The sequence below is a fragment of the Pezoporus flaviventris genome, unplaced genomic scaffold, assembly GCF_033815535.1.
Source record: "Pezoporus flaviventris isolate CSIRO_AGI_PZ_B2104156 unplaced genomic scaffold, CSIRO_AGI_Pfla_v1 ptg000029l, whole genome shotgun sequence".
Classification (NCBI taxonomy): Eukaryota; Metazoa; Chordata; class Aves; order Psittaciformes; family Psittacidae; genus Pezoporus; species Pezoporus flaviventris.
The window spans coordinates 6,561,481-6,849,838 of record NW_026892577.1 but is presented as its reverse complement, the minus strand read 5'-3'; the positions used below and the strand labels follow the sequence as shown (position 1 = coordinate 6,849,838).

The 288,358-nt window shown below is 39.9% G+C and overlaps 2 long non-coding RNA genes across 4 annotated transcripts; both read right to left on the bottom strand.

Moving 5' to 3' along the window:
• Positions 1–29,238: 29,238 nt before the first annotated feature.
• On the bottom strand, positions 29,239–31,393 carry LOC133272426 (uncharacterized). The gene is made up of 3 exons (XR_009744412.1): positions 31,266–31,393; positions 30,422–30,531; positions 29,239–29,335 (listed from the first exon to the last, which is right to left on the bottom strand). It is a non-coding gene; the product is annotated as an uncharacterized LOC133272426 (long non-coding RNA).
• A 16,900-nt stretch (positions 31,394–48,293) lies between these two features.
• On the bottom strand, positions 48,294–287,529 carry LOC133272088 (uncharacterized). Of its 3 annotated transcripts, XR_009744346.1 has the most exons (4): positions 287,447–287,511; positions 163,642–163,710; positions 50,986–51,578; positions 48,294–49,095 (listed from the first exon to the last, which is right to left on the bottom strand). It is a non-coding gene; the product is annotated as an uncharacterized LOC133272088 (long non-coding RNA). The 3 variants fall into 3 exon arrangements; XR_009744345.1 differs by lacking the exon at positions 163,642–163,710 and having other exon boundaries at positions 287,447–287,529; XR_009744344.1 differs by lacking the exons at positions 163,642–163,710; positions 287,447–287,511 and adding an exon at positions 106,492–106,526.
• Positions 287,530–288,358: the final 829 nt, after the last annotated feature.

Sequence of the window (288,358 nt, the reverse complement as noted above, 5' to 3'; positions counted from 1 at the left end):
CAGCACTGACTGTGAGAAAGTTAGACAGTTTGGGATGGCAACATATTTTTGGGGCTTTCTTCCACTCTGAATTCTCTCTGCTTTTTCTAGAGGTGGCTAAAACATCCTTGTTCAATGTATGGGGTTCACAGCATTCTCTGTGCTCCTGGAATAGCAAAGTGCTTGTTGTTCTGAGTCCCCATGGGTCATCTTTGTGTGAGAATCTGCCTACTTCAGTGCTTCTGGGGAGGCTAAATTTACATCTTTAGAAATCTAAATACCTGTAAAATATGATTTCCTTGTAATCTTGAAACAATGTTCAGAGACTCACTCTCTTTGCATCAGGGCTAGAGCTCATGTTTGTCGTGATGGGTTGTTTTGTGAATGTGAATGTTTCGTGAATGTGGATGTTCAACGCACTGTTCTGACCTATCCAGCTGTGGCTTGGCTTCCTGTGTTCAGGGACATCAGCCTCACTGATCCAGTCAGCAATCTGGGGCCTGTGAGGCATGATAATCTCACTGATCACCACTGCCACCTTTGCTAGCTCCTTATTTACTGACTTTGGACAACAATGTGCTATCAGCTAATTGCTACAGGGTACATGACAGAGCCCAAGCAGGCTCAGCAGCAGACTGGATGGGAGGCAGCACAACCCTGTGACTGTTGTCAACGAGGTAACTACCAGCAAACTATGGTAAAGAAGCTGGGGGAAGACAGGTAGGGATCATTCCCTGACACTAAGGAAGCCTAATCAATTGAGGAGAAGGATCACTTGTTTGCTAATCACAATTACTTGAATAAATGCTGAGCAGGGTGACTTTCCTGACAATCAGGAGACTACACGTCCATCTCAGGGGCAGTTAATTAACTGCCTGCTCCCTCACATTTGAGGAGGAAACCAGATAGCAAGACTTGTCTCCTCCTTATAACCTTTTACCTTTATTTATTTTGGCATCACTTTGGCAGTGACTCAGTTGACATTATCTACCTGGCTTGTGGCCATTAATGTATTAAGTATGCCTTGGTGGTGTGGGATGCAAACACCTTGTTTGCCCTCTTTGTAGTCCGAGGAACTAAAATGACTTTTCTCACCTTTTCCCACAGATGGTATGCGGCAGGAAAACACCACTGGCTGATACTGGTGTTCAGTGGAAAATGGTTTTCAATGAAAAGGTGCATATGAGTTTGTTTTAGACATGCTACAGGGAAGCAGGGGCTGTGGAATTAATTTTTCATCTTTCAATGGAAGAATTGCTCAGCTTCAAAATATTGCAACTAAAATTGTTTTAGATGACCCGGAAATTGACTAAATTGCTTTTCCTGTGATTTTTCTGTTTTCCTTTTTCTCCTCCTTCTTGTTTTCTAATCCTTCTGTTGCTATGTACACTTGCAAATCACTTTTTACTTTTTCAAACAACAGAACCGCTAAATTGTACCAGGAGCCTGGCTTTTCAAATCTAGTTAAAATATTTGAAATTACAAATAATTCTCTCTCAGCCATGCATTCTGCTCTGTTTTACTAGATGAGGAAAGTCGAAAGGAAAAAATACTGATACTAAAATGTCCAGTTGTAACCAGAGCTGAATTATAAGTAATAACTTTTACAGGAAAGAATGGTTAACTATTTTCTATAAAGCCAACTCTTTCATTTTTCTGTAATGTTCATTAAACCCAACCGTTCTCTTTACTTTTTTCCTTTGGGAAATCAAACAATTGGTATAACCTTAAAGAGAACGTAAAAATATACCACTACCAGGAAGTGTCAAGGTACAAGCCTAATGGTATTAGCCCAGGAGAAAAAAAAAACAGCCCAGGAGGCAGAAGCCTAAGTGTATCTCATGGCTCATTTCAGGCATTCCTGTTAACACTGGCTCTTCTTAACAAGGTTTCTGTTTTAATACTGGTGCAAGTCCCCTGGAGAAGTGGTAGAGTCTTCATCTTTGGAGATACCCAAGGACTGACTGGACAATGTCTTGAGCTATGTGCTGTGGCTGACTCTGCTCCAAGCTGGTACCTGCCAGCCTCAGCCATTTGGTGAGCCCACTGCAGCGCAGAGGCAGCATTTGCCTAGGAGCATCACAGATGTAAGGGCACTCAGGCCTCACTGCCATGGTCTCAGCGCTACTGTCTCAGTTGCTGTCCTCCAGGAATATAATGACCCAAAGCGTGGAGAGACTTTCCCAAGCTAGGAGCAAGAAGCATTTTGTGGAAGGGCAGGGAAATGGATCTGCATATCTGGAAGACTAACTCATAAGGGCTCCTTGCCCCTGGTTGCCCTTGGCTTCTTTGCGTGGACCATCATCATCCTCTCAGGACTGCAGCACAATAATTTACACACTGCTCTTGGTGCCAAGTCGCCACTGCCTTGAAAGGCTGTTTGTCCTCAACAGCACTGAAATCACGTCACTACGTTAAGCACATGAACAGCTCTGACAAGAGGAGGAGTAATAACTTGTTTGGTAAGTTCACTTGTGTTTTATTGAATTCATTTATTGGCTATCCAACAGCTCCATCAGGTGCTTTTGCAGCAGCCAGACACAGAGACATGACCTCAAGTCTGGAGTCAAGTCAAAAGGTCCTCCCTTCTTTACAATAATGGCAAAATGAAAATCTCTTCAAGGAAGCAGAAATGTCCTGCCACACTGACCTACACTATGTGCAGTGCAGACTAAGCATTAACGTTATTTCAGCAGCAACAGCAAAGCGTGGCTCTGCCAAGCTTTGGCAGATTAATGTGCTCTGGACACGTCTGAAGTGCTTAACAGTTTGACGTGGCAATAACAGGAAATTCAATTTTAATCAAATTTGAACATTGTTCTCTCTCCAGGTGTAATAGCTTCATGAATGCAACAATGTGTAATTTCTCACATTCACTTTTTTCCATGGTTCAATGCAAATTATAGTGTGTCTTTAACACACTGATATAATAACAAGCTGAGACAGTTTGCAAATGTGCCACCAAAACACTGAAGAAGAGGACATTTTGTCTTAATGACTGCAGAATGTGAGAAACAGGTCATCAGAAGTCTAGTTTCCTACAGAGGAGCTTGAGACAAGCACCTCGCTGTTGCCACACGTGTACAAAGCAATTACAGTAAATAAGTCATAACAGAGAGAAATGTTAATCTATTTTTTGAGAGGTAAAGCAAACGTTGGCTGGCTCCTACTGGCTCAGCATTGCACTGCAACCTACACATTACAAATGTATTGTACAGAATAAATGGAATGGGAATAGCTGATGCATATCGCAAAACAGAGACACTGGGAGCTTTGCTGCACTGCTGGATAATGTTTTGGTATTTGCTAGTGACAGATGGTAAGCCTTTTCAGCCATATCTGTGTGCTCTGGATGGAGGTTTGCCTGGTTTGCCTAGTTACTGTCACTGTCATCTTTGCCATTTTATTGTCAATTATTACAGCACTGAGGGCCCCCGTGTGTTTAATCCCTTGTGCAGAGATTTTATGACAGAGTTACTTAAGAGTGTGGTAGGAGGGAAAATAAAATAAATAAAATCAATTCCAGTTACTCTTAATCCCAGCAAAGGCATGGTCTGTGATCACTTATGCTGTTCCTAAAGGGCTGGGGTCTGTATTCCATGTTAGCATCTGGACTGAAGACACACATGGTGTCAATTGGTAACATGCAGAGGCCAAATAGATACACCAACATGAACCCATGTGTGGCCTAATTCCCTCCAGAGTGGATGTCAGTGGGAAGGCACAATATGTGTTGAATACCAGAAAATTAATTTTGAGCTGAAATACCCTTCAGAACAGCTTCCATTTTTCTGCTGCCCAGACCCAAAGTTGCACAGGGCTGGAGGGGACTGGAAGTTTCTCTTCGCAGTGACAGAGCGCCAGAGATGTGAATCTCACCACCACCACTCTGGCTGTGGGTCTGCACCAACATTAGTCTTAGACTCTTATTCCTGCCCAGGGGCTCTTGCCTGCTACTGAAAACTGAACTTCTGCAAGTGGCTGACTTCTGGATCTGCTCTTGCCACAGTGCCTTTCTTTAGTCCTGCTTCCCCACTCTGCTAACACTGCTGTCAAATGCCTTTCTTTTCCTATTGATACCAATCTGATTACAGAGTAGGCAGTGAGTTTGCTGACACCAGTACTTAAATCAGAATAGTATTTCTTATCCAGTACATTTGTTTTTATGACCTTGATGACATATTTATAGAATTCAGTTTTTCTAAGGGAGAGGCTGGTTTGTGCTTGCTCATGCAACAGCTGTGCTTTGTCCTTTGAAAAGTCAGTATAGTCCCTATGCCTGGCTATTTTTAAACCACATAGGTCTTACTGGTCATCTAAAAATAAGTTTCTAATATTCACATGTAGTATACATAGAACCACCATTTGACCAAATATGGTAGCATAAAGGGGTCCGTGTCAGGTCTTTGGCTTCTTCTATAGCACAATTATGATTTTAAAATACACAACAAAACGATAAACAGGCCCTACACTTCCTGTTTGCAAAATACCAAGAGCAGAAATTAATGCTTTTGTGCAAATAGAATGTGGGCTGAGGATACACTCAGACTTCTCCCAGCAGCGATCAAACAAGGCTGAGTTTTACTTCCCCGAAAGGGTCTGGTTAATCATGATCCCTGCACAGCAAAGAAGACAAATATTTTAAAGGGGAAAATAATGTTAGAATGTAAAACAAAAATTCTGATCCTCAGGTATAACAATGAAAGATCTTTTAAAAAAGCATAATCAGATCTTCTTGTTATCAAGCTTTCAAATCAGAATTTCTCTCTAAAGCCAGGCTCAAAACGTCTAGGCCACCTGATTCCCAAATCTTTTAGGTTTCTTCTTCCTCACTGAACCTAGCTTAGAGGAGAAACCTCAGAGGACATGGACAGCTCAGACCCAAAGCAATCCCCATAATAGAGCAGACCTAGGTTGTGGCTACTCAAGACTTTCACAAGAAAAGCATACCAACCTGGCTAAGAGAAAACACTATGGACCATCTAACATGACAGCTATATAGGACTATATAGGCCCTGACAAAATGTTTTCATTTTGTTTAACTGGACATTTCTTTGACAAAGAACAGAACAGAAAAGTTTTTCAAGGGACAAGTCCTTATGAAACCTCTATCTGTTACAGTTTAAAAGAACTCCACAAGCAGCAGAATTAAGAGGCTCTTCTTGCTTCTTATTTATTTGTGTCTCACAAATGGCCACCTTCATGGACTTTATTTTTAGTAAGGGATGAGCTGGTGGTCAAAGCCTTTTTTTCTCACGTTCTGTTCTTTCCACAAACTGAGTAGAAACTTCATAACTTTGAGACAACTGCATTTCTTCAAAACCCATAGACACTGACTGCATCATTCCAGAGTTAATGGGGAAAGATTGATGAGCACAAACACACAAAATACATCACTGTATCAAAAAGCTTTTGCTTACAGAGCCTGAAATACAGGCATTTACCAATACAGGAAGCTCTGATGTTTTGCTTATACAGCTGTCTATCTAAATTAATGTGCTCCATCCGCATGTTGTTATCCTATAGTTGGGTGGAAGCATCAGGTTAAATGTGTTCCACTTAACAGAATTAAGAACAGGAATTTTGGTCACCCAAGGTTTTAAAGATTAATCATAAAGACCTCAATGTAGCTGTTTAGGCTTTAAAGTAGTCAGGGACTACTTATTTTATGAACTGAACTGGAATGTGCAAATCCTTGTGTTGAAGACCTCTCAGGAAATATTTCTGTATGACAGACTGTGGATGGTAATGGGATATTTTTAGAGTAATGTTTGAGTGCATTCCTCTAGAAGGGAATGAGTCATTACTCACAGAATAGATACGCAGCAAATTTAACTTGCTTTTCTGCTCATGCAATACTATAAAACAAAACAGTTTCCTGAAATGTATTCTTTATTGAAGTTCATTCTTCACTGAGACTTTACTTTTTAATTTCATATTTCTCACACTCTGTACTTATCAGACATGATTAGAACCCATCACAGACGTTAAAATGACATTAATGCAGTCCACCTGTATCATAAACACGCAGCACAGATTTTGGGGAGAGTTCTGCTCCCCAGAAAACTTTAAAGTCTTGATTGTATTTCATATATGTTACAACCTTTTAAAGCTTTTCTTTAGTATCCCTTTCACAATTCTCCTGTCTCCTCTCTTTATGTTTAGCAACGCTAGTGCTGCCTGTTTAGGTTACTTAGAGCTCTCTTTGCTCAAGCATTCTCTGTCAGTATTTGCCCAGCATCTGCAGGAGTCCCAACATCACAGTTGTGCCTCACTGTAGTACAAATAATAGATACATCTTTGTTGTTCCTTTCTGCAAGCTGTAGACACAGCTGGTATTTCCTTAAATATTCAGTGTTGCACTCAGACTAAAAAAGCTCTAAAGGTGTTGCCATCTGGTTGTGATGGAAAGGGTTCTGCCTGTATGACAGTATAAAAGGCTATTGTAAGGCATGGTTTCCCACAAAACAGAGGAAATTAAGTTCTGTGGTTTCAGCTCAGCATGTGATTTTTCAACAACATTTCAAGCCTTTCTGCTGCAACAGTTTTCATAAGAGAAGATGTTTTCATAAATGAAGATAAACTCACAAATTATAAGAATCGGTTTTGAACTTCATGGTAGGATAGCTGACCTAGCATTACAATTCAGCTCCTAAGAGGAAACTTCTATAGTGGGAACTTTGTGATGCTTATTGAAGTTTAAAATACATATTTTTTCTTAATACATGGCAGCTTTAATGCACAACATGCTCTCTTGAAGAAAAAAAATCCAGTTATATTTTCACATAGTTCAAACTGAGTGGTTTAGTTTTCATGCAATTCAAACCAATGATGGTCTCTATTGTTATTGCTTACCTCATGATCCCCATTGTGATTATATAGGCAATTTTTTTGGTGTTCAGTAAAGGAAAATATTGCAACTAAATACTATATACAGATTGCATTATTCAGCTGTGGTAAAGGGACAAATGGAATGTTCAGAACATTACCCCTTAGGGAAGTTAGGAAGAGATTCCCAAAGTATTGGTTTATTCAAACAAACAACTTGTTTATTAACCCTGGATCATAAAGCCTGCAAGGCACAGAGAACTCAGAAGAAGCATGGGAGAAAGGTCCACTCAGAAGTTACTGACAGTGATGTGCTATGATGATTGATGATTCTTGCAGACACACACATTTTAAAGGCCAGAAGGAATCCTTCCATCACCCTGCCTGTTTTCTGCAGGAATGTCCTCCATTAATGCCCTCCACATAACCCATGTTTGAAGAGTTTTCCAAAAAGCTATAGAATATGTCAGACCTTAAAGAGTTGGACCTTTATTGGTGACCTGAAACTTAGGAGCTTGTATTTTAGATGTTTCCAAGTGTCCCTAAAGGGAAGCTTACACAGAATAACCTATTTTATGAGGTTTATGATACTTATTCCTTTTTATTGTTGAGATCTTTACAGAGAAGGAATGAGAAAGGAAAGGGGATTTGTGGTGATGAGGCCTAGAACATGTTTCTTTTCATTACTGACTGTGACTGCTTCCAGAATATGGAAAAAAATCTAGTGAGTTTTGTAAGATGGTGGAAGGAAAGATGGAACAAGGAAGGCCTTCCCTGCTCAAGCTGCAATGTCATTTTCCTGAGGCAAGAGAGACAACAAAAAACTAGGGCCAATAAATTGACCTTCATCTTGCTCAAGTGATGTGCTCGTCACAGACATTAATTTGACAATGTTCCTGCTTCTGATTGAGGGTTTTAGTTGGCACAGTGTCATAGTTCTTTGACAGTTCAAAATATAGAGCATCTCAGATGGAGGAAGAAAAACTTCTGCATTTCATTAAACAGCTTTTGGAGGCATGATGGAAAACAGGGGTATGAAAAGATTGCAAATGCAGATAGAGGCATTTACACCAAGTTTCTAGGCTCCACTTTAAATTCAACTCCTGGCCTACCAGTGCTTGGCATCATCTTTGAGTAGCACAAATCTGAGATAAGGGAAGGAATGTGAATGAGCCCATTAGTTCAGAACTCATAGATTGTATGCTTTTGGGACTTTAGAAATTACCAGAATATGTTGGTAAAAAGCCTGAGAGATCAGCCAGGACAATAAGTTACTGTTGGGAAACAGCTTGCTTATCTGGCTTTAATTCACTGCAGCTGGGTTGCCTGTATGAGAGTATGTAGCTACACGTGCCCATAAGAATCCTTCCACTACCCCATGCAATTCCAATCAGACACACATGCCATCCTTCCCCCCTTGAATGGCACACAGCACTCCTGAGCAGTGGGATGGCTATTTTCACTTTCAGAGGCACAGCAACAGGAAATGTATTCTAAACTCATCTCATTTAGTTTGTGGAATTGCTCAGGTCTCTTGCCAGCTGGAAGCTGGTTGGCAGGCATACATCAGCTTCTACCCTGTCTCAAACAACCTTATGCAGCTTAGCAGAGTAGGTTATTAAATAAGAAAAAGCAACCTGTAAATGAGAATGGATTGGCCATGGATGCTTGTTCAGTCTGAGCCGCCAGCGCTCACTACATGCCATCCACACAAGGGTCACAACTCATTGCCAGAAAAGGGAACAATGCCTCAGAGAGGTCACAGAGCAGGATACAGTGGAGTATATGTGCTAGGTAACATTGCTTATTGACCACCTTGCAGAGGTAAAAGCAAACAGACCTCTGCTTTATAATACACCTGTGCTGCACACAAAATCCTATAGCTGCAAGATCCATAAAAACCATCTTTGTCTGGCCAAGAAGCACCAAACATAGAGAACCAAGAACCATGAGAGTCTTGGTGCAGTGGCTCCAATGCTGCCTCATTTATCCAAGAGATTGCAGAGGTCGGATGTGCAGCTTCATCCTGGGGAACCCAGTGATACCAGCTTTAGTAGTACTTGCTGCTTTATTTCACCCTGTCAGTGGGGATTTAAATTAGCTAGCATTTCCCATGCCAGCACAGCCCTGTAGCCAGCTTGAGACCCATGCAATTAAAGCATTTGGCTTTTGCATTTGGCCCGATAGCCACCTCTTGGCCACCTCTGTCTCTTTGTCCTAGTTCTACTAAACAGCAGCCAGGGGAATTCCAGTACAACCAAAATACAGCTCACAACTATTTCTTGTGAATTCCTTCTGGTACTAGTATATCATCAATCAACATAAGACATGGCCTTTTAAATGAACACATTACATGGCAAAACATATTTTTTGAAAACTTTTTTAAAAGAGTGAGTATTTTTATAGGGATTTCTTTTTTGCAGTAGAATTCAAGAAGTTCATAGGCTGCCTATAACCATCAAAGGCATCTGATGTCCAAAGAGCCATCTATAATCACATAGAATCATAAAATGGTTTGGGGTAGAAAGAACCTTGAAAATCATATAGATCTGGATCATCATCACCCCCTTGCCACGGGCATGGATGCCTCACACTAGACCAGGTTGCCCCAAGCCCCATCCAAACCTGGCCTTGAACACTTCAGGGATGGGGCAGACACAGTTTCTCTGGAAAACCTGTGCCACTGTTTCATCACCTTCACAGTAAAGAATTTCTTCCTAATATCTAATCTGAGTCTACCCTCTTTCAGCTTAAAGCCATTCTCCCCTTGACCTATCTCTACAGGCCCTTTTAAGAAGTCCTCCAGCTTTCTTATAGGCCCTCTTTAGGTACTGGAAGGATGCTATACATTATATTCATCTCTGCAAGATGTGGATTATAGATACTATTTATGTTAAAGCTATATATTTAAAAAGGAGACTGTGATCTTTACTTTGGAGCTACTTCACTGAAGATCAAAGTACAACTGGTTCTCTGGTGCAGGAGGGAGACAGCCTACTCAACTGGCCAAGGACATACTACAAGAGCAGCACTGGGGAAGAAGAGGAGTACAATCTTTTTGCTGTTTTAAGGGGTTGAAAACACACAACTTGGAACTTGCCCATGACAGCAAAGTTAAAACAGTCATGCCACCTATCTTCAAGAAATCGTATCAGACTATGTCAAGTAGCCACCCTGGTTTGTGTGGTCCTGACAATGCAAGATGACTCCTTATAAAAAACCTGTTTTTTTTTTGGCAAAGGCTTGGTTAAGCTTCACTGCAGAAGATGAATCCTAGCACGGTTTAGGCAGAAGCAAACCTCCTAGAACTAGAGTTCCATTGTGCAGTGTAAAATCCAGTCCAAAATTGTAACTACCCCAAAAGCTGGAACTGTGTTTCACAGTTTGTGGCCACCTCTCGCAACACAGGTCTGGCTGGATATAAGCAAAGCTCGATTTATTTAACAATTAGGAAGGAATCAAAGCATCCTCTGACAAGTACAAATACTAAAGTATCTGGGGGTGTTTTGTGGGCCAAGGACAGGAAAAGAACCAATATAAAACAGCTATCAGAATGCCTATGAAATTTCCCTCCCTTAGGAGACTCTGCTCCAGTTAAGTCAGGAGTACAAATCAATACCCTTAAATTGGTTTATGCTTTGTTTTGTACTTGGTGAACTACACCACTGTGCATGTTTTGGTTAAAGAAACAGAAATAAATGATATTGGTGGTTTGCAGTACTTCTTTTTGTTTTGGTTCATTCCCTCCCATCCCCTCGTTTTTCTTTTGGTAGCAGTTATTTCTACGTTTAAACAAATGCTGTTGCCAAAGGCAGAGCTTTTACTTGGTGAAATATGGCTGTCTTGCCTCTTGGAGAAGATAACCGTGGAAAGCTTAGAAATTATTTCAGTTCTTGGAGTAAAAATAAGAACATTCCTAATTCACTATTCACACAACTCTTATCTTCAAGGAGCAAGACCCAGGGACCTATAGGCAGGTCAACCTCACCTTGACCTCTGGGAAGATGACAGAAGAAAATAATCAGGGGAAATAATGTTTATACTTGTTAATTACGAGTAGGCTACTGGGAGAGGTCAGCACAGATTTGCAAAGGGATGCCTTCCCATTCTGAGTTTCTGCAAGTCTGTTACTGAAGATGAAAACTGATTCAGCCACTCATACCTGAAAAATACCATAATGCATCTTGTACCTCTCTACATGGAGATTTGGTAATAAATAAGCAATAGATGGACTACTGATTCCATTTAGTCATCACCACATTTACCTAAATATCTCAGTAAGAACTCTTGGTAAAGTAGAACAACTCAAATAGCCAGGTTCAGGTAGCAAAATGTAAAATCCCTAGTTCAGACGATAGCACAGTCCTAAATACAAGCTCTCAGGCTAAGAGTCCTGGCTTGGTGATGGTCTTTTCCAAAGTGGCCTCCACTCTAATAAGACCGTACTAATCCACAGTCTAAAAAGACAAGGAGTAAAGCTACACACAGACTGGTGAGTTGTTCCAGAAATCAGTTTGCCAGCATGTCAGTTAGAACACATCAAGTTACTTGGAACTTCAATTTGTATAGTATTGCCACAAAACCCAAATTGCATGTTACAATGTGTCTTCCTAAGCTATGAGTACTGGCATCTGGACATATCTGATGAATGTCTTCTTCAACTGTGATGATATCGTAATAGCAATTTCAGCCACGCTCTCTACCTTTGTCATGGCTGTGACATCTAGTTTCAGGAATATAATCTGTCTGGATGTCTTGGTAAAACACTGTTTTCAAGGGAAACAGTACAGAATCCCAGCAGTAAAAAGGCAAAGAGAATCAGTAAATACAGCGTTATGCTGTATCGCTGCTTGTTGTATCGTTTGCATTGAAAATGTGAGATATTAAATACAAAAAATATAGCAGTTCTCCATACCCTGTGAATCACAGCGCATGCATTAATGCACAGGAATTGAAATCCTCTTAATACTCTGGTGGGATTACTTCAGCTGGTGGCAGGGGATGTGTACCTGTTTATGTGCATGTTTAAAAAGTTTTCTACTCCATTCCTTCTCTCAAACACATCAGGTAGAAAATATATACCGTTATCCCCCATTTTATTACATTGTATTTTACCAGATTACAAGCTCTGGAATATCAATCGCCTCTCAATAAAAGAAGTCTAATGGTAATTCAAGGTACTTCAAATAATTTAGTTTTAAACCTGTTAAATAAACTTGGCAGTGTAATTTAAATTCTGTTTTTCTTCCCTCCCTCCGGCTCCCCTTTATTCTCTCCCTCAAAAGAGATTTTTCTAAATATTGGTATAGAAGAAATGTTTGACAAACAGGAATGAAAAAAATAAGGGAAAGACACTCTGGAGCAGACAAAGGAGTCTGTGGAAAGAAACTGGAGCAAGTGAGCTCTGTTTTTCAATACGTATTCCAGGAAGAGTGCAGGATACCTAGGAAGTAAGGGCATGTGTGTGTGCGTGTGTGTGTATATTGAGCATCAAGTCAGAGTTGCAACACAGAGGAGGAAGAAAAATCATGTGGATGCAGAAGCACAGGATGTTCATAACTCTTGAGTGAGTTATGATAAAGTGATTTATGAGTGGAAATAGCAGCAGAGTAACAGAATAAAAGATGTGGGAACCAAGGATGAGTATGCTAAGTATCCTGTGTTTTGAAATGTGACACAGTTAAGATCACTCAAGGGCCACACATGTTTGCAAAGGTGTTTTAAAGACAAATGAAGAGGACAGGCTATCAGTATACAGAAACAGAGAGACCAGGACAAAAACCAAAGCAAAACAGCAAACAACCTAACAACCAAACCAGTGTGAGAGACAGACAGAGGTGGCAGACTAATAAAAAACACAGGAATATGCCTGAATAGATGTTGTGAAGAAGGAAGTATAACCTACAGATAGAAAGTAATACTGACTCATTTTGACACCAGAAGAAATTAAACCTGTGGGAACATGAACTTTTTATCAAGGAGATATCAGAAAGTATGTCCCCAGTGTCAGAGATCAGATGGACTCTGATGGAAACAAAGAGAAGACGAGATAGAAACCTGTAATTGTTCTTCATGCAGAGACAAATGACTTCTGGACTTGCTGGAATGGATCAAGGTTGTCTATGATAAACTGTGGTCCTACAGTGATGGTCCTGGGTGTTTTCCTGGTCACTAGAGAAGGCACAAATAGGTCATGAAGATTAGCATAGAGCTCTAGACTTTGACCAGTAGGAGACATTCACAGAGAAAGGACTGCTGGTAGATGGTCTCCACTGGAGTCTTTGGGAATCTGTAAGACTGATTGCTTCCAGCCAGTTCCTCTGGAGTAAAGGATTTTCGGGACTTCCTGTAAGTTTTAAACTTAAAAAAGAAGTGATGCAACAGTTAGACAAATGTCAGCATATAGAAAAATAGATATGAAAGAAACAAAGTACTAAACATGGAGGACAGCAGTTTTCTGGACAATACCTTTTAATGAAAGAATGTGGTGGAGAAATCAAATGAGTTAGAATAAATCAACTTGATTCTTATTGCAAAGAAACTGGGTGGTAAAATAGGAAGAACTAGACCAATTAATGTAGGAAATCGAAATAACTATATAGGGTAAACAGAATGAGTATGGAAAATCAGTTGACTTGAACAGAGTTACCAAAGAACACTTACTGTTCAAAGGTGATAGAAACAAACAGGAAGTGATCCAAGAGGCTGAAAGAGTAAGAATTATGGAATCACAGGAAAAGATGTAGGTTGGAAGAGACCTCTGGAGGTCACTATTCCAACCTTCTACTCAAAGCAGAGCCAACTTCAAAGCTACATCAGGTGCTTCAGGCTCTTTTCAGTTGAATTCCAAAAGTTTTCAAGGACGGAGATTTCAGCACCTCTGAAGGCACTCTGTCGGAGCTGCATACATGGACTTTTTTAGAGGCACTCAAGGTCAGATCTGTTTACAACTTGAAAGATCTTTGATATTTTTTGACAGATAAATATTGCAAGGAAATATCCCATTCTAAATGTCATCAACTTCCCCACTGGAAACTCAGAACAATATTGCAAGTAATATTAAAGGCTAAGCCAATATTTTCACCAAATAGCAAAGAATCAATCAGGAGTGACAGCATTTTAGATTTCTTTAAAATAAATTACCATAACATTACATGACAGTATAAGGAGATGATGTTGGTTAAAATATTCCTGGATAGTGTGATCAAAGGTTGAAGATTAACAGGAAAAAAATCTGATGCCCTGTAGTAGACAGCCTTGCAGTTTGCAAGCTGATGTTGGTGGACTGTGTGTATAGGGCAGTCACTTGTGGCCCAGAGATTCAGTGAAACAAGGACCAGCATAAGACCTTGCACTATAAGATGTGCAGAAGTAGAAAGATAGATTTATTATTTCTTCAATGTTTTTGTTGCTTGTATTTACAAGTACATTTTTTTCAGTACATCACACTTTTTAGATGTGCTATTTTGTTATCTGGCATTGCTGACAGGCTGTGAAGCAATTTATTAATCTGTAAGGACAACTTTGTAAATTACATTTGATGAATGTTGGCATCTCCCTACAGTTTTTACAAAGTAACTCTGCAGATGACATTTTTATCTTGTGAATAGATGTTGAGATTTATTGGTCATAGAAAATAATCAAAGATAAGATCCCATTTGCCATGGTTAAGAAGATAGTCCTTTGTAATCTGTGTCAGATGGACTGAGAGATTAGGGGTAAAACAAAGATGATGACAAGGCATTCAGCAGAAAAGCATGAACAGCAGATGCTTTCACAGTTGAGAAGGAATATGCATAGTCCTTAATTTGCTGTTTATCATCTGGAATTATTAACCTATGGTTCATTAAATGAAGCATCTGCTGCACTCAGTATGAAAAATCCCGAGGATCCTGTACACCTGAACAACATCAGCCTTTGTCTAAAAGAGAAAAAACCACGCAAAATGAAAGATGCTGAGGACTGTTGGAGTTGATTAACAGAAAAGGAGCATGAGACAGCTTGGCAACACCAAGCAAAGGCTACAAGGTTGCTTGACAGGCGATATTCAGAAACAGATGAAACTCTGAAATAGAGGACGCAGCAGCCGTGGGTTTGAGTATTTCTAACTTTGGGATGCAGGCCTGAAACTGAGGTCATCCGGTAAACTTGATGGTAAAACAAGGGAAGCTCTCAACCAAAACACCAGGGGTGTCTCCAGGTAGCACAGTAATCCTTTCCCATGCCTGAGCCTCGAGCTGGAGGGCTTTTCCAGTAGTGTTAACGAGCAGCTGTGCTCAGCCTCGGGCATGAGGAGCAGCTGAAGCCACACAGAAGGACTGGGAAAAGAAGTGGCAGGGTGCAGCAAGAAGAAACTTTGGGATTTGGGCCTGTAAAAAACATTTCATAAGAAAGTTTGGAGCTTATGTGTTAGCTGAAAATGGGTTAGGTTCAGGGAAAAAAATAAAAGAACCAGCCTCTTTTCATTTCATTGTTCTCCTCCGATCACAGAAAAGGGAATTTGTTCTTTCTTTGACAAGACAGATGACTGCAGTGGTATTTGATTCAAGACTAATTTCTTCCCCTGACAAATTTGACTACTGTTTTGGCTGTAAAGTGATAAAAGTATTTTTCTTTGTATATTCCTGCTATAAAGCCTATAAAACATCTGTGTATCTGGGAAGAAAAATATGACATATCACTTATTGTTAAGATTTTCTGATATGATTTAGGTCTAGAGAACAGTCTGCCTTAAATGTCTTCATTTTATTACAAGTATTTTTTTTCCTTCTGATTAGAGAATACAGAATAAAGAATTGTGCAGCAGACCCACAAGAACACTTTAAGTAGGCAAGCTGAGAGCTAGAAAAGGGATTAAAAGAAAATTTCCCTTCATTTAAATGGTTTATTTTCACTCAGGCTAGCTCATGTTCGGCAGGGAGGATTAAAAGAAGAGCTCTTTGCACAAAGGCAATGAACTACAGAAAGGACCTTCAGTTTCTGGCACTGTCAAGATTTCTTTTTAGGCCTGATAAAGTCACAATGTAAAGTTAAGTAAAACATGGAATGCAAAATAGGAAACAAATGTGGCACAGCACGTAAGCAGCTGAGGACGTGCGATGATGCTCTGTTTAAGCTTACAACATTTTTTTATCTTGCCTCAACTTTAGGAGCATTTAAGAAGCTGTCAAAATGAGAGCAAATCCCATGCATTGCATAGAATTATTTGAAACCTTTAAATTTCATATGCATGCAGTCTAATAAGGTCATTAAGATACAGCCTAAAGGGTTTTCCTCTCTAAGTGGCATTGAAGACATGCCCATTTTCATTAATAGTCATTAAAAGACTTGATATTAAAGACTTAATTTTCACACTTAATTTCCTGTTCAGAATCATAAATCATCTGTGATTTTGAGTTCTACATTTGCCTCATTTGGTTTTGCATGTTTTGTCCTCTGCAAGCACTTTATGTAAAGAAGACACTAAACCAAAACAAAAATCACTTAAGGCTTTCCTAACCTCATAATTGACTCATTCTTGTAAAGTCTCCTTGCAAAAGAGAAGAGAATGCAAGTGTTTCCAGGGCTTCAATAGCAATGATTTTACACATTTATACTTGTGTCTTAAATCAAATAAGAACATCTACAAGAGTGAGTAGATTCCAAAGAGCTTCTTGACACTAAACAAAGTACACTGAGAAAAAACTTGGTAACAAGTACAGAATGAAAAAGGAGAATTCTTGTCCTGATTTGGTTACTTGCTTCTTATATTGTCTCAGTTAAGTCCTTCTACTGAAGAGTTTTCCCTTAGCACTTTACAAACTTGTCACTCCCTACCCAAACTCAAGTTGAGAAATGTTGAAACTTAAAACCCCTTTTCCCTTTGTTTTTCCCCCCTCACTTTTTTTTTTCCTCACTGGAGTAGAACAGGAAATGCATTTACTGCCATCTTTATAGCCTACGGGTCCTGATGAAGAAAAAGCCTGCTAAAGAATTTCTTCACTGTAAAACCAAGAGCCTACACTATACTCAGGATCGTGGAACTCTGCTCTCCTGTTGGATCTACTGGACACTTCCGTAATAAGAGACAGCATATCCTCAGACTCTCATTCCATCACATCAGACACCCAGGAATCCTGTGGAGCAGGAAGCTGGCATACATGCTGCTGAGTACTGTGGCAACTTGAATGTTGGCATGTTTTCATGCACACATCTTCTCAAGGCCAAGAAAAGGCAACAAAAAAAATGCTTGTCTTATGAGGCTTTTACTGTTTTCAGAGAGTAGAAAAAAACAAAACTAGTATAACATGATTCTCCTCACCAAAAACACCTTTTCCCACATCATACTGATTTTCTAGTTGGCTTTGTAGTCTGCTGCTCCACCTATTAGTGCTCTGTTTTGGGATTTTTACACAAAATAGAAGTGTGGCACAGCACTACTTCTAGCCATGTTGCTAGGGTGACAACCCCAGACCAGCTGGTTGCATTTCTGATACCAGGATTGCCCCTGAGATTACAGGGACTTGAAGGTACACACTGAGCAGACAAAACTCTTTGTGTAGACACTCATTAGCACAACCTTGCTGAGCAATAGCCCTGTGGTCAGAAAAGAAGCCAGGTCCTGTCCCTGGCTGGGCTCTCTGGAGAGGAGAACCTAACAAAACAATTTTGTAAGATCTTTAAGGGGGCACAAAATGATCATACGGATTTTTAGACTATTCTTTGCTGATTGCAAATGCTAATTAAGGTGTAATCATCCCTTTTTGAGCATGCGAAGCCTGATGGTAACAATCTGCTCATACATAGCTATCTTGTTCCTTTCCTAAGAGAGTGTACAGCATTTACCGTGTAACCTGAGGACAGCACTGTCATTACCTGCATTTTTGCCTGTGGTCTGCAGTGAAACCAAGAATGTTTATAACCCCAGTTCAAATTGACCATCATGCAAATAATAAATCCCAGATGTTACTGCTTCAGGGTTTCAGCCCAAGTGCAGAACTGAGATGTGTTGCCAGTTCTCTTGCTAGCCGATAAAGGAAATTTGACAGACCGTCAGAGGTTTTGAAGACGTTAAATTCCCACGTTTCTTTTTTAGAACAGAAGCCCAGATACAGAAGAAAAAGCCCAATTAAAACTCTCCCTTGCAGGAAGATTACAGATCAATAACATTAGATATCAGCATGTCCCAGAGGGAGAGTGGCTATAACTGCCACATCCAGAGAGCTCATGTCTTACTAGACACGGGATTCATTTGAAAAAACAGCCAAAGACCACTGAAAAAGCCTCAAGAGGAACCAAGGTTTAGAAGTTCTACTATCATAGAACTGTTTCGTTCATTAAGTCTGAGCTATCCCGTTTTCCTGGGATGATAATTCAGCCACAAACACATCGGGCAATGCTTTGAGCATCCTTTACGTTTTCCCACTCCCTGCAGCACCGGTGCACTTTGCATTCTCACAGCAGAACAAACATCAGCGTTGCTCCATTCTTCCCATTTTCCATAATAAATCCAAAGCACCAATAGGAAAGTGGGGAAGACTTCAGACATGACTTTAAAAGAAAGTCACAGCATGCACTCATAAGGATACAATGTTCTTGTCTCTTTAAATGAATCAGCTATTTAGCAGCTAAATTGGGAAAGCAGCCAAACAGTTCCCAGGAGACCTGCTGGCAGAAACACATCATAGTCCTGTAATATAAAAATATGAACTCCATGGCATTAAAGCTCCTTTATTGTAACACTTTCCAAGATGATTTTGGGTAACAAAATGTAACAGCAAGCACAGGATCATATGGGATTCAAAGGCACAGACAAAACCACCCAACCCTCCTCCTTACATCCTGCTTGCCTGGAGGTGCTCTCATCTCCCTGCCAGCCAAAAATGAGACAACAGAGCACAGTCAAGTGTCATTTTCATTAGGGTTAAATACCTATCTATATTGGTCACAACAGATAGGTACGCGCAACCCTGTTGGAACAAGTGGGCAAGCACTTGGAAGCCCTAAAAGAGAAGATGGCTCTAAATGAGCCCCCTTTTGCTGTTGCGCAGACACACAGATAGACATCAATTACAATATGAGACAACGGACAAGGCTGAAAGAAACATTATTGAACACTCCTTTGTTTAAACATATTTGTAGTGTCTCTATGGCACGAGTAGTGTACTTCACAAGTTAGGTGAGGGTTTTTCAGGCCAAAACTCAGCACAGGCAAGGACAAACGATCTGTCTAAGAATGAGAGAGGATCTTCATAGAACTATGCCTTGGAAAATAACCTTTGTGATTTTTGCCCTCAGGAAAGGTCTCAAACCTGCGGTAAAACTGAATAACCTGAACCGAGATGGATCACATCACAGCCCGGAGAACAGCTTTCCTTTTGATGAAAGTGGCCTCACACACAATTTATGGAAGTTCATTCTTACAAGAGCATGCTGAAAAAATGTCACTAACTGTGAAAATAAATGGCTGCTGCAGCTAGGGATAAAATAACTGCTTTGAGGTTTCACAAAAGTAGTATTTTCTGCTGAGATTCAGCAGGAGAGCAACAACCGATGCTCTGACACTTGCATGTAGAAGTCAAGAATCCACCTGACAGTCAGAAAAATAATAACTGTTTTGTATTTTCCTGCAATAGCCAGATGCTATGAATCTTGTGCAGCCTTGGGGAATATGAAGTTACTTGATAACATGCGATTTGATATTCCAAATAGAAGAATAACCTGACAAAATGATTTGCTGAAGAGACATTACCAGAAGCATCCAACTGTTCCCATTTCTCTCTCATGCAGTGTCTCCATGGTACCCAAAGGGGTGGACTGGAAGTACAAGCTTGCCATCAGATAGAAAAATCCTGAGCCATTTTTATGATATGCAGCCCATTGTATATATAACATTTTTTTCCAGTGTCACTAAAGGAATCATCATCTCTTTATATCCCAAATAATAAAACAAATGGCATGCTGGAGATAAATTGCACATGCAAGCATTTAAGTCTGTAGGTATCCCCTATTGAGAAGGATAATTTATGAGAAAAAAAGTTTAATTTATATAAATAGAACCTATTCTCAGAAAATGTAAATATAGGGAAAGGTTTGGCAAAGCTTTTAACCTTGTGGGCCATAGATAAGACCATATTTTCTCTTGATATTTAGAAATATTCTTGGCAGTGCATGGGCAAGGTGGTTTCAGCACACAGTTACAAAGCCTCTCAGCACTGGGGCAGCCATCAGAGACATATTCCTGTAGAGCCATGGCCAACTAAAACAAACCTCCCTGAGAGAGAAGGAAGATTCTCCTTCTGTACTACGAGGCAAATGGTAACTGGGTTCACACAAATAAACAAACAAAAACAGTCTCACTCCCACTCTGGCTCCCCACACACCAAAAAAAACCCTGAAACAGCAGGGTCCAGGCTTCCTAAAAATACAGAAACTGCCTTTGTTTTATTTTTTGCAGCTTATGAGGAAAGCAACTGATTTAGCTTGTAAAGAACAGAAGTCGTTTTTGCTAAAATCCTTGTTCTCCAGTGCTTCATCCCCACAGCTAATTAAATAAGCCTTAGAACAGCTATTAGTCCCAAATGCTGCTTATCAGCAACTTCTACTCCAGCCTCTAGAATGGATCATCTAAAAGACAAAGTTGCAGATGAGATTTAGCGACAGATGGTAAGAACCAGTTTTCCTTCCTGCTTCAGGTTGGGAACAAGATGTCTCTGACCTGAGACAGGGTGACATGCTTGCAATAAGGACCTGCAAGACAGCTGGTTTTGTAAGTGATGAGTAATTATGAGATTTAATTTCATAATTTCCATGTGAATTTGGGCTCCCCCAGATCCTTTAGAGATAATGTTTTCAGTCAGGCAGCTGGATATTTAAATATCCAGTCTGTTGATCTATAGACATTACGTACTGACTGCAGCTTTACTAAGAATGCTAAGCCAGCTCCCATGAATTTATTAAGCAGAGAGCTAACATATGGGTTAATTACTTATATAAGAACAGAGCCAGAGGTTTACCCATAAATAAGGTATGTTTGTGGTGTCCATTTAAACTTCATCTGGGAACAACATACAAACAGATAGGATATTTCATGCAGTTTCAAAGCCATACTGAAGCATGGGTTGCCTGTGTCTGACCCACACTGCTCTTGCATAAATTTACCAGTACAATTCAGTGGTACAGAATACATATTTGAAGAACCAGCACAACCCCCTTTTTAGTACCACCTTGTAACACTAGATGTAGGTTTATGTTACTCCTGAGAGGGAAACAAAAAGCAAGGACAATGCTTTGTGGTTCCGTGGTTGTGACTTAGCTTGAGGTTAAGAATGTTTTTAATCTGAAAAGTATTCTCAGTTAGTTAGATGTAGATAAAATGAAAAAATATAATAAGACTACAATAGCTACTTTTGGCAGAAACAAATTACATTAGCAAGCTCAGTCCCATAAATGAATACTAGCCTCCACCACTCTCTGCAAAATATCAGAGGTTCTGATATTTTCGGCATGTACAGAAGGTATTGAAGTTCACTGACTGCCAGTCAAAGGGTTACCCCACATTTCTAGTGCTTCTCAGTATCTATTATATTAAATGTAATTTCATGTCACAATTTCATTACCATGACCTCTTTAAAGAGGATCTTGACACAACTGCCACTGAGGGCTGAGGTCTCCCTTGCAAGCTGATGGTACGGGCTAAAGCTATGTGGCTGAAGTGAGTATCCTGTCCACCCTGGTCTAATGTCCTTAACTACTTTTCGTAGGTTCTAGGACCTTTGTCTGGAAGCTTCACTGAATATTTCATCTTGAACTGGATAGGTTTTCTTTCTGGTTTTGAGAACTAAATTGGCTAGTACAACATTCTAATGGGTTTGGCTCCAGGTCACATGGCCGCTTTGCCAAATGCCCATAACCCCTGAATACTGCTCCACTTGCAGGAAATCTGCAAATAATAGATTTATAATTCAAAACAGAAACTGGTTTCTTAGTTTTATTCTGGGAACTTTTTGGCAATTGCAAGCGCTGCCTTGTTCTGGCAAACAAACATAGAATCATTGGTTGGTTTGGGTTGGAAAGGACCTTAAGATCACCTAGTTCCAATCCCCCTGCCATGGGCAGGGACACCTCACATGTGACATCTTTACATCACTGTGGAAATCCCTAAACCTCCATCTATTTTAAAGCATACTAGGTTCCCTTCTTCAGTTTGAAGGATGTCAGACCATGTGCTCCCCGTGACACAGACGCACCTGTAGTCAGTTTTCTTTTATGCTTCCTTCTCATAGCAGATAAGATGAGGCCCATGGTCTGACTTCACATAGTTGAATAATTTTACACACTGACCCCTGAAATTGTTCTGGTTTCTGAATCACAAACTAATCTCTTCTCTACTGGAAACTGCAGATTGATTTCAGTTTGTCAAAACCTGTATCTTTTCCTTCAGTTTTGTTTTCCATTCTTTCAGAGGGAAACATGCACTTTGTTGGTTGGAAATACTCCCATAGCTTTTCTTTCCCCTCTACATGTCAATACATGTTTATGATTATATTGAAAGCATATGCAGAGAAGGGTGGAAAGTTTGTTCCCCAACATGATCCTTGTATCAGCTTTCCCTCTCTTTGATATTGGAAGTTGGCTACAGAAGAAAACAAAATCTAAAAATGAAACACTTAAGCGTACCCAGCCAACTCTTTCCCCCTCGCTTGCTTTCCATGACCTTGGACTGCAGCATTAGCTTCTCATATAGAACAAAGCTTCGCAGCAAACAGTCCGGGAAAAGAAATTAACTAGGATCTTGGTACGATATGCCTAAAGAATTTCCACATGTTTATGAGAAGGGAACTTTGAGTACTGAAAACACAAAGCTTGCGTCATGCTTTTGCAAGCTTTCCACTTCCATTTGTTAAAAATATCTCCACAGACTTTCCCATAACTAAATGTTCATAGCTATATCACCTCCAGCTGTGATCTCATCAGATGTCCCAGGCAGAGCAAGGTCAAGCCTAGCTGGTTCATGTATGTAGAACTTCCAAGAAAGGCCATGTTGTGAAGGGGACATGATACCAATAGTACTGGATACCAAAATGTTGGACAATAACAACCCTAGTTTAACCTTGGGTTTTGCTACCCACGGAAAAAGAGAAATGGTATTATTTGACAATGAAATTCAACAGCAGTGAGTGAATTAGTAGCTATTTTCATCAACAGTTTCTTGTAAATCATACATGCAAATCAAATGTGTGAATATTGTTGAGTTGGGAGCAAGAGCACTTTGCTTTACATGCGTGGTGGTGGGAGAAGTGGCTTGGATTAGCAAGGAGCATCTGCAAAAGGAGTGTGTAATTTAAGATGCATTTTTACAGAAGCTTTCAACGACCCTGTAGAGCTCCACTGGGGAGTCAAGGTAAGAGGCACAGTGATTGTTATTGTTTCTGTGAGCCCGGGGAACAGCATCACACAGCCATTCACAGTATACTTCCATTGTCACAGAAATTGCAGAATTTCTGGAGGAACCGAGTTATCTGGGCCATGAGAAGTCACTTCTGGGGTTCTATCTTACTGACGTCTTCATGAGGACGTGCTTTGCTTATTTGGCTTGTCTCCGAATGTGTTTGTTGAACTGATAAATAATACTCTCCCTCCCCTTTATCCTTTCAAACGGAAAAGTGTGCTGCTCTAGTAACAAAATAGCTACAAAATCACCTTCAATTTGGTTTGTTGCAAATGGAGGTGTTTTCAGGTAAAAGCACCCTCTTCTTTGGCTTTAGGAAGGATCTGGTGACTGATCTATTTTGAGGGAGCTCTAGTGACCCGAAACTTAATTTGCCCTGTCTGTTGAAAAGAGAGACAACCAAGGTTCTGTTCACCGAGTATAAAACCAGGCTGATTCCCCATTCTTATCCATGATAAGCAGCCTTCCAGTAGCATGTTTGTACTCTCACAGTCCTGCTTTATTAGTTTGGATGTTTTCTCACTAGCCTGGCAAGATATCCTTTGCTTTGTCAGCTCCAACTGTTTTCATACATAATATCTCATCTGCATTTCTTTCATGATTTGTCACTTTGCCCAACTCTGCATCTCCTCTTTTATTCCCTGTGAGCAGCAGTTTAATGTTGTTTCCTGCTTCACTTTCCAGTACTAGGAACAAATGTACAACTCATGCTCACAAGAGGTTGTCTTTAGACCTGATGACAAGCATTCGAGCTAGATGTAAGCAAACCATGTCTTCCACAAACATATATCATACCCACCTCCCAGTGTCACACCAGATCAAAGGGACAATAAACCCATGAGTTTGAGAACAACGTCATTCATGTATGCAGCTCAACATGCACACAGGTTGAATTTTTTAATGACTGAAGACAAGATTTGGGCTACACACCTCTCTGATTTATTCAAACAGCCTGGGAGTTCATGTTTGCTGCTTGACCTGCAGTTTCTACAGATCATGGCTGATTCTGAGAGTGCTCTTGCCCCACTTTGAAGAACATGCTTGATAGGGTGATTAGTATGCTGGAGGCTGGCACATACATTTCCATGCATCACATCTCCCTGGGATCTAAAGCAATGTTGAAGAGCTGAAAGACTTCAGCAAGTCTGGTGTATTCAGACAGGTCTGACTTTCTTACCTTCATTTGGGACGAAAATGACAAACAGCAAGAAAACCTCGGGCAACTTAATTATTTACTCGCCTCTGCTGAATTAAGCCTTAGGCATTCAACCTTGAAAACCATTAGCTAAAAGTCTTTGAACACTGGGAACATGACAACACGGCACCCACACCAAGCACAGCAGACAAGGACAAGTATAAAAGTTTTGTACAAGGGAAAAAGACTAAAAGAAACTGAATAGAAACATTTACTCTGTTATGGTAGGGAGTCAACTGAGGAAGTTTCAGGGCTGGCTTCTTTTAGGGATTGGTTGCTACCTTGACTGAGAGGCTGAGGATTGCAGGCTTGTTAGCAACGTTAATTGTATCTGCTGAAACACGCAAGACAACTTCAAGAGAAATCTGTTAAATAAGCCACATTTAGATTAAAATTAAAAAATCCAGAATATTGGCTTAGCATCTGTATTTCTCTCTCAAAAGACCAGAAGATGTGATAAACCCAGGAGTGGTCTTTGTCAAATATACTGAGGACATGAGGACAGATATCTAGAGACAACATAAGGATGCTTTGCATGAACTCAGGAGTTTAAATACAAATAAATTAAATGGCCTACAGAGCCACCAGTCAAAGAGTTAAATGTGACCTACGGCTAACTTTAACAATGCATGACAGCAATGACATCTATACAACAACCTTTATGTTTTAGCTTTCATAGTACCAGAAATTGTGCCAGGTGATGCAGGGGAGAGAAGGGAGGAAAGGGGAAAACATCCCAGTCATATGGGTCAATTTGGAATGTCCTGTAGCAAACAGCCTCCATCCAAACATGTTAATTTTTCAGTAGCCTTAAATTGTCTGCCAGGCATTGCTCAGGACATCAGAGGTTGAATGCTAACTCCAAGAACAAACTGCTCTCAACTACGCCTTATTAAATTATACATTTGCAACCACTTAAACAAACTAACCACTGTCCTGTTTACACTAGGCCTTCCAAAAGCCACAAGAAATAAACCAACCCCCTTATCATTACAATAAATGCCTCTTGTACACTTTGTGATATGTTGCGTCTGCACACAAGCCTGGAGACAAGCTGATTCCATGTGCAGGGCTACACTTAAACTGTCAGGAGCCCCAGGGTCTGCTCCTGCTCTAAGCACAGATTTCTTGCTCACCATATTTCACTTCCCAGGAAAAAAACTGCAGGTATTTTATTAATTTGTACACATGATTCTGTGATCAGAGATTATCATAGAGTTTACTTTGGTTCTGTTACCCCAAGACAACCAAAACGTAAAAGGGGAAGCTTAACACATGTTCAGTCTGCAGGATGCAGGTGCTCTCAGTTTCAAGTGTCTTTGGAAAAAAACAAAGTGTCCTCCAAAACTCTGTTGCTTTTCATGCTCACAGTCAAATAATCAGCCCATTTCTTAGTAAATAGCAGGGTCTTTTATCAACAAGAACCTCATGTGATGCTTTGGATATATTAACAGCTTTTCCAGTATTGTAGCAGCAGTTGGAATCACAGCAGCTCTAGGTCCTGCGTGGGAAGGCAAAAAAGCAGGGTAAAACTACTTGTATGTGAAAGAGTTGTATCCAACTGCGAAAGAGGCTTTATACCCCAGCTTTAAAACCATTCAGTTAAATGAAATGGTTGTGGAAGTCAAATAGAGGGGTGTATAGCACCATAGATATGTTCCTGTAGCATAGGCTCCAGGCAGGAGGGAAGGTCAATGTAAACCAGGGTAAGATTAATCCCACTGTGCAAATGTTGTGATGAAATACCTAAATCTGGGCTTTGAGCCTAACAAGTCCAGACTGAACAGCCTCCTTCCTGTCCTGCACAGGTAGGAGGTGAAATGTGGAGTCCCTTAGTAGCTGGGTGCTACCTATCTGCTTTCAACTTTCCTGAGGTTTTATAGGGTTACCTGCTTGTCACTCTCAGAGTGACACAATGGGAGTCTTCACACATAGGTCACATCTAGCACAGCAGGAATCAGATGGCTGCTACATAAATGATGGCAGATGACACAGTGAATGTCCTGACAACTTTAACCAGCTAGAGATCTGAATTTTGGTGTATCAGTGTGTGCTCAAGCAGCCATCAGTACCTGTCTACAACAGTTAGTTTGAGAGAGCAAAACTGAAGCAGGACTTAAGCCAAATCCTCAGGAAGGTATCTGTATGTGAAAGAATAATGCACTGCTTCCCTACACCTAATACAGAGACAGTTTTGCAGTGTGGAGGCTGAGCACCTCAGATACAGTTTCTAAGGTTTGTAGCTACTCCTAGTAGAAAGAGCTAACAACTGCTTTGAACTTCCTTGCCAAAGGCAAGATAGAAGGTTCAAGAGAGATATGGTACAGTTACCAATGAAGGAGCAAATGAAAGCATGTGCCAACAACCTCTTTTAGAAGCAAGAAATAATCTTGATTCATTTAGATTCTAATTACAAATCAAATAGCCAAAAGTAAGTATTTGTAGACATTACCTTTGCCAAGTCTCCAGAATCCCTTTTCCTCTTGCAGTGACAACTCCAGATACAGCATCAATTGCATCACCTCTGCTTCTGAAACCTCTTCCCCTTTCCTGACCTTAAGCTTCTTACTCCCAAGAATAGAAAGCTTCCACACAGAAGGGAAGGCACTTTCTAGAAGACAGCTATTATTATTTCAGAAATGAGCCTTGCCTCAAAATCTATCCTCATGCTAGAGCTAAATCACTGGAAAAAGACAGACAAGCGATACTTCCTGCCACTTTCCTGTTCTCAGCTAGCTTTCTAGTATGCTCCTTGCCTTACCCGTTATAAAAATCAGCTGTTCTATCAAATTCAGCTGTAAAGTTTCATAGGTATCCTTTTCTTCCCTCTGCATCTATCAACACCCTTCATCTTCATTAAAGCTCTTTGGCTGCAAGTTTATCCTAATTCCTATAATTCTTTGCAAATGCTGTTTAAAGACACATTATTAGAAAGTTCTTATAAACCCTTCCCTTCCCTTCCCTTCCCTTCCCTTCCCTTCCCTTCCCTTCCCTTCCCTTCCCTTCCCTTCCCTTCCCTTCCCTTCCCTTCCCTTCCCTTCCCTTCCCTTCCCTTCCCTTCCCTTCCCTTCCCTTCCCTTCCCTTCCCTTCCCTTCCCTTCCCTTCCCTGTTGCCTCTTCAGTGAAGATTTGAAAATCTGACTGAAAATGATGTAGCTGGGATTCAGCTGTGAATTTCAGCCCACAGCTGATTGTTTCCTCTAGAAGAATGTATCTAGTAATAAGAGTCTTAGATAAGCATATAATTGAATTTCTGTTATAATTAAAAAATAGATAATTTCTTATAGTTTAAAAACTGAACTGTGGCTTTTTTCTTTTTCTGTGATTTTAATACTGACAAAGACAATACTGTCATTTGCATAACAAAATGACTAGGATGACTCTGCATCTATTGAATATTGCTTTTCATCCTAAAATGTAGTCTAGGCCCATGGAAATATGCATTCAGGAAAATAAACTGGTCTTTTAGAAGTAGGCATTTGATGCTGCTGTTGGCTCTGGAGCACATACAGAAGCCTAAGCTATGTATGAAATGAGCCTTATTCTTTTAATGTCACATTTGCCAAATGGCACTGCTCACAGGAGGTAATTCATGAGTTCCCTAAGAGTTTGGAGGATGATTTTTTTACCATCTGTTGGAGAAGTGTTAGCCAGAAAGACCATGCAACTATGGCTTTTGCTTGGAAACTCTCTCAAATACCATTATGAAAAGGTGATAAACTGAGTCACAGTGTAAACTGACAGCTGAGAAAGAACCTGAACCCACATTCTCCCGACTCCCCACCACACCTTTTAATAAAGTGAAGTTTAAAAACAAGTTCCAAGACCAAGCAATGCCACCTCAAGTCCAGACTGTCAAAGCAAGAAACAGGCAGAGCCCTGAATAGGGAAGTGTGTAGTTGATGACCTGTGCTGAATGATGTAGAGTTGCCATTAACCTATAAACATCATCTCTGTTAATAGTTTAAAAAAGGAGGACCCAGGAAATGAGTCAGTGGAGGCTGACTCTCCTTCATGTAGCTGCTGCCTTTATTATAGAGCTCTCCTTCCCTCTCCTCTGTCAAAGGGATCCACACACATATGGTATTATGGGTTAGATTAGGCAGCTGGAACTGATTTAGTGGTTTTATCTTTCTATTTTTTCTTTCAGTAGTGCTGAAGAATTTGCTTAGAGGAAAAGAAGAGGAGTAATTGCATTAGCATTGAAAACAAATCTCTGTTAAAAGTGATGCTCTTTGGGTCTAAACAATTTGATAAAATTCACTTAAACCATAAGAGCCTAATACAGAATTGCAAATTATAATCTAGTGTTTTTTCCATCTTCCTCTGTGTGTTTTTATATGTACATACATATATGTGTCTGTTTTTCTATACATATATATATACAGAATGACATTCACTCTGGTGTGTGGGCATACAGTGACACATTGAATTTTCATGCTTTAGCAAAACTCTCTAAAAAAAATTCATCCTTGCCTGAAATATTGCAAAGATCAGCATTGACCACTGTGTTTTACCCCTTTATTAGAAGATTTTTAATTTCAGTGTTGTCAACTGACACTGCTAAGGCAATTTTGGCCAAACGATGACCCAGTAAACATGAGCTTGGTAAACTGCCCTGTTCTCTCCCAGACACTGAAGCATGTAGCAGAACAGGAAAGTGTGTTTTCCCATCACATGATCTTTCCTGTGAAAATAAAGTGGTTTGATAAGGAAAACTCCTAGCATAGGCCCCAGGAAACAATTTGGGAACATTGCACAATAGGGATGGGGTATCCTGGATCCCTCGCCTTGACACATGTCAAACAGGGGACTTCTGTTTTCTTAGGCTTCTCTGTGCACAGCTGGGGGCCTGCTAAAGCTGTAACATTCCTAATGAGAGCATGGACAGTGTCTATGTGTCACTCTACAGAACATCAAAGAAAGTATATGTTTATGAACATGCAGAGGAGACTCATGCTCTTGTCAGTACTATGATGTATAAAAAGGATCAGAAGAGCCAAGTTAGAGAAAAGGCTTTTTCTGTGGACTTAGGAACTTTTTTTCCCATTCGTTAAAGTGTTTTATGCAGTCGAACTTTAGAAGCCAAGAAGGGGGCGGGCAGGAAATCAGGTTGGATGTGAGGTCTAAAATGCATTGGCTGAAGATCACTAGAAGACTTATGGTGAATTTTGTGCAAAACATAAAAGACTTCTACTACCTAACTGTACTGTGGGATAAGAAAATATGGAGTGAAATGAAGATATGTCTCTTGAAAGTATTTTTTTTCTACTGAGGATTATATAAAATCCTTCTTTTTTTCTCTCTGCCAGTTGACTTATAGTCCAGATAAATAGAGTGCAAACACTCCTAGCTCCGAAGGATGTTCATTCTTCTATCTATTTTTTTCTAAGAGAAAGAATGACATGGAACTTCCTCTTCAGGGTTATTTTCTGCAGTCTGGACCTTTTCTTGTCTTCAGTAAGTTGTAAAGACTTGTTTCGCTTTTCATCAAATTATTTCTTGGAAATCATTATTATTTTTTTTCCATTAAAAATTTGATACACTGAGAGCTTTCAAAGTAGATTTCCATTGCAAAATTGTTCTAATGGATATATTTTGTCCAGCCTGAAAAAGGATACTGACACTTGCTGTGATAAAGAATGGTAAGGAAGACTATTCATGCCACCTAATATCAGCTTCTAAATGAAGATTTCAGCAGTAGCAGTAATAGGCTTCCATTGAGTTAATGGAGCAAGGGGATCTTGCAGAGACTATTTATGAGAACTGGATTATGTGCATCTTTCTGCTAGCTAAAGAGGGAACTTCAGGTTTCATGAATCCTACTTTCCACACAAAAAAATCCCAACCATTCTTGGTGCTGCAAAAATGGGGATAAGTGAGCAATATTATTTCTTTGATAGCAGAGAGAGTGCCCTGATGTTCTTCCCTGAGAAGGAAAAGAGGCTGTGACTTCTTTCCAGAAGATGACATCCCTTGGGCACTTACACATGTTATGTGTAAGGATGCTGTAGATTCTTAATTCTGAATTTCTTAATTGTTTTTCATTCACCTTCAGATTTCAACAGGACAGCTGACACCAGACATGCCTAAGCAGAGACTGCATACATGGCAATAATGAGACATGGTACTGACTGATACCTACACAGCAGTTTGCAGCACAGCATATATTCCTCAGCCTCAGACCCTAACATCTTCTCTGGAGTTTCAAGGAAGAAAAATTCACTTGTTGTTGTCTCTATGGTATCACAAGTGCTATATGGTTGTCTGGTCATAGCAACATAGAACTTTATGAATTAATTTACCTGCAGAAAGTCATGATATATGAAATTATTTCATCCTTGAAGGAGCTTAGTTTGGTGGCTATTAGGGGTGAAAACAACCTATAACTTTAGAGCAATCTAACAGGCTGAGAACATAGGGCCCAAAAAGTCTTTTTACTGCTGCATAGTTGAGCAATGGGAAGCAGAAACTTGTCCCTGATAAAATATAAATGAAGTTCTCTACCTTCAAACCCAGCCAAAATCTATCCTGTGCATCAAAAGGATGAATTGCCTCACTGCTCAGCCTTGGTGCAGCAATGTATACTGTGGATCTGAGCCAGGTCAGAATGTATACTGAAAATCTCCTTAGAAAGGCCCATCTGAGTTGTTTCCCTTCTGGCATCAAGTAACTCAAAATGCCCACGCTGGCTGGTTTCCAGCACACAGAGTGCCTGTAAATCCCTTTGAAGTTGCTGATAGATGCTGGTACTTATCCCATAAGATAGAAACAAAATTAAACTTGATATGGATTTATTAGAGATACTATTTCATGTGACATACAATGACCTACCTTGCCTTTGTTCCAAAACAAAGTCTCACTAATACCCTAGAGCATCCCCTGGATTATTTTCAGGAGGCACCAGGACTGATTCATTGGACAACTCCTGCTCTTCTCAAGCAGCCTGAGGTGCTTGGCCAAACCGTACATTAACAGCACCCACCACTGCCCAAGCCCCTAATATCATTTACTGCTTTTGTACTCCTTCCCTGCATATTCCCATGGCCAGCTAAACATGCCTCAAGGATGCACATTATTTTCCAGAAGCCATTATCTGTGCTTCTGCACTTCAGGAAAGGCAAAGGTGTCACAGGTCGTGTCAGCCATACCCAGGGAGTTGGTTTCTTTCCACCTGCTAACCCCCATGTGCTAATTTTACAGGTCATTTTTAGGCAGGCTCTCCTCCAAGCAAAGGCTGATGTATCCCACGTCGTTAGAAAGAACATTGCACAAAGCACAGGGAAATATAATGGCTGCATGGGAGTGAAGAGCAGCAGCTGTGTCAGCGTGGTGCTCGCTATAATTACACACCCAGGTTACTTTATAGCACACTGCTGGGGTGCGCAGGGTGAGTTATTGTTTCAGCAGTGGTGCATGAATCACCGCCGGCATACTCGTTTCACTCAGAGGAACTATGAGTAGCACTGAGATAATGTTAATTTGTCTGTGTTAATGGGGAAAACTGTTGGGTTTGGTGTTTTGAATACCTCGTGCAAGGGCTGCAAGTCGCTTCTTGTCACTATGAAAGCAACTACCAAATTAGAGGGCTCGGGGAGAGTGCTATCAGTGTGAGAGTATTGTTGGACTCTTTCTCCTGGTTTCATAATTAATTTTGATTTTGCTCTGTAGAATTAATTTTAACTGGCTGAGAATGGTCAGTGGTCTGGAAAATGAGTGCTTGGTGTTTTATTTCAGTATTCCAGCAGTTTGCACTGCAGCTTTGAGCAGACTGGCCTGGAGACACAACAGCTCAGGACAACCATATCCTGGCTTGCATAGATAGATAGATAGACAGATACAGGTATATATACAGATATAGATACAAATATCAGCATATGTGAGCCTAATGTTAATTCTTAGCACTTACTTCACAGAGTAAGCTTATTCATTGCAAACACCCAGCTGACAGATGTGCTGGGAGGGACTTTCCCTGGTGATGTAGCAGCAGTGGGATGAGATGCAGTGTGGGTGCTCCCCATTATGTGAGAGCAGAGCTCCCCATGGGTGCTGCTGCTGGGCCTTGCTCTCTGCATCCATGCATGGGGTTTGGCCAATGGCACGTGTGTGTCTGGTGCTGGGAGTCACAGCGACGTCCCCAGATGTGAGAGGCACGAGCAAAAGTGTGAAGTGGGAGCAAGCAGCATGAGTCAGCCAAAGCAGAGTATTTAGGAGAGCTCAGGAAAGTAGCAAAAAGCTCTGGATAATAACATGTAAATATAGATTTGCATGAGTATCTTAAAAATGCATGTGTCTCATTCTTGTGACTAGAAGGCAAATTGTTTGAGCAAGTGTTACTCTCTGAATATTGTTTCCTCTTCGGGGGAAATATGAGGCACAGGGATATTAACTCATCTTTTTGGAATCCCTCAGCAGATTCAAGGTACATCTCTGGAGCTGATCCTGGACTGGATTGTTTCAGTCACTGTGTCGCTGTGAGGCATACAGTAACTTGAAAAACATTATATTTCATGATTAAAACCCATCTTCTAATGGTCAACACCTCCTATAAAGACAAATGTCATCCCAAAATGTCAATATTTTAAGAAATAAAAGTCACTTAATAGGTTGCTATGAAGAACATTATTTTTTTTACGAGGCTTGCTTCCCTAATTAGAGTTACCAGGGATTTACCAGAGCAGTCTTAAAGTGTTTATGGGAGACATTGAACAAAGTAAATACAGCGTTATGCTAACAGTGAACGTCTCCCATTATTAGTCATAGCTAGTGGCAAAGTCTGTCCATTTACTCCTGATTGTGGACATGTCCTTGTGTCTGCAAAACATAAAGGGGAATTTTTTCTTTCAGCTGAAGAAAGTTGAATGGCACAAAGCTACAATAAAAGCAAAGCAGAGCGACTGTCTGGAAGAGGCAAATGTGCTTGTCTTCCTTAATAGGAGAAGAGTTTCATGAGAAGTCTATGGTGTGTTTAGAAGCACTTGGGTGTCCAGCACAGATTTATTCACGGTAGCTGAAATGCACATCAAAAATACCACAAAACCTTCTCAAAACAGAAAAAAATAATTGAAGAAAAGAAACAGTCAGACCCCAAAAAGCCACACAATACTTTTTGGTCCAGATAAGTTCTCTGAAGAAACTGCCAGAACTATTTCCCTACCAATCTGCTTCTCTGTGTTAGTTTGTCTTCCAATAGCAGCAGACAAAACTACAATGACTCTCACATCTGTTAGGCCATTATTATTTCATGTGTAGGGGTGACATTGCCCCTGGATGATGCACGGTAATGACGCATAATGGCCTGGTGACGCGAGTGGGCTGGCTTCTTGCTCTCTGTCAGTGGGAGTCTCGGCAGCTGTGGCTGTTGGGTGAAGAGGGGAAGAGAAGCAGCTTTCATTTGAAATTGCAGTGTGACATAGCAGTGATATAATTTTCAGGGCAAGAAGAAGCATAGAGGTGTCACCATGCACTTGTGGGGCATTGAATAAGCGTCGAGGGCATGAGGAGGGCCATAGAGTGTATAAGGACTAGCTGATGATAGCTGAAACCACTATGCAGATCCAAATAAGCTGTGTAGAGCTCTGCATGTGACTTGGTGCTTCAAAACAGAGACTGAGGCAAAGCCTCAAAAACATTCTGTTTCTAGCCTCTTATGTGAAAGAGAGTGGCCCAAGATTGATCTTGGTACAAGAAAGGGAAGAAGTCAATTTTCTTTTTCTTTATTGGATTTCTTATAGAACCTGAGTGCTGCTTATCAATTCAAAGGAGGGAAACAATGTATTGAATAATAAGCATATTAATATTTTCTTTATTGGGAAGATTACACAGGATAAAAATCTTCTCATTTCTATTCTTCTGCTGAGTTCTTAAATTTCCCTCTAGTTTTGCACCATATTATTTTGCCAGGCTAAGTAAGCTGAGCTGCTGCAGCTTTCTCCAATGTGATTCGTATATCTGCTACAATTTAACTCCATCTTCCTTTAACCTGAGGAAAAGAAACTGCATGCTGTCCCACACATGTCCCCACACAAGCCATTTACAACAGTGCCTGTACTCTCCTACCACTATTTCAAAGCCAGATATTACTGAGCTCTTAAAACAGCATGTGAAGGTCAATATATATCCACATCATATAAGCTATATTATAATCACAGTTGCTTTTTGCATGGGGCCAATCCCCCTCCTTCCCTGCCAACCCCAGCTCCTCTGGTGGTTACTGTGTAGGGGTTTATGGCCTCATTCCACAGGAAACGAGGTCTCCAAGGCCCTGGTGGGTGATGGCTTATGCAGCTTTCATTTTGGGTGCTCTCTTACAGGGCTGCATGTGAGCGTTCAGTTGCCATCCTGAAGCATTTTGATGCCAGTGATTTATTGGGAATACCGTTATGGCTGTATGCACTACCATGGGTCAGTTCTGCCATAAATATGGAGGGAGACATCTTATACCTCCCATGTGAGCTACTTCTATCCCTTACGTTCCTCAGACAAAAGTGGTAATTTTCATTTCCAAACTCGCTTTTGAATTGCTCTTCAGCACTTCTGTTCAAAGGTTACAACATCTGTTTTCTCTGTGGCTCCTGCATGAATTGCCTTTATGAGCATAATCTCAACCCAAACAAGATTTATTAAAAAGAGAAAGAAAAGGAAATTAAAAAAAAAGAAAGAAAAAGTTTATTTAACATTTGACACGAATTTATTTACATTCCTCGTGAGTTAAACTGTTCAGCTGTGTGATAAAAGTAAAAAGAAATACAAATAGTTTACTTTCCATGAAAATCAATTTTCTGTCTATTCAAATCCTCTGTTATCATGAACTTTCTGCCTAGAGAGAGATGTGGGTACCTTACTTGTTTCTCAGCATTTTTTTTCTAGGTAAACACAGAGTAGAAGGTGAATCCATCACTTTCCCTGACAGCTGGCTCATTGAGGTTGTTATCTTAAGTGTGATTAACAGCTGCTTTTCAAATGCTCATTTACCTGTTTCAGAGACTTGTCTTGCAGAGCTTGTAACAAGTCAGCAGAGCAACTTACCCAGGCATCATCTTTATTATATTTTCCTTTACAGCAGTTTTCCTTTTGAGTCCATTTTTCCTGCAGACCTTTTGGCAGATCGCTGGACTAGGCTTAACATTTTCCCAGTCTGAATCTTCTGGGTTTTTGGTTATGTTTATAGGAGGCAAGTTAGAATAGGAAACCCTGAGCTGACCATCTCTAACTTTCTGATAGTTGAGCTCTGGAGTCAACCCGAGGTTTGAAGAATCTCTGCTGCTATGAAATAGCACAGAAAATGCAGCTAGTCTTTGTAGTTCTAACAGAATTTCACCTATTCTCAGAACTCCTAAAATACAAGAAATAAAGGGAAAGGACCATAAGCAATGCAAAAAATGAAGGGAACTGACTAAGCATCCACACAACCACAGTGTTTAAGGAGCATGTCATCTGAGCTGCATGGCAGGTATGCAACTAAACATACTCTTCACCCATTAACTTCTAAATCGGGTATGAAGGCAGTGGACTGCTAAAATGAAGAAACTTCAGCTAATGATGTTGTCTTGTCCTGGCCTACCATGAAGTAATAATGCAATTAGGAGAGGCAGTCTGACTAATAAGCAGATTGCCATTGTGGGCTGTAGGAATGATTTTCTCACCACTTGTCAGAAAATGGAGGTTTTTTTTCTATGGGGCTGAGCTGTACAAAACCATGTCCTTGTCAAAGCCAGGCAGAAGGCAAAGGATGTGTGCTGAGACATGACCTGGAAGATGCTGTCAGGCCGATGGTGATGCTCTCCTTGGCAGTCTCTTCCGGAGCACTTCACCTTGTTGACACTGAATGTGTGACCAGCCCAGCCCTGCACATGGGTTAAAGGGGAACTGCAAACCAGATTTTGTTTAATGTGTGTGAAAGGATGTTGCAGTCCTGCTCCCAGTTTGCTGGCCCCCATGCATGGGCACCTATGCAGGCAGAGATGGCAGCATTTCATTCCCTGTGTCTCTTATTGACTCCTCAGCTTCCTCTTGAGCCAGATGCCTTCAGGTATTATGACATTAAAAGGCAATTGCTCCCAGATGGCTTTAGCCATCTCAAACTTGCATGTCTCCAAGGTATTTCTTTCTTCTGCCTTCAAAGAGGCACCTCTGGTGGAAGATTATTGTGTAACCTCATATGAGAATATGATGAATCTTTCTGCTGACACCTCTCTCACTGTTTGCCTTAGTCAGCTAACCTGGACTGGTGTAGTGGTTTGACCTTGGCTGGTCACAGGTGCCTACCAAGCCTGATACACCCCTCCTCAGCAGGATGGGGAGGAGGGGATAAAAAAAGATGGAAAAAAAACCTCATGGGTCAAGATAAAGCCAGTTTAATAAAAGCAAAAGCAATGGCCACACATAGAAACAAACAAAAACAAAAGATTTATTCTCTACTTCCCACAAGCATGCAATGTCCAGCCACTTCCCTGGAAACAGGGCTTCAGTATGTGTAGTAGCTCTGGAAGACAAGTGATGTAATAAAGAATGCCTTCCCCCTTCTCCTTTCTCTAAGTTTTCATTGCAGAGCAGATGTCACATGGGATGGAAAATCCCTTTGGTCAGTTGGGGTCAGCTGTCCTGGCTATGTCTCCTCCCAAGATCTTGCCCAGCCCCAGCCTATGGGCGATAGGGAAACGGAGAGAAGCCTTGATGCTGTAGAGCACTGCTCAGCAATAGCCAAAACACTACTGTGTTATCAGTCTCTCTCTAGCTGCCAATACAAAGCACAGCACTATGAGGGCTGCCGTGGGGATAGCTAACACCATCTCAGCCAGATGCAATACAACTGGACTTCAACATTCTCAGTGGCTAAGGTCAGGTGGAAGAAGAGCCACCATGGATATTCCAAGGCCCAAATTCTTCTGTGGGATTAGCAGCCTTGGAACAGCACCCCATTTAGAGAATATGAATCATGATTTCAAATCTTTTTCAGTGTTCAAGGTTTTGGGTTGGGATAGCTGCTGCTAAAAGTGCATGCTAAAGCCTCCTCTCATGGGCAGTAAATTGACTTTGGTTGGGCTGAAGACCTGGCTTCTAGTTGTGTTCTTTTCTTTGTGATAAAAACAGAGCTCTTTATTGCTGAGCCTCAAATGAGACTTTATGAGAGAAAATAGCATTTGGGCATGTCTGCTCCTTGCTCCAAATCACCCTCCCACTGGTGTAACCACTGTGATTATTGCATGCTCCCCGGAGAGCTGGGGACAAGCAGAAACATGGTTGAAATGGAAGCCCTTATCTGTGCAGGGCTGAAGTCTCATCTGTCAGGACAGTCCTGCTGATCCAAAGCAAACCGATTGCTCTTCTAAATGGCTTTGAACTGGGGAGGGTTTAACTGTGAAAATAAAGCACTCCAGCCGTGCTTCTCCCTGTTTTCCTAAAGGATGAGGGGTCCAGGCCTTTATGTGGATCTTTTCACACAGTTCCATCACTTTTACCAAAGCAAGAGCTGGCAGCTGTTTTTATGGGGAAAGCTGCACAGCTTGCACAGTAGTTTAGTTTTTCAAAGCAGTCTAGGGGATTTCATACAGATATCTTCCATTTGCTTAATACACCCTCACTTTAATGAAAGATATGTGTCTGAATCCTCCAGGCTGCTTTGGAAGTCTCAGCTATAGGGTCTAATTTAAAACCCGCTGAGATCAGGTCTCTCCACTGACGTCAATTGGACAGTCCCAGTGTGCAGGATGTTTCTTTCTCGGATGTGCCTGTAAAGGCAGAACCTAAGCCTGTTCACAATGACCCATTCTTCATTTCAGGAAGATTTTACTAGTTCTTACTAATGGCTACAGCCATAGATCAGTAGCATTTTCCAGGCTGCCTGGTGATGAATGATTAAACAGCCACAAATACAGTGAAGTCTTTAGTGCAATCACTATTAGAAATGAATGGGGCAGGGGGGTAAGGTTGCCTGAGAGACATCTGTAGTGATTACAAGGGTCAAAGAGGATGCCCAGAAACAGAGAAAAGATACTGAGATGGTAGCTTAAAATGAAAGTAAAGTCCAGAAACATGTTTTATGCTTTTTTTATACACATTAGTTTCTGGGCTACTTCATCTACTTCTGAAACACCCAACATGAGCTTCAGCTTGAGAAAGAGCAGTAGAGAACACTGATATTCTCAGAAGTACAGAAGTCTTTCAGGGACCTGTTTGCTTTTACTTTCAAGCACTTGAGGTTAAGCTGCTTGTCAGAAAAGATTCCCCCCCAGATCAGACTAGCAGGGACTGTTTTCATTTGGAAATAAGAAGAAGAAAAAAGAAAGAAGGTCATGGGAAACATGGAGTGCTTGTTTTTCTTTGCATGTGGGATGTAATGGTGTCTCTCTGGTCTCTCATAATTTTCAGGCAGTGGTGCCTGATTCTTCTGCAGGCAGGAGGACGTAGCTTTGGTATCCACAACTGTCCAAACTGAGGGTCTTACATTCTTTATGAGCTGATGGGCAGCATTTGGTGTTTTTGGACCATGAAGAATGTAAGATTTGAATCTTGTGAGCCTGGGGAAGCACTGCAGAGAAACAGAAAAGGTCCAGGGAAGGGGCTCTGTGGCTCTGGCTGTGTTCACAGCTGAGAAAGAGAAGGATGACTGTTCAGCTGCCAATTGACAGGTTGAGGGGTTTAATTCATAATTTAATGGATTAAGTCACCAGAGCACTGGACCACTTATTAGCTCCAGAAAGTTGCAGAACCTGAGGTTTAGGTTATTCTGAATTTCTTGCCATCCCTTTAAGAGCAGGATAATTAACAGCTGTGCATTGTAAGCAGCAGACAAAATTTCCACATTTTTTTAGGTTTTCATTTGTCTTAGGTTCCACATTTTAGGTTTTCATTTGTCTTTTTTTCCCCATGAGTTTTTTCCACATTCTGATCAATGAGCAACACTCATCTATTGGAAATGACTGCAACTGAGAATGGAGCATCATTATCAGGAGGTATCTGTGGGCTGAGGTCATGGTCTTGTGAATTTAAATTGTGCAGATGTATGTTTTCAGACCTCTTCTCAGCTCTGGAAATGTACTCTATCATTAGGAAATTCCAGGAATCACTTGACAGGTCTGGGTGTGAGGTGCAGAACAAAGAACCCATTATTTCTATGAAAAGAAATCAACTTCTTGAACATTTCTCATGTTTCCAGGCTTTCCAGAGGGACTTGCATCAAGAAACTGTACCCATTTGGGCATTTGATGTTATGTTCTTTAGCCTATTTTACTAAAAAGAATATGAATCATTTGAACATCATCAAGTAAATCAATGAATCTAACTGAAACTGCAGAGAGTTCTCTCCTAAACCAAAAGCAAAGTCTGCTCCAACAAGGAGTTAATTTCTCAGCAATGTGATGTTACTACACTGGTGGTACACAGGCTTAGGTGGTCACAGAATACAAAAAGGGGTCTTCCACAAAGCTGGAAAACAAAGGATGCCAAATTTAGGAGAAATATCCAACTTGGCACTGCTTGCTTCTCTCTAATTGTAGTTCTAATGATTCACAGTCAGATATTTTGGATTTGTGTATGTCTGTCTACGTACGCATTCGTAACCACTTATATCTATACTGTCACACACCTCCCCCACACCCTTATTTAGGAGCATGAATCCAACTTGTGATTGCAGAACACCCCCCTAATATTTTAAAAAGCAGTGGTAAGGTGTCAGAGAATTGTTATGACAGATTGTTATGACAGGTTAGTCAGAAAATTGACGTGTTAGAGAGAAGCATCATACCCATCTGAACATGCTGGAAAACTGACAAGATTGCAGTTACATGTACAATTTGGAAGGAAGTATATAGGCATATATACTATAATCCCGCTATAAGACTTCTGGCTATGTTACAGTATTTCTCCATATATCTATACGGAATTAGATAATCTTCAGGTCCTTTCCAACCCTAACTATTCTATGATTCTATATGCAAGTCTCATCTATTCTCTGGATTAGCTGTCACAAGATAAAAACTAATTCTGCCCTGGTGACTTTAACAGAGCTATCCAAGTTCATAACAGCTGATTATGTGTTGCACTATATGTATAAAATAAGCATCAACATATATCTTATTTCTAAGGTATTTAGGTTGTTATTTTGGAATTCAAACTACTTTCAAAATCTCAGGTGTGATGTCAGTTCCTCTAATTTTTCCTGCCTTCAGTGCAAGGAGAATATTTACCTGTGTGTCTGGACAACATAATTTGGATTGTAGCTTTGATGTTATAGCATCAAGAACCTTGATTCCTTCCAAAGATGCTGATTTGGATGGCTCAGAAAATTGTTCTTAATCCATACATATTTTCTGTGTAAATTGAAAGAGCTGCTGTTAGTAATAAAAGGTTGTTTTTACACTTGTTCTGTAGGTAGCTTTGGTGTTTAGGATGTTCTCTACAACCCTATATATGCATCAGTAAAATCAGCTTTTTTTCTTATCTCTCCCAGAACACAGATACAAGTTTGACGTATCAGAAGATTGTGCTGCTGCTTTTCTTAGCATGCTTGTCCCACAGAACGAAAAAACCCCAAACAACTTACTTTTATTTCCCCATTTAATTTCTGTGACTGTTTGGTTCAAACTAACACACAGAGAAAAGCAATAACATGGATATCAACCGTAGGGGAAAGAAAACTCCCACTCATCAATGCTCTCTCATACTACTTTTGCCAGATTTAATTTCAGGCTACCCAATTTTTATCCCACCTCAAGTATGTCATTTCATCTGAAGTTTCTGTGGTATTAGAAGAAAGAAGAGCCAGAATCTAACATTTATAGATAAAGTCTCATAGCCTTTCTTTCTCATCCTTGTTTTTGTTTTTGTTAATACCCTTCCTGTTTTCAGAGAAGCAGAGCAGTTTCTCAAACAGTATCGCAGAGAACAACTACTTGGGGACTGAGCCATGTGCCGATATCTGTGCCAATTCCCTGGTAGGGCAGGCAGCTTTTGAACCATACCATTGCTAATCAAACAATCTGGCAACATTCTGCCAACCCTGTCCTTGTCATCTGCTGCTCACTCTGCACGCACACTCAATTAGCTCAGCATCAGATTCTCCCTGCTGTGCGCAAAGTTTCTCTTTCTTTGCTACCAGCCAAAGGAAGCAGGGATGGGCTGATTTAAAAATCTTGGCTCATCTTATCTGCTCATGACAAATATAATGCTCAAGTTAGTCTTGCAAGTCACTTTTTCCTAACTCAAAATTACTTTCTGCAATAGCCTGTGACATATTTTTATTCTGCTTTATATCTTTCTAGCCCACTGGTCTGTTTTTAATATCCCAGGCTCACTTTCCCAGCCTCTTTTTTAGGGTTTCATTCTGAAAAGGGGAACAGTTTAGGAAAGTGTTTAAGTAGACAAGCACGTTCCGCTGCTTTCAGGACAGTTACCTGTGTTTTTAAAGTTCAGTTTATGGTCATGTCATGGAATTAGTTTTCTCTTCCTGAACATGAAGTAGTGCTATCTCCTCCTTTGCATACAATGGCTCTCAGAGGTTTAGCTACCTCTTTCCTCTACAGTCATTGTTCCCTCCTTGCTTCTCCTTCTCGCCACAAAAAGCAGAGCAGGAAGAAGATTATGAAAGCAGAAATCCCCTTGGGCAACTCATACCCAGGATGAAGAATTACTACTCATAAAGCACTCCTGGAATCATTCCCATGTGCAGGGAAAGGTCAGTGAGTGTGAAGGCCTGTGAAGAGCTTTTCCATAGGGGTTGATAATTTTCAGTGACATAAGGCTTCCCAAGAGTATATGGCAAAAGGAAAAGTGTCTTGAAAACCAGCAACTCATTCTCTTTTGGGCTAAGGCCACCCTGTCAAGTTTGAGAGCACAAACAGGGCTAAAAAAATCCAGTCTTTTGATTACATTACTGTTAGAAACAGGCCACATGGGTACTTAACCTCATGGCGATGGACATCAGGCATCTAAATTTATTTTGAATAAAAGGGATGCCTGTGGATAACAGGCATCGGATCTAGTTTCTGAAGCAGTGACTTTATACTTTAAAAAGCAATAATTTTCAAAACATTTAAAAGGGCTGAATCATAGAGATTAAGCCTTCACAATAAATATATGGATTAAATATTGTTAAGGATCATGGAATTAGGCTGCTTTACCCATCCCTGATAATACCTTAGTTAATAAAATAGATAGTGACTCTGCTAGTACCCGTGTGGACTATTTCTTTGCACTGGATTGAACCAGAGCAATGGGCAAGAGTACTTACAAGGAAATGCAATGAATAGAAGGTAACATGTCCATCATAAAGCAGATACTTATAAAGAACAATAAAGACCACAGATTTGCTGTTGAAGTTGGAACCTTTTAGGTAGAACTTCCTTTGGCCTTGGATTGAAATTGTATCTTGCAAGGGGATGTTGGTTCATTTTTTCCTGATACCTACACCCTTCATAGACAGGAAGAAAAAGCCAAACCCTACCAAACAAATGCTATGGAAGCAAAAAAACCCAAAATTCCTGAAAAGATTGAGCTGTCACAGAGAAATCTTGATTTGGACCAGCTGGTGATTTGCTCTTAAGTTGAAATCTTGTGATTTAGAGGACAAAGTGGGGGTTAATATCAGGTCTATAAATGAAAACCCTAGGAAGACGGTTACATATATTTGTAGAATAGACAAGCAGCTTTTAAAAACATTCCCTTCGAATAAAAACCTTGAGACCTGCAGTTTCAGTGATTCAGCTAATAACAACAGTGATTGATTTAGCTGAGAGCTCAGAGGAGCAAGTTGCTGCTATCTGACAGTTTTGTTGTGTGTCAGCCAAGTTGTGATAACTCCCTCTGAGCAAACTGGGTTATAGTATGTGAATGCTGCTTTTCATCAGCAGGCTCAACTGAGGGCACTCATGAGGGATCTGTGGCAAGGTAGGACCAGGCACACAGCCAGGTGCTGAGGAGCTGCTGACACCAGGTTTTGCTTGCGGCTGAACCCCAAGCTGCTCTCAAATCACAACACTTTTCTCAAAGCACCCCATTTCCAGGTTCTATATCATCCATTTTCAGATGACAGTAGTTGCAGAACATGAGGAATTCCACGTGCTTGCTGGCTTGCTTGACTGGTACCACGGTTTCATATTCATCAACAAAGAAAACCTAAGTTATAGTTGGAAAATTTGTTCATTTCTAATGAAAAAAGTGAAGGTATTTGAAGGGGAACTCCTGATACAAAGCCCACTGAAATCAGTGGGACTCTTCACAGACTTCTGAGATTGCTGGGCTTTATGATCTCAACTATCGTTATACCTTTGACTTAGAAGGCACATTCAGACCCGTTATCCTTTTACTGCCAGGGCTGTCTTGCCTTAATGTTAGTTATCTCAGGGAAAATATCACTCTAAGTTCACCTGCACATTCTTATCGGAGGACTCCACTCTGGGTTATGCTTTAACTTCTTTCTGTATTGCATTTCCTTGCAAATAACAAAGAGCAAGGCCCCTGTAAAGCAAACATGGTGTCTTGCTTTCTCTGCCTTCAGAGTGATATGTTCCTGGCAAGTGATAATTCATTGAATACATTAAGCGGCATTATAAGCTCATTTTTTGGTAGCTAAAACTTGTTGCAATTTGGATCATTAAGCTATTCTCCATGCAGCATTGTCTTAGAAGAAAACATATTAAAAGGCTATAAAAATTGCTGATACCACATTTGTTGTCTGAAAATAATGGCCGTCACTGGAGACAGAGCTATTGGATCTTGGCAAATTAACTTCACAGCTAACAATTAAAGCAACACGTCTACTGAGGACCTAGTTTTATAACTTGATTTACAGAAGTAAATTTCTCCATGAATTTCAAGCTTGCAATGCTGGATAAATGTAGAACATAAATCCCCATGGAGCAAGGCCAACTTTCCCCCATCCAGGATCCTGTTTTCTACAGAAGAGTATAAGAGCAGGGCAAACGCATCATGATATTTCCACAACTTTGGGAAGGCTGCTTTCCCAGATTTCAGTTATTTTCAGTTTGTATATTAGTGGAGTGGGAGAGGATGACCACAGCTCCCAAGGGATATTTCTTCTATGCACTTCTCCAGTTCCTTTTCGAAGCCATAAACTTTTATCGCCTACTAAACCATATATTGCAGCAAGGAGATCCATAACTCTATGTTGTGTGAAGTACAGACTTTGCTTTGTTTTAAACCTGCTCCCTGTTAAGAAACTATAAGCACCTCTTAGTCCATGTTTTGCCAGAGGTAAACCTTTCTTATGCCACACAAGATTTAATAGTCCTCTATCGCGTATCACCTACTTCTTCTTCATCCCTGTTCCAGACTAGGCACGAAATGGATATACTCCTGTTTCACATGTAAACTGCCTTACACCACCATAAAAGCATTGAGATCTTGTGAAATTACCCAGGTGAGGGTGAGTTCAACCATAAAAAATACTGAATGTGGTTTGTAACCAGAGAACCTTACAATTGTAATAAACATACACCAATAAATTGTTTCTGCTCCCATGTCATCAATTAGCCATGTCTTATGACTGAGATGAATATGAATATGCTCTAGAGGAGCTACTACATAGTTCCTCTATAACTTTCTTCTGGCTATGTGACTATCTTGTAGCTACTGTAGCTGCCTAGCTGGGGAGGACTATGCACAAAGCAGCAGATACACCTCTGTCTCTCAGCCAACACCTTGGAATGATAAGTGGCTATAACTCCGATTCTTTTAAGCATAAAATAAAACTATGAAACAAAAACGTAGAACTGGATTTGAAATTCTAGTGAGAGAACTATCCCATGTAGCAGTATGTTTCATACTTAAGCACCAGTTTAAGTATGTCCCACCACTCAAACACCAGTTTAAGTGTCCCACCACTTCTGGGACAGGGAGTGAGACCCACTCGGTGCCCTGCTGAACCAGACCAAGTGGGATAGAAAATTAGATTAACAACAAGAAGACAAATCCTCCTTGTGGGGAACTGTGAGGTGCTGCAGAGCTTTTTATAGCAGCGCAAAGAAGTGTAAACCTTCTTGACCCTGCGTGTCTTTCCATTAGCAAACATTTAAGCTGTGTGATATTTGACATTGCTTTCTGTAAATATGTAAAGGATCAGCCAGAGCCTTTTGAGGCTGGAACTTAGAATTCTGGGGGGGTTAGACGAGATGTTTCTCCATTGCCTACTGCTACAGGGACGGCAGAAGTTTACTTTTTCAGACTTTCAACAACTATAGAAATACGAAAAGCAAACTTTCTACTTGTTACGCCTGCAATGAAAAGGAAAATGAGGGTCAGGAAAATGCCCATGTCTGGGTATTAAAGGTTGTTTTAAACATCTCTGGACAGCTCTTTTCTGCAAATCCCATTCCTGTATATGGATAATTCTTTCTCTGTTGTTCATTCCTACTTTACATATTTTTATAAAGATGGTCTTTTGATGTATAGTTCTCAACTATGATTCAAAGCAAATACTGCATAAATCCCTATAGATTAAACAGCGTTGATTTAATTTGAAAGCATCTCAGGTGTTACTGTGCAGCTGAAGAGCTAAGAAGTCTGGCCAGAAGGGTGCAGATGGAGCTGGCTGTCTCAACACTGCACCCTAGATTACACCTATCATGTAGAACATAAAAATGACAGCCAGGAAACACATTGCATACATCATTCAGCTGGGAAGAGGTTTAATTTAGTGTTTCATGAAGAAGAAGGAAAAGGTCACATCTAATACACAGCAGAGAAGAAAAGTTTTTCCCAAGGAGATTTTGGCAGGAGAGGTCTCATTCAAACTTTTCTTATAGGACTTTGTTCTTTTTTCCTTGCGGAAAAACAAGTGTAAGTGAAACTTTTCTTACTTTCTTTAATTGTAGAACAATTCCCCGTCAGGTAGAAACCAAAAAAAAAATAGTCAGAAATTGATGGACAAGATGCTTTCTTTTTGAAAGTAGCATCATCAATTTTAAATAACACCGAAGGAGGGAGTGCTACTTTAAAGTGAAAAGTAGCACTTAACTGTGAAGCTGCTACAGTCAGCTATTCAGTGATACAGCTTTTATAATGATTTCTAAGTGGGAAAAATAGTGAAAAAAATGACATTTTGAAATTTATTATATTAAAATAGTAGTGTTTTGAGCAAGAAAAAAACCCCACCTTTTCATATGAAAACTCATTTCAGCAGGTGATTATTACACCTCTTGCTATTAAAACAGTATTTTGGACTAGTCAGAATGGGATCTAGTTCACCTTGTAGTATTAATATCACCACTGCCAATCATTCTCCTCTGAAAAAAATGCACCAAAAGTAGAACTAAACTCTGTTCTTTCATGGCTCAGCATTACAGAGGCATAAAGGAAAACCTGGCCAAAGATCCAATCCAAAGCCCATCAGAAATCAATGAAAAGCTTTGCAATGGGCTTCTAGTGTGGGTTACCTCTCCACTGACTATAAATGAGATTAATCTGTCAGACAGCAATAATACAGTGATATAATTAACTTGGTTTCAATATAATCACTTAAACTTCCATTAAAAGTGATGAGTTTCTTTCAACTGCCTTGCCACGATGCATTTTGTTGTTGTTTGCTTGTTTGCTGTTGATAAAAATAAATAAATCCTTTTTTGGTTAATTTCTGCCTGAACTGGTGATTGTTGCTGTAATGGGGTCTGACTTGCAGGGTCATGCTTGCAGATGTAGTGACAAATAGGGACAGCTGTAGATCAAGGAAATAACAGCCATTTCCTTAGTGGAGCCAGGAGCATGAGAACTCGATGCAGTATTGATTCTGCCTCAACAACTCTATGGTCAGAAATCTAGCATTAGAATAGGGATTGCACAAGTTTCTGAACAGAAATGGGCAGATGGGGGGCAAATGTGGGTCCAGAGTCTGGAGATACCAGGACTTTGGGCTCCTTTCTTCCAAAAAACTCCCTGACAGACAGGTTTGTTTCATACCTCATGATTTCACTGGGCTTTGGAAACTCAATAGTTTTCATTGACTTCAGTGCCGTGGTCAAATTCTGCCTTCTCTTGGGGCAAGAACTATCAATGAGCAGTGTCTGCCTCCTCTGCTGCAGTCCTTTCTTTGTCACCAGAATCTCAGGACACTTCTGACTATCTAGTTGAGACTTCTTTCTAGTCTGAATCTCATGTCTAACCAAGATGACAGGAAGGCAGAGAAGTTGTTTGCTCCTCTCTGAAGTATGCGATGCTTCTCACCTGCGCATCTTAACAGAAATTACAAAGAGCTGCACCAAGCCACAGCAGGGGAAAAAACAGCATTAAATAAGGATGAGTCTGTACGAAGTGGAGCTAAGAAGAACTTGGCAGGTTTGACTCCCATAGGTTCACGTGGGCACCTTCAGTTGCGATCCACTGAACAGCCGCCAAAGGTAGCAGTCGCAGGGGCTCTTTCCGCCTGGGCTACAGAGGAGGAGATGCCAGAGCATGAATTTTCCTTGCATTCACTCCCTGCCACATTGGTATGCACATTAAGGTTTACATTCCTCTTCCCTTTCTTTTACTTTTCAATCTATTTTCTGAAAATATATAAAAGAAAGTCCACAGTTTTCAACTGGAGACAATAGTCAAGGGCAGAATATAGTCAGCTTTTGGAGAGTCCTGAGACGGACTGATTTTGTCCTAGTAAACTACCCATATTCTTTGAAAAGGCAGGAAATGTTTGAAAGTATGAAGGTCATAGTGCACAGTCACAGAAAAGTCACAGCATCGTGTTAGGCTGTATTATGATACTTAAGAGTTAGAAAAAGGTTCTGATAGATGCATCTTTAAGCATAAACATAGGGCTAAATAAATAATGGTCTTGTAAGAGACAAACTGAAGAGTCAGGAGAGGAATTTTGTTTGTGTTGACCTGGAGGAATTTGGAGAAATGGAGCAAAGGATTAAAAAAGTATATATATGAATTTTTAATCTGGGTAAGCTTATTCTGTTTTGACATTTTTTAACAGTTATTTTAATATTAAAATCTAGCTTCATTTTTAACAGGGTAAAAATGGCATTTGGAAGGTAATTAAATAAGAAATATTCCACTTTGAGGAAGCTGGTATTAAGATGCTATCCTGTCCCTGCCAGTTGTTCCTTCCTGCCCCTTCTTCATCTCCAAGATATGCCACATGGCACATTCACAGCCTTCAGTTGTTCTGGAAATCCACATGGAGGTGAAATTTGTGTTCATCCAAGAGAGCTTGCTGAGGTCTCACAAAGCTGATACCACGTGTATGGCTTCTGCTTCGTTCTACATGAGGAGCTCTCTGTATCAGGGACAAATCCTCCAGTATGTAGCCAGTATCTTACAGCCCCTTGTTACCAGAAGGCCAAGTTGGTCTCCTTTGCTTGGACAGATGATGACTGGGCTGGTACTTGCAGCCTGCTGAGCTACCTAGCATGGTACTTCCAAATGAAAAGGACCAGACATGGGGCAGTGGTCCAGTTTTGTAACTGTGAAGGAGCAGAAAGGGTACCGGTGTCAGGAGAAAAGAGTAGGCAGCATCTTTCTCCAAAAACAGTCAGGAAGTCATTGCAGATTTCACTCGGCCTCAGTCTCATGTTTGCAGGAACCCTCACTTGCAGGTCCAACTTAACTAGTTCCTTCCTTCGTTTCTTGTCCTTTCTGGCCCTTGCTTTGTGCTTGCTTTGAACCCAGCTGAGAAGGCTGCATCTATTCATGTCCTGTTTTCCAGCAACACCTATTAAAACTGGAATAATAGGACCAGTTGGCAGAAGTAAGCAGGAGCTGGGGTGAGCAGGCAATAATGTTTTACTGCCCTGTAGATACTTGGAAGCAGGGTAAAAGATAGACCACCCTTTAAACTCTGGTTTAGGTCTCTTCTGCTTAGGATTCCCTTAGGATGTCTTCATTCTGGGAAATCTTTAATGTATGCCATGGTTGGCAAGGAAATGCCTTTTTAAATCTAGCTTACTATTCAGCAAATAATATCCAAAAGGCTGAATGATACTCTAATTAAAACCTATTTGCCTCAAACTTCCTCTGTATCCATTAACGTTCCTCTGCACTATATCCCTTGGCATTATCTCAGATGTTATCCCACCCCATTTCTCCTGCTGCCCATGGATTTGATACCAGCTCAGTAGGTCAGCATGAATTTTGCAGGGAATAGCAGGTTTTCAGGCTCTGAGCTCTGAGCTTGATACATGGGCTCAGTAAACAGAGGGTTTTTCACTGCTGAGCTCAGTCACAAGTACAAATACACTGGGCTTGCAGCATGGGGCAAAGTAACCGAAGGATGAGGGGTGAAATACTCTGTCAGCATTCTGCTCCAAGGCGAAGCCAGTTCCCGTTGCAGAGCTGTGAGCAGGAGGTGCTCAAGGCTATGAAGCCACTTGCAGCAGGGTACTTCAAGTGAAACATGCCTGTGAGACAGGGCAGGTTTTGTTCCTGGAGGTAGGTTTGGTGGTTAGAAGTAATAGATGGGCATGCCTAGCCCCTCTAGACATAACAAATCCTAAATGGGGATTAGTGGGTTCTGAGTATGGCTTGGATGCATGCGAGATGATTGTACTTTCTCAAATCCATTTGCATCTGATGTGATGATTTTGCATTTTTGATGTGGTACCTTTAAAAAAATCTCCAACAACCCTATTTCCCCAATGTTTAACATGGTCAAGAGAAAAGAAAAGCTGAGTCCATGGCCCACCATGAAGACAGAGATATTGTCTTCCCTGCTGTCTAACATATCCTTACATCCTCTTTTTTCTCAAGCTTTCATGTGGAAGTGGAAGGGGCAGAGATCACCTTTCCACCAAGTGCCTGGCATGGGGTGGTACGGCTGAGTTTGATTTCTCAGCACTGCAGCCACTTGCACTGTGGCAATATATAATTAAGGACACTAACAGTGTCAGGAGCAGTCTCTCGCTCCCAGCCCAGGATTAATGTCAGAGAGGATTGTATCATCACTGCTTTCAACTCATCAGCTCCTGTCAACTCTCGTGGGCATCTGAAGACTGTGTTGCCCTCCTCATGCTTTGAGGCCTTCAGGAGTTGAAAAAGAGGCTCAGAAATTATGTCCTTATTTGAAAGCTTTCTTTTCCACCAATTTATTAAACGTTTTTTATATATATATATATATATATATATATATATATAGACACACACATATACAAAGCTGTCAGGAGAATAATCTGGTGGATATGAAGTCTTTAGGCCAAGTGCTAAAATTAAGTCATGATGTAACCAATATGGAGAGTATATTGGTTTCCTTGTATAACAGATTTATCTAGATGTATTAATTCAGCATTCAGGCATCCATGTGCAGCATGTCCTAGGTGACCTCTTCCCCCTCCACCACGTAAGTTACAGACTGAAATGCAACTAAAATGCTTGAGAAGAAAGTGCTGGGGAGGCAATTTCCTACCAACGCCTCCAACTTGGCACCCCAGCACACATTGTTGTTTCGCTATTGCTGTTAGCACACACAAATTACCCCATTTTCTATGACTGACACTAAAAATGGGCAGCTTTTGCTGAAAAACAGTAAATAAGCTTCGGGGCCAGTTTCTTACTGAGAAAATTCATGCAAAGCATTATTTAGTGTTTTGTAAGACTAATCTGCATTTACCTAAGGGCTGTGGGGCAGGTTTAGCTCCAGGTACTTCACAGTTCTTCTGTGGCTGTGCTTGGCAGGCATCCGGATCTCTTAGAAACCCTGCTTTCGTGAGAGCTGCTGTGGGGTGGAAATCTCAGTTTTTCTGGTCAGCTTTGCTTTCTACACAATTATTTTCTACTTTAGCCTCAGAGTCCTTTGCTTAAATTACAACAGAAGATATGTTTAAATGTGTTTCATGCTTTCCTTTTTAGTGTTGTCCTGCTGTGATTTACTGGACTCCGCTAAACACAAATCTCTGGCTGGAAAAGCCAAGGCTGTGTGTTTGAGCAGAGGACAATGGTGGCTGAGATTTTATCGGGAAGGAGCCCGTCTTCTTTCAATACAGCTCATCCTTTAAGAGTGCTTGCCACCTTCTGGTGTGAGAAAGGATTACAACGCTTTACTCTAGGGCATGCTGAGGAAATCTACTGTAAAAATGCTAATCCTGGTCCTAATCCCCCTAAAATGGATGAGAGATTCTCAAGATGTCATAATGCTGATTGGAGAGTTCTGATGTGAAAGGACTGATTCTTTATTTTTTTTTAGACAGAAGGACACAGTGACTTCTGGCAAGAAACAAATAAAAGTGATGTTTTAACTGAAATATTTGATTTGATACTTTTTGCGTTGTTGGAGAATGCCCTTTAACCATTACATAAAACATTCAGGAAAAGTACTGAAAGCAAGAAGAATGAAAAATTAATCTTATAAGCAGAATAGGTACAAATCCTTCAAAAGGAAAAGAGCTTTGAAATTGGAACTTTTTCTCACAAAACTGTTTGCAGATTCTGAGCAGTCTGAGATGTCTCTGATCTTGTCAGCTGTCAACAGACTGCCCCATTTCAGTGATGATACTTGAGAGTATTATGTGTGCCATTTGTATGAGAAGAGGATCTACGTTAGCTCTAAACAAGCCACTTCACAATTACGGCTACTCAAATAATATGAATAGCATCAGTACTAAAAATCAAAACTTCAAATCTTTGCCAGTCATCTGCAATTTATCCAGATGAAAGAATTCCATGAAGCATATATTTAATTAAGGTTGGTACATACTTATTCTGATGGATGTCACATTTGCCTGGCTTCATGTAATTCATACTTAATTTCAGATGTCACAGTACTGTCCAAAAAAACCATTTATATTTCATTGTACAGAGACCCTAATTGAAGGCACCAGAGTATCTGAAAGTGTTCCAGCAGTGCGTGAAGCAATGTGACTAACATATGCTATTTGTCTGTTCAATTTGTTCCTTCTCAGCAAGGGACGAATGGGCAGTGAAACAGTTCTTTTTGTATGTGCATTTTTATGACACACACATAGAATTATGTTTATATTGGAAAAGGCAGGTCAAAACCAATGTTCCTCACAGAGGGAGAATGTCAGTGAAGTTTCAATGTTCCTCAGTACTTGGCAGTTCACATAAGCTTTCTGGCCCCAGAATGGTTGGTTGTTTTCTTAGCTCTAACTTGGGCTTACGTCTTCACACTGTAACATAGCCCTTGTTTGTTTTTGTTAATTAAAGCAGACTTTGCTATAACTCACCACTGATCACTGCCTGGGTGATGGCTGTGGCCATGGTGAGGTGAGCAGCAGCTGGTTGTGATTCACTAAGAAGAAGGTGTGGGAAGAGAAGCTGAAATTTGGAGGAATGTCAGCAGGTATGGAATAATTCAGTGATGTGCTGCAGAACTCCTTGCTGAGGATGCTGCATGTCTGTGGATGCTAAAATCTACAGACAATACACAAAAGGACTGGAAAAATAGAGAAAATGAAGTCATGGCTTTTATGCAGCACTGCTTTTATGCAGAAGAGCTGGGGGTAAAAGCTCTGCCAATTCTTTCTGTCCATCACAAGAAGGCAAAGCAGGGTCAGGGACAGAGGGAACAAAGGAAGAAAAAAGGAACAAGAGGTCTCTGAGGCACAAAGTAATATTTCTGCCCCTTTTGCATTTTGCAGCCAAAGTTCATTTACTCCCAGGCCTTTGCTTGGGGCAGTGCTCAGTTACAATAAGGTCTTGAAGATGGGCAGCCTCACTGCCAAAGCACAGTTAACTGAAGAAGCTGCTGACTGCTGACCCAGGTGACTGAGTAAGTGATGGCTTTTCTCAGTTTTGTCCTAAACCCCCACAGATCACTGCTGGCCCCATTTTGGAATGGTGAGATTTTGGCAGGGCTTCCTTCCCTGGCCAGAAACAGCATCAGGTTTATGAAAAGCGAGATCATCCCATCTAGGCTAACTTCTCCCACTCTCCCTACCCAAATGAAAAATTACAGTTCTTCATTCTCAGACTCTCTTGACAGAGCCCTAAAATACGTGGGGACCAGGGGGAGTGTAGGTTAAAAGCTACAGATCAGATATTGCGACTACAACAATGAAAGCTCTCTGCAGGTCTACAAGTTCTCGGATATCTACCATCACACCACAGTCTATCCACTAAGGACTAAACATGAATTCATTTGTCTGAAATATTTGAATCATCCAGAACAACACAAATCTTTGGAGGCTGAATAATCTCGAATAATGACTAAGGAATCTGTACATTTTACAGCATTTTGTTGTCTCTTTTTTAGGATCAGTTTGCTGATTTTTCAGATTTATTCATGTGAATCATTCCTGCTCTGTAGATCAAGTGATAGCCATTTTTAGAGTATTGTGGAAACAAAATTTCTTTGCTTTGGCTGGTCACAAATGATACAGTATGTGTCTGTTCATTATTTGGTTGAACATATTCTGGATTTTGAGAACAATATATTTGTAATTTCCTCTTGGCAAATGTTTTCTTATTAAATACTTTCTTAAATAAACTAGTTTCCATGGATGTTCCTGCCAATACACTTATTTATTCAAAAATTTGGCCTTTATCCAGATTGACCCTTATTTGTCAGTCAAAATGGACAGATGGAGGAGGTCAGCATTTTCTGGGGCCAGGCCATAAAAAAAGAAATATTAAGTTCCAGCTCTTTCCATTCTGTTGAGAGGGCATTTCATTTTAAGCATGGCCGATTCCACAGCTTTGAAATGATGTTTTCAGAAGACAAATCCTAAAACTGCTGTTAAATCTGTTGCATTTCTCAACGCATGTGAGGCAACATGGGAGGAGGTATCACAGCATGGTGAAACACCATTTCCATGAAAGGAAGGAATATGGCCTAATTTATCTTGCCATGCCATTTACAGCTGAAATAAAAAAGCCCCACAGGTATGAAAGCCATCGGATGGTGCCAAATACATGCAACCTTTGCTCAAGGGACCTGCTGTCTGAAGACTTCTGCTTGCTGTAAGATATCACAGAGGTAAAAGGATGATTAAGTGTAAGTGCCTGTAGCCATAAGCCAAAAGCTTCCAGATGAAATAATGCTCTCTCTCATAACAGAAGCAATTACAATGTAGCTGTCTGCATTGCGTTTAGTATTGCTACTAAAAGGCTGTGCTGCTTTCAAGTACATGAGTGATAGCAGCTAAATTTTTATGGATAAAGAGTATTTTCTGCTGAACACATCTTAAAGCCTCTGGAACTCCACAGGAAGCCAGACACGGCCTATGCAGACCTCCAGAATAGGTATTTTGGATATGAATACATAGCTTGGATTGAAACTATGTATGCATGCTTTCCTTTATACATATGTAAGCATATATGGAGAGAAAAAAGTGCTCTTAGTCTTATTGGGCTTCATCTCTAACATAAATCATTCCATCTGTGGGATGATTGAAAAATTCTCTTCATAGGTCCTCTATTTTAGACATAGGATGAATTTTCATGAGAAAGATGTTACTTTTTTTTTCCATAAAAGAAACCCAGAACTGATAAATAGGTTGATTGGGTGTTTCAGTTTGGTTTGGTTTTGTTTTGGGGTTGTTTTGTTTAGATTCTTTTGAATTCAAATTATTTCTTGGCTTTTTAAATTATTGACATTTTTATGACAGCTAAAAAAGTAAACATTATTCAGCCATCTCTACCAGCTGCTTCAACATGTTCAAGTGCTTTGTATAACTCTTAGCAATTTACAGGAAGATCAAATCCTTCACGAGATGACATCTAAAAACCAGTGTCATGCCTCCTGTGCTGCCGCCACCGCGGAATGATGTGCTCTGAGCTGCCTGTGCCCTGCTCCTCCTGACCTGAGCAGGCCAGATTGTGAAACATGACTGCATCCATGCTGGGAACTGATGCCTAGTAGAATTCTACAAGAACCTTATTTTTATGGGCATAAAGGTGTACCAGCCAAGTCTTCCCAGTCAGAGGTATGTCAGAGGTCTTAACATTGTCCAATAAATTAGTATCTGGCTCATAATTTGATTTGGAGGCATCAAGAAGCAGAGAGGTCACCATGTCTCTAGACAGTTAATTAGGTGATTAACTACCTCCTCCACTCAAGCAAACACAGTCATTTATTTCTCACTAGACTATGTCTGGCTTGATAACTTTTGCATATTAAGGAGACTTCCACTGCACACTGTTTTCTACACTTAACTTTAGAAAATACTGCATTGACATAGTCCCTCTAGGCAGGACTTCCTAGTTGACTCTGAGACTTGAGGTTACATCTTGCAAAATGTTTTGCTATGTGGTCTGGATCTACAGGGTAAGATAGGTTTAATTCGGGGATCTTTTGCACAGCATACATCTGCTTTCTGTGCAAAATGTATTGCAGGAATAAACTCAGCCTTGTGTAAAAATGAGCTTACAAATTGTAAAGTCATACTGTTTTCTGCTCTTTCTTCTTCTGCTTACGTAAGCTTAAAAACACAGAAAAGGAGAGCCAGATTTCAAGAAACGGTTTGCTCTCTCCACATCACCTTCAGCTGTAAACTACGTAATTCAAACCACATATATGAAACCCTCTCTTAAAGAGACTTCTCATGATCACATCTCTTTGTTGAGCAGTTGCACTCATTTGTTTCCTGAATATGACTCCTAAAGCCTTTTTTTGGGGGGGGATCCCTGTTTTCCATTTGATCATAACATACCATTTTTCAATGGTGTATCTTGAATTATTTGAATAGGGAAGGTGGCAATCGCATGATGCTAGATCCCCCTGGATCATTCTCTTGCCCTTATCTTTACTTAACAAGCTACCAGGCTTTGTCTATACTTAAGAATTACTTTGTACTTCCTTGATACTCCTTAATGAAACATCTACAACAGCATAATCCTGAATCAGAATCACTCCCAGAAAATCTGCCCAAGAACAACACCTTTTTACACATGATTTCCTATTAGTAGATCTCTTTTGGCATTTGTCAGTTAATATTTTGTCCATATATTGTATTCTTCACTGGTTCTAAAGTTTAATCAATCTTTGAGACAATAGAATATGAGACAATTCTATTTCAAAACCTCAAAAAAAAAGATGTAATATCATAGATTAATAAAAAGTACAACTGGAGGAAATAAAAGGATGATCAATTTTTTCCCATACTCCCAGACAGGATCAGATGTACCAGTATCTCATTCTAAGAATATTACAGTTTTGGGATAACTTTATCATCAAGTCTTGCATCCTTGTCAAAGAACAAATTAGGTTTTATGTGACAAAACCTCCTATCCACAGAGCAATGTTTATTGGCATTATAAACCTTTTCCTTACCCATTACATTTTAAGAGATGTCTTTTAATTCCAAGTATTCACATTTGAACATCCTTTTAAATATAGAAATGAAGAATCTTTGTTCTGCATTGCAAGAAATTTCATCTATTTCCAACTAGATATTATCAGGCTCCTCATCTCTATTCAAAATTACAGTTTGATTTAAAGATCATTAAAGCCAGCAGGAGTATTTGCAATTATTAATAACCCAGGTCTTTTCTACTCTTTAAAAGGTTAAAATATTTGTCAGCTTCTTAGTCTAAAGAGAATTTCCAAACGGGTAGATTTTATTCTACTGTGACAAAATAGGACCTCAGAAAGCAGGGAACAATTGTCTTTTTCACATTCACATGCCAACATGTGTTGAAGGATTAGACTGCCTCTTATAGTAACAACCTACAAAACACCCTTGGCTTCTGGAGAGTGAGACATGAGCAGAAGGAAAGTTAGTTGGTGAGACCAAAATCTCAGAAAGAGAGTGTAAGAGACAACTGTATGCCTAAGGTCTTGTTTTTATTATGTAAGTTCATTTCCTAGAGATACATATCCTAAGGACACAATTATCTCTGAACTTTTCTTGTATTACCTCAGAATAAACTTGTGTGAAAGGCTAAATACTCCCCCCAATTCTTTTTTGTGTCCTCACCATTCATTACACATATTCTATTGTAAACTAGAGGAACTTAGCTTACAGTTTTGTTCATTCTCAGAATTATCTTCTTGATCAGACCGGCTTTTCCTGAGCAGTTTAAAAGCAAATTAGTCTCCAAGCCCCTAAAGTGACAAACATCTAAGGTATTATTGACCATTTTCATCTTTCATGTGGGGATTTTCAGATTAATGTTTTGCATGCCATAGAACAGAAAGAAAATAAGCTTCTGCTGAGGGAAAAGTATGAATTTTTGGGAAGGCAATTTCTTGATAGCACCTTTTATTTATTTATTTAATGTTTTACTTTGCTCTTTGAAAATGAAACTCTAATCTTGTTTTGCCATGATTAGTTAATAAAAGTTAACATATTTGGAGGGGGTGGAAAGGGCAATTGCCACAAATTCTACAAGTTTATTACCGAAAACTTAGCTCCTCAAAACTTAAAGCTATAAAGCAATTTGTGTAATCTTTCTGAGTTTTCTCAGTTGGCTGGAAGGCATATGGGCTTGGTAATTGCATGAAGTCTTTTCTATGTGGGATATTGGTATTTGCTTAGCTGGGGTTCTCCTGGAAGGGTGTCCTCCACTTTAACACTCATATTATGTCACAGGATGAGGACCTTAAAGCTTTCCCTAGGGAGCTGGCGGGCTATCCAGTCCCCACTGTGTGTATCTCACAAGAATTTGTGGTGACTTGCAGTTACAGTGCAAGTATTCATGGTAAATGTTTTGCTGATAAGTGGAAGGAAAAATCAGGCAGCCTTTGCAAGTCATGCTGAAATAGATAATCCTGTCTGATTGCTAATAGTCAATAATATAATGCATTCACAGAACCTGCAGAGCAATTCCAGCAGTGAGCATGCTTCAACACCACCAGCTCAAGGTTTATTAGGCTCTACAGCTGGAACCTGCTACCCTGAAGATGATGTCCTGGCTAGGATGAGGCTGCCATGCAGGGGAAGGGGAACAGACAGGGGGAAGGTGGGTCTGAGTGCAAGGAGTAAAGTTGGATTTGATGTTCCCTACTGTCAGCTGGAGAAAAAGCAGTTGTTGATGTCAACCTGCACACCCCAAACCACTCCCTCAGCTGCAGGTAGCCCTGCTGTTCCCCACACTGCAAACCACAAAGCATATGAGCAGATGATGGGACTACAGTTACAATGCTGTCCCAATAAACTGCTGACCTGGATATATGCATATTTCAGTTGTGTTTATGGTGAGGCTTCAGTCCTGAAGTTTTGCTGCATAGGCTAAGGTACAAGCATAAAAAGGAAGATAGATTTGAGAAACAAAGGGAAGTGTCATGGATGCTCTCTCAGCAAGGCAAAAACTCTTCTTTTTTAGGAACACATTTAAATCAAAACTAATTAAAATATTTTAAATTTCATTTAAACACACATAAAATTATACTTCCAGATTGCTATTGAACTCTTATTCCTGTTTGTTGTGCTTCATTCTGAATTTTCTGTTCCAATGAAATGCCAAAACCTCAAAATAGATAAAATTTCCTGTTTCTTCTTTTGAAATTTTGAGTTGAACAAAATTAACCGAGTTGTTCTGAAAGCATATGACCACATATACTCTGTTCTTTTCTTAAAAAGCTTGCAATGCCTCTCTCTTTCAAATCATGATCATTTACTGCTATGAATGTTATAATGAATACAATTCCATATTGCATATCATTCAAACAAAAGAGAAAAAGTACGAATTACAGAAAATTAAGTGGATGAAAATTCTGCAGCAGATACATGGCATAATTTTATCAAAGAAGCATCACAGAATTATACGAAAATACCAAAGAGAAAAAGAGTTTCATCCCCAAGGTCCTAAAATAACAAAACTGACTTGGAATCAAAGAAGAAAGTCGCTCCAAGTGAATTACAGGGTTCCCCCTGGCTGTATTGATCTTTGTGGAAGAATCTTCTCTCTCATCTCTTTAGCTGTAAGTGAAGGGTTATCTAAGGATCTGTATCTTTGGTGGCATGAGCAGCTTTCTGAAGGGAGTGTTGTAGGTAACACATAGAAAGACTGGGCAAAGACTGCTTCTCTTATCCCTGAGAAAGCCTGTCTGACCCTTTGAAAAACTGACAAGTCAATGTGTAATATAGATAAGTTACCTTGTTAAATCTTCAGTGAATATCCTTGCAGTAATTCAAATACTTCTTACTAATGAAGAAAAAGAGGATAGATAGCTAGATCTCAGTGGATGAGAGCTATCACTGAAGAGTAAGAAAAACAAGTCTTATAATAACTAAATATATCATCTACCCTGAATAAATTGCTTTGAAATAATGTCTCACTTGGAAATAGATGTTAGAGAGAAACTAAAGTGCTGGTAAATGTCAACAAAGAAGCATCAATCCCTTATTTTTCTTGGACTCACTTTTGCATGACTTACCCCTACATTTCCTAATTTTCATTAGTTATTTGCTACTGTTGACTTTGTGCTGCCTCATGAACATGCAATTTGCTTTCTGACCTTGTGGTTGACTTTAAAAAGTAACTTTCTGTAAGATATGTTAAAACTCCTCCCTTAATCAGTTATTAAATTCATTAAATACTAACATTTCTGAAAGATGACAGTGTTCCTTCCCAGAGTGATGTTTCTCTAGTTCCTCCTTGTTCCAGCCCACACCGACTCCAAGTCAAAGTCAGAACACACGCCTTGCTTTCCTTTGGACATATCTGACCATTTGTCTGTCTGACAGCCCCACGTTGGAATACCTTGCTTGGAGAAATGTAGTTGTGCTTTTGCACTGCAATTTGCGATAGTCCTAGCAGTGACTGGTGAGACCGCAGCAGAACTGGACAGACCATTTGGAAAGTGTCCAGACGGCAACCTGGCAGCTATTTCTGCTACTGAAAACAACACAATACCCATGGATGACTGGTGTGATCAAATTCAGACAGTATTTTCTTCCTCTTCTTGTTTGTTGATAATAGAAAGTATGGTCCCTGAAGGGGGTTAACTTATTATTACAGCCAATTGAATGTACTGTGTAGTTACGTCCCAAAATACCCATGTGAGAATATATTCAAAGTCTTCTTAGGAGTCAGTGAATAAACCCTGGCACTGCTGACAAGCCCACAGGGGCTATTAAATGCAGAAATACACCTCTGGCACAGCAAGTCTCTCAACCACAATTTCCTGAAGGCTGTGAGAGCGTTTTGGGAAAATTATCATCATATAGTCATCTTGTTTTATATTCTTCAAGAGGCATCTGCTATTGGCCACTGGTGGAACAGAGGGACTGGAGTAGGTGGATGCATCACAGAAATCAGAACTACTGTTCTTAGTGAATGTGATGGGAGTTTTACTGAGCACCTCAATGGGGAAGAGATTCTCTCACAGCTTTCAGAATGGCAAAATTTCATTACCAAAGTAAAAGTTCTCCTAAATAAACATGACAAGTATAGGCGTTAAGTGCTTAGATTTATGCTGCTAGGGCTGGGCTACTTCAGTACCTAGCTCATTCATACACAGCTAGTTTGCGTATCTTCATACCTAACTGAGGTCTTCTCTGCAAACCAGTCTTGTTACTTGAATATTTCCCTGAATTACTCAGTTATGGGAAGCATAATCCCAGATTTGATGATCTTGCTGGATCTGCAGAAACCACTGCTAGTACCAAAGCCATTCCTGTGGTTTCAAGCTAGAGTAAGTGTAGCTTTTCTCTGTAGTCACTGCTGTAGTTAGTGCTCACCTGTGTTAAAGACTATGCTAGAAAAGGAGGCAGAACCTGCCACTCTGGGAGGAGAAAGGAATGCTACACAGCTTTTTGTCTCTGATAGAGTGCTCCCAGACACAGTCAGAAGTAAAGAGTTTGCCAAGAAATATGGGATAACAGGGAAGATCTGTGGGGCAGGAGGACATCTGTCATGAAGTCTTTGGAACAATTTGTTCATGGTGAAGAGATTTAAAGTTTGCTCTTTATGGGTGATCTCAGATGTTTTCAGAGCCCAGATTATGAAATTACTTATGTTCATTTTCCCCATATAGAGTGAGTATGCCAGAAGAAAGGTGAATACTCAAACTCAGGACTATGAGGAAAAATATATATATATATATATATATATATTAATGTATGTACTTGGAAAGAGACCCTTCTTACATCTTACACAGAGGTCACTTTGCCTGATCAAATTTTAAACCTACGAAGTCCAATATTAGCTAAACTATCTGGGATGAACTGAAGTTTTCCCACTGCAATGCTCATGACAATAATGGTGACTAAAAAATCAGTTAAGAAAGCTTAAGCAGACAAATAAACTCCTTGGAAGAAAATACATATCAAAGAGCAGACAACAGAGTGCCCATAAAAGTGCTGTACTGTTCGTATTTTGCATTTTTTCCATTCACCCATTGTTCTGTTTTCTCAGATGTCACATAAATCCCTCCAGTGAATTTTCTACCATCCATAAAAGAAACCCCAGATTTTGGAGGGTATGATGATCTGAAGACGCATGCATCACTGTTTTCCATTCCCAAATGTAAATAAAACGTGGTTACTCCTGGTGTATGGTTTCCATTAAGATTCGCCTTTTGACTGTAAGAGCAAAATTGGAAATACAAACTTACTGTTTCCAAAGTAGCTCACTGACTCTTGCCTCAGTGCATGAGGCACCAAAGCACATGAAAACAAAGATCAATTGCTTTAAATTCAACGTGACCTTGTCCTCCTATATTGTTTTATTTCCAGCTGGGTCTAATGGAGCTAAATAGGCTTTTTATGTCATTCCAAAGCAGATATGTATTTGTTACTTGAGCACAGTTCTGACTTCTATTGGAAATGTATGGAAGTTCATTATTGACTTCAGATGGGAGATGGCTGGGCCTGAAGTGAATGTGACAGATGTAATAAACCACCTGCACTCCTACCTAAGCAATTCCTCGAATTAGACATAACACCAGTGAAATTCAGGAATAGAATCATAGAATCATAGAATGGTTAGGATTGGAAAGGACCTTAAGATCATCTAGTTCCAACCTCCCTCCCATGGGCAGGGACACCTCACACTAAACCATATCACCCAAGGTCTCGTCCAACCTGGTCTTGAACACTGCCAGGGATGGAGCATTCACAACCTCCCTGGGGAACCCATTCCAGTGCATCACCACCCTAACAGAAAATAATTTCCTTCTTATATCCAATTTAAACTTCCCCTGTTTAAGTTTTAACCCATTACCCCTTGTCCTATCACTACAGTCCCTAATGAAGAGTCCCTCTCCAGCATCCCTATAGGCCCCCTTCAGATACTGGAAGGCTGCTATGAGGTCTCCACACAGCCTTCTCTTCTCCAGGCTGAACAACCCCAACTCTCTCAGCCCGTCTTCATACGGGAGGTGCTCCAGTCCCCTGATCATCCTCATGGCCCTTCTCTGGACTTGTTCCAACAGTTCCATGTCCTTTTTATGTTGAGGACACCAGAACTGCACACAGTACTCCAAGTGAGGTCTCACAAGAGCAGAGTAGAGGGGCAGGATCACCTCCTTCGACCTGCTGGTCACTCTCCTTTTGATGCAGCCCAGGATACGGTTGGCTTTCTGGGCTGCGAGCGTACACTGAAGCCTGCTTATGTTCAGTTTCTCATCAACCAACACCCCCAAGTCCTTCTCCACAGGGCTGCTCTGAATCTCTTCTCTGCCCAACCTGTAGCTGTGCCTGGGATTGCTCCGACCCAGGTGTAGGATCTTGCACTTGGCATGGTTAAACTTCATGAGGTTGGCATCAGCCCACCTCACAAGCGTGTCGAGGTCCCTCTGGATGGCATTCCTTCCCTCCAGGGTATCAACCGAACCACACAGCTTGGTGTCATCGGCAAACTTGCTGAGGGCGCACTCAATCCCACTGTCCATGTCAGCGACAAAGATGTCAAACAAAACCGGTCCCAACCCCAATCCCTGAGGGACACCACTCGTTACTGGTCTCCAGCCAGACATTCCTCTGAGTTAGATTGCTGGCTGATGTCAATGTTCCAAGCTAATCTTGAAATCCAGTGATGTGAGTAAGCAGCAGTACTTGACAACTTGGACATTGGCATACCCTCTTAACTGTGACGGTTTGAGGGGTCAGTGAGAAAAGACCCAAATGTTCATATAAAAACTTATCTGAGGTACCAAACTCTTTGGTTATCTATTTCTAAAGAGTTTATATGGGACTGCATTGGCTCTGGTCAATTCGATATACCATTTATCCCCATATCTTCTCCCGAAAACCAATGTCCCTGCTGTGACACACACTACCTGGATTTCTGTTTTGATGTCCCTGAGGTGGTGACATTGCCATACCCCTTCCTCCATCTGAACTCCCTGGAAATGATACCATTCCCACTGACTTGAGTGAGATTCAGACCACTCCATTTGCTTTCGCCCCTGTTCACCGTCTATTCCTAATTTCCCAGTGATTCCTGATCATGGTTCCGGCTTGACTGTATATTAGTGCTAAATAACTTTAATGCTATTAGCCTACTGGCAACCCAAGTTGTTTTTCTTTACTGTTCCATTAGTCAAATTGAGTTGCTTTTAGATTGCAATGTAAACCAAGGCAGGATACTCTCTTATTTGTACAGCCTCCAATAATGAGTTATAAGACCCACAACAACCTGCGTATTGTATTTTGTCTATTTGGACAGCAGTAATTTCCAAAGAAAAATCAAGCAAAAATGTTATCCAAGTCACCTGGTCTCAGTTTTGCATGTCCCTTCTGACTCACTCATTTAATGTTGTAAGGGGAGACAGGCATTAAAAACAAAAACCCCAATCTGAGTCACAGGTCCTGCACCTCAATAGCTTCTTCTGTCCCTCATGACCCTCCACCATTCCTTAGGAAGGAGACAGTGGGGATAAGTGATGACTGCTGGGAATCATAGTTCATTTAAAAGAAGTTGTTGTGGATATAGGTTTCTGAGAGCTATGACAAAGTGGCATTCTGGAAATCTTTCCTGCTTAAGAGGGACAAAGCCACCCTGGAATTGTCCCTGCCTACCGAGAATACTTGCTATGTTCACATTAAGTTATAGCTCCAGTTTACCCACTTGTAAAATGTGGTTAATGATATTGTCTTCCTCCATTAAGCTATTTGAGATTTCTAGGAATGAATACATTCCATGAAAGCTAGGAGCTTTCCTTTGTGTGTGTCTTGTCCATGCTTCCCTTCTCTATACAACTCTTTGCCCTTTGTGTGCTCCCTGGAGTGAATTCCTCTCTTACAATCATAAGTTTGAATTGGGTCAGACACCTTCAAATCTTTAGTCTAGCTTTGAGCTGCGCTGCTTGATGTTGGAATGAAGCTGAGCATGGATCGGGACAAATTGTTTGCTTCTCAAAAAACATGGATTTGTGTGTGTGGGTTTGTTGTTTCGTTTTTTTTTCCTGAGCACAATTTCCAAGAGTTTTATACAGGTAATCTTGCAGCAATGCTACAAAACAGTCACTGGAACTGACATGATTTCAAGAAGATTTCATACTTAATGGTGCACTGTACATGGAGTAAATAAACAGGCCCTGTTCCATTCCACTTTACATCCCACTAAGGTTACAAGGTTAGCTCAACTTGCTTTGGGCTGAATCATCCACAGAGTCTGAACCCACAACCTCTGTGACTACAGTTATAATTTTCTATGACCGGAGCTAAACCCACTAAGTTCATTGCCTCAGAGGCAGTAAAAGCCTTATCAACCTCCTCTGCACTTTAGCCATGGCAAGGAATTAAAAAATATCAGGGAGAGGATAAGGCCAAACGTAACTCACTTGTAGAAAACGTCCTAAATCCAGTTTGTCTAACATGTAAGCCTCACTTGCCCATTTCACTTTACAGCCATCATAAAAAATCAGAGATCGTCTTCAACAAATGCTACTTAACACAGCACATGATTTCTTGACAAATAATTCAGCCAAACTTGCAGCTCGTGCAAACCTGTGGGATCTATCTCTTTAAAACTAGACACAACAGTGCTTTTCATTTCAGAGTCAGTGAGAGAGAACAGGGACTAAGGGATTCTGCGATAAGGGCATTGTGTCCATTGAATATTAAAACAGTCTCATAAACCTAAGTGATATGCTAACAGCTAAGCAGACATGGGATAAGCTCTGCAGGAATGGGAAAAAACTCCCAGTTATTTACAAATATATTTTTTGCAAAGGTCACAAAATGTTCCAGATGGAAATGTGCACCATTAAAAGTAGTCTCAACTGGGATGAGTAAGTCAACAATGTGTAGAGAGTTTTTAGCCGGAATTTGACGGATTTTTGTCTGTGTTTCAGGCTTTTTCTTTGTGTAGCAGGAACCACTAAGATTTGAGAGGGCTCAGCTCCTTGTGGCCATCTTCAGTACACTTGCATAATGGGGTCCAGTCTAGTTGGACTTTAGCAGAGTTGCACCTTCCAGTAATAACTCCCTTTTTAGGCATCACTGATGCTGATTACAACTGTCCTCTCTAACTTCATTCAGTCTGAACTTAGACATTCTGGCATACAATGAGAGAGGGCTTCTTAGTGTTTACTTGAAAAGGATCGCCTGAGCCCTTTTTTGCAGGGACTCGGATATTCCCCTGCACTGAAATCTCAGATGGCTCTATCACATTCTATGAGCTGGGAGGCTGAAGTCACTCTCCAGTAAATATGTCTCTGTGTGGGAAGATTTTGAAAGGAAACTCTCATGAAAGGAACTAAAGTCCTTTGTAATCACTGTCTTTGCATGATACTACAACTAACAAGTGCTGCTAAAACAACATTACGCTAAGCTTAATGACTTTGCCTTGCTCATCTCTATAATGGCTAAGGAAACATTATGAATGCAAAGCAAATAGCATTCAGCCTAGCCCAGGAGCCACATGGCATCTGAATGTGCTGCATGGATTATTCACACTGTTTTTCTTCACCGGTGTCATCTGTTCCCCATCACAAAATAAACCTCCTTTTCTGGCCTTAGCAAACTCCCCTAAAGCTGTTCCTGTTACACTGAGGAAAGTTTTGTTTCCAGTGTGTCAAAAACACAGGAGCCAGGTCACCCAGTAAATGAGAAGTGATAAAATGTTACTATGCTCGAGAAGAACGGATAGAGGGGAAGAGCTGGCAAGCTTCCTCCCCAGGGTGGGTGAAGGACTTTCTAATGTTTTATTTCTTAGCAAAGTATCCCAAGAGCGTCACGCTTCTCTGTACCACTGTCCTGCCCACAGCTCCTTCTTTCCTTTTGGCTTGTAAGTAAGCACTTTCTTATCCTCTCACCAACTCCACATGGACCCTGGTATCCCCTATGGACATTTCAGCGCACGGCAGGGCATAGCATCATGGCAATACACGGTGTTGGTCCACGGCACAATAGTTAGATCAGAGCCTGGCTAGCTGGGTAGACTGTGCTGAGCTGCTCTTAAGGCAAACACTGCTGCTTCTAGCACAAACCAAATTTCCTCAAAATCAAGGTGTGCTCAGGTGTTAGCATTCAGAACCAGCCCTGCATGAAATCAGTACTGACTACCTTTCCATGTCTTTCCTCCAATCTCAGTTGTTGAAATCACTGTGATAATTACAGTTTAACCTCTGTGACCTGTTTGTTAATTTTTGCAGCCAGAAAAGAAGGGATATTCAATTTTGACTTCAAAACCAACGTAATCCGTTTCTCCACATTGACCTGCTGTTTGTCTGTTACCAGGAGGCAAATATTTGCAGTGATTAGGTAGGCACACAGAAAGCAGATTGACAGAGAGTCAATCAGCATGCCAAATACTTTGCTATTTACTTTCATGAAAGGCTGGTGAACCCACTGGTTTGTTTGCTTTTGGGTTTATTTTTTCAGTTTTCTGCTCTCTGTTTGCCCGGTCTCCAGAAGAGCTGATCAGTTTGTTAGCATCTCATCTTCATCTCCATTACCCCAACTAAAATAGTGTTTCTAATTGTTTATTTTTAAAATTTCCAGGGTCCTCAGAGTCACACAGGTCTCAGCCTCACAGACCAAGGTATATAGTGTGCCACAGCACTGGTGCCCATCAGAGAAAAGCGATAGATATGAGGTAAGTCAATACATTAATTGCCTGCAAAGTCTTCAGGTATCTTTAGTCAGGGAAGAAACGTGTGAAAGGAGAGGTGGACTGCTGGGGTCCTACACCCCTCACCCTCAATAAGTCAAAAAGGTCCAATTGGCTGTGCACTGAGAGAGCCTGAAAAAAACCCCTATGCCTCTCTCTGAACTCCTGGAGCTCAAAGACATAAGTTGTTTGTAAAAATGGGAGGTAAAGCTTCAGTGACAGGAAACCAACAAAATTTTATGCTCTTTCCCCTTGGGGAAGTAACTGAGTATATCCCATTATGAAGTGAGGTTTTCTGCAAATTCCAACAGTTTTCTACTCCCTTATTTCTTCACACTTAGCCATCTGTGTGCTGATTCCTATCCTGGCACTGTATCAGGTCAGTCACTACAGGTGAGCCATGATAACACATCCTTGTGCTACCCTTCCTTCTCCCAAGGTCCTTAGTTCATTCACACATCCCACCTACTTTAAAATTAAACACCATGAAATCTCTGCAGGAAAATTCTCTTTCCTGAGGTGGGAAAGCAGTACTCAGGTCTATGCCTTTGTGAGCCAGAATCACACTTGTAGAGATTTCACTGCATGGTGCTGAAGTGATTTCTAATTACAATGTGGGGAAATTGCTTCTGTGAAACCTTTGGAGTTTTGTTTTTATTCTGTCTTCTATACCTGGGAAACTCTTAAAGAGATTTGTGTGTCAGTTCCTCACAAATATGTTGGATTCATTAAACTTAAAGTGCGCTGTGCATCAAGGAGCACTTCCAACCTGTTGGATCTGTTCTTCCCAGAGATCTGTTCTGATCAAAGCAAGTGCAGAGGTTCGTGGCTTCCTCAAATATGAAATGCTGCCCAATTCTTCTTTCCAGAGAACTCTCAAAGCAGATCCTCAAGTCCTCCCTCCACAGGAGGCAACCACCCTGCTGCATGGTCAGAGACAAGCTGTGCTGATTGTAAACTGGAACCTGTTCCAACAAATAAATCAGCAATTGCAGATGTCCAAATGCAGATTTTGATTATGAAGAACTTATATAAATCTGATTGTAGCTTTCTGCTGCATCTCTAGTGCTGGAGATGTTTCACCGCAGTTCAAAACATGAAGATAGAGGAGCTGGACTTGGAAGAAGGGAAATAGCCTGTCCTACTGATCTTCTTTTCCCCCTATACTATTCAGTTGCTGCATCGCTCTGTATTATTGTATCAAGCTTCAAAATAAAGCCAGAGAGCCCAGTAAGCAGCAATTATCTACTCTAGGTGTTACCATTCCTGCCCTTTTTCAGCTATTCCTCTTCCTCCGTGTAGGCAGCAGAAAGAGACATTAGCTCACATTCAGCTGTGCTTGATTGATATGTACACAATAGCGAAATAGCTCTTGCAACCATTTCATTTTTGATGAAGGATGCTGATTTAATTGTCATAGCCCTTTGTCAAGCATTTGTATGTTGCTGAAGAAGCTAAGGTTACACACTAGCTGGATTAATGAACTGCATGTTGTGTTTATACAAAACTGACACTACGTTAAGTGACTACATGCAAAAAGATCTCAGCTAATAATTGGCTAAGGACTGAAGGCAAAGTAGTCAAAATTGCAAGCAACCAGGGCCTTTCTTAGAAGGTATTCTATTTTTACACAGGGACTCTTTTACTCCTTTGAGAGTCATGATCTTCATAGTTGCTGTTCTCAACCATTTTAATGAGGACATATAATAGTGGTGGTGCTTTTATATTTTTACAAGTACTCCAGACATTGAACAGGGTGCCATGTGAAGTAGGTTAATTTCCCGGATCCACCACAGACATTTTATATAATAGAGCCCAATTTAAACATCACTGAAAAGGACGTTTTCCATCAAATTCAGTGTTGTTTAAATTCCATCTAAAATTTTCAGATATGACTCCTAATTCTCATTCCTCAGTTACCCTGGTGGTGAGGGAAGCAGAAATAAAGAGAACAAAAGAGCTAATGAAGATCATTTGACTGTGTGTAATCAAGGTAAATGGACAAAAGCTGGGTACTCTTCTAGTATTCACCATGTTAAGTATTTGGATAGAAAGGGCATAAAACCTTTTCACATATTCACAATAAACTTTCTCTTTGGTTTCTGGCCAATGTAGTGAATACCATTCATATGTAACACTGCCCTGTATTACTGAGAATGGTCAGCGGCAGAACTTATGCAAAATTGGGTGAAGCTTTTGCTTTTAAAACGTGATTCTCTTTAAAATGGCTCTAAGTGGAAGGATACATGAGGGAACACTTGGAAAAAGTTTTTAATGTAGACAGTATATAAAAAATACACTATTTACTGTTTATTAAGTATAGCACTTAAGAATAATCTCTCTTTTGTGAGAAATGTTTTAAGAGAATGATAGAGTCACATGCAGACATTCAGAAAGGATAATTTCCTGCGATGATTTCTCAGGGAACAGTTAAGTCTGAAACAGAGCAATCTTAGGAGCTATGCTATAGAGAAGAATAAGGCCATATCCTCAGCTGCTAGGAGAATTAACAACTGAAGTCCATAAAAGTAAATGAGTAAAACCCCCATTGGAACCCAATGCAAAGTGCTTCACCTCTGAAAAGTCAGGAGTCTTATCAGCAAGAGAAAGGCAGACGTAATACGGTGCACTATATTCTATATTGACAACTGAATATCCTGATGTCTTCTGTCCTAAAAATATTTAGGACTCTAAAAGAGGCCATGCTTATATCCTATATTTCTGTTTTCTCCTGCTATCTCTTCATATATATCCCTATAGAGAATAAAAAACAGGGTCCCTGTGCCCATAAATCGTTAACTGTGATGTCTAGTCCAAAGGCAAGGTTTAAAATCTTGCAATAAATGCCGAGTAGCTGATGCTAGCAAAAATCTGTTGGTGCCAACGGTTTGCCATCAGTGTGGTAAGGGGATCAGCTCTTTGCAGCTGGTAGTACACTGGGTATTCTTAGGGGCCTTGAGACAGGAGCAGCTGTGGCTTGAAGAGGGTGGTTTTGCAGCTTGCTAAGACCAGTGTTCAAGGTGACAACTAAACACAGGCTTTTTGATCTCTCCCAGACCTCTCCAAGAAGAGAGCCAAGAGTTTCTGGGATTAAGAGAAAGGGGAGAGGATGAAGGATTTTGGGTGAATTTTTCAACATGGAAACCACAAACCCAGCTGTGATTATTTCCCAAATATGGGATTAGTTTTTATTAGATTCTATATTTCACAGGCTGCATCCATCTGTTCCCCATTCTCTGTTTCTAATCCTTCAGAGTGAAATGACAAGTTAGAACATCCCCGATTTTTTTAAGATTTGAGTTTGGAGGCTGAAGATTTATCACAGTTGATCCCCTGCTACAACAGAAAGGACTCGGATAACATGTGGTGATGGTCCGCAAACACTAATGCCATCTGCTTAAAAGGCAGATTGCTAGTTAATACTTTTCCTGTCCACTTGTACACTGATTCAAATACTAGTTTAGATGCTTGTCAAAGGTAAATTAAGTAATTTAATTATTCATAAAGAAAAATAGCGTTATTCTTGTAACTATCAATTTATACCATTCAGTCACCTGTTAGATGTTTATTAATAGTTTTCTAACATCACTGTCATTGATTGAAGTTTAATTATTTCACAACTTAAAATATGGGGAAAAAAACCTATTAATGGCAAGGAATCTTATCCAGAAAGTAATAACTGTTGTTCCATTAGGTCTTCCACCCAGTGATATATTACTGCCTTAATGCATTAGTCCTTTGAAATTCTAATCATCAGTTCTCATCCAAGAAAACACTTAAGCATCTGCTTAACTATAAGTCTGTGAATACTTCTGGCAGATGTCTTAAAACATGGCTGAGCTGACATCAGGATATTCAGCAGCTAGGAAGTACTATCCTATTTAATGACTTACTGGAGCGAGAAAGAGACATCAAATTCACTGTAAACTGTTACCAAAAAAGAAGTAGAAATAATTAATTCCTTTAATGAAATCAATAATAGTATTAATCCTGGGGGAAAACACTTGGCAGTGGCAAAGATGCATTATGTAACTGCAGCCTATGAATAAACATTCATTTTGTTCTTATATAGTGATCTATCAGCGAATTCCTCAAGATGCACTTTAGGCATCTCAGACACTTAGGAGAAACAGGAATGAGCCATCAGGGGTTTGCTGGAGGTCAGGTGTGGGAGACTAAGGAAGAGTAGGAGGGGGCTATTTGTCTGGGGAGAGATCTTTGCCTCTTTCTCTCTCCCTCTTTCTTTGTCTGGAGCAGCAGGGTCTGCCAGCAGAGGCAAAACTGCTGCCTGGTTTGCCTTCTGCCTTGAGTTGGTTTTGGTAGCTCATCATTTTTGCTAAAGTGATGTACAGGATGCTTTGCTTGTACCTGGTGCCAATACATTGCAGTGAACCAGCAGGACATAACAAATGACACAAAATCATGCAATCAGCTTGATTTTCTACTTGACTGCACTAACAGGGTGATAAGTTTGATATGAGATATGCTTTTGCTGATGGTGACAATCAGGGGCAAAACTTGTGTGCTACGATGGCAGAATCAGCAGGATTATGGGGAGGACTAAGGCAGAGGCTCAAATTGGATACATTTCCTTTTACTAGCTCTATTCTGCAGAAATTCATCACTCGATTTTTAATGTCATGGTTACTGTCTTGAAACCACAAATGAGATAAATACTGCCTCTGTTGATCTGAAAACCTAGAAATCTGCATTTGTTGGCATAAGTAAATATAGTAAATATATACCTGACACAAGTAGGCAGAACTCTTTTTAGAGAGTTTTTCAAATGAGACTGTTTCAAGTCATCTGTCTGGGTTTTGCTGACATTTGGCAAGTCCAGTGTTCAAACCCCATTGTTCCACTCTGAGAATATTTTGTTGGATAATGGCATGATTTATTTTCTTAACCTTACATGTCTCTGCAGCAGTGGCACAGGCTATTAGCTTTCATCTTGAAAAGAAAAGAACATTCCTATTATGCTTATTTTTCCCTACATCCAAACAAACAAAAGTCTCCATAGAGGAGAAGACAAATCCATTAATTTCATTTAAAAGAATCTCAATTTCCTCTCTTTTACCAGCTGAAATTCTACTGAAGGTCAATGGGAACAAAAGAAATACAACTCAATGTATTTTCTTAAACTTTGTTCACATTATTTGATCTCAATCTTTCTGTGAAAGCCAGCAGTTTGACACCCCCCCCCCCAAAATGTTCAGAAGAAAAGGATTTTTAAAATGGATAATTTTGCTCATTTATTTATACAATATTTCATAAACAGGAAGTGAAAGGAGGAGAGGCAACCTCATTCCCTTACTCCACTTGGTAATCATTCACGATGAGCAAGAGCATGGTCCTTCAGCATTTCATGGGGAGAGGTCAGCCTCACTAGTGAAAGGAGTACCAGCACTGTTTTTCAGCTGTTCTGAGTCAAAAACACTCCTGGAAATATGAAGGGGTTCTCAAAAATAACTGCAGCAACAGCAACAAATGCCTTAAACCCAGACATTTAATTAAAAATAGTACTTATTCTGATATTTGGGAAAAAAATCCACACCTCTTCCTCTCTTTCCCCAGTTGTTTCTCCTGTTCCTGTCATACAATTTTTCATGGGAGAAGAAAAAAACCAACCCTGTTCATGTGCCAAAATTAAAGCAAGATTGGACCTTGATTCTTAAATCACAGATTGCATAGAGTACAAATAATCCGAAATGAGTCACTCCAGACTGCAGAGTTTCTGTCACCCATGAGCAGCTGATAACACTTCCATAGGTAATTAGCACTCATCAGGGACAGATCAAAGTAGGAAGTCAGACTAGGGTTCTGTAAAATGCCTAGATATGATGAGTGGTAAGAAAAGCTCGTATTTGGAGAGAAGAGTGTGAAAGGAAGCTGAGAGGCTGGTAAGTAGGGATGCAGCCAAGGGAATACCCAGACTTCCACCACCAGGTCTCTGGGAATGAAATGGTGTGAATGAATATAGCAACATAACACCATCTCCTAAATATGATTATAGGTACTGGCAGCAGCTTTGAAAGAGGTGTATTCTGCATGCAAGCATGGCAAAAATTCACACTACTGACTGGAAAGTTGGGGCTTCCTACAAATATTTGCCCCATCTTACCTGTAACAAACATCTACTTATCTGAGTGAAAAATTAAAATGCAAAAATATAGATTAATATGCTTGCTAATGCTAACAAATTCTGGCATGGATTTATAATAGAAGATATGCCATGATCATCCAGTTTAGTCTCATATAGCATAGTGTAAAATGTCTGAACTAATTTCTGTTTGAACTGGAACACCTTTATCAGTACCATAGTTTACTTACAACACACCTCCCCTTTTTTCATACATGGGAATGTTCTAATATCATAGCAATTACTAAACTGCTAACAGATCAATAAACCTGTAAAGAGAATTGATATCATTCTCACTCCTTTAAAACAACTGATTAAAAAAAAATATAATACAGGACCTTCAATTTCTTTGTCAAGCTCCTATTGTGTGATTTGGGAATGAAATTAGAAAGCAAAGCCAGAACTTACTCAATTACTCCTGCAACTATTAATTTACCTTCAGCAAGGAAAACCTGATCTTCCCGAGGGATTTGAGGATAAAGAATTTGTGCGTTAGAGCCAGATGGTGTAGGAGATTTATAATAACTGAAAGGTATGATTAAATAAGCTTTCTTGGATTTTTTTTTCCCCCTTCATTTTCAAAGAGCACAGTTGTGCATTTATAATACAGGACAATTGCTTTCCTATTTCTGGAACAGCCTGACCTCCCTGACAGAATACTGTTTGACCTTTTTCCTGGCTTTCTTTCCATAAGTAAATATCCCATAATATTTGACACTGTTTCCAAAAGCATTCCTGGAGTACATTAGATGAAATTATTCCTGGATGCAGGCTTTTACAGATCCTTTTATAGAAAGCCAGTTTACTTCATGTAAGTATGTATGCGCCAATGACTTAGAGTAAGGGAGAAAAAACCCCCATTAATTGTACAGAAGTTCACTCCTGAAAATCAGCTGAAGAACTACTGCCTTTGAGATGTCTATTGAGTTCTAAGTGATGGCTAAAGAAGAGCTTGTAGTTAATTAAAATGCCAAGTTGATAGATAACATTTTCCAATTTGACTACAGTAGCATAAATGTCCAACTGTTTCTGGGAGCCCTTCCTGGTTCTATGGGAAGAAGGATGAAAAGTATTTCACCAGTATCCTTTCCTGTGAGATATTCTTTATTAGCATAATCTATTTCCTAAGACTGCAGTGATTCATATCAAAGGCCTATCTACCACTGAGCTCTTTATAAATCATCCTAATAACAACAAGTCAAGTGACCTTATGGTTTCACTGTCTGAAAAGAGGTTTAAACAGATTTGCTTTGTTAAGCAGTGAGCAGGAAAGATAATTCCCCTGTCCTTCCAATCGTTCGTTTTTATTTCCCTGTATGATCTTACATTTCCCTGAACCTTGTCCTTTCACGTAATCAAGGAATACAGGATGGCTTGGTCTTCAATTATTACCTAAATCTTAAATTATTCTTAAAAAGCATCTTATCAAATAATCCCTGTAGGGTTTGCACTCTGCAAATGAAAGGTGCTGTCAGAATACACTCCTGTATTAGGTACTCTCATGGCACTTCATCTTGTTGCATGTCAGATTCTTAAGAGGTGAGGAACATGCTAGACTGTTCATTTCAAGGAGAAATTATTTGGACAGAGGCAAAAGGAAAGGACAAAAAGAACAGACAAAGAGGAAAAAAATAAAAACAGGGAAGCTTTCATAATTGAGTGGTACAAGGAAAGGAATAAGTACAGCTTTTGTTTAAAAGCAAGCCCAGCTGTTGTAGTTTATAACTCTATGTGCAATGACGAATGAATATAGCAGATGCTGCCTATGTTAATGTAATGTATACATTTACATTTTTCCCTACCTTTTTAGCACAAGCACAGCACATCTGTGTGTTCTGAACTGGGTCAGAGCTCCCTTGAACCTTATATATTAAATTATGAAAACTCACAGGTGACAGGTAGCAAAGCTCTAGCAGCAGCTATTTCTCCCAAGGATGACTTGATTGAAAGTGACATAAAACATCTTTTGAAGCTGCTCTTTCATAGGTACCTGACTTTAAATATCATATAAATTTTCATTAAAAAATAAATAATATCTCTGCTTGATGGCAAGTGTTTCCTGCTTTTTAAAATTTCAAATGTTACCTGGTTCATTATTGTTTTTATGAAAACCTAGGAAAAAAGACTGAGAAATATGACCACTGGAAAAAATGACCACAGAAACCATGCTTATAGGATATTTTCAAAGAGAAAAAAATATTGCTCAACCAGTTTCACAAATGACCAGATAATTCAAAATCAAAATACATAAATCAACATTTTGTTATACCAAACTTCCCACTACATCTACGAGTCTAGCTAAAAGGCTGCAGTATCTTTATATTCCTCTAATAGAAACACAGTATCTCTTCAACAAACAAACGTGTCTATATCCACGTTTATGTGCATAGTGCCTTTATAGCAAGATCAAAACATTGTGGTTTTGAACCATGAAACCACCACATCATAGCACTTGGTTCATTAAAAGATCTTGATTTCCAGACTAATGATAATTTATGGCTTTTGTTTTCTCATCTACTTAGAAGAGTTAGGGATCCAGTTGTCCAAGAAGCCGTTGCATAGGATCTCAGTCCAAAATTCGTGAACGATGTGCAGGTTTTTTACCTAGTTGGAAGATTACTTTAGAAAAATGTGTTGCTGGTCAGTGGAAAACATTTTTCTACCTTCCTACAGACATTCGTGTGCAGCTTATTCCTACACATCACTTCCCCCACACTCATCTTGTGTTACAGTTATTCTTAGATTTACTATCTCTTTTCCTTGGTATTCACTTCAATTTCTAATGCACTTACTGGCAGTAATCACCTAACTCTCCTCAGTCTCCAGTTTGTTCAGCTGAGAAAGCCAAACTTTTATAGTTCCCTAAGAAAAATTCCCTGTTTTCCTGATCTTTCTAAAACCAGCTCTCTGTGCCTGTTTTACCCTGAATACACCTTTCTGAACCCAGATGTCTGGGTTGCAAGCTGCCTTGCATTTGGAGTTTTAATGTCAGCTCAACAAAGCAGGAGTAACAGAGAAGTCTTCACTTCCCACACTGGTAGTTTACAAGCTATCTCATCATGCTAGTCTGTATTTAGCCTCTATAGGGAAGTTTTTGCCACAGAAAACACAACTGACATGATCTCTGGCTTTCTTAGCAAACAAGACCAGGTCATTTATCTAAAAACCCCAAAACTCAACAACACCAGAAATTTGTATTTTAAATCCTATCAAGTTTTTTCTTTTGGCATAGTGAGCTCATCTCAGTTAGTACAGGAGAGAACGTTGTTGATGCTATGCTATGTATGTATTTATGATCTAATGATTGCATTTCTTAAGGACACTGAATTATTATACTCCATGATCATTAAGGTACATTTCTGAAGTACGTGTAGAGCTTTAGGTATATACTTGACATCCAGTGGCTTCCACTGGCTGCCCCTCCTGTTTAATTCAAAAACGATGACAATTCCACAATGAACAGACAAAAAACATTGACCTGACTGCACTTGAAATGTAGTTGTTTTATTTAACCTACTTGGAAGGCTGGCACAGAGTCTGAGTATTGCAGCAGGCTGAATATCAATCATTCATGATTGTATTGTTTTGAACCTCTGGGGATGGATGTGAAGATTTCTATTGAAGTTCTAGGCTGCCACGAAGAATTGTACTCTGACATCTAGTTCAGGCATTTACCTGATTTCCCACCCATCAGGAAAAACAAACCTGCTGTCTGCTATCCACTGGTACATATAAGCAAAGCATGCTCCAGTGAGGAGCATACAATGATGGGCAGTACTTACTCAGCTCTCAATCTTTTGAAACTGTTTTTTCTTCCTTAAAAAAAGAAACTGCCCAGAGGGTTACCATGGTGAAGACAAGCCTTTCAGTGTGAGCTGAAGCTTTTATAAGTTTTAATGTTTTTTGCCTGTCTGCAGAGAGCTAGACAATAACTCTTGAGTGAACTGCCCCATTTGTTTCAGTGAGGTGTTAACTTGGATACCCAGGGATAATAACACGTTACCACTGTGAACTATTTCACTCTTCACAAAAACAGAGATTTAAAGAATTTATTGTGACAATCTCATTTTTCTCACAGACCATTGTCTGTTTCATGCAGATTGTCTCATCTCTTTCTTCAGCTCTCTAATACCCAAGTGTCTTCCCATCTAGCAAGCAATGCCTCCTTGCCCAGTCCAGTCTCTCTCTGTTTCCCTCTTGCGGGGTAGAGAGCATTTCCATACTGCCATGCCAGCTGTTAAGGCACTCCAGCTATGGCTGACTGGGTTAGACTGTGTTCTTACACAACCCCTACCATCCCATCAAATCTACATTCCCATTTGAGAAATTTGTGTATGCTTTTGAGCCAGATACAGCATTGCAGCAGAGAAGCAACGGCTTCTTAACCCACCTCCCACCTGCAATCAACCATGTAATGCTCCTAACCTCTCTACCACAAAGTCAAATGAGTTGAAACCCTTTTCAGCAATGCTTTGTTGAAATCTGAGCACTGTGATGGGTGAGCAGTCATTCTTCCGGTCTCACGTAGGAGTCTGTCCTGCACACCCTGCAGGCAGGTTAGGACAAAGTCCGAACTAGTTTCTCAGCTGTGGCTGTTGACACAAGTGTTTTCACTGCAAACTCAAGCAGTGTAATTTAGGTTACTGTTAAAGATGATTTAGGCTGGGCTGAGTACCCAAGCACAAAACAGAAGAGATCTGAGACAGAACTGACTGATTGCTCTGACCAGCTGAGATGCAAATGGCCGTTTGCTGAGCATTGGACGCTATGGAAAGATAGTGTGAAGCTCTATCAATGCTACATGCAGAGATTTGTAACTAATATGAAACCAGTTCAGGTGTGGTCACAAGTCAGATGATGACACTTGTATTAGGATAGTACCAGTATCATTCTGCAGATGCATTTTGTCTCCTTTACAGACATACCACATCCATGCAATGTACTTAAGTAAGGAGATTCCCTTATCAGGGAAATTGAAGGGTCTGTTTAAACAACCACATGCCATGGAGTACTGTTAGATTATAGAGAAAGTCCTAGAAATGACAACCAAGCCTAAGGAGATTAATATGAACATGATCCTCCTCACTGAAGGGGAACCAAACAGAAGTCAAGAAGCCAGGAAAACTCTCCCTTGTAACTCTCCACGATATACACTGGAGAGCTCAGGGAAGTAATGGCTGTCAATGACTGGATCTTACTTGGTGGGTTAAGGTCAGATGAGTCCCCTTATTCTCTCCCACAGATTGTTGCCTAGTAGCCTGTGCAGAGTTTTGCCTCTTTCTTTTCCTCATGATGCTGCTGAATTTCTTTTCAGTGGTAAAAATGGGAATATGTATTTTCAATATACATTTTTTTCCTTCTTGGCAGCTACAGATTGAGAAAGATAGGTCCTTGCAGAAAAGAGAATAAGGTCTTACCCCTATAAGGCCTTTGAAGAAAGGGCTTTTAGAAAGGTCACTCCACTCACTAATTGTCAAATATTTTCTCAAGGTTTAGCACAGGGCTTGAATCAATAATAAGTTGCATACAAAAATCTAGACAGGTTAAGTAGACTTAGAACTCTTGTCAAAATACATGACATTAATATTATGAAAGTGAGTAATAATAATACCCATAAAAACTGCAGTAGAAAGTAGAATAATCCATGTTAATTTATTGCATAGAGAAAAGGAGGTTTTTTTGGTATTTTTGTTGTTTTTTTTTTTTTTTTTGTGAGAGTTAGGAAGGAAATTCTGTAGCTCAGAGGCTATAAAGAGATCTCAATATCTCAGGCCAGAGGACTCGGGTGGTCCCACATAGGCAAACTGGTAGACTCAAGTGAAGTTCTACTGAGAAATGCTGGGATAGAATCATAGAATAGAATCATAGCATAGTTAGGGTTGAAAAGGACCTTAAGATCATCAAGTTCCAACCTCCCTGCCATGGGCAGGGACACTTCACACTAAACCATGTCACCCAAGATTCCATCTAACCTGTCCTTGAACACTGCCAGGGACGGAGCATTCACAATTTCCCTGGGCAACCAATTCCAGAGCCTCATCACCTTCACAATAAAGAACTTCTTCCTTATACCTAACCTAAACTTCCCTGTTTAAGTTAAAACCATATTACATGGATTTAAGTTCAGTTGGGCTAAATCCAGTTGCAACGGTTGGGCTTTGATACTTGCTTTGTTTTGGAAAAGAAAGGGAGAGAGAGAACTAAGGAAGACAGGAAGAACAAAATAAGGTAAAGAAGAAACAAAACAAGTGGAAGAGATACATTCATTCTAAGGCAACTTAGGCTTGCCTGCCTTTATTCCTACACCAGTAGTGGATGATGATGAGCCAGCTGGAAGAAAAAGAGCAAGGAGGGAAGGAGAAAGATGGAGATACCACCAAGGTGTATGGGGTTGCTGAGGTTGTGTACACTAATGTCAGCACCACTGATACTTAAGTGCCCCATTCCATACCGAGAAAAAGCAGCCAGAATTCATACCAAGAATTCATACCAAGAAAACGCAGCCAGAATTCAATCCTGCCTGTGCTGGAGTGACATATTTTGTGATCTATTGCTATGACCTTGCTGCTGATTTATGGTTGCATTTCTTTTTTTCTATTTAATTCCATACTGCTTCCATCAGTAGCTCCTTCTTGGATGTCTTCAAGCCTCTGAAATAAAACAAATCCCAAGCCTCTTGACCCTTATATTATTTTCTCTTCACTACCTCTTTGTGCCACATAGGAACCATAAAAGAATAAAAATCTTGCAAATTCTCCTATCAGTTTATGATGCACTCTAAGTACATTTTTATAGCAAGTTTAAAGCTAATGAGCACAAATTACTCTTGGAAATCATCATAAAAGGCATAAAATGGCTTATACTGTACATTTGATACCCTCTGGAGGCCATCTCCAAGATGGAAGTGCAATTTTAAGAGAAGCATACACAAATCCCCTCTGTGAGAGCATGATAATTTCTGGGTACATGCTGCTTTTGTGGTCTGGGCATGCATCACATTTACAGGAGTGGCAGGCCATTACTTATCTTTGAAAAGACAAAATTTGCACCCTTCTGTAACAAAAAAAACCCAAACACTTGATTGGGAAGGTGTCCTCAAGACTGTTACTGTAAAGTCATCCTCGATTGCTGAATACTGTCATGAAATGAATAAGGAGCTAATCAACCTTTCTTCTTCTAGTGCTTAGTTGTGCAGACAAGGGCTTCTTTCAGAAAGCAATTAGAGGGGCATGAAGTGAATGAGTAAGGTTGTAGAAATGGTCACTAGTTCTGTGAAATACTACTACTAATGTCTCAGTGAGCATGATTTTCCTGTGGTAATTGGTACCACAGTGAAGTTTTCAGAGTTGTAAGAACCTGCTGAGCTGTTAATGTTTATGCGACAATCCCATAAACATACTGCAGCATCTCCTGGCCGAGCCTTTGCAGAACATTTTAAGGAATATTTTGTTATTTAATTGTGAGTCCCAGTCATAATAGGAGGCAGAAAAGTATTTAAACAACCGATAATGCTGATTTCTGACACTATGGTCCTTGGTCTCCATGGCAGTCACTTAGAAGTCTGTATCTGACAACTGGGTCCTTCCTGTAAAAGGACAATGCTTTCTATTAATCCATATATTAGTGTAGTAGTTGAGTGCATTAACATGGTTAATATTTATCATTACAATTCTCTGGCAAGTGAGAATTTTGACCCTATATTACAGATGGCAGGTGAAGGTAAAAAAGCAGCTGAGTATTAATAACTAGGCAGGTGTCATGCAGTATAGTACATGTACTGACATACTATTTTAATTCCCCTCGGTGTGCAAGTGTTTGTGGGTTCACAGTTTGCCCCACTTCCTTATATCTATCAGACGATATCTCAGGTGTCTCATCAGTGCTTACAAACTTTAAATTGGTTTGTCGGGATTTAGCTGAGAACCCAGTATTCCATCAGTCAGACTCATGTCCTTTTTTGTGTGTGTTTCTCCAGATACCCTCAGTCCTCAGGTACAGCAATCAAGGCAGGAGACCCAGGGAGCTCCTACCAACTTATTTATACTTATTCTCCATTAACAGGATGTAAACAATGGAATGGAGGGGGCTGGACAAGTTCACAGAATGAAAATCCATGGAGGATCATTAAAAACATCAAACCCACATCTGACTCAGGAAGGCTCAGAGCTGAAAATATGCTAGGGACTGGAAGAATAACAGAGGGAACTTCTATATCTTTTCTAATCTATATTCTTCCCCCAACCTTACTGTTCCCTATGCAACAGAGTTTCAGGCACTGTTTAAGATGGGCTACATGGATACGTGTTATCATATAGCTCAGCAGAATAAATATGTTTATAGGTTCTTGGGAAACAACTCATGGTTCACGAGTTGGCTTTGTGTCTCACAAGAAGAACGAGGTGGGGGAATTTCTTGTTTGTGGCTATAAAGAGCTTCTGTGATCAGAAAAGTATAACTTTCAATATGGTTATGGCCAGGCAACTGGTAAATCCTCCTGGCTTGGAGCTGCCCTGGACTGTAAGGTGATGAGGATAAAGGGCCTGAAGAGGGTTTGGTCATCCTGGGAACACACAGAGTTATTTCACTTATCTCACGTAGCCCTGCAGATTACCCGGTGTCCGAAGAGATTTTGAAAGCACAATTATTTTTAAACAGGGATGAACAAGGATTAGTTCCTGAAATAGTTCTGTTCTGCCCTAGAAAAATACAAATGAGGAAATCAAATTATGGCCCCTCATTAAGATCTTAAAATATCATCCCTTTTTGATATGTCTGGCGTAGAGTGTGAAACACAGCACCCTTTCTTGTGTCAGCAAGTGGTGTGTGGGATTCTGAACGACAGCCAGCCCTCTATCTCCTCACCTCTCTTCTAATCAACAGTGGAAAGCCCCATCCCAGCCTCCCCTCACACACTGCATTATTCTTAACACTCAGAGCAGGGCTGCCATTTCAGACAACATGATAATATCTTAGTCAAGTTTCTCGGTAGTTCACTATCTTTAAATGTTTTATTGATACAGGAGTGAGATTTTTCAGAGGAGCGGATGAGCCACATTGAGAAACACATTATTTACAGAGTGTTCTGCTGAGGCTTTTCTGATATTCACTGTTTCTCTTTCTTTCACAAGTAATTTTATTTGTTAATTATTAAGACCTGAACATGCAAAGATGATGAATGCTGTAGTTATATATTGCAGTATATTGTTATATTGTTTTCTATTTCCCACCATATTTCCTTTGGGAGCTTTTTCAAACACATGTAATAGGAAAGTTGAAAATCCTAGCCCAAGTCCTCCCTAAAACATCTGTCGCTGTCATCTGACTTCATTGTCATTTCTGAAATTTCAAGTCAGCCTGAACTATGGTTTGAATAATTCCTCTGTCAGTACTCTTAGAAGAGCTAATTTCTGTTCTTCTGAAGCTTTCTCATCACAGTTTTAATTCCATGGGAATCTGAACCTGTTTCTTCACTGACTCAATTTAACCTGTAGCCTGTTTATGTTACCATGTGTTGTCTTTCTCCTGTTTGTTTCAAAGAAGAACTTATTCAGGGTGAGAGGGAACATGAGTCGGGTTTCTATGCAAACTCATTTGGGTTCCTGGTGTTGTCCTGAAGCACAGAACTAAAGGTAAATGGAAAGGGCCAAGGCTACACTGGCATGGCTGCAGCTTGGGAAACTGTATCTGAGCTATTTTTAAATTGCTAACACTAGTAGAGCCACAGCAAGATTTAGCATGAGCTATAACACTCAACAGGGGATCAATATTGCAGCTATTCACTTGGGCTGAAATTTTAAGATACCAGAATTCCCTTTCCTTGGTATAGCTGGCTATCCTAATGCCATTTTATCTATATAACACTCATATGAGTGTTGGCAGGTGCTATTAGCCTTGACACTGTACTGTCTGCTGGGACAACCTTACCATCTGCCTGGGCAAACAGCATAACATGGGTGCTATGGGCAAACCAGCTGGAGTGATTGCAGGAGGAGTGGCTTCCTTTGCCCCTAAACACATTATAATTTCCCATGAGTCATTTGGAAGATATTAACAGTCACTTATGCCATGCCAAACATAACATTTGTTTCTCCTGTTTCAGCTAGTGACATTTAATTATAAAGAAGAAATGTAAATAACTTTGAAATATCTCCAGCTCCAAAAAGCTCCTTTAATATCCAGAATTGGCTGCCAGCTTTATCAAATAAGATATCAAATAGTCACTCTCCAAAGAGGAAAGTGGGAACCAATAAATTTCTGAACTAACCACTACCAGGCGCAGGCACATTGCGTTTGGAAAGGATGCCCTTAAACATAACACTTAACTGCATGGCCAGCAAAATCCAGCTCTACACTCTGCAAGAGGCTTCCTTGACACATTTCTGTATCGAGGCAGATCTTCCTCTGGTCCAGCCTTCATGCAACAGGAGGCTTTTGTTAAGACAATACAGTTTTTCCTACTGCCTTCAGGAGCCACCTCATGTTGTACACTGCTGGGTTTCTCTAACTGACAGAGATACATTTGCACTTGCAGGTAATACACAGGCATCAGAAGTTGTCAGAACTGTGTAGTTTCAAAACCTGCAGCCCAGATTCATGTCCTGTGGCCTGAGCAAATAGCTCAGATAGGAGGTAATAATGTAAGCAGGGAATTGTACTCAGTATGCCATGTTGTTGTGCTAGTCAAAGTCTCCTTGGGAGCTGTACATCACACCATCACCTTGTACAGATACACTGTGTTTTACAGGTGCTTACTGCTTTAACATTGGGGTTACAAAACACACTAATTTAAGGTTTGTCATGGATAAAAAGCAGTTTTGTGCTGGTTGTTCTTTAAGGCTGTTCTTATTTTAATGGCAACAATTCAGACAGTGGTGTTTTGGGGGAAGACTGACTCCAGATACAGGCAGGGATTGCCAGCTCTCTAGATCTGGTGGTTTAGTGGGAAAAGGGGCAAGAAGGTTCTCTGAACCAGCACAGGTTATATGCTGTACAACCCTTGCTATGAACTGTTCCCATTCCCTAGTCTTACCCTCTCCTAATACTAATATCCATTTTCCTTAGAGCATTCAAAAAGGGATACTACGTGCTTCATTAGGATGTTACTTACTTCTTACACCAGCAGACATTGAAATAACCTCAAATGGGGTTTAAAAACAGATTGTGGCTATAGAATTCAGTGGTTCATGGAAGGGAGAGCTGAACTCCTAATGAAATCAGTGGGAGATTGGCGTTGTCTACTGGGGACAGGAATCTAGCCTATGAATTTTTGTTATAATAATATTTACAAATATTTTAATACTTTTATATATATATAAGTCCACAGAAAAAACAAAAATTTCAAATGATACAATGAACTTCTTTTTCTAAGAAAAGACTTATTTATAGTGCACAAGCTCACAGTGATTTATGCTTTAGTTTCATCTTAATTTTTACTTCCATATGAGATTCTATTCTGCAAAATGAATTAGATTGTGATCTGTCTGGATTTGTGTCAAATATAACCCCTCTTCATATATTTCATGTTCATTGCTCACCCTAATGCCACAACCATGGCAATGATTATATTAACAAGATAAGGAGATTCTGTTTGTTCCATAATGAATGAATGGCAGGAAGGTAGCATAATACCCAGTAAGAATTAATCTTTTAAATCCAAATATATTGCTGATAGCTGGGCTTTCTGTTGAATGCTTGGAGGCACTGTGCGAGGTTGGATTCTTCAGGTTTAGTGTTAGCCCACTTACAGTCTCTTGTGTGGCTCTGGAGATCTCTCTTTCTTTACAGTCAGATTAATATATTTTGTAATTATTTAAATAAAATTATAGCTATTATATTATAGGCAATAGAATTTTCCATCTGTGATTAGGGTTTGTAAGAAAACTGATTTCATAAAAGAAAAAATTCTGCTGATGTCAGGTAAGAAATTTGCATTGATGCAATAAGCTTTGCTTTTTACACCCACTAAGGAAAACAGATGTACTTATCAGATTTCTCTTCCCTTTACAGTTTTTCTGTAAGAAATCTTGAATGCTGTCTTTTATACACAACTGTTATGGATATTCTATCAGTTACTCACACAATCTACAAGAAACAACAGCATTCCGGAAATGTTCTATATGTGTTGGGTTTTTCACTGGTTTACTCCTTTTCCGCTAACAGCGTACAGAAATGGAGCTTAGCAGCCATTTGAGGATGGGGGAAGTGGATGCCGGAATTAATATTCTTTCTGAAAATGGAGTTGGTGCACAGTGTGTGTGCGCAGTACCTATGAAACAGCAACAGCTTTGTGCCCTGCAGTTGAAATACGACAATGAAAAGTGAAACTGGTACAGATTTATGGGAAGAGTTGTGGGCAAGTTCTAAGTCACTTCTACCTTACAACAACCACACAGAAGGCTATTTTGGCTGCATTGCAGCTTTAATAAAACACATCTGCTCCTCTCAGTTTTGCTTCTATTGGCCAAAAGCTCACATCAGTGAAATCACCACCAAGACTGGCAAAAATTGTCTGCATGAGTAAGATAGGACTGTGAGATTCATGGACCTCATGGACAGAGCTCAGTTTGGCAGAGTCAGCAGCTTTTGGCACATTGGATGAAAAGTTAAGTGCCTATAAGGGAGCAAAGAGCCTGTGAAAGTCACACTCCAGTTAGGCAGAAATTGAGCTGGAGAATAGCCCTTTCAGGGGCATTGAAACTCACTATTGCTGTCAGGACTGGACATGTTCAGCAGGTAATCAGTGCATTCTGGCACTAAGGTTGTCAAATCAGCACCTCTTATGAGCTCTGAAGTAACATACATAGGTAAAAACACATGTAGAGATATACGTACTCACAGAAACCTTGCTCCTGATATGTTTTATCAACACTGTCAAGCCTAAGAAAAATTGCCATTCACTTCTTGCTGTCCAAACAGTGACAGCTTACAGCATTCTGCTAAGCTGTACAACTCCCAGCACTAAGTACTTTTATCATGGATTTGACAGTTGTAAGCTGATGGAACTTAGCTCCTCACTTCTCAACTCCAGCTGCCCTCTGCACTTTGTCAAGGCTCTTGTAAGTATGCTGATATACTCCATTTATGCCATGGATAAACAAGATCTGGTCTGCCTTTTTAGAAAGAGTGGTTAACTTAGAGAATTTTGCCAAATATATGTATATATACACACACAATATATACACACACACACATATATATTTAAAAATAAATTGTGCCTGGCTTGAGATAAATTGATGGTTTTTGCATTCCCTGACTTATGCATAACTCCTCACATTACTTTTTTATTATTTACTATCTTATCGAAACACGGCTAGGATTGTTGAGATGACAAATAATGTAAGCTTGTCTTTCTAAAGCACTGGTTTAGGTTTGGTACTACTTAATCACTTTAACATGTCCCCAGGAACTTGCTTTTTCAGAAACCTATTAAGGATAGTAGTATTAGACTGAAGGAACACAGAATGAGGGTACATTACATGTGGGACAGAGAAGTCCTTTTTTGAGAATTAAGGTGAAATAAGGTAATGTGAAAGAACACTCTACAGATTAGCTGTGCTGAACAGTCAGAAAAATAATGGCTTACAGAGCCCTCCAGTTCTTGGCAGGCTGACCATCCAGAGCTAGGGATTCAGCCCAGGAAATAGAGGACAGAGGTACTAGTCTCCTGTTTCCTTTCATGAAATATCAATCAATTGAAATGATCACATTTCAATCACAACCTTGGAAATAGAGGATTGATGAAAACAGCTTGAGTATCTGATCTGAAGCCAATGTCAGGTACAACAGAGATTCAAAATTTGTCAAAATCAGTAGATTGGGCTTTCAAGGTTATTCCTACTGATTGATGTTGTTTTGGATATCACCAAATGGCATAAATACTGATAAATTCCCAGGAAAAACACAGGTTGAATGTACAATGTACCAGATTCTTGCACATCCTCATCAGATCACATAATTGGCTAAACATATTGTTTATCTTCTCCTCTAAGCTGCACAGGTATTTTCTCTTTTGTTTCATAGGTCATATTTAAGATGCCCTCCTGAAGTAGTGTGATATTAGCTTTACAGCCTTTGTATAAAACATTTGTCTCAAATAGAACAAATACAGCCAAGACAGTAACAAAAAGACTCCCTAAGCTGCCCCTTGAATACTAACTTTATAATCTGTGTCAATCAGGGGTGAAAACAGAGACTGGAATGAGACTAGTGCCATATTTTGGCACCTAGCATCCAAACAGCTATCATGCAGCAAAGCCTTCCAGTTGTTGCTGACCTGAAATTTATATAAAGCCATGACTGAGATACAGGCTCTGTTCTTACATGGTTCTCCTGATGTTTCTAACTAGGATCATTTACATCTTCTTTTGTTTTCAGTTTGCTATTTCTGATCTTGAAGTACAGAGCAAACATCAAGTCTCCCGAAAGCCAAAGGCAAAACTTACTGATTTTTTCTGATAAACAATCAACAAAGGAAATGAAGACACGACATGTTCAGATGGGTAGATATTCAAAATTTATCTTTATAGGCATAAAGTTTAAAAGACTATTTAAAGTAAAACCAAAGTATAAGCTGTGATAATTTTTGTAGAAGTGCTGACAGGAAGATAAGCACTTCATTTAATAATAATCATATCATTGAGACTGGCTAACATTTTTGATTCAGGACATAAACAGCCATAAAAAGCACCTCTGGAAGAGAAAAATCTCAGTACTTCTTCTAGTGAGGTTGAATGGAAGACAACTGAAAGGTTGTCTGCCAAAAAGAGTTCAGATTTCTTTAGGGCTACGTGAATAAAACCTGAAAAGTTAGGTTGGCTCAACAGCTAAAACAGTATTTTTTTGAATATGGAAGCTCAAATGCAGAAGTAGTAGTCAAAAATACTTGACTTTGAAATAGAAGTTTAGTATGAAATTTGAAACATTTTTAAAATCAGAATAGTACACTGTAAAGAAAACCTACTAAGGCTAGATTGTTTGCTTCTGAAAATCCTCCCCCAAGGGCCACACATGTTTTAAGACAACCCTTTGCCAAATTGAGTCTGCTGGTCTCAGTAAAGGAGAAACAGGACAAAAATTGATGGAGCTTGTATTTTTAGACTTATAGACTAAATGTTCTGCTGTTTCTTTTAACCTATGATCTATGCTATTATCTGTGGTCCGGATGTAGGACTGAATAAGAGGAGGTTTGTTAGTTGTTGGGGTTTTTCCCATCCACCACACCTCTCCCTATGTAAAAGGGATTACAAGCTGCAAGGATACTGTTATGGATTTTACTAGCATCCATAAACTGGTGCTTTATTTCTGTCGCAATGTTCACAGATTCTTTATAGGTAAAGCTGCTTAAAAACAACCCTTTGACCCAGTCCTCTCATTTCTCTTGTCTGTTGCAAAAGGATAGATTTAGACAAGTGCCATCTGTCACTGTGCCTTTATTGGAAGCTAAGTAAACAAGGTGGTATAAGCTACAATGCCACTGGCTATAATGGGGTAACCAGTAAAACAGAATCAAAAGGAGTCTTGCAAGTAGGTACAATTGTTTTGCTACACAGGCCAGCAGCCCACTGGACTTTATGTCTTGTCATTCTGTGTCACATCCTTCTGGACAGACTGTACCATCCATTTTTGCTTCAGCTGTCCATTCTCTGACTAGGAAATACGTTGTGTTCTTTTGACAAGCACTTTGATTTCTATTGAATGATAATAATAAAAAAAAGCCAAAAAAACCCAAGTTACAGAACAAACCAAAACCCCAAAGCAACATCAAATGCCTCTACTTAAGAGTTTGCTATGATTCATTGTCTGACCTCCAAGATGTGAAGCACCAGACACAGGAAATAAATGCTACAATAGTACATTCAGTGTACTATGAAGAATCTTAGAAAACTTGATTTACTGACTGAAAAGAGAAATTAAAGATTTTAATCACTGATCATAAGAATGCATAGTTTTGAATAGAAAAGTCTCTGCATGTATTAACAATCCCTGCTAGCATCCATTACTGAAAAGGGAGTATTTATTTTTGCCTTGCTTTTCTGCTATTTGTGAATGATGCAGCTAAGGTTAAAGTTATTCCATGGAGCAAATTCCAGCCAGTAAACTGACAAAGAAGCGAATGAAGCTTTCTATATGACAGTCCCTTCTCTCTGTGTAATCACTAGACAAGTCTATTCATAAATGGCCACTGGATTCCATTTAGAAGCCTATCAACTCAGTAGGAAAGGCCTTCTAAAAACCTTCTGACTTATGGAGAAAAATTCTCTGCTAGCTGGCCTGAGGGCAATTTCTTCCCTCTGTTTACCTCTCTTTGAGAGACAGCAGCCCAAATGAATTAGTCTAGAAAACCCTGTTGATAAAAATGGATGGGGAAAAAAAAAGAGACAAAAAAGAAAAGGCAAAAAGCCTTATAGCTGAGGCAGAGAGAGATGGTCAGAGTATTACATCCTGTGGTGTAAGCAGCATGTGTCTCGAGTGCATGAATTAAGAACTACTCTGAGATCCACCAAATTTCAATCTCTCTTCTGATTTTTGTGGGTTCAGACCTAAGTAATTTTCCCTGACAGTACTATTTACTTTATGAAACCCTTGTGTCAGAGAGAAGGCATTGCAAGAACTACATGAAAGCTGGTGATGGGATCAGAAAGCCAGTATGCCTGCTTTGTCTGACTCTTGCAAATCCTTGAAGCAAGCATAACCCATTAAAATGAAACTTGGCCCCTGCCTGGCCCAGACATGTATCATGGACTAGATCATCATGTGTGCTTGCTGGCAAGGCATTCTTGTTCCCTTCACAAACATAGGCATTACTTTTCCTCTACAAAATGAACCCTCACACCAGCTGTAGCCAGCACCTGCAACATCTCCACAGAGAAGAGTGACTGAGATTCTCAACTGATACAAGTTACATAGATCCTATCATGAGGTATCAACAGGTCTCAACGAAAAAAGATTCCCTTTCCATTGACAGCAAAAGGTGCTGAATCCAGGGCAGGTCAGGCCCCTGGACAGCTTTCTTCCCTGAGCATCTCAGAAAAATTAGGTTTTTCTCTTTTTTGAGTCCCTACAGACAGGACAGAGTTACTATCATCCAGGTTCATGTTGCTGCTATCAACTGACTTCACCACTGAGCTGCTAAAGACTTTTCCCTTTAGAAGAGCCCTCATCTGTCAGAATGGACACAGCAATGCTGAGGGAACAAGTTCCACACTTCCCTGGATATCCCAGCCTGCGGGCATCAAACTGAAGTGTCTCCTCCATCCCACATGCCTGTGCCTTTGTTACCCCACTGTATCCCTACGCAAACTCACATAAATCCTTTTGCTCCCTACCACTGCATCTCCTCATTCTGGCCTCCTGGTGGGAGAAAGCTCAGCTGGGAACCCCTCTTCTTCACTGCAAGCATCAAACCTTCCACCAGCAGATTTTTACACCTCTGGTAGCACCCCAGCTATCCAGAGAAACAACCAGCCTCAAACCCTAATGAAGCTCCTTCCTCCCTAAATGCCACACTCCATGCCATGTGAGGCTGCTGTTGCATTTCTAGCAAGCTGAAGACTTACTCAGGGGTGCAAGCAGCCTGGTTACTGCCTTCTTCCTTCCTTTTATTACTGCCCAAAAGGGCTTATCTGAAGATAAGTGATTTTATAGATCTGCACTCTGGTTGATCAGTGACAGAAAAGCAAGCAGTGAGATGTTTTCTGGGCTGCCACACTTGTGCTGGAAAACACATGGGTTTGTGTTTCTAGGTCCTTCTAGAGATATGCCCGAGCCCAAAGTCTCTCACACAGCACTCAAAAACTCCGATAAAGCTTAATGGGGAACTGAGGCTTGAGAGACAAAGTCACTTAGCAAAGACAGATGCAACTCAGTGGCAGTTTGGAACAACTCAGATAATTTATAGTAATTTTTAGGTGGCACATGTGGAGTCACAAGAAGAGAAGGCCTCCCTTGGGTCAGCTTGTACTTAATACAGATTTCTTCCAAGAAGATATTTGGCTTTGTATGGTGATTTGATTTTGTTTTTTGACTACTTTTTTCCCTACATCAGAGCCAAAAATGAATTAAAAAAGCTTTTAATCACTGTAAGAATCCTATTTAATCAGACTACTGTCTGGTTTCATTTCTTCAGTGGTGAATTAGCGTAATCACTCCTTGATTTAACTAGGATATTATCATATTAAGTTTCACAGTTAGTTGCCTATGTCTGTCTGTTACAAAACATGCTCATAGAAAAGGGTTGAAAACGAGTCCCAGATGCAAAACCTGTGACCAAATTTTATGAATACTCAGATTTTGCTGTCCTGATTTTCTGAATGTGCATGTTTAAATAATTATATTATCCTACGAAGCACAAAGTGATTCCGATGATGCAAACTTCAACCTAACTGGACCAGATACTAAAGAAGAAAAGAAGACGAAAAGATGAGAATCTGAAGGAATTGGGGCCTTTTTCTAGAGTGGCATAGTTTACATCATGATATTTTCTACATTTTTTTTTTTGCCAGGGAATTCATTCAGTCATTGGATAAGCACCTTTTTGGCTAGCTACTTTGAAATTCACAAGCTAATTAAAATCAACCCACTGCTGAATTTGGAAAGACAAACTATAAACTCGTTGAATGGTTTGAGTTGGAAGGGACCTCAAAGATCATCTAGTTCCAACCCCTGTACCATGGGAGGGGACGCCTTCCACTAGACCAGGCTGCTCAAAGCCTCAAATCATGGATAAGACACAAACTGGTAAATGTGAAATTGGTTGTAACAATACTATTAGAGCAAGCTTAAACTCATAGCCCAGTGGAGTCACGGCCAGAGGATTTTTCTGAAACCATATGGTATCTGCCATGAGAATGTGGAGAAATATTGTTCCTAGACACATAGCTGTCTGAAGCACGGCAGACAGAGGGAAGAGTACGTGCCAGCATGTCTAATAAGCAAAGAGTCTCTTAATTCCTCTGCTGTTTTTTTTAGATGGCACTTGTTTAAAGGCTGATCCAATGTCCATGGAAGCGAAGCAGAGTTTTTCTGCTGACTTCTAGACACTGGCCTCAAACCCATGACACAGAAAAAACTGAATGCTCCATCCCTGTCAGTGTTCAAGACCAGGTTGGACGAGGCCTTGGGTGATATGGTTTAGTGTGAGGTGTCCCTGCCCACGGCAAAGGGGTTGGAACTGGATGATCTTAAGGTCTTTCCAACCCTAACGATTCCATGATTCTATGATCTGTATTTGTCTGCTGCAGAGTTGAGTTGTTTGTAAGACACAGGCAAGAGAAAGGAATGGATCGAGAGCGAGGTGGAGACTGGGCTACTTCTGACCATTAACTGCTCAGGGTCTAAAGTGAAGGGGACATTTCTTATTGAGTCCAGGCTGGGGATGCTCCTGGGTGTTCTGTTGATATAACATACACGCTGGAAGCTGGTTTAATTTTCTCTCTCTTCCTTTCAGAAAATATTTCTTTTTCTCTCCCAGTTAAAGCTCTGCCTTGCCTCCTGTTCTGTGTTGTCATCTCTTCTCCATCTCCTGCTCCTGCACATTGACATGCTGCAAAACATCAGGCTGTACCAGGGATCCCAGTTCCCCAGGGATGGCTTATTCTCACATTAGCTGCCTCTCTGGGTTCAGTAGCTGTGCTCCATCCTCTGCCAGCTCTCCCGCTCCCAGAGAAAACACAGGCATATACCCGAGGGACAGTCGCCCACTTGCCCTGGGCACTGCAACACTCAGGAGCAGTTTCTTCTGCACAGGGGAGAGCTTGCTACAAGGATTTACAGTGCCGCAGAGGGATGCGGGCTCAGCTGAGCTGCTAAGGGAAGAATTAATTTTCCTTTACTTTGGGAAGGAGACAGCAGACTGCACTGATCTTGTAAATGGTGCCTGGTCACACTGGACACTATCTGCCAAGCTGATAGCTGCCAAGACAGCTCTCCCACAGCCCAGTGTAACCAGTCACACATGTTCAACATGTCAGTCTGTACCCACTGCTGGCCTGAGCTAATCCTTGGATTGGGGTTAGCAACAGACTAATGACTTGTGATTTTTTGAGGAAATGTTATCAAACCAGAGACTGAAGAAAGAAAGCATTGCTACCTCTTACATATGGAGGTACAAGTACATGGGTGATGACACGACTCATAGGGCAAAATGGAGAGTCTGGGGCAAGACTCAGAACGCAATCCTAAACATTGTCAGCATCATAGGGCATCTAACTCAAACTGGAAAGACACTCAAAATCAGATCCTATGGCTGTCAGTCAGTCAGTTCTAGAGATGAGTGATTTGGATAACTCCTCCTTTTCACTGCTGTGTGCTTGGGCATATCTGAGTATTAGGAAAAAGAAGGAACATTTCCAGAAAAGCTGAAGAGACCAGAGTGGACATGGTCAGAGCTCATCTTGCACTCAGGGTGAAAGAAAGATGCAGTGCAAACCCTAAAAATGTAGCTTTTATAAGCAAAACCAGAAATATAACCCCTACACAGCACAGTTAAAACCGCATAAAGGGCAGAGGACTCGCACAGATGTGCGTTGCTGCTTGTTCCTGTGATGGGCACACAACTAAGTTTGTAAAGGCTTTAAAACAACAGCTATACAAGAATATGGTGAAGAATTTCATTGTTTGGGTAGCTACATTGTTTGGGGTTGGTTGTTTTTTTTTTTGTTGTTGTTTTTTGTGGTTTTTTTTTTGTTTTGGGTGGTTTTTAGGAAGTTTTACTTTTGGAGACATTTCCATACTCTAAGAGCACACAGGCATATTCACACACTATGTGGACTTGGAACTCTGGCTTCAGCTTAATTGCTTCACTTTTAGAATTATTAGCTAATAGTTAGATCTTTAAACCCTCTTTGCACTCAAAGATTTCAATTTACATCCATGTTCTTGACTTAAATTTAGGTTTTGAGGACTCTGCCTTGGAAAATCATAGGACATTTCCTACTATCAGAAGATATTGAGACAGAGGTGACAGTGTAGGACTATATGTAAAGTTCTGAGCACATGTTCAAGGCAAGGGTGTAATTCCTTTCAGCTTTTAAAATCCTTTATAACAACTTTCACAAGACACTTTCTAAAACAGTTAAAAACCTAAACAACCAAAAAAAAAGCCAAACCAGGAAAAACTAGCCATGTTGCTATATGGGCTGTTATAGGCTAATTTTACGTTTAGATGTGACCCATGAATAACAGTAGTCCAAAATAAAAGATACAGTCCTTCCCTCTTTATATAACTAACTACAGCCAATTTAAACAAATGCTCTGTTCCCCAGCTTAACCATCTCAAAACTTCACTTTCTGACTTGATATTTGGAATTTTTTAATTTGACTTTTTTTAATATTTTTTATTAAAAAAAAAGCCATTTCCCAACATTGGTTTATTTTGTAAGATTTTTTCAAACTGACTTGCTGGTTTTGCTTGACATTTTCTACTTCCCACTTTTAACCACATTCATAATCCACTAGCATTTGTCACATCTGAGAAAATTCACAGTCAGGGAACCACTAGAGTAAACCAAATGAGACACATTGCCTGTTTAGCCTTATGTATTGCCTGCAGGAATTGCTTTTGCTGCCAGGGGAAGAAACTCTACTTAGCATGTAGATGTTCAATTATTAAATGTAATGACTCAGAAGAAAAAATTGTTTTTTTTTCTGTCCCCTGGAGATAAGGAGCTTATGACTTCAAGAACAATGGTAAATACCCCAAAGCTTGAATTCTAGATCATAGCATTATATCTACAGCTTTGCAAGTCAATACAGAATTCCAGCTTGCTTAGCAAACCCCAACATCTTGTCTACTGAGATGTGAAGTGACTGGCAAACACACTCAAATTTAAAAGGAAGAAGTATATTGAAGGACATAAGCACCTCACTAAAGGACTTGGGGGTGTTGGTTGATGAGAAATTTCACATGAGCCAGCAGTGTGTGTTCGCAGCCTAGAAACCAACCGTATCCTGGGCTGCATCAAAAGGAGCGTGGCCAGCAGGTCGAAGGAGGTGATCCTGCCCCTCTACTCTGCTCTTGTGAGACTCCACTTGGAGCACTGTATGCAGTTCTCAACATAAGGACATAGAACTGTTGGAACAAGTCCAGAGGAGGGCCACGAGGATGATCAGGGGACTGGAGCACCTCCCGTATGAAGACAGGCTGAGAAAGCTGGGGCTGTTCAGGCTGGAGAAGAGAAGGCTGCGTGGAGACCTCATAGCAGCCTTCCAGTATCTGAAGGGGGCCTACAGGGATGCTGGGGAGGGACTCTTCATCAGGGACTGTAGTGATAGGACAAGGGGTAACGGGTTCAAACTTAAACAGGGGAAGTTTAGATTGGATATAAGGAGGAAGTTCTTTTTTGTTAAGGTGGTGAGGCACTGGAGCAGGCTGCCCAAAGAAGTGGTAAATGCTCTGTCCCTGGCAGTGTTCAAGGCCAGGTTGGACAGAGACTTGAGTGACATGGCTTAGTGGGAGGTGTCCCTGCCCATGGCGGGGAGGTTGGAACTGGATGATCTTAAGGTCCTTTCTAAGCCAAACCATTCTATGATTCTAAGAATGAGATGACATTTTCTTTGACTACCAGCTTGAAGGCAGGTCAGTCATCACTAACAGACATAATGCAAGTGTTATTTTTGAAGTGCTTAACTCAGATAGCATGTATAATTCTGAGGGATTTTGTCAGCTCTGGGGTTGAGTTCTTTGCATTTGTTTTCATTATATATTAGATCCTTCTGCATGCAAGCCCACAAAAGTCCACTTGAGAGCACTCCATGCTACCAGCCACCAAGCCATAATGCTATAGTCCTTCTAATAGCCCTTCTGAAAAAAAAACAGGCATTGTTGAATTGTTGAGCAGATGGGCAAGATCAGCTTCCTACTTGAACTGAAAAGTACCTGTACTCTTGAGGCTGAAATCATCAGGACCTGCATTAAAATTTATGATTCATTTTCCCTAAATAAGGTAACAAAAACTTTCTTAGAAAATATAAAATACAAGATGCCCTGCACAGAAAAAATATTACTACAAAAATCAGGAGAGCTTTATCATTGTATGCTTGACCACATTATCAAAAACTGATCTGTGCATACATATCCTTTAGCTAATTTGTTTCATCTAGATTTTTAAGAGGATATGTAGAGCTTCTTACATAAGGATGACTTTTGTGTTTCAGGTAGTACACTATAAGCTCTCCAAGAAATATAGTGAAGCTGATAACACAACAGAACTCTTGAAGAGACTTTCAATATCAAAAGGAAGAAACACACTATTTTACTGGCAGGGTTTATTGAAAACTAGCAAAGCAAAGGGAATAAATTATCCATTGCTTGGGAATACTCTTTAAAAGTATTATTGAAGCATCAGCTCCAGGGAAATAATTTCCCTTGGCAGTGCTATTTCATTCACAGAAAGAAATAAATTATGGAATTGATCAATGTGATTCGGTCCTGAAGTAGCAGGAGTCCAGAACATCAAGATCTATGTACAAAGCATACATGAGCTCAGTGGGCCATGGGGCAAAATTTCCATTATTTTACTCGGAAGAGAGGCTGGTAATAAGCTTATCAGAATGGTTTGGGTTGGAAAAAAAACTTCAGATAATCTAGGTCCAAGCCCCCTGCCATGGGCAGGGACACCTCACCCTAGACAGTGTTGTCCAAGGCTCTGTCTAGCCTGGTCTTGAACACTCCCAGGGATTTACCACTTCTTTGAACAACCCATTCCAGTGCCTCACCACCCTCACAGTAAAGAACTTCTTCCTTATGTCTAGCCTGAACTTCCCCTGTTTCAGTTTAAACCATTTGCCCTTGTCCTATGACTACAGCCCCTCATGAAGAGCCCATCTATAGCATCCTTGTAATCCCCCTTCTGATACTGGAAGACTACTCTGACGTCTCCACACAGCTTCTCTTCTGCAGGCTGAACTGCCCCAGCTTTCTTAGCCTGTTTTCATACAAGTGGTACATACCTTTATATCAGGAATGTTAGATATCTTTCATGCTACTTTGTAAAGATTATTTCATATTTATGAATTTTTTATTTACTAATCATGTAGCAGAGTCCACCTACTCCAGACTCAAAACAATAAGCAATAAATCACAGCAACAGTCAGGATAGGAAAGTTGTTGAGGAAAGATTATATTTGTGCTGAGGAGAGACATATTTCCAGATACCATTTCCCAGGAGAGGTTCTGAACCATGCAGTGAATGATGAATGATGAATGGCATTACTGCTTATCAACTTGGGTTGAATAATGGGTGATCATGGACAGAAGCAGGTTTCAGGAAATGCTGTAATATTTGGAGAAGGGGTTGTGGAAATGCCACCATGCTCCAAGGTCTCAGCACAGGGAACGTGGCTGCCAAAGCAATATTTCAAGCCTGACGCTACAGATCTGCACTCTCCCTGTATACTTGCATGTCTTGGAGGATAACCCAAAACTCTTTCAATGTGTGGAGCCTGGGCTATCATATCAAACTTAAAGCCAGAGATCTGGGAGATATTAGCCCAAGCATACCAGTGTAGTAACAAATAAAAACGTTTAAACACATCTGCCCAGAGAGCTGTATATGAAGAGATGTCAACATCTGCCATAAAAGTATAGTAGTATTGACTAGATAGCTCCTACTTTTGGCTTGGAGAAAAAACAGGGCCACACACGGGCGACAGGCATGCGCTGGAAGATCTGCAGACACAGGTATTACAGGCTTCCAGCATAAAGAGGATACCCTGTTTCACGCTAACCATAAAAGACTCACTGAGAGGAGATGGGGCATACAGAGAGATGGACATACTCACCACATGGTGCTGTTAGTGCAGAAGCATATCTCAATCTAGGCTTAAAGAAAAATGGCAGACTGAACAGGTACTTCAGATATGAATAAGAGCTACTATTCAGGACTGATGAGTCTGGATCATATCAAGCTGGGGAAAAGAGCGTATGGTGACAGATGTTTACCATGACCACCACTCAATCATACTCTAAAGGAATACTTTTAGATATCTATGTTTGTTGCCCTAAAGAACAAAACAAAATACCTGAAAGGCCTGGATACTTTCATAGAGATCTGAACTAAAAAAAAACCTCTGCTCAGGATACAAGGGACATTATCAGGTAGTAACAGCAAGGTGTGAAAAACAACGGCTACAGCTGAAGAGAGGACAGGATCCACCTTTAGCATAACATTGTAATACGTTAAAAATATAAACAAAAGAAAATGTCAATCTTGAGATCTTCAAATTTTTCCTGTTCTGGGAGAAAATAAATGTTTTCTTAACAGTGTGCATTAGGGTGCAGCAGAAATTGGTTTCAGTGCAGAAAACCTTCTTCAAGGAACAAATTGTTTTGAATAATCAAGGGAAAATAAAAGAGGAAAAAAAAACAATAAAAACCAAAACAAATCCTGAATAGAGCCTTAATTATACATCTTGAATAAGTCAGTTCTCTGGCTATTTTTATTTTAATGTCATTTAGAGCAAAGTCCTTCAAGCACTGTGAAGAGAATGTAGATGATAAATCAGACTGCTCCTTAACTGCTGTAATTCTAAGGTATTTCGAATTTTTTGTTCAGATCACGTTTTAGGTCCTTTTTGTTTGTGCATTGGTGACTGACCCCTGCAGGGGAAGTGGAAGGTGCTAAATGAGTAATCTCAATTAAATACGACAAAAGCATTTATCAGTCCAACAGTCCATCTTTTCTCTCTCCCTTTCCTTGGGCAGTACATAGCTGGTCTTTGCAGGAGGGAACCCTCCAGAAATTTGTCTGGGTAGCAGCATTTTTTTGATCCACGTTTTGATTACCAAAGACTCTTGCAGCTGCATAGCAGTTGTACCAACTTGCCTGCTGTCTTTATACTTGGGCTGTGAAGTACGTGTCAGAGTTGTAAAGGATCTCCTGCAGACCTTGACTTCCTTAATTCAAAATAGTTCATACACCAGTCTCCTACATTAAGTGTATATACACAAAGCACCATGATGGTTGTCCTTCTGTGAAACATCCCATTGCCTGGGATAAATCATATAAGATTTTGAGAAGTGGGTTTTGATGCTTTGTCTGAACACAGTGTCTGGACATTATTTGGAAGTGTGTGGCATACCTTCCTCTTCTAAAAGCATTCCTTTGATCCTTTTCCTGACTAAAAGTCTCAAGACAGTGGAGAATAGTGGGTTATAGTGAAGATTCAGGTTTCCTGGTACATGAAATGACAGAGAGCTAAGTAAAGTGCTTAAGTGTTAAATCCACTTAAATGCCAGCATTCAAGAAATCTTACAGCAGTTGGTGGAACTGCTTGTACATCTTCAGCTAAGTGTATATGTAACCTAAAAATTTATTTAAAAAAAATGCATTTCAGTGTCAAATATCCCAGTTCAGATCAAAAGCTAAAGTTGATTTCACCTTAATAAACCTTATCTAGATATGTTCAGTCTAATATCTTCTATTTTCAAATCATGCTGGAAATTTCTAAACTGCTGTTAGGATTTCTAGGATCCAGTAGTTTCACCAGCAAAACACTTTATCCAGTTTTGTTGTGTTTTGGTATAGAACTTGAATGCATGGAAGTACAAAACCCCCTTTAAGTTATTTGGAAGCTAGTATCTGTTACGTCTGATAGGAAAAGAGGAAATGGCCTCAAATTGCACCAGAGAAGGTTTAAATTGGATACTAGGAAAAATTTCTTCACCAAAAGTGTTATTAGGCATTGAAGCAGGCTGCCAAGGGAAGTGGTTGAGTCACCATCCCTTGAGGCATAGATGTGGTGCTTAGGGACATGGCTTAGTGGTGAATTTGGCAGTGTTGGGTCTCTAAGAGATATCAGGATGTAAGTTAACGCATCAGGATAAAATTCAAGTAACTATTTGTTGTTCAGAACAACCCTATCAGGGAATGAAAAGCCAAATGGACCCTGGACATTTACAGCTTACTACATACACATTTTCTGGCCTAATTATAAAGAAAAGGTGTTTGTAGGAATTGAATTTCTTTCTAGTTTAAATCTCTTTTGGGTTCATATGCAGGGAACTTTGGGTTAGGACTTAATATTTGAGATGGAAAACAAAATACTTATAACTGTATTCGTTTTTTTACCATCTGTTCTTAAATGACATTGTTGCCGTGTTCCTCTGATGTACTTCACCTCTGTAAGCTTGTTCAAGGGCACTAGGGCAAACTCTGATCTGAACATTGAAGTGATGTTTATGACTACATGCAGGTTAAAGCTAAAATGTCAAAGTACAGAAGGAGGCATGTTAAAAGGTAAGTATTAAAAAATAATAACAGAGAAAAAGCTTGCTTGGAGCAGGTCAATAGTTTCATTGAATTTCTTTGTGCCAAAATGTAGACATTTGCTCTTTGTTTCAGGAAAGAAAAAAATAAAATCAGAAAATGGTTGAGAAAACAGAAAGAGCAGAGATCTCAATTCTACCAACATTATTGGTAATTATTGTTTATCTCAATATTTTATCTCAACAACCAACACATTCTCCTCTCAGAGTCTTCCTACTCAAAGCTACTAGGAAATATAGCAAGCAAGAAATTATTTGTATGTATGTCACAGAAAACACAAGTAACAAAGGTGGGGATTTTTTTCCCTAACTATAAAGTTTTAAGTAATATTTTGTGGGACAATCTGTTAATTCGGACACAAAGAAACAGAAAATAGGTTCCAATGAGGATTCATTTAATCTGCAGTATAGAAGAGAAAAGGTAATAAACACAGAAAGAGGGAAATGAGAGTGGTAAATTATTTGAGAGATAGGCAGGAATTTGAATAAGGGGGGGGGAACGCAGTCAAAACAGCAGAGAAAATCCTCCTCTAACAATCAAACCACAACCAGAATGTGAAAACTTATCCAATGAAACCAAAAATTTCAAAGACTTCTCAGACTTACTGATTGAAAAATGTTTGGGCAGCTTGTTACTCCTCAAATAGTCCCAAACACTTCCGTTAGAATTTTCCCATTGAAAAGAAGCATTTCAGAAGTTAAGCCTAGACTTCCATACAACATAAGCCAAACAGCTCTGCAATGGAAGTTACAAAAGCAGGTAAAGAGCCTCCAGCCAGCACTGAAAGAGCCAAAAGAGGTGGCTGTTAGAGCAGTAGGGTGCTGGTTGTCTCTGTTAAATACCTGCTCTCAATATGTGATACAAAGAAACCCTACAGTGAAGAAACTTGCACTGCTTCAAATCAGACTCAATTCACTGATGCAGGATTTCTGTGAGAATTCCAGCAAGAAACTTGATCTCATTATTTTATTTTTCTTCATCTGGAAAACTGGATCAGTGATTTGTTTTATTTATCTTCACCATTCAGACCAAAATTCTCCAAGACAAAGACATTCTTTCCTCCACTGTAGTTAACTTAAGCCTTCTTTCAATCAGTTGTTCCTCAGAATAGAGTTGTAAAGCCACACCATTAAACGTCACAGCCAGATTCAAAGACAGAATTTGTTTTGTGGCAAGCTCTATACTGCTGCAGTCAGACAAAAATGGAGATTTCTAAACAGCATTACATTTTATGTCATATATGTCAAGCTAGCAGAAAGTTAAATGATCATTTGCATGTGTCCATCCATTTCCACCATCCCTTCAAACACAGATGTAAGACTAACAGTTACAACCTACTTCTCAAATGCAAGATGAGCTGAATTGAGCCCCAAGCTTTGTTCTCTCTGTCACTTAATATTCCTTACTCATCTTTCAGGTGAATTCACTGAATGTTATTGAGATGCCTGGAGTCACAATAATGTTTCCTATAATAAGTTACAAACCATAAAAGCAATACATTGACTGACTGAATCCATGATTCTTTCTTGCAGATGATATATTTTCTTTTGAAATATTATGTAGCACTAGGGTTGTGACTTTGAAACCCTTCCAGGTAACAAGCCATAGATGGTTTTTGCTATGAATGGTTAGGTGCTTTCCACCATCCAAGTGCACATCAGGATGAAATTGAGACAATCAGAAATGGCTTTTGACAAGACAAAGTAGGCCAGCAGACAAATAATGTATAGGCTGAATATTAAAACTATCACCTGAGGGAAAGCCTTCTTACATTCATTTATTGTGACTGAGAAAATGGAGCATTTCAATGAGAAAAGACAGACAAAATTTATGTTCACAGCTCAGCTATAAGGGCAACGCTTTTCTAGGCCGCAGAAAACAAGTTCATATTCTTGGTCTGAATTGTGGATTTGCAATTCCTTTTCTTAAAGAAATACTCTAATCTTGAAGTTGTTATTTTTTTCTTTTTTGTTATCATTTGCTTTCTGATAGAGTTGGGGTTGTTTAACCTGAAGAAGAGAAGGCTCTAGGGAGATCTAAGTACCTAATGTGGGCTTACAAGAAAGTTGAAGAAGAATTTTTTACTAGGACTTGTGGGGACAGGACAAAGGGTAACGACTTTAAACTGAAAGAATATGGATTTAGATAAAATGTTAAGAAGAAATATTTTACTGGGAGGGTGGAGAGGCACAGGAACAGGTTGCCCAAGGAAGCTGTTGCTGCCTCATCCATGGCAGTGTTCAAGGCCACGTTGGACAGAGCTTGGAGCAACCTGAACTAGTGGAACAGATTCTTTCCCATGGCAGGGGGTTAGAACTAGATGATCTTTAAGGTCCCTTCCAACCCAAACCATTCTATGCTCTTGTGTTTCAGTGATAAATTCCATCTAAGGTCATAAGGTCAAGTTGAAGGAAAAAAAATAAATAATTAAAACCCAACAAATCAAACATTTTCCTACAAGACCTCCAGCACATCAAGACATTCCTAACCAGTTCCAGCTCTAATGGCATCTCTTGACCTTTTGTATCAATTGACTGGCTCATTGTGACTCTTCAGCTGTCTAAATGTGTTTAGGATTTAACTCGGTCAACAAGATCAGAATACCCCACGTGGAGAGGAAACACAGAATAATACAAAGGCATTCCTGCAAAATTAATCACCTGTGCCTTTGCTCATATTCCCACTAAAGGCAGTAGTTTTAATAGCAGCTTTTGGTGTGAAGACTATTTGCCCATTGATCTTCTGAGTTAGCTCATTTTATAAATAGTAGTGAGTAGCAGCAATTGATGCTCACTTCAGCACTAGAGCAAGGAATCTGATCTTGTCACCAAGTAGACAGGAATTCACAGTCAATGTGTTGACTTTTCATATAATACGAGTCAGAACTGTGAGCAAAGATAGTTTGGATGACCTGACTAAGAACCTTTGTGGGATACAGCAGAGTAAATTTACAGCACAGCTTCTACTTGCACAGGTGAATTGTCTGTTTTTATGATGGGAACACACAGAGACCAAAACTCTGCAAGTTTACCTATTACCTTATTTTTTTAATGCAGCATCCTAATGATAAAATGAAAGTCAATTTTACCTACCTGGGAGGAAGGTCAAGTTGTCAGTTGCAGCGCTGCTACTTACCCATTTCAAAGATGGGGAAAAAACCTAACTCCAGCCAAAACAACAAAATTCAAAAAATCCCTCTACTTTGGAACTGTTTGAAAGTTTTGTGAGAACAAATTTTTTTCCCCCTTTTCTGTTTTTGTGGGATTTTTTTGTTTTGTTCGTTGTTTTTTTTTTTAAAACTGATTTGTCAAATGTTGCTCACAATTTTCTCCGCCCAGCCTGGATTGTTCAACAATAAACCTCTCTTCAATGTGGCTTGGAGAACCAAACAAGGCCTTTACTGCTCTTAGAGATTCAGAAAAATGACACCTCATGCATCTTCAGTTCCCATAGTGCTTTGTTATAGCCTGTTGACAACGCATGCCCCGAGATTGGCTGTTTGAGGAGAAGAATTGCCACCATGGAGTGCCTTTCACTGAGCTGACTGAACATACAATTTGTTTTAGCCTGAACACCTTGCTAGGGATGGAAAAACCCTGTATCTTCACCAGACAAACCGCAGCAACTTTCAGCACTCACAGTGAGACAAAAACACAAGAATGGCCACAAAATGAGACCATGGGTTCACATAACACAGTATGCAGGCTTTCTCATGAAATTCAAGTACTTCATATAGTGAACTCAATAACAGATTAAAAACTGTGAAAGAAACTGGATTTCTATCCTTAAAGGGAATACTTCTTGTGTCTTTATCTGACCCTGCTACAAAGGCTTCATTTGGCTGGAATGCCTCTCTGAAATAAGAACATTTAGTTTGTTTATGTGTTCCCCTGATGCCACCGCCGGGACTCACTGTCGCTTTGCTTTGTGCAGCGACCACAAAGTGCAGGACTGGTTGAAAGTGGTGTACACTATCTTGCTCTAGAAACTGAAGATCCACTCACATTTTACTTGTTCCCATTGTGCAGCAGAGCTTATCTTCCTTATAATTTCCAAAGAGATAAAGGATCATCATGTTGTCTTTTCAAATCGGACTGAGCAGGAAAAGTCATGCCTTATCATTGATGCAACAGAATTTCTAATGAATAACCCATCTTCAACTTAGGTTGTCCATCAGCAAGGTACAATGTGATCAGAGCAAGCCAAAAGAGCCTGAGTGCTCATGAGGAGGTTTTGATAGGTGAGCCTGTGCTGCAGAACTAAGAGTAGATAGTAATCCTGGAAGATCTACCATGGCTGAGAGAGCAATTTAAGGAAGAAATAATGTACTTGACTGTCTCCCCATGCATCCAGGCAGCAGAGAGGACCACACAGCCTTCAATAAGCAATGTACAATCCTGGACACTGCAGGAATACCATGTGGATGTTCCAAGAGTAACAGGGAGAATTGGGCTTTTTCAAATAACTGTATCCAGCAACTAAACCCTACATGAACACAAGAAACAGGAGGAAAAGAGGGAATAGGAAAGAGTCAGGAGATTGAAGCCTATGCCAGCTTGGAAGCTGACTTATTCCCTGTCCAAATTGCTTTACATTTTTATACTTAATTCCCCTTTATCTCTTCCTGGCCTTGACCTATCCTGTTGAAGAGTAAGAGCTGGAAGAGAAACTGATTTGTCTTTCTTATGTTTATATAGTAATTAGCAAGCCATTACCCTCTGATCAGGCATATAACATCAGGAATAAAGGGTCCAGTTTTATTCTAATTAATCTTATCTAAAAAGTAATTTCATTTTATACACTTCTTATTTTGACTCTTTCTAATAAGAAAGTATATGGACATAAGCATTAAAGGAATCTTTGCTGGTTTATTTCAACTGAACCTGCATTCCAAAGGGTAGTGCCAGAAGCTGAGGTTCAAGACCAGCATCACTGTTATTCCTAAGCCTACTATTCTTCATAAATGGCTTGATACAAAGTTACATGTTTATATTCCTGTATTAATTTAAAGGCTGATGTATCAAAATATTTGACTTTCTTTTTTTATAGATTTAGTAATGAAAACTGGTCTAAAAATAATGTGCCCTATGAGATTTGTATTATTAAGCCATTTTTATCAGTAAAATCTTCTGCTTCTTGCATTGCTAAAATGATGGGAAGATAAAATAATAATAAAAAATATCTCCAACAACTTGCCAAGCTTGTAATTACAAGATTACAGGACTGGAATCCTTCAATTTATTTTCTGCTACATTTAGCAAATAAGTGGCTATTTATGCTTCCTTTCCCAAGCTCTGTTCCACTCTGTAACACTTAGAAAACACACTGTTGTTTCTTCTTATTTCCAAGTTTATGCCAATAGTCAGAAATGTATGGAAACCAAGAGATACAGAAAAATTAGTGCTGACTTCTGGAAGAAAGTATGTAAATGGAGAACTCCAAACACAAGTCCCACCATTAAAGACAATCAGAATTTCCAAATCTGGTCTTTTGTTAGGAAGTGCTGAAATAAAGATTACCTCTTGTTTGCATTAAGCAGTATACACTATCTGGTACTGTCTTTGAATGCATAACTTGAGTTTCAAGCAACTAATCACAATCCAGTTACTCTCTGCAGCTGTTCTACGAGTGCCCACTACCCACAGAGAAGTGCCCATAAGCTTCTTTAGGTTGTAGCACTGGTATTGTCATTCGAAGGACACAGGATTAAATCCTTTCAGGAACATCTAGTGTGGTATTTAAAGTTTTAAGGAAAAGCTTCCATTAAACAACAATTTCACAGTCTATTATAAAGCTTCTTCATAGCATTTACCTTTACTTGTTGAAGCAGGGGTGATTGGTGTTCAATACCCAAGTATTCACCACTGATCACTACGCAGCACCTAAAAACAATAGCTCAACTACAGCAAGATTAAACCTACGAGAAGACTTTATACTGATTTGAATTCTGGGCAGTTGGTTGCAGGGAGTAGGTAATTGATTTGGGATTACATTCGCCTGCAGGACTGGAGATGAAATTCACCTGTAGCAGAAACAATCTGTACAAGATACAACAATTCCTAAGTAACATTTTACTGGATCCTAGTGTTTTTTTGTACCAAAAGCAATATGAAGATAAGATCGAAAGAAGGCAAACAGTGGTTATGCACAGCCAGTTCGAAAGATAAACAGTCTGCTCAGCTGGGTTGTACAGTGATAGGGAAAAATCGGCAGGAGGAGGAAGAGATTTTGCAATAAAATACCTGAGCCAAGTCCTGCTTTTAGGGACAGTTGTATAAACCCCCCACCATTCTGTAATGCTAAAAATGTAGGACAGGAGCTTGTTTTTCTCACTTCATCCCATTTGAACTCAGACAACACAAAAGATCTGAACAGGCTCAGTAGAAAGCTCTCTAATATTAAGTCAAAAGAAAATGCTGTTTTGGCTTTATTTTCAAAGCAGCTTACGTGTGTGTATTCATATTTCAAAACTGTTGGTGAACGTTAAACTTGTAAGTCTAAGGTATCTGACTGACTTCTTACAGTTGTGTGGATTTTCCTGGAAATCACGGCAGAGCACCATCAATTCAGGGATGCTTTGGGAAGCTCACAAGTGTTCTGCAAATGCTTGGTGGGTAAATGGCAATATTCAAGAAGGCTACACTTGATTACTGAAACATTTTAACAAGAAAGATACTTCCTAAAAAAACCAAAGGCTTTTGAATGAGAAGGAAGATTGCAAGAGGGCACCGTGCTGACCTCTCCACTGCCTACCAGGTCAGTGCCTGTGACTGACTCTGAACAAAAACTGCTTCATCACAAAGTGATACTACACTGCGCTATGACCTCAGATGATTTTCTTCAATAGCTTTAGCCATGTCTGCTGGGTGCTCCGTAATATTCAAGGTACAAGTAAGGGAAAAAAGCTAACACAGAAACAGATGTGGGAAACAGCTCTGTTGTTGAGTCAACCTTATCTCCCTATTACTGAAATTCAAGAAGTTATAAAAAATACTGAATAACTAAACATATGTTTTCATTTATCCTCCTTCTTGAAAAGGAAGTTGGTCAGATGACCTTCTGAGGTGAAATAAATAGAAAGTACGTTTTGGACATAAAGCTCTTCCTGTGAATTCTTTATGGGAAATTGATTTCTATTTTCCATACAGAAGTTGCTTAAAAAGTAAAGGTCTTGTTTATAAATTGCAAAATATCCATGCAAACAGAATAATCTCAGAGTTACATTCTCAAAGTTTTGATCCATTTACAACATGGGGAAAAAATAGTGTGTGAAAGGTTTTGATTAGTCTTCGAATCCTCTTAATTCTCAGAGCACAGCAAAACATTGGTCCTGGGTTGTTTTTTTTTAATTCACTCTGCATAAATCCTGTAGCATATTTCTATTATTTCTTCATAAGACAAGCTACAATATTGATTTCTAACCACCATTCTGTTCTTATGCATATATTGCACATTAACACTTCCATGATTTTAATTCAGTACTTTGAGATATGTAAATGTCCTCTGAGCCTGGCACAAATCCCATTGAAGACAGTGCAAAAAAAGTCTGCTTATTTCAGTGGGCTTTGGAGCAGCGTTCCTTGAAGAAATTTAAGCTTACACGCCACCCTGTGTTAGACCTACTCTTTTTATGCATCTTCTCAAATGCAGCAATTGAGCCTGAAAGATCCTACAAAACATGCAATTGAGAAACTAATGCACGTAAAAAGAACTATGGCAAAATCAATTTTTTTTGTAATATCCTGATCCAATGTCCAGGATGGATGGCATTCAGAGCTCTCTTGGTGATCATTATGCTTCAAGAAATGTTTGGGGAAAAAGAAATAGTCTTCCAGAGACAGTAAACAAGTATTGAGTAGAGCCATTGAAGTGGTTTATGTTTCAACCACAACAGAAAATCACTAAGGAGACAGAAATTGCTACCTAAACCCATGACCAGAATTCAGAATTGCAGGCGGCTTTACTCCAGTACCACCAGGATATGTCTGGAAATGAGCGACTAAGTCCCCCAAAATGGCAGTGGCTTCTTGAAAGACTATTTGAAGCAGTAAGTGGTATTTAACTGTGCAGGGTTTGGACCAGTTTATTTCAGTAGAACTGCTACTTATTCACCCCAGTAAATCTAACACTTCAGTTAAAGCTACATAATTTTTGATGACTGCTTTTAACGTTATTACTAGGGGTTGAGCCTTTCTTTAATCCATAATCAAGAATATTCCTTTTGACTTGAACTCTGTGTTTGATTTCATAACTAGCTGACAAGTATAACATAAAAAGAATACAAGTTTCTGTGTGCCTTCTTTGTTATGGATGCGCATCCCACAGTGAATGGATTACAAGTGAATAAAACTTAGATTTTCTACTGTCTCCTTATGTAATTGTAAAATTCTCCTGCTGTTTTTTCGTCTGTTTTCATCCTTATAGCACAAAAAATGGTGCTGGTGACATCTGGGCTGCTGGTTTTGACTAAACTGACAAAAATATGCAGGAACTAAATTATGTGTGGATTCTCTCTCTCTGAAGATATTCAAAACCTGCTGGGACACCTTCCTGTGTAACCTGCTCCAGGTGGCCCTGTCTTGGCAGGGGAGTTGGACTGGGTGATCTCCAAAGGTCCCTTCCAACCCTAATGATTCTGTGATTCTGTGACTTTGGGAGCTCGGTTCCTTTACTATGATGGGAGAGATTGGCTAACGGGATCCAGAAGTCATTAGGTGACATACAGAGTAATGTGTGACCCTTGCTTTCGTAAGGAGCCAGGCTAAAAACCAAACTTAATCTTCATGATTGTCATGGACTGGTGTCTTTGTGGTCAGTCCTTCAAAAGAAGGACTAAGTGAGCTGTCTGTACCTATCACTTGATAAAGTGATTTTTAAGAAGATTGCAGAATTCACACAGCCCCTGTACCACAATGCCCTCCCAGTGACAATTTGTTCTACAGATTGGAAACCCACCCGTACATGTTAATATCCTAAAAGTAGGTACCTGTGAATGAGCTCTGTGTGCCTTTCCTGAATTCTGTGTAGTACTGATGCGGTTTGCTAAGTGTCAGCATACTGAAGCCCAACCCGCTGGTGGCACTGCTCTCTGCACTACTGTCACTGAAATACTGGGAGATTTCTCAGTCTGACAAAAACTGGAGCTCCCTGTGTCCTGGGGACCAGCATTAGCAACCTGGCAGTGATGTGAAGCACTTGTCTGAAGCAGCAGTGAGGTGAGCTGGTGTCCTGAACAATGTTCCCTTCTTCCAGCAGATTCTGTTCATTCATCAGAAAGAAAATTAAGGCCCAAACGGTGCCTTCAAAATCTTTTTAGCTGGCTGTGATGAATGTTGCACAATCATGTCTGTGGAGTGACGACACTGATCACAATGACACCATGTCCCTGTGTGCCCAAGACATAGTACCGCAAGCTATGAAGTCAACAGGAGCTGAGCCCAAAGAGGCAAAATGATTCTGAGTTACTGACTGTGCTTAAACCATGACATTAATGACTCCTGTGACAAGAAGAGAAATCTCAGCCCTTCCTGACCCATTCTCCAAGATGAAACCAATTGAAACAGTGGGTGTACTTCAAAGGATACTCCTTCAGACAGCAAGCACATCATGGCTTGGATTTCATGGATAACAGACCAAGAATGACTCTGCTCAAAAGTTATAGAGGATTACTGGAATTAAAAATAACAAAGCCTTGGGTGGGATGCTGTGGGATGCTAGCTCCAATTTTGTCTAAATAATGCACTAAAAAAAAAATAAAACAAAACCAAAAAACAACTGAGATAGTCAAAGCAAGAAAAAGTTACACATACCACTGCTGTAGAAAGAACACTGGTTTGCTTTGCTTCCAGAGCAACAGTGTCTCAGTTTTCTCTGTCATAACACTCTGTGTCTCTGGAAACAGTCATTATTTGCTGAATTCTCTGTACCTTCTTGTTTTAGCTGCTTTGTGCGCATTGCACCACATGCTGATTGCTCATGTAATCATAGAAGCACAGTGGCAACTTCTGTTTGCCATTTCTGTTGTCAATGACTGAAATTTCTCCTGCTACTGACAAGCTAGAAGCAATTAAGGAAACCACTGTTTTCTATAGAAAAAAAAGAGAGAGGAAAGAAAACCCCACATCCAGGATAAAAAAACCCAAACCAACTTCCACCATGATGCTGGCATATACTGCCTCTACCCATCATTGGGAATCTTGATATTCCACCAATGAGAGATCAGATGCAACTGTGGCCCCTACTATAGAGACATGTCCTGTGTATAAATAAATAATAAAAGTAATGCTGTACAGGCACAGGTCTGGACTGTTTCCCAAAATCTGGGATCATTCAGACCTGGCTCAGACATTGCCTGTGACAGTCACAAAGCCCAGATCCAGGACTCCTAGCTCTAACTTGCTTAGATTCTGGTTTTCACCCAGTCACTATTGTAGAAGTGTACTTTACTGCTCTGGTTTTCCTCCTGTGCCTTCTTATTTTTTACAGTGGTTATGAAATGACTCCTGCTCATAGGAAAAGTGAGACTGGTTTTGTTTATCCTACTTATAATAAGAGAACAATTTGCAGGCTGCCATTTCATTATTAAATTTCAAAACAAAGCAACTACAAATCACTACAAGTCTGGATGAAATGAAAAAAAAAACAAACCCATTTTTGCTTTACTTGTTTAAGAAAAACTTAGTATAACTGACAGTAGGTGAAGCTTGTATCCTCAAATACCAAAACCATTAAATGGCTAATTCTTGTTGTCAACAAGATCTGCTTTCAAAGTTAACTCTACCTTGTCTACCTTCCAAAAATTACTAGGAAATCTATGATTCAACAATGAACTCGTAATTGCTTCCTCTTTATGTTGATCTGTTTTCCTGGAAATACAATTAATTCTCTATGCTGAGCCTTTAAGAATAAAACAAATTGTAGCCCTTGCTCACTTCGACAATGCAATCACTTTTAATCAGTGCATAATTAGGATTTAAACAGTATTAACCTGTCCCTGTTGCAAGAAGGTAACTGCGCTTAAACTTCAATTACTCCTAAATTTAAAAATCAATGGCAAATAAAATGTCCTGCTGCTGATGCTAAAGAGATTAGAAAAAAACAGAATACATTCATGGGAGAAGCTAGCCATGTCAACACAATTGCAACAAACAGCTGCCATAATGTAGGTAATTCAGCTGTAATGCAATATCAAGGCCTTTATCTAATCAAAGGCTGTGGGCTAAAGCTGTCAAAAAATACAAGATGCTTCAAAAGGCTATTGTTTTATATATGGCTTTATCCCATGTGGGATAAATGAGCTGTTTTGTTTTAAGAAATATTTTTTTAGTGTGAATGCTTGAAAATCCAGTTTTCTTCCTCATAATATATATCTACAGCAACATGACAGAAGTGTTGAAAAGCAGCCACAGTTTGTGATGACTCTAAGGTTTGAAATAACAAGCTTTTTGCACGTTTATCACACTGCTTTCTGGAGGCACTGGGGAGGGTGGGCCTCCAGCATGCTAAGCACTGCAAGAAGACACAGTAAGGCAGTGCTCTTGCATGGAGGCATGACACGCAGCTGGGAGGACCTGTGAGGAAGCTTGGGATCTAACTCAGATTTCTGGGCCTTGGTTTTACGTGCTCACCTCTCCTAAGTGTGCAAGGAAAAGAGCTCACAACTGCAGAGGATGTGGCTGAAGAAGCAATGCTATCAGTAGGCAGTGGAAAGGTTCCTCCTGGGACCTTCTCTGTCCAAGCAGGATAGGAGGAGCACAGAATTATTCAACAGCCCATCTGGACTGAAAACTTGTACTTCTGTGAGCAAGGAGGGAAGGAACACGAGGTCTTCCTGCCTTAGGCGCTGCAATAGAGAAGGAAAACTTAAAAGGCTTATTCACGTCCTTGGGTGGAAACTGACAGAAAAAAAATTAAAGTTTCATCGTGATCACTTGCAGATTGTCACTTTTAAAAACATTTGTCCAAACCGTCCTTCTGGGGATGTGATTTTCGTGTTGCCATGGCAGGAAACTGTAGTGGATTAATGGCAGCTAAACTGAAGTGTGCTGAAAGAAGCATCCAGACTCTAAAAGTGTGAGCAGATACCATTCTGCAAGCCTGGCTGTCATGTCCTTGCCTCCAAACTACATTAATAGCTTTACAGTGCGGTTCCTATCAAAATGATTTTGTGAAAACAAAAGCGCTGAAGTACCTGTCAAGAAAGTGATCAGGTACACTGTTCTGATCATTCTTTAGTGTTTATTTTTCTGCAAATTAGGCAAAGTAGACAGTAATGATAGCATAGATGTCAATAAACGGCTAATAAATGTGTGACTGAAGGAAGCAAGCTGCTGCGGAAATTCCTTAGAATACTTCTAATGGTCCCAGAAAGAAGGGGATATAATCTCACTGTTAAAAAGATTTTAAGTTTTGGACCTATATGCAGGTGGAGACACTGCTTCATGGACCTTCTGGGTCCTCCATCCTTTCTTGTTCCTCCTGCAGGTGGGATTTCATTGACAACTGCTGGGGCTAAATGCTAGGACACACTACGCAAAATAAATCTGGGAACATAAAAAAGTCCTCATCCCCTTCCTCACTTCTGCACACCCACATCTGCAGCCTGGGCTCTCTCTGACATACACCTTGGTGTCTGAGTCGGCTTTTATTCACCCTTCACTAAGGCACATCTCCCACTGAGGCACCATTATCTCTGCACTCGATTCTCTCACTGAATGTCCTAAAATGAAGCACAGCCTGGCATTCGACAGTGCACAAAAGTGAAATAAAAATGTTGTTTCCTTTGCTCCTGTGTGACACAGGTGCAAAAACCCTTCCCTCTGCCTGTATCTTGGTCATTCTAACCTAAGTGGTCAAGTGCCTCTCAGTACCATGTAATCTAAGTAAATGTATTAGAAGCTGCAGCCCATGTGAAGCAAAAACCCATGTAGAAAAGAGATGACAAATGGCCTCAAAATAATTAAAGTCAGGTTTTCGATTTTTCCTTATCCAACCTTTGTGCAATTTCCTACCTCTTAAACCTATGAATGGCAAGAGACATAAATTTTCCTCAGAAACCAGGCAGCTAAGCACATATCTACACAGCACAGCCGATGGTCTCTCTAAAGAAGTGTTAATTGCATTCCAGTCCTGTAGAGAAGAGGAATCTTGGTAAGCATGCAGGGGCCCATGGTGCCAAACCTAAAGGTTTGCAGAATGCGGTCACTGGCACAGCAAGAACAGAATGCATCTGCATTCGTATCCATCATAGGGTGAGTGGAAACAAGCATGGAAACAACCAGACAGCAGCTTGAAGCTGTGTCGCAAGAAGCCAACCTGGCTCGATGCCTGTTCTTACTGAGTCACAAGATTAGGGCACAAGAAGCAAAAAGCAATGTTTTGTATTAGCGGAGTCAAAGGTGGAGGTAAGGGCAATAGAGTTATTTGATCACCCACCAGGCTTGTAACAGCAGAGCATAATCATTTTTAGATTACACACCTGATCAGTTACCACACAGCTTGCTCTTCCTGGGAGCAATGCCAGAATGGATGTTGCTTTCATGAGGATTCCCATGCTCAGATGTACTCCTTCCTCTCTGCAGCTGAACAACCAATTGTTACTCCTTTTACTTAATTTTCTGGCAAATACAATCAAATGAGTTCTTATATCACCTATGCAGTTTGACACACACAGTCATTAAAATTAATAATGTAATCACTGAACTCCTAGATGTTATCCAATCAGTCAGATTCTAACTTATTGCTAATGTTCTTCTGCAGGACCAGATGTCCTTCTTTGTTTTTACCTTATTCAGCATGATGGCCCTTGGTCAGGCTCAAGCTCAGTACTGCTGACATGGAGACAATAGCACTGCTAGGAAATGATAAGTGCTTTCTCCCAGAGCCTTGGAAATCAGTTTTGCTACAATAGTTGCCTTGCCATCTCATGCTGCCACAAGCCTCTCTAGTGTCGAGTGCCTTCCATGTTAAACCAATGCCCAGCTATACAAATAAGAATAGAAATAGAATAATGGAATCATAGAATAGTTAGTGTTGGAAAAGACCTTAAGATCATCTAGTAATAGAAATAAGCTAGACTAGACTAGGATATATTTCATTTGTAAGGACCCACAACAGTCATCTAGTCCAACTGCAACTAAGAATGGAAATATTTTTAACAGAGTCAAAATTATGGAAAATACTGGTGGGTTTTTTTCTGCACTTCCTAAAATTGGAAACAGAATGTGATTTTTTTTTAAATGTTAGCAATATTCAGAGTTCTATTATGACCCATTTTTGCAGATGTGAAGAACCATTAGAGAGCTCTTAATAATGCATTTGTAAAAGCATGCAGCTTTGCTTTTTTGCAATATAATCTTCTGAATGATCCTAGATTAACTGAAGTACCAAAAATCACTAGTCATAAACACACATAGTTTATGCCTAATTTACTGTGCTAGTAAGAAAATGGCTTTGCCATGAGAATAAAGGCTGGTTTGGGTTTTTTTTACATCTTCTTGTATTTTGAGCTTGACCAAAAGAAGCTGAGTTCTGATCAATGGTGGTCAAAGTTTTTATCAAAGTTCAAGCACTCTACAAAAGCCGTAGGTAAACATTTTCCAACTATTTTGATTAGTTAATATAATTTTTCAGCCAGCTCTTCTTGTAATGGCTTCTGCTGAATTTTCAGACCAAACAAATTTCAGTACAAAGGGAATAGGCATCCTGAGGGAAGTTGGGAATAAAAGTGTTGTGCTGCAATTTCTATTGAAGCCATTAGAGAAACTTTAACTCACTTCATCAGGCTTCGGATAAGTTTTGTCCAATTCCCCTTTTTCCTTCCTATGGCTCTGAGTCTCACAATCTAAACCCATCACACTGAGAATGAGATGATTATTTATTTCACAATGATATTTCTTGATAGTTCAGCTGCTTTTACTGGCTCCCATGTTCAGAACAGTTTGGATTTTCTGGTATCTCTGGAAAAGTCATATTTCTCCCCTCAATTTCTCAGGGTAGCTCTGGCTGTTTTCTCATTAGGCTCACAGCAAGAAATAAATGAAGCAGGTGACTGGCACTGAGATTTCAATTCTGATGGGATCTCTGCTACACAGTGAGCTATAGCTGTAATGTTAAGTTTGTGTATTTAGGTGAGAAATAAAGATATAAAACGAGTATAAAAACTCAACTGACTTAACTGAGGAAAGTCATGGTTCAGTTATGTCTGTATAGAAAGCAAGAAGGTACATGGTTTCGTGGATTCCTCTTTTGTTCATAATGTCCTTTAACAGGTTTGACTCATAAAATCTTAAGATGTCCAAACCCCAGTCCTTTCACCAACAAGCCATCATAATTTGTAATAGCAAAAGTCTACATGCTTAGAAGGCTAAATCTGATTCTCCTGAAGTCAACATATGTTTTACTGTTATCTCTAGTGGAAAGTAGATTGGAAAGTGGAATTGAATGGATGTCATGTTCATGCAGAGACAAGAAGCTTCCTTACCACTACCTCTTGTTGATCAGATTTGAAGCCACTTATTTTTTGTGCACTGTGGAGAGCTGCCTGTTTCACTGTGTTTAAAAATGCATGCTAAGCATACATATATTATTTCATTAAGATTATGTTTATCATTAAATTGCAGTTGCTGACAGTGGTTTTGCTGTCCATTCTGGTTCTGACACATCTGAGCCTCGGATAATGGTGAGAATAAGAACACTGGAAACCTTGACAAAGTTCTCAAGATTTGAGGCCTTTATTTCAGTGTCCAGGGAGAAATATGACACTGGAGATTATTATTTGCCATAAAAGAAATAGAAAAGTCCTTCTTCTCTATATTAAGTATAAATTCTTTCTAATATAACAAGTGAGGCTACATTGAGCATATCTAATATGAACAGTAAAAAGACCAGAATGCCTACAAGAAGACCCCATCAAAGTCTGGTTAGACAGCTGTCTTTACCAACTGAAAGGCATTTTCATGTTGTTGAAGGTTAAGACAATTAAGGGTCATTTGGGCTATCTGAATCTGAGCTGTCACAGCACATACAACTTGCGGTACTTGCTTTTCCACATTACTTACGTTTGTAAGCGTGTTTGAATATTTTCTTTTTTCATCTTAGTTCAAAAGACAACACTTGCAGTGACTTTATTATTTATGACCTTCATTCATACTCATTTTCTACTCTGTTCTGTTCAGGCACATTATTCATTAAGATAGTTCATTCCTTCATTGTGAGATCTTCTGGTGTGTGCAAGTGTTTTACAATTTGCATGGGTTGCAGAATTTCATTTTTCTCCACTCCATTTATCTGAAAATAAGGAGTTTCCTATCCCACTTTAATTCGTGTTTAAACCCTGCCAGTAACGCACCCAAATCCATTTCATTGATTTCGAATAGTGTGAGATGGCAAGATCTGATTCTTTCTTTGGTTTGTTATTTCTGTGTCAATGAAATTTCCTTGTCTTGAAAAGAGCTTCTCCTTCTTTAGTTTAAATGAGAACAGAATCAGGCCTAATTGAGAGACAATTCTTAATTTATCACAAGTCCTTTTTGCTAAAAGAACTTGAAAGTCAAAAACACCTGCTCAGCATCATGGAGCTGAAGCTCTCTCTTCTAGGAAACAGACATCTAAAGAGCATTTCTTCACTAGTTTTCACATTCTTCTGTACCAGGGATATTAGATTTCACAGATATAAAGCCTAGAAAAATATTACTCTGAGCATCAAGTCTAGTACTCATATCTGGAGAGAAATCTGTAATTCATAGCTCAAAACAGAAATCCTCGCTCCTACCTGCAAGATTTCCATATCTGTGGGTTATTTATTCAAGCTGGAAGCCCAACAGGAACTTGGACTCATCACCTTGTGGTTTTGCTTATATTTGATATTAACAAAAATTAGTTATTCTGAAACCAAGGTCACAACTTAAAAACATTTGTAAACTAAGTCCTTTCTTTCCCCTTCTACAGGGAAAGCTGAATGGACTTGATACACTGCAAGCTCTCTGTAAAGCTCTCTGTATTTACTGGTCTTTCTATTCTTTTCTCTCTCTTCAAAGAATCACCTGAAAGTAGAATTTAATGAAGAAATAGCCTCGGACTAGAAGATGATGTAAACCTCCAGTGAGACACTGTGCTGAATGCTGTGGTTAAGGATGTCTATGCCTGATACACTAAGCACTAGCAAATAGGCAATTAAGGTTCACAGTGAAGGCCTGCAAACAGTATAATGCAACTATACCTTTTATTTCATTGATCAAATGCAATCAGGCTGCTACAGTTCCAGGAGAAAGAAAAAACTATCCTGTTTGTTGACATGAGATCTTTACATGCCATAATAGACATTAATTACACTGTGTTCATTGAATTAGTCACTTCTAATTAAGGTGATATACAAGGAGTGTCTTTTATGTTCAGCTATTGTCTCAGCTAGGAATTATACCAAGCAAACTGAAGCGATTAGTTCCTTAAGAAGAACAAACCGGTACAGCATTACTAACATTCAGTGCAACTTTGCAAACTCACTGGGGGGAGACACCATTCAAACACAGATTTCCTTATTTGCAATCTCATGCACAATGAATCTTTCACAAAGTTGCCTGCAAAGTGGAATTTACATAAAGCTTTTTTGCTGCTAACACAGGAATCCTGGGTGCTTGAGTTACATATATTGTTAGTACGGGAAGCGTGGGCTGAGCTGCGTGGAGACAGGCAGCGTCCTTTGGGAATATGACAGGTTCTCCCCAAGGGGTCTGGCTGTCAGCTTCTTTTCTCCTAGATTTCTATCAGAGGAAGCCAACTTTTACTGCCTGCTCTTCAGAACTGAAGGGTAAAAAGAAGACTGTAAATTTGTTACTACTAAGGACTACAGTAATGTCCATGGGTGCTTGTCTCAAGCCGTCTCAGGAGCTATGCACTCTTGGTCTCCCTGTGGGTCATACAACAGAGCCGTGGAAAGCCAGCATGAGACATTATTAACCAGCCTCCTGAGCATATTCTAACACTACATTAAATGGGTTGTGCAAGACTCACAGTGCCAGGAACTGGGTTCCCTGTGTGGGCAGAGGGGCAGTGATGTCTTGTGTGGAGCTCCTGCAAATACTACCCTGCACAGGAATAAGGAGTATCCTAAGTCCCTTTGATGCAAAACCACCTTCCTTTGTTCAGGTAATTCTGAATTTTGCTGTTGCCATAAATATTATTTTCCTTCAATGGAGGCCTTTCTGTCAGCAATGCTCCCGAATTTAAACCTTACAGCACTTAGGATAAATATAAGCCAGGAAACCAAGAGTCTGTTCTCATACTTTCTATGACCTCACTGAACAAGGCACATTTTCTATATATTTCCAGTTGTCTTCACCCCTTGCATCATTCCTCTCTTATTACATAGACTGAAAGGTTTTCTGTGTACTAGGTTCATCTCTGTCTTGACAGCAATTGAAATTTCAGAATGCTTCTTTAATATAAATAAATTCTGGAGTCAGACTCTATAACTTTGTGCTGAATTATATGCTCCTGAACAAAGTCCTGCACAGTATGAAATGGTATAAAAAGAGATACTGTGATAATAATGATAGTTCTTAACAGACATTTTATTTAACTGAAAATGTCAGTATTTTTCAGTTTCTCCATTTCCAATGAATCAGCTAGTCGGTACTGGTAAATAAGATAATCACACAATAGCTGGGCTAATATAATTTAGGCATCTTCAAAGGGATAAAGAGTGCATACTACAGGAAAGGAGCTAATAAATCACTAACTGCACCATGACAGAGTCACACATTAGTCACAAAAACAAAAAAGCACTGACTTGGACGCCTTTCAACCCTAGACACTGTTTATGGGAGAAAATGCAAACCCATTTGAAATACAAGAGTCTGATAACAGAAATACTCTCAAAACGCTGTCCAAAGCAACAAAAAACAGTGACACTGCAGTACTGATTGGAGCCTGACAAAGGTGAAATACCAAGGTGGATGTTACAAGACTGTAAGGTTGCTGTAAGCTTGGGGCTTGTTAGCAATGAACTGGTACTATACAAGTTTAACAGGTGTTATTCTGAGCCTGCTGCAAGGAATACAGCAGGGAAAATCTTACTTTCAAATAGCAAGTTAGCCTGTGTAAAGTGAAATACACAGAGACTATCTCATGTTCTGTGCAGACCACATTCCAGGTAAGTTTTTGGTTAAATGCATGAGTATCAGAAGAAAAAGCTACCATATGAAGCATGGTCCCTCTCTCCCTATAATTCCTAACACCTCGTTACATGCTGAGGTGTGAAAATCAGGAGTGTTGCAGGTCCATCCTTTCACATGAACATACCAATCAGGAGGTCAGATAACAGAGGAAAAGCCAGCAAATTGGTTACACGGACAAAAATGTATCATCAATCACCAGATCTACAAAATTATTTGGATAGTTTGTCCCATCAGTTTAAATGCTAGAGATCATTGTTTATGTCTGTACAAGCCCCTAAAATGATCACCAGAAAGTCTTTCTTCAGCTATATGCCAGATGAAATGTGGAATCAATAATCCAATGGATGTCTGCTGAAATGGTGAGCCTTTCCATGGGTGAAGCTACATGTACATTCTGCATGTACATCATTACTAAGAAACTAGCATATCCCCTTCCTAAACTGATAAACCCTTCAAGCAACTTATAGTCTCTCTGCCTTGCTTCATGCTTTAAGACAGTTCCTGTAAAGCACATAAGCAAAACATACTGACTTATACTACGTGTGATGGCAGTCCGTTTTGATCTCAACATCATATTTTTTGTCCTATTTTTTCTCTTATTAACAAACCTGACAAATGCCTTTTCTTTTTTTCCCCCAGAAATAATATACAAGGAATATTATTAGCACAGTTGTTCAACCGTCTACACTTCCTACTAGTGATAAAAGCTTTAACTGTCAGGGAAAGACGATCTGAACCTCTTGTATTAATGCATCAAATCTCACATTTTAAATAATGATTTTCACCTTGGAAAACCTCAAGAAAGGAGCTGCTGGAGTTGTCAGCTTCACTCAGCTGAGGATGATAAGAGACAGTGTCTATTTCCACATAAACTGAGAAAAATGAATCTCATTATTTTTGATGACGAAGCAAAGAAGTAATGACCCTATGGGATCTTATTACATGGCTGAAAAGTGAATTAACTTGGGCATAACCATATCGAGTGAATTACTTTAATGATCTGTTTCCTAACTCTTAGGGGTGATCTCATAACAGTGTTCTCAGAGTCCGGGAGTATACATGAGAGCATATATTGATTTTGCTTTTCAGAATCCAAACTTCGTTCTCAAAGCAAGTCACTGAGACACTTTGTCATATACATTGCTGAGGGAATAATGACACCTTCTGTGACAGTGATGAAACTGGTCCAAAGCAAAGGCATTTATATCTCACCATATAGATGAAAGCTTGAAGGTGACTCACATGAAAGAGCAGGAGGAACTACTGGTTTACTCGGACTGGTCACCTCTATTTTCAGGACAGGCTGAGAGAACTGCAAAGCCACTCTGCCTGGACACTTGTAAACAGGAAACAAAAATTAGGTGGAAATTAGGGGAAACTTCACTTTTACAAGAAACGCTGGATTTTTCAGCAGTGAAATCCTCAGTACCTTTCTGTAAACCATGTCTTCAGAGAGACTTGAGACTGTGGACCCTCAAATTCATTAGTTATTTACAGGTTGAAGGTTAAGGTCTGTGTCTCCCATCTTTGTTGGATGACAAATATTTATCAGGATTTGAAATAATGCTAACTAGAATTTTGCATTTGGCAACAATCATAACAAGGCATAACATGAAATTAACTCCCCCTTGTTCTGCCCTGGGGTAAAATAAGTGTCCATATTGTGTCTAAAGATGTGTGCAATGTGGATGACTTGAGTTTCTGCACAGTGCTAAAACTCCTTGGAGACGGGTTCTGTGCTTCATTCTGTTCAATGCTTCCATGTCCTAGAGTCTCAATGTTAATTTGTGTAACGCTAATCAATGGTGTGATCAAACAAAGTAATCAACTGGAGTTCTGCTGTGCACAGTGATTATTTCAAGTTAAGATGTTGGTAAATATTCAATTTCAACATGGGTATTTTAATTTTGCAGCAGCAGGATTAATGAGTTTGCTTTAATTTGGTCACCACTGATGTGTAAAGTGATGGAAAACAGAAGCTGGTTGTGTAGCAGAGGTGAGCGCTGAATATGTGTGCATGCCCATGCTCTTCCCCTTCCAGGTCTTGTTGCTTTAAACAGTTGTATATTACAAACTCCTTCATGGAGATGAGGATCCTTCTTGAGGTTAATTTTCTGGCACTTGTGAAAAGACCAGCTGCTGGGTGACAGCCTGTCAGACTTTCTTAAGCAATCTAACGCTACAGGGCAAAAATACTGTGTCTGACAGCAGTTGCAGCAGCAGTTTTGCCAGGCAGCTAGTACAGCAAGTGGGTTGTGAGGTACTACAGCACCATATGCTGTCTGTCACAGAAACTCTGCAGAGGAGATGAAATCCAAACCCGAGCATAACAAAAATATGGAGGAAGTAGTGCCTCTGTGCGTTCTTAGCTGCCCGTCCTACTCACAGTCCCAGAAAAGGCAAAAGAGGTGTCGTCCAGCTACAGTCAGCACACACTTCACTTGTTACAGAACAAAGCAATTTTTACCTTTCTATCATCAAGAAAGAACCAGAGCAGAATGCATGAAAATGGCAAAGCCAAGAGGAGCTTATCGCTGAGCTGGATACAGAAGCTCCTTCTTCTGCATCCCTGGGAACCCCTCACAGTCACCACGGTGGTATGATTTACCAAGTATATACTTTGTGTTGAAACTTTAACAGAATCAGACACAGGGAGAAATGGTGCCCATATGTGCTTGGCTTTGTATGGTGCTGAACTCTACAGGGCAGCTTGGAGCACAATCCTTGTTGCCTCAGGACCTCCCAGCTAGGAGTAATGACTGACACAGGCTGACTAGTGCTGTTCTGTGACTACATAGGAATAAACCACAGTGAATACTTGACAATATAAAGAGTTCACCTAACTCAGAATCTTATCTGCCACAGAGGCCACAAGAAAATGCCAAAGGAGTATATTACCACTGGGCAAACCTGCTAGTTATATTTCCTTTTCACCAAAATTTGGCAGTTCCTATTCTCAAGGTGCCCTTTGATACATACCTTGCTATGAGATGTTGCATAGAGAAACCCATGGGTCGGGCAAATTAATGCCAATGAACAGTTCAGCAGTGCAACATTCACCCAAAGTGCTTGATCACAATACGGAACCTCATGTTTGTACAATTCACTCATTGTACAGATGAATTTACCAAAACTGAGGCATCTCTGATCAAGCTCTTGAACCGAGCTGTCAGGAGTTGCCATGAAAACAATAGGAGCAGCAGCAGCAAGCACAAGGTGGCAAAACCATCATGGGTATGATTGCTGAATTGTTCACTACACATGCCCCCGGCTTTTTGGGGTGGGGGGGGGGAAGAAGAGCTGTTAGCCATCTGCTTGCAAAGACAGACAATAAGAAGACTCTGAAACAGTAATGTGCATTATCTGAACAGTCCAGGTTTGAAACACTAGTATTTTTCACAGTACTGTTCTTACCTGCCTGGGAACAATAAAACTAGTAGCAGCCATTTGAAATAGCCAGGAGCAGCTGTTGGCTTGCATAAGTCTCAAGCCATTTATAATAGCAGCAAACTCAACCTAAGCTACAGCTGATCTCTAGTGTTAAAATCTGCTTTCTCTTTTGGTCAGTCTCACTGCTCCTGGAATATTTCCAACAATGTCTCCTTCTTGAGGAAAACAGTGAGACACACTGTCATAAATTCACTGAAGCAGATTCTCCTAAAGACAGTGAAACATCGTCACCTCAAGCACCACAAAGGATGGAAAACCACTCAGCAGGGACTTTTGCCTCAACTGTGTGTTGGTCTTACACAATAACAATACCCTTGCAAGTGCCATAAACTATGGTAAAGTATGTTCATGTCTGTGGCACTGCCCCAGTGGGGACAGCATCTGAATTTCTTTCAGAGAAATCGACCACCAAGACTGATGTTTCAGAAGCCATTCACTCGTCTCATTAAGTGGACTCGGACTATGAAAAGTGGGCAATTCATCTTATTCTTTTCTCAGCATCTAACACTAAAGAGCTCTATCACTTTAACCCCTTCCTGAAGCCTCCCTTTAGGTTTTATTTGGCTCTGGATCTGATAATTTTCCTCCTACTTTTATCTCTTTGCCCACTGTTCTCTACCATACATGTATCTCTTTCTCTTCTTGTCTCATTAGCTGGTATTGTAGAACATGAGTACACTAGAACAGAAACATTGCTGTCTAGTTTACGGGTGTCTAAAACTGAGCAGGCCCAGCTACAACCTTTGAGTATTACCACACTATAAATTATAGAAATGAAACCACTATTTGACGTTCAAGAGACACAGGGGAGCACAGATTAAACCGCTGAGATAGACACAGATGTTTTTTTAAGGGCAGAAGGTCTCCGCTGATTTTGTTTGACCTCCTCTAAATACAAGCTGTAGAATACCACCGAGTCAGCTTCACAGTCAGCCCAGCATTGCGGGAGAACCTTTAGAAAGGTTTCCTTTAGAAAGTTAGCTAGGCACCAGATTACCTCTGGGAAAGCAACTACCACATAGCTACGTAGGGCTAAACTTTTCAGCAGTCAGGAATATATTAAACACACTGCCCTGGGTGCAGCCTTCTTATTTTATCCTTAATACCTCTGCTGCACCAGGATGTGAATGGGGAGGAGAGGTATTCATTAACCTCCATGTTTAATTCTTTGAGTGGGAAACAACAGCATGATCCAAAGGCACAGGGACTGAGTATACCGTGTTAGCCTAGCATTTAGGAACTTCTCAGGTTCGTTGCTTCCTCAAAGTACAGCTGTGCTTTACATACAAATGGGAGAGATGACCGCGAGGAGAATCACTGATTTAGGACAGCAATGTAAATGGTTGTGACATTTCAATATTACCCAATAAAGGTGCATAACCCTTTGATTTGACAGAGAAGTGAATATTAATGAGAACCCACACATTAAAACCCTTCTGGGGTAAAGAGAATGGAACATTTCTATGGTTTTACATTTTGCGTGTTTAACAAATTAATTCATTTTTATGCTTCAGAGACTGTTTGATTAAATCCTCCCAGTGCTGCTCTGGCCATTCATTTTTTGCTGACACCCAAGTGGCCACTGTGAAGGTGATGCTGATTAATACATCAAAATGTTTAACATTGCAAATGGAAAAAATACCAGAGGTGATGTACCTTCTGCCATTCCAAACCCTTCTGCCATCCAGCTCAATTTATCTTCTTCCTCTCTTCACTCCTTCTTCATCCACAAATTTCTTTGGCATGTTTTCACTCCAATTTATTTTTTCTCTTGCTCTGAGGGTCATGTGTCCTCCATCTAAAGAAGTCTGGTGATATGGCAAAATGAGTGGAGAGCCTGACTGGCTTTCTCATCTATAAAGTGAAGATCTACATTACCAACATGCATTACAAGTGATAGAAAGGCATATTGACACTGAGGAACTTAAATTCTCCCTACTTCAACTATGTGAAGGTGACTTATGTGGCTCTACTCAGAGCATGCTGACATGCACACACTCAGGATGTTGGTCCCTATGGGCCTCTGATGCTGACCACTGACTATGTCAAGTTTCTCTGTAAAAGCTAGTGAGTTTAGTGGAGCTTGATTTTCTTGTGGTGATCCTGCTAGACTGTGATCAGGGCCAAGATTTTTGTATTTTGCTCACCTTTGTTTAGCTAGGATGTGATTTCTGGCAATATTCCTCTTCTGTACAGCACCTTGCATATGAGGGTGGGGATGTCAGTTGACACACTCACTGTCCCTGTAATACAGGCAACAAAATCATATCAATAGGAGAGACATTAAAGAAGGAACAAAAAAGGTTTAAAAATGTAGCAGTGTTCACTTGACAGATACAGCTCATGTAGCACTGTGAGATACACCATTTATTGCTACTCCTTTTAACAGCTTAGGCATAGCAGTAGAAATGTCACCTAAATGGTCTCAGAAATGGAAATGCTGAAAAAGGCTGCTTTATGTTAATTATCAAGCTATTGTTAATCACTGATATTATAGTGCCTTCTCTCATTTACTCCTACTGAGGATCCTTCTGTAACAAATACTGCCTCTAGCAGTGTTTTCTTCCTTGTAAAGCTAGCTCAATCTTTGCTCATGCACCCAAGCTTCTAATTTGCCACTTTGTTGTCAGTTCCCCATGACAAGCCAGAGGTAACCTTCACACATGATTTTATGGAAGTTTATGTAGCCTGAGTACCTTTTAGCTGCTCCTTGATAAAACCTGTTCACAAAGGCAACATATTCTTCCAAAGAGTAACAGCTAGGTTGGGATTAGGCTTCACAAGCTTTCTTTGTGATGTTTGGACATCAAGTCTACTGTGCAAGAACTAAACATTGAGAAAACAAACATTCTGCAAAGGTATAAAAGTGCTTTCAGAAGACTGGTGAGACTCAGTCTCCTGAATCATTTAGATATCTAGAGAACAATCATCCAAGGATCTCCGAGTGTTTTATGCAAAGAGACAAATTCAGTTCATGTACTTTGGCTACAAATAAACAGAAGCACAGGGAAATCTAGATGAGGGGCACCACACAGGAGACCACGTTTTTTTGTCCCCAGCTCTTCCACTGCCTTTATGGGTCCTTTAAAGAATTTAAAATACTGTACGAACAATCCTTGTGCAAACTAGACAGAATAATGTGAACAATCTTTCCCCCCCAGAAAAGTGTCAAGTTAGATGATAATTTGCACTAAAATATCAAAATGTTATTCTGGTTGTAGCTATGCAGCTTATTTAGCCTTTTAGTCTCTATTAATTGTTGTTCTTTGTCTAGCCTCATTATAAAATATCCAGATGATGCTACTATTCTCAGTAGCCTGAGGAGGCTAATTTAATGTCAAATGCTGTACTGTCAGGAATGTTTAAAGACTTGGCTTGTATTTGCTTTTCTTTAGTTTTATTCGTTTCAAGCTGCCTCCTGGTAACACTTCGCAAAACCCTTCCCATCTTCCTTCGAGTTTATGGTCTTCAAAGGCCTAGATCTCTTTAAATATTTTCTCTTATCTTTCATCATGAATCACCTCCCAAATTCAGTTGGCCTATTTTTAACTCCCTCCAATTTGTTTGCCTCATGTAGTCTTGTTGATTATCTGACCGGAACAGAATTTGCCTAAACTGCAATAATGATACTGGTTTTCTGCTCCTTTTGCACCTTATTTTTAGCCAATTCAGTGACCTGTGAAGCAATCATTTGCTAATCCGCTTCCTCAACAGTAATCAGTCCTGCTTGTCTTAATCACCCAGCATGCAGACTGTGCCTGAGGATTTGCTCCAAGTGATAAAAATGATTTCCCAAGGATGTCCCAAATGTTCCTCATTTGTTTTACAACTCTCTTCATTTTCAGAATTGTCTTAATGCTTCTGAAGCTCAAGGATGTTGGTAATTTGTATGCATATATGTCCTGGGTTCAGCAGTAGCAGTCATGTTTCTCCTCCTTGGTAGCTGGTGCAGTGCAGTGTTTTGACTTTCAGCTCAGGAACAACCACGACAATATAATTACAAAATTCTGGCTCAACTCAGAGTTTTTTCCTGTTATTTACCCTATATAAATCATTAACAGTAGCAGAGCCACTAACGCAATTCATGATATTTCTGATACTTTACTGAAGATCAAAGCTAATAGCAAGCCCATTCCTTTGTCACAAAACAAATTTTCATCTAGAGAGATGACGAACAAGGTTTCTGGTGTGCTATCCAGCAACTTAGCTGGTCAAAAGGCTTCTGTAGGGCCATAAACCTGAAGCAGGAAAATCATCTGAGTTACCCTAAAGGACTAGTAAAATAATGAGATATGAAAACGTCATGGCAGAGATTAAAGGGTTGGATAGGTGCAGTTATAATAGCTGGGATAAAATTAAAAGTGTTATCAAATTTCCTGTTTCATGATATGAAGTGAACACCAGCTGAGTTCAGGAATAGCTCCTTCCTCTGAACAACTTATATCCTAGCACAAATACTGACAGACATTTAATTTTATTCTGATTGAAATAATTGCTGACATGGCTGCAATTTTTCATCTTCCATTGCTGCAAATGTCATTGATTGTTCTCAGAGATTAAATGAGCTAGTGTTATCTTGTGGTTTAGAAATTCCCTTGCTCTGATAGGCTCTGTGAAGACAGAACTGATTTCAGCCTCGTCCTGCCTAGAGAAAAGCCTGGTGAGAATTCTCAGCAGCAAGGACACTTCCATATCAGTTTTGCCAAATAGAGCAGCACTCAAATTTCAGAATTCATTAGCACAGGGTCAAATATCTGATAAAATTTTGGGGGGTTTAGACATGTGGGCATTTTAGAAGTTACTTGATCTCTCCTTTTCACCTCAAGTGTACACTTTGAAACATGAAAGATTTAGAAATCTTTAAATTCCTTTGGAGTAAGCAGTTTTACAAAAGCAGGATCATATATTTGGCAAATGCCAACCAGCAGAGATTCACAGAGCTAATGTGACTTTGTCAGAGCCACTCTAGTTTATGCCACCTGAAGTCTTGACCCTGCACAGAACAGATGGATGAAGAAGGTCCTTAACTTGCTTGGACGTCAGATCCCATTTGTTTGCTGACTAATGCAGAGTGCATCACAGAGGCACATAAGGGTGTCTATAGGATCTTGCCAAAGTCCAGCACTCTGCCTGTTTTGCCCAATGGGTGGTACAATTTGAAGGCCTGGGCTGGTAAAGAGATTTTTTCAAAAGTGTTTAGAAAAAGGCTCCAAAATATGAGAAAAACAACTAACTTTAAAACAAACAGCCAGGATAATTAGAGGGAACCACGAAGAATAATACACATTTGCTTTGGTGTCTTCTTAGCAATCAAAACAGTATGAGGCTGAAAGTTCAGACAATATGACTGAGTTGTTGAGACTTTCTCCACACCATTGTGACTGCAGTGCCTGTACTGAAATTCAATCCATTACAACTTAAACCTCCTAACTAATCAGATATCAATGGTGGACAACCTCCCCAGTTTCCAAATTGTAAATGTCATGTCCAAGTGAAAACTAAATACCAGACAGAAGAGGAAGAGAAGGTTGGCTTCCTGGCTGGCGTCCTCAGCCCTTTCAGGTTCACTTCATGGTGATCCATGGTTTGAGATTAGGTCTCTCAGCCACCACCATGCTGAGAAATTCCACTAAGGAATTTCTCTGGCATTTGGTGTAACCCTAAAAAGCAGCCACAGCTGACCATGATGATCAGAGCTCACAAGTCACTGTCTGGCCACCTAGGGTCTAAATAGAAAAGACATACCAAAAGGCATGTAGAAACATTATTATTACTATCCCATTATCCAAATAGGAAACTGGATAGAGAAAAGTTCTAGTTCTTGGGAATGACAAGATTGTATCCTTTTGTGCCTATATTGAAACTTGTTAGTCTGGGCAGAGACCAACACAGCTGAGCTGACACATCTGTGGAGCTCCTGGTCCTGTAGGACTATTTCAGCACATCTACTACTATAGGGTAGATGTCACAAACTGAAAGACTTTAAGAATAATGATTTGGGGTTTTACCACAATGGTAGGATATCATCTGTGGATCAAGTGTTCCTAATAAAAAATCTGGGGCTCCGTCACTTCTTCTGAGCTACCAGTTTCAATAATGCAAATCAGCATGGGAATGTCCAATGCAAACGTTAAAAAAGAAATAAGAATCTTGCCACATGTGAACTTCCATATGCCTATTGTCTATAGGTGGGAGCCACTCAGTCTGCTTCATGTTCAGCTTTGCGTTATGAACATTTTCTTGTGAACAGCGAAGAGGACTAAGCCTGAAGGAGCCAAGCAAACATAACAAAACCAATTTATTTGAGAGTAAAAGAAATAAAATATAATATAGACCCCAAAGAGAATCTTTTCAACTACCTCTATTTGTTTCTTATCTACCTCAAGTAATAATGAAGAAGTAAAAAACATTAAGGAGGAATCATACCCTTTCTCAAAAAAAGGAGAATCAAAGTCATTCATTGTGTTGACATAACTAAGAAACATAAAATTGATGTAAAGGAACAGCAGCCACTGTTTATTTTCTTCTAGAGAGATATTTTCTTCTTATAGAAGCCAGTTAGTGATGTTCTCTGAAGGAACATGAAAACATCAGAGAGAACAATTTTTGTCTGAAAAGAAACAAAACAGGGTGGAAATATTTTTGATCTAGAAAGACATCTTAATATGCCTTCAAGAAACGGAGACTGCAGGGGTTTTCCAGACAAACATAATGCAACTTTACTCTTGGAAATATTGGAGTTCTGATTTTTCCCATTAATATAATCTGCTGAAAATGTTCTGCTTTAGACACTGTCTCAGCCAAAATTTTGCAACTTATTTATTTCCTTTAAACAGTAAAGAAACTATGCTTCATTATTGCTGCCTGCTGAGATCATGAGTTTATGTAGGAAGAAGCATTTGTTTTCCTCAAATGTTTTTCTAGTTCTTGCAGGAAGACGGTTGATCCTCGGAATTACTTTCCTCTGTCCTCAGAATACTACAGTTTGTATCAGAGTGCCTTTGAAGAAAAATGTGACACTGCTCTGGGACAATCCAATTCAAATGAAAAAAGAGGCTTATAATAAGTGGAAGCAAGGACAGGCAACCTGGGAAGACTACAGGGATGTTGTCCGGGAACCTAGGGACCAGGTTAGGAAAGCTAAGGCCCAGTTAGGATTAAACTTGGCTAGGGGTATTAAGGATAACAGGAACAGATTCTACAGGTTCATAGCAAATAAAAAACAGCCTATGGAGAATGTAGGCTGCCTCAGGAAGCTCTCAGGAGAACTGGCTACACAGGATTTGGAGAAGGCTGAGGTTCTGAATGACTTCTTTGCCTTGGTCTTCACTGGCAAATGCTCTGACCAAACCACCCAAGCTTTGGAAGGCAGATGCAGGGACTGTGAGAATGAAGACCTTGCACCCGCTGTAGGAGAGGATCTGGTTTGAGACCATCTTAAAAATCTGAACGTGCACAAGTCCATGGGACCTGATTAAATCCATCTGTGGGTCCTGAAGGAGCTGGCGAATGAGGTTGCTAAGCCACCGTCCATCACATTTGAGAAATCATGGCAGTCAGGTGAAGTTCCCGACCACTGGAAAAAAGGAAATATAACCCCCATTTTCAAGAAGGGGAAAATGGATGACCCAGGGAATTACAGACCAGTCAGTCTCACCTCTGTGCCTGGCAAAATCTTGGAGCAGGTTCTCCTGGAAGGCATGCTAAGGCACATGAGAAACAACAAGGTGCTTGGTGACAGCCAGCATGGCTTCACTAAGGGGAAATCCTGCCTGACCAATCTGGTGGCCTTCTATGTCGAAGCTACGGAACTGATGGACAGGGGTAGAGCAGTTGATGTCATCTACCTGGACTTGTGCAAAGCGTTCGACACTGTCCCACACGACATCCTTGTCTCTAAATTGGGGCGACATCAATTTGATGGATGGACCATTCGGTGGATAAAGAACTGGCTGGATGGCAGCACACAAAGAGTTGTGGTCAATGGCTCAATGTCCGGCTGGAGACCAGTAACGAGTGGTGTCCCTCAGGGATCTTGTGAGACTTCACCTGGAGTATTGTGTGCAGTTCTGCTGTCCTCAACATAAAAAGGACATGGAACTGTTGGAACAAGTCCAGAGGAGGCCACGAGGATGATCAGGGGACTGGAGCACCTCCTGTGTGAAGGTAGCCTGAGAAAGTTGGGGTCGCTCAGCCTGGAGAAGAGAAGGCTGCATGGAGACCTCATAGCAGCCTTCCAGTATCTGAAGGGGGCCTATAGGGATGCTGGGGAGAGACTCTTCATTAGGGACTGTAGTGATAGGACAAGGGGTAACGGGTTCAAACTTAAACAGGGGAAGTTTAGGTTGGATATAAGAAGGAAATTCTTTTTTGTTAGGGTGGTGAGGCACTGGAATGGGTTGCCCAGGAGGGTTGTGAATGCTCCATCCCTGGCAGTGTTCAAGACCAGGTTGGACAAGGCCTTGGGGGATATGGTTTAGTGTGAGGTGTCCCTGCCCACGGCAAGGGGGCTGGAACTTGATGTTCTTAAGGTCCTTTCCAACCCTAACTATTCTATGATTCTAACCTTTAGGACTTGTCTTGGGAAATGATAAAAACACCACAACTCTACCGAGCTATGTGCCTGTCGCTGTGCAGGTATTTATTGTGGCTTAATACAGTCAGATACTGCTGTTACGATACTAGCCCTCAAGTGTCTAAATGAATATTAAAATAATGGGGTAAAGAGCACATTTGTGCATTGAATTGACTTTTGAACATGCAAAAAACTGAAATCAGGTGTTGCAAAGTAAGCCAGAAGGACCATTGTATATGTGTGGCACTTGGCTCCTATACAGACCTCTGCACCAGTGGCAAGGGAGATGGCAAATGGAGACTGGTGACATGAAAGAAGGTACCACATTTTCACAATTCCCACAGACATCAAGGAGTCATTCTTGGTGTCCAGGGACAAATTCCAGTTTGGACAACTTGCCAAATGCTGTCAAAGAGGAAGAAACACCAAGGAAGCCATGTAAGCAAGCTTGTCCTGCCAGCAGACCAGGAGAGTGTCCGAATTGTCATGAAATGTTACAGTCTATTTGGTACAGCAGGTGACAGACAGTAAAGCATAGAAAAGGCACTAAATCATCCAGGTACATAGGTGTAGAAGAGGATGGACAGAAATCCCCAGAAGTCTTCAAGTGATGAAGTTGGCATGTCTTAGTGAATTAGCGTGTGGCACCTAGAAATCACAAATACATTACTGAAACACAGGAGCTGGCTTCATTTATTTCTTCTTCTACTATGTTGCTAACAGAATAAAAACATAATTAATCTTCTTGTTCCTGGCTGATTTTGACTTTTTTTTTTTTTTAATGATGGTTTTGTTTACTCATCTGAATATTTAAACAGCATTAATCACCTTCATTTTTTGCCCCAGTGAGGAGGTTGCCCTGATTTATTTGCACAGATATCTAGCCCATTGCTGAAGCCCTTTGTTTTGGGAGGTCTTAGTTTAAAAATCAGACTGTGTTAGTAAGAGAAATCTTGTATTGTTTCTTCTTGAACAATGTGTGTTCAATTTAACACTAGAGTACTCATATGATCTTTTTGAGATTCCCTCACTCCTGAAAGCCTTTGGCTTTTAAAAATGAATATAAATACATGTTAATACACTTGCAGCATAGGAGTCAGACTGATGGCAGTACTGTTAGATCAATGCACCTGAATAAAATCAGCATAAAAATAGCTAGAGCTAAACAAGATCTTGCTGCTACACAGAAGTCTCGACATGGGTGACACTGGTAACTTTATTCCACAGACCGTTTGTTCTCACAGTTTTAGCTGTGACGAAATAGCTTCTGAGCGTCTCTAAATGGGAGGTCTGAAGTCCTCTGTAGGCCAAGATGCCTTTACATTAAACATTTCCATTTCCATTTTTTAGCTTTTGAGCAAATGTTAAATATACTTATCAGTAAACTAGTATTTTAGTTCCATTTTTTGATGACACCAATTCATATGTAGTTAATCTAAAGTGAACATACAGTGAATACATGAAAAATCTTCACATCTAATCCAATTTGATAGTACTATATTTGTATTTTGGGGTTTCCTGATTGCTTGCCCAACACAGACTATTATTCTGCGACTTCTCATCTGCAGTTATGGTCCCTTTTCTGGCTTGATTTGGTAACGGTATTTTAGAAATGCTGAGGTCTTTCCAATGCTTTAATTCCAAAACAAAGGTCGTGAGAAAAGCTTTTATGCTGGAGTGCAATCGCAGCAAAGTGTAAGCTGGGCCAGAGATATCCTCGAATGATAGAGGCGGCAGATTAAACACATGGGACTCTCCAGAGACATTTACACAGAGGACAGGCCGTTAATGGGCAATGAGTTAATGATACATCTTCAGAAAATGTTTTCTCTGTGCCCGGAACCACTAACAAGATGTGCAAGAGATACTCACTTAGCCACATTTTAGGCACTCAATTTGGGTGACTAATGTCTCAAGATACCCAATTTACTTGATATAGCGGAACAAGCTTTTCCAGACAGCAAGTCAGAGGAGGTGCTGGAGAGATGAGAGAGCGTTTCTCATCACATGAAGGTAGAATTGGATCATAGCAGTTCAATGTGATACAACTGACTATAAAATGTCTGTATCTACTTGTTGCAATCAAGGAGTTAAAGCATATATTTGTACTATGAGATGCTGAACCATGAGGAACCCAAGACTTAGTCCCATCTCTGGGACTATAGAAAATCAGCACACAGTAAAAGCAAATGAAAGGAGAAACAGAAACAGTAAGGCAAGAGAAAACAAGCCAAGACTCTACAAATATAAACTTCTCTGTCCTTCTGCAATATTCTTCATGAGTAGTCTGCACTGATTCAACTGCATTGTTCTGTTCATTAGAACCACATGGATTTTACAAAGAGCTTAAATAAGTCCAGCAGAAATCCCATCATTATTCTAAATTGTGGTATACGGCACATTACAGAGATGCAGACAGTTAAGAATAGCTTGTGCAGTACATGTTTGTAGCAATAAAAGCCCATGCAACAACTAGAATAACTAGTATGATATTCTATTTAACAGAGAATGCATGTTACAAATCCATACCTAATTTTCCTTCAATTTACTGCACTTCTGTAAATGAATCTGCAAGGTTATTGTTCTAACCTGTATGTGAATTGTTTTAACATCCTTGTGGATGTTATATGATGGAGCTTATATCCTCACTTTATATTCCTTATGTATTTCTGGACATCAACCAGAATTAGAACCAAAAACTACTTTCACTATGAAGATATTTCTGCTTGGGAACACAGGAGACATGGGAAATCTCATGCTAATGCATGTTGTGAAACTGCTGGATGGGTTTTAGGAACTTAAAAGATGAGGGAGGGTAGCACATTGGTGGTTATTTTTGCAAATTGAACATGAATCTTTCTAATTTGTCTGAATAGTGCTTGCGTCTATACTCACTTCAGTGGAATGGATCTGTAGTGCAAAATAGCAGGTACTGAGGACCTGACAGCTTCACTCTGCTTATTTGGGGGAAGAGTTACTTTAGATGGGCTCCCAAAGAGTTTACATTTTCTGAAATTCTCTGCAATGTGAACTAAATTACGGTATGTGGAGTTTGCTTCAAAAGCACACCTCTGATGCAGAAAGAGGTGGTAATGTACACGTGTCTAAAGGTAGTTGGCAATGAAATCTCACATCTAAATAATGCTTTATGTTTTGAAGGTTGTTTTATAGATTGTCATTATTGACAATTAGAAAACTGAATTTTATCAGGAAATAAACGAAGATCTAAAAAGCATTTATCTGAGCTTTCAAATTAAAAATGTTGCTGAAAATTTAAACCACTATATTTTTCAAGCAAAATATACCAGGTTATTTTGATTCCACTTTTACTGGCTCTTTGCATCATGCTCAACTGATTCACTTAGCCAGGTTCCCAAAATTTAGCTCTGTGAAGACTGTGCCTTGAAAAAACAAGATCCATCTGGTACATGCAGACAACGCTACCACAAAAAGGATTAACTCACATGTTATTTTTCTTGTTTTCACTCCTGATCTTGGGAAGAGCCCACAATTTCAGTCACAATAAGAAAAAAGGTTTCCGTTTTCATGGAAGAATTGAAGTGCCCATTGACAGGTAACACTAGTGTTCTCCAGAGCTTGTAGCCACTGTTTATAGACAGAATAGGGGGGCAAACTCAATTGCTTGGTGTCGCGCCAGACTCATGATTTCAACTGAACAGAAACCAAGTGAGGACAAAGCACTGATTATTATATTGACTAAGAACCAAGCAAACAACCCAAGGGTTTCTTCATTATTAGTCCAAATATAGACTGGACTTGTATTTAACAGTGGATGAAAAATAAGCCAGGCATGTGGATTTGGTAGCTGTGAAACCTCTAACTCCCTGTACCTCCTGCTGCGCTGTCTTTTCACGTACAAAGAGCAGCTTGACCAAGAAACAGTTCATACCTGCTGCCGAAGGAGAGTCACCATTACCATCAGAAGTATTGTTAAGCTGACAGACATGTAAAAGATGCACATTTCATACAGTAGAAATAGGGAGGGCACAAGCAGCCAGTACAGAAAAACAAAATGTTGTTCAAAATAACTGGCAGCTTCCAGCTGAGCACCCAGAGATAACTAAATCTGAATTCAGTGGTCATTCACCATCTGAAGCACCCCTAGGACAGATAAAAAGATTGATTTCTCTGAGCCCATGTGCCTAAGTGATAAATACAAGCTGGGAGAGCATTACTTTGCCAAAGAGTTTGCTATTCAAATGTGGTGAATGCAATTAAGGCCATTTATGTCACACTTCCACATCCTCGAGATTCAGCTTAGAAACATACGCGTCTGTCACAACCTGACACATCTAATGAAAGAAGAAATACAGGGTTGAAATCTTTGCACGGTGGTTATTTTTAAGTAGATAATAAATCAAAATACAAAGGAAGGAGACAAGAACAAAAGCATGCAGGGACTGTCAAGAACATGTCAAAGCTACAATGTCAATGATAAAAAAATTAGCACAAAGCTTTTTAATTTCATATCCTTCATCTTCAAGTCTCAACAGCTATGATAACTCTTAAATTAGCTAACGATTCATGAACATTTTTATAACAATTCAGTGAAAACCAACTGATAATTTTGCATGGATGGCAACAGATCCTGCAATAGTGGTGTGAATTATTGGGAAGACTTAACAAATATGAACCTATTTTGCAGCTATTGGCTGCAAATTTCAGGGGCCAGATGATGTCCTGATGCAAGTAATCTTCAGAATTCTTGGCGTTTTGTTAAACTGGAGATAAAGAACACTTTTGGTTAATGGTATCGTATAGCTTGATGACCATTTTTCTCTGAAAATTCCCTCAATTTGAGGGTAATTTTAGTTAAACAACAGTTACCCGGTATCCTGGTTTCAGATGGAATAGAGTTAATTTTCTTTCAATAACTGGTATAGAGCTGTGATTTGGATTTTGGATGAGAATTATGTTGATAACACACTGCTGTTTTAGTTGTTGCTGAGAATTGCTTACATTAAATCAAGGACTTTTCAGCTTCTTGAGGAGGCTGGGGGAACACAAGAAGCTGGGATGGGATACAACTGAGGCAGCTGACCCAAACTGGCTCAAAGGATATTCTGTGCCACACAGCATCAGGCTCAGCATATAAACTAGGAGGAAATCTGTCTGGGAGGATTCTTCTCAGGAACAGGTTGGGCATCGATCTGTTGGTGGTGAGCAATTGTTTTTCATTTACATCATTTGTTTTTCTTGAGGTTTATTTCTCTCTCTTTTTGTTATTTTCTTTTTAATTATACATTGTTGTTGCTATTATTATTATTGCTGCTACTACTAAACTATTCTTATCTCAACCCACAAGTTTTCTTACTTTCACCCTTCCAATTTTCTCCCCCATTCCACTGGGAAGGGAGTGAGCAAGCTACTGTGTGGTGTTTAGTTGCCAGGTGCAGTTAAACCACAACACCCCATCCAGATTGCTGCTTTATAGCTGTTTGAGATGCCATATTGGTACAACTTTAAGATACTGCCAGTAGTTACAAGAGCAAATTTACTTTTCTGAAGGTAACATTCTGCTTTTTGGTTAGGAAATGCTCCAAAGTGCAGGCAACCAGCTGACACTACAAAACTAGTTAAATCAATATTAAACCCCCAAATTCCCACTGTAATCCAGTGGAGTCAATTACTGTGCTAAATTTAGTAGAACAAAAAAAACTCAGAGGATCAAAAGGGTTGAATCAAATATCTCATCTTTTAAGCAAGGTTGAAGATTTTGAGTCGAAACCTTGGTCTGCTTAGTTCCATGGTAGCAGCTTTTATTTAAAGCAACAGAAAAAGCATACCTGAAAAAGAAAAAGCATCTCTGGCAAAGTAACAAACCCACAGATAGTTAAAACTTTTAAAACTTAAAGTAATAAGAAAGCTTTAATTTTAAAACTACCTGTTTTTCCCTTTCTCTATGGGTATAGAGAAATTTTTGTGATGCTGCCCCTTTTATGACTGACTTTTCTGTTGATTATGAAGGTGGCATTATTTGTTCTCTTTCAAGACAATGATAGCCAAAAGGAGCTGCTGAAGCTGCTGCTATTGATTATTTTATGATTATGAATATGTTTTATCGGAGACAAAAAAAACAGATGCTCAGAGAGTGAGGAAGAAAGAACAGCAAAGATAAATTTGCTGCTTCTGTTTCTGCAGACTGTCATATAAAGTATCTGCGCAAGTGAAAAAGGAGTTCGATACGTATCCTTATCAGCCACCTAGAGCAGAGTAAATATACATCATTAACTGGTTATTCAAGACATAGCTGCCTTCCTAATCACTGCTGAGAGCAGCACAAAGACACACTCTTCCTCTAACTAGATTCTTTTCTTTAATAAAAGGGAAAAAAGGAAGAAAAGGAACAGACTAAAGAAAAGAAAAAGCAAACACTCAGAGGTGTGCAGCAGTGGGAAAATAAGTAATCCTATAGGTGAGAAATGTTAATTTTGTTTCTGGCACACTTTGGTCAGGGTTTCTCTGAAGGCCAGAGAAATAAGGCTGAGTGACACTCCGGTGGATGCTGTGGCCTTCAAAGCTTGCAAGGAGGGCATAAAAGAGTGGAGAAGGTTATTTATTTCTACCCATTTGTACTCTTGGTTTCAGCATCAAATTAAAACATCTCAGAAGAGGTGTTTTCTCCAACCTCCACTCAGCTCACATTTCTTTCTGATGTTTCAATTTAGTCCAGGGATTGCCACTGATTTATCAGCAGGACATAAGCCAAATGGTAAGAAGGTGTCAGCAGATTTAATGTTTGATTATGTCCATCTTTCTACCTTTAAGCTAACATAATAAATAATTGTACTTTTCTTAATCTTGGTCAACAAAGTGTTAAGTTGGTACTCCAAATCCAGCCTTGAAAACAGTCACTTTTCCTCTTCAGTCTTTCACAGAATCACAGAATCATAGAATAGTTAGGGTTGGAAAGGACAGGAAGCTTTTACTTTTTAATTGTAATTTCTTTCTTTACACTCTCATTATGCCACAAAATAAAGACTAAGCGATGCAATGCATTTAATCTGCACAATTAGAGTTATTGATTTAGCATCCAAAAAGAAATTATCTTTAACTGGTCTTCCACAACCATAGTCTCTAGAGACAAGCCTACATGAAGAAATATATTCCCTATTAAATCTATATAGAAAAATCAATGTACTGTCCCAGAACATAGTGTTAAAGTTCATCTTACTCAAATTTACACAGAATAGCATTCTTCTACAGGACAGAATAGAATTTTGTATTGCAGTCTCCAGTGACATGAAGAGAACAAAAGCTGAATGGTACCTGAACCAGGCAGAGATTAAATGCTCTCTCTGCACCCACAGCAGTTCTGTTCTTAACAATACTCTGCCATCTTTTCTGAGTTGCCAGGGAACATCTGGAAGATGTTGGTCTATGGCTGGAGTACCTCGTTCCATGCATTGGAAGTGCTACAGCATAAAGCTCAGAAATGCACATTTCATCTATCATGACAATAACTGGACCTCTGATAATATCGGAAGTGCCTCCAGGATTTATGACCTTCTTCAACTGTCATAGCGTTTATGGCTGCTTTGCTGTACCAAAAAGCATGGTAGTCTCTAGATTACATTTCTAACTATGAGTTTAGCAGACTCATTTATGGAAACCATATTTGACAATAATACAACTGAGGATTGCTGATGCTACATTAGATAGAAAGGACACTGCATATGACACTTATTCCACTCTAACAAAGGAAAATATGTTTTCTTTATTTCAATTAAGCAGCTGGTTCTCTGCAAGCATAGTTCAGACATCTGACCTGCCCAGATATCTTTCATTATTTTCTGAAGCAGCAAGAGGCAGGCTTCCCTGCTGTCCACCACCCGGATTTTGCTGACATGACTTACAGTAAGGTCAGAAGTATGAACAGGGTGGGATTTCAGCTGCCCGCATTTAAATTAGCTTAAAGCTATCACAAAACTGGAGCCTGAGGAGCCTAGTGATGGCAGTACTCAAGTATTTTCCTAAGTGTTCAGTCTCATTAGACTTGTTTTTTCAGGCCTCTCTCTCTTTCCTGCCCTTGCTGCTTCTTTCTCAGAAGCCCTTAAATACAACGTCAAAACAAACAATACTCAAGAGGGAGACAAACATTAGATACTGTGATGTAAAAGTGAGTTTCGGATGAAGTTAAACTATACTGCAATGCCCCCAAATGCATCTCAATTCACTGAGGGAAACATCTTACATGGAAATGAAATAGCAACCTAAATCTAGAGAGAGCTGCTTCCATATTGCAGCTGATATTACTGTCTTTACAAAAGCTCCACAAAGGCCTTCAGGCAAGTGTGAAGAAAATAAGCTGGGACATAAACATTAGGTTATTTGTGCAGAAGGCCAAGGACATGCTAAAGTGTTTTCTTATTTTTCTGTTTTTCATGATCTCTGAAAAATCAATATTCCTCTCAGACATGTTGTATTGTACATTGAATTGCATGGCAGTAGCTTTGCACTGCATGTACCTGACACTCTTTGAAGCTGCTGGAGGCTCGGATAGAATTCAAAATAATGAAAGATTCTGCTAAAAAAGTGAATTTCAACCTTCAAACCATATCCACTTTCTTCAGTTGAAAGCAGGGGTCTTGTTCCTTTCTGTTTTTCAGGGCTAGGGTCAGCCCTTTGGGAGAACAGATTGGACTAACTTAGGCATTATGTTCTGATGAAGCAATAGCAAGTGAGCTGATTGCTGCAGTGGACTGAGAGATTGGATTGACCTTCTGAAGTCTGAGTGACTCACACTGTCGAAAAGAGAGTGGGTCTTACCAAAGACAAGGGTATTCTTGCCATATGCACGAGAGCAAAACAGCAGCAGAGAAAATAAAATGATTGTTTGCACATGCAAATTGCCAGCAGTCTGTACTACTCTTGAGCATACAGAATCCATGGCCAAGCTGATACTTCTATTGTACCTTTAACAGTTGCAATATAGTAATCAAGTCTCACTGAAACCAAGAGAGAAGGAATGTATTTTTCACATTATCTGTCTAAACAATCTGGAAAATGTCACTTTTCCTTCCTAATCATTTATTCTGCCTCCCTTAGACTCCATGCAATAGATGACCAGAACAAGAATTATAGGGAAAGCATTTTCTCACCCAAAGAAAACTTACCAGATTTTGAAACTTTTCTTCATTCTATATAAGGACACAAGAGAAAAGACATGACAATTTCACAAATTGAAAATATCCCAAATAGTTTTGATCTAGTGATCAAATTTTACGTAATTTTTGTCATTTTCCCTTTCATCAAAAAAGAAGCTATTTCTGCAAATGAAAAGAAATTCACAAAAAACAAACAAACAAAAAAAAAAAACCAAAAAAACCCCAAACCACAATGAAATGAATATATCTTGACTGAGAGGTCAGTCAGAGAATGACTGAGTGGTGATGTGATGCCAGGGTAAGAAAGGGTGATGCAAACCTACCAGATTGTTCCACAGCCCAACATGTCTGATGTGCAGAGGTACTCTCTAGTCTCTTGTATACCAAGCATCAAGCAACAGGTTTTCTGTGCTGCAAAAGGACTTAGTAACATAAGTAGATTCCATTCCATAGTTATATAGCAAAAGCTATCAAATTAATTTTCCAATGGAATATGTGCTGACCTCAGCTCTTTCCTGGAGCAGATTAAATTTCAACAAAATCAGTAATTTCAGGTATATAAATATCCTCAAATCCCATTCAACTGTCATATAAACTTCTCAGATACTACTGTCCTTTGAAGCTATATTCATTTGCTTTAGCTAGGCATTGTGCCATGTCTTCATCAGCTCAGCCTCAGTTGATTCATCTTTCTTATTAAATGGGAAGTGAGCCTGAAGAATAAGAAAGATCTGAAAGAGGGCAGTATCTTATTAATTAAAAAGGAACATCAAGACATGGAAAAGCAAAAGAATTTTATTGCAGTGACTGCAGTACAAATGCCTAAGCATGTATTACTACAAAATTTTAGCTCTGATTTGCTGTTCTAACATCTCCTCTGATTTAACCTTCTAGTCAGAGCTCTTGGCAGTTGAGTATTCCCCAGACTGTGTAATACCGTGACTGAGGACTTGAGAGATAAGTGTCCTCTGATGGATTGGTACACAATTGCACCTACTGCAAGCACAGCTGACAGCGCTGAAAATGACTTTGCTGTAGAAACCCATTCCCCATTATCAATTATTCAGAGTTTGGCTACTGTTTGGAGATGAAATTTTACACATTATGCCTTTCTGCCTGCCCATCCAAGACTGACAGACTGTGGGTAATTTCAACTCAAATGATTTTTTTTTTCATTACTGAAATCATGGTAAAGGGAAAATATATTGTACAGGTTTCTCCTACCCTCTGGAGATGGCGTTTTCATGTGGAAATAAAATAAACCCTTGTCAATGTCTTTTGCCACTCCTGTGAAAAAACTGCCCAAATTTGATCGAGCTATAAGGCTGAAAGAAATGCAATTTATTTACCACATAAAACCATAGAATAGTTAGGGTTGGGAAGGACCTTAAAATCACCTAGTTCCAAGCCCTCTGCCATGTGCAGGGACACCTCACACTAAATGATGGTCGCTAGAAACTCCATATTCTGCTAGCGTAACCTCCAAAGACTTCATCCAGAGCACAATGCTCTAGGCTAGTCTTAATGCTCTGCTCCCCATATTTGGCATGCTGAAATCTGATGTACCAAGAGTTCTGTGGAGTTTGCTCTTAAAGACAAGTTAGGAAAGACAGTGAACATTTGTTTCAATAACAGGGGTCTTGTCTGAACTACAAATTGGCAGGAACTAAGGGAAGTTGTTTATAAAATGTAAATATTCCTGATGACAGTGTTTTTTGCAGTTTTGATAATTAGCAAAAAGTAAAGTGCCTGACTTAAAACGGTAAAACCAGGTAAGGGTGGGCTGAAACAATCCATTACGATAATACATGAAAATGGAAAGTATTACAGAAGGAGTTCCGGAGGAATGGTAACAGGTCCCGTGACTGATACTGGTATTTCTACACAGAAAAATTAAGATATTTTATTGGGAAATGTGAAGATGAACACTAAAAAAATAAGGGAACCAACAGCATAAACAGACCAGAGATGACATATTAAAAATTTCACCTTCATTTGTCCTCTCCTTTGGCAGTGTCAAAATGACATGACTGCAGTTTCTGCATACATCTGTTCAATTGGCTTATCTGACACATGTGGTCAAGCAAGGCTGTGAAGCTGGCAGACATGATACTTGTACGATATTTTTTGCTCTGAAAACAGAGCTTAAATAAATCACCCTGATCAAATTGAGTTCAAGTAAACTCCTTCACAGCTGTGAGGGCTAAATAAATGTGTTCACACATTTTATGAAAACAGCAAAGACATGGAGAAGAAAAAAGATGAATTTGAAGGGAACAGAATGAAGAGCATGCATACAGTGAAGAAGTTGTGTCCCCAGACTGCTAAATGTTGTCTGGTATTCCCATATCTCTGTTCAACGTCTGAAGGAAATCAGCTGTGAGACAGCCATACGAGGAAAAGGCTTGCTGGCTGATTTCTGCAGAAAACTTACCAAGAGCTCAAGAGCTCATTTCATTCTCCAGGAAGACTGGGAATTTCTGCAGAAGACCTTCTTGCCCAAGGAAGGGGCTTCTGTACAAGCTACTGAGATGAACTACAAAAAGAGAACACTCAAGAAGTGGGGGAAAACAGACAGGCAACAGGAACATGAAAGTATTGCTTTGACATGGTTGAAAAGAATCCAAAGCCCAGCAGGAGGAAAAATGAGAAAAGTAAGTCCAGAACAACAAGAAGGGATTCAACAGGTATGATAATTCCAAAAGAATTTCTGGGAAAAGTTGTGTCTTCTGCTGCATAAAGAGATGGCATAGTGATGGCTGACACGGGGAAGGCTGAAGTGCTCTCTGCCTTTTTTGCCTTGATATCCACAGACAAAGCTTGCTCCTGTACTGAAATATATACCAGCACAGCCTAGAAAGAGGGAGACAGCCATCAGCAGGTGAGGAGCAAGTGCTGTCATTGAGCTGCACTAATCACAATATAGATTGCAGAGTATGATAACCCCAAATTAGCAGGTATCTTCTTGTCTGTGGTCGTTACTTCACTAGGCAATTTTACCTGCAAGTACAGGAAATGTGATAAGAGAAAAGGATAAAACAACCCACAAGTACTAGGTATATTGAGCTGCTCAAGTCTTATTCAGATATGGAGCAACATATATATAGAGATAGTGCATTTGTACCCCCATGAGGGATTTGTGTGCTCAGCCTGAAGAGCTGGGATAATACAGCTGCAGTGCTGCATACATGAGATAATGCTTGTCTCTTCCTTTCTCCCTTGTCCCTCCTGCTCATGACTCCCTCCTTCCCCAAATTAACATTTGAATTGAAAGTTCAAAAGATGTCAGGGCTAACAGGGGTTACTCATGCAGATCAAAGGCCAAAGAAACACCTAGCAATATGTCCAGAGTAATAATGTCTGCATTAATAAAAAAAACAGTCAAAACCCAATGATTAAATCATTAGTTATGAAAGCTCTTCATGTTCTGTAGACTTCTTTTTTGTACTTGAAGAGCAACGTGCTACTTTGAATCATAATGCTGTAAAAATATCCATTCTGAAATCCACAGTTTCATTTGAATGGGGCATCTGCAATGATTAAGCTAGCAGTATATTTCCTAAAGATACAACACAGAAGTTCTGCTCCTTCACCTTAAAAAACTTGCTACTGAAACACCCTGCGTACCCATTCAAACTCCAGTTGTTAATGGACCCTAGAGATGTTTTGGTACGAAGCTGGCAGGAAAAGTGTATCAGAGATGCTTTCTCTAGAGGAAAGAGGGAGGGAAGCTTTTCCCTGAGGGATGAAAGCTCTTAGCAAGAAGGTGGAAATGGTGATTTGTTTGGCAGCTGATCATATGAAAATCTTTAGAAAGAAGCAAGGAGACTTTCTGACATACAATTTTCTCCTTTCACAACAGCACTTCCACTGTAAAGGCAGACAGTGTAGAGGTCCCAGCCTACCTTTCTGTAAGCTTAGTTGTAAAGACAACATTTTCCTCAGTGGACTTCCCTGAAACACAAATGTGTCAGTTTTCCCATGCTGTTGCCTTTGTGTCGTTCCTGCTGTTTGTCCACTCTACCATAGCCATCACTGTGGGCTGGATGCTCAGCTGGTGTGAGTCTGTATGGCTCCAAAGCTGTCAACACAAGTAGACTGATTAGGCTTATGTCTACCCCTAGACAACTTCACAGTTTCCAATCCAAAAGGTCTATCCTTTCCGTGCTCAGTGTTTCAAGAAAGGAAGTTTTGTCCTAAGTAGCTAGCTTGAAGCAATTGCTAGGTTGGTGTATGTTGGCATTTGTGCTCTGCATCCTTGGTCATTGAAAGTCTGGAGATAACTCACAAAATGTAGAAAGGTATGGTTATTAGATGTCACTTAAAAGCTATTTCAAAAGATAAGGCATATAGGAAGTTAACAAAAAGAAGACTTTATACCGGGAGACAGATCAAAGATGGAGAGGCTTGCTAAGAGAACTTTATTCCCACAGTTCACTCCAGCTGGCACACAGCTAAGAGGATATTGTTATTGAACACAATACACCTCTCATCCCTCAGTCTTACTCAAGCAGCATCCACATCCAAAAGTAATGCACTTCACTACAGACAGCACTAGAAAGGTAGATACATCCAAGCTTTATTGTTACAACTTGTGTAGCAGAAGCAGTCTAATCAGGGTTGCAGAGACCTCACTGTGAGAGGCTCAGCAGGTTGAATCAAGCTGTTTTGCTAACTGAACTTGCCATCTCTCCTTGGAAATGGGGGAACTTAACGCACCACATGGTCTCTAGAAAATCCTTATTCTGCTATTTTAACCTCCAAAGACTTAATCCATAATGCTCTGGTCTAATCTCAGAGCTCTGCTCACCACATTGAGGCATGCTGAAATCTAACCTACCAAGAGCTCTGTGGAGTTTGCTTTTAAAAACAAAGCGTGAAAGATGGTGCACATTTATTTTAATAACATAGGTTTTGTATGAGCTACAAATTGGCAGGAATTAATTTAGTGAGGGAAGCTGTTTACGAAATGCAAGTATTCCTGCTGATACTGGGGTTTGCAGTTTTGGCAGTGAGCAAAAAAAAAATCTGCTAAGTAAAAACAGGTAAGGGCAGGCTGAAGCAATCTATTGCAAGAAACAGATGAAACTGGACATGTATTACAGAAAGAGTTCATGAAGAATGGCATAAGATCCTGTGACCCATAGTCATTGGGCTGTTACCTCTATGTGGCAATATTGAGATACATTTTCAGGAAACGTTAAGATGGGAAGACAATGCTTCTTTCCTAACTGAACTTACCACCTACCCTTGGAAATGGGGCTGTAACCACAGCAAGTAGGAGCATGGCTCATTGGATAAGTGCAAGTGAAATATTCCGTAATCATAGCAAGAAAGCAGAGGACTCAAAGATGTTTAAGCAGGAGAAATTTGAGCATGCATGAAATCCTTGATGATGACACCCCATTATCTAGGGGCAAGTGCATTGCATTCAAGATCACAGGAATTTTACCAATAATGCACCACGGTGATTTTTCAGCTACTCTCATTTATACCAGATGATTACTCTGTTAAAGGATCCTCTTCCCAGCCCTAAGTAATCCATTTAAAACTAACAATGAGATTAATAGAGAAAATATTCTTAGATCTGTTATCAACAAAAGCATTTCACAGTCTGCAATGAAAAGTTCAGATATCCTTAAATAATGATCCAGTAAGAACACAAATTGATATTCATGTTATCCCCAGGGGTACAGAAATTACATTAGTGCTAAGAATGCTTTATTGTCGTATTTTTTATAAACTGGAAGGTGTCTGTGTATCTACACTGTTACCAAAGACAAGTGGGACCTCGACACACTTGTGAGGTGGGCTGATGCCAACCTCATGAAGTTTAACCATGCCAAGTGCAAGGTCCTACACCTGGGTCAAAGCAATCCCAGGCACAGCTACAGGTTGGGCAGAGAAGAGATTCAGAGCAGCCCTGTGGAGAAAGACTTGGGGGTGTTGGTTGATGAGAAAATGAACATGAGCCGGCTTCAGTGTGCGCTTGCAGCCCAGAAAGCCAACCATATCCCTGGCTGCATTGAAAGAAGCGTGACCAGCAGGTCAAAGGAGGTGATCCTGCCCCTCTACTCTGCTCTTGTGGGACCTCACCTGGAGTACTGTGTGCAGTTCTGGTGTCCTCAACAAAAAAAGGACATGGAACTGTTGGAACAAGTCCAGAGAAGGGCCACGAGGATGATCAGGGAACTGGAGCACCTCCTGTGTGAAGACAGGCTGAGAAAGTTGGGGCTGTTCAGCCTGGAGAAGAGAAGCTGCATGGAGACCTCATAGCAGCCTTCCGGTATCTGAAGGGGGCCTATAGGGATGCTGGGGAGGGACTCTTCATTAGGGACTGTATTGATAGGACAGGGGGTAACGGGTTCAAACTTAAACAGGGGAAGTTTAGACTGGATATAAGGAGGAAATTCTTCCCTGTTAGGGTGGTGAGGCACTGGAATGGGTTGCCCAGGGAAGTTGTGAATGCTTCATCCCTGGCAGTGTTCAAGACCAGGTTGGAAGAGGCCTTGGGTGATATTATTTAGCGTAAGATGTCCCTGTCCATGGCAGGGGGGTTGGAACTAGATGATCTTAAGGTCCTTTCCAACCCTAACTATTCTATGATTGTATGATTCTAAGTGTACAAAGAGTCAGCGGTGAGGAGAACTTCAGGAAAATTTCTTGCTAAGAAGTTATATTTGCAATAATAGAAACTACTTGCACTGAATATTTTTTCCTGGCATCCAGCCACCCACTTTTGAACATACAAACAGAGCTATGGCAAAAGAATTATATCCTAATTCACTTCACCAGTTGTACTCACATACTCAAGTGAAATACTTGCGTGAATTTTTTCTTTACAGAAAGGAAGACACACTGAAATGGATTCTGGACAGCATGTCAGTAATGCTCATTATTTCCCCTTCACAGGAGCAACTTTGTCTTGCTGGAAGGCAGCAAAAGTAATGGTGAAACTTTAAAGTAATGGTGAAAGGTGTGTAGTAGAGTCTGTGGTGGAGAAAGATGCCCCTAATTTTAGGTAATTTTGCCCCTAATAATCCCATCCAGACTGCACTCAGAGAGTTCAGACAGTTTGAATTTGGAAAATCTCTGTCCCTAAGATGGAAGATGACTCCAAACTCCAGCGAAAAAGGGTACCAGAAACTGAGCCTAGAGGATCACTTGCAGGGGACAGGCAACAACCACAAATGGCATCCAAGGGAAATTAGAAACTTGTCTGTCAAAGACATGCAAGATTGCTGCTAAACTATTGTGTAGCTAATACCTTTTCCCATACCCAGCTACACTGATCTGGTGTCAAGTGAGTTGGAGAACAGTAAAAATTCATTGCAACGATTAACGAGAGCAGAAATCACAAATCCAGAATTAGTTTACAAAATGACTAGGTTAGGTTACAGTTTTTTCCTTAGAGCTGAGCTACCCTAAAGCCTAAACAGAAACTAACTCAAATTTCAGATTTATTTATAGAATCATAGAATAGTTAGGGTTGGAAAGGACCTTAAGATCATCCAGTTCCAACCCCCCTGCCATGGGCAGGGACACCTCACACTAAACATTGTCACCCAAGGCTCTGTTCAATCTGGACTCGAACACCGCTAGGGATGGAGTACTCACAGCTTCCTTGGGCAACCCATTCCCTTGTCTCACCACCCTTACAGTAAAGAACTTCTTCCTTATATCCAATCTAAACTTCCCCTGTTTAAGTTTGAACCCGTTACCCCTTGTCCTATTGCTACAGTCGCTAATGAAGAGTCCCTCCCCAGCATCCTTTTAGGCCTCCTTCAGATACTGGAAGGCTGCTATGAGGTCTCCACACAGCCTTCTCTTCTCCAGGCTGAACAGCCCCGTTCAGCAGCAGATTTGAAACAGGCTAAAAATAAATAAATAAACAGATTGTAATATGTAATTGTCCAAAACAATTGTAAATATTTCTGAAATGAGATCTTGAACATATAGCTTCTTTGGCCATCAGAAAAATCAAGTGAGAACATCTGTATGGAATTTTATTTGTAGTTAGTCAGAACATTTAATTCTTTTTCTTAAAGCTACAGTGTAGTTGCTGACTATGAAATAATTTCACCCTCTGGTGAAAAATAAATTCCACTTTGCAGGGTTATGAAGGATATTTTTTTTTAATCAAAAATACAGGAAACTACCCAAAAGATAATATATGTATTAAACAACAACAACCGACTAACCTTGTGATTTTTAAGTTCAGCTCATTATTACTGAGAACTTAATTTTGGTAACAGTACTTTAAAACCTTCATTTATCAATTAAATGAAGTCATCCTTTTTACAGTCCTGTTATGAGGTTGGGTTTTTTTTGGAAGCAGAAGAAAATCTGGGGATTCAAACAGAGAAAACACTTGCATGTACCTAAGTGTTGTACCCTAGTTACATCTAATAGGAAACGGTGCTTTCTCTTTGCAGGAGCTGAAACTGATTGGATTTAACTTCAAAATAGTTTGCTGAAGAAAGCATATATACATATTTTTTTTTAACTACTGTTGTTGATAGTTTGATCTATGAATTTAATATTGAATCTATTTCAACTTTTCCATCTCGGGTCAAATAGCTAGCTATTTGCATTTAAATGGATTACCAGCATATATTTCTTGTTCTTGTTACTCTATGTGCTTTTCATGTAGCTGTTTGGTACGAACACTTCTACTCATCCAGACAGAATTTTAGTAATCAGGGCAGGAGACAGGTTAATATACTTAAAATTAGGCTTAATGCTATTCCAATGTATATTATCACACTGATATCAAATCCTTAGATGGAGCATCTTTCCCCAGCCCATTCGTCTCCTATTTCATAGAAAGAAGGGTTGAAGGACAGGCTGATGTAGCAGCTGTGCATAACAGAGAGATACCTAACAAAGACTGAGACTGGAATATTGTGCTCCCCTGCAGTACTGCCAGCAGTACTCTTGCCACTGAAACTGGACAAATCACCATCCTATGCCTCCATGAATCCAGCACTGACAGAACGACATACAGCTGCTTGGCAGAGATGCAGTGGATTCCCAGTTGAGTGTTACATGTCTTAACTGGGTTGTTACAGGAGCTCAACAGCAAAGATTAAGATGGGCCTTGTGGAAGCTGATTCTGAAGTGACTGATTTTTATGCAGCCTTCTGGAAGCTTCACACACTGTCTTTGGCACAAATATAGAGTGTAATCTGTCAAACCAGTGGTTTTAATTCAGCTGCAGGAAGAAGATTTACGGTAGATGCTAGCAGGGGGAAAAAACCCAAACCCTACCTTTCTTTTGCTTATGGGTAAATTCTCTAATAAATCCCCTTAGAAAGACTGGGGACTCTCCACAGCTGGTGCTCCATTGAAACAGGGCAGAGAAATAGCCCTCTGAAATGGAGACGGTGGTGAGGGAAGCTCACAAAGAGGTTGTGCTGACCAGGATGAACTCAAGCCAAGGGCCTGTTCAGCCTTATTTGCTAATCTTTAATGAAATTCAGCCTTGTTTTCTAATATTTAATGAAACCTGTTTGAAAAGTCACGAACATTTTTGCTGATTGCTTGCAGCAAATGGGTGAGTGGGGGGAACTGTGTCATTCAAACACCTCTTTAAATGGGAACGTGCAGCACTGAAGCTCATCATAACATATGGAGGAGCTCGGTAAGTCCACAGGCCTTCCTCTCCCTGAACAATGACCTCTACCTTGGCTTCCCAGCTGGCAAAAAGCTGCCCTTTGACTGCCCTCTTTTCTTGCTGGGGCTCATGACAGCAAAAAAAACAGCCAGCAATTCAACAAGTCCCACCCAAGGTCTGATTATAGTTGACCCACTGGTATAACCATAGCAAAGAGTAAGGATAGATACACAAACACAACAGCAACATAAAAATTGGCATGTGAGTTATCTCAGAGACATATTCACATATCCAGCTGAGTTAAACTCAGTGGGAAATCTCTTGGCTGACAGTCTGAAATCTGCAAGTTTGCTTTGAAACAACAAAGTTGTCCAAGTCTTTATGCTGTCCACATTTTAAAAATCACCACCTGAAGGATTTATGACGGGGTGCATGGGCAATTACATTGCTTTATTTGTTACTGTGGAAACATGCTTTGTGTCTGGCAAAAGCTATGAGAAAGATATTGAATGAACTTCTGAGAAACAGTATATTAAAATTAAAGCCTAACACTGGATGTATCCACATCAAGAAGCTTTAGCCTCAAGGCAGTCATGAAACGCCAGGGAGTCAGCAGGAAGCTGCCACCAAGTCTTGCTGGGATTGATTTTGTAGGACTAGTTCTGTGTCATAGGATGGGAAAATAAAAGTAGAGTCAACTAATCAAACTAGCACTCTCACAGCTGGAGAGCGTTGCCCAGAAATGGGTGCAATAGGGGTTCAGAATACAATGGTAATAACTCCTGCTCCCTTTAACTACGAATATTTTCCAAGCAATCCTGCCATTAGGACATGAAACTGTCAAGACTTCGGCCTTTATGTATCTCTTTCAAATTTTAAGGTTCACAGTGGCCCTTAGTAGCGCAGAACTATTGCACTTTCCAGTGTGCCAGAAGATAGAGGGGCAGATCTATATATGCAGGATGGGGTCTCCTCGCATACCTAGAATCAAGGAAAAAGGTGTACACTTTGCCATGTACCAACAGAAAACACAGAGGACACTTTTCACAGATGAAACAATAAAAGGGAGAAATCTGGTTAATGCCTCTTCCAAATGATAGTTGTTTTCGTTTGTTATTTGATTGTTTTTACTTTTGTTTTGAGGTTTTTTTTGTTTGTTTTAATATTAAAGGTGGTTTGGAAATTGAAATCTCACTAATTAATCAAGAAAACATTTGAAGTGGCAAGACAGACAGAAAAGCCACTTTACTCAGAAAAATCCAACCTTCGTTTCTAAAGAGACTTCACAGCAAAGAAAAAATGAAAAGAAAAAAGAATTAAAATTTTTTTTTTTTTTAAGAAGAAAAGTATCTCTGTGTGGGATTCTTCTGGACTCGGGGGTGGGGGGGAACTGATTTGTTTCCTACTGATGAGACTCTATAGACTTAGATTATGCAAATAAAGATAGAATTAATTTTAGGCAAAGTTATCTAGTCCTTTCAATCATTTGATAGTAGTGTATTGTAACCCTCAGTAAAGTTATCTTTGATTTACCCAGGTATCTCTGGAAGGGAGATTTGGGCTTGCAGAAAACCAATGTACTAGATTCCAGATGTGATCTATGCAAAAACCGCGACAAAAACTGAGATGTGTGCATAAAAGTGCCAGGTACTGTGAGTTTGTTGCTTACCAAATCAGATATTCACTGTCAAAAGTTCAAAAACTGACAATAAACTCTACTGTTGCATCTCTAAACTAATTTATATAACTTACAGAGGGAGTCTAGTGTCTCTGTTTTGTCTCTTCCATGAAGTTTACAGCCAGCAGGAGATAATAAAATCTAAACTAAGCTCATATTGCCTAGAGAAAAATCAAGACTTGTATGTGTTGGTGGCTGTCAGGTGAGATATTTTATACCTCATTAGTGTCAGAGCAGTTATTGCTTTTCCTTCCTTTATGAATAGATCATGTGATAGCATGCCTCTCTCTCACAGTCCTAACTAATTTGTCACAGCAGACCTGGATCCAACAGAAGTAAGGTGTTTCTTGCCATAGTCCTTTTCCTTTAAATGGTTGCTCTTCTATCATTCTGGTTTGCACATAGCTTTCTCCCTGGTATCTGGGTACTGGAAACTGCTCCGACATTCCTTTCCCCTTGGACCTCCTCACTGGTGCAGAGGTGCTTCATTCACGGCTGCAGCATTGCCAAATGCCCTCCCTCACCAGTATGGCATGAAAGGGCTCTAGCTGATTTTCCTACCAGGCTCCCAAAGTTCCTGGGAAGCACCAGAGCTCTGTGTATCATCGCAGGGGAAAGTTATGGTATTCAGAGTAGACAAAGAACTGCTGAGCAGTATTTGCACTTAACACACTGACATGGAGAGCAGTTCAATGTCTGCCAGCAGAGAATGCTCTTCTGGTGGAAGTTTGCCACATCTATCAGATCTGAGTTTAAATGGTTTTTATGTAGACTTTGGCTAGACGAAAGCTGCACCCCTTTCTCCCCCTTTTATTTTTGTTCTCAGACAGTTCATATCATCTAAAATCTATAGGGAAGATGCCCCAGTATTCTTGTACAGTTCAGGGAGAGATGCAAGGAAAAGTAATGTAGATTAATTTGGCCAACAGACAAAGCAAAATGGAGCAGTATTCTACAGCCCAATAACTGGAAACAAAAGCACATAGCTACACCTAGTCTTTGTTCCCAGAGCTGTTGGTATGCTTTACAATAAATACTCATTTTAAATCCATACTGAGCACTCCCGAGGCAAATGGAGACCACTAGAATTATTTTGGGGAAATCAGCAATTCCTTTTGCTGTTACTACTTGCAGGAAAAGCCAATCAGTTAAAGAACCACAGCTAAATATTGTTTTCCTTTTTAAAAAGACACACAGTTATTATTACACTGTGTTTTGAGTGGAGGGCATGAAGCCGTGTAAGCTTTAATTAATCCACTGAACCATCAGTTTATTCTCCACTGCAAATACTGCCATCTGCTACTAGTCCATGCATTGATAATTAATATCTACTACAAGTTTTCTTCCCTGACATTATCTGATTGGGTAATTAGCCTACGGAACAATACACAACATAATGCATTATTGTTCTATTTAGTGTGATCTGTTCAAAAGCACTAAAGAATGCACTAATACTGTTTAATTTCTGTGACTCATACCTCAACCATCACCCATCCGGAGAATGACAAAGCTCAGAAAGGAGGGGGTAAGGGGGAACACCACCAAATGCACATGAAAATCACGTCAATAAACTTAGGCGTGATGCTGTTTATTTCAGAACAGCTTACAAACAAGCATAAATGTGAACAAGAAAACCCACAAGCACTGCTCTCCCAGAGAAAGCATGGATCAACATCAACACGATCTACATGTGATAAATGCCCCTTCAGAGAAGCATGATGAAAAATAGTTTATCATCAAAACTCAGGGGTTTAATAAATCAATGGAAGGCAGAATCAGAAAGAGGGAGAACGAGGCAGCGTGTCATCTTTATTCACTAGTGTAAAATGTGGCTGTTTCCAAGATTACATCTGAATTAAGTGTGGGATGCAAGCAAGTGATGAAGATGCAGCGAAGCGGAACTGAAGTGAAGCCAGTATTTCAGCACTGTCAGATCTCATGCTTATATTGCAAAATCTCTCAGTGTTTTCTTAGTAAAGTGTCTTTTGCTTTATCCAACTCTTGGCCTCAGGTGACTACAATAAGAACTCACACTTTATTTTGCAGGAGATTCCTAGCCTATCCTGGGGCAGAGAAAAGGTTAGCTATGTTTGCCCTAAGTGCAAGGAAATCACAACAAGCACATAAAAAGTCTAAGCTTAGGAACCTGGAGACTTCGCACATCATCATTGCTATTTCAAAACACTGAGGTCAGGATTCATTGGACCAAATTTACGTGCCAACACAGTAAGTATCTACATTTGAGCTGATTCTCTCCACTCCTTTTATAGTCAAGAAAATCCTGCCCCTCACATTGGCAACACAAATGTTTTCCACCACATTTACCTAGAATTATTTGCAAAATTACTGCCAATTCAGGGGGAGACTGAAAACTATGTATCTGCAAGTTAAGTTTCAGTTCTAGATAAGGCTTTCTTATTTTCAAGCATTCTTCCCATCCAACAGGCTCTGTTTCACAGTTACCTCTAAAACCAGTTTTAAACCTTAAGTCATACTGTTGGTATGTTTCTCAGACCACAGTGGCCTTCAGCAGGAGCTGGGCACTGAGCACCCTTAGGGAACCCATGCAAGAGTGCCAGAGAACTACTCTGACCCCCACACCATGGTAGTGCCACAGCTTATGCTGCCATATCCTCAGTCCACGTCAGGCAATGCTCTCAGTCTTTGCTGCATATTGCAAAGGCTTCGTTCTGTCTCTCACCACTGGTGCATTTTGCTGCCCTGTTTACAGAATGATCCTTCACTGGGACGCTGCAGAGGATATAGCCAGTACACATCTACAAGTAAAGCCACTGAAGCACAGGGTCATTTAGTAAACTGGTGAGAGCTGGGGATAGGAATGAATACATCAAAACAGAGTTACTCTGCTTCCAGATGAGGAACACTCTATGTAGTTTTATGCTAGACCATGCAGAAAAAAGTCTCTTTCTACAATTGTTTTCTTTAGTAATTGAAGTGAAGAGGCAATATCCTCTTCTTTTCACCTGTTCTAATTCGTTGAGCAGTTCTAAGTCCTATGAATACCTTCCTAAGTGGTGCTGCATTTGGTATTCAACGACTTCCTTTTCTGTCAGTTTTCAACCTAAATTCCCCTTAGGCATCACTCTGCTTTTATTTGTTCCACCGCAAATAACACATGAGCCATTCAACATTTGTCAGGCTTGTTTGTTTATTTCTTTAACCATAGAGACATACAACAGTTGCAAGCATCCAGGAGATGTCTCTGGGAGTTAGCAGTAGCTAAAAACACTCTAGCGTTCACTTAAATACTCACAATTTCAGTTGTTTTCAATGGTCATGACTTAATGAATTTAAATCTATAGGGTAACCCATGAAGCCAGTGCTAACATGAGTATGCTGTCCTCTTCTGTGACTCCACTTTCACTACTTGTGCTGTCACTCACTTCTCTTCCTATCCATTTTCTTACTCTGATAGTAAATCTGGAGCTCAATTATCTCTCTTTCTCTTCTGCTGCTATTTGCTGATGGTGCACCTCCTTACTACATTCATGCACTCTGACCTCTCCAAACAGGCATATGCAATATCTTTGTCTAATAGCAATACCCTCAGACTTCATTTCCTGTTTAAATTGCTCTAGAATAAGTCATGATGTGCAAAGATTAGAGCACTAAGTTTATTGAATCAAATAGCAACCCTTGACTTATTGGGCTGAATTTACTCCTTCTTCCACATTAAGAAAGAGGTTGTATGAACAACCCTATAGAATCAGGCCAAACCTCCATGGTCTAACTGCACCACTTCTGGTGCAGTTCTTCCAACTTCTGGTTTGCTGCGAAGCCTTCTCATTCCTGTTTTGCTCCTGTTTTTATATTCATAACTGTGTCAGCACAAACACCTTCTGGTATCACACAGCAGGACAGCATACATATTGAAAATGTCTTACCTTATTTTTATGATCATTAATGATAGCTGCTATTTAGTATGAACCACACCATATCCTCACAAATCAAGGCATCTCCCCTTGCTGTGATGAGCTTGCTTGACAGTTGCATCAAAATATCTTCTTCATAGCTGAACTCTGGGGAGTACTCACACCATCTCACTTCAGCAATTTAGTTTAAGGCAGGATTTAAGGGTGAAACCTCCAGATTATCCATGATGGGTTACAGAAACCTCACTTAGAGATTTGAACAACCTCCCTTGGCTCGTTCAAGCAAAGAGTGAGATTTCATACTCGGGGGTCTAAGATGGAAATGCTAGAAAGATAACACGAGTGTCCCAGTTGTCAAACTAACATTATAAAATGCAAGATGCTTGATGCAGGATGGCAGATTTCAGTTATCAACCAACGTGCTTGTTAATTTGAAACCGAGAATAATACTTCAGCTACTTTCTATCCCTGCATATGATTTCAGTGGTACAATAGTCTTTCACAACAGCCTGTGGTTTCTGTTTCCACCCACCTTTTCTTTTTTGTAAATTCCAGAAAAGATTTTTTTCCAAAGTAAAAAATTCATGACAACGTACCTTTTTGTGAACACTTATACCAAAAACTATGAAAAAACACAACTATGGGTTTTTGAAACATCTTTGTCTAATGGAAAAAGGAGGCTCTTATCTTTATATAAAGACGGTAATGAGTGCTGCTAAAATTATGGCTTTTATATGCAGGTTTTACTCCTTTTCTTTTCTTTCATTTTTATATTTGAAATGGCACAGAAATGTGGTTATTTTTAAGCAGAAAAAAAACCATTGATTTTTGCTGATCCTTAGTAGAATTTGTGATTATTTGCTAAATTTGACATTTCTACAAGTATCAAAAATTTCTCTAGACTTTGGGGGAGGGCTGTGGAAGAGGGGAAATAAATCTGCCTTTTGTCCCATTATTATAATCATCGCTTTTTATTTAAAATTTGAATATATTTTATTTGTCCTGCAACAGCAATAACTAAACTAATTAAAATTACAAACCCATGTCAATTCTTAAGACTAGTGTTTCCCTCTTATCCTGACACTCGGACCATTCTAATCACTTTTATAGATGATAGGCTCTCTCCTCTGACTGGACATAAGAACTTGCATAGAATTTAGGCTTCCTGAATATAGTCCATATACAGTTATTATTACCATCATTATCTCTTTCACCATAATGACTAAGGCTCCACCTGGGACAAGTGTTTTATTTATGTTAGGCATTGGCTAAAGAGCAATAAATAAGCAATTGCAAAGCTTGCAATTTAAAGAAGAATAGAGTTCTTATGCAAATAAGGTCTGGGATTAATTTGGTGATAACACTACTGGTGTTTTAGTCTGAGATTACAAGCATTTTTCAGTGAGAAATGTTGCAAAGAAAGGCAAACTGACTACAAACAGAGCTGCTCTCTGTGTACCTACTCCCTTTGTCATTAAGTTGTTGAGTTGGGGGTAGGGAAAAACATAACACTTGGGAGTATTTTATTAATTATTTTTCAGCTTGAATGCACAAGGTTAAATGTAGCCTCGGGCAACTTTCACTGATGTGAGTCACATCTCCACCATGTCAGAGATGTTAGTGGCACATATTTTGCAGAGAATAAACCATCCTCTGGTGTATTAATTAAGCTCAAGTACATCCTGCAGCAAAGCAATGAAAAACTGTAGGAAGTTTTGCATGGCGAATTTAACACCTATAAAACATGCGGCACAACTGCTGAGCATGAAATCTCTCATTAACCCATAGAATGTTGACAGCATGGATAACAGCCATGTGTTTCCCCCCTATAACCTTGTCATCGATGGGCATGGTCCTGATGGTAAATCAGCACTGGCCTTTTCCTCATGAAGACAGCCCACAGATGACCTGCTTATTTCTAACCACAGCATTATTTTCTATCAATTTTCATATGAATGCAAATGGGAGTATAGGATATTGGTAAACATTCCAATGGGGCTGTTTACAGAAATAAGGAACTACTGCTACACATTTTTGAATTGTTGCTATCATTTTATCATACTTGCTAGTGACATAAAGAAATGTTATTTTTCTTGCACACCCTCCAAACAAACAAAACCCTCCATAACCCTTCAAAACAATGCAGCTGCCCTGGCTGCTGCATGATCTCAGTCCGTGTTCTTGGACTTACATGAATCTTTTCTTGTACCCTTCTGGAAGGCAGAACATAGTGTGTCACGGAGGATTCAGTCTACACAGGGGCCGCATAAAGGAAAACAAATGTCTTCCAGTTGCAAAAAAAAAACAGCGACAACAAAAAAATTCCTACTAGGTTTCCCATTGACAGTCTCCCATAAGCTGATCATTCTAAAAATCAAAGTACTTCAGTAAATAGACAGGTCTATAAATTGTGTATTCAAAAGACTTAAAGTTTTAGAATTAAAGTTGCTATAAAAATTAAATTCCTTGAAGAAATATCATTTTGGAAACTTTTAAGTAGAATCCAAGAAACAATTGGTAACAGAAGTGATGCTCCCTCTGTAATCCTCCTTTCTTTTTGAGTTCTGCAAAACACTACAGATTAGTACTGTGATGTCTCATACTCCAGAAGGACCTCTCTGATATCTCAGGTGGTTAGTTTCTGAGTTGCCAATTTAAAGGGTTCTATTTAATCTAGCAAAAACAAGCAAGTTATGGGACCAGCAACACTGATGCCAGATCACTACAGGCATGGACAAGTAAATGTAGTTTCATCAAGCTTCTTTGAGCACCTTCAGTGCTCATTCAGGGTGCCCCAAGCTCGCATTCATCCAGCCTCAATCATCTATTGAAATAGAACAAAATGAGAAGAATATTTATCCATCTGAATTCCCAAATACAAGTTGCCTAAAATAGCAAGAACCTTACCCACTCATTTCACATCTAATTTGCTTATCACCTGAGGGCTTGCCATGAACTCTGAGAAAAGTGGTCTCAGGCCAACACTGTGTTCAGATTTTTTGGTTAGCTGCATTTTTGTTCTTACCCCACATAACCACTGACACGTCCTTTTTTCCTTGTGATCAGTGCCTGATAGCACACACAGGTTTGCCTCAGGACTGGAGCCTCCACACTACCTGTAACAATTTTTAGGGTTTGAATACTCAAATAATCTTTAGTATTTGCCATTATATCTACTACCATAGTCATCATCCTAATTTGCAAGCAGACAACACTGAACTAGATTTGGTCTATCTGAACATTTAAGTTATATGGTGAGGTTACTTTTTTCAAGTAGGATAACACAGTTAAAGAGTCAATAATCTTCTCTTCCCATACACTATTACAAATCTTTCAGTTTTGGGGTCAGGAATGTAGCTTAGCCTTTTGATCTAATTTGCTCAGATATTTAAACCAGATATGTATTTAGCTTCAGATAAAATCTAAAGCAGTTATCAGTAAGAAGCATGCTGGTTTCACAGCATCACTGAATGGGACCTTAAGATCATCCAGTTCCAACCCCCCTGCCATGGGCAGGGATGCCTCACACTAGACCATGTTCCTCAAGGTTTTGTCCAGCCTGGCCTTGAACACTGCCAAGAATAGAGCATTCACAACTTCCTCGAGCAACCTATTCCAATGCTTCACCATCCTTACAGTGAAGAACTTTCCATGTCCTTTTTATGCTGGGGACACCAGAACTGTACACATTACTGCAAGTGCGGTCTCACGAGAACAGGGTAGAAGGGCAGGATCACCTCCTTTGACCTGCTGGTCAAGCTCCTTTTGGTGCATACCAGGATACTGTTGGCTTTCTGGGCTGTAAGCACACACTGCTGGCTCATGTCCATTTTCTCATTGACCAAGTCCTTCTCCACAGGGCTGCTCTGAATCTCTTCTCTGCCCAACCTGCGGCTGTGCCTGGGATTGCCCCAACTCAGGTGTAAGACCTTGCGCTTCACTTTGTTGAACTTTGTGAAGTTGGCATTGGCCACTTCTGAAGCGTGTTAAGATCCCTACGGATGCATTTCTTCCCTCCAGCATATCAATGAAACCACACAGCTTGGCGTCACCGTGAAACTTTCTGAGAGCGCACTCAATTCCACTCTCCATACCACTGACAAAGATGACGAACAGGTTTGGTCCCAACAACAACCGCTGAGGGACACCACTCATTATAGGTTTTGTAGAATATGTGGTATAATTCAGAGCCCTATAGAGATAATAAGTATAACTTTGGGGAAAAAAAAACACGACTGGATCTTATTTTAAATACTACAAACATCTTTAAAAACTCTCAGGGTCCTATACAGAATCTCTATACAGAATCTCCGGCGTCTCTACAGAGAAAGCCAAATTTGTTCCTGCTCCTCCATATACTTCATAGCAGCTCCCTCAAGTGGCCACAGAGCAGAGTATTTTATTGCAATCCGTAGCAAAGCCGCCCACAAGTACCATGCAGATCTCATTACCTTTAGGTCTGCTTCTCGTCACCTTTAGGTGGCTACGAGCATGGCAAACACATTCTGAGATGTTTCAGGTGTAAAGTCAGGATGGGGTAGGCAATTGGACAAGGGAAGTGCAGAAAAAGAAGGAATGGGAGGAACGGACAGAAGGCTGCATACCGAAGAGATTAATGGGTTGACTTTTGCTAGTTATTTGCTAAAGTCTATAAATCTGGGGGGGGGGAGGGTTCTGAAGTGGAGGCTTTTTGGAATTAATTACTTTGTGTTGTTTACTAGCCTTCACAGTAAAGCTTGTTTTTCACAACCATTTCTAAAGGGAGGTTTCCTTAACAAAATGCTAGGATAAATGCAAGCCACATTCCAAATTAACAACATAGGTGTGGTGTCTCCAAGATATGCATGGAACCCTTAGAGGAGATCCTCTAAGGGTGAAGTTTCTAATTCCCCCTGTGAGGTACAGCAGATATCTGGTACTTCATCGTTCTTGCGATCTGAGGAAAGCCAACCTTTTCTATTTCCTTGCATGTCTTCTTAGGTTCTGCCTCACCTGGAGCACAGGGATTTCTTTCCAACCCCACCTCTTACGCAGATACTTTTTGAAATGTTGGGGAAAGTTACCTCACTCCTCCATAAACTTTTTCTGCCCTGTTTTCAAATTTGCTCTGTGCTTGCTTTGCCAGCCTTGGCTCTTGTAAGGATCTGATAAACAACAACTAATCTGCAGTTCAGACAAAAGAATTTTACAGATTGATTTAGGGAGAGGAAAGACTGAAAATTCAGAGCCCTGGGAAATATGAATATTGTTCTGAAAATAAAAGAAGGAAAATGCCACATACATGGTAATTATCACTGCTTCATTAAAGCCAAAGCAGCTATGACAATTTTTACACATTAAAAATGCGGTTTCTCTACCATTAGGAAGCACAAATTCCCCTTTAGTTTTTGCCTTTATTTTTTCAGTATTTTAAGTAGAATTATCTCTCTTCCTGGGCTATTTTCAAATAATCTAGCTCTTGCAATGATTATTTTTTCCCTGACAAGCGCTGGGACAAAACAAAGCACTATGTAGTCATCGGTAGATTGCCTCTGGTTCCCAAGCTAACTTTGCTTGACTTTGAACCAGTGGTTTTCAGTTTTTCCTGACTTGTGAAGTCCTAAAATTTTCCAACAGAGATGCACCTCCAAGCCCCTGAGAGCAAATTTACTCTTCCAACAATAAACTTCTCAGCTGTGTTACATGTATTACTTTGCCCAAAGGTTGAAACCCACTGCTGTGTGCTATCTGGCAGTCTGCAGAGTGAATAGATCTCTGTTCTGAGGAAAACAGCTCCCAGTTTTGGGTCTTTGAAAAATACATCTGGATCTACCTACTGAAATATACATTTTCAAGCCTTGGAGCTTGATTATGGCAGCATAAACCCATCACGTCAATAGAGCCAACAGATCTGCACAGGTGGGAAACCAGGTATAAATTAATCCCTTTGTTCCCACAGCCTTCACTGTCAGATGTGTTCTTCAATGCAATCAGAAGTTAGGCTACATTAACAACTTCAGACCATGACGTTGTTCCACACACACTAATCAAATAGCAAATCTATTTGGCAACTTTTTTGTGTAATATGAAACAAAAACACAGAGCTGAATTTCCTCAACCTTTAGGCTTCATTTACTTGTTAGTTTTCTTTTTCAATATTGATTATTACTTTCTCCACTTCTGTTCTTGCAACAGTATATGCGTGTGTATATTTTGTAAATGATACCACTTTTTCTGACACCATTTTCTCATCCAGGGGAGGACTAAGCTATCCATTTTTGAAAAGCAGTGCCTCTATTATATATGGTTCTCACCAAAGGGAGAAACAAAACACTACTTTTTTGTTCTCTTACTTGTGGCCCACATCCAAAAATGCACTTAGCCATATGTTTAATTTCCCCCCCACCTTGGACTGGGGGTTTGGCTATTGGATAACACAAATCCATGCACCAGGAAAAGGTATGTCATGCATCCCTACTGCAAATCAAAGATAGGTGCTTAAACAACTGATTTAGGCAACTGGAGTACAACAATTATTTGATTATCCTATAGAAATCCAGAGACTAATGAGCTCAGGGACTCTATTTCTAATGGAGGTACATACCAGACAGCAGGATAGCCTCAAAGCACGTGACGACAGAAAATTGCTTCACGTATGGCACTCCTTATGATCTCTGATTATCACATTTTAGAAACTGAAGCATTTGATGAAAACCACTGGACTCTAAAATGGTGCCTTCAACATCTAGCTTCTTACATTCACAGTATGACCTGCTCATTATACCCCATTAAAAGGGTAAACACGACAAGATAATGGATTTATTTTGGCAGTGGCTATATACTTTGATTTTTTATTATTTCTACTTTGCTAGCTCCCACTGAAAAATCCAAGAGCTCTCTTCAGTTGCTAATCTATGAGTGGCTAGATGCTCGTGTTCTGGAATTAATATTAAAAAATGACAGAGAAATTGCTCAATAGACAAGCAAGCATTGGTCATAGAGTTTTGTTGTGTTGTTTCTTTTTTCCTAAGCTTAGCTTTGCTCTCTAAAGATGCTTTTCTACTTTCTTTTCAGATTATCTCAATCTGAACTACTAACTTTGAGCATCCCTGAAGCTGGTGGTCTGAATTGATATTGAAATCTCATCCTTTTCAGGAGCACAATATAGAATCTATATCTAATCCTTGTCGGTAGAACAGATCCATTTTATAGGTGAACTAGAAACACTGCTCTTCTATCTTGGCAATTCAAATGCATCACTGATTAATCATACTTCTAGTCCACTTGCACAGATTCCTGTTTACTGCATGTGTTCATGTGTCTGATGTATGAAATAATGGAACCAGCAAAATGCTGAGGATCTACTTGGTAGTTTTCTGGCCCCTGAAATTCAGGCCGTTTTTCAGGTATAACACCTCCTCAGCACCCTGTCAAAGGAAATAAAAGAAGCAGGGAAAGGAGAAAGCACCTTTTAAGGCTTCTGAGGCTTTTAATTGAATCAGTGATTCAGGAAATCTCATTCTCTCTTCTGCTTGCTCTGAAATGAAGGAGAGACAATGAGCAGATTTTTGTCAGTTAAACAGATGCTCTGTGCATGCAGACATTTTTGTGTTTAATGATAGCTTTGACGTTATGATTAGCTTTGTGTGATCTGCTACTACAAAGTATCAGTATAGGAGTCATTGAATTCCTTTCCTGTAAAAAATTGAAGACATTCTTTTAAGTAAGAGAGACCCCCATAAAATTAGGCTTGTAATGATGCTTTACTTCCCTTATCCCAGGATTACACTGGCAGTAAGGTTTTAGTTGGTCAAATAACAGTATCTCTAATATCAAAATAATTTGCATTAATTGCCAGCAGAAACAGTGCAATAAAGCTTCTGTACTAGCACATTATGTACCCAGTTGTGATTAGTGGTATGGTTCAACTTCATATATCTTCCTGTAATTTGATTAAGAGGAGTAGGCTATTTAGGTAAAGTTCAGAACTAAGATAAATGCACCTTTTCAGTGAAACTTCAAGTCTTAGTCTAAGTATTTTACTTAAATGGTATGAAAAAAATATCTTCAGACCAGTTCTTCAGATGATGCATATTTCTCTAAATCCATATTGAGGCTGATTTACATAGTATCAGAATATGGCTTAATTTTTCTTACTTACAGTAGAAGCTAACACTAACCCTCTTTCTTTTGTGACTATGTAAAAAAAGATGCAGTTCCATCAATGCAAACTGCATAACTCTTCTGTGCTTCATGGTACACAGCCTCTATGTCTTTCCACAGTGAGGCTGAACAATGAATTCTAAAAAAATCTTGCCTGTAATTTCCCTCCATCCATTCTTCATGTAGTTGTATAAGGTTATCACTGAGCTCGTGTAGCACCGGCTAATTACGCAGAGGATGCTTTATGAATATGCAGCTTTGCTCTTCTGGCTCCTGATACATCAAAATTATTATTTGGAGGAGGATATAGGCAGATATGGTTGTATTTTGGCTTTTTTACCAGCAGTATGTAGGTGAGTAGCTTGAGCTTGCTGGAAAACAGCTTCAACTGACAGAATGATAACAGCAGTCTTGGTCTCAAGCACTGTGCCGATTGTACGCCTCTGACAGGGGTTAACAATAGTTCAGTGGAGGGGAATTTCATTTATTGACAAACCAGGCTCCCTTCTTCAGCCCTTGGTATGTTGGCTGCAGCATCTCTAGGCTGGCCTGGCTGGGAAAGCTTGTGAGAAGCTTTTAGACTAAAATCCCTTAGGTTTTTGACAACTTGAAGGGTGAATGTACCTTAAAAGGACAGTAGAACACTGAGAAAACTCAGACAGTAGCACTGTTTAGCATAAGGAGCAGCTAGCTGTGAGATGGCAGTGAATATGTTTAGGCTGTAAAGGAGAAACAAATAAGATCACCACATGTTTTAACAGCAACCAGCAGGACTATTCTGGCATTGTGACCTTTTCACGTGTGACATGCTGACACTAAAGCAGGGATGACAGGATGAGTATGAAGGCATTACCTTTACATTTTGTGTATATGCTTGTAGTATGCTACAGGAAGGCTAGCACTCATCTGGATCTTTTCAGACACCCTTCATACATTCCTTATTCCTGCCTAAGAGTTTTATGCATTTGAATTGTAAGCATTTGCCCAAGTGGTTCTTTGAATGGAAATGTCTGGTTTCTCTCTCAAAACCCCAGCTGCCCTTCGTCTTTTCTACGATTTTATGGTTCTATTCTTAGCCCTCCTTTATCTAATCTTTTTAAGAAACAGACTGTTATTTACTATGGACTTGCTCAGTGCTCTATCCAGTAAGTGTTTGCTCCCTATCAGCTGGAAACCACACAAGCAACTACTATTAAAAGAAAAAAAGAAGCCATATAATGCTATTTGTTCTCGTTAGAGAGACACCACAACATGCTTTGTCCTGTGCATTTAACATGCTGTGGGACAGTGAAATTAGTAAAGCCAGTATCAATGTTCAGGTGGTTTTTCCTCTACTGTTGCTTGGGAAATATTTTTGTTAATGTAGCCACAAATTAAATTTTGAAAACTGCAGGAAGGTACTAATGGCAATAGCAAACTCAGAGTCTTTAAATAGGTTTTTCAAATCATTACACTGCAGTACACATCATGTATCATGACCTGGAAAAAAAAAGGATTCTTTATGTTGCTTTTTCATAACTACCAAACCTGTTTCTCATTTGAGAGTTAATGGAGAAGTATATTCTGTTCTACTAGTGATGAATGCAAAGTAGCTGGGAAAGTCTGGGCATTTTCATTCCACCTGCTTATTTTGCTGAAGTTTTAAAATCACATATCTGAAAACTCTTTTGCATTATCTTTAAAAGGTTTTGAAAGGCAGCATCTTTGAAAGACTTTAATTAAAGAAAAAAAATAGAGCTCAAATAAACAGTAGCAGAATGAGCAGAGAATTTCTCATTGACTCAAAGGAATCACCAGAATAGCAGGTGCTCCTGAAGAAGCTGTGAAAATCTCACCTATATGGCATGGCCCCTCCACCACATCAGGGAAAGGAATGAGCTGGAATGGGAAGAGATTAGCTCAAGTTCTGAAATAAAAGGCTTAATGTTCTCTGCCAAAGTTGTTATCATCTAGTGACTCCAGATATATTTGTAATCTTCGCTGCAAATTCCACTGTTGCGTAGCATAGTAATTTGTGTGTCATTTGTGCATTATAAGACAGAATAGAAGAATACACCATTTACAGCCTGTTTACATGCTCTTTTATATACATAATTATGACTTCTAGTCTGCATCCTTCTTACTCACCTTTAATCTAGTGTTCTGGTGCTGGAATGTCTACACACTACTATACAACAGTGAAGACTGCTCAGGAGATTGTTAAAGAGAACTGTTATATCTGCTTGCCTTGTATTTACCTCAGCCTAGGTACCCACTAAGATAAGAGACTAGGTGTGGGGTAGGTAGACCATTGGTTCCACTCAGCAGAGCCATTCTTATGTCCTAAACTTGTGCTCTCATGGCATTATATGAACTAAGATTAAAGTTCAGAAATGGATCTGAGTCTCAGATCATCAGGTCTTTGGCTGTTATTAAATCAACACAGCTTCAGTTCCTAGACTGGATCCTGGTCCTTTACATGAACTGGATGTATAAATTGGGCAGAGTAAAGAACAGTAAAGATGACGAGTAGCTTTGGATCCTAGAGGACCGATCTATAGTTGTTAAACTGAAGTAATGATGCAAAAGTTATGAACATTATGTCAGTTTGGGATTATTTTCTTATTTTTTTTAAAAATATTACTGGTAGCTGAGATGAATTTGCAAAAAAAAAGAATTTGGCTAAGATCCAGGTATGGTGCAACCAAGATAATAAACAGAATCTGATCCATAGCTGAAGAAAAGGGGTTTCCTCATTATGAAAATGTGCTTTCAACAGTAGAAAGAGTTCTTATTCACAATAAATGTTCAAACTGAAGAGTTTTTAAGTTTCTGGAAACAACAAAACTGGGATACAGCCCATGATCCAAAGCAAAGTGTCATCATGTTCAATAATGCTAATGTGATGGTAATGATTAGAAGTTGATTAAAACTACACATGTCTCTCTAATGCTTTCAACATTTTAATACACATATTCCTGTTAGGGGACTAAATGTTAATTTAGCACTCCACATAGTATATTCAAATACTAATTAGTAATTCAATACTTAAAAGTGACCAGAACTGACCCCACATAAGCATAGAAAATAAAGGAAAAAAACATGTTTAGGCTAGTGCATTTTACATGGGGAAAATGAAAAGGAAATTCAAGCTGATATCAAACTTTAGCCCATGGACAGCATTCTAACAGCAAGAGCTGCTAGAACAGGCAGGCAGCATAGTAAAAGTGAAAAGGTTAAGGAGTCTCGTGAATATGAAAAGCTCTGAATTACTGCTCATATTGACATGTTGTGTGACAAGGGACTGGACCCTACAAAGGATGGGACAGAGTCACCTTGTGGAACACTGTGCTGATTTCAGCGGCCCTGTGCACAACTCCCAGCATCAGAAACTCAGCTGCTGCTTGAGAGTATGGGGATTGACAGGAATCGAATCCATGAACAAGAAGCCACCCACCACAATATTTTTGAGTTTGCAAAAATCTGTTATATCATGTAATGAGCTATGATTAAGCTGATCATTAGAAGCACTCAGCCCTTGTTAGCTGTTAGTTGGTACTCAGCTTAGTCTTTGAAGCTGAACAGGCCTGAGGACAAAGCCAACAGAGGACCAGGAAAATCTTCACTCCAACATCTGTCTACCTGTGCTACCTTATCTGCACCTGACTAGCATCACAGGATGCACCACAAAATTAACCCCATTGTATCAAGACTTGGACAGTGGTGAAGACACATCTTCTGGAAAATTGCTTAGAGTTCTGAAAACATCAAGAGACTAAAAATCTGTTTTCTCCCTACAGTATTTCAGCCTCTTCTTGTTACAAATGTGAACTTTATTTCTAATCTGCATTTATTATCTTTTACTTTATCTCTTCCATCTATGCATTTTTGTTGCAACCTCGTTCATTACATTAAACTGGTTTAATTCTCTCAATCAACTGCATTATAAGCATTGGTTCTTTCTTGCCTCTCACAGTAAGCACAGAGAAAAGTCTGGTGTATCTCAGCATGAGGGAACTGACAGGGCATAATTAACCTAGAAGACTTTAGAGCCAGTTTCCTATCTTCTTATGCAGCTAGATGCTACAGGTTGTTTCATAACAAGGGCTAGTGTTTTCCTTTGTTTTCTTTCACTATGACACAGCCAGCAGAGGAAATTTAAGTAAAAAAACCTGGCAGAAACAGAAAAGTAAGCACTTTTGTTTTTTGGAAAAAACACAAGACCATCACCAGCTATAAAATTCAAAGGTCATCTTAAGTTAGGATGAGCTATAAATCACAGAAAAAAATACTTGCTTACATCTGCATCGTAGAATAATACATTTCATCCATTTGAGGGCACAAAGTATCCCAGAATTCCCCCAGCCATTTTTCTCCCTGCTTTTACTGTATTTGCTACTATGAAACCAAAAGATATTTTGAGCAAAGTATATTTTTCTAAGTTTATTCTAGTACAAATAGGACGTGTGAAATAATTCTAGTCTATTTACTGTAAAGAGCTACAGCTCAAGAAGACTGTTCGGTTTAGGGGACAGTATCTTAAGACACAGATCTACCAGAAAGATGCCAAGAATACAAGAGAATTATTGTAGATCTAGAAAGCACAGCTTCTGGAGAAAGACCAAAAAAATAATGTTTAGGATAAAGGACATACTAAATCTTGAGGTACATAAAAGGCACTTACAAAGAGGATGACATGACTGTTGTCTTCTTAAGATAGGTTTGAGTGCAACCAGAAAGATTAAGATGAAATAATAGGATGAAGAACATTGAAGCACTGAAGGCTTTCAAGGGCAGGTTAGGCAGACATTTGTCAGGATATATTAAAGATGATCTGGATCTGGGGTAAAGGAAAATGGAAAAAAACCTGATCTTTTAAAGTACTGTCCAGTCCTATTTTCCTTTGGTGCAATCTCTTTCCTACTGGATCAATAAGATCTGGTCAGCCTGCATACCGTGATAGCTCTGTTAAAAGGCTAAAATCTTTGATTACTCATTTCTAAACATTAATTCATTTTAATCTCTTTTTATTGTATGTGTACATTATTCTATGAAGACACTTTGTTATTACTGTGTTATGTGAACTCTTGATATATGTCAAATTTTGAAAATAAAGGGTTTCGATTAACAATAAAAATGCAACATTTTTACTCCATAAGCATGAGAGACTGGTTAATACAAAGGTATTAGAATAGAAGGAAAGTTTTTCCGTTTATGAGAAAATACTACAAGAACAATAAAATTTTATGACGTGAAAAATATTACATGAAATGTGGAGCTTGCAAATAAAAGGGGCATCATCTTGTTCATATAGATTTTACAGTATATTTCCACTTAACCCCTAGTAGCAGAGTACATAAGAACTTGTGTAAAGTTAAGAGTGAACTCAAGTGTTAGCTGCTTGGCGGCAAAAGACCACAGCCAGTAAGTAAGGGGATGCTTTAGTGGCAGTGGTACTTGAGATGTCTACTGGAAAGGATGGACCACTCCAAATCATTTAATGGGAAATGCCTGATGGACAAGATCTAATGATGTCACAGCTGTGACAGGAAAATGCAACCACAGAACAGATCAACCATAAGTATGTATTTTAGCTCATTAAGACAGAAATTACGTACAAACCACTGCCTTTCTCGCTTGTGTGTACAGTGTTACGCATGGTATTAATAGGAAACAAAACAGGGATAGCAGCAATAACAGGTGAAAAACAAGACTGCAACCAAGCAAAACAATACTAGGACTGAGATAAAGCTTCAAGGCCATGTTCTCCAAAGTAATACAATGACTTGGCTGTTCAATCTTTGGGATGTTCAGATCAGAGTCATTAAATGGAGTTAGCTGTAAGGGTAATTGCTCAGCCTTTCAGGTTTTTTAGCTGATAGTTTTGATACAGCCCAGAATATCTTAATTGTTCTCAAGGAGTCTAGTTGCAGAAACGTAGAAAAATCGAAGTTCATACTATAAAATGCAGGCTAGGTAAATTATTAAAGCAAAACATTCTTGTTCTGTCTAGAAAACAGTGGAGAAAAGATCTTCCAGTTTTAATTCTCTGATTTCATTATCTCTTTTATGAATTCATTAATCACTTCTTGTAACCAGCTTCACAAAGAAACAAGTGCAAATGCTTCAAGGTTTATCTGCTGCATTTTACAGCTTGATGATGTCGATGTATCTTATAAACAAACCTTTCATTTTTGTAAGAAAACATAATTGACTATATATATACACAATAGCCAGAAACATTGTACAGTTTCAGCATATTAGGCACTAATACTACTGAAATGCTGACCTAAGAAAAATATCCATGTTTTTCACATTGTTTTCCATGCTATCAAAGTAATAAGCATTTTCTCATTTGCAATATCAGATGTGATTCACTAATCTAGAAAATTAGATTTCTGAGAGAAAACAGATTACCTCTGCCAAGTACAAAAGTCTATCAGAATCACTTCCTACTTTATAATAAACTTTCTCTGTGCAAAGGCGACATAAAAGGAATCAATATGATTTTTTTAAAAAACCCTTATTATCATTCATTTATTCAAATAGGGCCCTTAGCTTTAATTAAAATAGAGCTGCAGAGACCTGAGGGAAGCCCATATGTGTAAATCCTACAATTACTTATTTATTACTTTAATTAATTATTTATTATCAGGAGACCATTTTTTCTAAAGCATGCAAGTTTAATTAAAGTTACAGTAGGCTCCGAGAATGAAAGATGCACATACAGAACACTTTCATATATCAAACTGAAGTCAAAATCATTTCAGTGCGTGCTAATGTATAAGCAATTGTATTTCTATGGAAGTGCAAATAAAAACACATACATGAATAAAGTGGAAAATTATGGAGAAAACGAAAGTGTACATAGCCAAGGTGGTGGGGATAGGAAATAAGCAGCTCTCTAGCCTGATGGTACCCCTCATAAACAACTGCAGCAAGTGTTATTTGTTACTAGACCAAAAACAGAGCTGCACACATGGCTGCATCATCGGCTTGGTTGAGTAGTGAAGTACTTCAACTGTGCAAAGATCTGCAGTACTCATGGCAGCCTGATCCTCCTTAGCCTCCTAACACAGGAGTGATGGTGTGGAGGTGGATAGCACAGCTGCGGTCTCTCGCATGTTTGTCATGCACAATCAGGAAGAAGGGATTCAAGCCTTCAAATACCAAAAGCAAATATAAAATGGCTGCTATGGTCCAGCTATCTCCATCCACCTTCTGGGTGAAGTGGACACAGGTCTCACCAAGCCCATTTAGACCAAGCAGAGATGCTTCAGAGCATATTATATATTCAATGACTAAGTTGCTGCAACAGTTTGAGTGTCATCTGGGGGCTGGTGCAAATCTGGCCTCAGATCATGCCAAGGTGGTGTAGCCCACTCTCCCCCAGTCTACATTAACTGAGTCTAGTTTAGGCTGGTTTTAAATTAAACTCCTACTAATGTATTTTCATTTTGGCATGGTCAAACCATGCTAGCAGTACAGATCAGGAAAGATTAGTAAGCTAACAGATTAGTCCAGAAATATCTACAACTGTACAATAATTAGAATTAAAAGGTGAAGCCAGATGTTCTTGGGTATGCACAGATGTGTGATAATCAACCACTGCAAACTGTCTACAGATGTAAAGGCATACTAGCAGCTAAAGTCTTTTAAAAGCAGCTTTCCTTGGGATTAGACTGTTACCAGACCAAGTAAACAACCGTATTGTGCTAAGGTGTTCTGTGAAGAGTAGGAGAAAGTGAAGTATACATTTCAGTGTACTGTGTGCAGCTGTTTCTTTTCTGCTTTAACATTCAGTACAGCCACACTGGTGAAGTTGCTCGAAACCTTCATCTTTTCATGTTTACTACTTAAAACATTCACTATCAATACCACAGCCTTCTGCAGGACTTTCTAGTTCTGTCTTGCTTCAAATTCAAAAGGCCAAAAGGTAAAAATGTTTGCTCAGGTTCTACACAAAAAAATCTCTCCATGAAAAGTTTGCCACAATAGCTACAGCAGAGGTTACTCAAAGGTGAATCCTACAGCTTTGCTACACAGACATCACCAGATGCTAGTTAGAGAAAGCTTTTTATTTTCCCTTGTGTTTACAGTGGTTGAATACTAGAGGGAAAAAAAAAATATAGTGACCTATTTATGTTGTATCTTCTTTGTAATAATTAATGTTATGGAATTGTGTCTGAATATTTATATATGCAAAGATATTGAAGCTTTTTCCATGTTAACAGAAGTAGCATAATGGCAAAGCATAGCCCAAGCTTGCTTAAAGTAAATTGGCACCAAAACTGTAACATTTCTTTATGCTAGGTGTGAAGACATATCAAGACAGGAAAAAATAGATGATCCTGGTGATGGCCAGCAAAGGGCATGCTCTGTACCAGGGTCTGGTTAGTACGGAACACTTACAGCTTACTGACATTACTGAAATGTTTGAGCAAAACAAGATAAGAAATCCGCCCTGTTTAGTTTGCAAGATTTTGAAGAACATATGGAACACCCTGCTGGTGAGCAAGTGAGGTTTACACCCAGTCTCTGGTATGAATATTGCAAGTCTGCAACACGCCAAGAACTGATCATTTAAATTTATACTTCCGAGTATGCTGCATAATGATCACAGTCACCTAGTTGTATTTGATCAACCTTGTTTCCCAAGGAAAAGATGTAGGGAAAAGGGTATTTTATTTTTTTTAATAATTGCTGCTGTTCCGTTGTTTGTGTGGGGAAGTTGGTTGGGTTTGGTTTGGGGTTTTGTTTTGATTTTGTTGGGGTTTTTTTTGGTTGGTTGGTTTGGGGTTTTGGGGCTTTTTTTATTTAATTGCTATTCCATATATGCTTGATATTGAATAGGAACTATGAAGACCTGAACCTTAGTCTGAACATTAAGCCAGGTACATATTACACAAATCTCATACACATTAAATTCAGAAGGTCCAGCAATTCAGTGATGTCCCACGGAGGACAAGAAAAATGCAGCACCCAGGGAAAAGAAATAGACAAGGATAGAGGAATTCCTTGGGGGATACAGATGGCCAGCACCTGCTGAGACCCCTGAGGAGAACTGAAAGCATAACAAGGCTGGCAATGAGCAGTGTGGCTTGCTTTCTAAGGTCTGAGAAGACTAGATATAGAAACAACCACAAAAGCATTGACAGATTTGCTCAGGCTAGAAATGTCTGTGAAAACTGGAAGCGCATTTTGGCTCCTCCTGGGCTGCAAAATGAGGGATCAGTGGAGTACTCACCAGCTGATTTCAGTGAACTGGAGACTAAAAGTCGCAGAAGTTTAGGTTGTGATCAGCCTAAACACATGAGAATTCCTGGAAGGGAACTCTCTTGAGTCCAGAGAGATGTCAGAAAAAAGCACCTTTAAGTGGCTCCAGTGAGAAAAAGTTTTGGCACTGGTGAAGAATGACTGCAGCTGGGGGCATGTCCTTGGCATTCAAAGTACATATAAATTAAACCAATAAGTAATTCAGACCCACTCAGAATTCAGTTTGTGCTAGTATCAAAGGCAAGTGAATTTCTAAACAGATTCCCTTTGACCTATATACCCAATGGTGAGATGTATAGAGAAAAATGTATTGTTCTCTAAGATATCAGGTATGAACATATGAGTTCTGGTCTGCATTCATTAAGAGTAAGTTGAGGATTTACCCAAACTTCCTTTCACAGCTATATTTTAAAAAGCTGAGCAAGAGTGAGGTGCTAGGACACAAACTGAAGCAACCTAACACCCACTATTAAACGTCCATGATTCAAGGCAGAATGCAAAGGGTAAAATATCAGGGGGATATAGTCAGTGCATTTCAAAAAACATACATGAACCTATTAAAACCAAACTGCTGGGATAGCCATTGCATATGTATGTACACTTCAGCAAATCGAGACTGGTTTTAGATTGTACACAGTGTCTTGCTGTGGAGAGTTTTCTTAAAAAAGCACCTGATAGAAGCAACTTTTAGTATACTGAAGAATACTGAAGAAACTTTTTAATAATTAGAGGTGAAAAATTGTATTGGCTCAAAAGAAAGATTCAAAATGAGATAACGGCACTAATTTTACTTTTTCATCAGTTCTGTCTCCTGTGGTTCTACATTACGATTTTTCTCCGATTTGATGAGGATGAGCTAAAACTTGCTTTATTCTTCTCAATGAAACTAATTTGGGCTCTGCAGTTTTCTTTACTTGCTATACTCAGTATCTCAAGACTGAATTGACTAATGCCTCCTCTCTAACAGCAAACTACATTGATCTTTCCTGGATTCTCTAATTGTTTGGTTGACATTTACTACCTTTGCTACAACAAAAGTAAAGTAGACAGCCAGCAAAATCAGGGTATGGGGAAAACTTATCAGATAGCACTGTAGCTGGTACCAGCATATACTGGGATCTGTAAATCTGATGAATAAGATTGTGCTGAGACAAGAATAACTTGGATTTACACTATATCAATCTACTTTCAGGTAGCTGTTCACAATTCAAAGGTGTTGAACTTACTAAAAATGAGCCCTACCTGCCTGTCTATCCATTAATATATAGACCTGTGTTTAACCTGTCAACTGTAATTTATCTGTTGGGGCTTTTTTGTTAATTCAGACTGTTGGTAAAATGGCAGCACTTGACAGTAAGTTGAAAGAAGAAGGTTAAAATTCACAAATTGTATGTTTTCAAAATAGTATTTTAAGACTGTTCTCAGTCATCAAGGATACAGCTAGAATGATATCTATGAAGATCACACAACTTGCTATCCCTGTCAAACCGAAATCACCTCCAAATAACCTGCTTGTGCTGTACCGATCCGGCAACATATTATTTCACAGTTGTAATAAAGGCCAAAGATACACTGAGCTTTAACAGAAAGGACTATGTTTGTAACACATTATTAGGCAGACCGCTTTCAAGGAGCCCATGACATTTCAACAGAACTTGAGGACAAATTGGTCATGGTCAGCAAGGCTCTTGTACAGCAAAGCAAGACATCTGGTAAGTAGCTTAATATTCAACAACTACCTCAGTGAATTTCTGAGAATTACATGCTCATCTTGTGACCCATTTCATCCTAAATAGAAACAGAAGCAAACCACACAGATTAATAATCACATTTACAATAAAAAAGGGAAATATCTTGATATTCCCAAACATCAAACCAGCCTTAAAAAAAGGCTTACATACATTGTTTATCTGTTGTCCTAAATTCTGATTTTTTTTTATAGAACAGTTGAATGTCTTGTACCTGCTGAAAAGATTGGAGGTGAGGCATAGGAAAACTGCAGTATCCTGTGTACAATTGTTTTCAAATGCTGTACCCGGAAACCTACAGTTCCTGTCTCTAAAAAGAGAAAATAATTTCCATTCCCTGTTGATCTCAATTGAGAAGTCTTCTATGACAATGATAATTTTATGTCAAGATTAGGTAAATTGCAATGGAGAAACTGTAATGGAGTTTGCATTTGTTGATAGGGCATTTGAGTACAATAATACTTGGGAGGTTTACTTACCCTCATTCTCCTTTAATATCAACAGAGAAACCAATCACTCTGTAATCTTTTTATAGGAGGGGAATTCAGAGGAAACAATATTTCAGCCAACAGAGGTAAAAGCTCCAAAGCCCTTTATCTGACTTAATGGAATTTCTCTGTTCCTGTAGCAAAGAAACAGTGTCCTTCTTGTGTCAGTAAGTACCTTACACTAGAATGATAGGCCTTTTATTTCAACATTTATAAAAGCCTAGACCCTAAAGCCTTGCATCCTGCACTTTGTCCTTCTGATTAAAGGACAGGCTGTACTGATACACAAATGTGACAAAGAAGTGAAAGAATTCCAGAAGAGAATAACGTTAGGACATGAGGCTCAGTATGTGGGATGAAAATATTTCTTAAAAGAAACAAAAAGCAAAAAGAGCAAGATGACTGCGACACACAGATAAGGGAGAAGGAAGGTGGATTTTTATCTTAAGGATGTTCAGCTTGCAAAGTATATACTGTCATGTGGAACATTGTCCAGTTGCAGAGAAGGACTAGCACCTAATAGAAGTTTCTCAATCTCTTCTTCATTGGATCCTTCCTGTTTTCTCTTTTTCTGTTTTACATTTAAGGTTTGTCGTGCGGATTCTGACACAGGTTTTAAACAATCACAGAAGGAATGCTTGACTCATTGTGCATAACAGGGACCTTGATTGTAATTTAGGTGGACTGCCCAGGCTATTTAGATTAAAACGATTTGTTGGGGTAGCAAACTTCAACTACATTTGACAGCAGATGAATGTCTGCTTGTATTATGGCCATCAAATTCACTGCCTGAAGGCTTATAAGATGTTCCTCAAAAAAGAGACTTTCGGCTGTTGTCTAAAGCATCTGCATATGGCAGCATTTCCCCAAGAAGGCAGAGGACCTGTAGGTCCACCATAGGACATAGGAATGTCACACGATAAAAAGGGAATGAGTATATTTCTCAAAAATGTGCCTGTAATCTCAGGAATTCCTGACACGTTTTGTAAACATTTCAGAAATAGAATTTTATTTCGTGTCCCATGGGATGTCATCTAACAGAACAATAAAATACATGGAGATGAACTGAGAACACTACAGAACTCTAATACACTACAGATTTTTCAATATAATTATATTTTATGACATTAACTCTGCTTCCAATTTTCTTGAGGGAATTTATTGGCTTGTTTTTCTGTTAAAAAACAAAAATGTAACCGTTCTTAGAAAATGAGCTATTGGAAGCTTTAACAAAAGTTTGCTCTTACCTTATAGCTACACTTCCCTAGCAGACTAAAAGGAACAATAAGAGTGAAAGCCAACCGTATCCTAGGCTGCATCAAAAGGAGCATGACCAGGAGGTCAAAGGAGATGATCCTGCCCCTTTACTCTGCTCTCCTGAGACCTCACCTGGAGTACTGTGTGCAGTTCTGGTGTCCTCAACATAAAAAGGACATGGAACTGTTGGAACAAGTCCAGAGGAGGACCACGAGGATGATCAGGGGACTGGAGCACCTCCCGTATGAAGACAGGCTGAGAGAGTTGGGGCTGTTCAGTCTGGAGAAGAGAAGGCTGCGTGGAGACCTCATAGCAGCCTTCCAGTATCTGGAGGGGGCCTATAGGGATGCTGGGGAGGGACTCTTCATTAGGGACTGTAGTGATAGGACAAGGGGTAATGGGTTAAAACTTAAACAGGGGAAGTTTAGATTGGATAAAAGGAGGAAATTCTTTCCTGTTAGGGTGGTGAGGCACTGGAATGGGTTGCCCAGGGAGGTTGTGAATGCTCCGTCCCTGGCAGTTCAAGGCCAGGTTAGATGGAGTCTTGGGTAACAGGGTTTAGTGTGAGGTGTCCCTGCCCATGGGAGGGGGGGTGGAACTTGATGATCTTAAGGTCCTTTCCAACCCTAACTATTCTGTGATTCTATGAAAGTGGTGAACACAGGCATGGAGTAGAAGAAACCAGAATCATAGAATTGTTAGGGTTAGAAAGGACCTTAAGATCATCTAGTTCCAAACCCCTGCCATGGGGAGGGATAACTCGCATTGGACCATGTTGACCAAGGCTCTGTCCAACCTGGCCTTGAACATTATGTCAAGCCTACTACTTGGAATGGCTGACCATAGGAATCACTAAAAATGAGACTGTACTCTTATGGGAGGTATCTGGGGCATGATGTTTGGAAAAGCTGGGCTGCAGTAGTTAATAAGGACTGACTACTTGTATTATTCAGAAAGTCTGCAGTGTTTAAAACTGTAAGACATTGCAGCTCAAGTCTGTCCAATGCAATTCTCTCAGCTCTGTTTTACACACCCTGACGTTAGTTTTACTGTGACTAATGCTCCCACAGGGTTAGAGTTCTGTTAAGAGAAAGATCAAAGACAAATTTCTTCCTCCTGGTCATTGTAGCATTTACGTTCACTTCCAGTGACTTCTACCCTGCAAGTGGGCAGCACCTTGTGAAGTTCTGTGCTTGCATGCTGACTTCTGAGTTTACCTCTTCAATAACACCTCTAAGGGCCTGAGTGTGAAATGGTAATTCTTAACCAAGAGAACACATGATTTTTATTTAATGTTTTCCATAAGTTCTTGCTTTAAAAAAGCAGCATTTCAGAAGGCAAGAAACAATTTAAAAAACAATGCATGCTTCTGCTCAAGGAAAACATCTTCCAGTTGAAAAGTAACGTATTTTTTTTCATTAGCCTTAAAACAGGATAAATACAACAGATAAATCTATATCATGAAAGGTAAAAAAGGAGCACTGTCTTCCTGGGATGCTATAGAAAACTTATGCAATGAGAATGCTCTAGACTGTCTTATTCAAAGCTGCTGTAGCTTCATCATGCTGCTAGGGCTTGGCAAAGCAAAACAAACACACTGCAAAGGAAGCAGCAAATGTTTTAGTCCCATATTAAAGTCCTGCTACAGGCCTAGAAAGCACAGTCTTTAAGATCACAGAATATCTCATTCGTCCAAAACTGTTTCTGCTTCCACAGAGTGTCCCCATCTCCCAGTGTATAGTTCCAGGATTCCCATCTCACAGCCTCCCCACTCCTGTTGCAGTCTTCCTCTGAGCATCTCCTGATTTTTCCTACCTTTCAAGGACCCACCTCTCTTTCCAAATCATTTTGCTGCCAAACTGCTCGCAGCCTGCAATTCTCCTATGTCTCAAATATGTCTGCACCCTTGCCAAATCTCACCCCTCCATCTTTTCCCTTCTCACAGAAGAGCGGGTGCTCAATGTAATAAGCCACTTTTTGGATGCCAGATTGACCTATTAAAACATATGGACCGGAAAATTAATTAGAGTGACCTGACATGGCTTGTTCTTCACAAATCCAGGTAGCTGTTATTCATCTGCATTGTCTTCTAAGTCTGTTCTTGTGCTCACATTCTTATGTGTTGCTTCCATGATTATTTATTCCATAATTTATGCAGTGATTAAATAGAAGGATTTACAATTACCCTAACAACTCTTTCTTTAAGGCACCTACTGTGCTCACCCTTCCCCTATCATCCCTGACCTCCCATCATTACCAGATTACCAGACCTGTGATTTTTCAGTCACACCATCCAACCACCTAAATGAGTAACTAGAAGCTCTGATAAACTGGAGGGCATAGGTGGCTTCTGGCATGAGCAGCTGGGTTTAGCTAGCATTTAATTCTTCGTTGAATAAATCCAGCTTGCAAGTCAATGCATGCAACAAGTTCAAGGATCAGGAAAATAATTGATTAGGTTCATAATTGAAGTTACTAAGCCAAAATAAAATTCAGATAGGCTCACAAGTAGAAGAATATGATCTTTCTCTGTTTCTTTCTTTGGGTGAATGGAAGAAGAAACCAGAAGATTTAGAAAAGCTTCTTTTGCTATCTCTATTTTTACTGCAACAGGTAGATGGGAATCAACAAGAGCTCCAGACCCACATATTTAACTTACTACTCAGACAATATAAAACTACATGGAAGCAAGTGTCACAGACAAGGTACATTACTGCTCCAAAGGACAAAGTACTCAGTTCTCAGGTTTAGTAATCCATGGTGCAGTGGATTGCATACACCGACCTGCGAATCTTCACCTGAAACAGACTAACATTTCCAAAGGAATCTTTATCTCACTACCCTTTCCAGGATAACAGGGTGGCACTTTTAGCGTTCTGGCAAATCTCTAGCAATAATATACTGTCAACTGGTGACTGCATCAGATCTCACAGAAAACTGGGAATAAGAGCAAAGCTAAACTTTCAGGCTAGACACATAACAGTGGCAGCTCTTGGTATTAATTAATTACTATGCTATAATTATTCTGGGCACAAACTCACACACACTTAGTATTTTACTGTTATGCTACTAGCCTCTTGTATTTATTTTGTTTGTAGCAAACCTAAAGATGTAACCTGCACTACAAGTATACAGTTTCAGACTCCTTTCCTATCAATCACAGATGGATTCTTAATAATGACTATTTTTATTACTGCCATCCAGTTGTGTATCTACGTAATTTTGTTCTACCTTCTTTTTTTTTTATTCTTAGGCTAATGCTGGCCAAGATAAGGCACTTGCCTAACATTTCAAGCTGAAATTAAGCAAGACAAAGATTAGAGTATGAAAAGAATTTTTCTGATGCATATTTTAATATAATAACTGATAGTTAAACAAGGCAGTGCATCACTAGTGCATCACAGATCATGATTAGCCAGCAATATTCAGCCTCATTCTTTGTTGCATGCAGTATTTTAGAGAAAATTTTAATTATAGGATCATATAATAGTTAGGGTTGGAAAGGACTATAAGGTCATCTAAGTTCCAACCCCTCTGCAAATGTCTTCTCAAAAAGAAAATATTTCCAGCGTAGTCTGCAGTGACCTGCTCCTCACTGGAAAAGCGTGGAGGTATATGACAACCAAATTAAATACCTCACACAAATGTTAAAAATGTCTTTCCTTTGTACATAGCATATAGCTGAATGTTCAAGATGTTAGTCCTGCTCCAAGGCAGAGCTCTATCTGCATCATTGTCTTCACAAACTAAAACATTTAAATCCATTCCCCTTATTTTGCTCCTCTACTCTGCTCTCACGAGACTCTACTTGGAGTAGTGTGTGCAGTTCTGGTGTCCTCAATATAAGAAGGACATGGAGCTCTTGGAACAAGTCCAGAGGAGGGCCACGAGGATGATCAGGGGACTGGAGCACCTTCCGTATGAAGACAGGCTGAGAAAGTTGGGGCTGTTCAGCCTGGAGAAGAGAAGGCTGTGTGGAGACCTCATAGCAGCCTTCCAGTATCTGAAGGGGGCCTGTAAGGATGCTGGGGAGGGACTCTTCATTAGGGACTGTAGTGATAGGACAAGGGGTAATGGGTTAAAACTTAAACAGGGGAAGTTTAGATTGGATAAAAGGAGGAAATTCTTTCCTGTTAGGGTGGTGAGGCACTGGAATGGGTTGCCCAGGGAGGTTGTGAATGCTCCATCCCTGGCAGTGTTCAAGGCCAGGTTGAACAGAACCTTGGGCGACATGGACTAGTGAGAGGCATCCTGGCCCATGGCAAGGAGGTTGGAACTAGATGATCTTGAAGTCCTTTCCAATCCAAACTATTCTATGATTCTATTACTTCCTGTGAAGATATTATAATGGCTTGTGTCCTGAATGTATTCTTAAAAATAGATTCTCTGATACCATTTTTCAGATATTATGAGGATAAGGGAGTGAGTGAGAGGCTGCAGTTTTAATGAGTAATCTTCCTCAGATATAGAAAAAAAAGTGTACCAAGAAAAAAAAAGTTCTCCCAAAGCAAAGTAGTTACATAGAAAGAAGAAAAGAAAGGAAGATGGCATAGGGGAAGATTTTGCAAAAATTCTGAAAATTACATCTAACTGAAAGTTACCTGAAAAGGGACCAATCTGCTACCATGTGAAATCACCTCTCATCTTTACTCACAATATATTCTAATTTAACCTGACCTAATATGCCTGGCTATATATATTTTGTTGGAAATGATTCTGCTAAATTTTCTGCCCACTCACTTTTTTCTAACACAGATGAATGGAGAATTTGAGAACAGTCACCACCTAATACAGAAATAGCAGCTGGATGACAATAATGGCAACGTTATAACATAGGTAGTAACTCAAGGTACATTATGTTCTTGCTCTCTAGGCTACTCTGAACAACAAATGCATTATGGAATATGATCTTATAATTTTAGAACATACATCAGATCAAAGGGTGAATTTAACCAATCTCAGGTGCATCATTTTGGTTTGAAATTATGATAAGTAATGATCCAAGTCTACAGCTTTGAAATCAAAGTCCACAGCATACTAACAAAGAACTGGTTTGGAACATTTTAACTATTTCCTAGGGGAAAAGCAGCTCTATCAAAACCAGAAGAAAAAACTTTGGGGAAAAACTGATTTAGCTAAAAAAGTATTTATAGATGGAGGGAAAAGGGAATGCATCCAAACAGCCCCAAATGAATCACAGTATTTGCTCTATTTTTTCCACTTTCTCTGTACTAATAAAGAATATATTAAGAAGCATAATACGAAGTATTCACTTCCAGGATACTTAAAATGCAATACTTACCTTTCACAGATTTCTATCTCTCCACTGGAATTCAGGATTAATTCTGAACAGGACTAAAACAACATTCAAAATCCTTCACATGATTGGATTTCTCACTTTGAACAGATTTTCCAGCAAAGTACATTGCTGAGAGCTGGTAGTAAAACTCTGGAGTCCTTAAAATTGTAGCTTACCCACACACTACAGAATAGCATAATCACTGAAATAGAAACTGGGGAGGGGACTCAGTAAGATGACATTCCTTTCACCTAGAAAGAATTAGGAAGAAATGAAGAGGTTGGTAGGAATACTACTGAGCTTTGTTTGGCTTCACTGCAGATCTCACAAGTGCATCATTTGGTAAAGATTCAGATAAATACTCAGATTTTTCAGACAAATCCTCAGTCCAAGTCTTTTTGAGGGTAAATTTAAATTAGACATTAGGAAAACATTCTTTATTGTTCTCTGGTTGTGCAGAGAAGCTGTGATTGCCCCGTCCCTGGCAGTGTTCAAGGCCGAGCTAGACAGGGCTTTGAACAGCATAGTCTAGTGGGAGGTATCTCTGTCCTTGGAATCAGCTTGGAACTAGATGAACTTTAAGGTCCCTTCCAAACCAAACCATTCAATGGTTCTATAAGGACAAAACCTAGAAGTGGCATCCTACAGGACAGTAACTACTACGGCTGCATAAATTAATGAACTTACAAGCACTGGACTGAACTTACAAGGATCTGAGTATTGATCAGATCAGTCACAATGTGACTGTGATTCATGATCTGTTATGAAATTAAGCCACAGATGGATTTAGCCATTTAAGTGATATACCAATAGGTATCATGAATTGTAATTCTCAGTTGAGGTTATTAATAGAAACTCGATCTGGTTGCAATCTATAGTAACTGCTGGGAACCAATGCACCCTAAAAATGTACAGACTCTGTTCAGTTGGTGTAAAAGCTTTCACCAGTTACTCACTGGCTATTGCCCACTGCTTAAAAACAAACTGAAAGTTACCTTGCCAATATTGTGACTTCTTTTCTTTTTAGAAAAAGAAATTAAAGACAATGACAGAGCTAATTTCAGCCTAGCTCAAGACACGCATTATCATTTTAATAAATTTGTAGCCAAGCCCTAATAAGATTACTAGTTTTATTTTGTTTTTTTAAAGGTTCTATTTTAAGAACAGTACCCAGTCACAGAGAAAATGGCAGTATTTGGCCACTACCTGGATCATCTGAATGTTCTATTGTTATTAGATCTAAGTGCTCAACTCAAAAGTATTTGCAATGTACTGCTGAAAAGCACAATAAGCAATTTAAAAATCTACTCTGAAATGTTTCTGGTTTAGATTTTTGATATGATACTGTGACAAATTTGTAATTCTACACGCTAAATGTACTGTGTTATAAATCATGAGTAGTTTGAGAATGGCTTTTGGGTACTTTAAGTTCCTAGTTCTCTGGACTTGCAGCCCTTGAAACTTCTCATAATTCCTGCCTTGCCTCAATCACATGGCTCTGTTTTCTGGAAGTGGCTGCACTCAGCTAATACTCATTACTATGGGATATGTAATGTCACTCATTATTGAGAAGATCCGCTTTCTTCTGAAGTAGAAATCATTACAATGCATTTTATTCATCCTTAGAAACTATTAATGCATACTTTGCCAAGTACGTTATAGAGTTTTAGAAAAAGTTATTGTCCAGTGTTAGTACTTTCAACATACAATATGTTTCCAAGTAAGATTTTTAGTCTTTTGGTGCATTTGAAGACTTATTATAGAAAGACTTACATAATTTTTGTTGAGTGGATCTGTAGGGCATTTGGTGCTTGTACTTCTAGAAAAATAAAAATAATTCCTGACTTAAAATTTATCATTGCAGTAACTTCAGACTCATCAGTTCATAGAAAATATCCTAGTCCTGATGAATGTTTTAAGAATCATCATTGAATACTTAAAGAGATTCAACAACTCAGATGGATTGTTATGTTACAATGTAGTGGTTTCATCAGTGGGTATTATGCCATGGTTCAAAGTTGTTCCTTTTGAGGCAGTGCAATTATGAGGACACATCACAAAGCCATTTCATGGTTTTCTCTTACTATGCATGAAGATGAACACAGCAGTTCAAAATTCCCTTTCCAGTGTTAAGTCAAATATGCAAAGTCTTGGCCAGATATTCCTATTTTCAAGAAAATAATGTGCAGAGGAACAGGGTATAATTTAGTGAGAGGAAAGACTACTACCATAACTTGACTTCATCATTCTTCCAAGGGAAGCCCATTATTTCTGATTAATCTGACTTTTCAAAAACGACATCTTGCCTTCTTTAAGGCCCTGAAGTGATAAAAAACTTGCCATACTTGTAAGTTGCCCTAGCAACCATTTGCACTTTATTTCTAGATTAAGTGTAGCTTCAAATTCCAGCCACTAAATTATTTTACATCTTTACCTCATTCTATCATACATGTTCTCTCTATATGGCTTTTTTTTAGAGGTTGTTAAAGTCACCTCTTAATTCTCTTCCAAATAACCCGAAGACCTCAAGCCTTTTCATCTCTCCTTCATAAGGTGCTTTTTCCACATCTAAAATCACTGCTATCACTGAAGCTGTGCAAACTCACTGGACTCTTAGAGGAACTTACCTCCACTTTGCCACTGCTTTTCTCACAAGTACCATATACAGAAAAGAGAACATTTATTATGCCATATGCAAAGAAAATAACATCAATTTGCTTCAAATTAAGATCTTTTTTCTCAATAACCCTCAATGATGCTCTGATGAGCTTCAGAAAGTTATAAGGATAGACGGAAAAGAAAGAGAAGTTACGGAAACAACCAGGGATTACACAGAAGTGAGAAGCTGTTGTGAAAGCCAGAAAACATCTGCGAGCTAGCACACGTGGGCCACTTAGCAGTGGGGATGTAATTCCCATGGTAGAAGTACAGAGGACAACTGGGCAGTGGAGCACTCCCATACTAGTAGTTCTCCCAAAAAGGATGCGTAGATGGGGAAAAGGAAACAGAAGATATTGGTGTGTGGCAGAAAACAGTTATAGCCTTGATGGAATGTTATGCCCAGTATCTAAGACCTCACAATTATAAAACAGAGAAGCATAAGAACCTGAGCACGTAAAATCTTTTTCTTCCAGAAAAATCTATCCGCCCATTACTGTACAGTTGACAGGAAAAAAGTTGGACTACCAAGGAACTGCTTTTCTGGCAGCTAGAGAAATACAAAGGAGCATGGGGATAAAATGAAAGAAATACACTAACACAAGAATGATAGATAGTTCTAATAGACAAATGTACAGAGCTGTGGCTGGAAAGAAAGACAGAAGATGAATACACACACATCCATGTATCAGTGGACTTCTCATAGGGGATATGTACTTGTGCACATTTGGAGTGAACATAAAAGCACGACACATATAGAATTAGAGTCGCTCAAGAAAATATATTAACTGGGAAACATTTGCTCAGCTTCTAAAGATACAGTGCTTTCTGTAGAAAGGAATACTGAAATTGGCCTTAAGCATGCTCTAAAATGAAATGTTTGAGAGAACTTTAAGAAGAAATAGCAATATTAGGTGATGGCAGCAAAGCTCTTAATCCCCCTTTACCAACACAACAAGGTCCTGGAGTTTTTTTGCTTTGATCACCAGTGAGACCCTTATTCTGTTTCCCAGTTGTATTTCACTCAAGGTCCAAACACGAAAGTCTTACAGCCTTTTTGTCCTGAATGTGGTGCTTCAGGACCAAGATGCAGAAGGCAATTCAAAAGAAAACATCATTTTGTTAATAAATGACCAGGGAATCCCTTTAAGCAAATGTCCTGTCTGGTTCTGTAATTTGAAGAATAGAGTCTTTTCCATATGGCATTTAATCTGCTGTAGCTGTATTGAATCAGCAAAGCTTAGATGTGGCAAGTGGGTCTTGACTATTCTTCTCTTAGTTCATCTATGGTAACTCCCAGTCTGCAAGTACTGTAAGACCTCAAAGCTGAGATGAAGGAAAAAATTACTAGTTACGAGGTGAGAGACCTTACATCCAGAAGTAACACCATGTTAAAACAAATGAGTGAAATAATAGGTGAATATGATGCTATGAAAACGTCTGTAGGCTTGGGATGTTGCTTTCTCTCCAGGGTGGCAGCTAAATTTTTCTCTTGATTACAAAGCCATAAGAACATTACTTGCAAACTAAGAAAGTGGTAACAACCATTACTCCGAGATGGTGCAAAGGACTTGCCAGAAATGAGACTTAGGAGATTTATGAACAAGGGAACTACCTGCTTTTTTCAATGTCTAATGTATCCAGGAAAATATTTTTGACCAAAAAAAACTAAACAAAACCCAAGCAACACAAAACCCCCAATCCCAACAAGATTACATCAACAGTATTCCTGACCTGCGTCTACATAGACTTCTCATGCAAGCAGCAGAATGACAGACATCTACAAACTCACAAGAAACAACTACAACTGCACCGGGCCAGTCCCATGAAGAAGGGATGCTGGTCCCTCTCCACTGCTCATCAGCGTGAACTGGCCATGGGCTGGTTCATACCTGTGTTGGACAGTGCAGCCTTGCTCTGACAACATCCACGTGTATCAAGTGGCATTGATTACATCCAGCAATGAGTAATACTGCTAGCAAGAGCTTCATATAATGACACAGTTTTATAGTGGATGCATAAAATCATAACTGCATGTGATCACATGACATTTCTCTGTTCTTGGGCTTTTACCTTATGGGCTTGGTATGCCGAACAAAATGCCCTGTTTTATTGAACTGCCATGTGCATAAATAACATTTTTTTTAAAACCCATTTCAAAAATTTTTTAATATATCTCAATATTTTCTCAGTAGTGCCTGTTTGTGGCAGTAGAAAGTGATACGTGCCCAACAAACTGAAAAGTCATAAAGGCAACAAAAAGTATTCTTAAGCTGGTAGTTTGACAGATAGATTTCTATGGACACAAAAGTCCTCATCAGTTTATTGTGCACCTTGACAAATCAGTTTTGCCTATAAAACTTTATTTCCTGAAGCTACAAGATGCATTCTCTTTCACCACAGCATGTATCCTGTGTTTTGTATGCTGCTTTATCAAAAGTAATGCGTAGGCTTGCCCTGCTGTAAAGGAAACAAAGGATATGAAAAGTAAAGCACCTGGATGTGAAGAGAAATAGGAGAGGTAGAGAAGGTGACAAGGTTCAAATCATTGGAAAACAAAAAGAGCACGAAGCCAAGATGTTTCCAAGGCACAAAAAGGATTGGCCTGTTTTTTATGCTGCGTGAGGATATTGCTTCTTCCTGAGAAATCAGGACTGACCAGCCATCTGCTCACTTGCTCAGGCCAGAGAGGTGGGTGCTGGACAGGAGCTATATCACTGTCCAGGCTCCCAGGACCAACGCCATCAGCCATTATCACCAGAGGTGACTGTTCGGCTACTTGTTTGGATCATTTGATGTTAAAACAGTTAAAAGAAAACACTGCTCAATCATCCAAATTCTGAGGATTTGAGAATCTCTTCTCTCTCCTACCCAAAACCCTGCCTGCCTTTTATTGGGCAGAAAGAGGAGGGCAAGCTAGTCGTAGCTGCTTCTTCCTACCTGCCAGAGCCGACACTGCTCCATCAACTTGAGGTTAAGAAACAAGGAAAAGAAATGGGGAAGGTTTTACTACTTTCCATTCAAATGCTTATCTCTTGCTGTGCCATAAATAAATGAGCTCATTTTGAAATTACTCACCATGGCAGACAGAGTATGAGCAAAAATGTCACGTGAAAGCTTTGAAAGTCAGTGAAGAAATGAACAAAGCTGGATCCAGCTGGAGGTCTGAGCACCAGCCCCTCTCTGCAGTCATCTGGGCAAACAGTACAGCTGCAGATTAGGAATTCTACTTTTATGAAAATGTTTTGAAATTCTCACTTTAAACATGAACCCAAAACAAGACTCTGTGTTCCATCACCTCAGAGAAGATGACACCTTAGTCTGCAGAGCTATATGAGAGCACTACAGGAGCTCTACCTGACCCCAGCACGAAACAGGCTGGTGATCAGTAGATGCAAGCTGGCAAGAGAAACTTGACAACATCTATTTAGACAAGTGATTTATGACCATTGCAAGGAGCAGGTCAGTAGGTTTGAAGCCATACAGAAATGCCAGCCCTCTGTGTTTTGAGAGAACAAGGGATAATATAATGCACAAATAAATGGTAATTTATAGATCTTTTCTTATTCCAGGCAGTGAAAGTCAGTTCATGCTGTAGTTTGTCAGTGAATAAGAGCTTGGTCAGAAATAATTCTTTAAAAAGATGAAGGATTTCACTGCAACCCAGTGAGAGTGATGTTGGAGTTATTTTGTAGCAATGAGAAATGGTGTTTACAATTGAGACTCCAGGGAAAGAGCAGCAGCATTAACCCATTGCCATATGAAATGAAGCCTTGCAAAGTAATTCCTGAAAGTTCCCCCTTGATAGGTGTGAAAAGGGGCAGGGTATAGCATCCCACATATCTCTGCTAAGCAGTACTTGGAAATTGCTGACCTGTCTCAGGACAGTTTCCTGCTGGAGTTCTGCTCAAATCCTACCAAATTTAGAGAATAAAATTATAAGGAAAATAAGAAAAATAAACAGAAAAGGAGAAAAGCATCAGCAGTGAACAGTGAGGCCAATGTAGTAATACACTTCTTGCTACATTAAGCATGTTAAAAGCTGAAGTAAACCTCATTGGCCTTCATTGATTTCAATGAGGTTTTCATCAGTTCTTTATTGCAAATGTGGTTTAAAATGACAAGGAAATCATAGCAGCAGCTACATTTATATAATTGTGTTTAGAGATAGTATATGGCTTGTAAGTATCTTGCATGGCTTTCTGCAAATATCTGATCAAATTAAGAAGCTGAATAAGCTTCAACTGTATCTGTAAATTATAAATATTCTGCCAGAGAAGCTGACAGTGATAATATGACCCTGACAACAAGAAAATTGGGGCTGTATTAGATGCTATGCACAGGCAGTTTTTTATTGTGGATCAGGGGTATAAAATCAGTATAGGCTCACTGATATCTGGAAAATAAGGCTGATTAACACCAGCTGATGACTTTGCTCCTGTGATAAGTATTCACACTGGTCACTCATGATCTCAGATTTCTTCCAACAACACATCAGCAGCAAAATTACACCTTTTTAGGGGGGCGTTAATTAAACCAGGAGTCCTAAAAGTCTTCCTCAGGGATAGAGCAGGAATATGTCCACCTAGCTTTTTCTGACATTTTTTAACCTTTATTTGTCTTTTGTACAAATGTAGAGTGGTAAAAATGACTCCTGACAGACAATTCAAAAGGGCCTGAAAGCCAGAACCTTGGTTTATATAACTGTACTGAAGTTGACTACATTACGCAGGCAGACATGACAGAGGGATCTGCTGCAATGTTTAGTGTCAAAGCCGCTTGCAGAAAAGGTATGTCAACTTCTCAAAATAACACAATGCAGAAGGAAAATGAAAACATAATAATTAGTAAGTCATAATATGAACTCTACTCCATCTTGCAATCATGCAGGAATTGTACAATCATTATTTCCAGTTCATTAATTTGGGAAAGGTAATGTATTAAGTGTTCAGGCTGACTCAAGACAGATTTCATTTTGCTTTGATTCTGATGGCTTTAATTTTACTAGATAAGGTACTTAAGTACAAATTCAAGATAACACAAAGTCTAACTCCTTACTATTGTAAGCATCAGCCCTATCATATAACTGCATTCATATATTTTCTAAACTGTGTATCAAATCATAATGTTCCTTAAGACCTGTTGTTTCTGATAAGAGGCTGACCCTCATATCACTTCCAGGATGACTGAAATTCTCAACTGTCAGCTTATTCCTGATCCATTTATAGTCAATTGTTCCAGCCTCTCTATGCCTTAATTTACTTCCCTCTTGTTTACCCCAAAGAATACTCACAGTCTTTCTCAGACTTCATTTTGTCAGAGCAGACATTAAGTGCCATCACTCTTTTTGTGTATGATATGATCTTCATTTGGCTGATTCATCCTCCCAGCGCTCTTTGCATTTGCTCTGACATACTGGTGGCTCCCAGTCAAATGATGTTCAATGAGCACACCCAGTTTTTCCCTCTGGCTGTCATCTCCACTTGATGCCACCTGAACTAGTAGCGGGAGTTCTGCTCATGAATCTCTCTGTGCATGACCCTGTGCTTTGCTCTATTAAATTTCATCTCATTTCTATTACTTCAGTCCTTAAGGTCATCCAGTTCTTCTAGAACTGTATTTCATTCTTCCTCTGTATTGACAATGCCTCCAACTTTGAGGTCAACAAATTTATTTAAAATGCTTCTACACTTTGTGCCAAGTTTATTAATGGAACTACTAGGCAAGACCTGTGCTTGAGGAATTCAATAGTAATCTCACTACAGTCTAACAGCTTCCTTTCCAGATTAACCCTCTTTCAGCCATAACTGTTTTCTGCCTTTTGCAGTTTTAATAACTGTCTTTGTGCCATTGTCTCAAACGCTTTAGTGAAGTACAGGGAATTAGACCCAAGGAACTTCCGATATCTAAAGTTTAACATAAAAAAAGTTGGCTTAATTTCTTATACTGACTGTTGGCAACTCTTTATTGCTTTTGCTCACTGGCTTTTAATCTTTAAAAATTGTTTTGCTGTGTTTCATGCACACTCTGTTTTTTTGTTGTTTCTTTTAAAATGAGAGACCCACCTCTACACCTACAGTAGTGTAGTGGAAGCCCCATTTTGCAGTTATTTGGTGGACAGTACTCTTCTTGTTTCATTTCCTTTTACTGATGTATTTCTTTAGTGCCTTGCCAGTACAGTGAGGTCCAGAATGCACTTATTTACAAGTCAAAAATCCCCAAAAAGGCACTAACAAACAAATCATCAGGCAGCACAGAGACAACGAGATGCTTTTTCATTGCTGGAACATAAACTCATTTCTTTCATCTCTGGCTTGTTATATTGCCTCTTCAGGCTTTTTTCCTAATGTCCTGGGTTCAGCAGTAGCAGTCATTTTTCTCCTTCTTGGTAGCTGATGCAGTGCTGTGTTTTGACTTTTGGCTCAGGAACAGAGCTGATAACAAGGATGTTTTGGTTTGGCCAAGGACTTTGTGAGCCTCCTGCTCTGCCAGGGAGGAGGGGAGGCCAGGAAGAAGCAGAGACAGGACACCTGACCCAAACTGACCAAAGAGCTATTCCATACCACAGCACGTCATGCCCAGGATGTAACTGAGAGTTACCTGGAAGGGCTGGGACTGCAGGGCTGGAGGAGGCATCAGTCAGAGCTTGGTCGGGCTGGGGGGGGGGGGGGGGGGTATTGGTCGGCTGGTGGTGAGGTGATGTATTCTCTTCCCTTGTTATTTCCTTTATCACTGTTATTATTGGTGGTAGCAGCAGTAATTTGTGTTATACCTTAGTTACTAAACTGTTCTTATCTCAACCTGTGGGAGTTGCATTCTTTTCGATTCTCCTCTCCGTCCCTCTGGGAGTAGGGGGAAGGCAAGGGGGGGGGGAGTGAGTGAAGGAGCTCTGCCTGGTTTTAAACCACGACACCTAGCTTATAAGAAATGGGAGGAGAGAACAGTTGGAAAAGCAGAGAGATATTTTACCTTCCATGATATGATAAGTGTGAATACATAAAGACTAGGCAAAACCTAGCTCAGTACTAGATAGAAGTTGGCACAGGCCACGATTTCCCCAAACTTCCAGATAACCAATGATGGCAGAGGTGCAGTACAGTGAAAAAATGAGGTATTACTGTTCACTTCAGGAAATGGAAGTGCAAGTCTGTAAAGGACACAACTATACAGATGAACTTCTATTGCTTCCTATGAACTCATACAATTCTACCTGCCTGAAAGATCACTATCCACTTTCCCAATGGCTATATACATAATGCTATTTAACAGGGCAAAAGGTTTTCTCATTGATTCTTTCAGATCTGCCCAATTGTTCTCACAAAGGTGAAAAATAAGTATGTTGGGGCATTAAAAGCATCAAGCAAAATAACACACAATTTTCTGAACTAGAGAGTATACTCTCTGCATGCTAACAGTGCTCAATTTCTTTGCTGTCGAGGTTATTTCTATGTTGTATTTATATAGCCACCCCTAAAGATGCTCTTCCTTCCAGAGAAAGTTAGTCCTGTGCTTAGAATAATAATTTCTTAATAATGCTGAAACAGTGCAGGAAACTAACATCTTCAGTAAGAACCAAATACAAATTACACAAGCAAAACAAGGTGACAATGAGCCAGTCACTTTATGTTCCCATCCAGCTAACACAACTTTGCACTGCCAAGTAACAAAACACAAACTGAAAGCCATACATCTTCAAAATTATGATAATCCTTGATATGAAGCATGCAGCTGGTGTGGAAAGCTCCTTTAATGACTGAATCGTTCCACAAAATATCCTTTGCGTTAGCTGTTCTCCAGGGTCACCAGATCAACATTTCTCTGAAAACATCCTGATTTTCCCTACCACCCAACACTGCTGCATAACAGGGATGTTGCACAGGTCACCCAAAGACATCTTAATGCTTTATTGTTTAGATGCTAAGATGTCTACAATGTGGGTGGTCATCCTAACATGCCTGTATTACTGATGGAGTCTTTACTAGTTTTTCCAGTTACAGTGGCACAGTGAGGAATACTGATGGGGAAGACTTAGCTATTACTCATATAGCACTATACTCATTATAGGTGCTGAAAAGAAAAAGAAAGCTAAACTAAGTATTCAGAATTTTGCTAGAAATATAAGATGGCAGAAATTGCTCTGATGCATCCCCTAGTCCACACATATTTTGTAGACTTGACTCCCAAGAGTAATTCACAGTCACACATTCTTACCGACTCTAAGAAGAATAACTCTATGTTACAGTTGACTCGTAAACTGAGAAATTCTGCATCCTCTCATGGTTCTGGGTCATTCCTTGTAGAAATAGCTTATTCATCTACATCACTTTTCAGGTTTAGGATAAAAATTATTAATAGTGTTGCATTTTAAACAGGATATATAATTTCTCCCCAGACTGGTTCTCAGTGATTCAGCATTTCTGATTTTAATATTCATTTAAATTAGTTTTAATTGTCTTGCGGTCTTAATGGTTGGATAACTGCTGGACCATTTGAGGCAATTAAGACTCCATCCTCAAAATAAACTGCATAGGCTGGAAACTTGTTTTGCAGAGCCCTGCAGGACTGTGCCTTGGGCTAAAAATCATTGCCTTACTATGTTCAGGAGTAGCCTCAGAGCCTGATTTACCACTCGCCCATATGGCTCCAAGGCAACTTTGCTATTAAGACCAAGCTGAAGGTAAACCCATCTGTACTCTCAAACTTTATCCCTGAGCACACTCACAAGCAGCCTAACCTAACACTAGTACTCCATGTCTGTCCTGGTTGCTTCCATCCAGCCCTTCTGTCCCTAGACCAGTGTCATGCAAGCAGCTATAGGAAACATTCTTGGTGAGTCCTTATGCCTCCTTTCACAAGAATGGCTAAGGCAGGAGACAGGCTGGGTTTCAGGTATTTGGAGGATGTGCTTCAACAAGCCTCAATTTAAACCCTATAAATACAGAATACAGCAAAGACAATAACAGTACAATACAAGCAACTGAAATGTAAAACAGCTAGTAGAGCAGCATCCTGGGAAGAATTTATTGTCTCCAGCTGTCTGCTTTGCCAATCTTGACAAGGAGCACCAGCTTTGACAGGAGAGGGTGTCTAGGTGCTCTCTGTTTCTACAACATGAAGCAGAAGGCACACCTGGCACATGGCTGGTTTATGCAATTCCAGTGGTAATTGCACAGCAAGTCTAATTACTGTAAGGTTATTCTAATTAATCTAATGATTTTATAGTATATCTGATTATGACAAGAATGATTGTAAGTGTTGCAGTAATGTGGCAGATCAATGTTGAGCTTCATAATAGAGAAAGAAAACTTACAGGTTTTGTGATGAGGTAGGAAGGAAAGAGGTACCGTCATCTGACATCATTGTCAGATTGCTACTGGTGGCAAAACTTGCTAGCAATATTCCCCCTCATTGTCCTAGTCACACTGTAGATATGGTGAAATGGGAACCATATTGGGAAACCAATCTGTCTGGAAAATTGTCCAGGGAGGGGGGAAGTGAATGAGGTTGAAGATTCATCAACAACAAGCAGGAAAAGAAGGAAAAAGCTTCAGCTGCAACTCTCATAACAAGGTACGTTCCTATGCATGTATCCTTAAAGAGATCCAGTGCAGGGAAGAGGCAGGAACTCATCTGAATGTCTCAGCATGATTAAGCCAGAGCTGGCAGGGAAATTAAAAAGCCTGTAATGAAATTATTTGCACATTTTTTTCTTCTTCACAGTGAAGGAGAACATCAAAGTTTGTAAATTGAAGACAAGACTGGTATGAAAATCAAGAGGCGCAGATTTAGCACACAGAGGTCTAGAGAGTCAGATGTAGTTTCTAAAACATTAATGAATTTGCCCTTTCTTCATCACCTCTTTTACACCTGCTTTTACCTCCTGTTCTCACATTTCAGATGCAACTTTGAGATTCCTTTCAGCATAACAGAAATGAAAGAATGAAGTTGTAGCCCAGACAGCAGAGCCAGGAAAAAACATGTTTTCCTCAAGGGTGTTAAAATAGATATTGGTGGGTGTCACATTTCTTGTTTATAAAGTCATTATCATACACTTGTATTATGAGACCCTCTGAAGTAATTCCCTGAAACCAAGACCCATTTTATAAGCACTTTTAAGTAAGAAATAAGCCATTACACTTAAGGTATAAAACCTCCCAAATCTAAACAGATAGAGGATGCAAAGCAAAGGAAAATGTAAAGGAAGTTGTGAGGTTTTACTAAACTTCAGTACCAGAACTGGAAGCATAAATCAAATATCTGAAGTGCCAGTGCTATATATTACTCGCTACTGGAAAAACCACAAGCAGTTCACACAAGCACTGAGTGTTACTCATGGAAACAGTTTATGTACATTAAAGTTGATATTTAAAGGGCAGTATTTGTCATGGTAGATAACAGTTTCTCACCTATCATATGAGATATTGGAACATAACAATACTGAAAGTGCGTGAAAAGTTGTGTGACAGCAGTATTGAGAAAACATAGATGCCAGGGTTTCCAATGTTTCCAGTCCTCTCCTAACCTGTGAACTGAAAATGTTTCAGGTAGAAAAGTTTAATTCATGTCCACTCACTTTATGTTTTCATCCCTTAGATATAATTCTTTCTTCTAATTTCAATTTCCTCCTCCCTCCCTCCCCCATTATTTTTATGCTAATACAATTGTACCGTTCCCTAAATTATTCTGAAGTACCTCAAAGGTTTTATTACCTCTTCCATTTTAGTATGTTTCTTCTTAGTTAAACTAATAGCATATTTTAAGCTTTTAGCAAATGTTTTTGACTCCAACATACAAATTTCAGGTTGATATCATGTTTTGCTTGCATACGGTAAGTACTATTGCTGTTACCCCTGCAGCTAATAGTAAGTTTAGGTCAATGATGAGACTTTAACCTTTGGAAAAACCTAACTCAAAGTCAACTTATATGAGCACAAGAACATCAGCGTTTGTTATGTTACTTTTAAGAACACTAAGCAAACACCTTCCAGAATAATGTGACCTGTGGTAATACAGATTTTCTGTCTAACCAAAGACAAATATATACGGAAACTTCTTTGGTTGTATAAAAAGTAACAAATGTTCTTCAAATATTTAATTGCAACCCTGAAAGGTCTGTAATCAATAAGGATCTGAGTTTCTGCAATACCAGGTTATTTCTGATGCAAAACCATATGACGGTCCCTTGATATAAAGCATCAGCCTGCCTCCTGATAAACCCACAGATATATATATATATAAGTTCTCCATGTCTCTGTGTTTAAATTTATCAAATGTGTATGCCTGGATACCAGATTATATACTGTATACATGAAGTTCAATATATTATCTTTATCAGAAGATCTCCTCTCTCTAACACACACGCCAGCAATAACTAGTCTGTAAACCAGCCCTCTTTTTCGCATTCACTCTATCTCCTTAGTCTTACTCTCACTGCTGTACTGTACTCATCTCCTCCCACATTTTATCAAGGAGTAGTAAGGACTTGTCTGAAGAAGTCTGTCAGACACCCACATTTGAAAACTACTGAACCATAAGAAAAACAAACATCAAAAATAAAGCAGATAGAATTACAGGGCAGGGGCAAAAGAAGAGGGCGCTAGGGCTATGTAGATGAGAAGCAGAATCCCTCCACTCACAGGTACTTTACATCATTCAGAAGTTACTTCAGAGCCTGACTTTTCTGCAGAGCAAAGACTTCTTGTGTTTCAAGTGTTTTTCAACATGCTGCTGTTACCAACACATGTCACAACTTGACTTTAAAAGTTCTTGTAAAAGGCATGAAAGGAAATGTAAACAGCAAACTCAAGCACATAGGTGCAGTTTGTATGCAAAAGGGCTTCTATAATTTTAAAGGAAAGCAGCTTTCACTGCTCTCTTTACACTCAGAAATGTGGTTGGTGTCCACAATAGAGCCCTAAAACAGGGGAAGGAAACCATACTTGCCTAAAATTATGAGTCTCTGACTCATCAACAAACTAAAAATGCAAAGAGGGACTTCAGTTTTCCTGCTAGACCTGAGACCAGATTTTATCAAATAAGTGACAGATTACCATAGAGTCATAGAATAGTTAGGGCTGGAAAGGACCTTAAGGTTGTCTAGTTCCAAACCCCTTGCCATGGGTAGGGACACCACACACTAGACCATGTCGCTCAATGCACTGTCCAACCTGGCCTTGAACACTGCTGGGGATGGAGCATTTACCACTTCTTTGGGCAGCCTGTTTCAGTGCCTCACCGCCCTCACAATAAAGAACTTCTTCCCTATATCTATCCTGAGCTTCATGTGTTTCAGGTTAAAGCCATTACCCCTTGTCCTATTGCTACAGTCCCTGATGAAGAGTCCCTCCCCAGAATTCTTATAGGCCCCCTTCAGATACTGGAAGGCTGCTATGAGGTCTCCATGCAGCCTTCTCTTCTCCAGGCTGAAGAGCCCCAACTTTCCCAGCTTGTATTTGTATGGGAGGTGCTCCAGCCCCCTGATCACCCTCACAGCCCTCCTCTGGACTTGTTCCAATAACTTCATATCCTTCTTACATTGAGGACACCAGAACTGTATTCAGTAGTCCAAGCAGGGTCTCACAAGAGCAGACTAGAAGGGCAGGAGGCAGATAAAAAGACAATTACTGTGCTGATCTGCATACAACCAGAGTAAGATGAGCCTCAGTATTCCTTTTCCACATGTATTATCATGCTTTCTTTCTACAGCTGGTTTAGAAAGAAGGTCTTTTAGGTGAATGTTGTCCAAATTCACTTCCTAGAATAGGAGTCTTTTTCTCTCCAAACAGCTCTCAAACATGAATGCATGCTTAACAAAACATAGATGGGAGGAGAGAACGCAATAGCTTCTTGGAACTGTATATAATTCAAGTCTTACGTTTTGAAACTTCTGCTTGATAATCACCCTGGTGCCTTTGAAAGTATCAGTCCAAGTAATTCCTTACTTTTAAGGAAAATAACATATTTCATATGAATGCACAAATACCAAGGCTGATTTTATTTCAGCTGTTTTCCAAACAGAACAACTTTTCAATTAGTGTTTTCCATGTGCTTCGAAGTACTCAATGCAAATTCAGTGCCTACCCCTCAAAGAGCAGCGCTCAAAGCCTCAGGGATACCAGCAGCAACAGGGATCAGGAAACCTTATCAACACTGAGGTCAGAAGCAAGATGCTCTAGAGATGGGAAAACAGTCATTTATGCAACCTATGGGCCTCAAATGCAGTTTACAGTACTGGAAGGGGGAAGACTGGGACTGCTGCTTATTCCAAGCACTGGAATTTTATTGTATGTTTAAGCTGACAATAAACACCAGTACATATAGATGGAACAGACCGTGAGATGCAGTGTAATTTTCCATGACATACCCATACATGTATATCCATAATGCGACGTACCTAAACCAATAAACATGTACTGAGCTGAACTTATAAAATACAGAGTGACTACCAAAACAATGACTACATATTTGCTTCACAGGAAATGATTCACACTGTGAGGGGGTGGAAAGCGGAGGGGGTAGAAGTAATGTAACCTCATTTCTGTAGTGGAATACCATTTCTGAAAGTACTAAAAAACTGGGAGGTGGGCAGAGGGGAAAGGAGAGCTGGAAATGAACTTCAGGAACTCCAAATTAACACAGAAAAAAAAAAAAAAGAAAAAGATTTTTAGCTCCTTCCTTGTGATTTATTGACCAGGGATCATGATTTTCAAACATTTACAATGATACAAAGAAACCTGGATTTCTCCAGTATTTTCTGCTCTTTCATATAAACTATCAATGATTCAAAACCTCTACAGTTACCTAGTTCCCTCCTAAAAACTGCCATGCTCCTGACCTTTCTAAATTCTTGTGCCAAACTTTCTTATGGCTGTATATACATCATATAAATGCATCCCTGGAAGTGTTCAAAGCCAGGTTGGATGGAGCTCTGAAGAACTTGGACTAGTGGAAGGTGTCCCTGCCCATGGCAGGGGTTGAAACTAAATGATTTTTAAGGCCTCTTCCAATCCAAACCATTCCATCATTCTTATCTATGGCTTATTTATGCAATCAGGCAAGCTGTAAAGAGACACACAGTAAGACCAAAAAAGTTTGGATTTTCTCTTTTGTGGAGTTTGCAACATTACAGCACAGTAGGTAACATCTGGAGAAGAAAACTCTGAATTTCAAATCCTGAAGAACCGATAGTTGACCAAGATAATTCCAAATGCTTTACAGTCACAAAGCTACAGAAACATTGCTTAGAAGGAACCTCTGAAGTCCAGTTAACCATTTCAAATAAGACCATCTTGAAAATCTCCATGACTGGATATAATACAGCTTCTCTTGAGAAACTGTCCAACTGCTACAGGAAACCACCAGGATATGAAACTGAAAATTTCCAAAGTTTCTCAACAACAAAGTTTATTTTCAGAGTCCAGTGCCCCAGTCACATCAGTATTTTAGATTCTCTGAAGCTGACCCTAAGTAAAATCCAATTTTTGCTTCCTTAACCAAAAAAAACCTTTTGTTTTCCCCAAGAAAAACATCCACATTTCCATGAATTAAACTTTTCATAACAACTCTATTCATAACAAAGTGCTCACAAACCATTTGCAGACTCATTCTCAGATGACCCATCTGACCAATAACAACAACTGACATTTATATTGGAGACGCACGTATTGTATTTGCAGATTATTTTTCGAGAAAGAGAATCAAAATGAAATGAACTACACAGCCGCTCGAGCAAGGAGTGGGTTACCAATTTGCACATACACATGAAAATTATTTACCCACTTGTTGTCTGCATCAATACCACTATTTCCTATTTAAAATGAACAAAGGTCTCTATTACCTTCATTAAATAAACTGTTTTGAATTAATATGAGTCTCTACAGCCATGAGCTATTGTGTCCATGCCAGGCTAGAACATGCACTCAAACTGCACTGACAGTATTATTTCCTGATGACAATGATGCCAATGAACATCTCTGCTAGCTGCTACCTCACCCTCACATGCTCATAGCTGTAGCTCTTAAAAAAGTTGTTACAGTATAGTCTAGGAACAAGAAACAAGTTATAGTAAATAGCAGCTAAGAGATAAAAGTAGATGTTAAGGAGTACAAACCAAATACCCCATACTCAATAAAACAAGGCCTTTAGGAAGTAAAGGACGTAAAATCAAAGTTGCATATATATACATGTATATATAGCAAATCATTTGGAAGAACTTGTAATTATGCAAAAAAACAAAAGAAAATCACAGCAACACAGAGTAGAGAGACACCTAAGGGTGTTGGAAAGGCATACTATTATGAAATAGCAAATACACTGGCCAGATTCATCTCTGTGCTACTCTACTTCAATGCTGATGTAAACATCAGTAAGACCAGAACAATAGCTAGTGGAATTGCACACCCTCATTTTTTATCTTTCTACTGGATGACTGCGTAACACATTGTTCCCAGCTACTAAATTATTTAGAGCATAGAATCATAGAAGAGTTAGGGTTGGAAAGGACCTTATGATCATCTACTTCCAACCCCCCTGCCATGGACAGGGACACCTCACACTAAACCATCTCACCCAAGGCCTCGTCCAACCTGGTCTTGAACACTGCCAGGGATGGAGCATTCACAACCTCCCTGGGCAACTCATTCCAGTGCCTCACCACCCTCACAGGAAAGAATTTCCTTCTTATATCCAATCTGAACTTCCCCTGTTTAAGTTTTAACCCATTACCCCTTGTCCTATCACTACAATCCCTAATGAAGAGTCCCTCCCCAGCATCCCTATAGGCCCCCTTCGGATACTGAAAGGCTGCTATGAGGTCTCCACGCAGCCTTCTCTTCTCCAGGTTGAACAGCTCCAACTTCCTCAGCCTATCTGGGAGGCGCTCCAGTCCCCTGATCATCCTCGTGGCCCTCCTCTGGACTTGTTCCAACAGTTCCATGTCCTTTTTATGTTGAGGACACCAGAACTGCACACAATACTCCAGGTGAGGTCTCACAAGAGCAGAGTAGAGGGGCAGGATCACCTCCTTTGACCTGCTGGTCACGCTCCTTTTGATGCAGCCCAGGATACGGTTGGCTTTCTGGGCTGTGAGCGCACACTGAAGCCGGCTCATGTTCATTTTCTCATCAACCAACACCCCCAAGTCCTTCTCCGCAGGGCTGCTCTGAATCTCTTCTCTGCCCAACCTGTAGCTGTGCCTGGGATTGCTCCGACCCAGGTGTAGGACCTTGCACTTGTCATGGTTAAACTTCATGAGGTTGGCATCAGCCCACCTCACAAGCGTGTCAAGGTCCCTCTGGATGGCATTCCTTCCCTCCAGGGTGTCAACCGAACCACACAGCTTGGTGTCATCAGCAAACTTGCTGAGGGCGCATTCAATCCCACTGTCCATGTCAGCGACAAAGATGTTAAACAAGACCGGTCCCAACACCAATGCCTGAGGGACATCACTTGTTACTGGTCTCCAGCTGGACATTGAGCCACTGACCACAACTCTTTGTGTGTGGCCATCCAGCCAGTTCTTAATCCACCGAGTGGTCCATCCATCAAATCGATGTCTCTCCAATTTAGAGACAAGGATGTTGTGTGGGACAGTGTCGAACGCTTTGCACAAGTCCGGGTAGATGACATCAACTGCTCTACCCCTGTCCATCAGTTCTGTAGCCCCATCATAGAAGGCCACCAGATTGGTCAGGCAGGATTTCCCCTTAGTGAAGCCATGCTGGCTGTCACCAAGCACCTTGTTGTTTTTCATGTGCCTTAGCATGCCTTCCAGGAGAATCTGCTCCAAGATTTTGCCAGGCACAGAGGTGAGACTGACTGGTCTGTAATTCCCTGGGTCATCCATTTTCCCCTTCTTGAAAATGGGGGTTATATTTCCTTTTTCCAGTTGTCAGGAACTTCTCCTGACTGCCATGATTTCTCAAATATGATGGCCAGTGGCTTAGCAACCTCATTCGCCAGCTCCTTCAGGACCCACGGATGGATCTCATCAGGTCCCATGGACTTGTGCACATTCAGATTTTTAAGATGGTCTCAAACCAGATCCTCTCCTACAGTGGGTGCAAGGTCTTCATTCTCACAGTCCCTGCATCTGCCTTCCAAGGCTTGGGTGGTTTGGTCAGAGCATTTGCCAGTGAAGACCGAGGCAAAGAAGTCATTAAGAACCTCAGCCTTCTCCAAATCCTGTGTAGCCAGTTCTCCCGAGAGCTTCCTGAGGGGGCATATATTCTCCCTAGTCTGTTTTTTGTTTGCTATGTATCTGTAGAGTCCCTTCCTGTTATCTTTAATACCCCTAGCTAAGTTTAATTCTAACTGGGCCTTAGCTTTCCTAACCTGGTCCCTAGCTTCTCGGACAACATCCCTGTAGTCTTCCCAGGCCGCCTGTCCTTGCTTCCACTTATTATAAGCCTCATTTTCATTTGAATTTTCCTCAGGAGCTCCTTATCCATCCAAGGAGGTCTCCTGGCCCTCCTGCTGCCCTTCTTCTGGTTGGGATGCAACACTCCTGAGCTTGTAGCAGGTGATCCTTGAATATCAACCAAGAGTCTTGGGCCCCCTGCCCTCTAGGGCTGTATCCCATGGAACCTTCCGAAGCAGGTTCCTGAAGAGGCCAAAGTCTGCTCTTTTGAAGTCCAGGGCAGTGAGCTTGCTGCACGCTCTTCTCACTGTCCTGAGGATCTCAAATTCGAGCATTTCATGATCGCTGCATCCAAGGCTGCCCTGGAGAGTCACATTTCCAACGAGCCCTTCCCTGTTGGTGAGTACCAGGTCAAGCATGGTCTGCAAACACCTGGAAACATATTTTTTTGCTTCAGTTCAATCACTTGCATTTTATACCCTCTCTTTAATTTACTGGCAGAGGAAATAATAAAAGCTGTCATTCCAAATGACTCCTTCAGATCACTGGAAATTACTTCAGTAATGTGTTACCTCAAAGCTATTCTTTTAATAACCATTTCTCTCTATCCTTTACATTGCAGGATGTAAACAAACAAAAACTTGTGAAACTGAAAGTGTATTTAGGGGCTGCACTTCCTAAATAGTTAATGACATTTTGTTATGGTTAATGGAGGAAAACTCAGGGGAACCATAATGGCCAATATATCTGCGGTACGCCTTTGTGAGCTGAAATATATATTGCAGGAAAAAATGATAATAACGATCTTCTATTTAAAGAGGAAATTGTCTCTTGGGCGCAGTAGCCTTTAACAGGAAAAAAAAAATAGGAATGTTGGATGACGGTCAGTGAATATCAGTACTGGATTGAGACCCTTGGGTCCAGTTGCATGAGCTCTCCAAGCTTAAAAGACTAAACCAGATACAGCTCAATTAAGAAGTGAGGAGTCCTGAAACAGCTAGTGATCATTTGCCTTGATGAAAATGGTAGCGGGTTTTGGGGAGAGGTCTTCCCCCACCATCTCCTAGTGCTTCCTGCTTTGGCCACTCTTTGAATGAGCATCCCTGAATTCACTTTGAACACATTCAGCTGAGTTTCTAAACAGCCAAAAAGCTTGTGCTAGCCCAGATGATTCTCCTAAAGTGCGACAGGGAGAACTTTATCTTATTTCCTTTAATAGCAGCATGGTGAGAATAGTGAGCCAACAACCACTAACTGATGAAGAAGAGGCAGAGGCACTTCTGTTCCAGATGGCACAGCCAAAATCAGTAAAGAATGTCTATCCACAGCATACAATCACTCTGAAATGTGCATAAGCCACATTTGACAACAGCTGTACATTTTCAAAAGTGTCTTTAATCAGTAAGCCTCTGCCCTGGATGTTCTGGCGCACCACATAAGTTTTGGTCGCAGATATGCTACTGCTTTGGGTGTTGGAAAGACAAGGAAATCTCATTGTGCTCACTGGGAAGGGCAGAGGGTAAACATTTGCAAAGAATGGCAACAAATAGAATGTACATTGGTTAACACAACTCTTCTTGTCTACACATCCCTCTTTGTCACAGCATCCAGCCATGGCCATCTGTACGTATAGAGAGTGAGGAGAGGAGACAAAGCCAAGAGTGTATCACTGTGAAGGGAGACAGAAATGCTTGATGTCAAAACACCATGTCCTATTCTTCAGTCGTATTGGCACACGCAGAGATTTGGTACTGCTGTTTCTTATTTCACAGCTTTCAGACCCTTTTTGAGACTGCTGAGGAGCATCCCTGTGACAAGCATTGAGTTTCAGCCCAGACCATACTGAGAGAAAAATAAAACAGTGGCCTGGTTTGTTAAACCTACTGGCCCAATGCAACACTTCAAAATCCATATAATCTGACCCACACATGGAAACAGCCTGAAATCAGAGTTATCCATCACCTATAAGCCCTAACAAAGTTAGTGAGGGATAGGAACATGAAAAAATGACAGCTGAATACTTGGAAGCTTAGACTTTAAGTCTGAATTTAAAGAAATTAAAGAAAGTATTTATGAAAACACTGGTTTATACTGGTATAGCAACCAATTCTTTTGACTTTCAACAAACAGCTTACAACCACAGCATTAACTTCAAAGCCTGCCTGTTATTACTCTGTTGTAGTAAACAAGGATCTCAGGCAGAAGAGGATGGCATTACTCCACCAAGCTCACGATGGAACTATGTACTGTGGCAGAGAACTGCAACAAACTCCCATCACCACACAGATTACAGCAGGTTTTGGACCAAATCAACAGCTTGCCATCCAGCCCTCTTTTGTTTTTTTCCCCAATTCCCATGCCATGCACTCTCAAAGCTTTATCTTGAGCCAGCTCTGATCCCATGGTGCATCAATTCCATTTACTAAACCAGCAGAAAATTACCTTGGCAGAAAAGCAAAGCCTTCAGTTGGGTTAGAGAAGTGAATTGTCTCTCTGTGCAAACAGGTGAGTGCCAGAACAGAGGAAACAAGTAGAGAGATCTTGCTTTTCAGTGTCAGCAAGCTGTGACCAGCTCAGCTATCTCCTGGATCCACATCCCCAGCCTCTCTGCAGGCACTGTAAGAACAAATAGCCCTTGTTGCTCCTGAACATGTCAGTGCTAATAAGGAAGACATGAGAGGGAGTAGGAAAAACAGTGTTTGCAGGACAGACATTTGCCTGTTATCACGTAACCTTTCAGTGATAGAGCTGTTTACTGAGAACCCTCACGCAACAGTGTCTGAAGAAAGCTGTTACCCTTACCCTCAAACTGATTTCAATTTTTTGTGAGTACATTACTTTTGCTGTATTTGGCCATCTTTCCAGTTAAAAATAGCTGCTTTTTGATGAGCTAGAGTGTGGTCGAAATATGGTGGCTATATCATAAATCACACATCCCAACCTGCCAAAGGCTAAATGTGAAAAAACAGATGCAATGAAAACTCCAAATGAAACACTGAAAAATAAAAGTCATGGAGAAACATAAAAGCATTTCCTCTGGTGTGGAAACCCTACCACATCATTTTTAAATTCACAGTGGGAATAGTTTTCAGCAATCAAAGTGAGGGAGATTGGATCTGTGTGGAATGGAGGTAAATCTGTTGCACAGAAATGTGATATTCTTTAAAATGGAGAAAATTTGAAATGTATGCCAGAAACCCCCTCATCAAGTTGATCTCAATGACTATTTGCAACTATTTCTCCTGTGAAAAAGTTCCAGAGAAGTCAATGCAAATGTTTTCCAGTAGCTAAACTTCTGAAACTATTCAGTAATAAAGTTCTAACTATGAGAGAGTGAATTAAGCATATTCCTGGCACACCTGAGATAAAAATGTTATGAGGCTCAAACTTTATAAGTCTGTAGCATTGGTGAAAAGAATTATTTTGCCCTTGAGCTGGGTTTACCAGCATTCAAAAGAGTATTAGACATTTATACGGCTAATGAGAGCATTCATGGTTACATAAAGAAGGGTAAATAAAATTAAGGCAATAAGCCTTCATCCTTCAGGGCTACGAAAAAAACCAACTCTTTGGTGGCAAACTATTTTATGAAGACCTGAGGTAAAAACTTGACCTTGTTAAAGTTACTTAGAATTCTTCCAAAGTAGCTATGATTTTTCCCTACCCTTGTTTAATTATGCAGCTTCCACTGACTTCATCAGGCTATTCATCATCTGAAGAGTTTCTTATTCTTTTCCACAGCACTCAAAAATAATCAACATAGCTACAGGTAAGTGGCTAGCTAGACTTTAGCAATAAACTGAAACAACAATTGCTGTATTCCTTTAAAGTCCTTTTTAGAAAACTGGAATTAAATATTAGATCTGATTATTAACTGGCAGGCTGCAAGTTTGTCTGGCTCTAGGACTATTAAATTCCTTCATATGAGGTGAGAGCACAGTACAGGACGTTCCCTATCATACTGCATCATCTTGCTCCTGGGGAGCAGCAATAGGTAAGTGTTGATTTATTTATGGAGAAATTCTGCTCCAGTTCCACCCTGAATTCCTTTGCATTACCATCAGAGTAGGATCCCTGAAAGTCCCCAGGTGTTGCCTGATGTATGTCATTAGCCCTGACTAGCATCTTGCAAGTACAGTTCTCCTGTCTTCACTCTCTTTGTCATCCATCAGCTGTTCCCTAGGGAACAGAAAAGTACTGAAGCCCGCTACCTCCTCCTCCATTTTCCTCTAGTTTTCTGCCTTCTTGTCCCTCTCAGACCTACACACCTCTCCCTGTTTTTTCTCCCCCAGAGATTTTGCCTCCAGCCAGTTGCTTTACTACTTCTACCAATATAATAGATGCACACTAAAACTATGAGACTTATGGAGGGTGGATGTCTCATAAATGTCTCTGTTCCACCTGGTAGCTCTGCAGGGTAGACCATGAAGGTCTCTGTTAGAGGTAATACAGAACCAGATGCTAAAGTTTCTCTGCTTGTCTTGGTGCTGTACCCAGTTGTTTATAATGTGACATCTCCATCAGCCTACATAATTCATCATGATTATTCATTGCATTGTGGTAGGATTTGTGATTACTCTTTTGATATTTGTCAGTAGGAGCCAGGATTACATTACCCCTCTCATGCTGTGAAACATGACTTCAAACTGTATTTAAATGGTGGGAAACACTGCTCTCCCAGTGCTGCTAGTGACAGCATTACCTCCATTTAACTGTGCACCCTTTGACGCCTAATGCACTGTATACTTTCCCTAATAAAGAACTTACTAAGATAACTGAATACTAGAGATCTAAAGAGATGTATTAAAACCTTTTCTTTCTTCCATCATTTGCTTAAACCCTCAGTTTCTTCCATACAGTTACAAAGAGAGAGAAATCCAGTTGACAGATAAGACGTTTAACAGAGAGGAAGGGTTAAGATGGGAAATTGCTTGTGTACCTGCTGCTTGAGTTCTATAGAAGAGAAAGTAGGGAAACTTGTGAGCATAGTGAAATGCTTGTAAAGCCTGCAGGAGTCCTGAGACTGGTCAGTCTCTTACTGACTATCATCTTAGAAGAATCTTGCACAAATTGTTAAGGTGTAATTCTCAAAAGCTGTTGTAGAAATAAGTACTCATTACCCTTGGTTTTCAAAGGAATTTCAGTGTAAAATCCCTTTCAGCTGTCTTTGAAAATCTGGGATCAGGGATAGCCCTATTTTCTGCTCTCTAAAACTGAGCTGTTTACCCAACTTCCTAAAGACCTTCAGTGGATCATCACTGTACTCTGCTGCTTTTAGTATTCAAGCATGACAATTAATAATGAACAAAAACCTACAACAAATGGGTAACACCAACTTGGTTCTTTGGAGAAAGCTGAGTGAAACCATTCATTTCCTTTCAGGATCTTCAGCTTGAAACTCAGGTCTTTTAACAAACAAGCTACCCTTTGTAAGTCCTCATGCCTTCATCATATATATTGAAGCTATAATTTGTATATTGCTAAATATCTCTCAGACATACATGGCAAGCAATTGCCATATGTATTGATTGTTACCATTTTTAGAGGTGGTATCAGAGGGCTGACAGCTCCTCCATTTGGGCTGAATAAGGTTCAATGAAGTCATCTGCCAGCTAGTCAGAGATATCATCACAGCTGACCAAGACAAATCCAGCAGCAATACCACACCAGCTTTATGGACTAAATATAAATAATTCCTTCAATGGAGAAGATAACTGCTCTGGACTAACTGATGCAGTTCACACTCCTTTCATTTCCATCAGTGTGAAGCAGTGTTTGTTCTTTCAACTCTACTGCACAAGAACTAGAAAAAACAAAGAACCAGCACAAGAAACTTTTTCTCAAAGTAAGGTAGCATTGGCACATAGGGAACAAACTTTGCCTGTGAAATTCTTTTAGGCAGGGAAGTTTAAAGACCTTTATCTTTATTCCCTATGCCTTAATCTGTTTATTAGTTTACATAATTATATATGTAAATGATATACGTTTATTAGTTTACATATCTAGTTAAACCAGGATTCATTTTTGAATCTCCTACTTTTCATATTCACCAGTGTTGTTAGACCTTATCCCACTTATGCCAGGCGACAGGGCTCTCAGCCAGAGCTCATCTGCGCTATTGCGCAGGTTTTACAGAAATGGATATCAAACATTAGTTTATAATCTTGCTGCAACAGCTGGGTGGCAAGCGCCCAAGTGTGTGGTGAATCACAGCTCTGCTCTCCTCCTTGGATAGCCTTAATTTCTTTACAAGCCTCCCTGTTGTTTAAAAGGACCTCTTTTGGATGGAATTCAACGGTGACTTGTTTTTCACTTCAGATGGGGAAACATTTCACTTCTTTACCTTATTTTGTAGACAGTGCACAAATTTCTAAAGACATGGCAGTGACCTCGCCCTGGCTTGTGCCTTCACTTCAGATTAGGTTTCACAAAAGTAAAGAAAAGACTAACAACCTCACATACACTTTTATTATCTTGTTAAAAAGCATAATGTCTTCTTTGACCCGTCTGAAGCTCCTGCGCTTTCATCTCCACTCACTTCATCTTCCTGTCACATCTGGGGCAAGGAAACAAACCAAAAAGGTGATAATGAAAGGGACTTATGTTCTCCCCCCCTTTTATTTTTCATACCAATAGGAATAAGATCAATTCCTACAGGTAGGTAGAAAACCTGTGAGGCTTAGATTAAACCATGTAAACTTTAGCTGTTCAAATGTTAACTACACAGAGTCAAGTATGAAGCCAATCCATCTCTCTTGCTTTCCTTCTGGTTGGTTGTTTAGAGCTGAAAGGCCCATGGAAAACCTAAGTCAGCTTCTGAGTAAGATCTTTATTTTGGCTAATGAGGCAAGCAGAGTTCGCCCTCTTTCTTTTCTACCTGGCTCTGCTTCAGAGAACTCTGTCCTTTCCTCTCCTTATCAATTATCCCACGAAAAACACACCTGTTTCCTGAACACTTACAATTGATAAGGAGGAATTTCACATTGTCTCCCCTTACTCTTTTCCACCTGGGAGCACCAGCCCCATCTGGAGACAAGGGAGCAATATGCTGTGTCCCCCATGAGCTGCACATCTCCAAACAACCTCACTGGTGATTTGTGTCTCTGAGCAAACCAGCTCAGGATTAGCACATGCAGAGGCTGCTTGCCTGGCAAAACTCTTTAGGTAATGTTACTTGTGAGATATTCAGCTGTTTACTGTTTGCTATGTGCTGGGCACAATAGAGGAGTTATCACACGTAAGCAAGCACTCAAACAATGGAAAACCATCTTTGTCTACCACTCTATTTGTTTTTCAGGTGAACAGTCCAATATTAGGCTGAACTAGAATGCCTGGTATCACAACTATCTCTTTTGTCATCATCTTCATGTTTCTTTTTCAGAAAAGGGTAGAATTCAGCTCCTGTGTGGAATCCACTTTCTCTTAAGAGAATCAGAGATGAAAAGTCAGGGGAGTATTATCTAAAATATATCAGTCTAATGGCTTATTGTTGTTTCACCTAAATCTTTCAATTAATTAAAATGTGTAGGAAATTTGTTTGCCTTGAAAAGATACTGTCATATAAAGAAATGTAATAATACTGTATTCCAGAAAAATTCCCTTGCAGACTAATAATACATCAAAAGCATTTGACAGCACCAAGACAAGAGAAAGCAAGGCTGAATTGTGTATCCTCACCAAAGACTTCCTATAAGAAATCAAAAGAATCCTACTGACTACTATACTAGGTAAGATATTAACCAGAACAACAATTCATTCATTTTTAATTAATTAAAATCTTGAGCAAATTCATTGTTCAGTGATGTGTTCTATAACATTCAGACTATTTAGAGAGCACAAATAAGCTTTTATCTGTTGCCGACACGCCACACGTACGTTTGGTTGCTTTATGAGCCACACTTAGCTTAGGGTGGGTGTTGAGGAGGCAGGGAGCTGATGCTGACCACCTTCCCCAGCTGTCATAATTCTAGCCTGCCTTAGAGCAAAATATTTTCAATTCAGACTTGGCATTCAAATGGAATTTGAGCCTAAGGCCTGGGACCAGTGTTGTGCCAACTTACAGCAGCGCCCATATAGAGACACAGTGCTCCTAACCCATGGCTCTCTGCATGAGAGCTCAGTTCTGCCTCTGCACATCCTCTTTCTGTGACTCGGCAAGCTGCAGCATCGCTGACTCAATGGCTTTGCTCCGTTCATGAGCTGGTCTATTTTGAGGCTGCGGAAGTCTCTTAGTTTTCCTTTGTATTTTTGCCAGCCTCATGAAGTTTAACCATGAGAAGTGCAAGGTCCTACACCTGGGTTGGAGCAATCCCAGGCACAGCTACAGGTTGGGCAGAGAAGAGATTCAGAGCAGCCCTGTGGAGAAGGACTTGGGGGTGTTGTTTGATGAGAAACTGAACATGAGCCGGCTTCAGTGTACGCTCGCTGCCGAGAAAGCCAGCTGTATCCTGGGCTGCATCAAAAGGAGCGTGACCAGCAGGTCAAAGGAGGTGATCCTGCCCCTCTACTCTGCTCTCCTGAGACCTCACCTGGAGTATTGTGTGCAGTTCTGGTGTCCTCAACATAAAAAGGACATGGAACTGTTGGAACAAGTCCAGAGGAGGCCACGAGGATGTTCAGGGGACTGGAGCACCTCCCGTGTGAAGACAGGCTGAGAAAGTTGGGGCTGTTCAGCCTGGAGAAGAGAAGGCTGCGTGGAGACCTCATAGCAGCCTTCCAGTATCTGAAGGGGGCCTATAGGGATGCTGGGGAGGGACTCTTCATTAGGGACTGTAGTGACAGGACAAGGGGTAATGGGTTAAAACTGAAATAGGGGAAGTTTAGATTGGATATAAGGCAGAAGTTCTTTTGTGTTAGGGTGGTGAGGCACCGGAATGGGTTTCCCAGGGAGGTTGTGAATGCTCCATCTCTGGCAGTGCTCAAGGCAAGATTGGACAAAGCCTTGGGTGACATGGTTTAATGTGAGGTGACCCTGCCCATGGGTGGGGGGGGTGGAACTAGATGATCTTAAGGTCCTTTCCATCCTTAAATATTCTATGATTCTATAATGTGGCATGAATAAGCATTTTTCATTTACAAAAAAATGATTGAGTCTTACAAAAGTCCTGCTGTCTAGCTTCTCTTGAAATTATAGGACACAATGTTCTTGGTTATATTTTCTTTCAGATTTTGCTTCTCAATGGGCATTTTAAGACACCTAAATGGGGGGGGGGGGGATGACAACATATCCGAACAAACTCATTGGAATCATGCTGATTGATGAGAGGTCCCGTCAGCATAACATTCCTATATGTTGTGCGCCATAATCTATTTTTATTTATACCACATTTTTGAGGAATTTTGGTTAGAAGCTATGCATAACTGGTCAATGCAGAGGTGGCATCCTCTGGCTGTAGTGGGGGGATTTCCAGCTATGGATGGGACCCTTCCATTCCTCCTGAAACAAAACACATTCTATTGGTGCTTATAAAGTGATGACCTTCTGCAGCCAGCCACATCCTGGAACTGCAGAGGAATGTTTGAACTGGCAGCTTCTGATTTGAATGGAACTTGACATCTGCTTACATCCGAGTGCAGGACTGAATATCTTTAGTGGCTATAACCACAACTGTTACATTAAGCACACTGGCAGAGGCACCTACCTGAATTGAAGGCTGCCTGTATTTACAATTTCCATAATGTTTGAATTTCTGCCACTTTCATCCCCAAGGACTTTTATAATACTTATGATAGGAAATTGGGATCTTCATTAGCATGTATACCACGTGCAGCTTCCTCTCAACAGTTGCTTACAAATTAGATGTAGCGGGAACTGTCTCTGACCTTCAGTTAATTATTTTATGCCACTAGTGAATTTTAAGAACTCTAGGGGGTGTCGTTTAGAAAATACCTTCTGAATATTTGAGGAACAGAAAATGACACAAGGTCATCCATTTAATAGGATAGAATTAGCATCCCGTTCTGAGGACTCAAAAACAATCCTCCACCCAGCACCACCAGCCAGAGGGCAGCAGCAAATGACTCACAGGAAGAGGAATAATTCTTCATTTTTCAGAAAGTTCCAAGACAAAAAACTTTAACAGATCATTAAGGATTTCATTCACAGGATTCCTGGCTTAAATACTGCTGAATTTTTTCCTAGACCATCAGAGCAGAAACAGGTCAATGCGGTGAGAACTTTTCTCAGCACAGTAACTGTAGAAGTGATTGTATTTATGGACATGCCTTTCATGGACTTTTGCTTCTAAACATGGTTTTCCTTATTTGATCCGTCCCATATGCAAATTGCTGGAGTAGTACTCATCCTAGCAGCAATTTCCTCAAGTCCTAGTAGATGGGCAACCACTTCAGAGTACATACAGATGTTACAGCCTTGTTATACCCTTGAGGTAGCTCAGTCAGATAATTAAAAATGGAGTGCATTATTTTACTCCATTGACTTTTACTTGACAGCTCAGATATTTGTAACATGCCGTTTAAAAACTATTCTATGTTTATTCTTTGTTCTTATTCACATGAATGTGGGCTGGAAGGAAGGGAAAAAAGAAAATAAACAAAAAAACCAAAACCAAACAGTTATATTATGTCACAGTCAGCCCAAGAAACTCCCAAAGAATTAGCTCTATTCCCGAAAAACCTTTTGGAGGTGGTGAGTCCATATGCTTGGCAGAGCAACACACGTCTCTAAAGACATGAAGCATCCCTGTTCCACTGGAATATTTGCTCTAAGGTGCATATGTAGGAAAGTGGGACTTGGCCAGGAAAAAGCTTAAGTAATGTCCAGGAACAAACACACTAGTCATGTACAAACACAATGCAGCATGTTGCTCTCATCTAGTTTTCTATCAAAAAAAAAAAAAAAAACAAATTACAGTATTAAGTAGAATCTATGAGGAGAAGTTGCTCTTTGTGAGATATAGGACTGAAGGTGATACCTTTCAGAGTATGCTAAGTTACACCAGTATTTTTGACAGAGACACATGTGCAAACAGGTTCATCTCCCATCATCTCAAGAACTTTCTCCTGCTGTTTGTTATCTGACCTCTCAACCATCTGTCATCCTGCAGAGCATTAAAATGTCATCCCCACTAACAACAGAACACCTCCTGACACATTGCATTTTCTAGGTGAGAGGAGAATGGGACCTGAAGCTTTGCAGCAAAAACTTAGAATAACTATTAGAATAATTCTTTTGGCAATAACAAGAGAACTGGGGACAAAGAGAGGGGAGGGATTAAAAAAATCAAAAACCAAGTTTCCAGAACTTAACCCATTTTTTACTGATCATAGGTACCTCAACAGGAAGTGACAGCTTCTTACAGCTTTAGAACAGCTTCATTTTGGCTTGTTTAAATCTTGCTTTGTCGTGCCTGAACTTGTTGAATACCAGCATCAAGAGAGAGAAAAATGGTACCAAAACTTAAAATGTTCAGAAATCTATTGGGAATCCAGAAGTTGAATCCAGCTTTTGGAAACAGCACTGAAGACACTGCTGTTTTCATGACTGCATCTAACTGAGTGAGCAGGAGACATTTCCAGACTTCATAGGCTGAGGACCAGTGCTCCAGGACATAGATGCTGCCTGCTGATTGAATCCAGCAACCCTGTCACTGCTCTGTTTTGCTCTGACAGGCAAATGTGAAACAATCAAAACAGTCTTTTATGCATCCAGTCTTACCTCCATACTATAGTCAATACCTGTATAGTATAGTCAATAAAACACATTGAGCATAAAATGGCAGAAGATTAATGAATACAAAGGAAACAAATGAAGGGAAAGCATTTTGGGGAAAAACAGGCATGCTGAAACTGTCAAAACTGAATAGTAGATTTGATTGCTTAACATCCACTAAAATAAACCATTGTGGTGGTTTTTAACATATCAAATCACTTTCAAGTTCTGATTTAAAGTACTTTCAAATTAATAGGAAGATGTCTTGAGCCTAAGAAAGTAAACAGATCAGAACATGCAGAAAAGACTATTTATTTTACCCAAGGCTGTGTACATTTTTACTTCATTTTTGTTCACTAGTGTTCGTGTACACTTTGGTACACAAGGAACTAAAACATTTATGCATAGCTTTACAGATTATTACTGAATTTTTCTACAGCGATGCCTGCAGTTTTAGATGGAATTATTTATAAGAAGTCTTAATTCATTTAATTGTTTTTTTTCCCTACACACCTGTAGTTGCTTTTTCATTGTTAATATTTCTTTTTTCTGGATTGATCCAACTACTACAGGGAATATAAACGCAGAATTATACCATAAAGAAACTGGAACTGTTTCAAGCAAATAGAACACACCCCTTACAACAGGAGGCTGGACTTCTAAAACCTTCAGCACCTATACAGATGATTTGCTACACTGAGACTTACCTTATTTTTATGAAAGAATTATACAGCATATATAATATTTTAATATATTAATATAAAAAAAAAATTAAATATCTTTTTTACTGGAAAAAAAAAAGGATAAAGCCAGTTTCTTTCCAAAAGAGAAAGAGCAATTTGGAGAAAGACTGAGTTCCTCAAATTATGACTTTGAGAAATAAGCTGCACATTGTAAAAAGTGCTGTGTTACAAAGACAAGCAGCAAATCAATACAGAAAAAGAACTAAACAGCAGGCAAAATCTAAACAAATCTGTGAACTGCAATAGAAACACAATGAGATACAGAATGTACATGCTTACACATTTACTGACTAGACCCAAAATCTCTTCTATTAGCTGATATTTCATCATGGGAAACAATAGTGAAAAAGAGAGAACTGCTGGAAAACCAAGTGACTGAAGTCTGTATTTGTGATGCACCCTCAATAGCTCAGGTTCAGAAGCATTATAGGTATTTTCATTTGGCAGCGGATGTTAATTATTCAGCCCTGTCCCTCCTGCCAGCCTATGAGCCCAGGATCAACAGCATATCAAGTCTGCTTCCCCACACTAGATGTGAATGTTTTTGCGTGGTCTACAAAGTTTCAGAGCTTGGTGCTGCGTGGTAGTGTTGCAGCCATGATTGTTTAGTTAATTGAAAATCTTTCACATAACACATGTTTTGCTAGTACAGAATTAATCTCCTCTTAAGCCAGCAATAATTAAGTACAGGAAGAAGGTAGATTAAAAAAAAATGATAAAAAAGACAAAACAAGTAACAGAAATTTCAACCACAACAAAGCAAAAGAAATCAAAAAATATTTCCCACTAAACCTAGCCCAAACATTATTCACAGATTTAGGGGAAAATATAAAAATAAAAGGACTGTTAATTGTTCTGTGCATTCATCTAAAACCCCAACACAACTGAATTCTCTCTCAGATTGAGCACATCATGTTTGTCTCTGAGTCTGTACCAAAAACCACCACATATTAACTAACTGAAGGCTCATAGGTATTATAACAGGAGACAAAAGTATGGCTAAAGCAGGCAATTTTCTGGAAACAGGCTAACAAAACTGAATGGCCGAAACAAAAGCTTTATTCAATATTAAGAGGATTTCTGGAAGTAAGTTGTGCTGAATTTACTGACTTTCCCACTTGATCCACAATTTTCCTCTGACCAGCTACTATTAATGCAGCTAGGTAACATTTTAGGTTGTTATTTGTGGTACCTTACACAGGAGCATTAATGAACAGGCAAAAGAATAATTCTCTAGGAACACTGCGGCTGGATTCCTGCAAGTACTAAACCAGCTGACCATATGCAAGTCCCAGTAGCCTAGCTACTCTAAAGATGAAGTTCCTATATCTAAACTTAATGATCTTTCTACGCCCCATACCACTTCAGATCAGTGAGCTACAACCTGCTCCCTCACACTTAAATGAGATCTGAGAATATCTTTATTTGCAAAACTGAAAGTAGAAGGAAAGAAAAGAAGGAAAAGAAAGTACTCTGATCTTCTTGATTCAAGCTGACAATCAGGCCCTGGAAGCAGAGAGAGGTTGCTGTGCTTGCAAGTCCATTCTCCTTCCCAGCAGGGTGGTCCCTTAATTGCTCATCTCCTGCAGAAACTCCAGATTCCTGGGCATAAAGGGAAGCTGCATTTTAGGACTGTGGAGTTTGGCATAGCATCCGCTCCTTTCTCATTCCACAGACAAAATTATTTGGTTTACTCTTAAAAACTTTCTTTATAAAAAGACCAATTTTATTTATTTATTTTTAGGAAAGGTTTTGCAAGGTGTTCTTTTCTCCTGTGCATCAAGTGTCAGGTTAGAAACAAATTTCTGTTTCTTGCTGCCTTTCTGCACCATTATTCTTAATCTTTTTAATAAGTCATCCTCTGCTGGCTTTCTGCAAGGCATCGGTACCTGAAACTCCATCTTACCTAAAAATCTTTTTACTAACATGGGAGTTGTGAAGAGGAAGGAAACAGACACTGATAGAAGGGTCAAAGACAGCCTCCCCTCCACTCGGAAACAATTAGATGCTCTATAGAGTGAAGGAGCAAAACCTGTGAATTCTGTAGTGCACCATGGGATGGCTCAATAGCACTGCCAAGAAATTTTAGAGACCAGGTGATCTCTGGTCCCTCCTCAGGAGCCAAAAGTCTTATTTTGTGCTGGAGCAAAGACATCCTTTATACCAGTAGAGCTCCCACTAGACTGAACTATATAGAATACATGATCTCTCACTGTTCAACAGCAGGCCTCATGATGCAAGACTCAAAAGCTCATTGCAGGTGAAGGAAAGATGTTAGCAATCTAATGATGTGATTTTTATTCTAGAGCAGTAGAGCTTTTGAGGATCTATTAAGAAAAGGCGTGTATAGAGCACAAAATAATACATCACTTAGTGAGAAGTGCTCTTCTTTCTGCCAGCATATTCAGATCTTACCATGGTTTAGTAAACAAAGTGAGGAACAGAACTTAGAGCATTTCAGACTGCATGGATTCAACCCTCTTCCTACATCCCTCAAGCAGAACACAAGATAGCTGAGAACAGCCCAGGATAATAACCTGGTTTTAATGCTTTAGACTGGTGTATTTGTAAACAATTTCTTCACTGATTTGCTTTCCTTACCTGCCCTAGGGAAAACACTTCTTTCTGGATAAAAAGCCAGCTTATCCACGTAAGGCAGAATAGGATAGGAAAGGAAAAATGCAAAGAGAGACAAAATGCAAAGAGAGACAAAATGCAAAGAGAGACAAAATGCAAAGAGAGACAAATGTACTGATTGCTCTGGTATAGAGACTGGATAAATTCAGCTTTGGAAGAAGGACTACTTATGGTATGTGCTAAACATGGTGGGCAGATGTAGCAAGACATAGTAAGCTAGAAAGTGGCTATGAAGGATTAATCAAATATGCACTGTGCAGCCAAGTCTCACAGAAAATCCTGCAGTAATGTAAGCAGGCAGGCATACATAATAAAATTTAAAGCTGTTCATGGAGTAACACTTTCCAGCATGATCTAACACAAAACCTCCACATGGATTTTCAGGATGTTGATGGATCTAAAGAGAAATACAGGTGGGACTTTCAGGCAGGTGCTTAAGAAAGTCCCAGCGAGTGCTAGTCTGAATCTTTAGATGTTTTAAATACTTACATGCCCTGTAGGCTTTGATAGGAAAGGTATCTCTGTGTTTGTTAATCCCAATTCTTTTCTCCACTAGGGGCTAGGTTGCCAGCTAAACAAAAACTGCATTTAATTTATAGCTAAAACCCAGATTACCCAATACAATCCTTTAAGACTTGAACTACAACCCTGGCAGAAACAGACTGGAGTTTTAAATTATGTCACTGTGTTATGATTTCCTAATATTTATCCTACTTTATTGATACCACAGAGGAAAATGGCCATTTTAAATATTTGACTGAAATTTGGGAGCTCAGAATTCAAACTTTACTTAAGCTAGAAAATATACCCAAAGGTATTTTCCTAAGCTTCATTTCCTCCAATTGCCAATATGAGCTCGACTTAAATAGGATTTTCCTTATTTTTCTTTTTTTTTTAAAAAAAAAGCTCAATGTTGAAAGGACTATTTCGTGTCAGCTCATTTTATTTATTTCAATTTTTTTTGTAAAGGTATGATTTTAAAGAAGTGAGGAGCATGAAACCCAAATTCTAAAAATCCATTTCAAAACATCATAAACTGAAATGTATCAGCATTACAAAAAAAAATTATTTTTTTTTTAAATATCAAATGAAATGTCTTAATGTTTAAAGAGTCATCACCATTTATTTATATAATGTCTGAAGCAGCTCATATGTGACTCAGCTTCCCAGGTACTTCTAGTTCTTATGATACTGCCTTCCACCCCCCCTTTTTCCTATGTGACAAGGTTACTGTTCTTTGGGAAAATGCCATCCAGGTCTAGCTGTGAAAAGCTGAATCATACCATAAGTACCATAAAAAAACAAACCAAAACCACCCAAATAATGTGCCTTCACAAATGCAACTAAATTTTGCCTACGTTTTGCGTGCATTGCAAGCCCTGTTGCTGTTCGCCAGTTCTAGGACCAAAGTGCCATGCCTGTTGGCTAAAGTGTACTTTATGCTTATTCTCCTTACATGTGTTTGTGTTGCATTCTTATCTTTTGTTGAGACTGGAGTGACTCATAAAAACACAAGTCTTCAGAGATGGTGGTGTGAGAGAACAAGTTTGGGTGAAGTGTACTCTGGATGACAGAGATTGATTAATTCATCATAAGAGTACGGAAAATAAAGCACAAAACAGGAGTACCTTAAGCAGATGCAGTTAAAAATGCAAACTCATGTACTGAAAGGAAGACCAGTTCTGCACCTATTTTCTACACCAAGTGCTGTATTTCACTTCAGCTAGTCATGATCCTCTAAGTGCCTGGGCACTCAGACACCTGTACCAACTGCCCCATCCATTCTGACTCTGAGGCAATCAGGGAAAAAGGGAGCTTTTGATAGAGCTTGACAACTCTCTTCAATTGCTTTCCTTCCAGTAAAAAGAAATAAAAGAGGGCTGGAGTGGAAAGACTGCCATTACGAGTTGCTGATGGTGCAGCCAGCTACTCCATTGGAGCCAGAGGCACGGTTTTGCTACACCCACAGGGAGAGATTTTCTTCGGGCTTCCCACAGCAGTAGAGGGAAACAGCTCTGTTTCAGTCCCACTTTCTTCCTGACATAGCTGGTCCTTATGAACAAAATAAAATGAAGGAAAAGGCAATTAGTAAAAGTCTAAAACTGCATAGGTGTACCTATTGAGATGGCTTACTGTACACTTAACCTTACAAGAAACTGTGGCCAAGAAGACTGATAACCTCTCAACCCTTTTATTTTTTGGACACAAGGAGAAATATTTATGTCACTATTGACTGACTTAGGGACCTTGTTTTCAATGAGCACTCAAACGTCCAGCTCATCCACATCACCTCTTTAATTCAGTTGCTTGTGAGGGTGGGTCACTGACAAAGGAAGAGCCATAACTAAAAGCAATAAAATTCCCACTAATAGAATTTATACATTTTGAAATGGATCTTTAACCTGGAGTGCTGGCTCCTGGAAGTGATGTGAAATACTGGAATTCTGAGATCTGGAGCACCGGAGCTTATTGGTAGACTGGTTCACCACTTCCCACATTCAGGAAATGCTGGAGTTGAACTCAGACTGTCAAAGCTCACAAGTGACAATAGAAAACCACAAACTTTGATCCCTACATATGCTCATGCCATCTGTCATATGGTTAACCACTGACTGCTTTAGCTCTAGCCACACTGGAGATACTCAACTCTCTCCCAGAAGACAGGGAGAGGACAGACATTTCCAGAAAGAGACTTTGGTGGCTACTTTAAGTTACTTCTTATTTCGTGTCTCTCCCTCAAAAGTCTTCTAGTTCAGTTTCCCACATAGGAAAGATCAAGACATATAAATGTAAAAGTTTGCCCAGAAATAAGAACTTTACATCCAGAAGACTACCTATGCCTCTCGAAGGTGAAGAGTCTCTGTCTAGCTAAATCAAATATATCTGCCAAGCCTCACTGCCAGGTACCAGAATCACAGACTACAGCCAAATAGCCCTGATTTCTCACTGCTCAAGCCCTAAAAGCACATTTTGAAAACTGACCTATCTTGTCCTGGAGCTCATAATTATATGTATCTGCTGTGAAAGCTGAACAAGCAGACCTTTTAGGAAACAGAATCCAGGACCACAGCTCTTCACTGATGGAAAATTGAAATTATGAGGCATTACCACTGCAAAAACAAATATTAGAGCAAGAAAACCTGGATGAAGGCCAAAACAAATACTGTCAGAGGCTACTTCAGAAATTACAGGAAGGGCAAGAATCAGTAATGACATGAAGAGTCTAGAGAGATGAGGGGATTTTTCTCTGAACCTAGCTTCTTTTCTGTAATATTTTCCTTTAATGTACAGCAGAGCTTTCTTACTGGCAATCGCTAATATCGCTGGATGAACCTTGGTATATAGTACTCCTCAGGCATTCTGTAGCCTTTTCTATTAGCATAACACATTTTAGAGAAATATAGTGTTCACTATGTTATCTGCCAAGGCATAAATACCTCTTGCTAGCATAGAACCAAAAGTTGTGTTCCCTATGTCAGGGACTTGGTTAACATAATAAATAAAGGCAATCTCTGAAAATGGTTAATCATAAAGTAGATCACTTCCTGGCTTCAATTAACTTGTGTGTTTTATGGAAAGGGAGGATGCCTCACAGAATAACTAGGCATGTTTTCCTTTGGTGTCAGTTGAAAAGGAAGTTTTACAGGGATTTTTCCGCTTTGAGCAGAAATAGAGAAGCATGAGAAAACCTGTTTTGGTTAGATTTTTATGTCAGTTTTTGGAGAAACTTAAAGAACATAAAAACTATACCATGTACATTTACTCAGCCACTATGGCCAAACCACGCACCTTGTCAGCTCTTGTTCAGGTGAAGCAATTCTTTGAAAATGTATTAGGAGAATTATTTCATAAACTTAAATACACAAGGTTGCAAAGGGGCATAATTTGTTTTTTTTCCCCTTAATCTTTTCAAGGGAATGAAGTATACCAAGTACCAAAAAACCACCCCTCACCTCCCTAGGAAGGATTAAACCAGCCCTTCCTTAAAAGCAGAGAACACTGTTTCTGGTACAGCAAAGAAAGACCTATCTCTTTCTCCTCCTGGTCTTTCATAGCTGAAGGATTGTGTGCATACACACACATGGGTAGGACCATGTAACATCATGAGGAGCTGAAGGAAAAAAAACTCAACAACCTACACTAACATCGTTCTATGCTGCATAGAACAGTGGGCTGTAGAGAACCGCACCTAACTATGCTGATTACTACTGTTTTTCTTTTCCCAAGACTAAGAAAAACAAGTTTTTTCCATTGTCAGTCAAAAAGAATACAACATCTATCAACATTCAACCTGGTGGAAACGGTTTCTTCAGCAACAGAAGATTTGCATAACACAGTTTCCCTTGTCAGGTCCACAAGAGCTGTGGGACTTATTAGACTGACTTTGCATTGAATATTCAACAGTAACTAGTCATTTGAAAGGCCTCATAGGAGTCAAAAATATAGATGAACTAAAACAGATGATTTGCAAAAAATATATCCCTGACAAGATCCTGAAAACAAAATGCCCTTTGTGCAGAAGAATGAGTAGGTGAGGCTGGTAAGCAGGTGAATTGTCAAAAAGCCTACACTGGCTTATTATTTGTGTACACAGAATCCTTCTGGTTGAAGGTTGATGCATTTCTTGACAATGTTAGAAATCCTTCCCCTCTTCCTGACCGAGTAACTGTGGACAGCTCCATGGCCCACTTGTGTTTGCTTAAAACTCTCCCCTTCTACAGGAAAATAAGATGCTTCACATTAAACATGAAGGCAGATATTTACAAAGTCAAAGAAAAAGGTTCTGTGTACTTCTGCTGCTACAGTGCATTATCAGACAGCTGAAACAAGCAACTCAGCTGCACATAGACAAAGCAGGACAGAGATAACACAGAATCATAGAATAGTTAGGGCTGGACAGGACATTAATATCACTAAGTTCCAACCCCCCCTGCCATGGGCAGGAACACCTCACACTAAACCATGACATCCAAGGCTTTGTCCAACCTGGCCTTGAACATGATGCAACACTAACTTCCCATAGAGCAAAAGATCATAACTACGATCCAGAGGAACATGGCTTTTACATACTGGTATCAAAAGGAGCCTTTGACATGGTGAAAGCCCTGGGTTCCACAGAGAGTTTCCAGAGAGTGGAAAAGGCCTATCAGACATGCTTTGGTGAAATCGGAGTAATGTATCCCCTGTTACAGGCAAAGCCTTCAGCATGGTTCTCAATAAAAGAAGAAACTAGTTAGACAGAGGAACTGAATGACAAGCAGGAGACTTCCTCAAAAAGTCTGGACAGGACTTAGAAACCAAGTGTTGAGAAAGCACCTGAGGAGAGTTTTGGACACAGAAATGCCCTACTGAGAGCTGAGTTCTAGGCAGTACTAGGAGGAATGAAGAACAAGGAAAGGCTGAGAGATTGATGCTATTCTCTGAGGAAGAAAATAATTCCAACTATTTGGGAATCTGACTAAATATCTTAATAACCTCAAAGACCTTTCCAAAGCATAGCCTCTACCCATCCCTTGCTCCCTGAAAAGCAAGGTAATGAGACCAACTCCTCTTTCTGTAGCTGTTTGCACTCCCCTTGACCCAAGGGCTATCTCTCCACTACTCTATCTATAAGCTGCTGCACTGGAATGAGATCAAGCACACGCCTGTGTCCAAATTATACATTTTATCAGCAAAATCTATCCAGATGGCAGACAGTCATCTACTGCCAGTAATCCACTTCTCCCACTGCTCCGCCACAGCAAATTGATGGCCAATCATCTCAGCAGCCTTTTAAAACTAAAAGAGAGCAAGGATATACAGATGTTGGTTGGGTTTTTTTAAATAACAAGCCATCCAGGGAAAAAAAAAATTAAAAATTAAAGCCTGTAACGCTGCTACAGAACAAAGTAATTTGGTTTAAAATCACACTATTCGCAAGTACTTTCATTTCTGACAAACAGGAGATGCAGCAGCTATGGCTGCTTGCCAGGTCAGCCCACTCTCTTACCTGCTGTGAACTGAAGTGTTTGCAAACTTTGCTCTGCCATCTCATGACTCCTTCCAGCCTGGTACTGGAGTATTCGTGGAGTTTATAAACATCCCTCCCTTCTTTCTCCCCCTTAGCATAAGAATGTCCTCTGCTCCTGGAGATGAGTTTTTCTAGGTATTTCCCTGACTGACTTCTAACTCCTGTAATGCTCCGAGTTCTTCTCCTTCAGGCCAAAAAGTCCTGGGAAATCTAGTTTTGGCAAGCTTAAGTCATTTTGGAGCTCATAATGCAGTTCCTTGGAGAGGTTCAGAATACATATCAACAAGATGTGAACAAGAAGCAACACTAGACAATTTCTACAGCTGTATACCATCATGGTATATTGGCTTTCTGATCTCATGCTCTGGCACAGCAGATACAGTAGTAGCTGTGAGCTTTTAAATGTTCAACACAAGATTCTTGAAATTATGTTGAACTTCAGGAGCAAAGGCATCAGCTCACATAGATGAAATAAGATGCAATTTCCCACTTCCTTTTTTTTTCCCTTGAAGTCAGAGTACAGAATCCGTTTCCCCTTACTAGTTTAAAAGCTTTGAGGCTCACATGTTATGTATGATGACCCACACTACAGCCAGATTTTTAAGTGTGTAAATATCTGCTCTAAACCATCTCTCCTAGGATGCTCTGATGTTAAGAAACTGAGAATATGACTATCCATTTCTTTCTTCTCCATGAATTACAAAGCCTCCTATGGGAAAAAGAACGTGGGAAGTAAATGAAGATGTGCAGAGGCAGTAACAGTGTGTTGGGATGCATACCTCCATACAAGCACCAAACATGGCAGAGAAATAAGACCTCTGAGCAGTTCAAAGCTCTCAATGTGATGGTTTTACCCATGAACCTTTTGAATTTTATTGATTTGGTTGGGATTCTCTCATAAATAAATAGCAAATCATGTTAGATGGCCTTGCATTTAACAGCTTGAGATCAGATTCTCCATAATAGAATTTTCTGTTCCCAAGTACTTTAACACAAAAACACAGATATTGCATAAAACCAGAAAAACAATAAAAATATGATAGTGTGTCAATCAACTCAGTGCTCAGGAGTAAAAACTGTAATTTAAATAAATACAGAATTGGATCAGAAAAATAAAATTACAGCAGCAGATACTGTTTTTTTTCCCTTTTAGTTTTGGAAAACAAAAGTTCATTGCATTTCTTACTGGATTTTATTGAAAATAATAAATCCTATTTTGCAGTTGAATTAATGACACTCCCACACTTTTGCTCAGTACAATAGCAATAGGTACTCCAGAAGTCTCACTAAACCCAAATATCAAGTTTGTTGACATTTGCATGTCTAGTACAACATTTTCATTTCAGTCTGGAAAAAATAAGAATTAGACGATAAGAAACCTTTCAGGAATTTTATTTTTTTTTTTTTACTTCTGCTATTATTTTTATGTCTGTTGCAGTAGTTCAGGTTGCAGGTGCAACAATTGCTAAAGGAATAAATGCCCAGAAGTTCAGCACCCAATATAAGCAATCTTTGAACTCCAGAGACTGATGGGATCAGTGTTGGAAACATCAGAGCCAGAAACACTATCCCAAAAGGTCTCATTATACCTTCTAAACAGCCAGAAAGCAGAAGGAAGTGCTGTGGTTACAAGGCAGAGGCAGGTCTATGGTCAATTCATGCTTTCCAGATCGCAACAGCATACATGCGTCTGAGCAGCTTTAAACATTCATCCAGATGAAATCTGTGCCATGAAACAGAGGAGCTCTCTTCCCCCGACCCTGCCCTACATGATTTGCTAGGAGGAACCTGCTCTTCTTATTTGGCACCTGGGCACAAGGGGACACATTTGGGAAGCTGTCCCTCCTCACCCAGCTCAGAGTCTGCATGAGGCTTCCCTGCGCTCTTTTACCCCTGTATCTTTGTTTGCCCTCTGAATGCTTTTTAGGTGTTTTCTGACTTCCATGTTTAATTCAGGAGTATATTTTAGTAATTGTTCTTCTCTAGACAGAAGCCTTGAAACAGCAAGGCAAATAGCTTTTAATTCAGTATGACTTCTTGATACATTTATGAATCTCTTCGTATTAAAGGAAGCCTCAATTAATATAAATTGCTGGAAAATATTCAGATTTTCAGTTTTCTCCTAGCACAAACTTTAAGGTTTGATGAATGGGATAAAGTTTATTTATAGAGGTATTGCAAAACAACAGTTTTCACACACATTTCTGAGAACCAAGGTCTGGAAAATCTTAACCAATAAATGGGGAAAGAAGAATTAAAAAAGATATCCTATTACAGCTGCTTAGGTCAGAGAGGTACAGAAGTCCTTTATGTCTGATCCCACCCATCTCATATCCATACTCTAAATTAGCTGCATTTGTGTGACCACTGAGGAGTTAACTTGCAGGCTCCAGTAACACTCCCCATGCACAGAAGCATGTAAAACACCAGGGTAAAACGTTGTTTACAATGAGTTGCCATCAGTGCTTGCCTAATTCACAAGAAAAAATAAAGCAAAACACCCCAAAAACCCCATGCATTTTCTGGAAAATCCAGACTGCAATCTGAAAATGACTGATGTATGTCATCAGTTCAAATGAGTGTCATCAACTTCAGCACCTGGTTTCTGGCAGGTATGAGACACAGCTGACACTAAGAGTCAGCATCATACTATCCCACATTTCCTACTTTTAAATGCAAAAGGCATTAAAAGTGTTCAGACATTTCTTTAAGCATCGTTTTGTGATCAGGTTGTGACCTTCCTATTCCTATGAGGAAGCGACTGTCGAAAAACCCATGCGTTCACTAATGGTGTTTACAATGTGGAATGTGCACAATTTGCTTCCAGATTTTAGCCAAACTCACAATGCTTTACCTGTTCTGGTAACTTCAGTAAGACACCTTCTATTTTGGCCCATGATTTTTATCTTAAAAATTACATTCAACATCTAAATATGCATTTCCTAAAGAAAACATTTTCAAGTACTTAGGCTTAGGTTTCTGCTTAATTAGATCTAAAGGTAAGACCTAGGGGTGAAAGGAAAGAAGCATATTTATTTCCTGAATAAGTTTTACAATGAACAGCACTCTTCAAGTCTCAACGTCGTGGGTTTTACAGCAGTTCAGTCTTTTAAAAATAATCTAAATAATCAAAATAAGCACTCTAAGATCATGAAAATCCAGGCCTTTGCGTCTTCCAAAATAAATCATATTACTCTGTACATAAAGACAGACAACATTCCCATAACCAATAGAGAAAAAAAAAAAAACTCTACAAAATTTAATGGAGCATTTCAGATGCTTGGTTAGGAGGCATGGTTAGAAAACTAATTTCAGACTAGCAAGCCACAAGTGGTAAACAAATTCCCAATACAAAAATGTTTCAAATGGAAATTGCATAAAATGAATGATGCTTATTCATGGCCACAGCAGGCTGAGAAAAAAAATTAATTTAAAAAGTTTTTTTCCAACCCAGCCCAAGAACATCTGATTTCTAAATCAATAGTTGTCTCCAGCCAAACTGAAGTGCTTGCACAACTTCAGACAGGTAATTACTTACAGGGATTGGATGAGGAACAAGCACATCAAGGGATATTGCTACGTCAATCTCTCTTCATTTATATTTTATTGTAGCCTTTTGGTTGTTTCAGAGATAGCACTGAGAACTGATTTTGTCCCCTAGTAGGGGCAATATAAAGAACTAATGCACTAGGTACGCGCCTCTGACAGCTACTTTTTCAAGCCATGTAATGTCACAGCTGAGGGGCAAAGCTAACAGGGAAGAAGCAGTTTTAAAAAGATATAATTGTGGGGTTTTTTTTGTTGTTTTTTTTTAGAATGATCAGTGTATTTTGAACTAAGGCCCTTCAACAAGGAATAATGGAGATGTAGTCAGTCATAAGATGTGAAAACTACTTAGTTCCAATAAATACATTTTGTAATGCACTGCATATATACATAGAATAGGTAGTACTCTTGCATTTCATTATTAACATGGCACAGTAACCAAGCACCATTTACCTCTCCATTGAGGAAGGCCCACAGTATGCATTCAACCTCACCAACTATTTGACTTTTTTTTCATTAAAATGTTAGAGTATTTGAGGGACTAACTTGGATGCTGTCTTTTTAAGTTTTATGGCTTTTATTAAAAAGACTATTTTCAGCCAAAACCCTAATATTTTCATTTATTGAAAACATCTTAAAATCCAAAAGATTTACTTTGCTGAACTACAATTTTCTCTAAGTATATGCATGTGTGTGCGTGCGCCAAATACACTAGAATTTTCTGGGGAAAATTTGATCTATGCAGATCTAATTTTCAGTATTAGAGTTTGGGGGATTTTAAGATTAAGAAAGCTTCTTTCAAAGTCCATTTTTGACAATAGCAAACATTTACCTAAATAACATTTATTTTGCCAATTGAAATAACTTTCTAAAAGTCACTCCCTAGGATATGTACTGCAGTAAAAGTGAGATAGTACATGAAATATTATGTAAGTCCTAAAAGGTCTATGCTTGTGTAAGATCTGCAAATCTTCCTCCCCTTTCCTTTGATATAGCTAGCAGCTCTCAGCGTATCTTTCTTCAGAGGAGCAAGCTGAAATATACTACCCTCCTGAGACAGTGGTACTTTTTATTAGAAGAGGATGTATTTTAATGAACTGGATACATATAGTTGCCTCTGGTGTTTTCTCTTGCATTCACAACTCTCCCAGGTGGCGAGTCAAAACTTGCATCTTAACAGAAGCAGAGTACTTTGTTGGAAAGACATCATGGTCAACAGCTTGTACGTAGGTTTTTGTCTATTATTTAGCTTGTTTAAATTTATTATCTCCTTTACAGTCTCTTGATTAAGGGATACAGAATGCTCCTGATACTTCACATAATTTTTTATTCTTCTTTTGTGCTGCTGTATTTTTGAACTCACTAGTAAGATTAGTATACTAGAACACCCATTTGATGATCAGCTTTGCAGGATGATTACTTCGTATGATTTGCATTGATCCAGTAGCACAAAACAGGTGGAAACCTCCTGATCACTTGGAAACTGTGCTTTTGTGATGTGGATTTGACTCTACAAGACCATTTCTTAGACAGGGTTTCAGCAATATACAGCTAAGAGCAACTAAACAGCTGCCGTAAGACAGTAATCAAATGTGCGCACCCTGACAATCAGGGCTTGTGACCCACTCATCAGTGAAGGGAATAGAAGAGAGAAGAGGACAGTGTCTGTCTATACCTGCACACACAATCCCTAATGTTTATTTGCTAAACACATTTAGAAGTTCTCACATTTCAGGGGTTTTTCTTAGTTTCTTTTTACCCAGCTCAGGTCATACTAACAGAACTGGGATGGCGGATGCAGCTACTCTTGCATCTCTTTGCTCAGCTCAGCTGCAGCTAAAAGAAAGCACCTGCCCAGAGCCAAAATCATCTTGATGGTTGAAAGGGCAGCCAGCCAACCCCGGAGAAATGAAAAGCACTTGCACTTGTCTTCCTATTGAAGAAATCTTTTCCACTGACAAAACGTTTCATGGGAGTTTTCTAGTAATCACTCAACATAAACCCCAAGGAAGAGTTTTGGGATGCAGTACTTCATGCAATATAGACTTTTGTTGTATTCTCAAGTCATTTTCACTTTTATTGCTTATTTTCTTCATAGAGTATAACAGAACTTTGCCTTAAGATTAAAACAATAGAAATTTGACAGTCCTGACTGAGCATAAGAAAACTGCTGGCAGGGTAAAGCCAAAGCTTGCACATAGTGCCAAGTTGTTGAAGAAAGCAAAAGAGTTTTATCCCCATGGTCCTGACCCAGTACCACTGAGAAAAGGAAGCATCCAAGGAAGACCAAGAGCCTGGAGTAGCCAAAGCATCTGCTACTTAGCAGTCTCTTATACTATTTGTTATCTTTTTTTCCTCACATAGACCCCTTTTCTCCATGCCAGTCATCTTCAAACCTTTCACAACTGTTTTTCTAAATACAGTTTCTTCCTTCTTAAACTTTCTCCCTTAGATCTCTGTCCAGCAAACACAGCTTTCCTTTTCCACACCAAAGACCTTTTGACTTGTACAATAGGTAATTTTACATTTCTGCATTATTTCTAGTGACTCGGATGGCAACACTGGAGCCCAGTGGCCTGCTGCAACCAAATGCAAAGGAACATGTGTCAGGGTAAAAAGTTTTACAGAGATTTTTCTGCAAGAAAACAAACTTCTGAAGTGGGGGAAAGATGTTGGTCCCAACCAGGGAGAGTTTTCAGTTTCCAGAACAAAGAGTTTTTGATTGTATCACCAGATGTAAACTGGGGAGCATAAAATACCTTCTGCAGTTTCACAGATCTGTTACATCCTTCTTCCCTTCTGAACTGCCATATTAAAGAAGCCAACTGTTATATCAGAAGTGCTTATACTTCAGTGCATATAAATATACATTTAAACAATGAAGCTACAAATTAAGCTAGTTGCTTACCATGATGTGTTTATAAAATGATATGTTTCAAAAGGTCAAATAAGAATCCAAAAACAATCTTGTACTGAAAAACCTTGGTAGTTCAAGCACGTTGGGACAAAGAGAGCATAGGCTGACGTCTTAATGACTTCTTTGCGCCCATCTTCACTGGCAAATGCTCTGACCACACCACCCAAGTCTTGGAAGGCAGACACAGGGGCTGTGAAAACAAAGACCATGGGCCCACTGTAGGAAAGCATTTAGTTTAAGACCATCTTAAGAACCTGAACGTGCACAAGTCCATGGGACCTGATGAAATCCATTTGCAGGTCCTGAAGGAGCTGGCAAATGGAGTTACTAAGCTACTGTCCATCATGCTTGAAAAATCATGGCAGTCAGATGAAGTTCCCAATGTCTGGAAAAAAGGAAATGTAACCCCCATTTGCAAGAAGGGGAAAATGGATGACCCTGGGAACTACAGACCAGTCAGTCTCACCTCTGTACTTGGCAAAATCTTGGAGCAGATTCTCCTGGAAGGCATACTAAGGCACATGAAAATCAACAAGGTGCTTGGTGACAGCCAGCATGGCTTCACTAAGGGGAAATCCTGCCTGACCAGTTTGGTGGCCTTTTATGATGGGGCTACAGAACAGGACAGGGGTAGAGCAGTTGATGTCATCTTCCTGCACTTGTGCAAAGCATTTGACACTGTCCCACACAACATCCTTGTCTCTAAATTGGAGAGACATCAATTTGATGGATGGACCACTCGATGGATAGAGAATTGGCTGGATGGCCGCACACAAAGAGTTGTGGTCAATGGCTCAATGTCCGGCTGGAGACCAGTAACGAGTGGTGTCCCTCAGGGATAGGTGTTGTGACCGGTCTTGTTTAACATCTTTGTCGCTGACATGGACAGTGGGATTGAGTGCGCCCTCAGCAAGTTTGCCAGTGACACCAAGCTGTGTGGCTCGGTTGATACACTGGAGGGAAGGAATGGCATCCAGAGGGACCTCGACACGCTTGTGAGGTGGGCTGATGCCAACCTCATGAAGTTTAACCATGCCAAGTGCAAGGTCCTACACCTGGGTCGGAGCAATCCCAGGCACAGCTACAGGTTGGGCAGAGAAGAGATTCAGAGCAGCCCTGTGGAGAAATACTTGGGGGTGTTGGTCGATGAGAAAATGAACAGGAGCCGGCTTCAGTGTGTGCTCACAGCCCAGAAAGTCAACCGTATCCTGGGCTGCATCAAAAGGAGCGTGACCAGGAGGTCAAAGGAGGTGATCCTGCCCCTCTGCTTTCCTGAGACCTCACCTGGAGTATTGTGTGCAGTTCTGGTGTCCTCAACATAAAAAGGACATGGAACTGTTGGAACAAGTCCAGAGGAGGGCCATGAGGATGATCAGGGGACTGGAGCACCTCCTGTGTGAAGACAGGCTGAGGAAGTTGGGGCTGATCAGCCTGGAGAAGAGAAGGCTGCGTGGAGACCTCATAGCAGCCTTCCAGTATCTGAAGGGGGCCTATAGGGATGCTGGGGAGGGACTCTTCATTAGGGACTGTAGTGACAGGACAAGGGATAGTGGGTTAAAACTTAAACAGGGGAAGTTTAAATTGGATATAAGGAGGAAATTCTTTCCTGTGAGGGTGGTGAGGCACCGGAATGGGTTTCCCAGGGAGGTTGTGAATGCTCCATCCCTGGTGGTGTTCAAGACCAGGTTGGAAGAGGCCTTGGGTGAGATGGTTTAGTGTGCGGTGTCCCTGTCCATGGCAGGGGGGTTGGAACTAGATGATCTTAAGGTCCTTTTTAACTCTAACTATTCTATGATTCTATATATAATGACCAACTATTTTTTGGATATATTAGCATCTCAAAGTGAGTCACCACAGTGAAGAGCTGACAATGAGGTCTCAGCATCCCCTTTACAGGCATTTGACAGCCAAGTTCTAAGTCTGGACTAGACCTAGTCTGGTCATGCATACTAGACTACCACTGCCAGTTCTATTACACAAGACACACTCCCCAGAGTATATCTGCTACTTTAACATCATAGAAACAGAGGACAAGTCACAGCCTTCATGTAGCTCTAAGGTGCAAATGTTGTGTGGAGAGAGCACCACAATTCACTTTGAAATGTTCTCCTGACGCAAGGCAAAAGGCTAATGCAGAAGTAAATCTAGGCACTTTACAGAGTAGTTAGATAAGACCATAACCAGTACAGAAGATCAGGAAAAGAAAACAAACCCCCAAAACAAAAAAAAAACCCACAAAAAGGAGCTGTCGAAGCTCCTACAGCTGTAAAAACACCAAGATAGATGTTAAAACACCAAAAAAAAACCAAACCTAGAAGTATATTAGAAATGTATTGAAGCAATGAGGTTATTTCCATGGACTCCAATACATTATATTCATTACAGGCTGATGCTCTAAAAATCAGCAAGGTTTTGATAAAGAGCTGACATAAACTTCCCAGAAGAGTCAGCTGCTTTCTGCAGGATTCTGATGCCACAGCAGTGAGTGAAAGTCTGGGCTCCACAGGATAACAAGAAGCAGATATCAGTATGACAGCCTTCGGCAGAAGCAAGATGAGGGTGCAAGGAAGAGAAGATAAATAAAGAGACAATAAATGCCCTCCAAGAGGGTTAAATTGTAGTGTCCGAAGTGAGACACTGAGGAAGTTACAACCCCACAGCAAGGGGGATGAATGAATTTCTTGCATCTCCTGCTGGAGTTACCAACAGGGAGAAATTGCCTGGTCTGGAAACAAAGCAGCCATGGCAATGTCCATACCTTTGGATGCTTACTGCCTTCTTTGCTTGTTCACCCATGCAGTCAGCTTTCTCCTAACACTTGACTGATATGTTAAGATAGAGTAAAAAGTCTTCCTAAAACCAACTATCATTTACACAGCAATCATTTAAAGTTTAACCTAAACAGGTATTAAATCTACTCTTCCCTGATTCGAGGGAGGTCACTAAGCTAACCACCAGGCTCTGCAGCTGTGTGAGCTGAAGGCAGGTCAAACAAGACCCTTCTCCCATCTTACCCTAGCTGCCTGCGAAAATGAAACCTGAATGGAAAAGTCAGTTTCCTGCCACATGGCCAGACAAGTTCAGCCTTCAATTGTTACAGGCATGGAAGGCTTTTTATAGGACAGGACTGCCATCACTCCGGTGCCTGCAGCACAAAGGCAATAGAGCAGGTAGCGCCCAGTGTCCCTGCTGCTTGTCAGTGCATGACCAGCCTTTTCTGATCAGGAAGGACAGGATGCCATACTATTCATGCGTCACCATCCCACTGCTTGCTAGAGGGACTGTGGTGTCTCCACCTGAACAGCCCCACAGGGGCCCGAGCAGCCCTGTGTGCTTTCAGCATTCACATTTCTATGTCTATAGCAAAGGCCACACTTGTTCTTCCATCCACTTTCAGCTCTTTAATAAGAACATGCTTGTTTCCGTCACAAATGTTTTTCATGAAAGGTAAATGAGCACTATTTATAACTGGGACTGAGTATTTGCAGGCTAAAACTCGGAGGGTGACAAATATGCAGCAAGAGGCAATCACACAGCTGTGGTCCGCATACACAACTCCAGAGGCACTGGCTTACCTCCGGACCCACATGAACCCGGCGCACAACTAGTAACCAACCTAATAAAATAATAACAATAAAAAAAACTTACTTGTCTAAAGCAAGGCTTCACTTATTGAATTACCCTGCTGTGACTATACAAAGCACTTTGGCTGTTGTAGTGGTTCATTTTTTATTAATGATATGAAAGGGACCAAATCTGAAGGCTCTGAAATCCTTCATTCTTCTGCTGAAATCTCTCTCATACATTATTTACTTCCAAGAATTCTCACTCAAACCAAGGCACATGTTTCATGTCCCCTTTTTGGCCCCTTTTTCTTTAATTCAAAAGCTTCTTAGCTACAGCTGAAAGACAAAAATGTAAATATTAAAAAGTGAAATACTGAAAAACTGACAGTGGAATAACTGACTATTTTCAATTTATGAAAGATGCTCTTTTCCTCTTATGCTGCTTTTTGAATTAGATGTTTCACTTCCAAATCCACTTAAGGTACAAAGTCTACTGAACTGAGACATTATAATCATATTTGCTGATTGCTTTAGCAATTGTCTCCTGCAATCTCCTAAACGAGTCATTAGACTCCCACTGGCTGTGTCCAGGGTAGAAAAAGGTAACATGGATGTCCAATTATTTTTTCAGTCCAGGTATACTTACATCCCACATTCACACATATTTAGGTCTGAACACACATAGGCTGCTATTGCTACACAAGACAGAAAAAATGATGACCTAAAGGAGCAAAGGCTGCTTTTTTAGCTCTTCACATCACCATAAGCCAAAACTGTGCATTCATGGGAGGAAAATAGAACCTGCATGTCCCACCCCAGGAGCTGCAGGTTTAAATCACTGCTTTCCCCTTCCAGCTCTTCCTCAAGCCCCAGAGAACAGCTGAGTGTTGGCAGCCGTGTTGCAGAAGGGGTACCATGTCCTCAGGGGTGCACCTCTTCTGGGAAAACAACAGGCCAAAATTCACCTCCTTTTTCTCTGTTGAGAAAATAAGGTTGACAAGGATTGCTTCCTATTGATAAGGATACCGTACAACTGCATGGAGCAAACATAGGTGTTAAATTAGCCAGACAGTTTCCCTTCAGAGCTCTAGTGCTAGAAGGTTTGGGTGTTTTTTTGTTTGTTTGTTTTTGTTTTCTGTGTGGCTTTAGTTTTTTTATTTATTAAAGGGAGTTAGTTCATGCACAGCTCTGCAAAGAAATTCAAGGATTTGCTGCAACAAAATAGACTGACATTCCCGACCGTTATTCCACTCGGTGGATAGGTTAATAGTCCAATAACTGGACAATTAGAATTAGACAGAAAACCTGGTTTGGAAGGGTGAGGAATACCCTTTGAGATTTCTACCCATCTTATCTCAATTTTGCAAGCTTTCCTAGTCAAAACTGGTAAATACTGGGAAATCTGAGCTTTGCTCTCCAACCTTATACATGACCTCTATTACCCAGTCTAATAGGACAGTGTTCTAGCTGTTTCAAAGTTGTGATAAAAAGGAACTTCTTGGGTCTCTGTAGACTGTAACATACATTAGCATTACTGTTAGATCTTAATTAGATCTTATTCTTGTTGATTTACTAGCCTGTAAGCATCTAACCTTCTTTTCCCACCTGCCTCTAGGAGATTGAAACCAGTTTTTGTGTATTAGAGCTACAGTCTAGTCAAAGATATTCCTTATTGTATTTAATGATTTACACGCACAGCAGTACAACACAACTGAAAAGGGAGTTGGACCAACACAAGCAATATTGACCACTTTTCCTACAAGGAGAGTGTCTGTCCAGGTGTTCACAGCCCTCTCCCTGGTCAAAATACAGCACTCTGGGCCACATATGAAGCAATGACACAGAAAGCACAGATCTGGAGGCACATAGGAAAAATGTGCTAGTAGCAAGGACCGCTAATAAGAAGCCGTACTGAACATTGAAATTAAACTATTGGCAGAGAGGGAATTAAATATCCATCACAGATGACTTTTGAGAATAAATAATGCAAGCAGTGGCTAGGCAAGGCGCATGTGATTGCTCCTGGTTGTGACAGACTGACAACTACTTGATATTCTGCCCCACACGTGTCCCTCCACCTCTAGACAGAAAAAAATTCTCTCCCTTTGCAGTTCCTCCCTCTTGCTCTCTGGGAAGAGATATCCAACAGTCTTTTCTACAGCCACACAGTAGAGAAAAGGAAAGGGTAGCAGAGCCCTTCTCAGCAAATAAGGCCACCTGGGAGGGCAAATCACAAGGATGCAGGCCACTTCCATGGATCCACTAGCAGGACTCCAAACAAACCAGCTTTTCCCTTGTTATTCCTCCCCCACGCACTCTCCAAGAGCTTGATCTAATCTAGCTCCAGCAGTTTGATTCATACATACTCTTAGAGTTTAGGAGGCACTATGGACTGTCATAGTAATTTACCAGAAAAGCAGAAAGAAATAATGAATCAAAAAGAAATCTAAATCAAAACACACAAAAAGTGCATCCTCATTGCTCACTAGTGAAATAGTTTCTCTGTCACAGGAAGAGGCAATTGCCAGGCTTGGCAATTAGCACTTTGCGCTGCTGTTCAGTTCAGAGACCGTCATTTCACTCCCACCACCAACCACTGGCAGAAAGCAAAATTCAGCCCACAGTGTAGTCAGGGGTACTCCTGGCATTCAGACCACTATGGGTTTTTTTCCTTTGCGGTTTAGCTTGCCATATAATTACCAGATACCACGCAGATTGCTTGGTAGCCTATGGAATAACCTAGGCAACAGAGCAGGAGGGTCTTTCTGCTTGCCTGTATGTGTGACCATCCCCATGTATGCAGTGGGGTAGGGGGGAGGAAGAGAGAACATGGTGCTACTGAGAATATCTTTTAAGCATATACCATGCATTCATTACCCTTTTTTACCCAAGAAAATGACCATGTAAGTTAGCAGTAGTGTAACTGGATGGTTAATACAAATATATTCTTTCCTTCAAATGCCCAACAAAAGGGAAAAATAATGGTTCACACCAAGGCATTGTTTCTTCTTTCAGCAAAATAGAAAACCTGACAAGAAGAGGCTGTTTTCTTTTTTCTATTTACTACTTATTTGTAAGCTTTTATTAAACACAGGAAAAATTTACTTGAACTTTATCCAAGTATCTATCCAAAGCAAGTCAACATTGCCATCTTATATCACAAAGAAAATTGTCCTTATAAATACATTTGATTTTAAGAAAAAAGAGGTATCAAACATGCTAATGTTTTCTTAATCTTTCCGACAAGAACTTAAAGTCATTTCCAGTTAAACTTTCAGCTTGCTGGAAACCAGATGACCACGAAGCCCTGGGCAAGGGCAACAAGCAATAAGTGCTCAGGAGTCAGGAGACTGAGCAGAGATATCACCACCCCTATTGATGTTGCTGAAAGAGGAGCTTTTATGACTGTGAGTGACCCACCTCTGCTCAGCACACATTGTTGCTGACTGCCAGGCCAGTTGTCAGCCACCAACCCAAAGAGCTACAATCTTATGTCTGCAGCATGGGATTCACCTTCCCACACTCCAACATCTGTCCTGTGTACTGGCACCAAAGTCCATCCCAGTCATACCCAGTGGCTTTTTCAGATCTCCTTCCAGGAGGCTGGCTACAAACCTGAAAGGGCCCCGAGGTCTGCTCAGCTTCACTTATCTTTGGTTGTCCACAGTCTGAAATCAAAATTTTGGCTCCTCAAGAAACACATCACAATCTCTGCCTAATCTCAGCAGAGGCTGTTGGAGCAGTGCATTGTATCTCTGCCAGCACACATTGGTCCTCTCTCACAGTCCCTGCACCATTTCCAAGGCAAGAAAACACAATTGTGTAAAGAATAATTTATATTCAACTGTCAACTAGAAGGCAAATATATGTCTTTGAGTGACAGAATATTGTCACTTTCACCAAAATCTCACCTACAGCTCTTTGATTCTTTATACACAGCTAGCAACAATAAGCATACTGCACACATATCTCAAGCCTATGGTCAAGTAAGAGATAAAATTCAAAGGAACAGAATTTGAGAGGGTTTATTGCAATATTAACTGTCCAGGAAAAGATACCCAGCCACCACAGTTCAGGTTTTTTCTATTAAAATATAATCTTAATGCATCTTCAGAATCCCAAATCATATGAAATTAGAAAATGTAATTCTACACTATTCAAATGAAGAAATTAAAAGTGATCAATGGAGTAGAGTAAATATTAACTTCAGAATACACAGAAAGTCTTGAGCCTTTCTGGCCTTGTTGATTACAGACAAAAGCCTAAACATTGCAACTAAAATATTTACAACTCAAGAATACAGTGCTGCCTATTAGCAGGAGTACTACTACTGCAGCTTATAGTTACTGAACATTTCAATTTGAGAAGTCTGATAAAATATAATCCTCAGGATTATCCAAGGCTTTTATTTTTTAATTCACAGCTTTGCTTAGTGGCTTTCACAATTTTTTACTGTACTTTCAATTTTGATTTGTGAAAGGTCAGTTCCTGAGCAGGATAGAATTTCAGCAATCATTAAAGTTATCAGGGCATGAGATACATGTCCAGGTAGGTATGCTGAGACCCTGCTGGGAAGGGGATTTATTCCGCTTACAGGACTTATTTTGCTGTGTTACAGCAGAATAAGTTACTTCTAGAGTTTCTTGTTGACAGCATTACTGGCTGCGCCAGAATGCAGGATGGTTTTACAAGATAGGGTAGTTGCTTTAAGAAAACAAACCTCCTCTCTATCTGGCTTCAGTCTCTCCAGCAAACCTCACAGAAGTCTAACGGTGTTGCTCAGGATAACCTTAAACCTTAGCAAGGTACTTTGGATTGTTAAATGAAGATAGAATTCCAACCCTACTTTAAAGCAAGTCAGCAATGTGCCAGGACAATGGGTCACTGACTTTTCAAAACCCTTTCTCCCTGAAATAAGGGAGAACACAGGAGATGACCAAAGGGTTTGAAGGATCAAGCAGGTTCTAGGAAAAACACCAGATAAGCTTAAATAGGAAGAGATTTGTAGCCATTGTAGCCAAAATGAACATCATGATTTGTAGCCAAAATGAACATCATTTAGAACTTTATTCATCAAGAGAAGATTAGGATGGGAAATCGTGACTTCTGCCCTGGCCAAAGAGCTTGAGATAAACTGTTGGCTGAAACCTTCCAGTAGAAAGGTTTAGTTTCAACAAAGATTCCCTTCCCTCTCACCCCTGCTTCAAAAAATAACAAACAAGTTAAAGCATTGTACAGAAGTTTCTGAAATTCCTTCAAAAATTAGTTGAAATATTTCATTACAGATGAGCAATAAGGTTTTTCTGGTACAGATTTACACTTTGCCTTCATTCTAAGATATAGAAAGCACAGTATCTTCTCTAATGTTCTAGTGGCACAGTGATACACCCCATATTATTAAAATGCTTGTGTTTTCAAGTATTTTCAAAGAAAACTTTGTTCCATAAAAAAAAGAAATTTATTATTCTAGAAATTCTAAGCAGCTCTTATGGAGACTGGATTCCCAGTTTTTAACATGCCCAACATCTACAAATGACTAAATACATTTTACATTTAACCTAGCTTGCTAGTTAAATAACTCTTTCTTGAACCTAAAGGCACACAGTGAGCAATAGTCCTTTCTGTTCTTTGCAGGATGGAGGCAGCATAATCCACCAAACCTGACCACAATTTGAAGCAATGACTTTCTTAGACCCTAGCTCAAACTCTGAAAAACACCTTTCATTGCCTATTTACACAACCTACAACTGCTGTATTTCCATATTTTGGTTATTTGGAAAGCAACCAAGGACAGTGCTTGGACTCCCACTCCAGATATATCCTAGGCCCTGAGCAGGCAGAGAGGTAAGGACAGTGCTCATCACTCAACTTTCATTTAGAGAATAAGAGGAAATAATCCTTGGCCAACTGTAGGTAATGGCAGTAAGCTGGTTACACAGAACAGTACTTTTCATGCTGCTTTGCAACGGAACAGGCAGGAAGGGCATTGGCAATGTCATCTCGACATCAGAGGAGTGAATGAGAAATAGGGAGCTGAAGGAATTGGACTTAAATGGGAAGCTTCTTACACAATCAAGAAATGTAAGAACATTCCCCTAATATTGAGTCCATGTTTTCAGATGTTTTCATTACCAGTAAAATTTATTCAGACTAAAAATAAAAGTATATTCTTATCTCCACCAGCAAACCCAATCATAAATCTTGGTTGAATAGTTTCAACATCTACAGTCATTTCCACACCAAAGAATATATTTAGAATCAGGACAGACATTTTTCCCATCAAATAGGAAGCCGATTCAAGAAGGAATCGGTACTTGGAAAGTCCTTAAGTCATATGGCTCAGGCAATTCAGACAGCCTTGAACTCTGGACCACAGAAAGCTGTGGGAGGGGAGTGGGGAGAAGTCCAGAAAAGGGTGGAACAATGTAGCAGTCTTCAGTGATTTAAAATAGGAATTAAGAAATACTCTACACACAGGAAAAAGAAAGCACAACCAAACAAAAAACAACCTTCTGTTTTATCATGTTGATCACTTTTCCTTAACTGACCATTCTGTGAAAAGTGCTTTCTACTGATATTTGACAGAAGAGAGTTTTATGAGCAAAGGAAGAGCCAGTAAATGTCTTTCCTATTCCTTTGCAGACAATACCTTTCTGTCACTCAGCAAGCCATTTTCCATTATCATTTCCACAGTAGAGTTCTTCTTTTACTCCTCACAAAGAATATTCATCATTTATAGATAACCTCTCTCAGTTGTTTCTCTTCATCTCTTACTAACAAGATTCCCTCCAAATCTCCATTTATCTTGGGATTCATGAAACTTTCATGTCATTCTTTCTTGTCCAGAAAGACATCTGTTAACTTTCTGCATCAAAGTGACAGAGACTGAGAAAAGTTCTTCATGAAATTAGTTACTTCAGTACTTCAGCTCTGGACTTTCAAACTGCAAAGTTCTTTATCCATGATATATTTCATAGTATCAATCACTTCAGTTCAAATGTTTGTTTTCTAGGGAAAGGAAAAGAATATTGAACTAGAAAACCACTTTCTTTCTACCATAATAATGCCCTTAAAAAGCCTCTTATTCAGAGGCTTTTCATGTTAATAGCTCATTGACCACTTTTTAACTGCATCCTCTTTTACCTGCCTTACACAAGGGCTCCCTTTCCCTCCCCCAAGCTTCCCTCTTTCAGTTCAAAACTAAAAAGGTTTTTGCTCAAAGCACCTTCATATAACAGAAGCACTGTTCTTTTCTAGGATTGCTTTCTTCAGAAGATTAGGAGTCAAGACTTATTTCCACCCCTGCTACTGCTATTATACTGTACTTCAGTGGTGACAAACTAGAAAAATTTAAATCACTCTAGCCTGAGATGTTAATGCCTTCCTATACTATCCTCTGTACAGAAGTACACCAAGAAAAACCTGCTAGTCTGTGCTAGGTGCAATTGGGAACTGAAAGCAGCCCTTCCCTGATGACACTGAAAAGGTGCTAACTTAATGGGCATAGCAAAGCTCATTAAACAAGCCATTAGGTGAAGGAGTTACTTTAACATTTGTCCTTCCTTGGTAACACTGATCTTGCCAGAGGATTTTTACATTTCTGCTTGTAAAAAATAAAAACCCTACAGGATGTTTCACATTTCCCAAAGCCCCCCTGCATGAGGAAATTAAATTTGGCTAGATTTTTGCAAAAAACTGGAGGCTCAAGCTTTTGGTTAGAGTGTTTTGTTGAGTATCAGACTCCCAGTGGCAGGCGACGCATGCATAAAGCGGACATAACACTATACCTCTGGGTATATGTTCTATACTCCCAGCAAACCTCACTTGGAAAAATCTGAGAGCTGGAGCTCGTATTGCCATCCTCTATTTATGAACTCTTGAATGAATGAACTTCCATGACCATCTGCCTTTTGAAACCATCTACATCTCGGGCCTTCAAAACATTTAGTGCAGCACATCATTATACTGCCAATGATGCCATCAAAGTTATTTGCATTCAGACTTTCTGCATTATTTCATTTGGCCTTCAAGTTCTTGTCCTGACCAAAAAGATAATCCACAGATCTCTTTCGTGAATGACAATATTTAATTCTAAGTCCATCACTGTGCACACACAGCTATGGGAATATTCTTGCCAGTGTTCATTACGCTGCTTTTACTAACAGAGAATTATTTTGCCATGGTTTTGTTCAAGTATTTGGGATTGTGAAATCCTTCAGCAACAGTTTTATCTTCTTTTGTATCAAGTCTCAATTCTCTTTTCATTTACCCCTTTTCCATATCATTAAGAACACACAGCTTCCCCCATTGCACAAAGTGATTTTTAATTCATTTTTTACAGCATGCCACTTACACAAACATGAGCAACAGCTCAGTTACTACAGGAATCTCTGGCTGAAACTAACCAAAAAACTTATTTTTAGGAAGCTGGTTGTACCCCAATATCCCAACCATTTTGCTTCGCACATTCATTGGCTTATGCCATACTTAAGAGTTGTAACTTCTCCCCAGAGCAACACATTAAAAATCAACAGATGCATATTTTGACAGCAAGTAGCAGCTCTTTGCACTGGTTTGTGTTTTTAAACACAACAATCAGTAGCTCAATTTTGCAATTTCTTTCCTTTTTGAAACCTTGATCAAGCAACCCTGATACAGGCACTTACCACTCACTTTCTTTTTAGAACTTTATTGGTTCCCTTTTGGGAAGGGAGGAACAGGCCTTCTTTTACCTCTCTTTTCCAGTAAAAGGGACTTGTTTTTTTCCAGTTGCAGTAAGAAGAGACTGTTCCTTCTCAAATTACAAAAAATCAGTGAGGGAGAGAAAACAGCAAAAATAAGCAGAGGACGCAGTAAATTAAAAATGGCTAAGGATGCATGGCTTAGAAAAGCAACACAAGTTTAAATTACTTCCTTGTACTTTGATGCTGACTTTTGACAAGCTTTAGATAGACATCCGCTGGGGTTTGGGGGTTTCTGATGGATTTTCTTGGGCTAGCTTTGGCTTCGATACTTGATACTTGCACTATTGCAGAAAGGACTGGTGGGCTCCACAGTATTTACAGGAATAAAAAATAATTGGAAAATAAATATACCATCGCGTTCTTGCATCACTCATAATGAAGATAAAGAGTTTTAAACAGAGTCAACCTCCAACCCCAGCAGTGCAAGCATCCAGCTCAGCTCCAGCTGCTAGGCTTCAGCAGGAAGATTTAGCACTGCTACTGTCACAGAGAAAGACCCTAATACCGTTAAGTTTATTAACGTATGTGGACACAGATTTGTGCTGATATCAGTGGTTACGTTTCTTTTTCCTCTCATTTCATATTATTTTTTGTTTTCCACTGTTTGGCTAAACTTGTAAAACCATGACCAAGCTATTTGAAAAGCAACAATTCTTAGTCAAGGTTGATAGGGTGCTGTTGGCATCAGAAACTGGTTCACCCATTGACAACATCTGGGATCCCCTCAAAAGGAAACAGGATGTTATATGTGACGCAGAGAAGGTGAAACCTATTACTACCACAGAAATGTTCCCAAGGATAATAGTGTAGCATATGGGAAAAGACAAACAAAACTAGGAAGTTGTTCCCTAGGTACAATCCTTAACGGCTGTCCACCAAATGCAAATACAATTTTTAATTAAGCAGATTAATCCTTGAAATTAACAAAGCTAATGTTACAGATCTGTGTTATGGGCAAGACTAAAGTCATTGCTCTGTTGTAATTAGCTGGATGACAATTGTAAATGGGGCAAATCTAGAACCTGAGGTCTGAGCCTGGTCACTGCTGTCTATTTACCCACCTTCTACACCATTCCTTTAAAAGTACTAATTCTGTTATTCGAAGATAATCTGAATGCATACATACCATAAGGGCTTTGAGATAATCTTCCTTTTACAGGCTGATGATTGGCTATTAAGTCATAAAAAACCCCAAACAAACAAATAAAAACAAAGCAAGCCCACACAAGCTTGTTCAGGGTTGACTTTGAAAGGAGCAAGGAGGTGGTGTGGTGATGTTTTTCCCAACAAGGGTAGCTGATGGGTTTTAGGTGAGAAAAATACAGCTATTCAACTCCAGCAGTAGACAGAAATCTGGATTATAATTGTTAAAATCACTGAAATGCAGACATCTGTAAACATCTCTGGATTTAGATTAGTGTAAGTATAGCTAAATCTCCTTTCTCTTCAGAAAGATGGGTTAGTTAACTCTGAGTGTAGCTATGTAAAAGAGAAAGGCAAAGAAGTGAAAGGCAATCTTTGGGATTTGTTGTGTGTTCACTTCAGGAGTGCTCTGGAACAGAACTGTAACTGAAGTGAGCAGTACAGGCTTCCAGCTCTGTAACCACCAAAGATGAACACTTAAGAGAAACAAATTACATAAGCAGTAAGAGTGCATGTAAAGTGATTTGCGAAAGGGCAGCTTTCTCCCTGGTCATTGCTGATGGAAGTTGGAAGCTGGCAGCTAGAACCTTAAGGCATTGCCTGGCAGATTTCAGGGCTCTGTGCCTTTGAAGAAACTGCAAACCTGTACTGAGTGACAACAATAATCAGTCAGAGGAAAGCACGTATTACACCTTACCAAATCAGAGTGTGCCAATGGTTCAGGAGAGAGCCTATAAAATAAAAAATATCCAGAGCATCAAGATAAATATCACAAAAACCATTAATAATAGGCATTAAAATGACTTGTAGCACACAGTCATTTGCTATAGACACAGGCTGCAATAAGATATTTAAGACTGAACCTAAAATTCAGGAAAAAAAAAATAGGTATGTTGGGCATCTAAGGAACTAGATGATCTTAAGGTCCTTTCCAACCCTAATTATTCTATGATTCTATGACATTTCTGGTCCTGGAAGCAGCAAAAGCAGCACTAATGACAGGGAACACCCGCCAGATTGTGAGGATCCCTGCTTTTTTGCTGGGGACCTGCACACATCAATGCCTTCCATCACCAGACAGCGCTGAGCTGAGAGCAGCTGAACTCAGCACCTCTTTGTATTTTGGAACGCATTCAAGGCAACAAGATGGGCCAGCCAAGCAGTATAAATCAAGGGTCTGTACACCTGATATCACGTCCAAAGGGCTAATTTCAGACATTGTTACTTAGTTCTTAAAAAAAGCCCAAGAACACAGCCCTTGCAAATACTCTGGGAAGCCAGGAAATGCATTTATGTCAGAGATAATGAAGAATACTGCTTCAGTGATCGTAACATCTATTGTTTCAATGATGTTTTTCTATTTCCCAAATATCATCAAAAATTCAACTACAAATAGAATAATAATAGAGTAGTTCGGGTTGGAAGGAAACTTTAAAGGTCATCTAGCTCAACTCCCCCTGCTGCAATAAGCAAGGACATCTTCAATTAGAGCAGGTTGCTCAGAGCCCCTCCCAACCTGACTTTACATGTTTCCAAGAGTGAGGCACCCCTGGGCAACCTGTTCTAGCATTTTGCTATCTTCTTCCTTAAAAGTTTCTTCCTTACATCTAATGTGAATCTACCCTCCTTTAGCTTAAAACCATTTCTGCTTTTCCTATCCCTACATGCCCTTATGAAAAGTCCCTCTCCGGCTTTCCGGCAGGATCCTCTAGGTACTGAAAGTCTGCAATAAGGCCTCCCTGAAGCCTTCTCTTCTCCAGGTTAAATAATCCCAACCATCTCGCCCTCTCCTCATAGAAGAGGAGTTCCATCCCTCTAACCATTTTTGTGACCATCCTCTGTACCTGCTCCAACAGGTTCATGTCATTCCTGTATGAAGGACTCCAGAGCAGGATGCAGTACTCCAGGTGGGGCCTCAACAGCATGAAGTAGAGGGGCAGCTGGTCACAGTTCTTACACAGCCCAGGATATGGTTGACTTCCTGGGGTGCAAGCACTAACTGCCAACTCATGTCCAGCTTTACATCCATTACATCCATTTACATACATCACATTCCTTAAATCCTTCCCAATAGGTCTTCCCTCTATCCACTAACCCCCCAGCCTGTATTGATACTGGCAGTAGCATCAACCCAGGTGCAAGACCTTGCGCTTGACCTTGATGAACCATGTGAGGTCCATTCACATGGCACACTTCTCAAGCTCATCCAAATTTGCCGGGGATGCACTCAGTACCACTGTCTACATCATTTGCGAAGATAAGATAGTAAATGGTACTGGTCCCAGTACAGACCTGAGGGGCCCATCACTGAGTGATAATGTGATTTCCCCAAGCTCATAGAACATGCAGAAGGGAACAGATGTGAGCAGCCCAGAGAGCTGCTGCTCAGCAGAGGTGGATTCTATCCAAGAAATAGATAACGAATAAACACTAGGCAGGGTCTCCTCAATCACTCTGCAACAGGGCTATATTTCTTTCCCATTTTTCTCTGCTTGGGTTTGGCTTTCTTTGGTTTTTCTTTAGAAGATTCATAAAGGTCAATCATGTTCCTAAAATTTTTCTAGCTGTCCAAAGTACTGCATACGGTACTGTAGTATCTCAAGAAAAAGAAAAGTCAAATTTGTAATGCAGCACATGTGAAAAGAACGAACACAGTTTGGAGGACGGATGAATGTAGGACACATCAGATGAATAATAGATGCCAAAAGGTATGAACCGGAAACCCAAGACTTGCACAACTCTCTAGGAAAGATCAAAAATTTCCTTTTTTCTTTTTTACAGAAGTTGCAATGAATGCCTCTTGTTCAAATATATATTTAAATAATTTAGTTTTATCTCAAAACCACCTCTTCAAAACAATTGCCCAGCAAAAAACAGTCTCAGAAAGTCAGCCTTCAATTTGGGAGCCAGGAAGCAATAGCCATATTCACTGGCACATTTCCCATTCATTGGAGATGCAACAGGAAAATAATGGATATCCTCATCATTGTTTCTTATTCTCTTTATTATAATTTCAGCAGATTCAGTCTATGAAGCTATAATTGCCAGAAAAATGAGTCTTTCAATGTAAGTGTTACTATGCAAAAGTGTTTGAAGGCAAGGGGGGAATGGGATGGAAAGTAAGTGTTTGGTCACAGAACATTAAAATAATCACATTTTCTCCCATACTAACAGGGAGATTTACATTCAAAGAAGGTAGTTGTGTGCAGGCAACACCCAGATTTGTGTATTTATCAGCCAAATACTACCAAGGGTCAGACAAATCCCCTTGAGGAGGAAAATCCACTGAAATCAGCAGCTAAGCTAAGCAGTTCCTTTCTATGTCAACTGCTGCAGAAAGGTTTTTGAACCTACTGTCAGTGGAGAGCAGTTCAAGCAGAGACGTCGGGGATTTATCCTTTTCATCTGTGAGCCCAGCATGCATCAGATGAGCACAACAGCAATGCAAAGGAAAGGCGCAGCTACAAATGCTTCCAGTAGAGCCTGACCACTCTGTGCTGTTGCTCACCGCTGGAAACTGTTGCTGCTTCATCTATGGGACTGGTGGCCTGGCCAGCCTTAACCTAAAGCAGCTCTTGCTTGATCCACTCCAGTGCTTCTGTTTCAGGGTGCTGGCACAGGAAGCAAGGCCAGCAAATGCAGTGGGTGGACACCTCCCCTGATCCAAACCCTTCTCTAATCTAAGGGGAAGCAGTTTTGCTCACTGACACAAAAATCGGCATCTTCTCACCATTTAACTCATTTCCAAAGCCCTCTCATACACCAGGATCACCACCCAGGGCAAGACCTTTGGGGTTACATCTACACAGCTGGAGAATTAAGTCTTCCCTTCCCCATGAGTTTCTTGGTACAAATATAACACTTTGCAGAATATAAGAAAGGTCAGACTACAGCTGACAGTCCTATCACTTCTGATTTCTCAGACTAAATTAAAACTTGAGAGGGGTTTTCAGTCAAGCTTCTTTGTTGTTTTGTAATCCTTAACATTAACATCTAGCTGTGCTGGATATAGTCAGGACTCCTACAGCTTTTGTTGGGTTTGATATTGCAAAATCTGTGTATTTCTAAAAGTTAAGATCAAGAGATACATGATTATAAAAGTCAACTTTATGGAAGAAGTGAACATAAACATTTTGAAATGTTTTGGGAAAAGCAGCTTTTCCATGCAGCAGAAACCAACAAGTGAAATTAGTTACAATTTGTCTGTGCACTTTCCATTCTTCTGTGACATGAGAGTGTTCTCATCTGCACTGTTGACCTTCCTATTACCAGATTAATGCTCTGAAAGTATCATCATATCCAAATACAGAAAGAACGGCCTCCTTAGCCCAGAGGTCCACGAAAAGAAAATCTCTGCAGCTTCACGGTCCTTCTCATACAGGTGAGGACTCTCCGCTTCACAGGTAGGTAGTGGCCTGGCCAACTTCTCTGTGCCTGATGAACACCTGTGTTACACAGCTTATTCCTAACAACTCCATGTAAGAAATAGCTTAAACACACAGGTGGTCTTAAAGATTCACCTTGGGTTTTTATTTCCCTTTCAACTCTCATGTCCCTGCCATACTTTAAGCAATCACTTAAAAATAACAAAGATGTCAATAGGAGCTTTATAAAAGCTGTATCTACATTCCTGTGCTCTACTCCAGTCTGAATTGTATTGTCAATTCGCAGCTATTTTTCCACTTTTTCTCCCTCTTTTCCTCTTTCTTCCCTACGCTGCCGTAGGGATTGACTTCTCTCTTCCTTGCTCCATTTAATCATCCAACCCCACCTTGTCCCAGCCTCTTTGTTTCTCCAGCAAGGAAATACTGCACTCATCCAGCCTCAGCACAGATTCCTGCAGTTTTAGCAAACACTGGCACAGAACAACAACAGCCTTACCCTTCAAGTCAGATTCAGTCCCTGTTCCCTCTTAACACTCAACACAAATGTGTTAATAAAGCTGCTTGCAAGCAGTACCAGGAAAAGCAGTACTTTTCTCAGTACTCTGCTGCGAGCACACTAATTTGTTCCTGTAGAAACAGACCCTGTGCCCTCTGCACCTCAACAGATCAATTACCTACACAGTCCCAACTTCCACATGCTCAGTTATTCGTCAGCAAACACATTTAAAGAACACAACATAGGCTGAGTTCTGTTTAAAACCATGCCATCTAACTCAATTCAGCAAGCATTAGACTCTGACATCTTTCAAGATGTTAGCTCTCCTTCTAGAGCTTTCAAGGCTTCCACATTATCTGAACTTCAGCTGAGTAAATCTGAAAAGGAACCATCTCCTGCACAAAATCCAGCATAGTCCTATCTCACGTTTGACCTCTAGGTTTCCCTTAATCTTATAAAAGGACTTTTTAAGCTCAAAAAATGATTTAGAAATTTAACTGCCCATTGTACCAAGCACTGACCAGTAAGTTACCCATACTAAACAGTTCTCTGAAGATGTATTTATAAACAAACATGAAAATATCAAAGCTATACCCAGATACATAATTCCAAAGTTTGTTCCTAGCTTTTTGTTGACTTTCTACTATGATTTAAAAAAATGCTAAATGCACAAGCATTAAGACTTCATGGCCCTAGATCTTAATAGCTAATGTATTAACATAAATTCTGCAGCTGTTTATGAACTGTATGCAACCTTTGTGGGGAAAAAACCAAACAAAAACCAATCTGTTCAAAATCACTTTGAGGTCTTTCAGCTGGATCAGTATTGAATTTAATGACAAGTTTGTCTGCCCCTGTACCATGTTCCAACAAGGGCTAAACACAGCCCCTAACACTGTTTACACCTAATCCGCAGTCAGGATTCCAGCTAGCCTGAACAGAGGGTTTGTGATGCCACAACAGCCTCCCTGCATGAGCTGCTTAAGAATCAATGTCTCTAATTCCCATCCACCCTGCCCTTAAAGCAGGATTTGTAGGGTGCAGGGCTTGAGGGCAGCTTTTTCAGATGGCAAGCAAGCAGATGCATCATGATACTTGCCTGGTAGCTGCCTCATCTTTCAGACATGGAGGGAAAGTCACTGTGGTAGCCATGTCCAGCCCTGACCTTGCAACCTTGAAGTTCCCTCTAGCTGCCTACAGCTCCATTTGCTCTTCAGCCTATTGTTGCTAAGGCTTCCTCACTTCTTGCCTTTTTGTAAGGTCTTTTACCTTGTACCTCTTGAAGCTTCTGCTCTTCTATCTCTTCTTTCCAGCCACCAAATCATGTGTTTATCTGCCTTTTAAATGCCATTGAAAATCGTCCTTTCAGCTGGACATTTCAGGCAGTGTTTTTCCCTGTTGGTAGTGTAAGCCCAGCCTAGGAAGCTACTGCCTCTGAACACTGAGCCTGGTCAGTTTGTCATTGAGTTAACCTGTCCTTGATCATGTTTATCATCTCCCTGAAAGTTTTAAAGCTTAGAGTTGTAAGGTACTGAAAGAAATACAGTAAATGTGGTGCTGCAAGCAGAAGAAGGATTAATTCACATTACAAGAAATCAGCAATTAATAATTAATTCCATTTTGTGAAGCCATTCATAAAAATAAATTCATAAATAACCCCTAGTTTACCTATAGAGCACAAAAAAGTGGCTAATGAAGTCTGCAGTCATTATTGGGTAATGCCCTAGTATTGTGTTAAATATATCATCCTAATCAATGTTGCAACAGCCTTGCAATGCTAACCATTGCAAAGTCATTCATTGTAGCCTGTATCAGACATGTTTTAGCTTACATTAGCATTCCCTTTGGAAAATGCTATGACACTCCAGTGCATTAAACCTCTTAGCTAACGGCAATGTTAAAGTCCTGCATTTGAATGTCACCTCACAACGGTTTTTCTGATCACACAGAACACTTTGGGCCCTCAAAAGGCCAGGTCTAAACCACAGACCATTTCAAGTTACTCTGCAGCAAAGGTGTATCACCTGGAACACAACTGGTAATCTTTTAAGACTAGCCTAACTGAAAACTACTTATTTCATATGTACATGAAACAATGCAGTGAACAGGCATAAAAGAGCTGCCATAAAGCCCAAGTAGTTTTGCAATATTAGTGACAGAGAAAGTTATCCCATGCAATGCACCAAGCAGAAGCAACTATACTGTTTGCAGTACCCAACATAGCTCCCCTAGAACTAGAATAAGTCCCCCTCTGTACTTTCAACTCTGTAAAGTCCAGCGAATGTAAAACCATGCTGTATACCAAAGACTTGGAGTTTTCAGCACAGAGGCACCTACCTTAATATCAAATCCTAGCACAGACAAAACACTGCATTTTTAACACTGACGTAGTCTGCCAATATCAACCTTGTTTGCAGTAGACATCAGTTAGTAGGGATGATTATTTTATTTCACTCAGGACACTATTACATAGGGCTTATCACTGGAATGAGAGACATCCAAACTCATAGTATACTTGCTATTCCTCAGCTGATTTAATGTGCATGGAAAAAGGCAGGGTAGAATCCATTTCACCTCTGAAAGTCAAACAGTTTAACCATGCCATCTAGATTACTTTAACCACATACAAAGTGCATCTCCAAAATCAGGTCGCCCCATATAACTTTAATGCACTAGAGTTTGGGTCAGCTTCATCTCACCTAAGCATCGGATTGCTTATCATACTTCCAAAGCTTCCTCACAAGCAGCACTGGGTTAAAGCAAAACCCTTGTATGAGCACAAGGAAGCTTAGTATTTAAGCACAGGCCTTCTTTTCACTGCATATCTGTTATTTCTCTCTTTTAGTTCAGACAATGAAAATAAGCTAGTCGAGTTCCACCTGCCATGCTGTTTCATACGTAGGCCTTCACAGGCACAAATACAATGGCTAGAAATAGAGTAGCAACTTTCAGTGGCATTCAAAAATGTGTTTCATGCAAGTATTCGGTAGAATAAGACCTAGAAGGGTAGGTTGTTTAAAGCAGGTATTTTCACTTTTCCCCAGAAAAGCTGTCCAAATTACGATATGCGTAAAACAAATAGGCACTACAGAAGCATAACGAATCTTAAAGGAACAGTTATAACCTGCAGAACTTGTAGATAATCTTTTTTCTATAACTTTCCTTTAAACGACCAAGTAGAACTGAGGAAGTAGTTTTATCCCAGGAGATTTTCAGTGTGGGCAGTAGACTGCCTGCTAGATTTTACATGACAGCATGAAACTTGCTGTAAATTAACATATTTTACCAACTCTTCTGAGCTCCTACTGGGCTTTTCCATAAGAACAGATATGCTTGAAAGTAACTGATTTTTCAGCTTTTCTAAAGAGACCAAAACCAGGTTTATCATGAATGAATATTGGTTCTACTTACCTGTGTTTGACTGTCTCATACTGAAAGTCATCCCTTTATATAATGCATAAAATTACAGTAGGATATAGTTTTATGGTCTGAAGCATGTCTTGCGATCGCTACTGCAGAAGTATTAGCTCATGTGGACCAGCAAGTAGCCTATTAAACACAGTAAGACACTGCATGATGAATCAATTAAGGCACTGAGCCATGATGCTATTACCAAAGAGAGAAATTAAGATGCAGCGCAATGGAGACTCAGGTTTATCATATCATCTGAATTGAAGAGATAGAAAGCTAATGAAGCACCCAGAAAAAAAAGCCGAAATGTTCTTAGTACTATGGTATTGATTAGATATTGTATTGAACACAAGAGTATTTTTGTGCTTTTCTTTTTCCTGGATGGCACTCCCATCACAGTTAAGTTGAAAAGATGAATGCTACAGCACTTCACAGATGCACGGTGTTCCTCTCCCAGTGAACTGCTCTAATAAAAGTAAAGCTCGGCTTCAAGCTCTGATCCCATAAGAGGCACTATAACGTGCAACAGTCAAAATTCTTGGAGTTGGAAGAGTCCAAGTGATGCCTGTGGGATCCTAGGAGAAAGCTGTGATTTCTCAGACAGGCACAGCTACGTGCTTCCAGATGGGAAGGTATCTTCCGACACAGCACGGTCTAGATACTTGACTCAATCTGCTATGAAATCTACAAAGAGGCAATGCTTTAAGTTTTCAGTGTGGCTTTGGTTAGAAAGTCAATGCATGCAATTCCCAAATAATTTCTTACATGAGTGGAGAAAAACTACTGAAGTGTTTTGCCACTCAGAAGCAGAAAGCCGAGCCAATTCCAGTCAAGCAGATACCTGCTCTTCTTTATGGGTTATTGCCTTCATTAAAGAAACTTCCAACTAGTGAATTACATGATGCAAGTAATACGCATTACATATAAAGGAGGAAGAGGCGTTATTTCATCATTTTTTGCATTCCCCTTTCCCCCCTTCCCCCCCCAAAATAAAAGAAACCCCAACAAAACAAAACACCAGCCTTAATTCTGCATTGATAGAAACTTCAGAGCAAGGACAGGTATAAACACATCCTCCACTGCTTTCAAAGGTGCTCCTGTCGGGGACATCCTACTTTAAAAATAATCTCTCACTGGAAATAGTGACATTAAAAAAACCTTCAACCAGGAAGAAAGAAGCAATGCTAAGAACCGCATAAGGCAACCCTTCCCTAAAGAAGTAGGGCCTCCACAGGTTTTAGATGAGTGAGTTTCAATGAAGCACCCGATATAAATTTTGAATCCTGTTATCTTTCATGTCCTGTTTCAGTTTTAACCTCTACGCAGCTGCCTAACCAGCTGTGCAGACAGACAACTTCAACTCAGAGGTTTTGGTATCTTCTGTCCTTTAAGGATGCTACCTAGCTTGATTTCAGGCATTCCACTTTCAGTGGGAAGGTTAGAAACTCTAATGATATAATTATTTCAGGAATGTAGACACGCACACATTTCACTGTCAACATTTCAGTGAAGCAGACGAACAGCAGTTATATGCCTACTAAATCTACAACCAAGCTTTGAAAACTATGCATCTCTGGTCCAGCCATTGGCAGTAGCAGCAAATACAAGTGCTGACTGCTCAGACAGCGCTTGCATACTGCACACCTTTAACTTTCACAGGGTGATCAATCTTTGTACATGCACCAAGCTGAGGAAATCCATGCTCTCAGAGATAACAGAAAACTCTCATTTTCCAATGACAGTTCAAGAACTGTTTGGGGGAAAGTGTTTGGTCTGAATTACCAGTTATTTGTTAAAACATCCTTCCATATCTCAAGAATTTATAAATCAAGTACGGACAGCTGCTGGGATGCTTCAACAGCCACTGAAGCTCTACCATTTGCTTAGACCATCCCAAACCTTGAAATTCCCACTATAAACCACCCCTTCTGTAATATGCTGGAGAGAAACCTAGGAAGACTTCATATCAGTACCATTTTAGTTAGCTCTAACTACATCAGATTCTTCATAATACAGGGAAAGACATTGTATGCAGCAAGTATCACATGGCTCAAAGCTTCACCTGTACTCTTTATTCAGGGGAACATCCTCCCCAGCGTGTATATAAGCAAGTCCTATCAGATCATAACAGGTCAACTTCTGCCTATTTTCATATTTACACAATCAAATTCCAGGTACAAGGGGTTTAGAGTTGAGCAGGGAGAAGATGCTTTTAACTTTTAAAAAAGTAAAAAAATCTAAAATATAATAGAATATATCAGTTGTAAGGGACTTACAGCACCCATTTATTCAACTGCCTGATCAAATCGGGGCTGACAAGAAGCTAAAGAACATTATTAAGGTCATTGTCCAAACACCACTTTACAACTCGGGGCACTGGGCGCCTCTTTAGGAAACTTGTTCCAGTGTACCATAGGTCTCCTTTTATTCTCAGCTGTAGTAATTTTTACACCATAATTTTTCAGTGGGCTCATATTTCCTAGGGGAACACACAACTGATGTTTATTTAGCCTTATTTGGCTCTTCCTAGTGATGTCTCTCCAGCTTCAGGATAAAGAGCAGCTGCACTGACACTGAGCTGAGCCTTTCTGACCTTCATCTAAAAGGTGACCAAGTAGGTCAAGTGCACAAGGTTTCAGGGTGATATAGATGCCTTGCAAAGCACAAGTTCCTTATCATCCAAAGCCTCGTTTGACATTGCTCATTTCTGCAAGCCCTCCCCTGCTGTGCTATGTTTGTGTCAATTCACACGTATCTGAAATGCTACTGAGTTGAGGCAGATGCACCTGAGCAAAATTAACCACAGCAGCAGGAAAGTCACGGATGAGTAGCAGTTTACAGAGTCCATGAAGCAGCAAATTGCTGTCTGCTGAGCAGTTGCTTTCCTTCACCCGTGATGGATACCACAGTTTCATTAGGAAGCCACACACTCCCGCCTCGTTTCACAGCCCACAGATGTTCTGTTTGAATTCTAATTAACTCCCATCAATCTGCAGTTAAAACAGCTGTGGTAAATAGGATTGTTGATCAAGTTACCATGCTTCTGTTGGCTACTGAACTCTGCTCAGAAGGCTCACCCTCCCTTGGTCAAAGACTTGACGAAAACCATGCTGGGAATCATTCAGATTTTAGAAGAATAAAAATTGAGAGGATTTGGGGTTCACTGCATGGAAAACGCATATGGCAGAACCTCAAAGTGTTCCCCAAAACACAGCTGCCACTTCCTAGAAAGCTCCAAGTCCATGTTTTACACCTTCTGTTAGTCTTCTTGGAGCAGTCACCCTACAAAGAACGTGTAGGCATCCAACATTAGCTTGCCATAGATGACAAGTAATGGGAGAAATGCACTGACTTCTACCTGCAGTTTGAGGTTTGAGCCCTCCTCTTGGCTTGAGGAGGATCCAAGCATGTGGATTACTACTGCAGTGACCTGAAAACAAAAAGATACAGCTAGAAAACGACACAAGTTGTCCACTTGAGATTAGAGTAAGCAGCATAAGCACAATGCTTCCATTTATCCTTCCCAGCTGCTGTAAAAAAATCCAATCCAGAAGAGGGATTTTACACTTAAGCCATTTCACCAATGTCTTCCACAAGCAGATAATCTTGCTTGATGTCACCACCTCAGGTGCTTCTCATCAAGACACATACAAAGTACTTCACAACAGTGCTGCCATTAAACAGGAGAGTGGTATTCCTGGCCAGTCCCTCGCCTGTCCATGCATTCTTTCTGTAGCACATATCAAAGCTTCATTGCTTGTGGTCTCCAAAGGATCAGAATAAAAAAGATCTGTCATGTTGCCTGCAGCGTGCTACACATCTTTGTGCAAGCTTCTTCTGTCTAGAAGCAGCAAGAGAAGGCCTGGCAAGACCTTTACAACCAGTAAAACCAAGGATGTGGAGAGAATGTGATCCAGTTCGTGATGGACGCTTGCTTTGGTTTGCTAGGTCAGGAGGCCTTGTTTCCTTTAATGTTTGCTTTTTTAGCAATTCTGAAATCATTGGAAGTAGTTTAGAAATTATAAGATTTCAGCTCATCCCTGGGGATGTTATAGCATGCTGCTTAATACTAATATACTAAATGTAAGCCAACAGCTATCAAATTTAGCTTCAGTAAAACGACACAGGGTTTAGAAAAATGAGGGTTACAAACTCTGGTCTGCAACCAGAGCTTGTAGAAGAGTCAGGCACGCCTACTCTTTTGAAGATAATAACCTCAGAAATAAGGGAATTTTGAGAAGTATTCATTTCCATCTTGTATCATGAAGAATATAATTTTCTATAATATTTTATCTGGCAGAAGCAAGAGGAGGCTGTTCAGAGAAGGCAGAGCTGTCACTCAGTATTGTACAAATACAAAAGATAGAACCTACTCTGAAAAGAGCACGATATACTTGACAAGAGGCAAAGACAAAAGGGAAAAGGTAACTACTCAGAGAGCAGAACTTACAAATGAGCTTGTTTTTCATGTTTTCACAAGAAATTATTAGACCAATAACGGTATTTCAGGAACTGCATTACCCTGCGAGTATACAGAATTTATTTAGAGGCAAATTGCAATGAACACATGCTTACCTAGCCCTTTCCCACCTACTGAGCTGTGTTGTATACACTTTTTGATGCTTTTACAAAGGAATAAGAGTGATGAAGCCATGTTGTTTCCTACTCTCATTAGGATAGATAAAGCAGGTGAAAGAGCTTTTTATTCTGCTCCCCAACCCCCAGATTCCTGCCACCTCCCTGGTTGTTACCCCAGGATGCTGTAGGTGCATCCACCAGAAAGAAAAAAATCATAGGAGACTTCATAACCAAAAATCTCAATTAAATGAGATTTAGTTTATTAAACAGTATGAGTATTCAGGCTCAGATCAGGAGTGAAATGCTAGTTTCCATCTATGATAACTCATAGTGCTCAGCAAAGCAAGTATATGCATTCATACCCATAGATTGTGCTTGCTAGAAATTGCCATATCAGTGTTGGGATAGGTTCTAATCTACAGTCTTAGAGTGATATCAATAGTGGTGTGCAACATTATCACACGAATACTGCAGCAAAGAGCTGGAAACTTAATTCCTATGTGAATTTTCACACTCCGTAGCACCTATGGGTTACAGAACAGAAAAGGCTCATCATTTACTGCAGGTAGAGTTACAGGAATAAAAGTGGCATTTTTTTTCCTAAGAATATAGTTTGCATAGGTTCTACACTTCCATTTCTGTTGCCTTTTAAAGCATCTTGATATGCTTAAAACTGAAGTGAATTAGGAAATCGCATTTTGGTAAGACCAAAATGTTTTGTTCAAATATTATTAAAAAAATAATTCATTTTAGAGGAAAAAAGTTTGACTCTTTCCCAAATGGAAGAACACCAAACACATGTTTATCTGTGCTTCTTTTTCCTCAGAATGGCAATTGCCAACACAAATTCCCTCTCTCCAAGAGCTTCCATCTAACTTATGCTTCAGGGTTTCTTTTCCAATGCCAGCAGGTAAATGATTTTCCCATAAGGTCCAGCTGTCAGCACAGCCACAGGCTGGGCAGGTACTCCACAGTTCCAGTAGCTTTTCAGTCAGCCAGCACTCACTTGTAGGAATAAACACTGGAAATTCTTGAGGACTTCCTTCGTTTCCCCCAGGATCCACAAGACAGGAGGTTTAGCAGCATAAGACTTTATCAGAAATCAGCCTGAACGTCTTCCAGTAGCTTCTCTGCAGACTGAGAAGCCCAGGATCAATGAAGCACCCAGATGCTTTGCCAAGAAACAGCTTTGGAAAACATAGCCTGAAGTAAAATCTCTGAACTGCAGAAACATGTCAAAAAGCATAGAAGGAATTCTGCTTGTAAACATTTTAATCATGCCACAGAAATCTACTCAAGAGCATCTTTTCAGGACTCTGAGTTCAACTAATGTATGAGCTCTGTTCTGTACATTGCTATCCCCACAAGCCTGACACAGCCCGTTAACCATCTAATACATTAGAAACATGCTTTTCTTGTGCCCAGCTAGAGCTGCAATGTTTTTGCTAGCAATAAGCTTGCTATGTGCTCATTTTTAAAAACACCAAAAGAATGAGGAAGCTCCAAGCTAATTTGCAATGTTACTGCAGCTACTCTACTACTAGAATTACATGCCCTTATCAGAAACTTTCAGCATGCTGACATGAAGGCAACAAATAATCTCTATATTACCCCCATTAATTTCATATCACCTCGTGATTTCTGTTTGGCAGCAAGGCCACAGTGTCAGCACAAGTAGCATGTGCCCTGGGAGGCACAGCAAGCCATCAGTAAATGTCTTACTATGAAGCATAGCCTCTGTGGGGTTTTAGACCAGTGTGTTCTTCACAGAGGTAACCCCTCATGATCTTTAATAATTTGGCTTTTTTCAGGGGACTGTGCAAGCTGTTTGCTGTCAGAACTGTCCCTTAAAACACAAGGAGCATTTCAATACTGTGACCAAATCTCTAGTTTCTTTATAAGCCTCAGGAGCAATTATTCATTAACACCTTCCTCTCAGACTTCAACAGGTCAGATGTGTGAAGGCATTTTAATCCTTTTAGTGGGACACTTACCTAAAAACACTTCCAGGTACCTCAAGCTTTGAAATATCTTTGCATCTCACAAGGTGACAGAACCAAGCAGAAAGTTTCTCAGACCATGACTGAAAACTGTGATTAAAAGCAAACAAAAATTCCCATTCTAACTCACATTACCATCAGTTCCAGTTCCATTTGACTTCACCTCACCAAAATCTTCTGTATGTAGAAACCTCTATTCTCTGGTTGGGCCACATGCTAGAAGCAAAAAAAATCCACTTTGGAATTAATGATCCTTCTCCTGGTAAAGTCCTTATCATCCTAGTTTGGATTCCAAAGGCATTCTGTTCCTAAGGGTACAGCTATGTATTGATGGGGATTTTCACAGGGAGACTTTCAGTCTTTGTCTGCAGAGTCCAAGTCTCACTTTTAAGAGTTCTGGGTTTTCTGACAAGTTTTTTGAATCATTGCTGTGAAAAAGTCTTATTCACTGTCAGATAAGCAAGCAATCTGTGAAGTGCGAGTCAGAGAGATCCAGTACTGGTAAATAAACAAACAAAAAAAAACAGGCTGGGTTTTTGTTTGTTTTTTCACTTTTTCATTTTTACCCACCAAAAAAATGCTGCTTCAGGAAGGAAACACGGAATAATATCATTAAGTTGGGACTTTCTGATATAAGAGGGCATTTCAGACAGAGACTAGTGCACGTGTTGTCTGCAGCTTTCAGCTGAAGGAGCACTGGAGTAGTTCCTGGCTGTTCTCACTAGATGCAGAGTAGTATTAAGCTATGAGCATGCAAACTGCTGATAAGATAGATGAACTTGTAAGGGCTCATTTCTGCAAGATCCTGTTGCTGGCTGTTGAACTCTTGGAGTTTTCCCTACATCTAGTTTCACCTTCACACCAAACACTTCAGTCTTTGCCTCCCTGAAGCAAAAAGAGCACAGTGTTTTGGCCATATGTTATTCACTACTTGCATCTGTTACTGAGCCAACTACAAGTTTCTTCCTTTTTCTTTTTACTGCAGTCTCAAAACACATCAGTTACTGAAAATATATCGTTTTGCAAAAAAAGCCACAGAACTACTGAAGTGGTTGCAAGTAACAGGAACTAGGAACTGAATGCAGATGTCCTCTGTAAAGAGTATTTTGCTTCTAATACCACTTAAGTTTTCCTTTACATTTCTCTTCTCATCATGATTAAAAACTACAGTCCTCTTCTCATTATGATTAAAACTACAACCATCTTTTCCTTAAAGCTACTATGTGCGGGAGAAAAGGCTTCAGGGTGAGGCATCCATTTTAACAGCTCAGGGAGAACTAGTTAGACTTTACAGCAATATAACCTTACGGCAACTGTGTCCTATGAGTCCAGAGAGAGAAAGAGTTACGCTAAAGCATTTGTGTCACCTCAACAAGAGCTGAACAGCTCAACATCATCTAGCAGTCACCACACAGCACATTCATGGCATCAACCAAGAGATGCAGCATGGGCTGACAGCTCCAAGTAATAGGATGAAGCAGTACAAGCTTCATCTGCAGCCCTAAAAAGCTGCAGCAAGAGCGTAAGTTGAAACTTTCCAGTTTCAGAAACATCCAGGACTTCCCACACATCATCTGCCTTATGGAGACTGCTGGTGGGATTAAGATCCTCAGCTCATGGTCAGAGGTGCAAGAGCTTTGAGATAGAGCGGGTGTAGACAGCTCACAGGGCTTTCACTAAGCCTGAGCATATTCCACTTTCAGAACTCCAATGCCAGCACAGAAACTAAAGTAGATGATTCTCATGCCACCTACTCTTGTCTGTTTTGAGACCTTTAGTGCTCTGCAAGTTACGTGTTCTGTTTGATAAAACTTTATCTGGCTCTGAACGCTTGTGATGCATAAAAGGCACATGTTCCTATGAACCATTTCTGAAGACAAACATTCCACAGCTGTTTCTAACTCAGGGGGAGACAAACTGAGTGAAGAGATTCATTCCATTTTCTTCCTACAAAATTTGATTGAGAAGGACTAACGGTGGTGTTGGTTTTATTCCTGTCTCTGGTCTATCACACAGTTATGTCTTCTTCTACAGTTGGGAATCTATTTGCTCCACAGCACCAAGCTTCTACATTACATTAAACTCTTAAGAGAAACAACCACTGGATCTCCTGAATAAGCCAACTTCCCGCAAACCTTGATCACCTCAGAAACTTTGTTGAAACTGCATTTTCAAAGCTTCCACATTTAAAACCAATTCAACCATGAACTGGTTTCCATATCAAGATTCCCCACTACTGAAGTCCAGTGATTCAGAAGATAGTTGCAGTACAGATTTAACTTCAGTTTTCCCACAATGGTTTGATATGAACATGAATAAGGATAAGCAACGGCTTACCAAGAACACTTACTAAAAAATAAAGATCAGGAATTGATTGTTTTCCACTAAGCCTGCAGCTCAAGTAGCTGCAAAGGATGGCACCGCCTACACACAATGCACTAATAAAGTCAAAGGTAAACTAGAAATAAACCACAAAAATGCATTCCAACAAGTTTGATTGGACTTTAGCATACCTAGATACCAAGGAAGCATTTTCACCTGCTCAAAATTCAGCTGCTTGTGACAGTTGGTCATCAAAATTAAGTACATGTGTTCATAGTTTAAGTTATTATAGATCAGACCATTAAAATGTTAATTTCTCAATTTCAAGTGTACATAGCATTAGAGTAGATACCAAAAAAAGGCGGCTTGCAAGAGCAGTGCAAAAATGGAACTTTAGTCAGAGCTGGGTACACCTTCTCCACCCAGTGGTATAGGGGCCAGGATCTATAGGTACAGGCATGTGCCACCCCTGTAGCACACACCCAGGCATAACTTCCAGAGAAGAGGAGTCCTCCTATTTAGCATTGCTGTTTCAACTGGACTGTAGTCATGCATCTTTGCGTGGTATAGGATGTAGGTTCACTGGGTTTCTTCTCATTGCTATTCATGTCAGTTTCTGCACATGTTCTAAACATTTACTGTAATAGCTAATGGAACAGAGCAAGGACATGTGCGGCCAAGGTTCCAGGGGGACAACATACAACCCAGTGGTGGCATAGCCCTTAGCTTATTAAAATATGACAAAAGCAAGTAGTGAAAGCCCCACATGGGAGAGGAAGGGCCTTCCAAGTTTAAGCTCATGCAGAGAACCCTAGGCTAACTCTAGTTGACCTGAATCCAAAATAGGAATCATCAGGCTAGTGCTGGTGCCAGACTGCAGAGGGAACATATGGGTATCATTTCACCAATGCCAGAGAAACAATTTGGCAGGCTACCATTACCATACACCATCTGCAGACCATCCCTCCCTTCCATTTAAACCACACTGATGCTCATTAAAAGTTTTCCTAGTCCTTGTCATTACAACTAACTAAATACTGCTGCTGACAGTGGTTTGAGCTAAATTAGCTGGCTTTGCCCTATCCATTCCTCGGTGAGTCCTACTAGCTATGAAGATGGTAATTGCTCCAAGACCATTGGTAGAGATACTTTATTACTTTTCAACAAACTGGGTTTGAACCATTCAAGAACTATGCCTTTTGACATGCTTCAGAATAAGAAAGTTGCAGAGTCTTGAAAAGCTAGCCATCATTTATTTTATTTTTAATATCCCAACTCAAACATCTCTTCATCCAAAGACACTTGCATCAATTTGTCCTCCACTGAAACAATGCTCTCAAGGGTCCTCTTTACATCTCCTGGCTTAATTAGAATTGCTCCTTACAACAAAAGCATGCATTTTCCTGACAAAGATTTTTCAGAATGTTTGTGATCACTGCATTCGAGTCACCTCAAATGAAAGCGTACGTTTCAGGCCCAATATTAATAATAACCCCCCCAAACTCCCTCTCTAGTAAGTTTGCTGCTACCAATAAAATAAGAACCATGTGGCACATATAGTTCTAAATTACATATTAAGAAGTCAGAAAGAGAAAGAAATACCAAAACTAAGCTCAAACCCTCTAAAAATGTCTTAGGAAAAGAATGGACACGTCAAACTGTGCTAGAACTAAGTTAATATGGAAGTTACATAATGTATTTCAGCTGCAGAAAAATAGTCTACCTGTATCATGACAGTACTCCTGAATACCTATATTAGTTAAATAATCCACATTTTCACATTATTAACAAATAATTAAACAAATCCCTCTACATTCCTTTGGAAGGTGAAGAACTCAGGATCATAAAATCAGATTTTGTTCAGCAAGAACTCTTGTCATTGATCCTTGAGGGATGATTCCATTCTGTATGTTACCCAGGGGAAGCAGCTGCTGAACATCAATAAAAGCTTCCTTAAAACACTTGTGGGCTTTCTAAATCCATTGGTTCTTAGACAGGAGCATGGTCATCTTCCTGATGTTCTTTTTCATAGGTTTTTCTGCAATTGAGACTTACAGGGCACATTACAAGTATCAGTAAGATGAAATAACTAGAATACCCCTGTGTCTATAATACTCTCAATTACTTATAAAAATTCATGGTGCAGCTCTGGTAATTAGTTTTTAAAAGTTGTGACATAACTGTAGATGTTCCAGGAACAGAAGTAGAGAGCCAGGAGTGCCAGATGGATTATTTTCTGCAAGTTATTTGTTCAGCACACCATTACAGAAAATTCAGATGGAATGTAACACAATAGGACTGCGAAACAATTATTCTAAATCTCTGTGTAGTTTAGAAGACATTACTTCCCTTTTGTAGCTCTACTGAAGCATCCGCATGCCTTTATAACCGACTTAAGGGAAAATTTACTTTTTACTTCTCTAGCAAATTCTATCAGACAGTCCCCTTCAAAAGAAAGTAATAGGAAGATTTAGAATTTTAAAGCTTATTCAGGTCTTAGAGCGAGAACAAAATGTATTTTTCTTTCTAACCCTTTAAAGAAAATTCTAAGTACAGCTTTTTTAAAAGCCTGGCCTTTACCTACTAAGCAAATGAGACAAGACAGAGGTATTTCATGCTGGCATAGACACATGGTGCATCTAAATCTAGCAATAAGAATTACATCAAATCCATCAGTTTCCTAAATGAACAGACATTTTTCATTTTCATGCATTGCCTTGTACCTTCAGACATCATTTCTGAAGCCAAAGCTCCACTTCATATAGAACACAGGGGTCTTAGAGTCACTGCTGTATATCATCTAGAATCTTTAAAAGATCGCAGTCCTAAGATAAAAGAAACCCTTCCTATGAGGGAGATAGATTGCCTGACAATTTCCTTTTAAACATATAGTCAATATAAGTTCTACCTTACTGTTTCAATTGTCTAACAGCTATTGTACATGATCATTAAGAAATAAGTCTAATCTTTACCAGTTATTCATCAATCACCACAAATGCACTAAGATATATTAAGTAATATTGCTAGTGACCTAGAATGCAATGGTATCCTCAGCTAGATAAATTATGCAGTGGCACTGCTAAACCAGACATAGGAACATGATACTTATTCTATGCCACTGATAAACAGCCAGCTGTCATGACCTGGACTCATACCTCTATCCTGAGATACCCACTGCTGGGTGTAAATCCTTTTCCTAGATTGCCACAGCTCTCCATGCAGGGAGATTGAGACAGAAAGCTCACTGGGAGTGTTCAGGCCACAGACTACACACAAGCCGCTTTCAGAGGAACTGAGGCCATGCTCTTACCTGGAGTGTCTTCTAAACAAGATGAAGATGGCTCGGTGGCCATCTCAAAATCTCACTATTTCTTTTAAATTAGAAAGCAAATATCTTGTTTTCAGGATATGCATACCTTAGAGCGAGATAAAGCATAAAATAGCCTTATTTCCACTGAACAGGTCCCTAATTATAATTTCAAAGGGAATTCTACCATAGAAGTCTTTGTATCCCAAGTCAGTGCATGTTGACTTTCAGAGCAACCAGTAATACTATTCAGTCCTTTAGGATTCAATAAATCTGCCTAGATTGATTTGATAGGTGTCTAAACTTGCCCAGATTCTTTTCATAACATATGGAAAGAGAAAACACATCTAAAGAGCAATTTGTTCCATTCTCAGTCTTTCTGGTGGTGACACCTAGCTGCCATTAACTACAGAGAGCACCTAGAAGCATAGCCTAGGCTTTGTCTAAATAAGAGATTTAAACATTTGAAGTTTCTTGATACTTACATTAGTGATGCGATTTCTTCTAACTAATTTTAGCTACCAGTATAAAAATGAGCCGCTTAGTATACACAGACAACAGGTATAAGAATGGTTTTCATTCATACGACTATGCTCATAAATCTCCGAAGGGGGTGACAAGATGGAGGCCAAATCTCTAAAAAGTGAAATGTTCTGAATGATCATGTCTCCAAAGGTTGACCCTAGATTGCGCCCCTACAGTTTCCTATTAACATGCTGCTAATGAAAAATTGCAAGTCCTCTCTTTTGTTTGGCATCTAATGAGCCTGATCTGTTTCAGTCTGCAGCCTACAGCTCTATATAAATTTATCCCACAACACTGAATGTCAAGTGCCACTCCCATCCCTCCCTGTGTTCCTAAAAACCCAGCCAATTCATCCTTAGGGAGAAAGGAAAATGCTAACAACCAAAATTACAAATACTTCATTGTCTTATTACAATATGCTTATTTACATAAATGCCCTCTATTCATCTTACTGGATCAGCCTGGCCAAAACAAAATTTGCATTTAAATAGTATCACTATAATTGACATCAAGTACCTGGACTTATTTTCATACTCTTATTTCCACATGTAAGAGGCAGGGAAAAGCTCTCTCAGAGAACAAAAGATCAGTATGAGATAATATCTGAAGCAATTTCTCAGGTTTTACTTTAAGTTATCCAGGGACCCTGCATTTTTCCCCACTTTAAAGTATGTGTTAAACAGCAGACACAACCAGACTTGGTCTAATCAAGGGAAGATTGAATTAGCTTACATGATCTTTCAACAAAGAAGAGTTGCTTGTAGATAGCATCCCCAAGTAAAAGCACCACAGCCAAAAGCAACAAAATCTTAGAGAGCATTGGCCATTGGGAAACAGAAACACAGGTCCAAGGTAAAAGGTTTTGTTATCAGAGACTAGATTTTTACTACAAGTAAGAGTTGTCACTTCAGAACTTTAAAAGATTGTTGCAGAAAGAGTTACTGGAGCTGCAGGAAGGGGAGGAGTACTTTGGAGGTAAGAAAGAAGAGGTAGTCCTATTTGCTTCTGCAGGATAGTGGCTGTAGAACAAGTAAAGACTAAACTCCACCAGACACAATAACTGGAATAGATTCAGAGCAGCTTTCTTTTAAGGAACTCAGGGAGAAGACACCCCCAGAATGCCAGCTTACAGTAGAATAGTAGCTCTATCTAAAAGCATTAAAATACATTTTGCAGAAAAGACACCAATTAGAAATTACTTTGTCATCTCAAAAGAAAGTCCAAAACAGAGGGAGCTAATGAAAGCTTCATTTCCTGCAGCTCTGGAATACAACACAAGTCATTGCTAGATGAAGGAGTACAGTAACAATCATGGGATAATGATTATGGTTTTATTTGGGGTTGCTGTTGGGTATTCGTGTGGTTCTCTTCACTGCATTTTTCAACCATAGAGCAACAGAAGTACCATTGCCACAAGACAAACCTTCCCAATGAAGCCTTGAAACAAGATGAAGATTTGTTCCTTTCAAGAGCTCAAAAAAGCATAGCAATATTCAAAGGATAAGACCTTGAAGCAGAGTTGTGCAAGTATAGTAGAACTGCTCCAACTAAAGCAGCATTTCTCAAAGCACAGGCTGTGAAGCACCAAACGGCTCACAAAGGATCTCTCTCTTCAGAGAGGAGGATGGCAGCTCACTTCCCCAGAGCATGAGGCCAAACAGCAGGTTCTGGTTATGGGCTGCAAGAGTTTCACAAGGAAAGGAAGAGCTCATTACCTCCGCTAACACTTCAAGTCACAACACTGTTCATATATTTCGGAAGTGTTTGGGGTGGGGAGGGCAACCTCAGACTGAGCAGAGTATACAGAGCCTTCCACAGATGGATTAATGCATGGGACCTTTACAAATCCTCCCTCCTGCCCTTTGCCTTAGCTTCAGTGTTGCATGAGCATAGGTTTGTTGAGTTAAAGTGGAGTCAAAGTGGTCTGCTTGGTCAAATACTTTGTGGCTCAACAACAGGAAAAGGCCCCATTACATTTAAATAAATTCAGCTCGCTCCTTGCGATATCAGCAGCATCCGGTTTGTGTTTGATTTTTTTTCTTTCCTAATAATTCAGAGAAAGGTTTTCTTGAAAGAAGGGAGGATAATGCATTTTGCAAAACTTTTTTAATTAAGCAAGATTTAATGAAGATCAAGTTCGGACAAAGAAAATATTTGCAAGGCTTCATCCTCAGATTAGTAAAGGTTGGAAAGATGCTAATCTTCACATATCCCAACAGCATCCTTTTCCTCCTTGCAATAGGAGCCACTACAAAGGTATAAGACATCCTAATCTGTAATGGCCATTTAGGAGCTGCTTTCTCAGCCAAGTTCACCTTTCCACCCCAATACACCTGCTGTGATAGAGACCTTGTAAAAGGCTTCACTCACATTTTCACTCCTACCAGTGAAATCAGCAGTACAGGTAGAACAGTTTCAGGGTGTCAGCTCAAGAAACTGACTGTACTTCACTGGGAAGCAGAGCAACAGAAAGCTTTTCAGAGAATCCTGCATAACTCTGCTCCAGTAAGAGTTAAAACATCCTGGGTTTAGTCCTGTTATTGTTATTACAAGCAGTAAACAGCTCCAGGATGTTAATTCTGGACACCAAAATTCAACTCTCCCTAAGTATTACTGGGAATCTGCCTCTAGTTCAGTGGACATAAAGGAACTGTCAAGCCCCAGCATAAAGTTAATCTTTATCAAGGACAATGTTATGCTCCAATTATTTACACAACAGGGCAAGTCCTTTAGTCTCAAACCAGAGACTTACGGTGCTGAACAGATTCCATTTCATCATGGAGCTGTTCTCCAGCCCCTTTCATGTATATCTTGTCACAACCATTGCAGCATGCATAATTTCACAACAAGAAACAACTGCCACAGGCAACACCTTATCCACACAAACATGCCTTAAAAAGGTTGTGGTTGTTTTCTTGTTTGGTGGTTTTGGTTTGGGGTTTTTGTTTTTCTTTAAAAGAATTGACTTCCGATAGGTTTGGCATCCATGAACAGAACAGTTATCCAGATTGACAAGTTCTGCAGACAGAAAGCTACAGGAATGCAAATATTTAGTATTGCCTGAAGTGTTCTGAGAATGCAGGTTCCTATACAAAGACATCATTATGCTCTGTAGTCAGTAAAGATGTTTTCAGCTTCCTTCCAACCCCTCCGTAGACAATTAAAATGAATATAAAATTAATCACAAGCCTTTTCATGCAAATCAAGCTCAATTCATTTCACTCATTTCAGGCTGTCACTATCAAATAAACTCAGAAACATTCAAGGAGAAGACACTGATCTTAAGAGGACACTACAGTAACACAGATACAAGTCTCAGTTGTGCAGTTTTGCTCGAATCTTTGTCTGCTTTAAGTGTACTCTGATCTGGAAGCTTGACACAGTCTTCTCTGGAGCCTCAAGTCTATTATTTTGTGCTGTTGACTCCAGTACCCTCATTCAAGGCCTCAATCCTACAAGACATCGCTCACACCTGTGAAGATCAAGTGGGATGAATACAGGTTTTCAGGGCCTAGCCGTAGCCTCTAAAGCACACTACACAAGAATTCATGGGATTACACCTACCACTGCGTGAACCCCATGCCAGACAGTCTCAAAACATGCGTAAAACATTATACATTTTACCACCTGATGTTTTACTATTAGCACAAGACTGTTGTATGAAAGCACACTGCTTGATATCTCAGCATTGCTTAGGTACTTGGCTTATATTGGCTTACTTACCTTGCTACATTCACATCTACTTTTGATTTTTTACATTGTTGCTCAAAACTTTAAGCAAATGGACTCCAGCTATAGAAAGTGCCTGTGTTATAGATCACAGTATGCTAGAGATTGAAAGGGACCTCGAAAGATCATCTAGTCCAATCCCCCTGCCGGAGCAGGAACACCTAGATAATGTTACACAGGAATGTGTCCAGGCGGGTTTTGAATGTCTCCAGGGAAGGAGACTCCACAACCTCCCTGGGCAGCCTGTTCCAGTGTTCCGTCACCCTCACTGAGAAGAAGAAGTTTCTTCTCAAGTTTAAGTGGAACCTCTTGTGTTCCAGTTTGTACCCATTACCCCTTGTCCTATCATTGTTTGCCACTGAGTAGAGCCTGGCTCCGTCCTCGTGACACTCCCCCTTTATATATTTATAGACACTTATAAGGTCACCCCTCAGTCTCCTCTTCTCCAAACTATAGAGACCCAGCTCCCTCAGTCTTTCCTCATAAGGGAGATGTTCCACTCCCTTAATCATCTTCGTTGCCCTGCGCTGGACTCTCTCCAGCAGCTCCCTGTCCTTCTTGAACTGAGGGGCCCAGAACTGGACACAATACTCCAGATGCGGTCTCACCAGGGCAGAGTAGAATCTCCATTTCTGTGTGTAGGCTTTGCGAATTGCATACACATGTCAGGGAGAAGGAAATGCCTCAAGCCCAGAGGACCCTGCAAGTTATGCAACTGTCTGCTGCAAACCTCCGATGTGCTCAAAATACACCTGGACATGATCAAAAACCACACAAATCTTTATTTGTTAATGTGACTTTCAGATTCTTGCCTCTTTAGAATCTGGCATACAGATATTAGCTCGAGAACTTGCAGTACACCATACAAAATAATTTTAAAAGAACCCTTTCAATGAAATTGGGCCAATTAATCTCATTCCTCAAAGAAATAACACCCAGGACTCCAGTAACAGTAACTTCATCTCATTTCAGTGCCATATAAGAAATGTTAGTGGTAAAACATTTATATTCAACTGAAATTTTAAGTTCACCAGTGAAAGTGCCAACATTTCACTTGGCTTCTGCATGAGTGTCTACTGCAGTTTCACACTATTAACTTTACCAACAATGTAAGTTAAAAGTGTGCTAATCCCATGTCATCTTTGTTTGAAAACAGCTTCAGTAAATGCTTCAGGGCCTTCTATTAATAGTCTAATTTGTCAGGCACTCTATATCTTACAGTTGTCTAGTCACTTAAATTGATGCAATTTCTACCAAAGTCAGAATGGTCGCTTACAACTCTCCATTGCCTACAAGCCTCAGTCAGTCCAATAACCTCCTAGAACACGAAAATGAACATTCTCCTTTCCTTTACCAGATTAGGGGTTTTACACATCTTTTCCAAAACCTTCATATCTTCCAGCTAAGCTATTAATGGGTACAGAAAAGCAATCTGCCTTGCTTCCCTGAGTTATCGCAGGCCCATGTACTTGTCAGTTCTGATAAATAAGGCAGTGATTATTTTTTTCCTGCTGAAATATGGAATCTACGCACAGCTTGAATTGTTGCTTTTTGAAGTCAATTCCCCATCCTCGTACTAGTCAGAACAAAATGATCCACTAATACGCACAACTCTTCCAGGTTATAGGTAGTAGAGTGCTCAAGTCTCAGTGCTATAAACTTGCATAGCAAGAGCTTCCCTCACAGGGATTGAAAGTCAACATATATATTTTCTAAAAGCTGACGATTTTCACCTCTCCCAGTAGAGGAGTCACATTCTGTACAGACTGATGACTCAATTCAGTTGAAGACCTCTACGTAACACTTTTTAAAGCAGCTAGTGGTTAATGGTATTTAAATAAACCTTAGTCGATCTGTTTTTCTCCTATATACTAAACAATTAGCTTCAGATTTTCTTTCACAACCCAGTTAAGTCAAGTGATAGACATTTAACTAAGCCCTCAGCTTTGTCATGTGCAAATATGGAGTGTAGGCAATGTGTCAAATCTTCCACTTCCTGTGTCCCTTCTTATTTGAGATTTAACCAGTCAGTAAACCTAAAACAGACAAACTTGGTGGCCAAGCCACTTTCCTGTGACCCCGTTTTTCTCCTGCACATCCTGCTCTGCATACAAGGTGGCTCCTTGCTCTTTTTCATTCTGGAAGAGTTTCAAGAACTTCCAGTCACATGTGATTTAAGATCTCTATCCTGATGATAGCAGGACACTCCTGCTAGTACCATCTGTTTATGTTCATCTCTGAGGAGCATTAGTTTCAGCCTGATAAAGAGCAAACTCCAGCTTAAATCTTTAACCCTACAGAAGTAAATAGATTTTGACCTGCTCAAGTCACTCAGTCGAAGCACGTTTAATTTCATAAAGAAACACCTCATGCTAGTCTGTATGACCCTTTTCTCCCTCTTCCTCCTGCCTTTTTTTAAGATGTTCTTATTGTCTAAAAGGTATGTTTAGTCCCCAGGGAATAGCATATACTTAGTGTTACTTAGCTCTATTTGCTAGTCACCCTGCCCTTTCCCTTCACCTTGCATGTCACCATTAATTACCTTATTTTCTGTGTTCTACCAAGTAATATCTCTGCTTTTTTCCTTTCCAGTCCTCTTTTTTACTTTCCCAGGTTGTATTTGTCCACACCACCACACGGTAGTCCCCAGACTAAGCTACAGAGCAGCAAAACACTTCAGTTCTTATATATACAGGGGATATACATACAAAACTGGTAGTAAGAATTTGGTTGTGGTGTGAAGGAGTCCTGAGTTTGAGAATGAAACCCTTCAAACTCGGGTTGAGCTACTGCTACCAGTGACAAGCAAGAGCATGAACACGATTGCAAATAACTGCATTTAAAAGTGTAGCACTCAAAAGGGAATGCTCTGGAAAGCACAACTCTTGTTCAAAGGTCACTTGAAATTGGGCTACTAGAATGTTAAAATGGACTACTGCTGAAAGTTACAACAACTTTTTCTGTCATTGCTGGAGTGAAGCAATCTGGAAGAATGATTCCTAAGGACTTATGCTGACCAGGTTATGCTCTTACAGTCCCATTAATAACAATTTGACAGAAAATGCCCTGAAGTTCCAGGATTACTACTGCTAGCTACTGCTAGAAAAGTTGATAGCAAGATTTTAGTATAGAAGTTTGATTTTGTGATTGCTAGTTAAGCCTCCTGCTCTGCTGAACACAATTAGGCTTTGCAAGACTGGCTTTTATAAAAGTTTTTAGTCAGAAGATAGACCCTGGTATTCCAGGTTCATATCACCTTCTTTTCTACACAGGCTTTTATAGTTTCTTATATTCCTTGTAATACATTTCCAGATACAGCAAAAGAACATTCAGACAAAGTATATTGATCTTTTCCAGCTCACTTTTCAAGTTTGGAGCACAGTTTCTGTAGTTTGCAACACTGCCATCAACTCATGCCTCAGAGCTGGACCATCTCCAATCTGAAGCTTTTGAAAAGCCCAGCTAAATTCCTCATTTTTCTAAGTTATTTGACACAAGCAATCTCTTCTCTACACTGAAATGCTGTTAGGAAGGTTAAGGAGTAGAATACAATTATTGTGGCTGTGTAAGTGAAGCAAGAGAGCCTGAGCTCAACCTGATAAGCTCTTATATATAAACTGGCAATCAGTATTTGTAGTACATCAAAAGGATGAACAACTGCCTACAGGAAGATACTTGCAGCATGGGAAGAGTAAATAGAAAATATACCTAATCTGTTCCTATACTAGAAGGTATGCTCCTTGCTGGTACCTCTTTGTCAATAACTTTGTTATCTGTTTGAGACATTTCCCCCATTAATTCACAAGAGAACCTTTTGAAGGAACATTACTTATATCAGACAAATTACAAGATCTACTCCATCAGCACTGGGTAATTGTTTCCAATAGCATATTACAGGCAGATGAAATACATCTGCCTGTTAGAGAAACGGCAATTTTTGAGTTAGCAGTTTTCAAAGTAAACAGTTTTCCCTTAAACATAACCATTATTCTTATTTTGGAGTTATTACACATTACTAAGGTGCTTGGAGGAAATTTGGTTCTCATAATGTGCCATTGTTTCTATACATATGTGCATGTATAGAAAAAACATATGTTTCTATACATATGTGCATGAAGAAAAAACAGTCCTTGCCCTGGAGAGCCGTGAGAGAAAGGAAAGCCTCATTATGCCCTATTTGCAGATGTAGAAGCCGTCACAATGAAGTTCAGTGGCTGACACTGACCTGCACTAGAGCTGAAGCACACCAGAAAGCCAGCTCTGAACATACACCATGCATGGTAGCTGTGGAAGCACAGCATTCACCACAGAATGACTGCCATGCTGCTGCAGCTGCACTATCAAAACTCTTCAGTGAAGCAGTTTGAGACCAGTTCACATCTATTCCAGCTATAATACAACTTCTGGACTCTGTGGTCAGGAACAGCCTTAACCAAGAGCACATGAGAATTCACTACCAGAGCACAGTATTCAATCCAGCATCCCTACACTGGAGGCCAGGACGTTTTAACCCAGCATCTGTTTCTTCATGCGGTTGTTTCAACACAAGCTTGAATACCAGGAATAGAGACAGCTCAGTCACTTATTCTAGGCTATTACTTCTATTTTTGCCTTTTGTTTTGTCACCACTGCAAGACTTCATGAGGAACTCACTAGGCATCCACAAGTACTGCTTAATTACTTGCCTTTAGCAGAGCAAGCTGCTCCCCTGATCAGAGGCAAGAGCTCCAGAAGTCACAGAAAGTTGTTCCTTTCTGACATTTTAGTTGAAATTTGTGGAACACTGACATCATCCCCGACAGCTGCAGAAGTGAGCTGTATTGGCAAACCCAGTGGCAGCTTCAGAGGCTCAGGAGAGTTCACAGGATGAGTGTGCAGAACCATTTTCTAATCTGTTTTTCACAATTTCTACTACAGATCTCATCTCCTACGACAATCCTTGCTGATATAGATCAATGTAGAAAGAGCAGAGCTTGAAGCAACAAGATCCTCTCAAATAGCTACCTGCAAGCAAGAGACTGCTCAGCCATTTTCCCTTTTTGCTTAAAGAGTCAGGCAACTGAAAGAATCTGAACTCCAGCCTGCGGATGAAATCTCAGTCAAAGCCAAGCCTAGAAGGTTGGATAGACTTGGTACAACTGCCAATCTGTAATGCCAATTTTTGCCTTAGAATGAGCTAGAGGAGGCAGCAATATGGGCAACATTGCAAAACCCTACAAAGAATATTTAGAATTTCACACTACAGCCAAGTTCTTCATCCCACAGAGACCTGGTTCTGTCCATACGTCTTTTCTGTTCAGGTCTAAGAGGTAGAACTATGTCTCTCAAGCAAGGCAGTAGCGCAGGTGAAACGAGAGAGAGTACAACCTACTTAGTGACTATGTCTCATTGTACAGTTTGTTCCCTGCTTGTTCTTAGCAGCCTGATTCACGGAGCTATTTGTCAGCCCACTTACCTGGGCCTTCATTCAGCAAGATAAAGCACATGATTATCGCTATTTGAAAGCCAAGTACAATGTAAGCAATGGACCGCATCTGTACTTAATTTTAGACTTTGTGAAATCAAGGCTAGATAAGCCACCCATGGAACACACACAACCCTGACTAAATATCTGCATGCTCTCAGGTTTCTCTGCTCATTCTCTATGCATCAAATTAACCAGGATAAATAATTTTTCCCCAATAAAACCTAATCCTTGAGCCCACACTGCTCCTGACACTCCCAGCCTGAAGCACATGGTGAAGACATTATTCTCTGCCTGCTCTGTTCCCTCCTGCCACAAACATCAGGGAAGAAATTAACTTTAGCAGACAGAGCAGCCAGGACAATTCTTACTTCAGTCAGGGAAAGCTTGGCATTAGGTTTTCCCATCTCTCTTGTTAGGAAACCCTGAAGCCTTAGAAAAGTCATTACTGATGGACCGGAATAAGTCTGTAAACCTATTATACCACATATCACCTAGACAACTTGTTTTCTCAGGGTCTGACTTGCATGGTCCATCAAGGAAATTGGGGCAGGTTGAGGGGAGTCTGGAAGGAGAAAAAAGTCCTTTCTGCCTGCTTCTTAAATCATAAATAATGGCAGAGAACAAGAGACATCCATTTTCTGAATAGAATCCAGTCTCCAGAGGCTTACTATCTCCTCACTTTCCCTACCTCACCATACACTTCATACTGGCAGACTGCAGTTTCTTCAAAGAGCAAGAGGAAAAAGACAAAACACAAACAAAAACCCTTTGAAATCTATATATTGGAGTGAAGCAGCAGAAAAATACCTTGTTTCGATAACGTTTGATTAACAAAATTTTTAAAAGCTCACTTCAGGCTTAATGATGAATTTGGCCACAAAGATAGTGACAAAGTTTCAAATCCGATTGTTCAGTTGTTCCATTTTGCAAAATAAACCCAAACCACCCAAAATTTTGTTTTGCTTTTTAAGAATACTGCCTTGTGCCAGTTCATGATGTGTTAGACAATTCGAGACACCTGCACTTTCCTCACAAAAATAAATAATTCTGATTCTCACCTGTGTGCATGGCTGTCAGTAGAGAAGGCAGGCCAGGGTTTATATGGAAGATAACATTACTATTTCTTTCCCATAGTTTATTGTGAAGCAATGGCAGCTAGTGAGACCCACAGCCATCTTATGTGCGCAGTAGTGGGTATCCCACAAGGGGAAGGGCAGCACTACATCCAGCTCAGGAAGAGGGAGAAATAACCAAACTGGTGTTTTGTCTGGTTCCCTAAGGCAGGTATTAGCTATTATTTGGCATTTATACTAAAATAAAAGGAGGTTTCATTCCTTAGATACCACCCCTAATTTTTCTGTATTTTTTCCTCTATTTCAGTACTTAAGATGGGCTCAACACTTCAACTTTTACTGAGTCACTTGACTTTTCTTTTTTCCTGCTAAGGAATTTTCTCCTCACTCAAGACAAATGCAAGCCTCCTTTCTCATGTAGTCCCACTTTCAAGGGGGCAAGAAAGAGGAGAAAATGGGGAAGACAAGAAAGAAGAGATGCTTGCAGAAATCATCTCTAAGGAAATCAATGAGCAATTCCTCATCTCCTCTCCAATCACATTTTGTTCTATCCCAAGTGTTTCTTTCACTTGAACCGTAACTAAGAAGTAACAACAAAAACTCCCAATGTTAAGCAAGGCCTGCAGCAGTATTTTTGCTGTGGCATCAGGTGGCAAAGTTCATGGGGATAGCTGTGGGAGCCTAAGACTGCAGAAGCAGCCACAATCTCCCTTTCCAATTTATTCCTTACCAGTTAAAGCCTAAGGCCTGTATTCAAATTTTGCACTCTAGATTTACACACAGATAAAATCCCACCAACTCCAGAGGCAGTTGCTTCATTAGAATCTGGGGGAAAACCACCATGTCAACAATTGACAACTGATTAGTCCATTCCCAGTCTAAAGAAGTGAAGAAGGTTTCTGACTAAACTAAGTCACTACATAAAATAGAGAGGGAAGTCAGCTAAGTGGAAAAAGTGGTTTCAATAGGAAAGATATAACTAAGAGAGATAGTGCATTATCCTAACGTCAAAACATTAGGAAAGGGATCAAGAGGGTGAATTTTCTTAGCATAAGGGCCTCTCCAAACTGTTATCATGGAAATTTTGTGAAAATGTATGCACATTTTCTCAGCTTGGCTCACATCTTGGTGGGTCTGAAGGGAACCGCAGTATGTACCCCAAGACACAGCTGGAAACATTGCCAAGACAGTGATAAATAAAAGCAAGAAGCATACATGCTAGAAAGGTTTTGGTTTGCAAAACAAGCCACAAGATGTAATTCAGTCAGCAGTAACAAACTGTAGCTGCATTCTCAGACAACCCAGGTGAAAGATTCCCTCTGGGTTCTCTATGATGCTTTTCCCCAGGTCATATATCCTTCACCGCTTAGAAGAAATAACATTTGTTAATGAAGCATGCAAGCTCATATACAACATTAGCCGCTTCCCTGTGGAAGGCACAAGAGCTCCTGAGAAACCACTGTGAGAAGCGTTAGTAAAACAGAGGGCACAGTTTCAAGCCTTTAGATCTTGGATCCTGCATCTGGCTTTCCAACTCAATTTAAAAAAATAGTTATAGCAGAACCTGCCTCTCAGCACTGGATGATTTATTCAGTTCAGCATAAGCTTCTGGGCCACAGAGCTCTACTCCAGTCCAATCCATAGCAGATCTGGATTCAGTTCTTACACCAGTGAGAGCACTGGGCAGACCTAAGGTATTTCTTTTCTCCAGCCTTTTGTTTATAGGCTAGGGTAATGCTCCTATTTCCCCACAGGAAATACCACATGCAAATGTTGTACACCGACCTGAATTTCCTCTGGAAGAGACAGGGTAGAAATAGGCATCAAAAACAAGTTAACCCACCTTAGAGCATAACTGTTAGAAGCCCAGGCAGCACTCAAGTGCCCTAAGCCACAATCTCAGCTGTGATTTTAATGTTGGCAGTCATGAGATGCCAAGACCTTCCCTGCACTGTCATCTCTTGTTTTCCCTTGACAGGCAGAAGGAGGAAAATAAGGACAGGAAGCAATTCCAGGGGAAGAGGACACTCTTTCTGGTGCATAGTGCCTCACAAGTCCACCCATACTGCAGCGAGGTGGTCCTCAGACCTGGCTACAGCTGCCAGTGATGACTTCTGTCACATTGATCTTGCCCTACAAAATTCTCCACTAAACCTTTACTTCATTTTTACACCATGTACGTGAGCAAGAGGACCCAGTTTTAAAACTCAACCAGTTTCTGCCTTTATGTACTACAAGAAACATGGCCACAAGACTGTTCTTGCCCAGTAGTCTTGAGACTTTTCAGTGTGCAAGGCAACAGAGGTAAGTTAGATCCTCTGCAGTAGCAGCTAATGAGCTGATCAGTTGTACAACTATTTACTGCTATTGAAAAAAAGGATTGTCACTATGACAACAGCAGCATTTACCAGGTTTGATTTCTCCAAGACACAGCGTCTCCTGGGGAGCACACACAGTGGACTGACAAGCTATCAGAGCTTTTCACAGGGTCTCCTAGGAAATATTTCCCCTTGTTTTCCATTGCAGAAAGTTCTGCTGCGTGACAGTCATTGCTTTGATCAACTTCATGAACCCCCCCACTCCATGACTCCTCAAAGGAGGGAGGGGCAAGGAAAGTTGGAATTAGATGATCTTAAGATCCTTTCCAACCCTAACCATTTTATAGAGTTAGTAGGGAAATCTTTACTGTCTAGAGTAATAAGGCCATAACACAACTTGTGGCACTAAGTGCCAAGTAGGTGCATTTTGTGCCACTATTCAGGGCTCAGCTCCACTGTTCTAACTTCAACTCAGCTTCCTTCCAGCTCACATCACCCCTCAGGGCTCAGGATACCAGCCCAAGACACCACACATTTCTAAGGGCTGAAACTCTTGCTTTTACCAAAATCAAAGCCCCATTTCATTATGCAACACCAGAGAAAGCTCTTCCAATGCAACAAATGGGCCAAAACAGGTAGCTGAGTCAAAATAAATGCCAGTGCTTTTTTTTATGTAGAAATACATTTTTTACATGACAAATGATGCAGATTAATGAGAGAGGGCCTGCCGGAAAAGCAATTCTGTCCCTATCTGCATGTTTCCATCTCTCTGTGCTGAACATAAGGAGCCTGTGGATGCAAGGCTGACCATATTAGGTTACTGACCAGACAAATCTAATCCCAAAAAACTAGTTATTAGATCAGCTAGCTGTCTGAACCTCCCCAAGGACACATTTGTTTCTGATGCATGGGATTGGAACATAGCAGGGGAGCAGCCCAAGCTTATATTGAATAAAGTCTAGCGAAGTCACATCCTAATGTTTACCCGCAGGCATCTGCGGTTACAGATATACCTTAGGTCACTGACATTGCTTGAAAACTCACACTGACCAGTAATGATAACCCTGAGACATTTCACCATATTACAGTTGCAGCAGCTTCGAGCACAGAATCACTAACTTTGAAACTATGCTCTGGAGTTCAGTACCAAAAGTCTATAGCTATTCCTCCAAAACAAGCAGGCACTTTCTGTGTGCAGAAAGCCAATTGACAGCATGGGAGCCAGGAGAACTTCAATATTTATTTCTAAAGGTACTTAAACACAATTTCTATTTTAGCATTATGACATTAAAGCAATTTGTCACAAACAGAAAAATGCATGCAGCCACATCTATATGTGTCTGCCTACAAATCTCCCATTTGAAGCCCACAGGAACTTGGTTACACGTCTCTTAAGAAAAATCACTATTTTCAAGAGTACTAGGAAAGAAATGAAGAATAACCTAGTTCTTCCTAGGATATTTGGGATCAACACATTTGAAAGCAGTCAATAGTAAACTGAAGAGAGTAGAGATTCAGATTTCATCCCCTCCAGTTCTGCTCCAATAACAATTTTACCGAGGATGGAGAACAGAAGAAACATTTTTCTCCTATTAAATAAGGAAAAACACTCATTTGTGTTTCTTAAAATCATTCCTTTAAATTTCTTTAATTTCTTAACTTTTCCCAGAACCCCAACAATAGTTCAAGTATGGCAGCAGGGAGAGCTCTGTGCTTGCTGTCAGCTCCTAACACATACTTGTGAGTTATACCACTGACTGAGACCAAACCAGACATTAAGATCTGAGGCATTAGCACAGGCATGGTTCTGTTTATGCCTTCTGAAGGAATACCTGCTTGCTCAATTTGCCTGCCTCATAGGGTAATATTAAAGCATGCTGTAGACTCTTCTTGTAACTTGCTGCTCTTTTCACAGAGAGGGTAAGAAAGAAGGGACAGCTCCAGGGTTCCCTTCTCCCTTCAGGGCACTCACCCAGCCCTGTCAAGGTTTGGACCAGCAGCAGCCTTCTTACAGCTAAAGCAGGGAGGTGGGTGCTTGGGTGGCCAAAGGGATCAAAACAGAGCAGCCAGAAGCATTGGATGCAAGAAAGGAAACACACAGAGTACATCTGGAGGACCAGAGGCCATTTGGAAAGTGCAAAGTAGAAACCACTGGGTTGCAAGACACAGGAAGAAGAATGTCTGTAGCAGCAGAGCCAAATGCAGGTTCTTCAATATGCCAAGAGATAAGTGCTAATCATCACAGATACAGCCAAATCCTAAGGAGCAAGATATAGATGTCCCTGAGAGCACAGGGAAATGAAGATATTTCAAAGTCATAATGCTAGAGGCTAGATACTAGTGGTGTAGACTCACATCATTTGGGCTGACATACTGCATGGTGGGGATATAAATCCCAGGTACAATTTCAAAAGTTAGCAACATTGCTCTGCAGGCACTTCTTATATCACAATAGATGAGACTATTTCATCCTCCAGGACATTGTAACACTACACAGCACTGATTTGACACGAGAACATTTTGTCAATTTGTGTCTCTTCTTGTTCTTTAAAACAAGAATTCTGCTGCACTATACCCGACTCAATTTTTCCCAACACATTTTTCTCTCTTTTTAAACCTGAGGTGTCTTAAGTGAAAAGTACCTCACCATCAGTATCACTTCTGGGTTTTTTTACAATACTTTCTGTGTGTGTGTCAGTCCCCATTTGTCTCCTGCTGGGATAAGTGGATGTGCCTTCCCAAGTTGGCCCCAAGGCCTAGCCACAACCTTGCTTCTCTTCCTGCTTCTGACAGCTCCAGTTAAAAAGTGGTTTCATTTTAAGACAATGGAAAATACCTGGAAAGAAAAACAGCCTTTATGATACCTGCTCTACAGAGTCCCATGGTCTTCTGTGCTGTACAGAAGCACTCCTGCTCCCAGTTTTCTCAATAACCATGTTAGCAAGCGTCTACCTCTGCTAGTCAATTCTTGGAAGCAGGGTATTTGCCTAGCCTCCAACTCTGCAGTCGTGACAGGATGGGGAAAATGAAGTTTGGGTTTGGTTGGGGTTTTTTGGATAAATTCAATTAATTCAGCCAAACAAGCCAAGGGATGATGAGGTTTAGGAAGCACAATATTGTTCCATGGATAACAGATTGTTGAAGTTACCAAGTTTCCTCTAGAAATTATGTAAAGTGGAATTCACTGCATAATGTAAATATAAAAAGATAGAAACCATTCCCAGCTCAGGAGGTTGCTTGGCCTGAAAAACAGTACAGGACATCACTCAAAGGTGTATCATTACCCTTCCCTAAGCATTAACTTAGGCCTCTGCTGGAGTCAGAATACAGAACTAGAGGAACCCTTAACATGGACATTATTAATCAGGGCCTGGCGCAATGCATCTGAAGCCACTCAGTGACATTAGCCTGAACTTATCCACCTGAAAAGTCCTGGAGCATAGACAAACCTGGTGTCACGTCACCAGCCAAGATCAGTGATGAGCTTACAGAAGCTGATGCTCTCACAGAAATCTTCTTTCTAATGTCATTTTATCTTAAGAGCTTAGGACCCCATGTCTGAGGAATTTAAGTGAAGCCCCATGAATCTCCCTTCCATATGACTAATAATGACTTTAGACCCAAGGCTGCTGGGCTACATGAGTAAAGGCCTATCAGAGTGAACCAGAAGAAGCCTAATAACCTCATCATAAGAGCTGGAGCACATCAAGAAGCATACAGTTTCTCCAAAAACAAAGGAAATTATCTGACTGATGCCATTGGGTGAAACCCACAAGGATGAACCAAGCAAAGACGCTTCCCATTAAAAGTTCTGCATGCTGATGGGGGTTATTGCCTCAAAGGGGATAGGGCTTTTTATCGGAGGTGAGGTGAACTGCATTTTGGGATTATGCAAATATTACAGAGTCTTCTGGTGAAGGACTCTGGAGTCTACACAGGAGAAAGAATACAAGTAAGAGAGTTATGAGAAAAGCTTCAGAAAGGAATTAGTATCTTATTAGACATCGTAGAAAACAGCCTCGGGTTGCTCAGGGATCAGCAGAGCTTATTTTAGTTCTTTTCAGTAGGAAAATTCTAGCAGAAAACACAGCTTGAGTTTTTAACTGGAAAAACAGTCAAAGTGGAAAGAGTAAATAAAATAATTAAGTGTCACAGCCTGACTGAAACCACTGGAGATACGAAAACACTTGTTTTATAGAAGCACCATTATACACTTCGATCAAGGTTTTCAGAGTTATTTACCCCAAACCCCTTCTTTACATGCAATCAAATAATTAAATCTTAGTACTCAATGCACAATGCAAGTGCCTTACAGTTTTCTGTGTGCATAATTAAAATTATTTATAGACAAAAGTGACAACTGTGTGTATAAATTCAATGTTTCAGCATTACGTTTAATATCAGCAGGCAGGAAATTAATTAGTTAATGGGAATGCAGAGCTTTTCTTAAAGGGCAAAAGCATTAATTACTATTTCTTCTATTTTAAATGGCTCTAATAGACAGATTCCTCCCAAAGTATAGCTAAAGATTTCAGGTATTGTTTTATATAATCAAAATTTAGGCTCAAAATGAGCCATCAACCAATGAACTGGTAATGGTTATTATTCCTAGTGGATTTAGGGTTCTCCCCTGCCGCCCTTGAGGAATAAATCCAATACTCTTGAGGAGTAACTTACAAAAGGCATTAGTAATTCTTGCACTGCAGTTATCAGCAAATGCACCAATTTACCTAATTCAGTGGCCATTTCCAAAGCAAGCCTCCTTACAGTGTCCCTGAGCATCCCATGAGCTTTCATTCACACTGCTTCATGCACACTACAGGGTTATTTTTTTCCCCCATCTTAGCAATTTACAGGATTGACCAATTTCAGAGGAAGGTTACCCTAAAAAATAATAGCTTCAGGTAGAGATGGAGCACAAAGATAAGCATCAAAGCTTCAGACAGGTCATGGACTAACAATAAAGGAGTTGCACTCTACCTGAGTTCAGCTCTATGGAGTCTATGCACTATTTCACCCAGGCAGTATGTGCTTAGCAAAAGCCATTTTTTGTATGGGAAACCTTCATAGAAGCCACACATGTATAAGAAATTATCTGGTGAATTCTACTGTTCTATGGTGACAACCCAGGCCCAACAAGAAGAAACAGTGGTCTTTCCAGATAGGCACAAACAGGAAACCCTCCCATGAGGGGTAATGGCTTCACATCACTTTAGGCAAAAACAGAGGTGCTGGCATTATCATTTTGGAGTTACTTTGAATTACATTGTGTCTAGCCTGTTTTCTGGCATCCCCATCAACCAGCAGCCCCACACCCTAAGCCTCAGCGGCACTAGTCAGTAGCAGATCTGCACTTGTCACCCTGCACCACAGCTTACAGCTAACACAGCCAAAGCCTCCAAGCTCTGAAGCTTCCACAACACAAGTCCAAACCCACCAAACAGGAGCTCTCATGCTGCAAAGACCACAGGCAGCATGAGCTGGTGCCCTTGAACTATCTGATATCCCAAAGACAGAGCTCTCACCATCATGCCTCTGTTACCTGCCCTTTGCTAAGGTCACTGTTGTTGCATAGGCACTCCTTAAAGAGGAGCCCCTGAGATACAGCTTGGCAGGGGGTGGTGTATTTGGGAATAGCCCAGGTGACCCCTACAAGGGAATTTAAGCTCCCACTCTGTCCCCAGCTGACTGTTTTACAAGATGATGATGCCCATTTCCAGAGCCATTGAAAGCATTCTGTACACTACATGCAGCTATGGCATGCCCACAGCATTCAAAGGGGGAATGCATAACCGTAGTGCTGGTTATTCAGCTGCCAGGAAAAAAAACTATTCCCACCAGCAGAGCAAGAAAGGAGTTGTTCAAGACAAGCTCTTATACTTATTATCCACATTCACACCACCACCAGCCTTCCTTGTACATATATGTAAACTGACAGCTTTTTCTCCTTCAGAGGCGATTAAGTATTCCCTGCATCATTTCCTATGCAAGAGACTGGTAAGGTGTATAAACATAACTACTGATTCATCCCTGCTAAAGACTTCACCATTGTCACCTAGTTATTGTTTGTACTAATTAAAACACTGTATGCAGATCAAGTCAACACTGTGACACTACATCAAAAACATCTAAGCACTTCATCTTATTGCTAAAATATGCAGGCATGTTTTTCATCATCAGAACACTTCCTTTCTAATTTAGAAGTGAATTAGGCACCACTGCAAGTTTGTGACTCAAAGATAACTGAAAGACTTTTCCTGGCTTCTTGTGTTTTCAATTTGCAAGTGCTGCAAGAGGTTTAATAGTAGCTGTAATTCTCTGTGCTTCACCAGAAGTCCCCAAGAGGCCAGCCACAATGCTAGTTTCTCAGAAGTAAGCCATTACACTTGCTTGCTATAAAGATCAGGATGCAGAATAAATGTGAAATACAATGTAATTAAGAACTCTTTCACCGAGAGCCATTTCCATTATTCAGAAAGTCTGAGTGTTTTGATGAAAGCCAATGAAGACCAATCCCCTCAGCCAGGTAGCAAGGGCTACCTCTCATGATGATTACTTTCTTCAAAATTAAGAATCCCCATCAGTTGTCTACTCATTGTAGATTAGGCTGAAACAGAACGTTGACTAAGTTGCTTAATGTTGAGTCACACTGTTTAGTTCACAACGGACAAGTACCTGAATTCCCCATGGGGTAGGTCAGAATAAGAAAAGCCAAAGTAGCCAATGGATTATGCTCTGAAAAACCTATTTCTCATACTGAAGGCTAAAAAATAATTCAAGATTCTGTTGATTTGTTGTTTGGGGCCTGAGGTTATAAAAGAGTAAAGCCAGATGAGAAATACAAGGTACTGGAAGGCCTACAACTCGGAAGAGTAATGGTCGTTTGCCATTTTAAAAGAAAATGAAAGTTTTACAGGACACATTAACCTGTTCTAAAGCCTGTTCTTACCTTTCTTCACCCTAAGTTTCACAGCTCAGCAGAGCAGAGCTCTCTGACAGGTCACTCCAAGGTCTTTGCCTGGCAGGGTATGCATCCATAATATAGCACCTTTCTATAAGGGGCAAGAAATGTGTAATAGTTCATCAGCACAAGGGCTCTAACAGCTTGCAGGCAACAGTAACCCTTGCTCCCAGCACCTTGGAAAGGAAGCCTCCCACAATAAGGACAACAGTTCAAGATAGAAATAATCCTATATAGCAATGCTGCACCTGGGATTTCTCAAAGACCAGAGAACTGACATTTCCTACCAGCAAAGCAATGAGGGAGTTTACACAATGCCAGCCAGACTTGCAGGCTTCTCCTCTCTTTAGAATGGCCTGAATGCCTGCAGAAATACACACCACCTCAGTGATGGTTTCTTTGCAAGTGTGCACTAAGGACAATTCAGATCAGTGAATTTAGAAAAGTTCAATTTAACAATTGAGATTTGACCATACTTGAGCAGAACTTTTGCTCAAACTGTCACGACACTTTGGGGACACACAGTTAAACCTCCCTACCAGTCACAAGAAATTCATACAGGGTAGCCATCACTGGGACATCATTTTGTCACAACTCAAGGTGATTGATGCATTGGAACAGTGACTACAGTTAAACTGAGAGCTAGCACATGACTGGGAGTTGAGATGCTCTTGCAGCGTATGCCTTTGCAGCCATGCATGGGCCACCATTGCTAAATGAGCATAAAGTATGAACCTGCATATGAAATGAACTTAAGGAGGAGCATTAAAATCCCTTAACGTGCTCTTACCTACACTGGAAAGAATAAAAAGCTTTGCTCCTCCATCTTTGTGAAAAAGCCTGAAGAACATCAGATGGACAAAGCTATAGAGATGGCATGTACCATTAGAGAGTAAAGGAAACAAGTTAACAGGCTGATTCTTTGTTTATTAGGAGACCTACACAAGGCAAGAAATTCAGTACAAGCATCCTGCAGCTCTAGAAGAATTTGAGAGACTGATTAATATACACACACACACACCCCACACATTTCTAAAGGAGAGGCACTCACCCGGGTATAGTTTAGGCAATGAACGATAACCGAACAGAGCACTTTTTGCTGCAGTCACTTTAAGTTTACTGAACAATTCTGGGTAGAAAAAACAGAAAAGTGAGACCACATTAAAGCAAATCCTTGTCAGAGGGAAAGAAAACAGCTAAAACATTTCTTAAAGGCATAGGCAATTAAGCACATGTTCAGAATTCACATTTGAGATACAAGGAAAATAAAGACATAGGGTTTTTTTCCATGCAGGAGGATTTCTTATTTATAAACCAAGAGAAAAATAATTACTTTCAGCAAGTTAAAACTAACCCTTCCAGAAAAAGGGTCCTTCACCCAGTCAAAGACCATTACTCACACAGCAGTGTTTGTTAGAAACCAAAATAACATATTATTCATATCAAGTCCTTACATTCAGTCAGCCCCACCCCTCCAACACCTCATTTTTCCTATTTAGTTTAGGATTTTGCTGAGATGTAGCATAAGGCTAACATTTTCTATGATTTACTTCTTGAAGCTACTTGATATGTACCAGATTAAAAGCAGCCCTACTACATACCCATAAAAAACAGCCTTATTTCACCTTCTTCATTTCACATTGTCCTTCCTCTTTGAAGAAAGCCCACTCCCCACTGGGTAATGTGCTCTATTTATCAGCACCTGGAGAGAACTCCATAACAGGACTTGGCTGTATATTGCAGTACCCCACTAACATACTACCTTTCATCTATTAAACACCTGAATTTTCAACCTGAAGGATGCCCATTAAATTTCACTAAACTAATACTTGGATATATGTTTTTGGCTCCTCATAGTACATACCTAAACAAAATCCTCTGGCTACTACAACAATTAACATGCTGATAAAACAAAGGGTTTATTTAGCTACAGTTCATATATACACTGACAAGAAATTAAAGCATCATGTAGCATATAAAGGGGGGGAATCAAGTAACAAGACAAAACATGAAATTTCTATATCATACAACAGACATTCTATAATTAATTAAGTGATTTTCACCAGCTGAGTTCTACCTTCACTTTTGAAAAGTTGTTTGCTATATTCTCTGCTTGTCATGTCCTATAAAGCTTGACCTGGTTTAAGTCTTACAGCTACCACTCTGAAACTAGAATGTGTTTCAATCTCCCAGGTTCATTGGACACAGGTAAAAACTCAGTTCATTTGTCAATCTCCAGCTCAGAGTTCATCCTGTATCTTCCAATATCTTATCACTCCCAAGCAAAGGTTTCAAATCACAATTGAAGTACAAATCTAACAATTAAAACAAGGTCTACTGAAGAGGGAAGTAAGGTTTACATCATCGGATAACACTACTTCTGCAGTTCCCATCACAAGCCCCAGGTAAAATAAATCTTCAGCACAAGTTCTGTAACAGTTTATTTTCCATTCTGAGAGAATAAGAGAATGTGGGACGGCAAGAACTTCCTATGACATTCCTGGCACGTGTTTCATAGGTTAACAGTTTGATTCATTGCCTTTAATAAAAGACATATCCAAGAGAATGTTTTCTTCCAGGAACACTGAGGTACCACCCTAATAGGAGGATCTGAAAGACAATGCTGATGGTAACTCACAGTGTGAGCTTTACCCAAAACACATCTCCTACAAAGATGCACTTTGCTGAGGCTCAGACCTACTCCAATGAATCTTGGTATAAATACTGTTATTAGAGTAATTTTTTTTTATTCCAGGGGACAGCCTAGGGAACCCCTGAGTCACTGCAGGTTTTAGTCACTATTTTAGAGCTATGCAGACAGGCGGGCAGTAATTTAACAAGAAAATGCTTATGTTATGTAGACAATGAAGAAGACCTGGAGACAAATACATTTTAGTTACAGAATCTGTTCTATATTAAGAAGCAAGCTACACACACTGCTTGAAAGCTTTGCCACGTCTACCTTTCAGGACTGCCTAGAGCTCTGTTACAGGCATCAACACCCTCTGTGAGGGAGGATTAGCCTCCAATACATGCAACCCAAAGCAAATGGGGCTCCAAAACAGGTACTGCAGTCAATTGATTAAGACCAATTCTGTAGGAATGACTGCTTTTATGAAGAAAAAGGAATTACATCGCCAATCTTCAGCAGGTTAGAAAGTACACATGATTGTGTAGAGTTCTGCTAATTATTCTTTCAGCACTAGATGAGATCTTCCAAACCAAATCTTTAAAGGGTTTGCAAAATCTAGCGTCTAATCTTCCTCAGGACTAAAGGTGAGTTTGCTGCAGGTCACTACCATTACCTAACCGAGGCACAATAGTGACATGTATGTCATTCAACAACACTGGGCAAACACATTATGCATGTCTACAGAAATCCATAGCTACTAAAAGCATTCAGACTTGCAATGTGCTTAAGTATCTAAACCACAGCCGTCTACCAATTTTAGTTAACATTGTACATATCCATATCCCAGAAGATCCTGTAAAACACTTACCTTCAACTATACCCAGTCCAAAGTTCACTTTCTTCCCCCAAAGACTCATAAGAAAAAGCAGTAATCCATTTACAAGCCAAAACTCCATGTCTTCCTTCAGATTTTATCTTCTTCTACATACTGGCTCATCAAGCTAAGAACTCAGCCTCACCTGGAGCAGATGGGTCAGGTCTTACTTTGCTTACAGGTGAGAGCAATGAGGTAATCTGGGAGACCAAGCCACACAAACAATAGGAAGTAGACAATGTAACATTGATAAAATAAGAGTCTTTTTACAGAACTAAGGATAAAGTGCATTGGATGGTGACCTTAGGAGAAAAGGACTGGGTCAGCCAGTGTTAATACCTGTAGCACTTAAGATGTATGAGTTATAGATAACGCCCTTCATAAGAGGTATAGTATTGAACTAGAGGGAAAGAAGTTCCCAGACCAGCTGACCTCTCAAAAACTGACACAAAAAAGCTTTGTATTTTCTTCAGGAAAGGTATTCTTTGAACAAAATTAGCAGCTAAATCCGAGCAATATGACAATACTGGCTGATCATCTGGAATTTACGGGCTCAATAAGCATAGCTCAAGGACAGAGGACAGGTTGGGTGATCTGATGATACATTTGTCCTTAAAGCCCAGGCATGAAAGAAAGGAGACAAAGCAGTGTGTTCACTGCAACTCACCTGTGTAAATCCTTATTCTCCACGTTAGCTGCAAGCTTTCTTTTTAGGTGCCTTGAATGTATTTTGTAGAAGTATTTTGGGTGTCCTTCTGAGTCTATTACAGACCACACAAACACTTCAATAGACTTTCCTGGGCCTTAGTCCTAAATAAACCATGAGAATTTCCAAGCTGTCTTTTACTTTACCTCTTCTGGGAACCAAAACCCCTCTGAAAATGTTTCAGAGCTCTTCTAGGACCC